This window comes from Carettochelys insculpta, chromosome 23 (assembly GCF_033958435.1).
Source record: "Carettochelys insculpta isolate YL-2023 chromosome 23, ASM3395843v1, whole genome shotgun sequence".
NCBI classification, from domain to species: domain Eukaryota; kingdom Metazoa; phylum Chordata; order Testudines; family Carettochelyidae; genus Carettochelys; species Carettochelys insculpta.
Genome location: NC_134159.1, coordinates 12057419 through 12289850, shown reverse-complemented (window position 1 = coordinate 12289850; position 232432 = coordinate 12057419). Strand labels below are relative to the sequence as shown.

At 49.8% G+C, this 232432-nt stretch overlaps 4 protein-coding genes across 7 annotated transcripts; all 4 read left to right on the top strand.

Annotated features, from left to right (window-relative positions):
• The first annotated feature begins 67955 nt into the window (after positions 1–67955).
• On the top strand, positions 67956–106958 carry SLC25A33 (solute carrier family 25 member 33). Of its 3 annotated transcripts, XM_074975597.1 has the most exons (8): positions 72484–72566; positions 77537–77635; positions 89808–89987; positions 97188–97265; positions 98613–98713; positions 101292–101358; positions 103014–103297; positions 105461–106958. In XM_074975597.1, the coding sequence occupies exons 3-8, from the start codon at positions 89941–89943 to the stop codon at positions 105661–105663; spliced, it is 780 nt and encodes a 259-aa protein (XP_074831698.1). In that variant the 5' UTR covers positions 72484–72566; positions 77537–77635; positions 89808–89940; the 3' UTR covers positions 105664–106958. The 3 variants fall into 3 exon arrangements, with proteins under 3 accessions (XP_074831699.1, XP_074831698.1, XP_074831697.1); XM_074975598.1 differs by lacking the exons at positions 72484–72566; positions 77537–77635 and adding an exon at positions 67956–67977; XM_074975596.1 differs by lacking the exon at positions 77537–77635 and having other exon boundaries at positions 72490–72566.
• Positions 106959–112641: 5683 nt separating this feature from the next.
• TMEM201 (transmembrane protein 201) lies at positions 112642–171753 on the top strand. The gene is made up of 11 exons (XM_075018038.1): positions 112642–112930; positions 129855–129975; positions 132637–132831; positions 139531–139707; positions 140550–140938; positions 142018–142221; positions 154926–155149; positions 159765–159836; positions 165718–166008; positions 166827–166958; positions 167744–171753. The coding sequence occupies exons 1-11, from the start codon at positions 112818–112820 to the stop codon at positions 167839–167841; spliced, it is 2016 nt and encodes a 671-aa protein (XP_074874139.1). The 5' UTR covers positions 112642–112817; the 3' UTR covers positions 167842–171753.
• An 8898-nt stretch (positions 171754–180651) lies between these two features.
• LOC142000983 (forkhead box protein L2-like) lies at positions 180652–181482 on the top strand. Its single transcript, XM_074975744.1, has one exon. It carries the CDS (start codon positions 180652–180654, stop codon positions 181387–181389), a length of 738 nt encoding a protein of 245 aa, XP_074831845.1. The 3' UTR covers positions 181390–181482.
• Positions 181483–196367: 14885 nt separating this feature from the next.
• On the top strand, positions 196368–229359 carry MFAP2 (microfibril associated protein 2). Of its 2 annotated transcripts, none has more exons than XM_074976008.1 (9): positions 196368–196407; positions 211222–211319; positions 220175–220258; positions 222629–222655; positions 224041–224127; positions 224570–224608; positions 228113–228200; positions 228713–228786; positions 229222–229359. In XM_074976008.1, the coding sequence occupies exons 2-9, from the start codon at positions 211283–211285 to the stop codon at positions 229323–229325; spliced, it is 540 nt and encodes a 179-aa protein (XP_074832109.1). In that variant the 5' UTR covers positions 196368–196407; positions 211222–211282; the 3' UTR covers positions 229326–229359. The 2 variants fall into 2 exon arrangements, with proteins under 2 accessions (XP_074832109.1, XP_074832108.1); XM_074976007.1 differs by having other exon boundaries at positions 220172–220258.
• The last annotated feature ends 3073 nt before the right edge of the window (positions 229360–232432 follow it).

Genomic DNA, 232432 nt, shown 5'->3' with positions numbered 1-232432 from the left:
CTTACAAACAATCCTGTTGACTTCAGCTTTGATGTTTGTGTGTGCAACCACTCATCAGTGGGGTCAAGGAAGTCCCAGTCTACCTCTTGCTGAGACCACATCTGATGGCCAGAAGGCCAGTACACACATTGGTATCTTGGGATGAAAGAGCTCATTTGCCCCAGAAGTTGTCTGACAGACTCTTAAGCAGCCCAATCTTATTAATGAATAAGAGATGGCTGCTCCTCCTGCTTGGAGATCCCCTGACCTTGTGCTAATTACATAGAAAACCTGCAGGCAAGGTCCACCTTTTATTTTTCTGGGAGCCTCTGCTTGTCTGGGATAGGGACAACAATGGATTGTCTTTGGCAGTGTTGCATCTTTCCTTTACAGCCTTTAATGAAGGCTGACACTTCCTTGCCTTACCATGGGGCTGAAATGGCAGAGTTCTAAGAAGATACCATCTGATTGGTGGGGAATGGCAGTGTAAGTGTGATACACACAAGTCACTCAAAGCAGCTAGGAGGGCTGCTGTATTTCTGTCCTTTCCTCTCCCGTGCATTTATGTATCGCACTTCAACCATATCTCTTTTATGAATAGAAATAATTAGTAATAAGCCTGTTAACAGCTCCTTCGAGTGGAGGCTCTACAAGCCCTTTGCACACATTTAAGATCACACCTTGGCTTGCAATCCCATCACCCAGTGTTCAAATCTTGGAGAAACTAGGGCATTGAGTGATACTTAGTGACTCATCTCTGCTCAAAAGTGAGTCAGTAGTAGAGGGGAGAATAAAAGCCAGGAGTCCTGACTTTCTGCTCCACTAGACTACACTCCTTATAGCAGCAGAGGTCTTCTCTCCTACGGTTAGGGTCTTCTTCTTAATTTTTCTTTGACACTTAAAATGGGAATGATGCTTGGCTACTTGGACACCTGTGCAGCCCAGAGATTCACCTCTTTCTCTGATCCGGTACTAGCTGCATACATGCCATGTGAACCGAAGGAATGGCTTACCAAACCAGCCACGCACTTCCCCTGTCAATCACATTCTTTCCGTGTGTATGTCCACGGGCTGTTGGCAATGTGTGCCTTTAGTTTATGATCTAGGAGGAGAGACCTTTTGTGTTCTCAGCTGACTTGGTGACACTCGTTCAGCTTCTCAGGGGTTGAAATGTAGTAGCAATGTACATAGGACTGAAATAACAGGAGAGGCTATGTGGGAAGTGTGGCAGAACTCCAGCTTTGTCTCATGCATCCTGTACTTTCAGGCAGTTAGAGCTTGTCTCTGAACTCCCTGTAACTCTCAGCATAGCCTCTCCTTTTCTGGGGGCCAGGGTTGCAGCCTACTGCGCCACCAGCATCACAGGCCAGTCAAAGGGTTTGGTGTGAGAACCCTCCTTAGTCTCCCTCTTCCTTCTCAGTGGAATGTCTCTCTAGAAGTGTGGAGAGGGTTGGGAGAACATGGGCCTGCACCCTATTCCAGGTGCCAGCCCAGAACCCCACTGGCAGCAGCAACAGGTGGTTTTTCCTCCATTTCCAGAGCTATAGCCCTTCCCTGAGCCACTCCCCCAAACAGCCCCTCCCAGCACCTTCCTCCTGGTACCTGACCACCCTCATCCTCCCAGCTCTTCCACAGCATACCATCTTGCTCCTACCACACCTCCCTCCCTGATAACCAGTCTTTTAAATTAGACCCAGCAGGTTCTTAATAGGCTGCAGATTTTCTGATTACCCTGTCTCCCTCAAATGCTTCTAGCCTGTTCTTCATTGGCTACAGGTGTCTTATGTTGTCCACATGACTTAATTCATTCTAGTGCATTTCTGATTGCTCTGGAGCAGCCTATGCCCTGGTTGTTCTGGGAATAGAAAACTATTGAGCCAATGGGCAGTGTATTTACGTCCTGTGGGACAACTGCAGCCAGCTAGTCTGGGTCTGTCAGAGCAGGTGGAGGTGCATTGGTGGGGCTATAAGATGGAAGCCCTAACAGCAGATACTGCTACCCATCAGCATCAGGCTATTATGGTAGGAGTAAATGCCTCTTCTATTTAAGCGTGTTGCACTGTGATATATTTTAAAAGATAGGCAGCCATGGTGCCTGAAATTCCACTTGTGGTCCAAGCTTTGGTCAGTGTTTCCCAGAGGGATCTGGCAAGGCTTTGGGGCAGCAAGGCAGTTGTGCTGCTAAGAAAGGATCACAGCCAATGTCCTGAAAACCATGTTCTCAGGACTCCAGATCAGAGCATTCCGTGCTGACAGACTACGGTAGGGCTGTTTGGAACAAAGACCTGGAGCTGGAAAGAGCTACATTCATAGAAGAATATGGTATGTAAATATTGTCACAGAGCTATCCTCTCAGTAACAGCTCTCACTCAAACCCTGCTTGCATGTTACTGAACTACAGCGCTTCAAAAAACAGAGGTGATGTGTGTTCTGATTGTGTGATATCATGTTTTCTCTAGCATCTCAGAAGAGTTTGCAGACCCTTCTGATGCGCTGTATTCTTTCTCTTTCTCGCTCACAAATGCCACCGCTGTTCCATTCTTTTAAATTACTTTCCAGCTACTTCATATTAGGGCTTTTTATGGTCTGTTAGAATCTCTGCAGCTAAGTCTGTGAGTGAGAGGATGTGTCCCTGTGAGTCTATGCACAGAAATAGTGGTTGTTGGAGGTGGAGGGAGGCAGTTGCTTGCAGTGTTCCTTGTGAGCTGTGTGTTTGAGTGGTGGCCCAGAAAAGATTCAGGTGCTGCCCAGCTGATTAGAAAGCACCCACAACTGGCAACCTGTGTATCATGGTGGTACACATCCACACATGCCTCGGTGCATATAACATAATTTATTCTGCGCATGGATGGAAAATGAGGGAACTTTGTTTGGCATGTACCTTTCACTTCTTGACACCCTTTCCCTGTTTCCAAACCAGAAACCATCCCTTCTATTTGCAAAAATGAGGGAACGAGAGGGGAAAGTACAATAGCATCAAGGCCCTGCAGGCATGGAATGGGGACCTTGTCTGTTAGGAACTGAGATTGTCTCTTCCCTAATGACAGGTGCATGAAACCAATAGGTTGATAGCAGATGTGGTAGCCATAACATGAGGACGTTTTAAGTAGATTGCAACAAGAAGTCCTGTGGCACCTTACAGATGCATCTGATGAAGCGAGTCTTTGCCCACGAAAGCTTATGCCCAAAAATATCTGTTAGTCTATAAGGTGCCACAGGACTTCTTGTTGTTCTCAAAGATACAGACTAACACTGCTATTTCTCTGATACTTAAATAGATTAGCTATCCATACCCTGTGTTTCCCCATGGATGTTGCCATTATCAACAGTACTTCAGAATTCTTTTTGATCCTGAGTATCTTAAAAAAAATGACACTTCACTTTCAAAATAAAATGGGATTGTGTCTGTAGATATTCAAAATCCCAATCTATTTCGTGCTAGACAGAGTTCCTCTAAACTCACCATTATGTGAACAAAGTGGTCAGCTGTTGCTGACCAGGAACCTCTCACATTGTCCCAATGGCTTCCGTAGAAACTTCTTACCTTCATGAAACTGATCATTCCTGTTGGAGGCCGTGACCATTGTGGCCTGCAAGAGTGAACTGGTGGTTGTCATCTGTGGTGCTTGCCAACTAGGAAGCTGAGTCAACAGTGTCAAAGGGAACTCAAAGATATTGAAACAGCGTTTCTAGAATCATGGCAGAAGATTAGCTGGAACCCCAAAGTACTCTTGGAGGATGAGCAAGTTCTTTCCCCATTGTCACAGAACCCAATCAGAATATGAGAATTGCTTCCAAATCTTCATGGGAAGTGTCAGAGGGTGCATTCCTAGAGGAGCCCTTCCTTCACTACACACTATCAGCAGAGAACACAAAGATGGATAACGTTGTATAGAGACATCCAGAGTTCAATGGGCAATATCTTTCTCAGCTTCTGAGAGCACGTAGGAAATATTAGAGGGGACTTCTGGTACCTTCAGGGGCAAACCCACTATTGATGAGGAATATTCAGTGGATACTTCTACAACTCATCTGCAAACATTAGATCTGAGGTTCTCCAGCTTTGTCCTGCTGTGGACCATGTTGTCTTAGTGAGGTTGTCTCATGAGTGCCTCCTTTCCCATTCATGATTAGGTGGATTGCTCACAGCCTCCCCTGACCTTCTGCCTCCCTATGTCACACACACTAATATTTTACAGGGAAAGTATTTAGGTGGCCTTTAAAAGTGAGAAAACAGCACCACGTGATCAGCCAGCACTTTGATCCATCAGTGGTCCAAGAGCCCCTATTTGTAAACCATGGGGCAAAAGCTCATTCCTTCCGTAAGTGTTAGAGGCTCCCATGATGGTTATTTAGAAATACCTTCATTAATCTAGGGGGTCTGACTTCCAGGGGTGCTGAGCAGCTGAAACTCCAGCTGACTTAGTCTGAAGTCATAGGGTAAAGAAAACTAGGCTGTAGATGGCTAATGATGTAGTGAGCTGAGTTCTGTGGCAAACTCTTTGCCATGAAGAAGGCAGGTGCAATGGAGCAGATGTCACTTGAATTATAAGACTGCAGTAGAGCAGGGTACAATCTGGAATATCCTTCAGGAGGAAGCACTGAGCGTTCTCTTAGAATTAAAGTTGAGTCACTACAGTTCACAGTAAAATTTCATAGAAAGGGCTCTGTCCAAGAACCTTAAGCTTTATAGTATCCCATTAAGCTTTAAGCATTAGTCTCTTCTAGCCCCATGTACAAAGGTTGTGCCCATGCTGATGATGTGTTTTGGTTCTCTTTCTCCCTTTTACAGTCTCCTAACCATTTCTTCCCTGGGGTACCAGTTCCTTCTGGGAGGCTCAAGCGCAGACAGATCACCCCAGGAGGTTTTTGAAAGAGAACAACAGTCAGTTGGATGCTGTTTTGAAGGAACATCTATTTTGTCTCCTGCACCTTTGCTAATTTGCATGGAAGTAATGGAATTTGTTGCATGTGCCAGTGGGTGGAGTTTGCTGAAAGACCAGGGTGGGTGACAGAATGGTGCTGCGCTCGCGCTCGCTCGCTCTCTCTCTCTCTCTCTCTCTCTCTCTCTCTCTCTTTCTGTAGCTCTCTGCCTTTGGGGAGGATGTATTTGCATCCAGCCTGAAACAGGATTTGTCCTTTTATGAAAAGCAAATAGACAGACCTACCACCTGTGCCAGGTTGAGAGAACTGGTCATGTATTTCACTCTGCTCGAGAAGATCAAGGCCGTCATCATACAGGTTCAACTTCTCTAATCTGGCATCTTCTCGTCCGGTAACAGCCAGTAACAATTAGTTTGCCAGACGATCACTTATCATGGGTGTGGCCAAAATTCCTGTGGTCCCATGAAGTTTGTTTGCAGCCACTAGTTTTGGCTCTCAATATTCTGTGCTGTTGTTTAACAGTAATTTACCCCTAAGTATCTTCTAAAAGCCCAGTAAGCGGTGGAAGTGTTGATAATGCTGCTAGACAACATTGACCTCCCATGGTCTGGCAAATTCTCTCATTTGGCACCAGTCAGATTCTGAGGGTGCCAGACTAGAGAGGTTCAACCTGTAGTTTAATTATCCTGCAGTTGTCTGCAGCTCCTGTTAGTACTCTCTGTATGGTGTTCTAAGGCGAACGACAGCCAAAGAGCTCATGAATCAACCAAGGTAGGAGGTTTCCTTGTGTTGTTCCCCTGAGGGAGTACTTTGTCATTCCATGTGATCTCCCATTCAGCCCCTTCCATGGCACTAGGGTCTTAATGGTTTGAAATCGTGCATTCTGTGGAAAAGGCTGATATATTCTATTTACACTCAACAGAGACTCTTCAGCATAAATGTCTTCCTTTGACTACTGCTGTGTCAGCAGGGCAGTAACATATGATAGAAGATCAACCATCAGTCTCTTAGCATATGAGCACTTTGCAATCTTTATCCTCGCAGCCCCCTGCTGAGGAAGGGTAATGCTGTTAAACCTCACTGGAAAGATGGTAAACTGAGGCACAAGTTTACTAACGCCCCAGCCACCTAGGTTCCACTGATTTAAATTGATTTCAATGCAATGAAAGTTATTAACCTAAATACCTTTTGAGGCTGTGTGGTGGTAAGCCCCTGTCTTGCATGCCTTACGCTCGCACGGTAACCTTAGCACTGTTCCTGCTCTGCTTCAGCAGCCTCGCTGCCTCTCTCCTGCCATATGCCTCTGTTACAGTCTATGTGGAAGATACAAGCCCTGAGCTAGGGCTCTGGGTTGAAATGGAATGAATTCTGGGAACTGCCCCGGGCCTCAGTAAGACTTAGAAGGGCATTTATTGCTGCAGTCACTTGAGGAGTCCTGTGAAGGCTCTGAGTTTCTTAGGAGAAGCTTTGGACTCAGTCCTGCCTACCTTAGCAATGCACAAGGAGCTGGCCCAGAAGCCAGGGAAGGTCTGCATCTGACAGTGTTTCCTCACCTGTGATTAGGAAGTTGCCTCTTCGGGAGGTGCCACGGACGAGAGGAAAAGAATTGTGTTTCTAATGGATGTTATTTGTTACCATGGGAGTCCAGGATGACTGCCTGACTCTGCTGATGGACCAAAACCCAGCAACGCTCTGCAGACCAAGACTGTCAATGGGGCCCACGGGTTTCACAGTAGGCTGGGAACTTCCAGAGAAATCAGAGACAGATTTGAATTCCCCCAAGCTGGTCGGGCTTTTACATGAGCTCTCCTTCCCCTCCCACCCCTTTCCCCAGCACTAAGCCATCCTGGCCACGGTCCTTCCCCTTGTAATGGGTAGTCATGTCTGACTTTATTCCATGAAGGTGAAGTGAAACGAGCCAGGAAGCTGACATGGTAACAGCTATCTCAAGAATGTCTCCAGTCCTATTAGCAGCCAGAGCTGAGGAAAGGTGAGAGACAAGGCACCTTCCATGGAGCAGCTGCTTCAAGGCCACAGACAGAGTATCCCTCACAACAGGGGGTGAGCAAACTTTTTATGCTGGGCTCCACTTTCCATCCCTGCAATTAGCCCCCTCCCATCTAATGTAATCCAAACCGATGGACATTTCAGTTATGTTAACATGGAAACAAAACCTCTGACCCGTGTTAAGAAATCAAGTCTGTACAATGTAAAAGCTTTATTGATCGGTATAGAAATGTGAAAAACATACCTAAAAACAGTCACCTAGTTCAGTGTTTTTAATGAGAGGGCGATGCTGAAGCTGCACCCCCTTACAACCTTTCACACACCCTACCTGGGGGGCCTGACTCCCACTTTACACACCCCCAGCTCGGAATAATGGGTTGGAGTGGAGCCAGGCTTTGGAGATTGATTTTTCTCCCCTCTTGTCCTCTGCACAAATGGCCAGGAAGGTCCTTGGGTTTGTTTTTATCCTTTCTCCCTCTCCAAGGTCATTCTTTCCTCTGACTCCCTGGGGCCCCGCTGACATTAACACCTGTCTTCCTTGTGTGAAAAGCCTGTCTGGGTGGAATCTACCTGGGTCTGATGGCAGCGACAAGCCTGTGACGACTCTCCCTTTAAACCTGGCTGCTCTGGCATCCCACGGGAGGTCACAGAAGGATCTTGGCAGGTAAAGCTACTGCACAAGGATGGATGTAACTAATCCCCTTCTTGCCTCCCTTGATGCCTTCTAGAGAGCAAGCCCAGAGGCAGCTAGCAAGGGTCAGCCTTCAGTGTGTGCTGCTGGGAGGGAGCGAGGGGCTCACTTGAGCACCGATGAAGGAAAATGCAGGCACAGGTCTGGTGTGGAGGATACAGCTGCATCCTCTAGAGCGTACAGACTGCAGCGGATACGGCCCTCCCTTTCTCGGACCTGCCTCTGTGTTCCACTGGCTGCTTTCTCCGGAAGCCTTGGCTGTGAGACACCCACCAGGAATGAACATTCGTCACAGACTCCTTAGCCAAACTCCAACCTCAAACCACAGTCCCAGCATATGCCCCTGACTCAGATCACCTCCCTGGCCCTTGGATTTGACTCAGGCGCCACTGCCCACACAGAGTGTGCGGTATCTCACCAGGGCACAGGGCTAGGCTGGCAGCCTGCTGACGCTGCACCCCTGCCTTGTAGGTATTTCTCCTGTGCTCATCAGTCTGGCGTCCATATTGCATCAGAACGTGCTGCGTGAGTGCAAGGCAGGCACCATGTCAGCGTACCAGCTTGAAGCTGGAGTGGTGCTATCGTGGGATCATTGCTGCTGCAGCAGAACATCGGGGATGTCCTGCATGGGCTGTACTCTGCTATGCAAACTGCAAGAGCGCCAGGGTCAGAGCCGGCCCATCCACAGGACGATATGGGACAGAGATGGGGAAGACATGGGCCCGAGAACTAGGCACAGTGGAGGCATTAGAGGTCCCCCCTGCACCCCATACTCACCACACAGATGGTGGGAGTGGCAGCTTGCTCTGCCCTACTGTGCCATGCTACACTGCCCTCCCGGCCTCCTGCGCCTTTCTTCTCCATGGTGGTGGGAAGTGGAGTGACCCTCCAGTTCCCCCCTGCCAGCAGAGAGGCGAGGCACAGTGGGCTGGGAGGTCACAGGGTGCTGGTGTCTGTGGTGGGGAAGAGGAGAGATGACCCCGGCTGCCTCTGTCAGGCTTGGCCCTTGATCCCAGTTAAACCCCAGGCCCTATTGCCTGGGGGAAGGGGTAAAGGGGCGGGGCAGGAGCAGGGCCTGTGGTGCAGTGGGGGGTTGCCTTGGGCCAGGCACTGGGGAGTGGGGGGGTTTGCTCCAGGCCCTACCCTCCCCAGGCTGGCCCTGACCACAGGGGCATATTGTACCTGTAGGGTAGCCCCTGCCCCATCTGTATCATACTGCTCGGTTAGACATACCTCAGGGGTACCTAGCCAGCACCCTACCAGCCTCAGACCACTGTAACACAGCCTGGCACCAATGGCTTTGAATACAGGCCAGGGTTGCAGGTGGGGAGACATATCACCCAGCTGGCTGTCCCTGGAGAGGTTGGCAGGTAGTTAGGGCATTGTTCCCTCTAAGCTGAGCACTTGTAGGGGGTCTCTGGAACCCATTGTCTAGAGAGGTGGTGGATTCTCTGTCCCTAGTGGTTTTTAAGTCCTGGCTTGACAAGGCCCTGGCTGGGATGACATGGTTGGGGTTGATCCTGCTTAAAGCAGGGGGCTGGACTAGATGACCTCCTGAGATCCCTTCCAGCCCTAGGATTCTATGAGAGCTTTAAATGCTGCTCAGATGATTAGCGGAGCACTCACAGCTAGGTTTTTTTTATCTCTACACGTGGTGCTCACTCACACATGGCTCAAGGCACATAAAAATTTATTCCACACCCAGATGGAAAAAGAATCTGCTCCTGGATGGAAGAGACTAGAGGGAGCCTTGGTTAGGGCGTCCAGCACTGACTGTTCTGGGGCAGGACACCAGTTCGGTGGATCCCAGAGACAGCTCCAGCTCTGCAGCTGCTGGTGCAGCACCCGTCTCCTCACATCTTCCATGACCTGAGCAAGACAAGTGGGCTGGCAGCTCCTCCTGGAAACCCAGCTGCAGCTCGGCTCCCTTCTCCCCTGTTTGAGGTAGAGGGACGTTTTCCTTTCTCTCTTCCTAGCATGTGGGAGGGGTAAAAAGAGGAGAGGAGGGTGAGTTATTTTGCTAGCTGCCTGTCCTGGCAGCACACTGCCTCCTGCAGCTGCTTTCCACTGCATCAGCCCTTTTGGGCAGGGCAACGTGAGGGCTCTGACCACTCTGGAATGGTTGCCATCTCCATGTGTTGGAAGGCATGCCAGGCAGCTGGCAAGGGCAGCCTGGATAGCAATTAGCCAGCAGGCTACCTCCATCCCAACAGCTCAAACAACAAAGCAGTTGAGAGTGGGTGAATACTCATCCTCCCCCCCGACCAATAAAAATAGGCCTGGCTCAAGGAAGTGCTTGGGGCCAGTTCATATTTTTCTACTCTGACGGGCACATCAAACAGATGTGGGACCTGGGCCAGGAGAAATCACAGGATGTGAGCTGCCAAAAATGTGTCCAAACCTCACAAGAGTGCTGCTCCCCAGCCCACACACTGCCAGCCCCACACAGGCTTCCAGAGGCTGGAAACTTGAAGCCAGGAGGTGTCAGGAAGTTAAAGAAAGGCCCCTCTAATGCTTTCCTCAAACTGACCCACCCTTACGGTGGGCCGGCCGGGGCCCAGCCTGTCCAGCTCTATGCTATCTAGCGATAAGTTGCCCCTGTTCTGGCCTTTGGCAGCAACTCTTAACAGGCTGCAGATTTTCTGCTTGCAGACCTTTCTGATGCGCTGTATTCTGAGCTGTGTGATGGGTGGAAGTGGGCTGGTAAGGTGAGGCACTTGCAGCAGGGAGTAACTGATGGGAAGAATCCTGTGACATGCTTTGCAAACCCAGATGGCTAGACGCTGATCTCAGATAGGCGGCTGGGTGGGTAGCTTGGCCCGATTGGTTAGAACAGAGGCGAGGACAAGCATTTGGGATTCTTGCCTTCTGTTTCCAGCTCTGCCACAGAGTGGCTTTGGAAGCTTAGGAGAGGCTCTCTGCTTCAGTGTGCCTCTCCGTAACAGGGGGAGAAGGATGCTCAGCTCCCTGATGCTGGCCTTGAGCCTTGGTTAGTGTTTGCAGTGGGTTTTGAGATCAGATCTGGAGAGGAAAGGCGGCACCTCTGAGCTGAGTCACAGGCCGTTCCAATCCCTGCCATAGCCAGCTGCTGGGGAAGGAGCAAAGGGCCAGGGTCTGGATTTGCTGAAAAGGAGACACAAGTTGCCTAAATTGTCTTCATCCTTTGGTTCCTCCTCCCCCTCACACTGCTGTGGAGTGGGTGTGGGAGCCAGAACAGCAGGAGGTCTTGCTTGGCGGTGACCTTCCTGCCCACCAGTCTGACTGACGGCTTCAAAGGGAAAAACTGATCCGGTGAGAACCTAATACATGGAACTTCCCAAGACCGGCAGAATCCCAGGAAGCCAGAAAATGGAGAAAGTTGCCGCTGGACACGGGGACTCTGCAGTGAACTCTGGCTGGGGCTGCTTAGCCTCGGTTTTCTCCAGCTGCGGAAACTACCATGACACTCGACACGTCTTGTGGTCTGGCTCAGAACAGGCCCGTGCCTGGGTTAGCAGGGGGCTGTTCCAAGGGAGGTCTCGGGAGGAGCTGGCTGAGCGGTGTGGAATGTCTGGAAAAGGAAGGGCTGCTGCAGGTGACGGGGTTGCAGGTTGTGGTGCTGCTCGGGAGGAGTGAGCTGTGTCAGCAGATCTGTGGGAGGATCCAGGACTGGGCTAGCCAGGAGGTGCCGGCTGGGAATGAGCCACTGTAGATAGGCCATGGGGAGGAGGAGCTGGAGTAGCACTGGGCCAGTGCCCCTTATTCTAGAGGCTTAAAAAATATGAACCAAAATAAAATGAACAACTTTGTCTCTGGTTGTAAAGGAGAGATCAGCTTCTCCTCCTCCTCCTTGCAGAATGACTCTCCCCATGGCTGCTAGCAGCAGCCAAACCCAGAGCAACTGTTTCACAGCCTCCTTGTGTTTCCCAGGCGCTCTCAGTTCACTCTTCTCACTGGGAAGGCCAAGAAAGAGCTACACCTGCCTTTTGGGCACCAAGCAAAGGAAGTGACCTTAGCCTTCAAACGTTCTTAGCAGCTAAGCCCTGCCAACAAAGCTTCTGCAAGGAAATCCCCAGGGAGAGGCCAGGAAGGCAGTTTTCAAGTCATGTTGTGATTGAAATTGTGGAGTGGAGGGGGAAGACATTTGGGGATTTTTGGGGATGGGCTTTTGTGTGTGTGTGTGTGTGGGGGGGAGAGAGAGAGAGAGAGAGAGAGAAATAAACTCGGCTTGGTTCTAATTAGGTGATGCAAATTCTTCAGCTGAACTCCAGGTCTGAGGGGATATAAGGTTTTACAGAGCCCACGTGAGCTTGTGTTTGGTACCTTGTCTCCTAGCAGCACAAACCACATGGACGTGAGAGACTATTTTATGATCCGCCTGGGCTGTTCTTGGACAGGCAACAGGCAGCCGTGATATTCCAAACATGCGGGCTCGCTGCTGCCTCGCTTGCGTTTGTGTGCCACCAGGAGAGAGGATGGATTCCTGCAGCCCTCCCTCTGCCAGCACTCCCTCGCGGGGCTTGGCATATACCCACTTCTCATCTCCTTTTAAAGCCTTCTCCCTTGCCAGGGCTGATTCCAGAGAGGCAGTAGCTTTCCTGGTTACTCTCATTTCCTCAGCTGAGTCAGAATACCTGCCACTCCCGCCATGCAGCAATGTTCCTTGGAGGCTTTCCGGCCACTTGGCTGATGATAACAAGAGCACCCCGCTGTGGGAGACCAGTATCCCCTTTTTCCAAAGGCGAAATCAAGGTGCAAATCAGTGATGTGCCTGAGTTCACCCAGCAAGTCAGCTGCAGGGTCGCACCGTGGGACTCCCAGCCTGGTGCCTCGTCCTTGTTCCCTTTGCTGCTTTTCAGCTGTTGTGTTTGCACTGCTGGTGAGGGAAGGGGTTCACATAAGCCCAGTTTGGTGGCTAGAGGGTACGAGGGAGTCTGATCCTGGTGACTCAGACTAACTGCCTTGCAAGTTAACAGATATTTTGGAGCATAAGCTTTCCCGGGCAAAGACCCGCTTCGTCAGATGCATGGGGGTGTGGTTTGAGGGGTATTTAAAGAGTGGGGTCCCAGTAAAAGGGAGGGCCAGAGCTGACAAGCTCTCAGCTCTGCCCCTCCCTTTTACTGGGACCCCACTCTTTAAATACCCCTCTGGGAACCCCCCTCCCTCCATTTATGCATCTGATGAAGCGGGTCTCTGCCGGCGAAAGCTTATGCTCCAAAATATGTTAGTCTATAAGGTGCCACAGGACTTCTTGTTGTTCTCGAAGATGCACACTAACATGGCTCCCTCTCTGATACCTGCATTGCAAGTTGCGATCACCCAAATAAGTGTCTCTTCCTACAGCTGGAGCTGGGGGACTCAGATTGTCCCCAGACTTCATAGGGTTCTGGCTGTGGGACAGAACTGCACCCTTTAGTGGCTGGAAAGGACCCTGCCTTCAGACACCAAGCAGCTCAAATCGGCATTGGAACAATACTGCTTTGGCCCACTTCAATCTGTTCATGTCATTGCTGTTCATGCTGTAATTTCTCTCAAGCTTTTCTCTCATTTTGGGTTCAGAGGTAGCCTTGGGCCAAAGAGGAGGACTCCAGAGCCAGGGGTGCTAGTGCACCTCATATTTGGAGGTGGGCACCATTATTCAGTAGCAGGCTGGTCTGGAAGGGTTGTGTGTGGCCAGCCCAGGAGCAAAGGGGCCAATTGTACTGGGGACTGATGATTCAAAGGCCTTTGAATTGTTGCTGGAGCACTGGAGTGCCACTCAGAGGGCTAAGGAGACCCCCAGCACTGTGGTCTGGGCAACACTAATGGTTGACTGCCTGCGGCCCCTTCCTTTCCAGGGAGAGGAGCCAGACCCACCAGCAAACCTTGCCCAGGGCCCATGGTGGCTGTTGGCCCTGCTGTGTGTGTGCCTGGAGAAATACTCCCCACGGAGCCCTTTCTGCTCATCCAGGGGCCTCATCCAAACTCTTTTGAAGTAACTGGGACACTCTCTGTTGTCCATGATGGGCTTTGGGGCTGGACCCAAACCACACGTAGAAATGTCCAAGCTATCAGTTTGAGGCTTAACTCCTGATATTCAGTGAAGACCTGCCCTGCTCCCCCTGAGTCACTGCTGTCTCTCCTAGCATTGTATGGCAATTCCCTACTTCATCCCTGGCCTGTAACCTGGGGAGAAGAAAACCCGGCAGTCAACTTCCACTTTGCCTGGAGCCCTCCACAGCTGTCCCTAAGATGCTGTGTAAATGTGAACCAGTGGGTCTGGGCAGGGAAGACTGTAAGAGTGTGGTCAATCCTCGAAGATAGATGAGACATGGCGGCTGCTCTGTCGGATGGGGACTGTACATGAGAGCACAGGAAGAGCCAGTGGAATGGGGTGTTTGGTGAAGGTAACCAGGAAGACTGCATGTGGCCCAGAAGTTCAGTGATGGATCCTACTTCCAGCAATGAGGAGCAGCAGGGCCTTTGCTGCAGCTTTCCTCCTGCAGCATCTTCTGGTACCAAGCAAGATGTTCCGTTACCAGGTATGTGTTTATGATGTTGAGGGGCTGAAGATATTTAGAGTCCTGGATCCAGGTGAAAGCACAGATCAAACCCTCTTCCTCCCTTTCTGTTGCAGTGGGGAAATGGCAGATTGCCCCTGCTGTGCTATAGGTGAAAACAGGAGGCAAGTGGAGCAAATCTCTGTTTTGATGAGAAACAGTAGGGCTCAGCTCAGGCTGGGATTTGCACCCGTTGTTATCAGAAAACTGCCAAGCACCTGTTTCTCTTCTTCCCGGTCTGGTGCTGAGCTCACAGGCATATGGAGTTGTTATTTGCAATGTGTGGGCACAGCCGGACGCAGGACTTGAGTGCAGTGACAGCTGTGTCCCTTCATGGTCTTGCTGCCATGGCTGGCTCTCTCCTAGAGAGACAACGGTCCTAGAGCTCAGCCTTGGTTACACAATATGGGCCTGGGTTTTGACCCTAAGTTTCCATAATGAAAAGGACCGGCCACTGTTGGTATGTAGGGAAGTTCAGATCCCAGAAGGCCACATGCCTCATCCAAAGCCAAGAGCAGAAGTGTCAGCCCTCTTCTTTGTGACACTGCTCTTCCCACATCAACATCTTGTTGAGCTCCATTCTCTGTCCCCAACCTGGCCCCCACCAGGTCAGAAATCAAATGCACCCTAACCACCTGCTAGAGGTAGCCTTAGATAGAACTGATCTCCGCTAAGCAGCCCAGAGTTGCTCTAGATACCAGGTTTTGTGTTAGATACCCCTTCACTGCACAGCAGCCCTGGCCGGGAAGTCCTGGATTCCAAGCTGGGTTTAATTTGATGGCCCCATGAGGTCTACAGGTGAGACTGTCTTATCACAAGGTCCCCAAAAGCCATGCCAAGCCCAGACCCTTGCCAAAAAGAGAGGATAAATCCAATGCCCCAAGCAATGAGCTCACATGCTTGACTCAGCACAATATCTCCGTTGGATCTGAGAGGTCTCCAGAGAGCTCCAGTGTCCAGTTCTGCTCTCGGACACAGTGTAGTAATTTTGCAGGAGCATCGCTCTAGATTTACACTGAGGTTCTTGAGAGCAGAATCTGCTCCTGGAGTTTTTCTGTAGGTTGGGATAAGTCACTAGGAAAATCATACAGGTGGTGAGGAAAGCCACAAAGATCAAAACCTCCTGCAGCTCCCCCTTCATCTCAGTCAGCAAAGGCCACCCATGCTGTTATGCACAGGTGCTACCTGCTCACAGATGGTGGCCAAATGCCACCCACTAAACATCAGAGAGAAGTCAGCCTGGCTTGAAAAGCAGATGGAACAGGCCTTGAAACCCCCCTTAATTATTGCACATTGCAACCCAAACCACTTGAAAGTGGAATCGTTCATTTTGATTAAGTGGGCTTCATAGGTTGAAAATAGCATGTTTAATTAGCCAATCATTTCCTCAGCACCTCATAGACAGATTAGTGTAAGTTTCCCTATTTGTCCTCAATGGTGGGAAAGACAGGATGTTCACAGGAGCTCAGCAGGAGCCTCTGAGGCCCTCAAAGGACACAGCTACTGTGAGGTCCTTTGGAGACCAAGTAAGACCCAGGATTCCTGTGAAAGAGGGTGAAAAACCCTCCCACATGCAGAGCTGGCTCTAGGAACTTCAGGAGCACTCAGCTGGATCTGGGCTGCTTGCAGAAGTTTCATTAATATGATGTGTCTAGCTTCCTTTTGCTTCTTTCTCTCTTCAGAAGACAATGTTCTGACAAAGAGAACTCCTGGCACACGGTACAGGCGATCTACTTTCTGAGATTAGGCTTTCCCTACCAAAAAGTGGTCTATCTCTCTAGGTTCAGAATTCAGTGCTAAAGGGGAGGGAGGATTGGGATCACTGCTTTATACCAGGCAGGGCTGCATTGCTCTTGAGAGCCAAAAGTCTGGGTTTGCTCTCTGAGGTGGTGCCCTTGGAGACCCATATGCTGTTCAGATGATTAGCACAGCTGGCACAGCCAGCAGAATGTGTTTCTATAAGTGATGCACATCCACATGCCTTGGTGCACGTAACAAATTTATTCCACCCATGGATGGAAAAAAATCAGAACACTGACTACTAGAGGGGGCAGGAATCCCAGGCACTGTTAAAATGGACTCAGGCTGTTCGGCTTCCAGGCTAATACCACGCTCAAGTCTTGCCTCCCTAAAAGCCCCACTTTTCGATTCCACACGTGGTGCACATAAGGCACGCTCCCATCCATACACGTAGCTCGCACGCACACAGCAAACCAAAGCACTCCCTTGCAACTTGCTCCTCGACTTGTGCAGGGCAGCACATGGTTTGCACGCAGTTGTGGGCCTGATTCTCTTCCGGTGTCTTTAGCTGTTTGCCCTTGGGCAAAACTGAGTGCAAAAGAGGCACTGACCCCAGAATCCCCTGCTCAGCTCACACTTCCTGAAGTCAGTGGCACGTCTCCATAGACTTTGGTTGGCGTTGGCTCAGGCCCTTAAGGACAACAGTGGCATTTTGTACCCCCTTTGCCCAGATGCAAATGCTAGTCCATTGCTGGGGGGAATCACGCTCCCCATTCAGATGCTCAGTGGGAGATGTGGGTGCATGTGAAAAGCACCCTGACAAGCCTATCTGTCTGTCATACAGCTGTGGCTCAGTCCCCTAGCCTGGGCATGGGGAATGTAACAAAACCTGGCTTTCGGTGGGTAACAACTTGGATCGTTGACGGAACAAACCCAGCTGTGGGGTGACGCCATTGCAGTCAGAGGATGGGTTGAGCCTGCTCATTTTGGCTGGTTTATTTCCACCTTTCTGAAGCAGCTAGCGCCAACAGCTGGGTCTTCTGTTCTTCCTGCTCCCCTTCCCCTCCCCTTTTTCCCCCCAAGCTCTTTCTTTCTCCACACACTCCCGCTCTTTCTTCTCTGTGTAGCACCCCCCTTCCCCCACCCCACATGTCGAGACAATGACATCCTCCTGCAGGCACCTTGAAGCCCGCTGTCTGGGCCGTAAGCAGAACAGCTTCCTGTTGGAGATGGGGCCAGACAGCTCGGTGGTTAATTCCTCCTGCTCTGGCTCACCATCAGAGGACTTAGGCAGACAGCGGCGCGTGAGTGGTGCTGCCCACATGGCTTTGTGGAGAAACAAGAGCAGGCTGTAACTAATCAGGATTACACACCCCGATTAAATAAAAGCCAGAGGAGCGGAGGGGCTGCCCAAGGGAAGGGGGAGTTCACCTGGCCCTCCAAGGATAACATGTGCTAAATAATAACCCCACTCTGTCCTGGTTCAGTGCTTTTTATAGATTGTAACACTTTTTACAAGCACTTTGCAAACATGAGAAGACTAAACCTGACAACATCTCGGGTAAAGCGTGTTTAAATACAAATCTCACAGGTGGAGAAACTGAGGCACAAGGCAGTGAAGCAACACGCCCAAGATCACACGTCATATCAGTGGCTGAACTGAGACAAGGACCCAGGTCCCCGACTCCCAATCTTAGATTTGAGCCATTAGAGCACCAGGATCAGCTCCCTGCAGCCACACAGAGACGCTCGGTCCAGTGAAGAGCAGAGTTCCCTGTAAGCTGAGCACCTGGATGGCCATCCAGGAGAGATTCAGGTACTGCCCAGCTGATTTACCAGAGTGCCCACAGCCACCTGCGGTGGGCAGCATGTGTGTCTATTGGTGGATTGCATCAGCACACACCTGGGTGCACATAACAAAATTTATTTTGCCCAGGGGTGGAAAAATTAGGGGCGAGTATCAGAATGAATCTCTTTCCTTAAGGGCCAAAGGGCATCTTGGAGTGCGAAGGGAATCCAGCTCTCTTGCTCTTTCATATTTATCTTTGTTGCAGACTTTCCTGGACTCCCTGTTCCTGGATTCATCTCTGCTCTCTAAGTCTCACAGGAATTGTGGGTGACGGGGTGCGGCTGGTGGTTTGAAATGTGTGTGTCACTGGCCCAATGCCTGCTTATGCTGTACTGGCAAGAATCACCTATGCAACGGGCCTGTTCTGTTTTCTATGATCCCTGCTGGAAGGAGCTGCCATATTTTTTTTTGGTTCAGTTGAGATGGAAGAGTGATATGTCATCTGTGCTTTATGCAACTTAGCAATCCCTCCTGGGCCTGGGAGACAGGGACGTAACTACTCGACTACGTATACACAACCATGGCAGGCCTAGCTAGGCACAACTTGCTGCCCTGGCTGGGTTCTGGGGCTGGAGCCTCACTGCTGCAGAAGATTGACCTGCTCAGGGTCAACCTTCTGGGGTTTCATTTTGCGCATGCATGAAACGGTGCTTTCCAGGGTCAAAGTCGACCCTGGAACTCCTTGCAAGTGGCAAGGATTAAAGAAGGTCGACAGGAGAAACCCTCCCGTCAACCTTCCTCCGTGTAGACAGACATTTGAAGTGGATCGCTGCTGAGTCAATTTTAGCTACATAGGGGTAGCTATGGTGCAGCAAAAATTGTGCATCAGCGGTCAACTTCTCTGTCTAGTGTAGACATAGCCTGGAGGTATCTACAGATCAGAACACAGCACCACTAGAGGGCTCACCGAATGTTTAAAGGGCCACTACATACCATGGGGTCCAACCAGTTCTGAAGGAGTGGCTACTGCTATAGTGAACTAGCCACGTTATTCTGAAAATCCAGTTCCTGTTCTAGCGAGCTAGCCAGAGCCCCATGTGGCTAGTGTGTGGGACACCACAGCACAAGGAGGCACACAGACTTCTGCATTCTCCTTAGGGGCCTTAGTTCTTTGACGTTCTAGAGTCAGAAAACCCGGCAGTCCCTCATGTTGCAGGAGGCCTAGCTCCCTGGGAAATGCACTCATCCATCCAGTTACCCGTTATGTCCTTCTTCCTGTCATGCTCTGAATTAGGCCCTGCATATTTCCTCAGGGCACTAGCAAGGCAGTGAGGCGCGTGCAGCCTGCTATGGCCATCTTCTCTGCTTAGCGCTGGAGCTGCAAATAGGCCCAGCCCTGGCCAGCTGGCATGGTTGCCAGATTTATTCCATCTGCAGCTCTTACGCAGTCCTGGCCTCAGGGATGGATACTAGTGAATGGGGATGACGTCCATTCCTGGCACTTTCCTGAGGTGTCTTTGGATTGCTTAGGAGAGTTTTCCGGAACTTACTGTCAGCAGAGACTGTGCTTGTTAATTGCCACAGATGCTGATAGTGATCAGCACTACCTCTTGCTGATTTCATTGTATCCTGCTGGTCTGGTGCTTTCCTTTCCTTTTCTCTGTCACTGTGCTTTACGTCAATGTTTTTTCAACTCAGTTCTGCGGAACACAGGTCTTCCATGAACAACTCGCAGGTGTGCTGGGAGCGTTTGGAAAAATACACTGAGGGAGTATATTATCTGCTATTAAAACCAGATACTATGTTACTTCTTCATTGCTATGATACCTGATTTTGGCTTTGCTGTTCATGTTGCTGTTTGTTTGTTTTCTTTGGTCTGACAATAATTTTTTATTGAAGAACATTTTCATAAGTGTTCTGCATAAAAATATTATTAGATGTTCCATGGTCTCTAAAAGTTTTAGTGACACTGCTCTGTATGGTGGGGAGGAAGTGGCAAGAGACTGGAAACTGAACAGTCTGTGCTCCAGTTTTAGGGCTGCCGCTGACTCACGGCAAAGCCTTAGGCAAGTCACTTAACTTCTCGTGCCTTGCTCTAGCCATTGTTAAAATCCTGTTAGTAAGGCGCAGTGGGGCTGATGGGCACTGAGGCAAGGTGGGAGAGAGGTTCAGCTCCACAGCCCAGGAAGGGGCAGAACCTAGGGCAACCCACCCTTAGCACCCCTTGGATTGTGAGGCTGATCCCCCACACCTTACAGCCCGCTGCAGCGTTTCGGAGGTGTCTGGTGTTTTGGCTACTGCTGCTTTGGCAGCGGTGGCAGAAGCTGGAGGCTTTTGAAACACTGGGCCCGAGGTCAACTGCCCCCTTGGCCACCCTCCCCCTATCAGCAGGCCTGCTAAAGGCTTATCTACATGGGGGGAAAGTCCTGACTTGCTGGGGCAGTGTCACTCGAATCCGGGGGTCCCTGTAACCTGAGCACTTGGGTGGCCACCCAGGAGAGATTCACATGCTGATGAACAGAGCACCCACAGCCAGCAGCATGTGTTCCTTTTGTTGCTGCACATCCACACGTGATCTGCGTAACAAAATTTATTCCATCCCTAGATTTCAAAAATTAGAGGGAACGTTGCTTGTGTCCACTAGTACTAACTCTTCTGCACTGACGCCAAGGGTGGCTACCCTTGCTCTCCACTAACAGTGCCTTTGAGCAGGGTAGGTTGATATCCTTTGGAAATGTTGTAAGCTAAAGCACACAAAGGCACTCACCAGCTGGAGCTGTAAATTCCAGCTTGGATAGCCACATCCATGTTAGCTGTGATCAAGTTAGCTCACTAAAAGAGCAGAGTAGCCACAGAAACATAAGCAGCGGGGTGGGCTAGGCTAGCTGCTCCAGCACATACCTAGGGTTTCAGATGTTGGCAAGCGACTCCTGTCCTTGTGCAGCTGCACTGGCACCACTGTTTTTAGCATGCCAGCTGGATTGAAACTCGTGCTGAGATGTCTACCCACATGTACATCACACTCCAGCTCCAGGTCAGATGCAGAGTAAGGGTGTCCACACAAGGAGTAGTGCAGAGGTGCTGGTGAGATGTAAATTCACACCTGTGTTAACTGCGCTCTCATTTCCCACCTATGAACAATCTCTCATGTTCTTCTCTGTTGGGCGGCCTGTGGAAAAGAGTTCTCATCTCCTGCGCGGAGCTGGGTGGCGCATACAGCAGGCAGGCTCGCAATCTGTAGCTATCCCAAGGAGCCTGAATTTTACAGATCAGGTACCAGGAGTGCCAGGTCATACCGAAGCCTTAATTTAAGGCTTAATTTGGCCTAGTTTAGCTCCAGCCAGGTTCCCTTAGCAAAGCTACAGGCACCGGCAAGCAGGGGTGAGCGAACGGAATTTACATTGGTCCCCTTGTCAAATTTCCTTCTCTTGCTGGAAGCAGACTGGATTGGACTTTTTTCCCCTCTTATTACCCTGAAATGGCAGCTCTTAAAAGACCCCATCCCACAGATTGATTTTCAGCCAGCCTCCTTTTGAGTTTTGCCTGGATCCAGCAGGGTTAAGCCCAAACCAGCCCTGAGAGGGTGGAAAGGCGCAACAGCAAAAACACCCGAGTGCTCTTACCAGTCCCGGCGCTGAGATTTATAGCCGTGATCTGACATGCCGAATAAGCACAGCTGGCTGCAAAGTGCTCCATAAAGCAGTAGTATGACACACTATGGCTGATTGGATTGGCTGCCACTGTACCAGGCATTATGTGGAGTATGTTCCAGCTGGAACCACTTCATTACAGTTTCAGAGCCAAACTCTGCTCTCCCTTACACCAGCATAGGTTCACAGTAACTCCATTCCGATCAGGGGGTGGGGTGTCGTTCTGGATCTACTCCAATCTAACTGACCAGCAGAAGAGGAGCCAGTGTGCTCAGCTCTCAGGTGACAGGTTTGATCAGGGGTATAGGTTGAATAATCACCCACATGCTATATTCCAGGTTCTTGAGTCTGCAGTGTCCATCAATAGGAATACATACAAACACAGGGCCCTGCCAGGGCAGTTTTCTTTCCAGGCTCAGGGCCCAAGATTATTGCACACTGTTTCTTTGGCTGCTTCTACTATCTAGAAATCTAGAAATCATCTTACAGCACTTACTCTATGGCCCCCTCTTACTTGGTTTATGATGCTGTGTTTTGGGTTCTTAAATGCTCCTTGGGGGTTGTGCGATGTGCTTGATGGCATTTTAATTTTAGCGATTACTGCCTTATAATCATCCTTGCAACATCCTAAATGCCCTGTGGGGCTTTCCAAATACAACCGTCAGTATTACTATTGCTATTGGGATATTCAAAGTGACAATGACAACTCACGAGGGTAATTTCCTGTGCTTAGTCAAAGCACCCCTGAAGTCAGTGAATGCAATGAGACCGTATGTGGCCTATTGCTTGTATCTGAGGGCTGAGACTCCAATGAGGTGAATCTATCCTGCTCCATGGGCTCCAGTTCAGTTATGCTAATTTACAGCAGTTCACATCCGCAAAATCACCATCAGAAACTGGCCCGCCAAGCAGCAGCTATGGAAAGTGGACTATCTTCCCGTCCCTGGTGATGATCCTTGCTGGGCAGGGGAACTTGTCCTGCCTGGTCTGGTAGAAGTTTGCTGGACCTTTTCTGTGGCAAGCTCCTTACAGGCTGTCAATGCAGTGCCTGCCCCCTGCACTAAAATCATCAAGTTTGAGTGCACGAGGAGCAGAGCTTCCCGTGTTGCCTGCCGAGACAGAGACAAAATAAGAAGACAGAATGACGTTTGCTCACCGCTACTTGCCACCATCCATAGCTTTGCTATGATGCACCTTGGCTTTGGCCAACCTGGCACCTGTCCAGGTATCAGTGCAGCTGATCAGTCCCAGCACTGCAGGACTTTCCAGAAAGTGTTGTTTCAGCCTCTCGCTTGCAGGCCGTAGACAGATGTACCGCAACCACAGGCTACGGAGATGTGGCAGCATTGGACAGGAAACCAAGAACATCTGGCCTTTTGGCTTCCTTTAAAGGGATTTGTTTTTTCTCTCTCTCTTAGCTTGCATTGTTGTTCAGCAGAGAGGCAGACGGGGTTTGAAACCACATGCCTTGTGGTACCAGGGAAGCTAGACACCAGTGCTAACCCGGCTGCTGCTTGGCTTTGTCAAAGTCTTCTTTCCAAGAGAGGTGACTGACTCAGGCTCCTCCCCATAACTATCTCGCCATCCCTTGTACTTCCCCATCACTGAAGGAAGAATTTATTTTTTTAAAGTTGCCTCAGTTTCCCCCCGACTGGAGCCCAGTAGCGATGCCATTCACAAAATGTTTAGGAAGGGGCCCAGCCAGGATGCCAGCTAGCCAGATTGGGGTTTCTTTGTCTGGTTGTTGCTTCCTGCGTGGCAGAGCTGTGGTTTAGTTCTGCGTTTATCATTTGCTTTGCCTTTATTTTAAGGAAAGACAGCTGCAGTTAGAAAGAAACAAAGAAATCTTGAATGTGCTTTATAAGTAAATACTGCACAAGGGGTGGAAATTAACACCCCAGGCACGGGAAGCTAGTACAATGAGTCCTAGTTCTCATATAGTACTTTGTTTACTGGTAGATCTCAGAGCACTTTATAAAGAAAGTGGCATAATCCATTTTACAGGTGGGAAAACTGAGGCACAGGGTGAAGTGACTTGTTCAAGGTCACCCAGCAAGGGAGTGACAGAATCAGGACTAAAACCCAGCACTTCTGAATTTCTGTCTAGGGCATGCTCCCCTAAGCCACTCTGCCTCCTCTGTACAAGCACTATGGGCTTAGGGGAGCCTTAATGGTGCTTAGGTCTATGTGCAAGTGGTGATTTCACCCTTGCTGAACACAAACAAAAAGAGCCAGTGGTGTGGTTTGTGTTTTTAAAGGAAAGGTTCCCAACACCAACATTCCCAGGACTCTGCTGAAGTTATTGTGGAGGAAATGTCCCTTGGACATGGAAAAGCCCTGTTCCTGGGGCCAGGGGTGGGTCAGTTTAGTCTGAGGGTCAGAAGAATTGCCATATGAGTTAGGACCCCAACTGTCCAACAGGTGTCATTCCTCTCACTTTGGCCGTGTCTACTCAGCCCATTCCCTTCCAGAAGGGATATGGTAATAAGCAAAGGGGAATAGTCAAATGAGGTGTAGATTTAAATAACTCAAATCTCATTTGCATAGTCCCATGAGATTTTTGCTTTCAGAAGAGCCCCTTCTGCAAGCTACAGAACCTGGTAGATGGGGCCTTTTGGCAAGGAACACTCCCCTTCCAAAAGCTCCCTTATTCCTCCAATGTTTCAGGAATAAAGGGGCTTTCAGAAGGACGGTGTTTCTTCTGGAAGGGCCCCATCTACACGGCTCTGTAGCTTGCAGAAGGGGCTCTTCCAGAAGTGAAATCTCACAGGCCTATGCAAATGAGGTGCAATATATTTAAATCCATGCCTCATTTGAATATTCCCCTTTGCACATTACCATACCCCTTTCGGAAGGGAGCAGGCTAAGTAGACATGACCAAAGTGAGAGGAACAAAGCCTATTTCAAAACAGGTGATCTTGAGACAGAACAGCGCTATTTCGACATAAGCCATAATGGGCTGCAATGGCACTGTTCTGAAATAGCGCTATGGACCTGAAAATGCTATTTGGAAATAGTTGGGTGCCATTTCAAAATGCATTTTGGGTTTGGCTGTGTTATTTCAAAAAAAGATATTTTGGAATAGCTTCTTTGAAATATCTTATTTCGCAATAGGGCTGCAGTGTAGCTATAGACAGTGTGTCCTAGACCCTATACCTGCAGCTCCGATAGTAAGAGATGGTGCTTTTAGAGGAAGTAGAGCTGAGTTTTCTTCTCACCATGGCTGTGAATTGCCAAGCAGCCACAGAACTTATATCGTGACACAGCAGAAGAACCCAGAGAGCCTGGAATCCATTCAAACCACTAGCCCGCTCTTCACTTTTTCTAAGACTCAAGCTGGTGAAAAACAAGCTGTTTTTTTTGAACGCATGCACCCCAAACAGCATGACTCAATGCATCCAGGATGTGTTCCATCCTTAAGAATGTGCCCATTCCCAGGTGAAGCCGGGGGTGGATTCTTTGAAAGCTGTTCACACTCTGGCTGTTCCAAAGTGCTGACGCAGAGCTAGGAAAGGGATCTTTCCCAGGACATTGCTGCAGAAACCGTTGTGATCATTCCAAAGCTAATAAACCACAGCACTCAGTCGTAACCTGCTGCCTTTTTTTCGGCCAAGCACAATCTTCCCAACCTATAATGGGATCCACAAATGGATCCCAACTGCCGGAGATGCCAGTGGTACAATGCATGTGGGTAGGCCTGTCTCTCCCAGCCAGAAGAGAAGAGACAGGGAAGTTGGGGGAGAGAACAAAGAGAGGCATGTGGTAATACCCTGTTGTACAGACACCTCTAGGAAGGGCGGACGGTGAGACAGACAAAGGGGGGAAGTGTAGTTTCCTGCCTGAAGAACTTTGGCTGACACATTTGTGGTGAGTAAGACACAGACTCAGTGACCCCGGTCTGCTGCCTATTTATATCTCTCCAACAATGACTCTCTTATCACAAGGCCATAATGAGTGTCTCTACACCAGGCAAGGGGAGGAGAACCAAGGACAGGCCCCACTTTGCACCTCAGGACTAAAGCAAAGTACCCAGAATCCTTCTCATCTCTCCCTCTGTACTACTTCCAGAGCAGGAGTCCATGATCCACACTCCAAGTTACAACATGAGAAGAGCTCTCTGGTTCCCACACTGCAAGGCACAAAGGCATGAAATATAGCTATGGACTGACTATAACAGGGGGAAATAGGGCCTATAATCAACTCTTTGGGAGGAACCCCCTAAGAAAGTGGGGGAGCATGTGTAAAAGAGGAAGCAGTGGATGGACATGCCAAAGGGAGTTCATTCTGTTTTGTATAAGGATCTCTGGGAACAGTGATGAATCTAAGAATCCTTGCAAAGGAAGCTGATTGCCCATGATACAAGATCTGGCCAATATGGCCATGGGAGATTGGATGGCTATAAACATGCCAGTAAAAGCAGTCCTGAATGGCACTTGAGGTTCATCCTGTGTCCCGGTCGAAGTGCTAGGAGCAAGAGTTAGTCTGGAAGTCTTTCACTGTACTGGTTGAACCTCTCTAATCTGGCATTCTCTCATCTGACAATATCCATATTCCATCATGATTGTAGTTAGCTGGACAACCACTTATCTTGGGTGTGGCCAGGTTTCCTGTGGTCCCATGAAGTTTGTTTACAGCCACCAGTCCTGGTTCTTAGCGTTCTCGTCTGTTTATGTAGCTGTAATTTACCCCTAAATGTCTTCTAAGAGCCCAGCAAGCAGTGGAAGTGTTGGTAATGCTGCTAGAGAATGTTGACCTCCTGTGGTCCAGTAAATTTTCTCATTCGGCACGGGTCACATCCCAAGGGTGCCACACAAGAGAGGTTTAACCTCTACTAAGCAAAATCCTTGCAGAACACAACAGCAAACTGCCCGTCTGGGCCTTCAGCTTCAGAGGTGGCTGTGATGCCTCACTAAATGCTGCAATGCTAAACCTGGATGTTAGGTGCATGTGAGGGGGGCTTATCTATCTTGCATTGGCCCAGGTGGGGTTAAGTGCACACTATAGGCTGAAGAGGCCAGCCACCTGGGCCCTGTTGGACATGCTCAACCTAGAAACAGGCTAGAAAAGGGAGTGGCTTACCTCTGTTCCAGCTGGTGGAAGAGGAGAGCAGATGTGAGCTGTAGGCTCCTGCCAGGGAGTTGCTTGAGCTACAGATGACAGAGGCCAAGCCAGTGGGATGGATGGTAGAACCCCTGTGGATCCCACAGGATGAGTGTGAGCCAGAAGGCCACCCCCCAAGGAGAACTGACAGAACAGGAAGCACAGGTAAGAAGCCACCCAGAGAATGGTACTGTTGGACTGAGGGAAACTGAGCCAGAGCTGCAGACTTCTGGTTTCACAACCCCCTGTGGCAGGACCCATGGAGAAGTGTGCACCCGAGTCTCCCAGTCCTGCCCCACACCTGCTGCAGAGTGTGGCTGCTAGGCTGGGCTGCCCTGGGAGCAGGCCTGCTGATGGGGGCAGGGGAGTAACTCAGCCAGGCCCTGGAGATTGAAAGGGGGCTGGAACTCCCAGCTGCTGTTGCAGCAGCAGCAGTGGCCAGAGCCCAGGCCCCTTTGAATTGCCACCAGATTGCTGCTCCACCCGGCTGTGAGGGCTGGGGTGAGGGGGCCTTGCCATAGTCTGTAGTGCCAAGGGCAGATTACCTTCAGTCCTGCCCACTTCCTCCTGAGGTCCTGCCCCTTCCTGGGGCACGGAGCCAGGCCTCCACACACTCTGCCCCAGGTGCTGTCAGACCCGCTGCCTGGGAGCAAGGTCAGTCCTAAGGACTCCTGCCACTAGGCTGCATTACTAGCGGGGACAGCCGTATCTACTCGAGTCATAATCCCTTATTTGTCACATACAACCAGACAGAGTGAGTCTAGCCTGTGACAGTGAATCAGAGAAGCAATGTTTGGGTCGGGACTTAGACAGTCCAAAACCGAAGGGGTGGTAGAACTGGCACTTCTGGGTCAGGCCTACCTTCAGCTGCTTACAGCCAGACGGCGGCTCTTATCCCAGAGTGTTTTATGCTAGAGTGCAGCCACCTCTGGGGTCAGCCATGGGAGTTGTTTAATATCAACATAATGCAGCACCTTGGAAGTAGGAAGAGTCACTTAAAATTACAGGAGGGGTTTTGGGAGGTGGGCTGCAATTATGCAAATTAGGGTGAGCCCTGCATTTCTGGACAAACACCCTAAATCATACAAATAAGGGGCTCTTTGGTAATAGGCCTGATACTGAGCGCAGTACAATGAGAGCGTTTCATCCCTTCAGGATCCTAACCATTGTATAGTACTGTGGAATGTGGTGTACTACGTGGTCCTTCCCTAGGGTGTTGGCGGGGTTAAGTAGTTAATGTGCTCTGCTGGAAGTCCTTGGCCAAGAGATGCTGTGGACGTATCGAGTGCAATACCGAATTAGCTAGTATGCACCACTTTACCAACTCATGTAGAACCTTAGCTGTTCATTTTTGTGTGTGTCATAAGTCCCATACCAATTACAGTTAATGGAGAGTCTCCTTTAGCTCAACTGGCAGGAGCCTGTAGCTTTAGGAGCACATGGGTCTAAGTTCAAGCCTTGCCTGGAAGTTCCATGGGGCAAGGCATGTTGCCAGCCCCAAAGCCCTGCATAGCCATCGATGGGTTATGCTATTCCTCTGGACAAGACTTGCAATCTGCATGCTGACTTCCTTGGCTTTTGTTGGAGTCTCATTATTAATTAGTCTCCTTAAGTGAGTAACTGGCTGCTGGTTAGAGTGGTGGGAAAAGATAATCCTGTACTGTGGCTGGTTAACCATGGTAAGAGGTGGAGATTCTTGGTCAGCCAAGATCCTGCTGGCAAATTCAGAATCATGAAATGCTAGGCCCGTTTCCACCCCGCAAGAAATAAATAGAAACTGGTTTTTGCCTGTTCTGTGTTTCATTCTGTGTTTACTTCACGGATGATGTGAATCCACCGGCAGAGCTGGATGTGTGCAAGAGAGGCTGAGCTACTATTTGACTCACAGCTAGAATAGCCATGTGCCATCTAGTATCCCAGAGCAGCTGTATCCCCTTGGAGTTGGACTGTAAGTTTCCTGTCCTGGCTGGCAGGGTCTCCACAGGCTGAAACCCTGCTTGGCTCCTGGATGCTTCTCTTTCATGCAGCTGTGGGTTTAAGCTAGGGATAGTTGAACTTGCTCCTGACTGATTTCCATTGCTGCGTGGGATGGAAAGTTGGACTTGGATTTAATGGACCTGTGTTTTGTTTAGGACAGATGCTGGGAGGAGGGAGGGGGCTGTGGTGTGGGGGACTGGGGTAAAACCATGGGTGGGGGGGAGAGAAATCCCCTGAATGTGCAGTGTGCAAATGAGCAGCGACAGGCTGGAGGTGGAAAACAAGCAGTGAGAAATTGTGGAAAAAGAAGCTGGGCTGGAGTGGGAAAAGGGAGACAGGAGCAATCGGATGGAGTGAGAAAGAAATAGAGCCAAAGGGGATGAAAGGATGAGCAGAGAGGGGAGGACATTTTTCTAGCATCTAAATGATACACATTTGTGCCAAGGTCAATTATCCCAGGGATGGCGTTTTCCTATTGCTAATCTGTGGCACTGGTCCCCACTCAACTAGGAAGGGGGCTGCTTTTAATAGACTCTCCCCAGGGTGACACAGGTTTATAATTCCAAGCAGGGCAAAAGCTAATGAACATGGTGGGCTAGCCTGTGAAACCCAGAGTAATCGAGAGTCAAACCCAGCCTTGTGTGCCAGGAACAGCTCCGAGTCAAACCCTGCCCAGCCCCTGGTTCTTCGCTGCTCTGGGAGAAGAGGGTGTTTTGATTATTAAGTCGGGCGGCTCTGCTTGTGCGGTAGGAGATGACTCAAAAACGCCTTGGAAGCCACCATGAGCATGATGATGTCACCGGGCAATTCCCTCACCACGGTGATCTCAATGGGCTCATAAAAACCCCAATAACAATAATTTTCAAAAGGAGAAAACACAAACGGCAGCAATCCCCAATGGTGAGCGCCAAGAACAGCCATTAGCTTGGGAAGAAGCCTACCAGGAAACTGGTGACTAGCCAAAGCAAGGCTCTGTGTGGTTCAGTTGTCAGCCACCAGCCATGGCCTTGGGTAGACCTATGCCATCCCACATAGCCCTGCATTGCAAGCCCTGGACCTGCCAGATAGAGCTCCTGTATGCTCTCCGCTCTGGCTCTGAGACCAGGGACAGGGCTTCCAGCAGACCAAGGGAAGTTATTATTCCCCTCTATTTGGAACTGGTGAGGGCACAGCTGGAGTACTGCGTCCAGTTCAGGGCCCCCCAGTATAGAAAGGATGTGGATGCATTAGAAAGGGTCCAGCAGAGGGTAACCAAAATGATCAGGGGGCTGGAGCACATGACCTGTGAGGAGAGGCTGAGGGATTTGGGCTTGTTTATTTTTCAGAAGAGAAGAGTGAGAGGTGATTGGATAGCAGCCTTCAACTGCCTGAAGGGGGGTTCTAAAGAGGATGGAAAGAGGCTGTTCTCAGTAGTGACAGATGGCAGAACAAGGAGCAATGGTCTCAAGCTACAGTGCAGGAGGTGTAGGTTGATCATGAGGAAAAATTATTTCATCAGGAAGGTGGTGAAGCACTAGAAGGCATCCCCAAGAGAGGTGCTGGAATCTCCATCCCTAGAGGCTTTTAAGTCCCAGCTTGACAAAGTCTTGGCTGGGATGGTTCAGTTAGGGTTGATCCTAGTGTGGGCAGGGGCTGGACTCAAAGACCTTCTGAGGTCTCTTCCAGCCCTACGATTCCATGATTCCAGCAGGGCTACTCATCAATGCCTCACATATATTTGGGGAAAGGTCAGCCCAGCTTTCAGGGAAAGAAGTTAAGACATGAAGGAGATAGCTGGCTGGAGTGCCATTAGTTTATGTGGGTGGTGACAGAAAAAACCTAAACATTGCTGGAGATGGAACAGAAAGGTGGCAGTGAAACCTAGGGACCACTGACTCTTACAGCTGGGCTAGGTACCATGGAGTTGCTACAGCTGCTGGGACTGGCAGCTGAGATTCCCTTAGAAGCAGGATTTATGAATCGATTGTGCCATATGATCTTGTACAACAATTAGCTGCCCTCAAAAGACTGCGGATAGGAAGAAGAGAAATTTCCTGGGGACTTGTGATTACAGGTTTCAGTTAGCTCCCAAATTTGCTCCCTGTGGGTGGGTGATGGACACTGGACAGGAGTGTCCAAGGACCTGAGGAGTTGGACATACCTGATGGTTTCCCTGGTTCCAGTCATTTCTCCCTGTCTCTTTTTCACATGCATGTGTGTTTGTGTAGTGCAGGTCTCCTAAGCCCAAGTACAAAGGAGGTCTTTTGTTAATCCACAGGCTTGGAGCAAGCTCCCAGCTGCATGGGAGAGAAGGAGCAGGACTGAGCTCCCGCCTTGTGTGCCAATGAAAATCGGCTCGCGTGCCACGCTTTGCACCTGGGTGAGAGTCTGCTGACCCCTGGTCTACTCCTCACTACTGCATTATGGGATACAGCATATGCCCAAAACAAAGCTGCATTGTTCTCCTTGGCTGCTGAGGATAGGACAAGGAGCAATGGGCTTAAACTTTAGCAAAGGAGGTTTAAGTCAGACACTAGAAAAAGCTTCCAAACTGTCAGGGTGGTTAAACACTGGAATAAATTGCCTAGGGAGGTTGTGGAATCTCCATCACTGGAGATATTTCAGAGCAGGTTACCTCGACACCTCTCGGGGATGGTCTAGATGGTGCCTGGTCCTGCCATGAGGGTAGTGGACTGGACTCAATGGACTCTCAAGGTCCCTTCGGTTCTAGTGTTCTATGATTTTACAGTATTCTGCTTCCCCAGTGAAACAGAGGGAGAGATGGACTTATAAGGGAAACTTGATCCCTGCACTTCCTTAGTGTCCACCTTTCTCCTGGACCTCACTGGCCTTTCTCCTGTTCAGCCTCTTCAGCCTCTGGCTCCGTTCATGCCTGTGGAATGCATACTGGATGTCTGAAATGCAGCCTCTTGCTTTGATTTAAGAGCACAGGTGTTCCTGGCTCTCCCTCTTTACAAGCTCGCCCAGCTTGCTGTTCAGAGGAAGTACATCGGACATGCTGTCAGACTTCCCAAGCCTCCTTTTCATCTTGCTGCTTCACTGCTCTTGATGTCAACGAGGCAGCAATGTACAAACAGGTGTCCATTACTCTAGATTTCCAGGGAAAGCTCAGGAAGGCTGATGCCCAAGTCATGGGGAAAGGGATAGAGTGGAGCCAACAGTCTGGCTGGAAACTTTATGTCATGGACACCTGAAGGAAGGCTGCTACAGATTTCCCACCACATGCTCCCTGTCACTGTTTCTTAACTCTCTGCTTGCTTGTCCTCAGCAGCAGGTCAGGAGTTAAGTAATTTTGTTAGCTAGGCTGAGTGGCTTCCTTCAGGCGTAAAGGCACAGAACTCTGGGTGATTTTGAGAGTTCTTTTCACTACTCTGAGGAAGGAAAACAACTACAAACAAAAGGTGAATTCCAAGCCTGATTCAAGGAACTGGATTTTTAAAAAGTCTGTGTACATGCAGCCCCCGTTGATGTCAGTTGGAATTACTGGGTACTCAGCACCACTGATAATCAGATCAGTCTCCAAATTCTGCCTGGCTAATGCAAAACATGGAGTGCAAGTGTATCATTGTGTGTGTTATGGAGTTAGCAGGTTTGTTCCACTAGCAGGTTAGACAGGGGTCAGGTATTCAGCAGCTGAGGCTGGGAAGCGTGAGAACGTACATGGCATAGGCTAGGAATGGCCAAAATTACTGAGCCTCTGAGCTGCATACAAGGATCTCCAGAAGTTCAAGAGCCCTTGGGACTTCTGCCAAGGTGCTGGCTGGGGCTAAGGGCTTCAGCCGTGCTCCTGCAAAAGCCCTGATCCCCTGTAAACCCTGAGACTTGTCTCTCCGCTGGGTAGAAGTCCCTCCCCTGCTGCAAGGTTCTGAGCTCCCCAGACCCCACTCTGGTAGGTAGAGAATAGCGGGTTGTGCCTAGAATGGGCTCTGCAAGACACACTCTAATTGTAAAAGAGCTGTATATAGCCCACAAGCCACAGTTTGGCCAGCCCAGTATACACTGAGGGTAACTATATAGCGTAAAGGACATTATCAAGTCATTTAAACAAACTATCTAGAGGGGCATTTTTGAAAGTGGATTTGCATTATAATGAAACCAACAGTTCAAAAGCTTCAATAGGAAAATGCGTTTCACGTCTGAAGCTCCCCCTCCTTCAGTTGTTTACTCTCTGGGACTCAGAAGTAGAGCCCTGCAAGTCCGCGGATATTCGCTTTATAGCCTCATCTACAGGTATGGCTGCAGATATCTGTGGTTCATTTTTGCAGATAAAGTCATGGACATCAATTTTGTATTCATGCAGAGCTCTACTCAGAAGACCTGGGAATCAATTTCCTGCTCTGCCGCAAAGGCTGTGTCTACACTAGAGCAATTTGTTGACACCATTTATGGTCAGAAGATATCTTCCAATAAAACTCCTGTTGACAGATTGCAGCCAGACTTCAAAGCAGATGGGAAGAGCAATCTGCTCTCTCAACAGTGTGTGGCTGGACTGCCCAGATGCTATGTTGGCAAAATGGCCAACCAGAAGCACAGCAGACAGGGCTGCCTGGTTTCCTGGAATCCCCGTCTGTCGACAGAAGGCCCTCCAGAGCATCCAGGCTGATTTTCTGTGGACAGATCTCTGTCAGCAGAGGTGTTCTGCCTCATGGGAGAGCAGCAGAATGCTGTCGACAAAAGTGCTGCATTCTGTAGATTTTACACACCAAAACATCGGTTTTGTCGACAAAAGTCTCGAGTGTAGACATAGCCAGACTTCCTGTGTCACCCTGGGCAAGTCTCAGGTGATGTCTACCTAGCCTGGCCCAGCTATGGGGGGCAGGAAATAGCGTTACACACCAAACTGCTGCACTGTAACTCCTCTGTGTGAATACTCTAGGTGCAAATGAAAAGCTTCCTGATTCACATGAATGCAGTCCTCTTTGAAGAGGATACACTAAGAACCTTTCAGTTTGCGCCTACCCCATCCACAAGGGGCCGTTACAGCATTGTTTGTGCATTTAAAATGGAGTAGTTAAATTACATCAAACCCTTCTGTGAACACGGTCTGTCAGAATGCAAGTGGCCTTAATTCAGTGTAGTTTAATTCACTTGGGGTGCGTCTACACTAGGAACTAACTTTGAAGTTAACTTGGAAGTTAGGTACCACTTCAAAGCAGCCAGCAGAGAGTCTACACACATTTTTCCCTTACTTCAAAGTTAACTTCAAAGTAGGGAGCCCAACTTCAGAGTCCCCGCTCCATTCCTGGGAATGAAGTAGTGCCCTACTTCGAAGTAGGGTGTGTGTGGGTGCTCAGCTTCGAAGTTGCTTACTTTGAAGTACAACTACAGGTAAGCAAGGTTGAAGGTATTTTTGTAGTGCAGACACAGCCCTGAGAAGTGAATTAAACTAACTTGAATTAAGGCCCCTTTGTCTTCTGAAGAATAGTGTCCACTGGGCTATGTAATGGCCCTGTGGACAAGCTCTAGCGATACAAACAGTGACTAAAATCTTGCGCACAACATGATTGTGTTTGTATAGGACAACAAGGCCGTGAAACTGACCACAAAGAGAGGATGAAGGTGGCCAGTTTGTTTTCATAATTTAAATGTGAAGGAGACACTATAGCTTGAAAACTTTCCCTTTCCCACAGTCTGCAGCAAACGGTTCACTGTACAAATTTGACTGGGGCAGAGGAAGAAGGGGAAAAAGACCATTACTTTCCTTAACTCTCTAGTGCAGGCAATAATTCACCACACTCTGCAGGGCAGGAGCTGCTGGTGGAATGTTGAGCCAGATAGATAAAGCAGCAACTGTCTTTTTGAGGTTTCAGAGATACAGGGGTACTGGAGAGAGTGAACGAAATTCCAGAGATTTTTCACATGCAGTTGGAGAGTTCCTTGGAGAGTCTCTAGACTAAATAACACTCCTTGTTTCGAAATGGACAATATATCCTGCTGCGTTGGCGGTGTGTCGTCCAAGTCCAAAATGAACCGAAAAAGGCCTTGCAGCTGTTTGAGGAGGGCAGAAGGAATGCGGGAAAGTGGAGGACAGAATGCTGTCGGTGGAAACGCTGCGTTTTGTCGACAGACTGTCGCCCAAAGGCATGTTGTGGAAGGACATGCGGTCAGTTTTGTCGACAGAATGCTCTAGTGTAGACATAGCCAAGAGGTGCAAGCTTCTTTCTATGGGCTGGAGCTGTGTGATTCTCAGTTCCTAGCTGGCACATGCTGCCTGTGCGCTAGTGCATGTGGAAATGAATTGGTGAACTTTGTGGTCTAGCTTAAACTATAAAAAGTTTGCTGCCATAACTTCTACTGGCTCCCTAAGCAAAATAAACTGTCCTAGGAAAAGCACTTTTAGGGTGGTGTAACTGCATATATGCTCGGCTTTTGTTCAAATACAAATGTGTCCCACTGACATTACTACAGCAGGAAAAGTGTCTAGTGTCGAGGTGGCCAGAGGTGAGTTGGCTTGTAGTGCAGGTGTTCTGAGAAGTTGCTTTTTGCCGGGGACAACCTAATGCCTGTCTGTCCTTCCTTGCCAGCTTGACCGAATAGCAGTCCCCCCGGAGTCTGCCTTGCTGCACCAAGCCCAGCCTTGGCTCAACAGAGCAGGCTAGTGAAGGTGAGCTGTGACATCTTGGGCCTCTTGCAATCAATGGCGTATTGAAGCCCATCAGGAAAGGATCAGGTAAGGTATTTCCTCTGGGCTGGGTGCCCAGTAACTTTGGTGGGGGGAGGAAGAGGGTTTCCAAGGCACCTTCAAAAGGCACGATGCATGGCAGGAGAAGGGGGAGGAGGGTGTCTCCAGTCACATCCTTTTTCAACATTGGATCGTGCTCCCTGGGGCTGCTGCCCCCTTGTTTTTACTAAGTGATGGAACTGTTCCTTCCACGAAGTGGGCATGCAAGGCCAAGTTTAGACATCGTCTAGACACAGCTGGTGTATTTATAACCCTGACCCATGACGTGACAGCCAGTGGGGTATAAACAGCATTCAAACATGATGAGAGGCGATGCTATTTATACCACCGGGGTGTTGAATTTAGAGACCTACAACTCCAGAGGCAGAGGCTGCAATTTACAGCCCAGAGAATCTGCTACTGCTGTGGAGGAGCTGCCCCTCCTGTTGTGGTAGGTGGCGAGGAAAGCGGTCAGGGAAGTAAGTTACTCTCTCTGCTTCATTCTGGAGCTGAGCAGTGGTGACACAGAGCCAAGCCCATCCCGGCCGTAGCTCCGCTGATTGCAGTGTCATCCCACTGAGGATGAATTTGGCCTACTGACGGCAGAGACGCACAGAGCGTGACTAGCAGCTGTGTCAGGCTGAGCCTGGCTCTCCCTGGCTCAACCAGAAGGCCTGGGTAGGTCTGGCGGGTGAGCCTGTGACTGAGGTGGGTGTTGGTTCAAGTTGCAGCAGCAATAATGTGCATGCACAGGAGGAGCTGCGAGGCTCAGGTGTTCTGCTGCTGGCTTCTTGGCTTCCAGTCCATTGACACAGGTTGAGTGTCTCCCAAGGCGAAGCTCTGACAGACTCATGCCAGTAACACAAGTGGAAGTGGGGAAGGGACAGCTCAGTGGTTTGAGTATTGGCCTGCTAAACCCAGGGCTGTGAGCTCAGCCCTGGAGGGGGCCATTTAGGGATGTGGGGGCAAACATTTAAAAAAAAATCTGTTAGGGACACTGATAGGTCCTGTTGTGAGCACAGGGCTCTGGACTCCATGACCTCTGAAGGTCCTTTCCAGCTCTATGAGATGGGCACATCTGTTTGAAGCTTGACTACAGGAGGGTGAGCCTGGTAGCTGCTTGCCCTGAGACAGGGACTGCAACATGCTGGAACAGGCAGTCTAGAGGGTCCACCTGGCAATAGATTTCTTTCCATTTGTACAGTCGGGCAAAGTTTGGCACCTGTTGTCCTATGTGGCTCTCAAAAAGCCTTAATCCAGGAGACAGAAAGATGGGCCTGAGTACCTGAGAGTCACTTCTCTGCCCCCATGCACTCCCCGGTGCAGCCATTTTAAGGAGGTCAGATTCGAGCCCCTAACAATTGGCAAGGGCCATCGGGTCTGTGGTACAGTCATGACACCCCTTTGACTAGGAGAGGGACACTGAGTTGGCCATGTCATACACACGCTCCAGATCACCTGTCCTGTATCGCAGCCAGGAGACCGTTCTTCCTCTGTACGGGAAAAGGAGCGGAGCAACAGTATGTAAGCTGCGAGGGCAGCCTGCCTAGTGGGCGGAACAGGACCTGGCGTGGTGATTGTAGAGGTTGTTCAGATCCATCGATCCAAGGATGTGGCAGTAGTCCAAGTACGAAGCCACAGTTGTGGTCAAGGGGACAAGTCAAAGGTCAGAACCAGAGTGAGAAACAGAAGCCAAAGGGCGAGTCGGAATTTGAGACAGAGCCAGGAGCTGGACATGGGGTTCCCTCTATTTTTTCCCATCCGTGGGTGGAATAATTTTGTTGTGTGCACCACCAATAGACACACATGCAGCCAGCTGTGAGCATCTGCTAATCAGCTGGGCAGCATTTGACTCTCTCATCCGTGGCCACTTACCTGCTCTGCTTACAGGGGACACTGGTCAGAAACCAGAAAAGAGCAGAAACGAGATTGGGAGCAAGGGCCAAAGAAGGAAGCACAAGTAAAACAGGGTGTGCGCAGCTGCAGGCACAGTGCATTGAACAGCTGCTATGCTGCTGCAAGGCTCCAATAGCCAACGTCTGGCTCCCTGACCTAATCTGGTGGTGTAGCCATTTGGAGGAGGCTCACTGGGCCCACCTGAGCTTGCTGGGTTGCCTAGTGACCAGGCTGGGAGCCAGCTGTGCCCTGGAGACAGTGTTGGAAACTGAACCAAGAGGGTCTGAGACATGTGAATAGAACAGGGGGAGAAAATGTGTTGTAATGGTTAGAGCAGGAGATGGGGGAGCAACTCCCTGAATTACCTTGAGTGTGCCACATCCTCTCTTCCTCAGGTCCCCCATCTCTGACTGGCAGATAACACTGATGCAGTATGGCTTCGTGTCTGTACATTGCTTTGCAATCCTTAGGAGAGATGAGGAGGGTGGGCAGTGCACAATTATTTATACCTGGGGTCGATCTCTCGAGATCTCCTCCAATTTCTCTACCCCGCTGGCAGTGCTGGGAGGGACACATGAGGATCCCTGTTCCAATTGTTCTGTGGCCCATAAGTCTTAGGGTTTTTAACTCTCTCCAAACCAGCAACTCTCCACTGTAGCATGGCACTGTACTGATCAGCTCTGTCTGGGACCCATTACTGCTCTGGCTTTTCCCCAGCCCCAGGAAGGTGCAAGGAAGAGTGGCAGAAAAAAACAGCCGAGTGAACAGGGTCCTTGAGAATTAACAGGATGCAGGAGGCCTCTGCCCATCTTGAGTGTGGGAGGGGAGGGAGTGTTGCAATTAGACACGGCTGCATTGCTGCCTCCTCTCACCAGAGTGCTGCGAAAAGTTTTACGTTATGGTGTCAAACTGAGAGGAACTGGTTCTGCAGGTGAGGGTGAGGCCAAAAAGAACCAGGTTGGACTCGTGGCAATAAATAGCCTCCTGTGTCCTTTGCATGTCATGAGACACCACGCCCTGGAGCCTCCCAAGAACACTGGTACAGGTGTAATTCACTTGTGTCAATGCCACGCTTCTCCCCTAAGAGTCCCACAGCCACCACCCTGCACAGCTCCTGGGGCCCCATTTGAGAGAGGCAACCTGGGCAAAGCCCAGAGCACAGTTATGGGGAGGAGCTGGGACTTGAACCTTGAGCGGCTCAGTTCACCCTTGTGCTTCTCCCCAGCCCAGCTGCTAGAGTGATAGGTTCCCCCTTCAAAGGAGGGGTTCCTCCCCTTCTCCCTGAGAGTGGCCTCTGGTTCCTCTTCTCCCAGTCACGGTGCAGGGACCTGCCTTCGCTGCTGTTGCCCTGTGCTGTACGGATCACTTGGCTAGGGGTTGTGCTCTGAGTGGGCAGCATTGCACAGCCCTGGGGTGTGAGGCACAAAGGAAAGGTGAATCATCCCATTTCACACAACACTGGGGAGAAGTTGGGGCACAGTAAATGGCTGTAATGTTGAAATAAACGAGAGTCACACATGGCTTCTGCTTTCCCTCCTGCAGTGCACTGCCAGAAAGGAAGCATGTGGAGCCTTCCTGGTTTACAAAGTCTCCCGCTGGGGAGAAAAGCAAGCCTTCCCTGATACAGTTCAAAAGGCACAGAATGTACAGCCTGGAGCTGGTGTCCCCAGCAGGCAGAAGAGAAGTCACAGGAGGAAAAGCAACAGAGCAGTCCAGGGTTCCCTCTAATTTTTTTTCCATCAATGGGTGGAATAAATTTTGTTATGTGCACCATAGCGTGGGTGGATGTGCACCACCCATAGAAAACCATACTGCCCACTGTGAGTGGCTGTGGGTGCTCTGATAATCTGAATCTCTCCTGAGTGGCTGCCCAAGCACTCAGCTTACAGGGAACATGGGAGAAGACCCCATGTACATGAAACACTTTTGCACCTGAGAGGGCTTTCCAGTGAGCATGGAGATGGGCAGCTGCAAATTCCTGCTACTACTTTGTGGCATGGTTGTGGGTGAGAATGACTCCTCCCTCATTCGGAGGGTAGAGGAGAGGGGGCTGGGAGCCACTGTACATCTGCCTGTGCTGAGTTCATTACTGGACAGTCATGAGTGTAGCTGATTGCACCTTTCAGGGGCGATGTTAGCCTGGTGTGTTCCCATTCATTGCGGCTGGGAGCGGGAGAGTGGGAACATGCCCCAGGCAGAGAACAAAAGACCTGCTGCTGCGGCTGCCAAAATGTCCTGCCTCATCCCCACAGTAAACTGCGAAGGAATCACACTGGAGACCGACCACAGCTGGCGAAGTCATGTCACAGTCTTCGTGTGCAAAGCCACCCATTGGTGCTTCCAGACCAGCACAGGGTAGAACAGAACTTCTGCAGGGGGATCCAAAGGCCACCTGCCTGGCTGTGCTGGGGCATTATTAGTCTTGAAGGAGCTAGCCCAATGCAAGGCAAGAGTTGATGGGCCCTGCAGGGTTCCACTGAGAGTGGTTGTACCTCCCCATGGCTACAGCCATCCCCTCCATAGGACGAGGTGGGGTGGCCACCCCAGGCCTTGTGCTTTTGGGGGCCCTGCAGTGGCCACCCTATGGATGGCAGGGAGGATTATCTGGGGCAGGGTGTGGGCAACCAGAGAGGCAGCAGCACCTCTCCATGGCCCCCTCACCCCACTGCACCACGCTCACCCCACGGAGCAAATGGCAGCTTGCTGTGCTCTGCCACTGCCTCCTGGCCTGCTGAGCTACACTTCTTGGTGGGCAGCTTGGAGGCCTCTGCTCCCAGCCACCCATGGACTTAGCAGGCCAGAAGGACGCAGCAGAGTGCTGCATAGTGAGTGCAGTTTGGGGGCGAGGTTGGGATAGCAACCCTCCGCGGCTGCTGCTGTCAACTGCTGCCTGCACCAGATAATCCCCAGCCACCCTGGCCAGGGGTCAGAGGGAGGAAGGGCAGGACACGTGGCTTGGGGGCCCAGGCTCCCGGTACTGGGTGGGGTTGCCCCAGGCTCTTGCCCTAAGGACGGCCCTGCCCAGGGCATATAGCTGTGCTGCTGCACAAACAACATTTAAAGGCAGCTGTCCCCAAAGGGGCCATGCTGCTGGGTTCCAATGAACCCTCACAGGCAGGGACGGTGGGGAAAGAGCCAGAGAAACAGAAAGAGGGAGATGTGAATTCACCCAAATAGAAAAGCCTCAGCGACAACTGTGGAGAGATTTCCCAGCTGCACGGGGCTACCGCTGGACTGTGCACAAGGCAGCAGTGTGCCAGACGATGTCTCTGATCGAAGTAGGACTCGATGCCTAGTTCGTCACAGGGCAAAGTGGAGGGACAGCCATGTTAGCTGAGGTGGCGCTCTGGAGACCTAGATCTGCCGCAGACTCCTTGGCGACCGAGGGCAAAACATCACTGCAGAGTTAGCCGTGGCTCTTAGTCAGGGTCACCCCAGTCTTCTCTCTCCCATGCGTGCAGTGGTGATCTCACTCCAGGGTGAATGTTCTCCTGCCATTCCCTGGGAAGGAATCAGAGCATCTGTCTGCACCAGCACAAGCACCCCGGGGAGGTGGCCCTAGGAGCTGTGGTGATACACACAGAGGAGAGCACCGGTGACCGCACAGTAAGTGGGCCTGGCTTTGCAGTGGGGCTGCTCGTACCCTGGCTAGGTTAACACAGGTGCCAACCACCCAAGTATGTTCTTTATGGGTAGAAGAGGCTAGTACAGGTTGCTGAGGGGTCTGGACTAGTCCCTGTCATGCTCTGATGCTCCCCAGAACGGCAGTCCCAAAATACAAGGAAATGAAAGCCAGACATGCCAGTAGATGTGCATCAAAACACATAATAACCATGAACCAGTTAAGTCAGTAACAGCCTGGACAAAACAGCAGCAGTGCGGATAGCAGGTAGGAAGCAGCAGGCCCTGAATAACAGCTCACACCCAACACCATCCCCTTCACACGCACACGCTCACACACGCACACAGGAACGGGACTTGGAACACCCAGTTCAGGGAGCAGGAACTAAGGAATGCACAGGAAGAACAGGGAGCAGGCAGCAGTGAGCAGGCAGTGAGAGAGAACACGCGTGCGCACACACACACACACGCACACACACGCACACTCTCTCTCTCTCTCTCTGAGCAGGAGAATGGCACAGCAGTGAACCAAAATGATGCTCTTCTCCATGAACACTGGGGGCTTCTGTGCATGGCCCTCAGGCCCAGACTGCTGTGCAGGAGCTCCACAGCCGAGGTAGTTCGGGAGTCTTCTTCGTGAGCCGGCTTACCTGCCCCCCCGCCCCCACGCATGCAGACGCTGCGAATTGTTGACTCACTCTGCCATCCTGCGGTGGGGAACTGTGGCTCAACGTGCAGGTGCACAAGAGCCTTCACTGACAGGCACTACCTACGTCTCTGTGCATCCTTCAGGACTTGGCACATAGGCAAAGCTAAAGGAGGCGTCTGGTGCCCTCTAGTGTGTGAAGCAAAGTGTCGTAGTGCCTGAGCCTCCCGTCCAGAGACTATTGTCCCTCTCTGATTTCTGTCTCCTGCAGCTAAACCACCTTTTTAACTCCCTCTAGTGCCTCAGCCGCTGCATGGGTTATGGGCCAGAGGCCACCCCTGGCCTGTGAGTGGCAGAATCGTGAACGTTCTCGCTGGTTTGAGATGGCCCTGATGACGTTCGTGGTTCCGCTCAGCTGCCGCCCTGCCTGAGCTCTCTGCCTATGTTCATGAGGCAGCTGCGTGTTAGCGTCAGGGGGTGAGGAGGAATCGGCTGCCCTGTGGTGGCAAGTTTGACAAAGTACCTATAAGGAATGGCCAGCGGCAACCAACGGCTGGGACGTATTCACGAGTAGAGACGTACCACATTATCTGTCCCCACATCCTCGCAAAGGCAGCAATCCTTGTAAAGGGCTGTGCATGTAGCTGGACGGTGGTTCAAAGATGCCACCCCTGGGCATGGGGATCCTCAAGGCAACATCCTTTGACTCCTGGGATTGGGCCTGCATGGGGTTATGGTCTGGAATTTGAGTACAGTTCAAAGGTACAACAAGGCGTGTGAGCTGCTTGCCAGAGATCTCAGCTTCAAGTGGTGGAAGTCCGGGAGCAGCTGTTCCCAGGAAACTTCAGAAGGCTCTGGAACTAGGAAACAGACCCCCTCCCTCCGACACACGCTTCTAACTTGGGATCTGACAGAGGGAGGATAGGTTTGAGCCCAGGGACCGTGCGGCTTGGAGCAGATGGTCTGGATTCGGCACATCTTAGCAACGTTGACAGGGTTTAAGAAGGCCGCATATTTCTCTCCTCCTGAACAAACCAGGCCTTTCAACTGAGGTGCAGCACATGCTTACCAAGCATGCACTGACCTTCAAGCCCTTAGAAAGTAACAGGGCAATGGGTGTGCAGAACAGCTAGGTCATGAACACAAGGGCTACGTCTACATGTGAAGTCAACATCGAAATAGCTTATTTCGATGTAGCAACATCGAAATAGGCTATTTCGATGAATAACGTCTACACGTCCTCCAGGGCTGGCAACGTCGACGTTCAACTTCGACGTTGGGCAGCACCACATCGAAATAGGCGCTGCGAGGGAACGTCTACACGCCAAAGTAGCACACATCGAAATAAGGGTGCCAGGCACAGCTGCAGACAGGGTCACAGGGCGGACTCAACAGCAAGCCGCTCCCTTAAAGGGCCCCTCCCAGACACAGTTGCACTAAACAACACAAGATACACAGAGCCGACAACTGGTTGCAGACCCTGTGCATGCAGCATGGATCCCCAGCTGCCGCAGCAGCAGCCAGAAACCGTGGGCTAAGGGCTGCTGCCCACGGTGACCATAGAGCCCCGCAGGGGCTGGAGAGAGAGCATCTCTCAACCCCTCAGCTGATGGCCGCCATGGCGGACCCCGCTATTTCGAAGTTGCGGGATGCGCAACGACTACACGGTCCCTACTTCGACGTTGAACGTCAAAGTAGGGCGCTATTCCTATCCCCTCATGGGGTTAGCGACTTCGACATCTCGCCGCCTAACGTCGAAGTTAACTTCGAAATAGCGCCCGGCACGTGTAGCCGTGACAGGCGCTATTTCGAAGTTAGTGCCGCTACTTCGAAGTAGCGTGCACGTGTAGACACGGCTAAGAAGTCTTGTGGCACCTTGTAGACTAACAGATATTTTGGAGCACAAGCTTTCATGGGCAAAATGCTTATGCTCCAAAATATCTGTTAGTTTATAAGGTGCCACAGGACTTCTCATCATTTTTGCAGATACAGACTAACATGGCGACCCCTCTGAGCCAGTCCTAGGCCATCCCTGTTTGCTGGTTGGCATCCTAGGGCTGGTGAGTCCTGTTGCTGTGCCCTCTGTGGAGGGTCTAAGCAAATTCCTACCTGATGATGTGGATGGAGGACGTACCTGTGGCTACGGGATGGGAGTGGGAGAGAGAAGTTTTGGGTTCCGTTCCTTTTGCTACCCCAGCCCTCCTTCGGTGCATCAGTGAACCTCTCTGTGGCTCAGGCTCCCTAGTGGGAAAGAGAAGGGGTGTGAGCACTGACGGATGTTTGACAAGTGCATGGAAGTCCTTGGATGATGAATGCTGTGGAAGCGCAAGCCATCATGTATGCCCAGAGAAAGACAGCAGAAGTCCCCACTCCACACTGCCACCTAACGGGAAGTGCACCCACCTCACCATCTCCTGCCTCCCCACTCCCTTCTGGGGAATGAGACGGGAACACCCCTCTGCCCCACAGCAGAGGCCTCCTCCTCCCAGCAGATGCAGAACTGCTCCATGCCCTCCTTGGGCTCTCTGTTCCCTGGTTGTGTATCATTGCTGACTCTGGGCCACTTCCTCCTTGACCCTGCTCTCAGCTGCTAGGCCCCGAGAAGGGAAATGGGGGTGAGTCCGGCTGGGACTGTCTCTTTCCTGTCTCCCCCCCTCTAGATGGAGACCCTCCTTGTCAGAACCTTGATTTTCAGTGGGGAATATGAGAAACCAGCCAGGCCTTCAGGTGTAAACCTCCACCCCGCCACAAAATTCCCACAGCAGCTGCCAGGAGACCAGGCCATAGTCTTTCTCACGCTGAGTGACATGGAACTGTTGAAAGCAGAGACCAGCCCTGGCAGGGCGCACAAGGGAAGGTTCTGTAGGTTTCAGTTACTTTCTGGCCCTAACGGTTGAGCCTTTAGGCAGGGCTCAGTCTGGCTTCTTGTTTGTTGCTGAAATGCAAGAATTCCAGAGGCCTTGATTGGCTGTTCCACTTACATTCAGGGAAATCTCTCTTTGCATGGAAAATTGCAGCAGATATCTGTGCATTTCTGTGTCCAAATACTGCTAGTGCCTGAGCATCTGCTGCATGCTCCGGCCATCAGGGCTGGATTGATCGCCTTTGGTGCTGCTCCAAGCTGCTCCCAGACAAAGTGTTCAACATTGCTTCAGAGCAGGGTTTCCAGCAGAGGAGCAGGGAAAAGAATTGGAGAGTAGTTCAAAGAAGAAATCCTTTGGAGCCGCTCCGGACTCACACCATGTGTGAAAGCAATTTCAGAATTCCCCAGACTCGCATTGCCAATGACCAAGTTTCATTTTCAGCATAGAGGCAGGGACAGAGTTTCAGGCAGTGATGATTTTGGTAGGTCAAGGAAAGACTTCAATGTATATGGTACAACAGGCGCTGTTCTACATTCCCTGCCCACCTAAAACTATTGAAACCAGGGGCACGACTTGTCTACAGGAGAAATGCCGGCTCCGACCCTAACTAGGTCTGGTGATTTCACATGTATTGTCTAACCTTAAAGACGCAGGTCTCAGCCTGGAAGGGTGCAGCATATAGCTGGACAGCCTGCAGCCAGCAATGTGATTGTGGAGAAGGTGGCTGTTGTTTGGCCTTTGAAATGTCACAGGGAGGCCTGGGGTTACCATGTAAAAAAGAGGACGCTCCCGAGAGCGAGTGTGTCTGTATTAGTATCTACCAACTCACATTAACAACTTGAGGTTCTTGGATGATGTAGTTATCATTGAAGAAGATGAGGAGAAGCTAGCGAAAACAGTGCAGGTGGTAAACGAAGAAGGGAAGTGGAACGGACTGATTATGAACATCGATAAAACAAAACAGATGGAAAATAGGAAGGAAGATCAGTGTAGACGATATTGAACTAGAAAGTGTAGAGAAGTTCACATATCTGGGGAGCAACATAACGTATGATCTAGACTGTAAGAAAGAAATAGCAACTAGACTAGCGAAAGCAAGAGCGATTTTGAGGGTGATGGATAAGATCTAGAAAAGCAAAGCAATTAGCTTAGGAATGAAGCTGAGCATCTTGAAAATGTGTGTATTCAGCAGCATGTCGTACGGCTGTGAGACATGGATGATAATGAAAGATTCGAAAAGAAGAATATTGGCATTCAAAAGGAGTTGTTATAGAAAGATTCTGAGAATAGGATGGATGCAGAAGGTCACCAATGAAGAATTATATAGAAAGATACAGCCAAAAGAGAACTTGCTGCAGAAGGTTATAAAATTGAAGCTACAACTATATGGGCGTATTTCTGGAATGAATGATGAATGAAAAATCAAGACCCTGGTATTCGACATAATGGACGGTTTGAATAGGAGAGGCAGACCCCACAGAGAATGGGTAGATGATATAGTAGATTGGTGCGGAGCTAGTCTACAGAAACTAAGCCACTTTGCACTGGACAGGGAAAGATGGACGGAGATAGTGAGAGAGGCATCAGACACCAGCGGGCACTGAGCCCACGGTTATTGATGATGATGATGATGATGATGATGAACTCACATTGTATGAATGTCCTGTACATACCATAGCACATTAGTACGACGTGCATTGGTAATGCGTATTAGTATGTATAGGACATTCATACAATGTGAGTTGATAGATACCGATACACTGATACACTCCCTCTCCGGGGTGTCTTCTTTTTTAAAAGGTAAAGTATGGTAACCCTATGGGATGTGTTTCCTGGGTGAGTGCTGCAGAGGGATGTGCCAGAATGCGGCTTGTTCGTTTGCCTGGTTCCTTACTTCACACCACTTGTGTTGTTATGTTTACCCATTTGGAACGGGGAGCAGGTGGAGAGGGAGGAGCCGCATGGGGCGGAGGTAGGTTATGACCAGCAGTTGACCCAAATGTAATTGTACTCATAGAACTGGAAGGGAACTTGAGAGGTCATCAAGTCCAGTCCTCACTCTCATGGCAGGACCAGGGGGTCCAGATCCAGACTGCAGGCTGGGGGGTTCCCCACCCTGACCTAAAGCAGGGAGATTTAGGTTAGATATTAAGAAATACAATCTAACTCTCCCGGTGGCTAAGCTCTGGAACAGGTTTCCAAGGGAAGTTGGGGAATCCTCATCTCTGGAGATTTTTAAGAGTAAACCAGTTAAGGACAGTCTAGAACAGTGGTGGGCAACTGGTGTGTCCCACAAGACATTTTGTTTACCATTGCCCACTAGCAGGGTTGCCGTCCATGTATGTTTTCCCTACCGGTGTTACTAAAGTGACACGCATGTAAGGCAAGGGCACGAGAGGTGTGTGCTGATTGACCAAGCACCATCCTGATCATCTGTTTCCAGACATCTGCCAGAAGCCAGCCCCTGGCCCAGGGATAATCAGAAGCTATCGCTCCGTAGGTGCTTGGATACCAGGATGGCATGTGAAGAAGAACCTAGTCCAGAAGATGACTGTGTCTTTTCCTGTGCACTCCTTGCTTGGTTTATTCTCTGACATTAAATGCCAGATAGTACTAAGACCAGTAAACCCAGAGCCTCTCTCCCTCCATTCTGCCTGGCCTGATTCGTCTCCCCACTTTGGCTAATATAATACCCATGTGTTGCTGGTGCTCGTGTCGTAGGCAAGACCTTGGGGGAACAGAAGAGAAAGTCCTGTTCTGATCCTCTGATGACATCACCTCCTGCCACCTCTTTGTCTGCAGCAATGTGCTGAGCTCTGTTCCTGATAGCAGGCAGATCAGGCCGTGCTGGGAGATCTTTGTTATGACTTGCACCGGAACATATTTGATATAGAAACCTCAGGCCTGACCCCAGTCTCCTTAGGCAGGCAAGGCTCCTGTTGACTTCAGTGGAAGTCTTGCCTGTGTTAGGAGTGTGGGATTGGTCGTAGTCTCTGCCCAAGGCAGGAAACCCCTCACTTGGCCCTTGGGGTTGTGTGTTGGGTTCATGCCAGTTAGCTGTGTATGTCAAAGAGAGCCGGATGCCTCAGGGAGTGGATGTGGTGAGGGTGTGCATGCATGCCAGAGTTGTGCAGGTTTGTGGGAGCGGGTGTGTATGTGTTGAGCTGGTTTGTACCTCTTGGAGGTGTGTGTTGGAGTGTGCTTGTGAGCCTTGCAGGTTCATACCTGCTACAGGAGTGTGCTTTGGGGGTTGTGTGTGCCTCTTGAGGGGAGGTTACAAGTGCTTCAGGGGCTGTGCAATGGAGTGTGTTAATGGGCCCGTTCCTGCTTGAGTGTGTGGGAGAAGTGGGGGTGGTCACACCTTCTGCAGGAGGCTGTGTTGGGAGTTCATGTTGCAGGGAGGGGTGTGCATTGGGAATTGTGTGTGTTGGGGTTGGTCCACATTTGCTAGAAGAGCATGTGTGAGTTTGTGTGTGCGCGTTGGGAGATCACTCGGGCTGGAAGGTTGTGTGCACTGGGGGCTCATACTGGCTAGAGAGGGGTGTTGCATGTACTGGGGGCTGTGTGCTAGGGCCTGCAAGAGGTGCCTGCCCAGGAGTGTGGCTGGGGATGTTTCCCATCTCAGGGCACTGTCCAAGGAAAGCAGCCGAGTTAATTTCCTCCATGCCTGGCACTGCCTCTGCTTCCCAGCTCCCCGGCAGCCATGTGAAGCGGCAGGGAGGCCATGAGGTGAGGCGTGTTTGAGCTGTTGCCTGGGTGACAGCTAAACATTTGCTTCAAATAATAATTGTAAAATCCCTTAGCCCTGGGGCCATGGGGAGGGGGCTGCCAATGCTCATTGTTCCAGGGAGCCCCATAAAACCCTCCGTGAAAAGCTACTGGTGTGAGCCAAGTTGTCTGAGCCTCAAAGCTGACTTGGAGCCCTCGGCCTCTAGCCCGCCTCCTGGATGGGAAAAGACAGAGAGAAGCATAAGCACGTCTCTGAGAGCTCTGGGCAGCGGCCGAGCAGAGGCACCAGGCTGCCCTACCTTTCTGGGGGGCGGTGAGGGAACATCCTGTCACCTTGCCCCTGGGGATGCTTTCCACCCTGGCTCATTTTCACCCCCACCTGGGTCCAGTACAGCCCCCCGGAACACTTCCACCTGCCTCTGGCAGTGGTCCCTGGAAGCTGAGTGCTTGGGTGGCTGCCCAGGAGAGACTCAGGTGCCTCCAGCTGAATAGCAGAGCACCCGCAGCGGGCAGTGTGTGTTTCTACTGGTGGGGCACATCCTCACACATCTCAGTGCATGTGACAACATTTATTCTGCCCATAGATGGAAAAAAGTAGAGGGAACACTGCTGGGCACCCATCACCCTCTGGCCTGGCTTTGACCCACAACAGCAGCCTGGGTACTGCAGAGCCCAAGAGCTTTGTGAACTGTTCTCTCAAAATAAGCACAGATGGTACCTCTGGGGCTGCACAGGTGTGGCTCTGTTAGGTCCCAGGAGGCTGCATGTGCATATGCATGAGGAGAGGCTGAGGGATCTGGGCTTATTTAGCCTACAGAATGGGTGGGGGGGAGGATTTGGTAGCAGCCTTCAGCTCCCTGAAAGGGGATTCTAAAGAGGACGAAGAAAGGCTGTTCTCAGCAGTGACAGTTGGCAGATTGAGGAGCAATGGTCTCGAGTTGAGGTGGAGGAGGTGTAGGTTGGGTATGAGAAAACACTATTTCACTAGGAGAGGGGTGAAGCTCTGGAAAGGGGGTTACCTCTGGAGGTGGTCGACTCTCCAGCCTTAGAGTTCTTTGCGTCCTGGTTTGATAAAGCCGTGGCTGGGATGATTTAGTTAGTACTGGTCCTGCTTTCTTTGGGGGAGAGTGGGAGGTTGGACCCAATGACCTCCTAAGGTCTCTTCCATCTGATTCTATGTGTGAGCATGGCGTGGAGGCTTGCTGAACCCAGCCTGGATGTTGCACTTCCGGCTCAGCAGACGCTGGTCTCACTGTGATGTGGCAAGACAGAGCTGGCTGAGCCGGGGGAGCAGCCGGCTGTTCCTGCGCTTGGGGGCCTCTCTTCAGAAGTCAGGGAGGGGAAGGTTGCCTGGGGCCGTCTCTTCTCTTGGCCTTTTGTGGGTGTTTTCCTGGACAGATGACATCGAGCCTTCTTGCACTCTGGCTGCCCTTGGTTATGCTCTCCTGCTGGCCATGTGGAGATCTGTGTTCCCAGCAGAGGCTGCATTGCTCAAGTGGCTGGATGCACCATGGGCATGGATTACACCTTCCTCTCTAGAACCAGGTTCTGCTGGAGAGGAGGAGGAGCAGGGCAGGTGGGCAAATGTATAGGGGCCCCGCATTTTACAAGGGTCTGGAGCTCCTGTCCGTCACCCTGCTGCAGTAGCAGCTGCTCTTGGCCCCTTTGTAGCGCTGCAGGAGTGTTGCTCCATGCAGCTTCTGAGGGCTGAGGAAACCAGCGCCGTGCTCTGGGTGGTACTTTGGGTTTGACCGCCCTTGGTCCTGCCCCTTCTGCCTGAGCCTCCACCCCTTCCAGAAGCGTGGAACCAGCTTCCTCACATACCTTGCCCCCTAAGTCTGCAGTGGCTGTAACCCCTCTGCTTTAGGTGAATGCACTGGAGATCTGGTGATTAATCTCTGCTGATGCCCCAACCAAGGGTTAATACATAAATGTTACTGTTCACTTGGCCCATCTCAGGTAAGTGCAAGTGCCATGAACTCTGTCTCCAGCAAAAGTCTCTTGATGTTCTCCTGCTCTCTGCTTCGCTCTCATGAGGGGAGAGGATCGGACAACAGGATATAAGTGCTTCCCACGAAGGAGTGGGAGTTGCACAGATATACAGGGTACATTGGGTTGCTCCTTGGCTTGATTGCTCACTAGAAGAAAATGTCTTGCCTTGAGCGGCAGGGACAAGCAGGAGGTGTGTGCATGGGTGGAGGAGCCTCTCCCACCTGGAATATGTCTGTGGACCCTGCAGAGTTCTCTACTCTTCAGCCAGCTGGTGAGATGAGAGAGACGTGAGGGGCTGCTCAGCAAAGCAGGGCTTTAAGGATTGTTTTACAGGAGATGCAATCAAACACTCTCATCTGGAGTTCTCCCATGTCTTCACTCCCTCCCTCTGCCTCCTTCCCCCTCCTCTTTCAACCACATGTGCTCAGAGGAGAATGGAGCAGGGCCAGCTCCTTTGCAGCCACAACATGATGCCACCAACAGACCCCATGTGTCCTATGCCTCGCACCACCCGCCTTCATTCAGCATGTGACATTGACATTGACCATCTGATAAAGGAGACAGAACGGTTTTGTCTGTGACACTCACACTTCAGCCCATGCTGTCTCACCAGTGTTCCCAAGGGCCTGGTACAGATGTTGAACCATATTAGGCTTGAACCTTGAGGGACTCCGCTGGTGAGGGACCGTCACCTGCAAACACTCCTCTGGGGTTGGTCTCAGAGAAGGACCTGAGTAAAAGCCATTTCAGGTCATTACTGCTCACCTGCAGCATACTGGGGGCACAGTGGGAGTATCCATTGGTCAGATGCATAGGATCAGAGGTACAGGATGAATCCAGATTGTTTTCCCCTGCCATTCTGTGCGAAGAAGGATAGCATCCACCAGAACAGCAAGCTCTGTCTCCGTACCATGTCTGTGCCCTGGCCTGAAGATTCACTGAAACAGATCCAGGATACTGGCAAGGGGTGCTGGAGGCCTTGTTTTTGGCTAGCATCACAATTTGCTTACTTAGTAAAGGGGGCTAGATGTTTAGTGGTGGTCCAGTGATGTGGCTGGATTTTAAGGGACACGGGCAGGACTGTTGAAAATTAGTCCTATTTGTGTTTAGAGTTGGTTAGGCCTTTTATTTCTGTTTTGAAATTCTTTTTACATGAAATTTTAAGATCAAAAATATGGGGAAAAAATCAATTTCACTTTGAGTTCTGGCTTTATCCTCCCCTTTTTCCAGTAGCAAAAAGGAAGAAGGGGAGAAGAGGACGAACAAAAGAGCAATACAAAAGTTTTGCTTTAATTTGTTTTAAGTGGCTTTTTGGTGTGAAACTAGCTTGGTGTGTTTCCCTTTTTTATTCCTATATACAGACTCAGTGGGGTTCAAGCTGTGGGATGTCTAAATCTCAGTCTTTCTGAAACAATTTCGATGCATTTGCACATGAATCAATAAAGCACGTGTAAATAAACAACCCCAGGCAGAATCCCTCCAATTTCCCTATTCACCTCTAGAAGGAGCCAGAGAGCTTCATTTCCCTGCAAGCACTTGTAGGACTCGCATGTATGGGTGGTAAGTAGCCCACAACCAGGGGTAAGTCTGCACAGCAAAGATTTTTTGAAATAACAGCCCTCTGCACAACATCTACACAATGCAACCGCTATTTTGAAATAATTTTGAAGTAGCGGTTGGCTTATTTCTAAATCGGTAAACCTCATTCTACGAGGAATAACGCCTATTTTGAAACAGCTATTTTGACATTGGAACTGTTTAGACAGGAAATAGCCTATTTCAAAATACAGGTTCCATAGTGCATCCAGTAGCTTTATTTCGAAATAGGATCTATATGGGTAGATGCTGTATTTTGAAATAGCTAAGTGCTATTTTGAAATGAATTTTGTGCCTAACTGTGTCATTTTGAAATAAGCTGTTTCGAAATAGCTATTCCGGCATAGCTAATTTCGAAATCAGGCTGCTGTGCAGACATACTGCAGATCGAAACCACAGGTTAGCTTAAATAGCTTCAATATAGTATCTGGATTTGAAAAAGTGGGGCTCTCTCACGAAACCTCATCACCTAATAAATTATTTTGTTACTCTTTAAATGCTACAGGAACAGGACTGTTTTTCTGTAATTTTTAACTAGTGACATTACAGAGGTGATACACCTAGCCCTTCGGCATTTCAGATAGAAAGTCTGAAACCAGTTGTGCGCAATCATTGTTGCAGTATTGAAGTTGAAGTGCTTCAAGGGGATTTTTTTTAAATTCTGCCTTCGCTGGAGAAAAATAAAGCCCAGGAAAACAAGTCTGTTAATAGTAACAGAGAGTAAGCCGTGCCAATCTATACACTATCAAAACAAAAAGCAGTCAAGTAGCACTTTAAAGACTAGCAAAATACTAAACTGTTTTGCTAGTCTTTAAAGTGCTACTTGACTGCTTTTTGTTTTGAAGTCTGTTAATAGTCACTGTTGTAGCTCTTACTTCCGCAAAGCTTGATTCTAGACAGAGACTATGAGGGAAGAGCTTTTTAAGCCATTTTGGACTGGTAGGTTTAATAGCTAAATCATCAAGGCAAACACAGGTTTCGATACTTTAATTGGATCCTCATTTATTTTAAGTCGGTGCCCGATTAGATTGCACAACTGGCAACACAGTGGGTAAATAAAACAGGCCCTAAACAAACCAACCTAACAGCTATCAAAAGGGTTGGTGTGTCAGTCTGTATCTCCAAAACAACAAGAAGTCCTGTGGCACCTTATAGACTAGCAGATAGTTTGGAGCATAAGCTTTTGTGCGCAAAGACCTGCTCCGTCAGCTGAGTATTAAGGAAGCTGAATGTGTCCTAATCCATCTTTGCCTGCCAAGCAGAAAGAATCAATAGGATGGGAAAGGTGGAGGGTTCTGTCAAGCTACGCTAACGATTATTAAAAAGCAATAATACATCAGCTGGGATGGGCAGCTATTTTCTGCCAATATTAGCTAATGAGAACAGCAGAGTGCTTGGTATCTGAGGTCATCCTGCTAGCACATTGCACCCTTCTCTATATTAATTTTTTCCTCCCTTTGTAAAGAACACCACTTTTTTCAAAGGGAACATTTCCATCAAGTGGTGGTGTGTAAATGCATCGTGAAAAGCTCTGATAGCCTGGTGCACATTTTAGCCTGGGAGGATTGAATGCATTTTTTAAAAATCAAGTTGCAGAGTGACACGATTGGGAAAAAATTCTGCAGATCATTATTGTATCAAAAAAAGGATCTCCTGCACAGCTGGTTGCTGTTATAATTACAGCGTGATGACGACAAGAATTTGTAAGATGTCAATCATCAGGACATCTAATTGAACTTTATATGGCTCATTTTGGGAGCAAGCCACATTATTCAAGGATTGCGCCTTGGGGGATCAGACATCCTGATAATACTGGGGGCTTTGTCTAGTACATGGAACTGTACCCCCTGCCCCAAGAAGAAGTGCACTAATTTTTTACTCTTTCTTTCTAGTTCCCCTAATGAGGTTTGATTAATTTATATTTCACGAGCATCCCAAAGCCCCCAGCAAGTTTAGGGCCCCTTTCTGCTAGCTGCTGGACAAAACCATAGTAAGAGACAGTCTCTGCTTTAAAGAATTTACAACCTCAATGGAAAGAAGTGTAGAGGGGAATAACTGAGGCAAAAATCTCTTAGTCGCGACTCCAAAAAGATCAGAGTCATTGAGGAACACACCACAGAGTGCCGGGCCACCTCTTTAATCAGCAGACCACACTGTCTTCTGTGAGTAGCATTGTTGAAGTGCTCAGGTATGCAAGCATTTGAAAGCAGCATCAGGCCCATTCTCTTCATATGGATTGCAACATCCCTCCCGTCCGTTGTCACAGTTCTCAGGGATGCAAATGGGAAATGGGAAAGGTAAGAGTTGGCAAATGCCATGGATTCCAGAGTCTGCAGCAGGAAGCACACTTGGATAATGCGATATCTCTTGTGCTGGTTGACTAGGACCCGGGCCTAGTGGGTGCTCAGTAAAACCCCTTTTTCTCAACTGGGTCAAGCATTAGGACAGGGGTCAACAACTTTTCCAAGGCGGAGTGCTGAAATGTGACCCTTTGACCTCTGTGTATGGTCTGAGTGCCAGTGATACTTTTTAAAGTCACTAATAGTCCTACTTACAACAGCTTCATTAATAAATAAATGAAGATGCAGAGTTTTACTGTTTCCGTGGTGGTTGGTAGCATTAGCTGGACTGTTGTTAATCCACAGGTGGCCTGGCTTTGAGCAAGCTCTTGGCTGCATGGGGGAGGAGGGGTGGTGCTGAGCATCCACTTCACATGCTGATGAAAATTGGCTCGCGTGCCACTCTTGGCACGTGTGCTGGGGGTTGCTGACCCCTGCATTAGGATTTCAGTTCAAAGGTGTTTTGCTCCAGGATTCTGGTTTGGACCCATGGTAGAAAGAAGTGTGAGCTAGGAAGCTTAGATGTGGATCTAAACAAATTCATATCATATGGGCCTTTCTCTGGCTCCCATCCCATTCAGATTAGACATCCAGGGCCAGATTCTCAGCAGGTGTAAATCAGTGCAGCTTCACTAACTTCACTGTTTTTTCACACCAGTAGAGGATCAGCACCTCTGACTTGAAGCCACTTCTCTTACCACCCAAAATATCCAGGCTGTCCCAACGGTCCTGTTTTATTGAGCCGCAGCTGTCCCCGGCATGCCACATCACAGGCCCAGCTGGATTTACTTGTATAGCACTGGGCAAGGTTGTGGACTGGGCTTCCGTACCATGGCGAAGGGGAGAAAGTGGAAGGGAAAGGAAAGAGGAGGAAGCAAGCAATGAGGACATGGAAAGATCAGACCGAGGCATGTGCATGCACTTTGGCTTGCTTCAGCCTGAGAATTTAAGTCAATATAGCTGCATTGCTCAGAGTAAAAGCCACACCCTTGAGGGCTGCCCTGCCCAGTGCAGACATGGCTAAAGCAACAGAAGACCTGGGCCTTGCTGCTGGCCTATTGCTTGCAAATACAGCTGCAGTGAAGCACCCTGAGGATGGCAGGTCTTGAGGGAACTGTGGACCAGGAGATTGGAGCTTCAGTGTGTCTGACTCTGGCTCGGTGGGTACATCTACAGTACGCAGAAGATGGACCCAATCAGGGTCAAACTTCCAGTGTTTGATTTCATGCACATGGTAGAGACGTGCAAAATCAAACTATCTGGGGTCGGCATTACACCCCTGTACTCCTCGCTATCATGAGAAGTAGTGGAGGTGGATGGTAGAATTTCTCCCATCAACCTCCCTCTGTGAGGACGGCCAGGTAAGTCGATTGCAGATAAGTCAATTCCAGCTACGCAGCTGCCATAGCTAGAATTGTGCATCTGCAGTCAACTTACCTGCCTAGTGTAGACCAAGCCTGCATGTGTTTGCTCTGAGTCCACAGTGAGAGCTGGGGGAGGGTGTTGCTAGTGACTCTCCTTCTCTCACTGGCTTGGAATCCCTTCTGCAGACTGGATTATGACTAATTATTTCACCAGGAGGGTGGGGAGCTTTGGAACTGGAGCCCTGCACCTTTTAACCCCCTTCCCCAGCCCACTCCCCATTCATGAGCTATTTGATCAGTGAACACATTCCTGAATGGGTGCCAGGCTGTTCCTCACAGCCTCTGCTACAGCTCCTGAAGCCCTGGATTGCAGACTGTCCTCACATCTGCTTTCTATTAGTCCAAGCTTTGCCTGCTGAGAAGCTGGCTGGAGGGCTGGGGGGAGTCATGAGAGATACTGTTTCCCTTCTACTTTGCCACCCGCCTTCCTTCTCCTCCAGGATTCGCTGTGCCCTTTGGGGTCTATACTTGCAAGGTGTTTTCTTGTTTGTGAAATCCGCCCCAGTACGTATGTGAATGACATCCCCTCATTCTGGTTCAAAGTGGGTATCATTTCTACCCCACAGCGGGGGATGAATGATCTAGTGGGGCTGGGTTCACACACCCATAGGAGTGTTCCCTGTACCAGTCGATGAACATTGCTCAAGGGTAACTTTTCTTCATGGAAGCTAGTGGCAGAGAATACCTACTATGTAATGTAGATGGTTTCCTCTTGTGCCTCCTCTGCCTCCAGTTACTGTAGGATTGCTCCCTGGAGCACAATCTCTGGGGCTTTGCCCAGTCTAGTTTCACAAGCACCAAACAATGGTGTTTCCAGCACTCCCTTGGTAGTGCTTGGTCCTTCCCTGAGGGCAGGGACTGGACCTGATGACCTCTTGAGGTCCTACCCAGTTCTAGTCTTCTGTGATTATATGATTATTGCATGGGTGAATGAATCCCTGTCTCTGTTAGGCAGTTATGCCTCAAGCCACCCTATGTTTGCCTTTTTCTAAGCTCTATTTCAGACCGTTCCTCAAAGTTACACCCCTTTGCACGACACTGACCAACTGCCCCCTGCCACCATGGCCCTGACCAATTGGTCCTAGTTGAGCTAAGTGATATGTATTTAGCCCTTTGAAACTTTCCTCACAAACAAAGGTACTAGGGCTCCCTTTTAAACACATCTAGTTATCTATATAATCATTCATCTGTTTTTGAGTCTTACCAGTTCTGAAGAAGTAGGTCTAACCCACAAAAGCTCGTTGCCTAATAAATAGATTTGCTAGTCTGTAAGGTGCTGCAGGATGGCTTGTTTTTAGTGAAGCTACAGACTAACGCATCGACTCCATTGAGACTTCCTGCAGCAATGAGTTCCACCGCTTAATTGCACATTTCATGGAAACAGCATTTGCTTTGATTGGTTTTGAATTTGTTACCTTTTAGTTTCATTGAAGGCCCCCTAGCTGACAGCCTCCTGCTCTCAGTGTCAGGTCTATCTCCTGTGAGCAGGATTAGATAATGCAGCACTCAAAATACTGCAGGTGCCTAAGCTACTGTCTATACTAGAACTTCCTTCACTGGTGGAACTGAACCTATCTTAGCAATGGTATAAAACTGAGTGCACATCACCCAAGTAGAGACAGCCGGTGGCACTTAAACAATCGTCAGCAACAGGGCAGCTGATAATGGGTGTAGAACATGTTAGCATAGGCAAGGCTTGTGTGACGTTTGGACTAGTCATTCCAGCCCTGGCCTCATCTGTGCTAGTTCATTTTGTCCTGTTGTCTCTCTGCCTCAGGTTTCCCATGTGTAGAATGGGTATAGCCTATAGTCACTCTGCTTGGCAGGCTTATGCAGTTTGAGTTATGTCAGCTTGCAAACTGCTTTAAGATCCCACAAAGAAATGCAGCAATAGGCATTGAAATGATTTGCATTAAATAAAATCCTTTAAATTAAATAAATCCTTTAGAGATTTTTATCCAGCTGTATAATGTGCCTTAAAAATAATGCTTTGACTCTCTGAATGACATGCCAGTCTCTCCCTTCCCATAACGATTCCCTCTATTCACCCTACTTCCAAACCCCACCTCCACACCAGATTCCAGAGATGCACCTCTCCCCAAAAGTGGAAGCTTCCCCAAAACTAGCAAGGAATGATCTTGGCCAACCATTCCTGGAAAACTAATAAAATAATTTATTAGGTGATGAGCTTTGGTGGGACAGACCCACTTCTTCAGATCATAGACATACCGGAACAGACTCAATATTTAAGGCACAGAGAACCAAAAATAGTAATCAAGGTTGACAAATCAGAGAAATATTATCAAGGTGAGCAAATCAGAGAGTAGAGGGGCAGAAGGTGTGGGGGGAGTCACGAATTAGATGAAGCCAAGTATGCAAAAGAGCCCCTATAATGACCTAAAAAATTCCCATCCCAGTTCAAACCATATATTAATGTGTCGAATTTAAATATAAAAGAGAGTTCAGCAGCCTCTCTTTCCAATCTGTCGTGAAAATTCCTCTTCAGAATTTGCATCTGTTGCATCTGATGAAGCAGGTCTTAGCCCACAAAAGCTTATGCTCCAAAATATCTGTTAGTCTATAAGGTTCCACAAGACGTCTTGTTGTTCTTGAAGCTACAGACTAACACAGCTACCTCTCTGGTAATAGCTTTTACAGAGTTCTCAGTGCCAAAGCAACCCTGACAGAGGAGGTTGGACAAAGAATGCAGAACCAGTAGGCAAAGCCACGTTTACACCTAAGGGGTCTGATCTGGACATTGGCAAGGCCAGATGCTAAAAAGAGGCAAATGTAGTAACATGTTCTCCCCATGGTTAGCAAGAGGAGGTGGCGGGGAAAAGGATGTGAAAGGGGTTCAGAGGAAGGCTGTAAATTGCATCCTCACCTCTGCTGAGACAGAGAGAGAACCTCGAGGAGCAATAGGGGCTCTGCCCACCCAAGTTCCAGATCACCTGGATTTTGTGCTGGTCTCTAACATATATCTTGACAGATGCAGGGCCCGTATTAGAGAACATGCACCAGGAGGGCTCTGAATCCCTGGAGGCGGCGGACAGCTGAAAACTGCAGACAAAACTGACCCATAGAAGAGCAACAAGAAATCCTGTGGCACCTTAGACACTAACGTGCTGATTAGGTCATGAGCTTTCGTGGGCAAAACCCACTTCTTCAGGTGAAAAGAGGACCTGGAATAGAGGATCAGACCGAGATAAGTTACAAGATTTGGTAAAGATCCTGCTGCATCTGGTTCCAGTACCAATGTTCTGATTCGCCTGTGCTCCTGACCCTGGTCTTAGAGTGCTCTCTGGTGGGGACTGTGAGCTGGACAGCAACCACATGGTCCTCATTCTTTACGTGAATGCTCACTGGGCTGGGAAATGAGCAAAGGAATGGTGTTGAAATTTGGCTTAGAAATTTGGCTGTAGGAAATTTCTTCTAGCCAACCAGTTACAATTAAGCCGTTTAAAGAAATGCGTTGCAAAGGTAGGGAAAAAAATTGTGTGTTTGAAAACTATAGATGCTGGGGGTACTTTTTAAAAAACTGTTAAGGGGTACTTTTAAAAAAAAGTTTAAACACTGTTGGGGGGCACAATTGGACTGCTTTTGGCTATTCTCTCATTATTTGTTTCTGCTTCCCAGGGCCAATAGGAGACAATGTGTACAGAACAGCAGCCCTGAGGTTTGTCTAACTTATGCCTGGAACTCGGTATGTCTTGGAGAACTCCAAAATAACAAACAGTGCAAAGGTGACTTGCTGCTCTCTGCTCTATTTCATCCCTGCCTAGTGCAGGAATGGGGAATCTGAGAATCAGGCCTACAGCTTTTATTGAGTGTTGTAACCAGACCTCCCTGACTCATTTCTAGCCCATCCATGCTGGGCAAGGAAACCATGTGTGACATAGCTGTGTGCGGTTCTGCTCTCTGAGTAGACAGGGCCGACTGCCCCAGGCCACAGGATAACTGGCAGCCTGCTAGGACTCCTGCCCAGGAGGCTTTTCCTAGAGCTGCTTGCTGAGTGGCTGTCCTGTGCCTACGCCTCCTTCACGCCCTGCTGTGTGGGCTGGTGTTCTCCTCATTCCTGCCAGTTGCTCTTGCTCCTGTTTGGCCAGCTGCCATAATGGCAGAGCTGGCTGCCCTGTGAACTCAGTGATGGCCACAGCAGATACCCCCCCGGCCCCTTGAGTGTACGGCGTGGGGACACAAATACAGTCATGGATTGGCCCCTGAGAGAAAGACTGAGCCCTAGCGCATCTCACCCTCTGGCACCTCTACACAAGAGATGCCTCCCCAGTCCCGTGTGCAGCCTCTGCCTCCCACCCCACCCTGCATTTCCAAGCTTGAGCGACTTTATAATCCCTCTCTCCCATCTGGCTTTAACAGCTGCTTCTTTTTCCTACCCTGCAGAAATGTCTCCACCTTCTCCCCCCTGCTCCCTACCAAGGGAGCAGCCGTTGCTCCCGCTTCCCTGTCCTGCCAAGGCTGGCTTCTCTCCCCATCCTCCAGCACCAGTGTTCCCTGGAAGCTGAGCGCTTGGGCGGCAGCCCAGAGAGATTCAGATCCCACCCAGCTGATTAGCAGCACACCCAGAGCCACCAACTGTGGGCAGCATGGGTTTCTGTTGATGGTGCACAGCTTCACATGCTTAGGCGTCATAACAAAATTAGAAAAAATTCAAGGGAGCACTGTCCATCACCTGGGCATCCTGGCATTCCCCTCCCCTCTCCGTCACTGGCAGATGCAGATTATCGCCTCCCTCACAGGTCAAGATAGAAGAATCCAATTTCCTGTTTCCAGCTGATAGAAAGGTTACTGGGCACCTCCCAAGGCTAAGCAAACCAGTTCCATCCAGGAGCTGCGCATGAGCTACTTCCTGGGTTATAACTAACTTCTCGGCAGGGCTCCTGGCACACACTGGGTCAATGGGCACTAATACATAGTAACACACACTCATGCAAACAACTGTGGGATGAGCTCTCTTCTGCAGAACCTGCCCTGCCCACCTGTCCCATCCACACAAATGCTGGAATAACAAAGAGTTGCTCTTCTATATGCACATAACCCTAGATACACACATGCAAAAGGACTAGCCATTCTCCTATAACTCAGAGAGCAGGGGTAATCCCTCTCTTACATCTACAGCCATGTAAAAAAATCAGCACCTTTTAAACCCTAAGTTCAGCCCCAAATGCCATCCCCTTCCAACCTTAAGCAACCCTCACCCAGAGATGGGACAGTGTCCCTCCGAACACACCCAGAAATGTACAAGAGCACAGCCAAGAAATTAGTTATAACCCAGGAGCTAGCTCAGGAGAGCAGCTCCTGAATGGAACTGGTTTGCTCAGCCTGGGGAGAACACTTCAATCTCCCTGGACGCTCAGTAACAGATTTAAAAGTAGCCATCCTACAACAAAGAAATTTCAAAAATAAAGTGGAAAGAGAAATTTCTGAGCTGCAATTCATTTGCAAATTTGAGTCCATCAACCAAGGACTGAACAGAGACAGGAGTGGCTGGCCCCTTACAAAAGCAGTTTCTCTGCTCTCGATGTTCACACCTCCACATTAGCATCTGACAATAGGCCACATCCCCCAGATGAATGGACTTGTTTTCACTTCTCTTGATGTTCAGAGCTCCACATTCACTGCCAATGATGGGCCATTTCTACCCTGACTGAACAGACCTTGTCAGGTCTGGCCCCGCCCTTTACTGAGACCCCCTCTTCAAATCCTCCTCTGGAACCTCCCCATGCATGCATCTGACGAAGCGGGTCTTTGCCCACGAAAGCTTATGCTCCAAAATATCTGTTAGTCTGTAAGGTGCCACAGGACTTCTTGTTGTTTTTGAAGATACAGACGAACACGGCTCCTTCTCTGATACTTGTCAGCCTGGGGAGATTCCCAGTAACCTTTATCTAAGTTGGAAACACAAAATGTAGCTTCTTCTAGCTTGACCTGTGGGAGAGGTGAGAATCTGCTTCTGCCAGGTGACTAGGGATATATCTTCACTCGGTGGAAGATGGACCCAGTCAGGGTCCATCGTCCAGAGGTTCAATTTTGCATGCCTAATAGGAATGTGCTAAATCAAACTATCAGGGGATGACAGTCGATGCCTGTACTCCTCAATATCACAAGAAGTAAGGGAGGTTGACAGGAGAGTTTCTCCTGTTGACCTCCGTCTGTGAGGGTGGCCAGGTAAGTTGATTGTAGATGGGTTGATTCTAGCTAAGCAATTGCCATAGCTAGAATTGCATACCTACAATTGCCTTTAATGTCTACTGTAGACCTGGCCTGAGATGGGAGGGAAAAGCCAAAATGCCCAGCTTATGGTCAATGTTCCCTCCAAGTGCCTGTTGCAAAGGAGGCAGTTATCCTGGGAACTGGTGTTTCAAAGGGGCCTGGAGATCCAAGCCCCTTTGAAATGCCATGGTAACATTGTATTGCCACTGCACACGGCTGTGAAGGAGTGGGGGTGGGGGTAGCAACCTGGTCCAGGTAGAACTGAGGGCAGAATGCCCTAGTTCCTGCCCCTTCTGCCCTTGGCCCCACCTCTTTCAGGGCATGGAGCTGGGCTCCCTTTCCACCTTGCCCCTGGGACCCCCCAGTGCTGTCACCCCCCCCCCACATGTGTTGTGCACATCAGTGACTTTGGTGCTTTTAGCTCTTTCACCCTACATCCTTTATCCCGTGTCAGTAGCCAGAGCAGAGCTGTAATTAAATGCCAGGAAAGCGGTGGAAAGTGAACATTTCCTCCTAATTCTCTTGGATGGGGCTGGTTTAGGCATTGGGGATGATGTTTTCCTAAGCTTGGTCCAGAGCCCAGAAAGTCACCCCACCAGTAAGGGTGGGTTGGAATGCCATTAAACTGGTCCCTGCTGATGCTTTCATGGCCCATGGGATTAGAGCTGCATGATTTTTTCTTTCCAAAACACAGTTTGTGGGGGGGGGTCAAAAATGGAGACTCAGCAGTACAGAAACGTTTTGCAGATTCGCATGGATTGCCCCCAGTTGTTCACTTTGGAAGAAACTCCAGATTTCTTTCTGACATTTTTTAAATGAAATAGTTTGGTGATTTTAATTCAAAATGTCTTTGTCTCAAAATTTCCTGTCATTTTATTTTAACTCAAAACAAAACAAAACAAAAACCTCAAAATCAAAACAATTTTTTTTCATTTCAACTCCTTTTTTTCACTTTTCAGTTGAGAGAGAAATTTCATTTTCAGGTCCATCCAAAACTGTTTCCCTCCATAATTTTTTCAGCATTACCAGCACAACAAAAAAACCCTGCCATTCACATAGTTCTATAGGGCATTACACAGGTTCTTTTATTATTTAGTCCTGAGGGCACTGCAGCTCCTAAGTTGTGTACAGTTCACATAAGTTGTGTACAGTGTACCCTGAGATGGACCCCCCCAACCATGATTTATGAAAATTGGCTCTTGAATACAAATATGTATAACTCTGAGATGCTTTGGACAAAATACCTGTTGTAACCTATAATTTTAATGTTATAATCTGCTGAATCTGTATATCCCATTTTTGTGCATGTATCATTCTTGTATGTGAGGTTAGAAATATAGAGTGTATGTCTGTTTATAATTTTAAATGTGCTAATGAAGGCCATTACTGATGCTCCCCAGCCCAAACGAGTGGGTGATCAGCTTAATGACTTGTAAACAGCTTGTTCTTTAAGCCTAAAAGGCGATTGGTTCTGGAAGGACATGTGATTATATGACCTGGTGCAGAAAGCCATTTTTTCCCTGTGTTTTTCCATGAAGGGGGACTGCTAAACAAAAGGGTTCCTGCCTGGCGGAAAGTCTGTTTAAGCAATGGGAAACTTTCATCTCCATTATCTTCAGCTTACTTTGGAAATTGCTTGACACACCCTAAGGGGTGAAAGAACTGGAGACCCAATTTGGAATAAAATAATTTCTGACTCAAAGCTTTCACCTGATATGAGAATAGCTGTTTAGGGTAAGAACTTACATGTAACAGGAGTCTTAGTGGAACAGCGCTAGTTATGTGTTTTCCTTTTATTTTAATAACTCACTTTGATCTGTCTGCTTTTACTTATAACTACTTAAATCCAGCTGTGTTGCTTCATAACTCTTGCTTATAATCAAGCCCAGTGTAACTAGCTATTATATGGAGAGGACTACCACTGTTTCACTGATAAGGGGGCTTACCTGATGAGCTGTCCCTGTGCACATCTGGTGCACAGAAAAAGGTGGATTTATTTGGAGTTTTGATTGCTTTTGGGGGGGTAGGTTTCCTGGGTGCTGTGCCCTAGATCTTCTCAGAGCTGAAGTGAATCAGTGTCTGCATTGCTCTGCAGCGGGATGGTAACCTCAACTCTGTGTGTGGGCTGGGGGAGACCAAAAGAACTGGCCCAGCAGGACAGGACGGTGGGGAGCCCCAGAGATCAAGGTGGGTGTCAGTGGCATGAGCCACACATTGGGAACATCTCAAGGAGTCTTTTGTGAACGCACTCCATCACACACCCTGCATCTTTATTTCAGTGTTTCCCTTTCAATAAACTGGCTTGTTGACTTGATTGGCAGCCAGATGAGCAACCTAGACCTCCCCACTCCAGAGCTGCTCCTTTCTCGACTAGAAAATGGGCACTCTTCCTCATATCCTCCAGCCTGGAAGTTAGATCCTTCTTACTGGGCAGCAGGCACCCATGCCCTTGGAAAGTCATTCCTTTCTGGCTGCATACTTTCAGTCCCCACCCCTTTACGAGCCAGTCTCTTGTCTCTGGGGTCACATGTTCCCAGGAGCCAAGGGATGGAATTAGCTGCAAAGAGTGCACTGAAGTCTGTAGCAGGGAAGAGTACAGTCCACGTAATGAGGTGGCTGTTATTAGGTGGCATAGGCATGGGCTTGCAGTGTGTTGGTAACTAGCTGCCAGGTCAGGAAAAGTCTGGTCAAAGTTGAAGTGTTTATTAGTTTTTCAGAGGCTGTTGACCCTAGGAAGAGCTTCAAAGATCATATGATGGTTGGGTCAATATTGTCAGCAAACATAAAGGAGACACACCAAGCAGGCTTGCTTAGTTGCCTACGTTCTGATAAGCCTGCAAAGGTCACAGAGTCAGTTCTGAAGCTGGATAAGTTACCTCTTTTCCAGACTTTCCTGTCCCCAAACTCTCACATGGCCCAGTAGGATCGCTCAGAGGAAGAAGCATGCCATTGTTCTTTCTTACATACTTCACATAGTTCAGCATTCCCAGCACTGATCCCTACGTATATCTGGGGGACAGGCATGTCTATGGAGCTGCATAAACATACAGGACTTACCAAGGAGAACTACACAGAAAACACAAGAATTGCATGGAGTCTGGACAGAACAGACAGAAGACTCAAGATCCTGAGCTGCATGGAGACCATGCAGTCAGTATGTGTCTTCAGAAGTTGCTTCTCTTTGTGCTTGTTCAACTGCTACTTCCAACAGACATTTATGTATGCAGGAAGTGCGTTCGTAGGCTTCAGAGTGCCTACAGACAGCCATTTACAGTCCTGGGCCCACCAAGAATGCTCAAAGCCATACAAACCTTCCCTCAGTGTCCTGTTTTAGCCTTTGAGATACATCTAGCCTACAGTCTGCAGGTATGATTGCAGCTCCAGCTGACATACCTGAGCTAGTTTTAAGCCAGCTAGCTCAGGTCTGGAAGAGCAAAGCCATGGTGGCATGGGCAAGCCACAGGCATACTGTGTCGCTTTGTACAGCCTGCGCTGGCGCTTACACTGCTGTAGCTTCACTGCTGTGGTACTGGGCTAGTTAGAGTCAAGCTAGTTTGGGTGTTTCACCATGAGCTGCAATCACAGCCATGGACGATAGTCAAAGCAAACTCCTAGGGCTGGTGTACGCTGAAAAGAGGTAGCTGTGTCTCGCGGGTATGTAAAAAAGCCATACCCCTGAGAGAAGCAGTGAAGGTGACCTAACCCTAGTGTAGACAGTGCTAGGTTGGTAAAGCTACCGCCTCTTGGAGAGGTGCATTGACTACAGCAACGGAAGAACCCTCTCTGTATTGAGTTTCTGATCTGACATGCAAGAGCAGCATAGTTGTCGTGCTGGAGAGATGGTCTATACTACCTTCTTCTGTTGGCAAAACGTACTTTGCTGATGACTGTGAGGAAAACACTCCCAAGCGGTAAATATTTCACTGGCATAAGCGGCAGTGTGGACAGTGCTATGTTGGCAGCAGCATTTCTCCTGCTGATATAGCTACTATCGCTCAGCAACATTCCCTCTAATTTTTGCCATCCATATGTGGAAGAAATTGTGTTATGTGCACTGAGGTCGGTGCTGATGTATACCACCAGCAGAATCACACGCTGCTGGACATGATGCTAATCAGCTGGGCTGCATTTGTATCTCTCTGAGGTGGCTTCCCCGGGTCTCAGCTTACAGGGGACACGACTGCTTGGTGAGCTGGTTTTATGGTGCTGATGGGAGAGCTCTCTCCCATTGGTGTAGAGCAGCTACAAGAGTGAGTTACTGTGCCACAGCTGCATGATACAGCTGTGCTGCTTTAAACTCACTAGTTTACTCAACAAGGCCTTAGTCTCAGCAGAGGCCTTGAACAAAGTAGGCACTTGTACTTGTTAATGGGGAACTAAGCTGATATCCAGCAAACATCTTGATTAATAAACTAGAATGATGCAAACTCAACATGAGGCACAGTAAATGGATTAAAAACTGGTAATGTGATTGTAAGTGTAATTGTAAACAGGAGACCATTATCAAGCCATCATGTTGCTCGTGGGATCTGGTAGGGTATCCTGTAGGGATCTCTTTTTGGTCCTACACTACTTGGCGTTTTGATCAATGACCTGGGGGGAAAAAAATCATGACGAGTAAAGTTTGACACAAATATTGGGCAAATGGTCAGTGATTAAGAGAACACAAAACACCCAGGCTGTGTCTACACTAGCCCAAAACTTCAAAATGGCCATTTTGAAGTTTACTGATGAAGCACTGAAATACATATTCAGCGCCTCATTAGCATGCTGGCAGCTGTGGCACTTTGAAATTGACGTGGCTCGCCACCACGCGGCTCATCCAGACAGGGCTCCTTTTCGAAAGGACCCCGACAACTTCGAAATCCCCTTATTCCTATATGCTGTTAAGAATAAGGGGATTTCTAAGTTCCCAGTGTCCTTTCAAAAAGGAGACCCATCTGGATGAGCAGTGTGGTGGCGAGCTGTGGCAATTTCGAAGTGCCGCGGCTGCCAGCATGCTAATGAGGTGCTGAATATGTATTTCAGTGCTTCATTAGTAAATTTCGAAATGGCCATTTGCATGGCCATTTTGAAGTTTTGGGCTAGTGTAGATGTAGCCCCAAATTTGGGAGAGTTCAGACCCTTATTTCATTTGTCCCATGAGGGAGACATGAAGTTCAACTCTGGATTCAACCTGCAGAGGTATTACTACAGAGGCATCGTCAGGGACAAGAGAAAACTCACGTGTCTGCAAAAAGTGATAGGGTCTTTCTGCATATTGTAATGCTTTCCCTGAGATTAAAACATCAGTATTAAAAGCCAGACATTCCTCGTGGCTACCTGTCTGCCGGTAGGTGGGTATAAATCATTGCACTAATGTAAGGACAAAGTTCCTCCATTGACTTCAGTTGGATGTAAACTTTGGAGCTTGATATCATGTCTCCGTGAAATACAAACACAGATAATCACTATTGATATTCTCTCAGAAACATCCAACTAGATCACGTGGCTGAGTGCAGCTGTCTGAGCCTTCTCCAGGCCTGTCAATGGATGGGAAGGAAACTGCCTGGTTTAAATAGGTAAACAGAACTCTTGACTTTTACTTGGCTTATTCAAACAGCACAGATGCTTCCCCTGGTAGCAATGATGGGAGTGTCTAATGCAGGCAGCCTCAAACCCTGGTGTGGTTAGACAACCTGGTGGTAAAAATGCCAGGGCCCTGTCTACACTAGCATCCCTGTCATTGCTCCTGTGAGTGGAGAGACATGGTAACACAGGGTGGGTGGATCTTTTCAAAAAGTCTAGTGTTGACACAAGCCAGTGCAGGAGGGCCCTGACACAACCAGGAAAATCCTGAGTGAGTGACAGCCCTGTCTGGGGAGTGATCCCTACTCCACTTGGTCCTTATAGTTTAATATCATGTCATCATAAAACAAAGAAACACTAGCCACATGTGCTAGCACATTATTGTGAATTGTCAGTAACATGACACTTCAGTGAGATAAACAATTCCACAGCACACCTACTTTTTACTCATGCAAGAGGGGCATGGGGGGAGGAGGCATGAACATTTAAACCATGTACCAGCTCCAACAAGTTCCCGCCCTCCCTGCTTGCCACAGGAAGAGCGGGGCAGGCTCACCGCCAGCCCATTTGGGGCAGGAAGCAGAATTTCAGCTGCCTCCTGATACAAATAGGCCCCTGTTGGGTCTGCATTTTCCTTTGCAGCGGTTCTTTTTAGAGCCACTGTGAGGGGAAATTGATGAACCCCACGCTAGCTGGGACTCAGGCAGCCTTGCTGCTTGAGGCCCAGCTGCCGCAGGATCAATAATTCACCCCACCCCCACCCTCCAGTGGTGGCTCTGCAAAGAGCACTGGCAAAGGGAAATTGACACAATTTCATAGCACACTTGGACAGTTCTTGCAGTACATCAGTTGAAAACAGCTGATTGACACTAGACTACTTCCAGCATTAGCCCTGTGCAGGGCTTGTTCCAGAACTGACCGCTGCCTCTTGAGAGCTGTGCGAGAGAAAGATTTTCTGGGACTGCAGTTGGTGCCTTGAAACACATGACACTGAGATTGCTGGTGCTGAAAGGTATTAGAGTACCAGCAAAGTGCGTCACAGGTTGGAATCAGAACGGGACCTTTTATAACACAAGTAAGGAAGTTTAAATTTTCCCACCCACAATATTCCATTTTGCAAAGCTATTTATAGTCAGATGCTCCTGAATAACTTATATATAGTACTCTTCACAGCATTTGAGAACAGTTCTATTAATACACCGGGTTTACTCTGCTGTACAAATTAGTTTTATAATGACTTGCAACCTGTGGATTCTTATTTCTTGTGATGACAGGGACTGAACCAATTGTTTAATACTGTTAAAATCTGATGGCGCTTTTTGTAATGGTTGGGTTTTGCCCCTATGTCCATAGCTAAAGTTTATTTCTTGTGTTCAACTTAGCTGCCTGCCTCTGCCCCAGAGGTGGCTGCATTCCAATGAGTTGTATGTAGTTTGTGTGATCCTTTGTAGTGAAAGAGCCTGATTATTACCCTAGTAAGAAAATCAATATATCATGGGCATTCCAGAGAAAACATGCAGTTATTGATGTAAGAAATACCTTTGTCTCTAAACCACAACTTTCCTGTAGTTCAGTGGTTTGAAATATTTTTGGCAATGAAAGGGTAAAATGAGCGAGAGGTGGAACTGTGTGGTGGGTAGTTCAGATAATTGGCCTATAAGAGCACTAGATTTTATTCCTGACTTTTCCACTGACAGCTTGCAAACCTGGGCAAATTGCTATTTCTCTGTGCCTCGGTTTCCCCACCTGCAAATAAGGAATAATACCCTAGATTTTGTCAGACTTTGCAGTTAGGGTACGGTTTCCTTTGGTTATGGTACACATTCACGAGCGGTCAGTTTGGTGTACCCTTGGATTCCTTGCAGATGTTAAAATCTCACGTAACGGCATCTGCGAGTATTGCCTTCTATCATCTCTGCCTGGCTAAAAGACTCTGTCCCATCCTGGCAAACAGTCACTTGGCCTCAGTTATTATTGCCTTCATTGCTTCTCAGCTGGACCACAGCAACATGATAAACCTTCGGAGCATGAAAAGCCTTTAGCATGTGGGAAACTCCAGCTGGTACTGAAGGCTGCAGTGTTTCTCCTCAGGAATGCAAGCTGCTGTGAGCACCTCAGACCTATCCTCTGCTCTCTACACTGGTGTGAAGCAGTTGCAAAGTAAGTCCTTTTCAAGATGCTTCATGGCCTGGACCTAAGGATATTTAAAAAATCACCTAACACACTGAAATGAAGATCAGAGTTCACAACTCACAATGGAACTCTCTGGTAAGGTTAGAGCTGTATAGGAGGGGACAGAACTTGCCTACAGGCCAGTCTGAGACTGTGGAGTGAACTCATTGTCCTCCTGCCCAAAACCATCACAAATCTCATCTCCTCCACTCCAAGGGCAAGGCCCATTTCTGGGATCTGCCTTGGCTAACATAAACACACAGTGTAACTCACACACCTCTTGGGGCGATTCATTGTCCCATTTAGTAACACCTAGAACATTCACACAGTGGAAGAAGGAGTCTTTTCTCACACCTTAGCTGAGAGCCAGCTGGCTTTTAGCTCAGAATGTAGGAGCTTCTGCACTAAGGTCCTAGGTTCCAGTTGGGCTGTGGCAGGCGCATTTAAAAATACTAACACTGAAATAACCTAGCAAAACAAGATGCTCCTCTGCATGTGCTTCTCTCCTGGTAGGGCCAGGAGGAAAGAACAAACAAAGGTAGTTTGCTTAACTAGTGGACTGAAGTCAGACAATAGGGTGATAAGCATGGGAAGAACCTCTCTGGAACAGAGTACTTTGGGAAGGTGCTTTGAAATTTGTGGCTGAAAAGTGCGACATAAGTGAGCATTAAAGTGATTCAGACACAGATTCCTGGCACTAGCTTTTAGGGTCAGGTTACAAAGAGACACTGTAAGTGCTTAAAGAAAGATAGTGGTGCAGGAGGTAAACAGCACAGCAGTATTTAATCTGCAGGTTTGTACCCGAGTGTCTTCCGTCCAGATGCTACACTCATAAATATTGTAAAAACACTTGTTATAATAACCCTGTCTCCGGGTATATTTCTGAATTAGTGCTTCATTCAATATTAGAAAGTGTGCTAACTCTCTACAGTAATAAAGATGTGACACAGAGAGAGCCGTGTTAGTCTGCTTTCTTGTTTTGAAAGATGTGACACAGCACTGTCCGTATGAGCTGATATCTGAGCGAGGTGTTCTCTATCTGACACCTGCCTAGAAATGTCTGTGCTTTTGGCAAGTCTCTGCTTTCCCAACTGTATCTGGCAGGGAACAGAGGATGACTTGCTTATTAATTACTGTTTACATGGGCCCAAGATATTTAAACACAAGCCTAGTTTAGCCATGTGAAAAGTCCCATTACTTTCCTGAATCAGGCCCATAGCTCTACATGGCACACTGTAGGTATCACATCAGCCAAGGGCCCAACCATGCGTGGCTTTACATTTTGATTTATACCATCAACACGTTCAGTAAAACAAAGCAGCAGAAATATAGCACTTTAAAGACCAGCAAAATTATTTATTTGGTGATGAGCTTTCGTGGGACAGGCCCACTTCATCAGATCAATCTCATTTCCCAATACAGACTGTCCCAAGAAAGCTCATCACCGAATAAAACATTTTGTTAATCTTTAAAGTGTTACATTTCTGCTGCTTTGTTTTGCTGGAGTACAGACTAACACAGCTACCTCTTTGTTACTATTCAACATTCAGTAAAGACATTACAGATCCAGATCAAAGTGTCTGTGTGTTTTTTATGGGAAAGTTCATAGGCTAAAGCCCAAAGGAGAGGGAAGCATAGCTTAGTGCTTTGAGCATCAGCTGGCTAAACTCAAGAGTTGTGAGCTCAATCCTTGAGAGGGCCATTGGGAATCTATAGCAAATAGATTTTAAAAAAATAAAAAAATCTGTGAGGGGGTGTGATAGAGCAGGCAAGTGGCAGCTCTATGAGATGGTATATCTTCCTGTATAAATTTCACAAGGTAACTTTTTTGTTTTGCATGCTCCCATTGTGAGTAATAATAACTTGAGTAGCCATTTTGTGTGTGTGTGTGTGTTTGAGAGAAAGAGAGACTGTTGACAAGTCTTGTAATTTTGTCTGGTATTTTTTTCTTAAAGCCGATTGTGAGGAAGTCAGAGTGTTTTTTTAAAGTCAAAAGCCTCTAAACCCTCATGCCTATGGAGAAAAGTTGTGAAATGTGACTGCTGGGTCCCTGAAAGATTAAAAAAAAAAAACAAACAAACAAAAAATGAAAATAGAAAACACATTTAATGTTCTATCTTTAAGACAAACTCATGATTTTTGAATGACAAAATTTAGGCTGTCAATACCAAGCAGAGGGTTTCAATCAAATGCCTGGTAGAGGAGCATAATGAGGATGGAATGGCAGTTGACAGTTTTGGTGAGTGGTCTGAGGGAGAGGGAGATATCAGATGTGCAATGGAGGCTGACATTACTCAGGGGAAAGATGCAGCCTTTCCTTTATTTCATCTGAAATAAGTCAGCAGTAAAATACCTTTGGGACAAACTGCTTTCATCCTACCCAATCTGGCTCACTTCATGCAGGTATGGTAGTAGTATAATGCACTCAACTCTACTACCCAGGAACACCACCCAGCCAGGCAGTCACAAGGGAATGAGGATCAGATTAGATTCTCTTACCTCAGGGTGGCTTTGAGGTTGGAACTGTTCTACCCCACGCTATCAACCCTCTGCTCTCAAATCTGCACCCATCTGGAGGCCTAAATATCTGCAAACTGATCACCATATTGTAGCACCAAGAGGTGGGAAAAACTGCACATTTGCACCATTGCACCCTAGCTTTCATCTCTCCCAAAGTCCTGGCCCAGTGAACCCAAAATCCTGTTGTACAAGCTGATTTCACTGTGTCCTTAACGTAATCCAGTTCCACTGCAAAAACTGCCTCCTTGGTGGACTCACAGTCTCAGTGCACTGTCTACCTGCTTGCTGAAACCCCACGTCCACTTCTTGTTGCATATCAGATCCAAGTACACCCCTACCTGATTGCTCCTGTGCCCCCCCACACCCCTGCTGTGCATCCCAGCACCAATGAGCCAGCACTAAAACCATATTCTTGTACAACCTTTCCAATCTCATTGCACCAGCCCCAAATCTGCACCTCTGTTCCATGCACCCCAGCGCACCAGCCCCTGATCTACACCGTACAACCTCACTGCACTCCATCATCTCCCCACCATTGGCCTCCAATCTCCCTGTACCCAACCCACTGCACCCCCAATCTCTTTGCACCCCACTCCATTGCACCTCACAATCCCCCTACACCCCATCACACTGCACCTCACAATCTCCCTACGCTCCCCCACAAGCCCCCAGCCTCGCCCACCGCCCCCAGCCTAACGTAGCACCACAGCTTTCTTTTTTCCCTGTGACGTCAGTGCCAGCGCCCCCGCCCCGCCCCGCGAAGGTCCCAACCGCCTCAGGCCGTGGTTGGTGGGTTCACGCTCCCCGGCTTCACGTGACTCCCGAGGCTCCTCCCCCGTGAGGTCCTGGCCCTGTGCCCAGCCGGCGCAGCCGCATTGGGGAGATAGCGGCGGTGCCGGTTGCAGGAGCCGGCAGTGGAGCCATGGCTGGGGCGCCGCAGGAGAACACGCTGCTCCACCTCTTCGCCGGCGGGTGAGTGCCCGGCTCGTCCGCCTCCCCTCGCTCCCCCTCCCCTCGCTCCCCCTCCCCTCAGGTGCCCCGGTTCGGCGCCCCCTCCCCTCCCCTCAGGTGCCCCGGCTCGGCGCCCCCTCCCCTCCCCTCAGGTGCCCCGGCTCGGCGCCCCCTCCCCCCCGTCCCCTCAGGTGCCCCGTCCCCGCGCCCCCCGTCCCCTCGGCTCCCACTTCCCCGAGTCCTGGCTCGGGTCTCCCCCCGCCCCCCCCTTTCACGTCCCCCCTTCATTTTTCCTGCCTCGTCTGCGCTTCCCCCTCGGGCTGATCTCCCTCCACAGCCTGTTGAAAGGGAGCGGCTACAAAGAGGGTTTTGTCTGCAGAGGGTGAGACTTTGGCTAGGCTCACACACGTGGGACATGGCGGGGAGGGGAACTCTGCCAGCCCAAATGTGTCCATTCAGAGAGGACCCCTGTAGGACTGAAGAGTGGTTGGGGTGTGGGTAGGGATGGGGTTTAAACATAAATAAAATATATGGAGAGGCACATCGCACAGAACCGGACAGGACCTTGGAAGGTCATCGAGTCCAGTCCCCTGCCCTCTTGGCAGGACCAAGCACCATCCCCATTTTATTTTAAAATCTATTTGCCCCAGATCCCTAAATGGCCTTGGGTTGAACTCACAACCCTGGGTTTAAGAGGCCTGTGCTCGAACCGCTGAGGCGGATGTCCGTTTAGCTGCACACCCAAACCCCTACACATGGTAGAACATGCATTTTCATCCAGAGTCCACTCTGGGGGCTAGGGCTGACTGGCTTTCTCCTGGTAAGTGGCTGTATTTTAAAGCCCTGGCAGTATACTCCGTGATGTACAGACATGGAAGGCACAATCTGTGACCCAAAAGTTCAAGCTCTAGTGCTGCAGTGTCCAGTATGCTCTCCACTCGCCACGTGTGGTGAATAACATACTGCGTTGTGGCGAATACAGTGGTGGCCCTCCCATGGCTGTCGAGCCACAAGTGGCTCTTGGAGCCTTTAAATGAGGCTCCTCCTGAGTGTTGCCTGCCCACTGTGTGCACGCACCCCAACATTTGGTGGGAGAAGTTTGCAGCAGCAGCCCCTGCAGTGGTGGTGGCGGCCCTGGCGGCTTTGGTGAGTTGCCGGCATTGAATTGGAATGGGGGGAGGTGTGCTGGGGATGCCTGGTTCTGGGAGAGTGGGGCGGCATTTATTTAGAGGGGAGGGAGGCTGGGAGTGCAAATAATGTGGCAAATATGGAAAGATGACAGCCACAAGTGTGGTGATCTTTGAATTACTATTGGATACTGCTACTCTAGTACAGGCCAAAACAGTGGTGATGTCTGGAGGTGGTCTGAATCATAGCATGTACCTGATATTACCAATGCAGTTCTGGTTTGCTCTGAGAGTTGTGTTTTAATCCTCATAATCTCACTGGAAACTTTCCCTTTGGGTTGCAGTTTCCCATCCTTTTATTGCCAATAAATGTTGCCAATGTTGATTGTGCAAACACTTGTAGCTGTGGTAGTGTTGCTTTCTCTGTCTCCATGTTGCCTGTTATTGATCTGCTGGGTTTTTTGTTCAATCTTTTTAAATCTTTCCTTGTCTCATTCATCTCCTTCCTCTTCATTCTTGTTGTTTGTGCTGGTCCAATAGGGCTTTGTAGGCTGTTGCTGCTGCCATCTTCCTGCAGTGGTACTGTATTGCATCCTAGCAAAATAAAACCTTTCTGCATACTGCATCATTGGGGGTAAGCAAATCTAAAGCCTTATGATTGAGAAGGGAATGGTGGAGGTATTTTTCATGTGGTATTGATGGCACCAGCAACTCATGGTCATAGGGAGGTGCTTAGAACCCTGGTCAGCCATTGGTATGGTCTTTGAGGGCATTTTATATAGCAGCCACTTCTGAGGGTGTTTCGTATAGGAGCCACTTTATGAGAATGTGTTTGCACTGGAGTGCCAGACCCCCAGTGATGTCCTGAGCAGCTATTGCCATTAATATAGAGAAGATGGAAAGATCCATGAAGTAGTAACATAGTAATCTGCGTTCATTCCTTTGGTGGCTGAATGGTTAGTTCTTCTCCCTGGCCACAGCCCCGCTCCCAATCTCTAGAAAAAATATGTATCTTCCTTCAGAACGTGCCAATATGAGTGAAACTTAGACTCTGTGTAAACACCTGTTCTAGACCAATATCCCTTCTAATCTTTCCCATCCATCCGTGGAATATTTCTTTTTATGTGCACCAAGACATGTGCAAAACAAAAAAAACAAACCATCACTGTTGGTGCTCTGCTAATCATCTGGGCTGCATTTGAATCTCTCCTGAGCATCCGCACAGGCACACTGGTTGGTTATAGGGAACACAAACACTTTTCTTGACCTTTCAGTTTGTGGTGCATGTTAACTATTCCAGATAGTGGAAAGGAACATTCTTCAGACGTGTGTTACATATTTATGCTGTGAAGCTAGTTCAGTTTGTGACAGGGTTACTAGGTTCAAATCTATAGTACAGAAGAGACCAGGTCCTGAAAAAGTATGGAGGCTTGGCCCATGAGCATATTCTTTATTATAATGACTGGATACCTGGAATTCTGAGGTTTCTTTCAGATGCTGGTGCTGGGGGATGTAAGGGTTCCTTAATTTTTTCCATCCTTGGGCAGAATAAATTTTATGTGCAGTAAGGCATGTGCAGAAGTGCAACAGTAGAAGCATATGCTGCCTGCTGTGGGTGCTCTGCTAATCAGCTAGGCACCACCTAAATCTCTCTGGGGCAGCAGTACAAGTGCTCATCTTGCAGGGAATACTGGTAAGGGGTGTATTTTATTTTTCTTGATTTTTAGGAGAGGGAGGATTATCTGTGAGTATACTATAAGGATGGCTTGGGAAAGATAATAGTTTGTTGTGGCTGACTGCATGCTACATTTCAGTAGCTTTAAAGCTTTGTGTTTTATTTCTTGATTACATAACACAATTCAGAGGCTTTTGCTTGACGAAGACATGAAACATAAAAGGCAGTATCTACCCAGTTGTGTGTTTCTGTGCTGATCTGCTAGGTACTAAGACTAAAGACTTTTTGTGTGTGTATCATCAAAATTATTAAAATGTTCTCTCATTGTCTTCATAATAAAAGCTAGATACTGTGCCAGGGCTGGCAAATTGTTATGACTGGTTTGCAAGGCTGCTGGTTGGCAGTAAAAGGTTGGAGTGTCTAACTTGATGTGTCTTGGGACTGAACTAAGAAAAGCCAGTTGCATTTGCTATAATATCCAACCGCACGAAATTACAAAATCACATACAGCTGTCACATTTTGCTGTATTTTTAAACGACTGATTAGATACTAAGTTGGGGGTGGGCAGTATTTTTTTGGTGGGGGCACTCCTAGAATTTGTAAGTGATCAGAGGCCACACTCTTCCATGATATTAATGGAGGAGGTGCAGAGTTTGGGATGGAGGTTGTGTGCATGAAGGAGGGGATTGTGACCTGGGCAGGGTCCGGGGATGGGGTATGAGTGCAGCAGAGGATTCTGACTTGGAGAAGAGGTGTGGCAAGGGGTGTCGGATCTGGGAGAGGGTCATGAATTGGTGTAGGGGTGCAAGAGAGAGTGCAGGGGTTTGTGTTGTAGCCTTGGGTAGGGAATTGGGGTGCAACATCTGGAAGGGGTATGAGTGCAAGAATAGGGCTGTAGAGAGTTTGGGTTACATGGGGTAGGGTAGTGTGTTGTGGGATTTTAGGGGCTGGGGTGCCAGAGGCAGGTCCTGGCCAGGAAGAGCTTTCCTGGGCAGGTTCCAGCCAGCAGCCTAGCAGGTTCCTTAGCCAGGCTCCTTGCCTGCTCTGCCTCCACACGCCACTCAGAGCAGCCGGCTACAAAGGCCATATGCTTCTCTGAACACTGAGCCCAGGTAGAGGGAAAGGAGGGGTACTTTGCACGCTGCCTCTCCTGCAAGCAGGTAGCTCCCATTGGCCAGGGAGGGGGCAGCACTCACGGCCTTCCCTCAGACTTGCAGCATTTAGAAAAGCACAGGCCCCCGCAGCCAGCTTCTCTGAGTGGTATTTTGAGATGGGGCAGGCAAGAAGCCTGGCTGTGGGCCGGATCCAGCAGCTTGGTGAGCCATGTTTTGTCTGTCCCTGTACAGGGAGGTCCTTAGGATTTATGGAGCTTTATGCAGTGCTATTAAACTGGTGCTTCTATGCCCGACAGCAGCCTGGGGTGTGTGTGTGAGAGATTTTTATACTCTTCGGCAGCACACTAAATATTTTTTAAAACAAATTTTAAACTGAGGTCCTGTAGACTAATATAGTAAATTCTAGTAACAGAGAGAGAGCTGTTAATCTATATACTATCAAAATAAAAAAGCAGTCCAGTAGCACTTTAAAGACTAACAATAACAAAATAAATTACTTTGTTAGTCTTTAAAGTGCTCCTGGATTGTTTTTTTTTGTTTTGATAGTAAATTCTGAAACTGACAGGAATTGGCAAATGCCTGTTAAGTGCCTTCATTACCACTTGAATGGCTCTTTCACAGGTTTTGCCAATAGCTCTGGCAGGCTTCTTCACTTAGGGGTTCCCAACGTTTCCACTAGTGCAGACCCCAAACCACCTCCCCCAAACCATTCACGGACCCTCATCTAGGGTTTCTGTATAAAAAAGAGGACACCCCTGAGAGGGAGTGCATCTGTATCGGTATCCACCACCTCTTGTTTTATTGTGTTATAATATATATTTGAGAACAACAAGAAGTCCATATTTAGTAGTCTGTAAGGTGTCACAGGACTTCTTGTTCTCGACGATGCAGACTAACAGGGCTACCTCTCTGATAATAGTATATATTGTACAATTAATACAATGTGAGCTGGTAGATACTGATAGAGATACTTTCTCTCAGGGTATCCTCTTTTCTGAGAAGTCAGATATGGTAACCTTACCAAAACCAATTCTGTTTTATATTATTTTTATTTATCTTTTATTTTTTCACAGATCCCCTGCAATATCCTTGTGGTCACCCAGGGGTCTGCGGACCCCAGGTTGGGAACCACTGAACTAGATCTTCTCCCCAGGAAGCAGAACCACAGAAAGGTATAGGAGTGGGTACCCCAACAGTGCCCCAAAATTTTCAGGGACCTTATGCAACTGTGGATTCTGTACTGCCCCTGCACTAAATCTTGCCCTTATTTGTGTCTCCAATTGAGGTCAATGGGAGCTGCAGGAAACCAACCAAAGACAGAGTTTAGCCTGTGTTCTCTAGGCAGGTTGACAGACCAGCACTAACTGAACTTGGGGGAGTGTTTGCAGAGAATAATTAGAACTTGTTGCACAGGCTGTAGTTAAAGAGCAAGGTTGTGAAACTGTGTAACCTAATGTTCCAAAAGATGCCAGAAGACCCTGGAGACAGAAGTCCTTTATTTAGCAACAGACCAGTATTCTGAGATGGAAGCAAGGTTCCACTATTAACTTGATTAAGATGAACAATCCCTAACATAAAGGCCACTCAGGTACTGTCACTTAGCAAGTACTTAAGTAGAAGGTTTGCAGTGCAGACAGATGAACAATACAAAAGGGGTTTACAATGGAAATTGACAGAGATTCTTGTGTTTATTTAGTGGCAGCATCCACATGATTTTTCTTTTAAGAATTTGAACCATAAAATGAGAGAAACACGCAGTTTTTTTTAATATTACCATAGAAAGTTACCCAGGAGGAGAAAAGAGAGCTTTTGTAACCTTTTCATCATATAATCACTTTCAGAACATCCAGGATCCTTTATATCATATGCTGAACTTTCACATAAAAATAAGTTAAAAATGGGGAAGACGTTTACAGCTTTCTAAAAGGTGGAGGCCGGAACTCTCTGGGAAAGTTGGTTACTCAGAAATGCGAGGAACAATTGCAACTTCTTATCCTCTTAATTTTTCAAGTTAGCAATACTGATTCATCAAGAAAACCACAGAGCTGTTTTCTATCTTTCCCCTTCTGGCTTGCAGTTATATATGTTGCCGTAAGTACAGTAGTGTCTGCATCCTGCTATTGAGATTAGGGGCCCTATTTATTCATGAATGCAGATAATAAATATTCCTATGCAGGGTCCAGGTGCCCTGATGTAGTCATATATACAATAAATGTAATGAAAGTGATCTTTAGCAGCATTAAAATAATTTCCACAACATCTGAACCATCTACTTCACCGTCTGACCTTATCTTCTCCAGAGATCCCATTGAACAGGTGCCTTTTGCAGTGTACGTAGAAAGTCACTTGCGCTGCTTTGGACCAGGAGGGGTCTGAAGTCTGAGCCCTCACAAATAACACTCTGCCAGCTGCCCCCTTATTTTATAATGAGGGCATCTAGCACAAGTACCCTTGTGACCACAGGTTTGGCTGTAAGGCATAGGGAGTTGGATTTCAGGTCAGGTACTGCAGAGGTACATAAATTGAAGGGGATCCCTGTCTACCCTTGCTGTTAGTCACCTGTGTTTAATTACTAACTGTTCACACTCCACAGCAGTACAAACCCAACTGGTGTGAAAGAATGTACATCACTGTCCTCTATTGGATTGGACTGCAATTGCTCAGCTGTGTGCATTGTCTCTGTACTGAGAAGGCACAATTGTGATGAACATCACAGAAATATATATAAAAATGAAAATAACCAATAGTGGCAGCGCCTTTCTCTTAAGCTCACAGCCTGTGGTCTTGAGGGCAGAGGAGCTCTGTGAAATTATAATGTTGTAGTGATGACGATTAAGTTCCTTGGTGGTCACAGAGTGGTTATGCTATTTAAAATCTACAGTTCTTACCATGTGACCAGCCCCTTCTCTTCTGCTCTGCTGTAGGCTCTCTGCCCCTGTGCATCTGTCTTCCTGCTTTCTCCATTTGAACTCTTTATACACTGACTTTAAATTCTTCCTGAAGACCATCTTCTACCAAGATACTTGAGGGATTATCCAGCCGCAATGACTAGCACAATAGGGTCCTGGTCTAGGACTGTATGGATAGATAATTCCCATCAGAGTCTCTCTTTGATGGTGCAAATAGGACACCGGTCTTGCCAGCACCTCCACCTAATCAGATCCTTGCCTATGATTCACTGAAGTCATTGGGGCTCTCACAGAATTCCTTGCAAAACCGGGGCCCCTAGAATAAGGAGGACTCACTTTGCTAGTGGGAAGCATTAAAAAGTGGGCACACTTAAAAGTTTCTGTAAGATAAATTCTGAAGTTAAACCCCCTTTAATGACAGTTTTACAGTCAAGAGCCTCTCACCAATGTTGGTGATTGAGCATTTGTATTGTGGCGATAGCTGCAGTGTCCTATTGTGCTAGGTGCTATACTTATACACAAGTAAAATGGTCTTCACTCCATCCAGCATGCAAGCTTAGCTAACTGTACAGCTTTGATGCTATCCAGTACTTCATGTGGATGAGAATTTGAAGGCCCTTTGTAGTATCAGAGTCCAAGTCCTGTTAGCTTTAGTGTAATTATAGGCAGTCACAGTGCTGCTTGATGATTTCTTCTTGCTTTTTATTGTTCCTTTTAAGGATCACCTAATGCCAGCAAAGCAAATCCTCTGGTGCTGTGAATTGGAAAGATGAGTCTGAGGCAAGAAAGATTTAGTCAACAGCAAACAAAAACGAGTTATAAATTGAAAACCAGAACTGAACCTAATTGAGAGTCTGGGTTCCTTCTGGCCCTGATTCTACACTAGTAAGTCACTGGAAGGTTTGCTACTGACTTCAGTGGGCACAGCATCTGGCCCTACAGCATAGTGAGTATGTATTAGTGGAGTTTCCTTGGAATCATTCCTTTGGAGGCTGTGATGACCCTTCTTTCCCCCTCCAGAACTGGCAGGGGACGTGTACATCATGCAGCAGAAAGGCATTATCAGCTAACATCTTGATGGCACAAACACACATCCTGCATTTGGAGCTTTACCTATGTGAGGAAATTTAACCAATTAGACCAATCATGTGAGTAAAATTGTGTGTGCACCTAGGTATTTCCAGGATTAGGGTCTAATTTAAAACCTCTCCTGCTTTGCAGAGTCCAAAAGGAATCTGCCAATTGAAGCCCTCTTGAAAAGACTGGGTTTGCAGTGTGTCTTGGAGGTCAACCAGCTCACGCTATTTCAGACCAAGATGTGGGGGGCAAATTCCAAAGATGCAGAAGCTATAAGGACTCCTCATGGATAGTATTCCTGGCTGCTACTCAGTTGCATACAAAGGTTTTCTAGTTTGGTCACTGCCAAAACTTTTAACGGCAGCCTAAATACAAATTTCAAGTTGGGAAACCCTACGCTAGTGGTTCCCTATCTTTTCAGTAACACGCACACTTCAGTGAGACAACTCTAGAGCACACCTACCTTTTTCAGCTGAATCGATAGCTCATAAACATCACATTTACTATGGTTACTGTCTTACTAGAGAGGTTTGAAACATAGTCTGTGTCTACACTAGTCCAAAACTTCAGAATGGCCGTTTACTAATGAAGCGCTGAAATACATATTCAGCACCTCATTAGCATGCAGGCGGCCGCAGCACTTGGAAATTGCCGCAGCTCGCTGCCGCACGGCTCGTCCAAACGGTTCATTTTTGAAAGGACCCCTGTCAACTTCGAAATCCCCTTATTCCTGTGAGCAGATAGGAATAAGGGGATTTCGAAGTTGACAGGGGTCCTTTTGAAAAGGAGCTATGTCTGGATGAGCCACGTGGCAGTGAGCCGCAGCAATTTCGAAGTGCCGCGGCCGCCCGCATGCTAATGAGGTGCTGAATATGTAGTTCAGTGCTTCATTAGTAAACTTCGAAATGGCCATTTTGAAGTTTTGGGCTAGTGTAGACATAGCCAGTAGTACAAAGCTAAACAAGGATCAAATGCATTAATGTTTCACATCCACAATACAATACGTCATCTTAGACAGCAAGCACCGAGATATTTTCAAAATATGCTCAATGCCATTTTAGGGATGTTGAGTAAACGAGTAACCACTGAAAGCAGCTCCCCTCCCCGCCAGCCTACTGGACCCAGTACATGGCATTTAAACCAGGTCTCAGCTCCAGCAGGCTTCTGCCTCCCTCTCTCTCCCTGCTCCTTGCCACAGCAGGGAGTGGGTGCAGGCTCCCCACCAGCTTGTTTGGGTTGGGAAGCAGCACTTGATAACTTTTGTGGTGCAAACACTAATTCTTAGAACTGCCTCTGGGAGGTAGATGAATTAGTTTTTTCCTTCTTACAGATGGGTAAACAGAGAGACTGGTTAAAATGACTTGCAGGGCCACATAGCAGGTTATGGGCAAAATCTGGATTAGAGTTCGATGCTCAGTATACCAGTCTGTGTACACTGATAAGAAAAGAGGATTTTCTATTTCTTGCATACTGTCTAAGCACAGCACTCATCTGAGGAGCAGGACAAATGCTTTGCGAGAATTCATGTGCCTGGTAACAAAGTTATTAGTTGGAACTTAATTGAATTTTTAATAGAATTAAGGGTCTTGTCTGCTTGTCTTTATTTCATTACTTGTTTTAATACAAGATCTGCGTCAGGCCCTGACTGTGCATAAGCTTATTTTGCTTAAATTACCAGATAATCTAGGAAACAATGAGTTCAGGTGTCCTTTCTGATAGAGTTTTGTGTTTGGTTCTGGAGTTGTGCACCCAGACAAGGTGGTTGGGCTGCTGTGACAGTTTCTTTATGACAGAGTCATTGTGTACTAGGGCAAACATTTAAGTATGAAAGTTCTGCAGAAACAGTGGGCAGTAAGGGAAGAGATGCACAGTCAGATTTTCAGTCCAGCAACTGGATGTATCTTTTAAATAAAGCATTTGTACCTACAATAAATAAATGAATGAATAAGCTGGCGTAGTTGTATACAGGTTCCCACTAGTTGTTGTTGTTATGACTGCTTACTGGTTGCTTTGTGTTCCTACTGCTGTGTCCGATGGGAATTATTGCATGTCATAGGAAAGATCCACTTCTCTTGTATTCATGTCTTTCTGCTGCCTGTAAGTCAGAGGTGAGAGTAGAGGATACTTTTACCTACCTTTTGACCTTTCTGATTCTGGACTGCTTATCTTTCCTAACTAAGAGCAAATCAATTGATAAATGCTTTTAACTTTACAAGAGGCTGATGCAATAAAAGTGCATATGTTGCTGAGGAAATAAGATTTTTGCAACTGGTACATCAAAGTAATTTCAAATAGGGATGTAAAATCCCATTTAATTAGTTAACCAGTTAACAATAAGCTTAACTGATTAACAGATTATATAGGAAGTGCAGATCAGGGCTTCTCTGTCTAAGCTGGAGTGCCTGTGAGTCACAGTAGGCCCCACAGGACTAGAGCAACACCCTGCCTGTAGTGCACAGGGGGCTGCTTCAGCTCCCACTGGTTAACTGTGACTGGTAAGCCTCATCCACTAAGGGCCATGGTATCCAACACATTAGCCACATGTGGCTGTTGTGCTGGTTGTGTGTGGCTAGTTGGCTTGAACAATAAATATATTTCCAGAATAATGTTGCTAGTTGGATATAGCGTGGCTACTGCTTCAGAATTGGTTTAACACCAAAAGTTTAGGCTGACGTTTACCATTGGACTGTTAATATCCTAATTTTAACTGGCACAAAGTCTCAGTGGACATGATCACAGCTGTAGCCTTCTCTTGGGAAACTTAAATCCAACAGTGTATGTGTAATCTGGTACTGCAGGGGCTTGTTTGCATAGCTGTTTAAGGTTGTTGCCATTTTTCCTTTTCCCAGTTGCAGGCATCTGAGATGCTCTGGGAATGCTAGAAAGTACTTCCTTTATGCAAAGCAAGCTATTTTCAGCTGTCTTCCCAGGAAATGGAACAGAACAGGGAGACATGGTGCAGGGAAATTGCATGTGGAGGAACATCAGCTGATCAGAACATGATGTTAATTCACTGAAGGACCTACTGGAGCTGACCTGCAGAGTATTTATGTTAGCGACAGAATTTGCTCAACCTATTGAAGTCCAGAGACAGACTCTCCTAGATCGTGTTATGCTTAAAGTCACTCTGGTAACCTTAGCCAAGAATGCTAATGCCGACATTAACTCATTGTGCTGTGCACCCACTTATTCCAGAAAGTACTTGTAGAAGCCACATACATGGTTGAGTTTACTGAATTAGGAGCAGGATGGGAATGGGTTAGAATGACAAGGAGGAGACAGTAGCTAGAAGAGAGAGACTGGGAGTCTGAGAAGGTTAGAGAAATTACATAAGATGTTAATGTAGGAATCCACCATGTTACATGCATGGGGGGCTTTCATCATACAGCTATTCAGCAGGGGTGGGATAGTTCAGTGGTTTGAGCATTGGCCTGCTAAACCCAGGGTTGAGAGTTCAATTCTTAAGGAGGCCTTTTAGGAATTGGACCAAATAGATGTCAGGGGTGGTGCTTGGTCCTGCAGGGGCAGGGCAGGGCAGGGGACTGGACTAGATGACTTCCTGAGGTTCCTTCCAGTTCTGGGAGATGTGTGTGTGATGTCAACCCTAAGCTATATTTTTAGAAGCAAGCTGAACAAAATAATAAAACTGGATATAGTTTTCCTATTGTGTAATCTATTGTCTATAAGTAGTTAATGTGATTTTTGTCCTGTATATAAAATAAAGAATATATAGCTAGATTTTTTGGCATGGTGCAGTGTTGTAGGGTTACCATATTTGAACTTTCAAAAAAGAGGACACTCCTGAGAAGTACATTAATACAACGTGAGCTGGTAGATACTGATACAGATACACTCCATCTCAGAGGTGTCTTCTTTTTGTGAAAATTCAAAGACAGTACCACTAAGTGAGGGCTATTCCTGGTTCTACCGTAGATTTCCTGTGTGACCATGGGCAAATAACTTCACTGGTCTGTGCCTCAGTTTTTCCATCTATAAAGTTAGAGAACTCTTCCTTTCTCTCCCCCATTACACATCTTGTATATTGTAATTTGTAAGCTTCTTGGGGCAAAGAAAATCTTACATTGCCTGTAAAATGGGGCCCTGATCTCAGTCTAAGGCATGGGTCAGCACCCCCTGGCAAGGTGTAGGAGCCTATTTTCATTGGCTTACAAGGCAGGAGCTCAGCCCCCATGTAGCTTCGAGCTTGCTCAAAGCCACGCTGCCTATGGAATAACAAAAGGTCAGCTAATGCTACCAAGCACCACCTAAAAGGTAAATTTCTGCATCTTTATTTATTAATGGAGTTATTTTAGGTTGGGTTGTTAGTGACTTTAAAAAGTATCACTGGCACTCTGACCATACATAGATGTCAAAGGGTCAACCTCTGTCTCTGAGGGGTTGCTGACCCCTGGTCTATGGGCTACTGAATAAAGCGTAGCACTGTGGCTTTACAGTCAACTTGAATGGTATGAGAGCACAGATTTGGCAGCAGGTGCTCATGTTCTTTGCACTGCCACCTATTCAAGATGCAATTCAGAATGTTGGTGACAGTCCTGTGGCACTTAATAGAAAAGGAGCCCAGTCGCACTCTGTTGTGGCAGTGGAGGTCTGAAATTCTCTGATGGATAGTTCCTTGCCAGGAGCAATGGGAGACAATCTCAGGATATTGTCAAGCATGTGAACCCAGGTTTTGGGGAGTGGCTTTGAAATGTTTTATATAACCTGATGACACTGGTGAGACTGATCTGGATGGAGCTGACATGCTGCAAAGTGAGTGGTTATGAAATTCTGCCTTTTTGAGTGGCTTTACATATAACTTAGAGACTCTCCATTTTTTCTCCCCGTATTAAGCACCTAACAGTTAAGACACTCTATGAAAAGAAAGCTAGCAAAGGTTTAATGTGGGTAAGTGTCAAAATGGCAAATTAAATTTAATGTGGGTAAGTGTAAGGTAATGCATGTTGGAAAAAATAACCCAAATTACACGTACTACATGATGGGGTCAAATTTAGCTACGACAGATCAGGAAAGGGATCTTGGAGTTATAGTGGATAGTTCTCTGAAGACATCCACGCAGTGTGCAGCGGCAGTTAGTAAGGCAAATAGAATGTTAGGAATTATTAAAAAAGGGATCGATAATAAGACAAAAGATATCATACTTCCCCTATATAAAACTATGGTACGCCCACATCTCGAGTACTGCGTGCAGATGTGGTCTCCTCACCTCAAAAAAGATATATTGGCATTAGAAAAGGTTCAGAAAAGGGCGACTAAGATGATTAGGGGCTTGGAAAGGGTCCCATATGGGGAGAGGCTAGAGAGACTGGGACTTTTCAGTTTGGAAAAAAGGCGATTGAGGGGCGATATGATAGAGGTATATAAAATCATGAATGGTGTGGAGAAAGTGAATATAGAAAAATTATTTACCTTTTCCCATAATACAAGAACTAGGGGACACCAAATGAAATTGATGGGTAGTAGGTTCAAAACTAATAAAAGGAAATTTTTCTTCACACAGCGCACAGTCAACCTGTGGAACTCCTTGCCCGAGGAGGCTGTGAAGGCCAGGACTCTATTAGGGTTTAAAAAAGAGCTTGATAAATTTTTGCAGGTTAGGTCCATAAATGGCTATTAGCCAGGGATAAAGTATGGTGCCCCAGCCTACATAACAAGGGCAGGAGATGGATGGCAGGAGATAAATCACTTGATCATTGTCTTCTGTTCTCCTTCTCTGGGGCACCTGGCATTGGCCACCGTCGGCAGATGGGATGCTGGGCTTGATGGACCTTTGGTCTGACCCAGTATGGCCATTCTTATGTTCTTATGTTCTTATGTTTATGACTAAAGCATCTGTCCTGTTGGTTATGCAAATAGGGGATGATGACTTTATTTGATGAAAGCAGAAACCTGCTGCTTTGCTTATATAACCTTTCATTTCCAAGGAAATGTATTCATCACTTTGGTGCCTGCTTTCTGATGGTAAATCCTGTGAGGTGGGGGAGTAGACATGCTGAGTCAAGTTCTCCTATCGCTTTTACTGTTGATTTCAGTGGAGTCGCTCATGATTCACACTACCATGAGTGCAGCTAGAATCAGTTTGTTGTTCCAGGTTTGGATCCAGGCCCGGGGGAAGGATTGCATTTTGAGCGTGGATCTGACACTGGTTACCTCAAGACCTTCCCTCTGTTACTGACCCCAAATTGCATTTAAAGTCTGTATTTTGGGAACAGACAAGGGTTTTGTTGCCCCTTCACCCATTTCTGTGTTCAGGTGAGCACATGGACAGCATGAGCTGTTCATGCTGCATTGAGAAAGACGCACCAAAGCGTTGTGCTCCAAGGTTGTATTTGCAGAGCAGATAGTTGATGTTGGGCCCAGGTTCTGTACACAACAGGAGCAAAGTGCTGATAAAAGCCAGGCTACTTGTTCAAAGCCAATCTTTTGTGTCAGCAAACGTAGCTCAGCCTCCATTCATCTGAGCAACAGAATTTCAGCTGCTGTGTGTGTGTCTAGCTTCCTAAGCGGCTTCAGGGCTTTGTTCTGCAGCCAAGGTCAAAAGCAAGTGGATTAAAACAGCTGGAGGCAAAGTTTCTCAGAATACCTGTTGCCCTAAAATGCATAATTTGCCACTGGTGTAGGATAAACTCTGGTAGGAAGGAGCAAGAATCATGAAGCTGAAGGAAAACAAACTTAGCTGTTTGTTATTAATAATTAAAGGCTGTAAGGTTCTTAAATTTTGGCAGGTGTTGGAGGGGGAAGGGAGGTTGTTTATATGAGATGGAGAATTTTTAACAGTAAAGGGAAGAAGAATTTTGCAGTATAACCACCAAATGCGAACAACGATGTTGAAACTGGAATTAAAGCATCATACCCGCTTGTCCTATTTCTCAGCAAAGATTTAATTGCTTAGTGATGTTCTGAGGTTACTGGAAAGGTTACACAATACATACTGTGGGGAAAAACATTCGTGAGCATGCAGTGAACTGTTAGGATACGTGTTTTAAACAACATTTATCAAAATTAATGAACCAGCTACATCTTGCAATCTACTATCCTTGTTTTTAATCATGCGTGTTTGTTTTAAACTGCATTAATTTTCAATGAATTTCCCAGTCAGTGTGAGTCAGCATTGTTTATTGCTTATATGTACTCAGTTGCTAGTCACTGAAGTGTGCCTGCATTGCACAGTAAGACCAGCCTCTGATTTATGTTGAGCCCAAGCCTTTCTTTTGTCCACACACAAATCAGTCTAACTCATGTTAGCAAGCACTCGGAATCTGGGTCCAAGACTTGGCTAGGCCTTTGGGCTCTGAGCCACATGCTATTGTTTTGCATTGTTGCTGCAAGCTCTAAACCAAAGTCAGAAGATTTGTGTAGGAGAAGTATGGACACATTAGTGTAGCTGTGGTACTCTGGACAAGCAGTTCTAAGCCCAGGTATACAGTGCAGTGAGGATGCTCAAGTACGGGCTTGGAAAAACTAGGTCCAGAAACCCAGATCCCACTGCCCTGGATTTACAATGACGTGTGGACATATCCTTAAGGACTTGTTTACTTGGGGATATTCGAGAAAGTATTCCCAAATTAATGAAAGGTATGAATTTAAAGCGCATCAGTTTTACCATATTGAACCTTGTGTGGATGCTGTCATTCACCATTTAAGCGGCCTTAATTTGATTTTGTTCACTAGTGAATTAAACTAAGCCAAAATTAGGTCACTGTAATCCTGAGTGAAAGTGTGTGCACACTTTCATTTATTTCACTAGTGAGTCAAACAGAGTTCAGGCCACCTTAATTTTGAATGTTTGTCCACATAAGAATTAATGTGGGTTAATTAATCCACTTTAATTTCACATCATTAATTTATTCAGATTACCTTTCCTTTGTCTCGAAGTAAACAAGCCCTCAGGAGCTACAGTTTTTTGTATTATTTGCTGACAGGAAGAAACCATTCCTTAAAGAAAATGGAAGAAGAACACTGAAGCAGGAACTGGCTTTGGGGGGGAAAACAAACAAGCAAATGAAATTAGATGCTCTTATTACAGTTTTGCGTTATGATTCTATCATGTGGCAAAAGTTTTCATCAAGGACATGCTTTTCCTGACCCTTGTGAATAGGGGCTAATGTACAGCTAATGGAAGCTGTAGGGTGTTTTTTAAATTATTAGTAAAAGTGTTATAGCTTAATATATTAATTGCATATGAGTTTTCCAGCTCAGGATAAAGGAATCCATCAAATTTGATCACATAGCCTGTTCTTCTACCCCCTGTCTTGTTCTCAAATACTTGTTAGTTCTTTAAGGCAACTGATTAACTTGTTGGTTTGAGATTCCACAACTTATTACTTCTCAGAAGAGAGTCTATGAGCTGCTTTCTGAAATGAGTGACCAAAGGAGAGAGAACTTTGTCAGGTTGCTGTCTGTATGAGTCCCCTGCAGTTGCTATCTTTTATAGACTATGTCTACACTAGCCCCAAACTTCGAAATGGCCATGCAAATGGCCATTTCAAAGTTTACTAATGAAGCACTGAAATACATATTCAGCACCTCATTAGCATGCGGGCGGCCGCGGTGCTTCGAAATTGACGCGGCTCGCTGCTGCGCAGCTCGTTCAGACGGGGCTCCTTTTCGAAAGGACCCTGCCTACTTCGAAGTCCCCTTATTCCCATCTGCTCATAGGAATAAGGGCACTTCGAAGTAGGCGGGGTCCTTTCGAAAAGGAGCCCCGTCTGGACGAGCCGCACCAATTTCGAAGCGCTGCAGCTGCCCGCATGCTAATGAGGCGTTGAATATGTATTTCAGTGCTTCATTAGTAAACTTCGAAATGTCCATTTCGAAGTTTGGGGCTAGTGTAGACACGGCCACAGTCTCTAGCTTGGATTTTTGGATAGGAAATCTCCCAAAGATACAAATCTAGAGACTTGTTTGTAATAGGGCCAGCGACCCACTACAAACTGGAATTACCACACTCCATTCAAGAAAACCAAATTCTCTTGCACAGAAAGTTCAGGTAACCTGAGTAAACAGGAACATGGAACCCTGGACTAAGAGCTGATCAGTTCTATTGAGATTAGTGTTTCTCTGACCTTCAGAACCCTCATGCCATTGGTCATGTAGGTGAACATTGAGTAGAAAATAATTCACTGAATCTTTGTGAGACAAAAGTTAGTGTTCTTGTTTCTGAATCCTCTTTCTCCACATGCCAAAAATTCCCCTCTCTGAATGTTGACACAACCACAGTTGTAACTCTTTCTTGCAGTGGGAGAAGGGAAGGAAGAAAATTTTGCTTCTTACCTATGGTGGTGTTTTGATGTGACATTATTTTGCTGACACAGTATGCGCTTTGCATTATTCCCTGTAGGTGTGGGGGTACGGTTGGTGCCATTGTTACATGTCCCTTAGAAGTAATAAAGACCAGGCTCCAGTCTTCAAGGCTAGCTTTCCGGACTGTCTACTATCCTCAAGTCCAACTGGGGACAATCAGTGGAGAAGGAATGGTCAGGCCAACATCTATGTCACCTGGACTTTTTCAACTTCTAAAGTAAGTATCTCTCTTGCCATTCATTGCATCATCCACAGCTGTTGGACTTGACTGATTTTGTTGCTTGGTTTTACATTTGAATGATGTCATTATAGATTAACGCTGGTTAGAGCTGGGAATTGGGACTTAAGTATTCAGCATCAACTGAAAAGTTGAATTAACCTTTGAAAATACATCTTGTAGACTTGCGGGCTCACCTTTTGATTTTTAACATGAATTTATTTGCAATGGCACTGAGAGGGTTTCCAAAGAGTATTGGTTTGGATAAGTGTTTGGAGGTATTATTTTAAATAAACTTATTGGATCTAAGCTTCCAGTAAGTATTAAGCCCTGCGAGTCGGTAGTATTCTCTTGCCAGGTGGTAAGTATGTCAGCTTGCAAGAGCAGTCTTAAAAATATGCCTTTCTTCCAGAGCACTTCCGACAGCCCAGAACATGGGGGCTGTTCATCCTGGGGGCTTCTCTTGATTTCTCCATCTTTCACACCAGAGCAGCAGGGTGGCAAGTCCTGCTGATAGAACCTTTCCTTGGCAGTGTGACTGAAAGACTGACTGAGCCACGTAGACTGAGCTCCTCTCTCTCACCTTTGGAGCTGGTGTCCATCCGTCTAGTTCAAAGCCAAAGCAGCATGGGAGAAAAGCCTTTCATTGCTGCTGTCCGTGCTGTGTTCCTGCTCTGGAACAGTCACTGGTATCTGCCCTTCCCCTGTTTTCGGGAGCCTGCTGCCTTTCATTTTGGTTCTAGGGTTTTGTGGGCCTCTAGGTGGGTATTGGACCACTTTGATGGGCAGAATCCATTAACCCCCATCATTAAATAGGCTGGAGCCTTGGCCTAGAGCATACAGCTCTTTAAGGATTTCTTTGTGGCTCCCTATGCTGTAATTGCAAAGTAAAAAACCAAAAACAAATTAAAAATAAAAAAACTCTCCTGATTTATTTTCTATAAATGATGAATGTCTAAAAGCCCAAAATGAACATCACATATCGTTTGCTCTTTAGATATGAGATCTCGAAATGTTCGATAACTCCCCTTAGCATCCTCCAGAGAGAGAGAACTTTTGGGAGTGAAAGGCAGGACGACAGTGGTACAAACACATGTAAAGTGTGAGGAAATAGAATACAGTAAACCCTCGAGGTACATGGGGGTTGTGTTTCTGCAACCCCAGCCTAATTCAAATTTTTGTTAGAGTTGAATGGAGATGGGAAAGAGACTGCCTGGTTCGTGGCTCCCCTGGGCTTGCAGGAGCCAGAAAACTGAACAATCCTGACCAGGTCTGCAGGGCTGGTCAGGACTGGTCAGTTTTCTGGCTCCCAGAGTGGCAGGGAGCTGGGAACCAGGGGACAACCTGGTTCCTGTCTCCTTGCTGCAGAACCCAGGAAACTGACCAGCTGCAGGAACACACACCAGCTGGTCAGTTTCCTGGTTCCTGCAAGTGGTGGGGAACTGGGAATCAGGCAGCAACCTGGCACCCTGCTCTGCCTTGCTTGCAGAGTCCATGCAGGACAGCAGCCTTGGTCAGTTTCCTGGGTCCAGCCAGTGGAGAGGAGCTGGAACTGCTCCCCTTGCTCAGTTTCCCAGCTCTGCAAGCAGAGGGGAGCCGGGAGCCAGGCTGCTGCCTGGTTCCCAGCTCTTGGCCACTCCCGGGACCGGAAAAAGTCTCCTGTTGGGGCAGCTGTCGCATAAACCTGAGGGTTTACTGTATGTAAAAAGTTTGTGAATGTCCTGCAGTAAACATTTATCACATTACAAAGCATTGTGTGCATTGTTCTTAAAATAAGGGTTACAAAAAATATGGTTTGTTTATTAGGGACCATCTCATATTCACATGCACTGCGACTCTTGAATTATTGAGTTTTTTACCAACTTGAGGGGGGAAAAACATGGCTCTTACTATTTTGGTTGCCAACCCCTGGCCTAGAGCTCACTTAAAATAAATAAATAAATAAAAAGCCAAGAACCCATTATGTAGTGTGTAAGGGCTGTAGCATGTGATGCCTTGCATTGCTTGACAGCTGCTGTGTTTTTGTACTGCAGTTGTTTTAATATTGAAATGGTCTAAGCTAACCCTTGACACTCCTCCTCATTGGAGGGTGAATGGGTGTGTAACATACTGCTGCTCTGGGTTTGAAGGGCAGGAGTGCTGTGGTTTACACTTTGTTTGGAAAAGTGATCCCATCTAGCTCTGACTTTCTTTTAAGGCTTAGTTTCTGCAATAGAACATTCATAAAACTAACAAAACATTTTACACATTCAGAACAAGCTTCCTGTTTTGCATGTATGCCACCTCATTCATGACCATTCCCTGCCCCCCACCAATCTGGAGCCATGTCACTGCAAGCACCAGGAAGCTCTGTCCCCCCAGCTCCCATTGGCCACAATTTCTAGCCAATGGGAATTTGTGTGGAGCGGTGCCCATAGGTGAGTGCAGGGCACATCCAGCTGTGCAGACCCACCCTGTTCCCTCCACGAAACAAGATCTGCCCCAAGAAAGTGCCCTGCACTCTAATCCTTTACTCCAGCTCTCAGTCCCATCACACATTCCCAGCCCACCTCCTGCTCTGAGCCTGGTCTTTCATTCAAGCCCTTTGACCCCAGCTTGGAGCCTCCTTCTGCGCCCCGGACACCTCCTTCCCAGACCCACTCTGGAACCTGCACCCCCAGCCAGGGCCCTCATTCCGCCCCCCCACACACTCTGACCCCTGGGCCCCACCCCCTGCCAGTGACCATCCATGTGCAAAGTGAATTTTATTATGTGCACCAAAATGTTGGATGCATGTCACATGTCATCTCCTTATTGGTGCACATAACAAAATTCATTCTGCACATGAACATAAAAATTAGAAACAATGTTGGTTGAACGGTCTGGCTGATTTTTGTATTTAGACCTTTCTGGTACAGGTAGGATGCTGATGAACGCACATGAATGAGGGCTTCTTTGCAGAGTTATGAAAAGTGCGGATTGTGACTTTCCACCCTGCAACTCGCATGAATGGAGAAAGCGGAGGAGACAGTGTCTTTTGAGAAACAGTCCAGCTAGAAAACATTATGTGCACACTACAACCCCTCAGACAGCCTTATTATTTCTTCCTCTTGTGCTTTTTCTGACTGAGCAATCTTCTGTCTGCTGCTGCATGGTTTCAGCCAGTGCATGTTACTGGTCACCCCCATGTAAACCTTTAGCTACGAGTTTGAATTTCCTTTCCATGTCTGTTGGAAAGTTTGCAAATGCTTGTAGGAGGCCTATGCAGGTGAAGCTGAACAGGCAGCTGCTCTGATCAGTCTTTTCACGACCCACATGGAACAAAAACAGACTTGATAAGCGGCCCCAAACTGAAGGTTTTGTATATCCTACTAATGACCCTGAGGCCCAGGCCTACATCTCTGCTGCTTGTTGCTGAAGAAAGCAAAGTACAAAATTAATCTGCACAAGTTTTTTTTGATCTTTGCAAATAAACATTTGTATGTAATTTTAGTGCCCTAATATCCTGTTTTCATCAGATATTTTGATGCACCCAAAAAACCAAGACCAGCAAAGCATGTTGTTTGATTTCTGTAATACTGGTGAAAATTGGCACATTGCCTGGTGAAGCTGCATAATTATATAACAGTAGTGTGGCAATCAGGTCCTCTGCAGAACTGTATAGTTTGTGTGTTGTTATAACTTGAGTCTCATAAATAAGCAATTCTTCTCCCTCACCCCATCTTCCAAATGCTCTTCTTTTTAATATTTTTGGTCAGATAGCTGAGTCTAGAGCAGTACACAATGTAAAACCATGGTAGTATAGAATATCAGTGTATTGTGAATGCATCTAATTCCCTATCCTCCTGCAATGCAAAGCAGTCCCAATTTAAAGTAAGTCCAGTGAAACCTTTTCAAGGTATCTAGCTCTTGAGATATTACCCTCTCTCTCTCTCTCTCTCTCTCAAGGTTGTCGTTTATGGGAAGTTGAGTAAAACTGATTTAGCCTTTTATAATCTTTACTGACTCATTAAAGTTAGTGTTTGTGGTCTTATTTTCATTTCAGCAGTTGCTCAAACTCAGTCATTTGTCTGATTCCTTTTCCTGAGGTCTGTGAAGCAATATTGCAACCTGATTATACTGTTTGTCTTTCACAGACAATACTTTTCTCTGTGTGTCTAAAGATTGATTTCACATACGACTTCAGTGCACTTCCTTAAAATGTCCCCTGCATGCTTGCCACTGGCTCCCATTTCCCAGGTTAATGAAATCTGACCCCGTTAAACACTTGGTGTAAATTGGCACATTCTCTAAAGAACGTGTTAACACCGCATATGCTGCTACCTCCATCAAAGAAATTCTTCATAAACTCCATTTATAGAGCTTTTCTTTATAATTAGGGGTGCATTTCCTCCCAACACTAATTGCCTTCTCTCTAGAAATACTGGATGAAGGATTACAGGGGGACATGGATTTGTTCAACATTTTTCTTACATGGGTAGAGTTGCACTGTTCAGAACCTGATTCTTCAGAGAAGATTCTGTATTAATAGCTTTTGACTCAAACAAGCCTTCTAGAGGATGTAATGTTGGGCTTCTCTTACTGATACCTTATTGTGCTTCAGGCTGTGGGATACTAAGGATTTGGGGCACAGGCATTGTTTGTTGTTCTGTTTGCATAGCACCTACCACAATGGGCTCTTTATTCCATGATTAGCACATGTAAGTGCCACTACAATAAATAAAAATGTTGCTGGTGATGATCTTCCTGCTGCTGTGAGCTTTGAAAATGAAAGCAGGATGAAGAGCAAATTCCGTCTTTGGCATTAAGTCCTTTGGCCTTTCTTTCCTGAAACAACTGAGCACTGGTGAGCTGGGAGAGAAGGGCTGAACTTGGAGCTTTGATCCACTGAAAAAGCCTCCAGAGGCCTCTCTGTAAAATTGCTTCCAGGGATTTGTATGTTTCTATGAAAATACTGACTGTTCAGGCTAGAGAAATAAATAAAATAAATGCCCTAGAAAAGCCAGGCCTGTGGAACTTTGCTCTCAGCAGGGCAAGCTGCTTGTGTGTAATCTGGTTGGGAGTCTGGTGAGTCACCGCAGCTGGAAGCCACAGTCGTGACTATTAAAGTGAAAAAGAACAAGCCACCGCTGGATCCGTCTCCTAGGAGACGCTTAGCCTCTGAGTTTACTCGGGCATACGCAGCTCTGCTTTGGGGAAGCCTTTCAGAAGCTTTCTAATGAACTTGTTCTGGGGCTGTGCGGTGAACATTGCCAACAGCATTAATGACCTGGAAAGTAAACTACAAAAGGAGAGATGGAAACCAAAAGCACAGGCACATGTGAAGGACCTGTGGAGGCAGCTGTTTGAATTTCCTTGCATGTTTTTCACATCAGCATTTTTTAATAGGAGTTGCTTCTGCAGGCCACTGTAGTGAAATTCAATGCAGCTGCATGTTAGCATAGGCACTGGCTTTTGCTGATGGGTGAAAATTGGTCCAGTGATTCCTACTAGGGCTCCACCATTATTTTCTTACTCGTAAGTGTCCCTCTGTGCCAAGGCTTCTTGCTTGGAATTGGACTTCCTGCTAGGGATGCTTTTGAATAAAACTGTTGTACAAAACTTGTAGGGTCCCCAGTGGGTCCTCCAAACCATTTCACCTTTTTTATATTGGTGAGAGTTCATCTCACCCGTTTGGATTTAAAACATGGGTTGGGGAAGGATGATGCTGAAGGTCAGGAATTTGGAGTGATCTCAATGTAGTGATTTGTGGTGCTGCCAACTTTTACTGTATTTGGTTTCTGTCGTAGAGCAGGGGTCAGCAACCCCTGGCACGGCTGCCAAGAGTGGCAGGCAAGCCGATTTTCATCGGTACGCAAGGTGGGAGTTCAATACCACCCTTCCTCCCCCATGCAGCTGGGAGCTTGCTGAAAGCCACGCTGCCTATGGATTAACAAAAGACCAACTAATGTTCCTAACCTAAACATTAAAGCTCTGTATCTTTATTTACTAATTAAGGTGTTGTAGGTAGGCCTATTAGTGACTTTAAAAAGTATAACCAGCACTCAGCATGTACGTAGAGGTCAAAAGGTCAAATTTCAGCACTCCGCCTTGGAAAGGTTGCTGACCCCATCTTAGAGTCTAGTGATTATGTGACAAGCTCTACTTACCTTTTTATGCATCATAATTGAAAAGAAAAGCTTGAAAATGTGATCCAGGTGTAACCAAAAGGCTCAGACCCAGATGGCAGAGAAAATGAATTCCAACGTTAATTGCTTCTAAGTCTCATGAGTTTAAAGACAAATTTAGGCTCTACAATATCAACCTCAATGCTTGGAATTGACAATACTGCAAGTGCAGTGGTCTGTACTTTTGCTTAGGAGGCCTAAATCAGAATGTACAATGATGGTCAGACTACATTCCCAGCTGCATAACAAGGGTTATGCGTTTAGCCTGGGAAGGAAGAATATTAAGTTTCTCCTTCTGGAAACTACTCCTTCCCTTCAGACCATGTGGTGTTCTCCTGCCCATCTTTGTCCCCCCAGCACTATCACTGTCATCCAAAAAGAGTGTGCAGTAGTCTCACTATAGCTTGTATCTCCACATTCTTCCCATTTGGGAAAAACTGCAGCGTTCTCTGATTCTCATGGGGACTGGGCAGTGCCTGCATCAGTGACTCAGGACTAGGAATGAGCGGAAAGCTCAGTCTTGCTGTTGCCACAGAGAGGGTAGGAACCACTTAGCCTCCTATGCTTGTTAGCCTCCCTCTGGTAAGCCATCAGAAAGGGTGCACCATTTAGCAAGGCCCTTCAAACTACCCCCGTCAGCCCCACACTTTTGCTTTTCAGCAAAATCTCCACTTTCCCTCTGGAACAAAATGCCGAAGGAACAGGTGGGGTAGAATGAACTCTTTGTCTATCAGAACGGACTTACCTTGTGATCTTCGTTAACTTTTTTAATAACCCCATTCCCTATAGCTTTCAAACAATTGAACTATTAAGCTGTTCTTGCAGGACACAAATGCAGTTTTGTGTTCAATACCCCTATACTCAGTTGCATAAGCTTGCTTTTTCAAGTCAATAGCTGAATCAGCCAGCTTTCTGCTAAAGACTACAGCCCGATAGTTAGTAGGTTTTCTTTTTAATACTGTGTTTATCTTTTAGCACAGGTCTTCTGATCAGTAATTGATGGTTGTTATTTACTGGGATTGATGGCCAGTGGTCTTGCCCTATTTATTTTTAGGTCAATTCTGGAAAAGGAAGGACCAAGGTCACTCTTCCGAGGATTGGGTCCAAACTTGGTTGGAGTTGCACCATCAAGGTAAAGATCTTAAAGGACTCAGATACATATGAATAAAAAGGTACATTAGGCTGTGGCACAAAGATTGTACTAGGCATATTATAAATGCCCTTTCTTAACTAACAAAACAAAGAAGCAGTCTGGTAGCACCTTAAAGATTAACAAAATAATATATTAGGTGGTGAGCTTTTGTGGAGCAGACCCACTTCTTCAGACTAATATGGCTACCTCCTGTTACTGTCTTAACTAGTTTTTTAAAACTCCAAATGATTCATTTGTGAACTAACTGCTGCCCACCGATAGCACGTAGTTCTAATTGCAGCTGTGTCACACATTTTGAGTATATTGTGTATATCTCAACAATTTGGAGCAAATCCTTTAATTTCTGTGTACCTTAGTTACCCCTGCTGTGAAATGGGGGTACTGAAGTCCTTTTCTTTTTGTAAAGCAGTTGCAGATCTATGGGTGAAAAAAGTACCATGCAAATGTGATACAGCTATAGATGTATTACATTCAAGCCATTATTTCTGAGATGTGCAAATCAAAGCTGAGTGAATAATCTTATTTACTAATTGCCAACCACTTTCCAATTCCCTGTCTGTTTTCTTCTCCCTGGGAAAAGGTGTACGAGCAGTCTGAAAGCTACTGCCTCTGTTTATAGCACCTGAGACTCTCTCTGGCATTTTTATTGGCTTCTGTACTTTTATTTCTCTGTGTATCCAGGCTGCTCCTTTGATCTTTGCTTTTCATTATCAGTTTCATAGCCATAATGGATGTGCAGAAAGGGAGCATGGGACTGGAGTAGTGCATAAAAACAGGGGTTTCTGTTAGTACAAGACATTGTCTATTTTTTAAGTACGTAGACTGAATCAGGCATTTAAATGAGGATCCGAATAGGTGTCTCACTAGGCATGGATTAGGACAATAGAAAGATGGAGGTGCAAAATGTGAAGACTTCAACGTGAAGACTCACGTTGACACATTCTTTAGCATTCTCCTGGGAGTATCTGAAAGTACTTTTAAAATATGGCGTAAATGTCACAACACCCCTGAATTAGAGCGGTAGCTAACTCCACATGGGTCTGTGCCGACTGCTTGCTTTTTATTGCGGCTGCACTGGGTTGCCCACATAAAATGGCAGGGGCTGAGAGTGAGAAGCAAAGGCCAGCTTTTTCTTTGGGTGCAGGGGGAGGGGCTGGGTTGCCTCGTGCCCCCCCTGGAATTTCTTCACACTCCCCTCCTGAGGGGGGCATGCCCCCCAGTTTGGGAAACCGTGCTCTAGACCATGGGAGGAAAGTAGTGACTGGTTTGAACTGAATGTCTCCAGATTATGCTCTGCAGCAACTTCTTCTCTTCTTCCTGGCACAGGGCAGTCTACTTTGCATGCTACTCCAAAGCTAAGGAGCAATTTAATGGCATTTTTGTGCCCAACAGCAACACTGTGCACATTTGCTCAGCAGGCTCCGCAGGTATGTTACTGCATGGAGAATGCCCCTTTGTCTCCCAGGCTGTCTTGCAATAGTACAAAGGTGCTCACCCACTGTGTTTCCAATAACAGGTTATTTGTGCTGATCCTACTCCAGAGACAGCCCTGCATCATTGCCACCCCACTCTCAGGAACCTCTCTAGAGAGGGCAATGAAGAAGTTTTATCTGTCATATCTATCCTTTCAGCATACCCCTGTCTATGGTGCAGGTGCCACTCAAGGGCCGCCTTTAGGACGTTTCTAAAGCAGAGGAAAATGTTAATAATGAAGCATAAAACAGGGAACTATGTTTGTATTAGTACCCTGCACAATGGAACCTAGTCTGACACCTCTGTATACTATCATAACACCAAATGAAGGCACAACCTGCTTTTTATATAATGCAAAAATACCCAGATCTTCCTCAAAATGTTCATTTGGTCTCCCTGGGTTTGTGCACGCAGTGTGCTGCTAGGTCACACCATGGAGAAGAGCGTTCTTTTCAAGAAAGAGCTATCTCGTAAATGATCTCCATAAAAGATTGAGATCAGGAGAGGTGACTGAGTTCATGAAACACCAATGTTGTGAAGGGCACCTATAAGGAATCAAAGTACAGGGAATGTTGAAAATCAACTCTTCAGAACCAGAAACTTCCAGTTGTTTCCAAAAGAGGAAAGTAATTTGGCAAGGTCCTCTCTGGATCTCTGCAGAATTATAAATTCATGTTTGTGCAGAGGGTTATTGAAGTCAACTTATACAGCTGAGAATCAGGGAGGAATTAATTCCAAACAAGGGCATTTTACCAGCTATGTAACTGAGTTATGGGAAGCTTGGACTACAATGCTTTCAAAGTCGCCAAAAAGCATCTGGGAGGGGAGAAACACAATTCTAAAGGCGCCTGCCAGGAGAATACCCACATAAGACTTGTACATGCTGTAGTCACCCACATAAAAAATGCCTAACAACTGACCTACTGCAGTGGGCTCCCTATGTCATCCTGCATTGTACCGGGATGGGTTACCCACTGGAACAAGGAAATTAAGATGGGATTTTTCAAACGAACCTGTGGGAATTTCCAAAGGAGTTGGTCACACAAGTTCCTTAGGCCTGTTCTATCGTCATAGTTACACCAGTAAAACAATATGGGGCAGGGAGGAAAGGAGAATGTAACTTGTTACTGAAATACACTGAAAACCCATAAATACAATGAAATACCTCCAATAATACCAGTATAAAGTTATTTTTCTGGATTAGATTATTCTCCTTCCCATACAGGAATAGATTTGCCCGTATAAGCACTTTGGTGGTGGTATAATTGCATACCACCTGGGAAGCTGCAGTGCAAGACTCTCCTGGAATATATAAAAGCAGTACAATGTATGCATAGACCAGGCCTTAGTCTCTTTGACAGTCCTAATTTTAAAATAAATCATACCTTGTGTTACAGACAAAGCGCTGCCACTCATGAACAATGAGCAGCAATGTGTCATTGCCCCCTCTACTGGAGAAGGACACTGCTTGCATGTTTGAAATTGAAACGTAAAAGATTTAAGGGGTGGGAAGAGCTGAAGTTTCTAATGTCTCAATATTGAAGGCAGGCCTGCACTATAGGAGAAGATCAAATTAAAGTATACAGATACATTAATTACATAGCTGGAGTGGACATAACCGGGGGGGCAGGAGTCCCAACGCAGGTGCCCTGTAAATTCGATTTAGCACATCCCTACTAGGCACACTAAATCAAACTCTGGAAGATTGATGGCAGCAGGGTCGATCTTCTCTAGTGAAGATGTACCCTGAGTGAGTGTGCTAGTGCTGAGGAATATTTCAGCTTGTATAGAGGCCCTTTGAGTGTGGAAAACTGTGGAAAATAGTGTGCGTTTCTTCTGAAAATAGACTTTGCCATTTGCAGAGCAGGAGGAGGATGGTACGATGATGCTCCTGTGAACAGTAAAGAAATGTGAAATTGACAGAAATCGGCCAATCCCCAGTCAAAGTGGTTTTTAGATCAAATATTTTTTTAGTCTCTTTTTGTCAGTGTTGGGAAGGTACTTTGCTATTCTGGGCAAACTTCCTGCAAGATGACTGCACCAGCTTACTCAGACTTAAGTCACCGAACTGCCCATTATAAACTATTCTCAAATTAACTCCTTAAGAATGGATGGGTCAGTTAAGGATATGGCTCAACCATGCCACCTAGTCATGGAATATCCAGTACGGATGTATTTGTTCATGGATTTCCCTTGATCTCTAAGGACAAGTAATACATTATTTTAAAACCTATCAGTAAATGTAAATCTAATACAAGGCTGTTCACAGTAAGATGGGTTACATAATCATACCCATGCAGAGTGCTACACAAAATCTTGTGGTACAGAGAATGAATACTTCAAAGGGGAAACTTTCTGTGGTTCTGTAGTTATGCATTGGTTCCAAACTGACCACTGCCCCCCACCCCTGCACATCCTGCTGTGAAATCTCTAAAGACGTTGCCTCTGAGGACTATACAGCATTAAAGCTTAACATTTGTCATGGTTATTTCAGTAATCACTCCCTCTTAATTACACGTTTTTTCCTTTCAGCTTTTGTCACAAATTCCCTGATGAACCCCATATGGATGGTGAAAACCAGAATGCAACTGGAGCGGAAGTAAGCAAGAGAAACTGGTGCTATCTTAATTAAGAGGGTTCCCAGAACACTTACTCTTGCCCCTTCCATCGATAGGTCTGACAACCCTGATAGCACTTCTCTTATTTCCTGTTCAGCTCAACCCTCACCCTTTTAAGTCCCCATCCTGTTAGATGAACAGGATACAGCACAAGCCTGTCAGCACTGTACCTTAATTTGACAAGAGGGGTCACTACTGAAGAGGGGAAGGGTGGTTCAGTTAGTTCTCGCTCAAGACCCACATTTAGTTCCCAGCTGTGCCTTTGTGACCTTGGACAAGCTACTTAGTCCTTCTCTTTCTCTTAATTTTCCCCACCTCATATAGTGGTGGTGTTGAACCTAGATGCATTAAAGGTTGAGTCCCTCAGGTACTTTAGTAATGGGGGTCATCTTGTTATCAAAGAGAGACTCGCACTGGGCTCAAGGAAAAGCTCAGTACTGAGGAACTGCTCTGTGCCTCTCATGCAGCGTTTCCTCTTTTTTCCGTTCCTGGGCAGAATAACTTTTGTTACCTGCATCAAGGCATGTGCAGATGTGCACCACCAATAGAAACACATGTTGCCACCCTTGGTGGCTGTGGGTGCTCTGCTAATCAGCTGGGCAGCACCTGAATCTTTACTGGGCATCTGTCCAAGCAGCCAGTTTACAGGGAACACTGCCCCCATATAATAATACCAGCCACTAACAGTGGCTCTAAGTCATACAGAAGTGAGTTTTATGCAAGACCCTCTGTAACTGCTCAGCAGCTACATTCTGAATAATGTGAAGTTTTTTAAAACTTCTACAATTTAGGGTTGTTTAATTTCATTAATTTCATAGAACACTGTACTGGCAATAAAATGATTCTCTTCAGTGGTTTGAAGTCCTTTGGCTTTCCCCAGATACCCTACTATTCTTGACAATGCATCCTAGAGACAGTCTTATGTACAATTGGATAGTAATAGCTTTGAGCTGAATGATTCACAGTCATTAGTGGATGTGAAAGCTGAGGGATTTATAGCACAGCAAGAGCATTGCTACGGTTAAAGTTATGTTAATAATGCAACACTTTAAAATGGCAATTTTTTTTCCCTGGGGATATATATGTTGGGTGATGGATCAGAAAGCTACTATGATGTACTTGACTGTGTGTTGCCTTATGCAGGTTATAAATGATTTAAAAAGCTTGACTTCAGTAGGTCACTAGGTGGCACCTCTGCTTGTTACTGAAGAATCATTCCTCATGCAGACCTTTTGTCTCTGGCCTTGCCACCAGCAGACAGGAAGGAAACTGCTGGCTCAGTAGAAAGCAAGGGTCCTTCCCTGGTGCAATTATTAAAGCACTAACTTATGACAAACTAGCCAGGCCTAGATCTGGAGAGACTAGCACAAGTGTCTATTAGCTGACTGGAAAAGCCAAATGTGTGCACACATAGCATTACCATTCTGCTATGGGCATTTGAAATGTGACTACAATGCCAAAAGCAATGAAAAAGAACATTTGAAAGTCTCTGCGAAGCATTCCTAGAAAATTCCTGCTGTTGCACTTAACAGAGAGCCACTCGTGTGCCTTGAATCACTTTTCATTTGTAACAGCTCTGTAGTTTGAGTTCTGACTTTTGCCTTACTCTAACCCTTTTTTAATTCTCTCCCTTTAGAGTCAGAGGTTCAAAGCCAATGAATGCTTTGCAGTGTGCTAGATATGTTTATCGGACAGAAGGTGTTCGTGGGTTTTACAGAGGCTTGACAGCCTCTTATGCTGGGATTTCAGAGACCATAATCTGCTTTGCTATTTATGAGAATTTAAAGAAGCACCTGAAGTCTGTCCAGCTGTCTCCTTCCTCTACTAATGGAACCAAGAGGAACTCCACAAACTTTTTTGGACTGATGTTTGCTGCTGCTGTTTCTAAGGGCTGCGCCTCCTGTATTGCTTATCCGCATGGTATGTTGAACTCTCCATTTACAAGAGCAGTAGAACAGCTGTTGTCTGTACCAGTCAATGGCCCACTGTGTTGTAACATTCTTATTAATCTGGGTATTTACAGATGTCATGTAACTGTGCTGATGCTGTGTACCAAGACCTTTGGCTTTGTTCCTATTACTCCTTGCTAGCTGAATTGCTGGGACTTCCTGAGGGAGGTTTTGCTGCAGAAAGCTAACTCTTCTCCTTCTGCTCCCTAGTCTCACTAACAGCCTCATCCAGCTCCTCAGCTGTAGGAGTAGGGAGAGTGTGTGTTTTATTTTTATTACCTCCAGTCATTCATGCAGCACTCAATGTGAGCTAAGTGCTTTGCAGAACACACAAACTGTTCTGTCCTGAAGATATGCAAGGAGGAAGAAAAGGCTGGAGCACGACAAGGTTGCAGCATTTTGAATTATGCAGGTCGTGATTAAACAGATGCCCCATCCGTCTTAAAAACAGCAGAGAGGGGCTTGGCAGGGATTAACATGCAGTGAGAGTGATGCCTGGGCCGATGAAGATTTATGGGTGTTCCACACCAAACAGTTAGCATGGAGAAAGCTGCTGAAGTGAGAGATGGAAATGGGGTAATGAAGCTGGTTCTAAAATGCCCCTGATTCTTTTTGCTTATCTGGCAGCATGGTAGGTCTTTACTCCATTGTATGCTGTGCTCTGTGGAAAAATCAGCCTCCCTTCACATCTCTCTACCAACTTCTTTCCTTCCTTGTAAAATCAAAGCCATAGATACTGGCTGTTAACATTGTTTGAATTCTTCGCCTGATACCCTTTAGAGGCTACCATTAAAATGCTCCTCTGGGCTTTTACCTCATGTTCTCCACACTAACTTTCAAGTAAATAGATGGAAGAGAGCAGGTGTAGGGGGGGAGAAAAGACCATGAAATCTGATTATCAGAGCCATGGACTTAATTTACTTTTAGTCAGAAACTAATTTATTTCATTCCTGAACATTTTTTCCCCCTTTTTAAAACATCCTTGGTACCAATGTTCCCCCTAACCTTTTCCATCAATGTGCAGAATAAAATTTTTGTGCACCATGGCATGTGCGAATATATACCACCAGTAGAAACAAAACTGAGCTATGGGCACTCTGCTAAGCAGCTGGGGCAGTACAAGCACACAGTTAACCGGGAACACTGCTCAGTGCCTTGTTTGTTAGCATGCAGCTAATATAGATTTCATATGCCCATCCATGCTCTGAACCTATATGATGCCTTCTGTACCAGAGCTCTCCACACAGATTAGATGAGGCCAGATTTGTATTGCAGCTATACAAACTGCTTTTTACTTCTACCATACCTGAATAGTATATAAATGTATGCGCAAATGAGTTGGGTGAGAAAAAAATCTACCATAACTTGTTTCTTGAAGGTGTGTTTGGATCACAAATTACAAGTGGCTCCTATCTAAGGCAGTAGTCGCCCTTGCCATGAAACACACAAAGTTAATGCCCCACACACCATGCAGGTACTCCCACAAATCTGATTCCTTTCCAAAGCTGCCCAGAAAAAATAGATGTACTTTGCAACATGGTCTGAAGTTCCCAGCGCTCTTGGAACAGAGGCAGCTTGTTTCAGAGCTGCCAGTCCCTCACAAAAAGCACTGTACGGCAAGCCACCTCTCATGAAATCAACTAGAATCCTGCACAAGTGGATCTATTGATCACAACTGTGGCCTTGAACAACAGTGTAGCTATGCCAAATCAAAAGTGGTCTCTGTCTTTCATAGTAAATGCCACCAAGCCACCCCATATGTCAGTTTCAGGAGAGCACAGGCCTATTTAACTCTGTTCCCCATTTGTGAAACACAATATGGGAAATGTGAGCAGCAACTGAGGAAGTGGTCAGCTGAGTAGCAGCCCTCATGTGCAAATCATCCATTCATTGTGCAGTTTGGTGTTTACATGGAAGTGGAAAAGCAATTTTAATGTCCTGCATTGCCTGGCAAGCAGTGCCTCAGAACTGCAGGATTTGTAACTGTTGGTGAGCAGAGTATTCGAGAGGAACCTTATTTGTCCGGGATGAGGTTCTGATTACTCTGAGCTATGCAGGCTCTTTCCTAACCTGTAAAGGTTGCTGGACTGGAGGATTTTGCTGAAAATGCTAACCTAGTGCTCTGTTTCCCCAGAGGTCATACGGACAAGACTGCGAGAGGAGGGCACAAAATACAAGACTTTCTTTCAGACAGCTCGTCTGGTAGCACGTGAGGAAGGCTACCTGGCCTTCTATAGAGGACTGTTTGCCCAGCTCATCAGGCAGATACCAAACACAGCCATTGTGTTGTCCACCTATGAGTTAATTGTGTATCTGTTGGAAGACCGCACTAAGTAGCAGAGCCAGGGAGCATCCTCTGGAAAATAAAATTAAAAAAAAAATGGACATTGAGCAAGTAGCCATTTCAGAGACTGACACAGGTGATGCTGATGGAGAAAAGATAAGTCTTGGATCACCTGCGGGACACTTTTTCCTTTTGGAGTCATGCTTTTCTGGAAGGTTTCAACTCATTAACGTTAATAGTTAATTATAACTTTTTAAGTTAAGGAGCAAGAATTCAGAATTAAACCACTACTAAATTAAATCATGCTATTTAATTTATATATGTTTGGTTTGTCATTTTCATTAAGCATAGGTCTACGTGTTGTGTGTATATATATAACTGTGCTATTGAGGTGTATCTTGGATTGATACTCATTTAAAACTGTATTGAAATGGGAAAGGAACTGGTTTTGAGTCCAAAACTGAAACCTCCTACCACTGGTGTCACAAGTTACCATTTTCCGGAAGTATTGAAGCTTGATGCCCCAAGACTTTTCAGTGGGCTTCATGGCTGATCTATGGGGCACAGTATTAATCCACCCACGTGAGCTTTTGGAATGGGGTACTGAGCATGGTGAGGCAGCTTTGTAACATGTATCTCAACCAGTGTGAAATGTTCATGCCAGAATCTCCAGGAAAATAGTCCTGTAAGGGTTAAGCAAAATAGCTTCCATGAGATAATCCATGCTTGGGAGGGCACCTAATTTTAAGGTTTGCATCATTTACGTCATTAATCTTTTACTTTCCCCACCTCCAACCGTGAGTTTTTTCAAATGGCCTGGGGAAATCAGCACAAAAATTCGAGTTATGAAGGCAACTCTTGAACTCTACTTTCTCATGCAATATCTAGGAGCCAAACAGTTTTAGTGAATCATCAATAATTATTATTAGTCTGACTTCCTCCTTAGGAATAGCAGCTTGGTGACTGGAATGCAGTCATGCACATCTTACCTCCTGTTGACCCTTGCTACCTCACTGTAATAAATAAAAAACACGTAAAGCTATGTAATGAGACTTAAGGAAACAATTTATAAAAATGGAGAGACAGCTCTTAGGCCAGTCCAACCTACTGGTCTGTTCTCTCCCCACTTCACATAGGTTCAGTAATTTCTTGTGTGCTCAAGAGACCAGATAGAATGCTTCTGCCCTACCACTTTGGTCATCTTTCCTCACCAGTCAATGATATCACCTGCCTCTCAATTCTAAATGGCACACCCTGCAAAACTGTAATCTTTCTTAGGGCTATTAAAATGTTCTTACACTTAAGCAGTCATTTATGTTGTTGTAGTATCCAGTGGCCTAGATATCACTGTCCCAGAGACCATTGCTGGGTGTCTCTGGGTAATTTTTTTGTGGGGGGGGGGGGCGGGACTTAAAGGGTTACATGTGGTTTTGCCTTTTAGACTGGCCACACTGTGTTCTTGTACCCATTTGTGTAATTTGTTTTGACAGCTGAGACAAATGCTACAGTGCGAGAGCAATCATCTTCTGTCTTTTCTACAGCTGAACTGAACAACTGAACTGCTCATGACTTCAGCGGGTATTGAATTCTTGGGGATATACAAGTGTTTGTATCTCCCACTTCACGAAGGGGCAAACCCAGTCTGCGGAAGGTTTTAACAAATTGTTAGGAAAAAGCCCAGGAGTGAGGCTAGGGTTCTAGAATCCTGTCTGCTTGTAAAAACTCTAATGAAAATAACCATCATGATTAGAAACCATCCAATTACTGACTGACTCTGTCCCTGTAACAAAATGCCAGTCTGGGTGCTCTCAGTTAAGCCCCCATCAAGGACAATTGCAGAGAATGGGAAAAAAGACAAGCATATCTTACAGATGAGACACGATGTAGCTAGAAGAAATTATTAATCTTTGCAGTAGTTCATTAGAAAGGTGAGAATGTAACTTTAATTTGAATTGAAAATAAAAATTAAACAGTTGAATAAACTAGAAATTGTGGAAGGACTTTTTTAAAATAGTTTTGCTTCTTGTCTCTCTTTAAAACCTTTTGTGGGAATCAAAACAGTCATGCCAATCTTCCTCTAATTATGAAAAACATTTTTTTCTGCTTATTTCACAAATTGAATCTGAGAACCACTTTCTTAAACCATATAACTCTGGTTTTTCGTGTACATTGTTTCATTTTTACTGCCTTGGTCAGTTACTGCCTTTTTAAGAAAAAGGGAAATTAATGGCTTGCTTGAAAGAATTCTCAGAATTTGAGATTACAAAGTTTTTGTTTGCTTTAAATATCTAAACTTGTTCAGTCAGTTGTTTTGGGTTGTTTTTTAAATTAAGGACCTCAGCAAATAATTGGTAGGGACTGAACGTATGATATTGACAGCTGTTGGCAGATGCACTGAAGTTTAAATTATTCTTTCATCTTACCCTTTAGTTTAACTTCTTGGATTTTAGTGTAAGGCTGATCCTGTAAAGATTTATACACCTTTTAACATCATGCTTTGTGAGTAATGTCTCACTGAAGTCTGCTTCACCAAGTCTAAGCTTAACTCCATTATGGGAGGGAAGGACTGGACATAGTTCAAGGGACATCCATTTTAAAAAAAAAAAACAACCCTAAAAGCCAGGGATTCCTTTTTCTGCTGAGATGTTTACAATGTGTTTTCCACAATGGATGTGGTCTTCCTTTTAAAAAAAAATAATTCTGTTTGGGTAGTGAAAATATACTAGTTTCACTTCCAGGTTCTTGCATCCCAGTACTATGTTGCAAATATTAGGTAATATCCTGGCCCCATCAAAATCAGTGGCAAAACGCCCATTGACGATCGTGATTTCACCCATTGTAAGAGAGTGGCTCAGGATGTCAGTTTCTATAAGTCTGTCTTTTGCAGTAGGTCTGAGAGAACTGACAAGGATGCTAACCAGTGAGATCTGGGGAGTCTAGCTACATGAGAGGATTATAAGGTGTGGCGTTCTGGTTCCTCACAATGCCGCTGGCATGAGTGGTTATGGTGATGTTTATATTATGGCAAGGTCTAGAGGAAGCAGTGCAGTCATTTGTCATTTTTATTTCCTCCAGCCCTGAAGAGTTTGTTTTATTCATTCCACTTTCTATTCCCCTGTCTTTTGCAGCCCTGCTTCATTTGTGGTACTCATGTGGAAGCAGCAGGAAAAGGAAAAAGAAATTGTAAGCAACTTGACCAATGCCAGATGGAAGGAAGGAGTCAGTCAGGCTTAGAATACAGGTGTCGCAGTCAAATTTTCCTACTGTCCATTGATTCTGGGTGCCCAGTTTTTGAAACAGTTTGGGCTTTTGTTTTCAAAACTGCTCACACCTGGAATTTCATTTGATGTCAGTGGAAACAGTGCGTAGTTGGCCCTCTGGACAATTAGGCCAAATGCGAGTGTCCAGAAGCTGACACACACAAACTAGTGCCTGTTTCTTAAAAGCAGCCTTTTTTTGGTCTGTCTGAGGCTGCACCGCTGTTGAACTGACTGTATGTATAGCCAAAGAACACTGTTTGGTCAGCCAAAGAGCTGCCCTACCTAACAGCCAGCCATAAGCAGCAGCCCAAGTGCCACTTCCCTTTTACAGCTGTCAACTGGGGTGAGGAACTGCGACAGAGTGCCAGGCAAGAGCATTTACTGACATTCTGGGGGTTGGGAGGTGGGGAGCAAGTCTGCCTCTATCAGAAGGCCCCTGCCCCAGCCTGAGGGTAGGAGCACCAAACCCAAGTAAAGACCAGGCACAACAAATGATTACACAGGTACAGAAATGTGTCAGAATTTCAAAAGCAGGGAGACAGGGATGCACTCTGGTCACTCACTGAGAGGAGTTGCACCTAACTGATAGGCTGAGGAGAACTGAGAGGGTAATCAGGCTATTAGGCAGAGGGTACAACAAACACAGGAAAGAAGCAGGATGGGAGAGACTGGTCTTATATGTTACTCTGGGGAGCTGAGGGCTCCATAGTACTGGTGAAGAGAGGCTATATAGGGGTGTTGGAGGCTAATATTGTAAATAAGATACCAGATTTTTTTACCTGAAAAAGGCCTCTGAGCAGAGGCAGGAGAGAGAGAGCCCTGCCACACATGGGGCCTGTCTGGGATCTTACCCACCACAACGATTTGGTGGCCTAGCTAATGGAAGAGACTGCAATGGCTGGTTAAACAAGACCCTGCGCAGTTTCCAACAATCCCATCACATGGAGAGGTGGGGCGTTCCTGTGGCAGGATTTCACAAGAGAACAAATCAATGAGCAGCAGCAACAGCTCCTACAGAAAGTGGTGAGTCCTATGATAGGGGATAGTAATCAGATTGAGGGTCGAAGTCCTATGTATGATGGACCTTGTTGATAACTGTGATGCATTCTGGGCACTTTGGAGAGGATAGTTATGGATGCAGGTTGAGATAGCGGAACCTAGGCCCTGAGGCTGGCTCCCTCTCTGGGGGAGAAGCCCGAGTAGCCTGAATGAGGCGTAAGCCAGGAATTACCTTGGAGCAGTTAGAGCTGTCTACAGAGCAGTACAGCCAAAAGGTCTGATCAGCAAGTTGGGCTGGGGGTTTATGGTCTCAAGCACAGCCCCAAAGGCTGATGGACTGGGTCATCTGCTGACTAAGAGCAGATACCCAAACAATGGGGCAAATAACTGTTCTAGCACCAGAACTTCCATTATTTCAGGGCCTTCCTCAGAACATATGAGGGTTTGACTACACTAGATCAATGCTGCAGTGATCGATCCACTGGTCACTGATTTGCTGTGTCTGCCTAGATGCAATAGATCAACCTCTGAGTGCTCTCATGTTGACTCGTGCTCCACCAGGACAAGAAGAGTAGCCGGAGCCAACAGGCAAGAGCAGCTCCTGCTGAGCTTACTACAGTATCTAATGCGCGGTAAGTATGTTAACTAGCTATACTGTTTGCATAGCTGAAGTTGCATAGGTTAGATGGATGGTTTGTGTATGGGAAGGGGAGTGTTGCATAAACTAGGCCTGAGTGTGGGTCAGGACACAACTACCTAGTATGGGGGATATGGCTGTGATATTTATTGACTGTGGAATGCACAGATGGATTTTCTCAGGAAAGTGGGACAATCGTAAGGGTCTGGAGCTTGGGAAGCAAACCAGAGCCCCTCAGCAGGAAGAAAATAGAGACAAACAGGAATTCCAACTGGGGCTCAACCTATTGCATGCTCCCACTGCAGGTAAAAGGGGTTGCCTGTATACTGACTGTGGTTTTGCTGAATTTTGAGTGGCTGTCCTGTCCAGATGTGTTGGGCACTAACTGGAACCCCTTCCCAAAAGGGAAACAAGGTGGTATAAGGAATCCCACTAGGGAAAAGGAAACCAGGGGGAGCAGAGTGAGTCTGAAGGAGAAGCTTTAAAAGCCTCCAGATGACAGAGTCAGGAGAAAAGAGAGTCCTTCAGAAAATTGAGGGAATAGGAAACAGGTACAGACTGAGGGACCTATGGAGTCCCCTGCCACACATCCTCTTGGAGAAGAAACCCAGGTGTGTTTCGGAGCACTGCGAGAACTAATGGCTCTGAGTGATGGCAGGAATAAAGGCAGTAGCTTTGATCTATTGCCAGATATCAAGGGAGAGAAGCAATTGCCCAATGTGTGACAACTTGTGGGCTGAGACTGAGCTGTGGGGGTCTCCTCCTCCCACGAAGCAGGAGGGTAGAGATTGAGTGGACTCTACAAGACTGACTCAATTGATCACCTGAGAGAGAGACTCAGAGGGTGGCACTTCTGATAGGGGAGAGGGGAAAGAATCTTACTGGCAAGTAAGGGCAGAGGTGTGTGACAGACTGCTGGGCATGCTGGTCACTACACACTGAATTCATTACCCCACAGCAGACCTTAAGGAGAGCTGTGCCTAACTGATGGGGGGAGGAGGAGAATGGAGAGACCCATTAAGCAGATGGTACTAAAGGCAGAGGCAGGAAGTGCAGGGCAACAGCCACGAGCCTGCTCCTGCGTGCTTGTCCCAGGAGCTGAGAGTTCTCCAGGACTGTTAGAGAAGCACTGTATAGACCCAGCGTACAGGTGATGGAAAGAAAACTAGTATTGTAAATAAAGTGCACCAGGTGTTCAACTAGAAAGATCTCTGCTGTCTGGATTTGAGCAGCTGCAGGACAGAGAGGGCCCTGTTACTCTTCCATCACAGACCAATTAGTCTTCTTCCAGACTAGTAACTCTAGCCATAGGCTCTGAAAGCCAGCAAGGGGCAGCTGTAGAGGGGACCTATAACTAACCTGCATTTGTCAAGTAAAACTAACAGGCTGTCTTAAACTTTCTTTCGAAGGCCAGTAACTTGCTGAAAAACTGAGACCTGGCCACTCGTAAAACGGGAGGCAGATGCAGGCCTGGGCCTTGCCGGTGCGTACCGCCCCCAGCTAGCAGATTTCCCAAAACGACAGGGGGATAACTGCTCAATTCAAGTGGAGGGCAAAGTACAGAACTGGCCCGTGCAAGCCCCAAACTGGATCTGCAACATTTTCCTAGAATCAGCAGCCCAGCGAGGGAAAGTAGTTTGACTGCTGAGAGGACCTGTCACAGCGGCGCTCCCTAGACCCCCGACCGCTCTGCACGCCCCGCTTACTCCGCACGATTTTACCATTTCACAACCAGCCTCTTCCAGCCTGCCCTTCCCCTGCGTCTCATGACCAATCCCGGCTGCTCTTTGACCACTGCCCTCCTCTTCCTCGCCTCTGCCATGGCAGCCGCCGCGCGCGCCTGAATCACACCCCGCCTTCTTCCCCCGCCCCCGATTCACAGCCCCGCTCAGCACGATATTGGCCTTTCACGCCGCATCCTCCACTCCCACGCCCACCTCCGCGCTCCAGCCCGGGCAGCCGCAGGAGCCGAGGGGCCTCCTAAGCGTGAGTCACTTTCACGCTTCCCCCTGCGCCGAGCCTCCCAGATCCTTCCTCCCTCCCTCCCTCTCTGCCCGTCGCTGATTGGCTGAACGGTGGGTGCGCTGCGGTGAAGAGGGGCGGCCGGCGGCGCTTACAAAGCGCGGCGGCGAAGGTCAGCGGCCGGCGATTGGCTCGCGAGGAAGCGCGTGGAGGGCCGGGCGCGTTCCGCCGCGCGGCTACTCCGCGTTCGGAGCGGCCCCCGAACGTTCCACGGGCGGCTACAGAACGTTCCACGAACCGCTACTGGCCGTTCCAACGCGGGCCGCTGCCGAGCCCCGCGTCTCCGGCCATGGAGGCAGTCAGCGCGCTGCTGGCCGGCTGGCCGGCTGCCGGCCTGGCCGGAGGGCTGGGGGTCACCGTCTGCGCTGCCGCCGGGCTGCTCCTTTACAAGATCGCGAGGAGGTAAGGGGCGGCCTCTTCTGCCGCGTGGGGCGCGGGAACCCGATCCGAGCCGGCCTGCTGTCTCCGGGCTCCGCCAGGCGCGCTGCAGGCAGGAGGCGAGCTCAGCCGGGGAGCTGGGCTTTCCCCGCCTCCCCCGCGCAGGGCTCCCTTTGTACGGAGTCGGCCATGGGTGCCCGGGTTCTGCTGCTGCCGCGGAGGCGGGGGCGCGGGCTGGCCCTGCGGTCGGAGGGGAATTCCCCCTCCCCCCCACCGTGTGGGATCCGGATCCCCGGGCGCTGGGGAGGGCGTTTGTTATGGGCAGGAGGGGGCCGGACGACACGTGGAGGGGACTGCGCCTGCCATGTGGTGACTCCATAGGGGGGTGGAGCACGGGGAGCTGGAGGAGAACGAGAACAAGGAAGGGGACTTCCCCGAGCTGGTCCCTGGCAGCAAAACGAGGAGTCGGCCCCCATGAAGCCAAGTGCCGGGGCCCGAGCAGCTTTGGCGCAGGGTGGAGTAGGAAGGTCAGATAACGGATGCTCAAGCTTGGGAGGAATAGGTCACCTCGAGCCAGGCAGCCCATGAGCCGTCGGAGTTCGCTCTGTTTGGGAGCCAGCATCCTGCCTGATCCCCTAGGTCTTTAGGGGCTGAGGAGGCTTGGAAGGATTTGATGTTACCAGCAAATGGCTGTAGAGGGCAGTTTCACCATAAACCGCGGAAGAACATTTCCCTGGTTTATCAACATTAACCACTAAGGAGAAAGTGGTGCTTTACCATGCCTTGGGTTGATTTCGGGCTGGTTTCTGTGTGTGTTTTTGACAGGGTGTTAGCAACTTCTCTAAGAGTTGAAAAGTTTTGGAATTCAAACAGTTTTATAATATTTACAGCCATTAAATAATTAGGGTCTGACCTGACCCACCATTCATTTTCCCCAAGGTCAGAAAGGATAAAAGTTAAAATGGCCTTTAAAATTGGTAGCTGTTGAAATTATTTAAAAAAAATCCAAGTGACACCCCATCATCTCTAAGGCAAATACTGGGGAGGGGGGGGCTCATGTGATAGTTCAGTGTTAAGTATCATGGCACCTCAGTCACTTTTGGGACTTTCGGATGTAATGGTGAAATTGATTAAGATAAAATAGGTAGAATTAACCTAAGCTTGTAACTGACAAGAGCATTTGTCTCTAAATTTTTTCTATAACTTCAGTATGTGTCTAGGAAACCAAATTTTAAAATAAGCAAAAATGTGAGCTGTGTGGGAGCAGTTATTTGTAGGGAGCTAGCCAAATAATTTTTTCCCCCACCTGTAAAAGTGTTTCACATCTTTGTGTTCCAAAACTGAATACTGATACTTGGCTGTTACAGGAGAGTGTTTTTTTTCAATTTTATGAATTAAAATTTCTTCCAATAGATATTTTAGTGGCTGGCATTTTTTTGTTCGCTGTATTGCAATAACTTCTTTACAGAAGTCTCCTGGTAGCTCTACACTTAAACTGCACCTCCATCACTGTCTGTGAGAGTAGTGGCTGTGTCCACTGGAGACCAGTGCTTAGTTATAAATGACATCACTCAGGAGGGTGGCTTATTTGCATTCCTGAGCGATGAAAGCTTATTCCTCGTGGAAATATTTGCTGAAATATTAAAAAAGTCTTCATATGCTATTTGTCAAAATAATCACTCCAGGTTCAGTTATTTTGGTAACTTATTTCAAAAGACCTGTCAGCAAGTATGTGTATAACAAGTCAGACAACACAAAATATTCTCCCCTGAGTAGAGAATTAACAAAATCCCTGTGCTTTTGTTGAGTGCCTCATTTGGGGTATGTCACACATGCCAGCTGGGCACATAGTGGGAAACAAATCTGCCCCTCTAGTCTCTTAGTTTATTTATTTATTTATTTTAAAACTCTGTCCCCAGAGGATTAGCTATTTCAAGTTCCTAAGTAAAAGACACTGCTGGGTGCGGGAGACTTGGAAAGGTGGGTATAGAGGGGATTTTTGGGGGTGCTGGAAGGGTGTGTATGCTGGGAGGGCATTTGAGGAGTGCTGAAGCAAACTGTGGGAGCAGGGTGTTCCCACAGCCCAGACACCAGCACCCTGTTCCCCTGGAACCCACCCATGGGGTGCTGTCTGATCAGACCCATTCCAGAGGTCAGCCATAGGCTCTGCTCCACACAACCTGTGTCTCCTGCGCAGGCTCATTGTGAGCTGGTGAGCCAGACTTTTACTGGGTCCAATAGCTTTCTATCAGGTCTGCAGCACCTATTCTGCAGGATGTGTGTGGTGGTGGGGGGGTTCGGAAACAAAATTCTGCACAGAGTATTATTTCTGCACAAATTGTACATTGTGCAGTGATGCAGAATTTCCCCAGGTGTATAATTATACTGAAGTAAGTGATAGTCTAGACCAATGTTTCCTCTAATCTTTCCCATGTGTGTGGAAAATTTTTTCTGTGCTCACAGAGCTGTGAATGTGCACCATCAATAGAAACACACAACCTGGCTGTGGGTGCTCTGCTAATCAGAAGGGCACAGCTTAGAGGGAATGCTGGTCTCGGAGGGGTAGCTGTGTTAGTTTGTAGCTTCGCAAAAAACAAGCAGTCCTGTAGCACCTTAAAGACTAACAAGTTTGTTTATTGGGTAATGCACCTTTTGTGGGTAAGACCCACTTCATCGGATTTGGAGCGGATCTGAGTGGGTCTTAGCCACAAAGGCTCATTACCCAATAAGTAAAAGTTAGTCTTTTTAAGGTGCTACAGGACTGCATGTTTTTAGGGTATGCTGGTGTAGACCTGGCCTTAACGAAGACAATACTAGGCTGGCAGGAGTGCTCCCATGGTCCTAGTTAATGCACCTCTGCAAGAAACTCTTCCATCCTCATAGCGTTGTCTGCACTTTGTCTCTTGGGGGTGGATTTTTCACATCTCCTGAGTGACCTAGTTATACCGAACAAAGTTTGTAGCACAGACTTGGCCTCTGGCTTTAAGCTTAGCTTTTCTACTCCTATACTAATTTTCCTGAACTGAACAATGCACTGTGTGGGAGGGGAGAGAGCCTGGCTTGTTTTGCACTTTTGTTGGGTTGACTTTGAGAGCGGGGAGGAGTTATGTAAGGGCAATGAAACAGGATGCCCCTAGCAAAAAGTAGTGCCAAGTAGGTACACTGATGCCATGGAGATGCCCAGACAGTGGTGCAGCAGAACAGCTTAGAAAGATGAGATTCCTGCTAACTGGAACAGAGCTGTACTGGCCTTCGGAAGCTTTACAATCTTTTACAAGTGTCCATTTATTATCTTCCCCCACGTGCGCTCTTTTTCTGGCTTATTCCTTTCACAGATGATCTTTTATGGCCTTGTGTATCCGGGCGTGAATCAGGATTTGTATTGGGCAAAGGGAGATGAGTTGAAAAGCTTAGGACTAGCGTAACTTGAAACCGGTGTTGGATATGTGCTTTTTGGCAAGACAAACTTTGTGTAATAGAGCAAACTTGGCCAGTGCTGTCACCCGTAAAGTGCTTCATTGGAGTGGTAGGCAGTCCCTGGGCCAGGGTAAGGTTCATTTGATAGTTCAAGTGGAAATAAGGGATCTCCAACAGAACAGGTCAGGATTATTAAGACCAAAGATGGAAGTAGGCTGGTGTCCCTGATGCAATACATGGGTAAGAAAGAGGCTGGCTCTGGGGCAGGCCTCTGGTCCAGCCTCCTTACCCCAGTCCTTCCCTCCACCTTGAGCTGAGGCTGTCAGCTGGGACCCTGGTCGCATGGTGTCGGCAGCATCATTGAATCCTAGGGCTGGAAGGGACCTCAGGAGGTCATCAAGTCTAGCCCCCTGCCGGAGGCGGGACCAACCGTAAGTGAATCATCCTAGACAGGACTTTGTCAAGCCAGGACTCAAAAACCTGTATGGATGGAGATTCCACCACCTGTCTAGGTAATGCATTCCCGTGCTTCACCACCTCCTGGTGAAACAGCTTTTCCTAATCCAACGTATACCTCTCCCAGTGCAGCTTGAGACCACTGCTCCTTGTTCAGCCATCTGTCACTAATGAAAACTGCCTCTCTCCATCCTCTTCAGACCCCCTTCAGGAAGTTGAATGCTGCCATCAAATCCCCCTTCACTCTTCTCTTCTGCAAATTAAATAAGCCCAAATTCCTCAGCCTTTCCTCCTAGGTCATGTGCATCATTTTCATTGCCCTTTGGCAGACCTGCTCCAATGTGTCCTCATCCTTTCTATTCCAGGGGTAAGGGAGGACACCAGTCGGGAACAAGGGCAGGATAACCAAACAACACTGCCAAAGCCTCTCCCCCCACCCCTGACCTCCAGCTCCCACTCTACTCTGTTCAGACCTACCCCAATCTCCTGTCCTGACTCCTGCACCCTTCTCTCCTGAGGCCCCCCCCCCCGTACTTTATGCCACACTTAAATTTCTTACAGGTACTGTTATGGGGCACCTCCCTTCCCTGAGGCCCCTGAAAGGGCCCTTGCGATACTCTAGCATCTGTAAGAAATTTGTCACCCCACAAACCACTTAGACTTTATATAAATGAACAAACAGGATAACAGTGAATGTTCCCTACCCCTCAGTACTAGACTTGACGTTTCCATTGCCGCTGAGGTTAGCAAGGAAACGGATGGCCTGCAACAATCTTCCATGAAATAAACCGTGGTTCTATGAATATTCTTGATGCTGATTGAGCCAAATTGCCCTTTGAGACCATGAAATGACTTTGCTTTGCTTAAAATAGAAAAATAAGGGGATGGGGCTTTGCCCACAAAATCGTATGTCCAAATAAATGTGTTCTCCTGAGGTTTTATAGATACAGATTAACACATCTGGGACTCGCTTTTTGTGTAACTGTCGCAGGTAGGGATGTGAAATCCTGTTTAATTAACCAACTAGTTAAAAGTTAGATTGAAGCAGCTGACTGATTAGACTGGATGGGGGAGGAGGGTGGCTGGGGTGCTCCCCTTTTCATTGCAGATGATCTTGTTTGTCCCTACTGGATTGTACCCCCGGGCCACAGCATAGCAGGGACTGGGGCTGTTCCAGCCTGGCTGGAGCAATCCCTCTCTGCGACTTCCCCAGCTTCTCCCTATCCCTGAGCTGCCATAGATGGGAACTGCTTTTTTCTCCTCCAGTTGTGCTGAAGTGCCCCCTCACCCCTGGCAGCCCCGCAAGTCTGGAGCAACCTCCTGCCCACAGCGGGTGGATGGGGAGGGCTGTGCCAGGCTGTTACCAGTAATCCTTACCCAAAAGATTAACATCCCCAGTCTCAGGTGGAATGTGTTTACAGAATCTAGAGACTCTTAAGTTTTTTTTTTTTGTTTGGTTCTGAGCCCTTTCTGCCTGGTGTTCTGAACGCATTCTCGGGGTCTGGTCGTGATTACCATGGGGGGATAATAGCTGTGCTGAGCACCTCCAGCCAAACTCGTAAAAACGATTCCATTGCTTCCCAGTTGCATGTACTTCGCTAAGTGCAGCCCTGTAGAGAGGATGAAGGAAGCTGGGGGTGGAACCTTGAAGAAGGGTGAATTGTCCCATAGAGGCGAATGGGTTGTTAATTCTGAAATCCCTTCTGCTAGCAGGCCCCCCGACCCCATCAGCCTAGCTTTGTGCCGTCCCATCCCACGGAAATGAATGGCACAGAGAGCACTTGTTGCGTGTGGTCTGCAGCCCCGTATTGTTGCATAGGTGAACTCGAGTAGGACCCACAAAAGCTCTGGCCCTAATCAATTTGTAAGCCTCTAAGGGGCTACGTGACTGCTTGTTGTTTGTGAAGCTACAGATTAACATGGCTGCCGCCTGAATCAGGTCAGGGTGTTTGTCTACACTTGAAACATTTGTGGTACTGCTGCAACTGTCTGCCCAGAGCTGGAAACAGGTTCCCAGCTGCAGTGCAGGGATCCCCTAAAGCAGTCTTCCGTCAAGTTGCTGTACTCGGCCTCACATTTCCATTGGTGCGGGACTGTTTTTTTCAGACAGTTTGACTCACTGGGTGAGGGAGGACCAGGGGCAGGAGAGGTGTTCAGAGAGAGTCTGCTGGTGTAATCTGGGGGCTTGTGGGCACTGATTTAAAATGTAGCATTGACCCTCTGATCAGAAGCACCTGGCTGCCTCTAGGGAAGAGTCAACAAAGAAGTCAATTTGTTTATTAATATGTTTTTAAAACTTGATCTCAGCTTGTGTCATTCTAGAACCTTGGAACAGTTCCCCTGGCATCTAGCCTGGGGACATCTCTCTGTGCCCCGTGCTTTCATCCTTCACTTCTGCCCTTTATGGAGATGGGTAAAATCCCTACCTCCTGCTCTCACCAAAAGCCATCTTCCCCTCTTCCAACCAAGAGGTCAGGGTCTTCTGATTTTTTTTGAACCCATGTCCATGGCAACAGATTACAGGGTCACCCAAGGTGGATTATTGCTTCTTGTCCTAAGTAAGTAGGAGGAGCCAAAGAAATTCTGCCCCTTTTGTGTGAAGGAACCAGCAAGTATTAAACCCTTTGTCGCCGTTCCACCACCCTGATAAAAGCGCAAAATCTGGAGGTGAGAAACAGAAGCACGTTTGTGGGAATCAGGTCTTTCAGGTTCTTCCTGTGAGAAAGTGCTTGTGTGTGGATTAATCTGGTTCTCCTGTGTAGTCTCTTGTACCAGAAAGCTTTTGGATGGGATGAGAGCGCTTCTTTTTCCTAGTTCTTCAGGCTACGTCTACGCTCACTTGTAAGGTTGACAGCTGCGTACCTAAAATCATCTCTTCAGCTGTCGACTTTCGTCCCTGTCTTCCTGGCAGAAGGTCGACTGGAGTGCTCCTCCCATCGACCTTCGTGGACTCTGGCATGCGCCATGTTGCGCATGCGTGAATCGGCACCCTGGAGGGTTGAACCTGAGCGGTCGATCTTCCGTGATCAGTGTAGCTGTAGCTTCAGAGGCAGGCCGAACATGCTCCCCATGCCTCCTTTTGTGTCTATAGTTCCAGTACTAAGACCTACAACCTATCCTTAATCAGGATGCCACGCTCCGGACGGCCCTAGGTGACAGGCCTTTTCTCTCCTACTGACAATCTCCCAACCTTATGAGGATTCTCACCAACAGCCACAGTCTATACTGCAGGAACACCAGTCCTGGAACTTTTCCTTGCAACAAAGCCCACTGCCGGCTTTGTTCACATATCTTTTCTGGAGATACAATCATTGGACCTAACCAGGTTATTCACAGAATCACGGGCACATTCTCATGTCCCTCAACTAACATCATATCTGCCATCATCTGCCAACAATGCCTAGATGCTTTGTATATTGGACAGACTTCAAACTCGCTCACACAAAGAGTTAATGGGCACAAAATAGACATAAAAACACTCCCGATCCACAAACTGGTCAGCCAGCATTTTAATGAAGTGGGCCATTCTGTTAATCACTTGAGTCTGTGTTTTACTGAAGAGGAATTTTCACAACACTCTTGGAAGAGAGGCTGCTGAACTCTCTCTTATATTCAAATTCAACACATTAACACATGGTTTGAACCGGGATGGAGATTTTCTGGGTCACTGTAGGGGCTCATTTGCATACTTGGCTTAATCTAATTCTTGACTCTCTTCCCTCCTGCCTTCTGCCCCTCTACTCTCTGATTTCCTCACCTTGATTTTTTTTTTTTTTTTTTTTTTCCTGATTTGTCCACCTTGATTACTGTTTTTGATTCTCTGTGCCTTAAATATTGAGTCTGGTCTGGTCTTGCTATGGTCTGAAGAAGTGGGTCTATCCCACCAAAGCTCACCAAATAAATTATTTTGTTAATCTTTAAAGTGCTACTTGACTGCTTTCGTGTATTGCTAAATGGCTGAGGTGCATGTCCTCTGGCCCATCTTTCTGGAGGATCCAGAGGAAAACTGAAATCCATGTGAGGCACCTGCCAATCACCTATATAGTGGTCTGCCCAGCTGCTGAAAGGTGAATAGCCGGGAGACTGTGGCTTACTTGGACTGGGACTGAATCGAAAGGAAGGGCATCTCCCTTCCCTCTCCCCTGTTTTAATGTGTGTTGTTTTTTTTTGTTTTTTTTTTCCAGTGTCTTGCTTGAATTGAGCACATTGGACATTTAAAATACAACTGAGAAATCTAGTTGCCTTAGGATTCTCTCAGGGAATGGAGGGAACAGCTTCTCTTACCTTCTGCAATTTTTTCTCGATGTAGCCTTGCCCCCGCAGCAGGGGAGAGGATTGGTTCTGAATTAGGGGGGGCATGAGGCAACCCAGCCCCTCCCCCTGCCTGGAACAGGAGTGTCTTGCATTAAGGGGGAGTGCCCGTGTTCCTCCCACACTCCCATTAACTTCCTTCTAGCGAGCATCCTATATCCTGATATATACTCACATCACTGGTTCTCTGAAATTCACTCACATCTTTTGGTCAGTAGCTTCCTCTGCTGCAGGGTCCCTTGTGGATTGTGGTGGGAACCGGTCCCTATCAAAAGAAGATGTATAGATTCTCCTTAATGGAACTAGTTCTGTAACAACAACAGCAGTGCTACCTCTGACACAGCTGTGAATTATCCCTGGTTACATCTCTTAGTCAGGGCTTGTCTATGCTAGACTGTGGATAGATGCTGCAGTGATCGATTTTATTAAACACGATAAATCGACCTCTGAGCATTCTCCCGTCGACTCTGGTACTCCACCAGGACAAGAAGAGTAGCTGGAGTCGATGGGCGAAAAGTCAGTGGGGGCTGCTCTGTGTAAGATGCTGTGCTAAGTACTCCAGTTTCAGCTGCACTATTTGTGTAGCTGAAGTTGCATAGGTTAGCTCAATGGGGAGAGGGTGTAGCGGAGACCTGGCCTCAGGCAGAGTAGGGAAAGCAGTCTTGGAGGCTCTGAGGCAGAAGTGGGGAGAGAAGAGAGACAGGAGTTGCAGGACTGGATGCTGAAGAGTATGGAGCTGGGAAAGGGGATAATCAAAAGGAAAGACCCCCTATCATCTGGACATACCCTGTCTTTTCAGAGGGTCTTTCTTGTCTCTGATGTCCTGGCATAGTCCCCGCACTAGAGCACTGGGAGAGTTTATACACATGTTCTTCACTGGCTGCCTAGGATGCAGTTGTCATGATCCCTCATCAAAGGCTGCTGGGTAATTCAGGACTCAAAGGGAGCTGCTGTGTGGCTGCCGGCAGAGCTGGCCACAGTCCACTGATGAACAAGTGCCATTGCTCTTCATAGGCTGGCTTCTGTCTTCGTCTTGTGGGTTTGTGTGACTGCGACCCCAGCACGTGGGCCTTTTGCTCTTGTTCTACCAATAGCTGTAGTTCCAATGGGCCTCTGTGGCCAGCTGACTGATGCTGGATGGTGCCTGTGAGAAGAACTGGGACAGATTTTTCAGATTAATCTTTAAAGCAGCTTTTCCTGCAGTCCTAAGGTGTCTGTGTGTTGCAGAGTGGGATTGTATTGCAGAGTGGGGTTGAGCAGGTGCAGAGCAGTGAGAAGCAAGGAGAGGGGAAAGACTTCCAGTGGCATTTCTACTGTTCGGACCAGAAGAACTGAAGTTGTTACTGCATCAGCTTAGTGGTCTGGCCGGCCGGTGCCAGTGGGAGTGAGTGCAGGGCATATAAACAGAGTTGGGTTGGAGAATCCTGGATAATCGCCCTCCAACTCTTGAAATTGAGTACTGCACTGTCCTGCACAAAAGCTCTTGTTGTTCCAGAATGCCATGCCTGTTGAGTGCATTTCACTCTAACGGAGAGGAGTGGGGTGCAGAACATGCTACCCCTTTATGTGCTCACTGGTGGGGGGGGGGGGGTTTCCTCTGAGTCTGAGGATCTGTCACACCTGGGTTGGGGGCAGGGCATTTGGGGCTCAAGAATATTCTTCTTAAGCAAGTCCATTGGCCACCCTGACTGTGCTATAAGGCTTTTTCCATACAGATCAGTTAATCTTGGACCCATCTGCATCCTCTTTCCAGTTGTGCTTTCTTGGAGCCGTGTTTCCAGATCTTCCTTCCCCTGAACTTTTGCGGTCACTCAGCCGTTGAATGGCTGTGTTTTGATTGCAGCTTTTCTCCTATTTTCACAGCTCAGGTGGCTGTCCTCTAAACAGTCAAAAGGGGGAAGGAAGTAGGTGGGACGGGCTCAGCTGCTGCTGTCAGGTTGGCATTAATCAGCAGCCCCAACCCCTTGCCCATTTCTTTGAGTGTTTGGCCCAACCATCTTGCCCACCTCCTAGAAAAAGGGCAGAATTAGACAGATACTTCAGTTGCCCTCGAGTCCCAGTGAACACGTCTTGGGTTTAATCGTTCAAGCTGCTGCAGCAACACAGCTATGGTAGCATTGAGAAGAGGGTAGATGTTCACTACCTGGTCAGGGCTGATCTTCTGGGGGTTTGGTTCACACACCTAGTGTGGACATGCAAAATCGACTGATGGGGGTCAACAGTCGACCCCTGTACTTCGCAAAGAATAAGAGAGATTGATGGCGAGAGTTTCTCCCATCAACGTCCCTCAGTGAGGACAGCCAGGTAAGTCAATTGTAGCTGTCGATTCCAACTACGCAATTGCCATAGCTGGAATGGTGCATTTACAATAGCCTTTAAGGTCTAGGGTGGACCTGACCTGAGAGATAAGCACCCAGGTTGTTTTTAGGCAAGGCCAAGGCAACTGTGTAACTCAAAGCAGATTTGAGTACTACTGGCACCAAGACTCCCATGCAGGCTTGAGACGCACAGAAGTCCTATTGATAAAATACCGAAAAGGACAGAGTTTGGAGGCAGAGAGCAAATTCTTCACACAGGAGGATGGGAAGTTTCTCATAGCAGCTGGAGCGCCTGTGTTTTTTTTTTTTTTTTTCGAGCTCCAAACCCTTGAAGTGCCTGCATGCCCTACTGCTGCAGAAATAGGAGACCTCCACCCCTCGGCCTGCCTCGACACAGATCAGCTCTGTTTGGAGTCTTATGTTATCCCCCGGGGTCAACTATCACACAAGTGTTCGCCGCCATGCACCATGGGGATCCCTTCCCACAGTGCTGGCTATTGGTGAGTCTGCTGCTGCCTGGCATAAGTAGAGACTGCTATTCTTGATTGGGTAGCAGCTGGCCCTGTCGCTCTAAACAGCTGTTGTACACAGTCACTGATTGGCTGTTGGCTCAAACAGCTGGTCCTTCGCTCTGTGACCTGGTTGGCTGGCTTTAATAAACCCAAACAGGTTCGCTGTGTTCTCTGAACTACAGGGAAACTTATTTCTTGGCTCAGTTCCTGGTTCAAAAACCACATCAGCGAGTCCTGCTGGAGAGATCCTAGAAATCCCAAATGCTGAGACTTGAAGCAGAGCCTTTGTTATAGACCCCTCCAATCGGGCCGCATCATGAAGGCGGCTAAATGCATTGAGATTCCTGTTTTATCAGGATTTGTTTTCAAACAGGGGGACTGGAAAGTGCAAGGGATTGGGTTGCAGCACTTGTCTGCTTAAAGCTGAGGGTTGAAACCCAGGCACAGAAGGATGGGGAATGGAAGCCGTTTCCCTCAGACAGTCAGTGGCTTATAGGATTGAGTTTGGGTTTGAGTTTGCAGTGGTTCCATGTCTCAGAAATCTCCCTGTTGCACTTTTATTGGCACAGAGACAACGCGTTGAATAGGGTGCAGAGAATGAATTCCCCTGCTTGCCTCTAAAAGAGATGTGACAAAGGAAGCTTGAGGCGGGGAAGGCCTCCCATCTAGTGCCTTCCATCTGTCTTGTGGGTGGATGATTTCAGTTCCCAGGGCTGTCAATCTAGCATCTTGCCTGACAGTCTAATTAACCTGTTTATGATGATGAATCCTTTGTGCAAGCAGAGGGCTGCAGCAATGACTAGCTAGTTTCATTCTGTTTAGTCTCCCTGTTTTCCATGTGCTAGCCCTGCACAGAGGGCTTGGATTGTAAGTACAGAGGCCTAGGAAACAGTTGCATTTTGAACAAAAATTGCTTTCTCCGCCTTTTGTTACAAGATTGTGGAAACATTGTGAAGGAATTAGGAAAGACCTACTTAGCCTTCAGTTCTTCCTGCCAATCCATTTGTCTAGTGGTATGTAAAAACCTTCTGTTTACATGTGGCTGAACTTGAGAGGCCAAATCTGACCTACCTTTGTCCCTTTAATGCTATGAGCAGTTTGGGCACACGGCAATTAGCCAGTCTCTCATTCTATTTCTGATACGCCCACATGTGGCCTGATAGAATGTGATGGTCTCTGCAGATTCCGGTACCGCCACAGCTTCCCGTTCCCATAGAAACTGGAGCACAAATGTGAATGCAGGCCAGGGCCTTGTTGCCTCGGACGGTACTCTTGTGCCCCGTTCGGTTGTGCTGATGCTAACCAGGCTGGGGAGGGCACCTGAAGCAATTCTGTGGGGGTAGAAATAGCAGAGTGGGGTTCCAGACAAAGCCATTGTTGTTGGTACTCTCCTGGTGTGAGCACTTCTGCCTCCTCCTAAGAAAGATCATTTGAATCTTGGTGTTGTTTCGAGCAGTGTTTCTTAATTGCTTTGAGACCACCAAACAATAATACATTTTTATGCAGAACGCCTATGGAAAATCTACTTAGTTGATGGTCCTCATTCTGCAGCCGTATGTTCACTCGCTTCTGGCTTTTTTAAAAAGAAATGTACTTCCTGGCTACGTCTACACTAGCACGCTACATCGAAGTAGCCTATTTCAGAGTAAGAACGTTGAAATAGGCTACTTCGACACGTATCGTCTACGTGTCCTCCAGGGCTGGTGCCGTCGACGTTCAACATTGAAGTAGCGACAGGGAACGTCAAAAGGAGCCGCCCCGGAAGGAAATGTGGAGTGTCCACACACACACACACACACGCACAAGCACCCTCTTTTGAAATAAGGGGCCAGGAAAGCCCGCGGACTGGGTCACAGGCTGGACTAGCCCTTCCGGGGCAACAGCAAGCTGCTCCTTTAAAGGGCCCCTCCCAGACACACCCGGCCTGCACAGCACGAGGTCTGCAGAGCAGTAGCCACTCACTCGCAGACCAAGTCACAGCAGATATGGACACCCAGCAGCAGCAGCAGGAAGAGGAGGCCCTCCAGGTAGTCATCCAGGGAGCAAAGTGCCCTGCTAGGTGCTGCCCAGGAGGCCGCCCAGTGGCTCCTGCCAGAGGAGCCCTCCCCGGAGGCAGACGGGGACACCCCGACCACTGTGCTCCCCTCTTTCTCCCCCACCAGCTGCTCCCCCACTTCTGGAGCTACCCCACCAGCTCTGAGTGGTGGGAGCAGCTCGTCATGTGGGAATGGGACGACAATATGTGGCTCCGGAACTTCCGCATGCGCTGGCAGATCTTTCTCGAGCTCTGCCAGTGGCTCACCCCAGCACTGAGGCACCATGACACCTGGATGCGCGCGCCCTCCCTGTTGAGAGGAGGGTCGCAATAGCCATCTGGAAGCTGGCCATTCCAGACAGCTATCGCTCTGTGGGACACCAGTTTGGAGTGGGAAAGGCCACGGTCGGGGCCATCATCGTGGAGGTAAGGAGGCGCGGGCAGGGGGGCCGGGTGTGGGGCTGGGGAGGGAGGGAGGGGGCAGGTGGGGTACCCGGAGAGGTGCCCAGGAGGGGGGCCTGGGGGAAGGGCCCTGGGGCACTCTGCATAGCCTCATGGGCGCCTGTGTTTTCCCTCCGCACAGGTGGGCCGTGCGCTTAACGCCATGTTGCTCCAGAGGGTCGTCCAATTCGGGGACCTGGATGCAGCTGTCGCTGGATTCGCCTCCATGGGGTTCCCGAACTGCTTCGGGGCCCTGGATGGGACCCACATCCCCATCTGTGCCCCGGACCACAGCGAGGAAGATACATAAACTGCAGGGGCTACCACCCCGTGGTCCTGCAGGCCAGGGTAGACAGTCAGGGCTGCTTCCAGGACGTGTACGTGCCCTGGCCCGGCTGCACACACAATGCCCGTGTTTTTAGGAACTCAGGCCTGTGCCGTTGGCTGCAGGCGGGGACCTACATCCCCCAGAGGGAGAGCGGAGGTGGACGTGGCCTACCCCCTCCAGCTCTGGCTCATGCGCCTGTACACTGGCCACCTCGACGCCAGCCAGGAGCGGTTCAATGCCCGCCTGAACCATACCTGCCAGGTGGTGGAGAGGACATTCGGCTGTCTGAAGGGCCGCTGGCGGCGCCTCCATGCCCGACTGGACGTCAGCCTCCAAAACATCCCCCATGTTGTGGGCACGTGCTGCACGCTCCACAACATCGTTGAGAGCAAGGGGGAGGCTTTCATCCAGGGGTGGGCGGTCGACGACGGCACGGGCTTCCCCCAGCTGGCTGCCGCACCCAGCTGCCAGGCCCACCATGAGCGGGGTACAGGTCCGCGAGGCCCTGCGGGCCCACTTCAATCAGGGAGACCCCTGAGCACCTCCCTGGCCTTCCCCAGAAGACCCCCGACACACACTGCCCGCAAACTGCCCCCAACACCCGCACGCCACCCCCCCAACAAGCACACGCCTCCAGCTTTTTGGAAAATAAAACCTTTTTTCTGAAACCTGAAAACTTGTTTTGTTCACAACAGAAAGTGCAACCAATATACGAAAAGGGGGACAACTATATACGTGGGGGCCCGGCGGCCGGCTCGGCCGTTGGCCCATCAGTCCGGGGTGGGGGTAGAGGGGTGTGAGCCCCGGTGGGTACGGCTCGTGACACACACACACACACACACACACACACCCCCGCATCCACGGTCCCTGGCGTGGCCGGCTGGGAGGACTGGCAAGTACAGCCAGGATGTCTCCGCTGGCTGGTCTTCAGCCCCAGCGGGCTCTGTGGAGCTTGCAGGCGGTGAGGCGGGTGGGGCGGCGGGGAGGGCAGCCTGGGGGCAGCGGGGCACGGGAACCAGGCAACGGCCTCCTGGATCGACCCGGCCATGTCCCGAAAGACCCCCATAAAGTCCTCCCATGCCACCCACCGCCGGGTGGACTCCTCCCAGTCAAAGCGGAGTCTCTCCTCCACCACCTCCGTCTGCCTCCGGAGAGCTGCCAGGAGCTGGGGGCCTACAAGGGCCATCCCCAGAGTCCGGCGGTGGTGGGACCATCCCGCTGCTCTTGGGGGTGTCTCCGGGCGCTGGCGGTGGCTGACCTCTGGCGGGCTGTCGGGGATGACGGAGGCTGCCTGGCTGCCTGGGACATCAGATGCTGCAGCTGGAAAGAGGGAGGAGAAGGCTGTTAGTACAGTGTCCTGGCCCGTTCCCCCAGTCACCTCTTGGGTGCTGCATCTCCGTCCCCATCAGTGGGTTTGATGTCCCTTTTGGCTGTCGCCATGACATTGTCCCCCCCGCTCCCGGGGTTAAGGCTGAGTTCTGTCCATGGGTGCGGGTGCTGACGGGCGCTGATGGTCGTGCTGCCGTTCTGGGACTGTACTGTGGCTGGGCATTTGCAGGTTGGGGTCCGCTGGGGGGGTGTGAGGCTCCTGGTCGTGTCTGGTGCCCCCACCCTGTGGCCCATGGGTGTGTGCTCTGTGGGGTATGTACCTGACCATCCGTTGCCGTGGCTGGGGGAAGCCCGGTGGGCGGGCGCCCAGCTGGTGCTCTGGGAGGAGAGGTTGATGAGGAGCCCCCCCATCCTCCTTGCTGCTGGACTCCTCCTCCGCTGTCCTGGGGGGGGTGCTCCTCGGGTGGGCCCCAGGGTGCGGGGGTGGCCTCCGGTCCGGCTCCGAGGCCTGCTGGGGCTCGTTGGCCGTGGTGTCAAGGGTGGCCATGGGCAGGAGGTGTCCCAGGCGCCTAGAATGGCCCTGAGCTCCCTGTAATAGGGGCAAGTGGAAGAGGCAGCCCCAGACCAGCTGGCCAAGTCCCAGGCCTGGGCGTATCCCTGCTGCAACTCCTTCACCTTACTCCGGACGTTATCTGGAGCGCGGGCAGGGTGACCCCGGGCAGCCAGGCCCTCGGCCAGTCAGGCGAACTCTTCTGCGTTCCTCCGCTCGCTCCCCATCACGTGGAGCACCGCCTCTTCACCCCAGAGCCCCAGCAGGTCTCGGAGCTCGGCCTCTGACCAGGAGGGGCCCTGGCTCTTTTTGGCCCCCCGCTTGGCTGCTGGGGGTAACTGGGTCCCTTCCGGAGGGGAGCCCTGGGGGCACTCAGGGGGCTGGCTCAATGCCATGGCACTGGTTAGAGGGGTCGGGGTCTGTGGAGGGTGTGCAGGGCTAGCACGTGCGTGTGCTGCTGCCTGCACGCTCTCAGCTTCCTGCCACAGGAAATCCGTGTCTGTGGTGCTTTAAAGGCTGCTGCACGCAGGGACCATAGAGCCCCTTGGGGGCTGGACAGAGCGTCTCAACCCCTCAGCTGATGGCCGCCATGGAGGACCCCACTATTTCGAAGTAGCGGGACGCGGATTGTCTACACACACCCTACTTTGATGTTCAACATCGAAGTAGCACATGGCGTGTGTAGACACGACGGGTGCTATTTCAACGTTGTGCCGGCTACTTCAGACGCACCCCCTCTGTTTAATCATGTTGGTGGAAATAATGCATTCAATAAATCGTCACGGGCCACATGCATGCCTTAGCTGATGTCCAGCAACTGACATAGCGCATGCGTGGGACACTGTTGTTAGTTGCTACACCACCGTATGGCTAGGAGAAAAAGATTAGAGGAAAGGGGAGGCCAGCACAAAGTTAATCAACCTTGCAACATTGCCAGGTGACTGCCGCTCTTGCGAGACACACAATTAAGATGTTTTGGTGTTTTCCGTTAGTAGTCATTGTAAAATGGTACAGTACTGTAAAACTTTGAATAATTTTTTTCCAAATTCTCATGGCCCAGCTGCGAGCTGTTTGTGAAATGCCCGTGTTCTGCAGGACGTAGTTTAAGAAACAGATTTAGAGGATGAGCAGGCTGGGAATATTGTTTCCTGTTCTCGGGCTGGTATGGAAAACACGGCTGAACGAACAGCTACTGCTCTTTCCTTCTAGGTCCCTGGCCCAGCTCAGTTTGATGCCCTTTGTTTCTAACAGGAAGAAGCCCACACACACAACTGTGAACTGCTGGTTCTGCAACCAGGATGCTGTGGTGCCATACGGGAATCGCAACTGCTGGGACTGTCCTAACTGTGAACAGTACAATGGTTTCCAAGAGGTACGGTAGAGGCTGCCTGCCCAGAAGGCTGCTGGGAGGGTGGGGGGCTGGCTCTTAGGACCCAGTATGCTCAATGCAGATGAATTCTTCAGGGACTTTATCTGTCTTACACTAACAAGTATCCACTGAGCATGTGCAAAATGAGATTTTTTTCAACCATTTATAATTGGGGATTTCATGGGCAATGTTGACTGCTGGGGTGGGACCCAAGAGAGACACCAACCACATAACGCATCCCTCTCCCCAGGATGTCTCCCCATGCCACCCTTAGCCCAGGAGAGGGCCTCACTCCACCCTCGATCTGCCCCGCCCCTGCTCTGCTCCTTCCACCAAGCCCCTTCCCATGGGAGCAAGGTGCTCTGGGGGCCTAGCAGGGGAGTCTGGTGCCCTCAGCAGGGATTGTGACCCCCCCCCCATCTCAATCTCTCTCTCAGACACACACCAGTAGCAGGAAGCAGAGCAACCTGGCCCCAAACTGCTCCACACCCCACCAGCTGTGAGTGTGGAGAGAGGTGGCCAATACCTGCTGAGGGCAGCAGGCTGCCCACAAATCCCCTGAGCTGTGATGCTCAAGGGAAGGGGTGAGACCTGCACTCGCTGGTGGCTGGGAGTCAGGGGAGCAGAGCGGGCTGGAGCTGGGCTGCTCCACTTCCTGCTGCTGGGGGGAAGGTGCAGGGCTGACCCCTGCCACCAGTTTCAGGCCCCCCACTAGTCCTTTGGGCTCTGCAAGGTCCCCCAAAGTCCAGGGTTCAGGACACCTCTGCCTGCCAGCTACTGGCTCCTTGCCCCTGCCCTCATGGTGTTGAGAGGATGTGGGACCCATCGTGATCTCACACACACACACACACACACACACACACACACACACACACACACACACACACACACACACACACACACACACACACACACACACACACACACACACACACCCCCATCGCCCTGTTCATTGGCACAGTGGAAGGGAGACACCGTCCACTTTCAAGCTCCTGGTCCAGAGCATTGAGATGATAGAGGCTTCTCAACAAAACGTCTTTAGGAATTTTTTAAGCTGTCGTTTTCCCCAGCCCCATTCTCTGAAAAGGCTGAGCTATTCCAGCTGGGATGTCAAATGTACGTAAATTTGGCCTGAGGTGAGCGATCAACACAGGAAGGTTGAACTCGGACCATGAAAATTGGCAGGAGGGCGTCTGCCCAGTGCCTGGGAGGCGCACGGCCCAGTCCTGGCAGACAGACATGCGCTAGCTGGGCGTGAGCTCCCAGGTGACCCAACAGCCACGTGGCGGCTGCTGCTCAGCTCTGCACCTCAGCGAGGGGGGGTGTGAGGCTGAACTCGGCCGACTAGCCCAAGTCGCTGCCTGTGCTGCCTTGGCCATGTTGCTGTTCGTAGGCGCTTGCTTGGCCTGTGCTGTGCTGGGAATTCTGCCTCCCTGCTGCTGCATAGACCAGGGCACCCTCTAAGTTCTTCCATCCCTGGGTGTAATGAATTTTGTTATGGGCATCCTGGTAAGTGCGGATGCGCACCAGCAGCGCAAACACACGCTGCCGGCTGTGGGCACCCCGCTAATCAGCGGGATGGAATTTGAACCTCTCCTGGGTGTCCGCCCAAGTGCTCTGCTTCCAGGGAACACCGGTGTGGAGGTCCATGCTCTGATACGCAACAGAAAATGGAATGATCGTAGCCTTAACTGTAGGCAGCGCTACCCGTTCTAGCCAAGACGCTCCAAGGGCTTTACAGAGCACGATTAAACCCCGCCTTCAATTGTGCTGTGCCTGGTTTTCATTGAGAAACTGAGGCACAAAGGATTTGCTTGGAATTGCACAGTGCGTCCCTGACAAAGCCAGGAATAGAACCCCAGTCTCCTGGTTTCTAGTCCTTGGCGTCTAGCCGCACAACCATCCTTCCCATGGCCTTATGTCCCCAGCAAGGATTTCAGTCCAGCCTGTCTGTGACACGCTCTCATGCCTGTCTGCCCTTCTCTGTATTCCCTCCCTCTAAAACCATTCCCCTACAATTAGCTCCTTAGACGTACAGCAGGAGAAGCTGTTTCTGCTGCATCCTGCCAAATCTCTCCCGCTTCTGAGCTGTGCATGTTTTATTATGTTGTTTGGCTCTAAAATCTCCGCAGAAACCCTGCCCCAGCATTAGCCTGTGGCCAGCACATCTGCCTGCTCAGCTGCAGCCTGTGCCTTGAGAGGCTTGTCTTCTGGATTGAACCCGGTTTGCCAGCTGGGGGTTGGTGGATGGCGGGCTGCTGTAGACACGTGCTGTGGTAATCGGTTTGTCGCTGGCTATACGGTGGCATTTGCAGAGAAATTTTTTGGGTGGGTGGATGCTTTTACCTGTAGCTGCTTAAGGACATGCAGGGTCCTTCGGTCCCCGGCAGCAGCTCCTTGGGTGTTTAATGCAGCGAGAGGAGGGGTGCAGAGGAAGTGGACAATTCACAGCACAGATTCATGCACATGTCTCTGCAGTGTGGCCTGGAACACAGCTGGTAGCGGTGTACAGGACCCCGGGGCGGGGAGGGGAGGGGAAGAGCTGGAACCCTGGCTTAATTTCTTCTTCGTTGTATGGGGCCAGGGCCCTGATGGTGAAACTTCTACAGAGAATGGGCCCTGTGCTGGGCTCGCAAGCTCACGCCTTTCTTTGCTGCTTGACAGAACGGAGACTACAACAAACCCATTCCTGCCCAGTACATGGAGCACCTCAACCACGTCGTGTCAGGCGCCACCACCTTCTGCGACCCCACCAAGCCGCAGCAGTGGGTGAGCAGCCAGATCTTACTGTGCAAGAAATGCAACAACCACCAGACCATGAAGATCAAGCAGCTGGCGTCCTTTGCTCCCAGGGAGGAGGTAGGTGCTGGACAGTGTTCCCTCTAATTTATTTCTATCCGTGTGTGGAATAAATTTTGTTCTGTGCGCCGAGGTGTGTGGAGATGTGCACCACTGATAGACGTGCTGCTGGGTGTAGGCAGGTCTGGGAGCTCTGCTGATCAGCTGAGCGGCACCTGACTCTGCTGTCTGGCTGCCCAAAAATGCGGCTTAGGGGGCGCACTGGTGCTGGCTTTGGCAGACTCTCCCTTCCTGCTGAGGAAAAGTCAACCTCCAGCTGTCCCCAGCTCAGTTCGTGATGCATCTTATGTTCCCACTCTGCTTCAGCAGAGAAGACAACAGCCTTTGATACTCATCTACTGTTTTGATAAGCTCTGGGCAATCGTAAGCTGATTGAATCACCAGGAGCCTACTTCTGCCAGCCCAGCCCCCTCTTTGGTCTCCAGAGAATGACGTGTGCCCTGTGGGCTTAGTCTCGGCTTATTTGGTCCCTGAGCACAGCGCTGTGCAATTCAACTGCAGCAGCATCCACGTTGCCCGCCTGTTGTCCCTGCCCTGGATTCCTCCATGGATTGCGTCCTCCAGGCAGCAGGGCTGTTCCTTATCTCATCTGTGCCTGGCAGGTAGCTCATCCCTGTCTCCTAACTGCGAGCACAGCCCACGTGTCTGTCTGTGATGTGCCTGCCCCAGTTATCTGGGAGGCCCTGGTAACTGCATGATTGTGTATGTGGGACAGAGCGCTTTTCATCCAGGGCCTTGAGAAAATGGAGCGCTCGGAGCTGAGGGCAGAATCTTGGAAGAACTCTGAGCAGGGCACTTCTGGGGTAAACCAGCCCCTATCTCGGGGAAGGAATTTCACCGATACTGCGGCTTACAGTTCAACTCAGCCACACTTCGTAGCTTCATCTCCCTTGGAATCCAGGCTGTTGGGTTTCCCCTCGACGCACAGTGCAAATACAACTTATTTAGCTTTCTTATTGTTCTGTTTGATTTGAAATGTTGCAAACCTGGGTATGTCTGTCACTTCCCTATGGAAATTGTGCCACAGCTCAGGGCAGTGGTTCTCAACCTTTCCTGGCCTGGAAGCCCACTGACCCAATTAGCATATAGGAAGGACAGGGCAGCTTGTTTGCAACTCGTGGGACAGGGTGGCCAACCCACAGCTCACGAGCCACATGTGGCTCATTGAGCAATGAAATGCGGCTCCTGCTTGGACCCACGTGCCTGGAGTACCGTCTGCCGCTCTTCAGTGCACCCCAGAGCTTTGGAGGGAAAGACACGTGACAGCAGTGGCTCCAGTGAGTCCAAAGCATTGGGTTGGAGTCGGGGGGCTGGGATTGCCGAGGTGTGGGGGATTATATATCTAGATATGTATAATATATGGCTCTGCACTCTATCCACAGCTATCTGGCTCTTAGTCTCTAACTGCAAAAACAACAAGCAGCCCTGTGGCACCTTATAGACTAACAGATGTATTGGAGCACGAGCTTTCGTGGGCAAAGACCTGCTTCGTCAGATGCAAGGTCTTTGCCCACGAAAGCTCGTGCTCCAAAAAATCAGTTAGTCTGTAAAATGCCATGGGACTTCTCATTGATTTTGTGCATACAGACTGACCCGATGACCCCTCTGACACTAGTATTAAACTGGCTGGCCACCCAGAGCTAGGACCAATAGATGTTACTGTTTACACAGGGGTGGGGAGGGGGTCTTCATTTTTTCTCCCAATCTTCAGCTGGGTTCTCTGAATTTTAACTCATTTCTTGTTGTTTATACCCCTGTTCATTAGGCCAGTTCCTCTCCCTTCTCAGCATGTTACTATGCTCTTTGTCCCTCTCCCCTCTCTTAGCCGAGTGACGTTTGTATTTGTCTTTTACTCTTGAGTGCATCCCTCCAGCTTCCCAATAGCTTCTGCAGCTCTTTAAACTCCCGTGCTTTGCACGAGTTGCCTTTCATGCAAGGCTTTGCAGATGACCTTGTGCCCCAAAAAGTTGGTCAAGGTATTATTAGCTCAGCTGGAGGGTGGAATACTGCACAGTGACCTTGTGCAAAAAGGGCCTTGAAGACCTCTCTCCTCTCTGATTGGAACTGGCCAGGGGGATTGCAGATGGGAAGAACTGAATTAACAGAGCTAGATTATGACACGTAGAGGGTGGCCACATTGCCCTATGGCAAAAATGGGGCACCGGCGTCCAGGGATGGTGGCGGGGGCAGGGGGATGCTGTCTGTATCGGGGCTCCTTGGTGATGGGGGCTCCTGTTCCAGGGTGAGGCACCAGGGATGGGGGCTCTGCAGCCTCCAATGGGGAGGCACCAGGGGTGAAGGGGAGTGGAGGATGGGGGCTCCAGAACTCCCTGATGGTGGGAATGTTCCAAAGCCTCCTGGCAGGGGGGAGACAGGGAATGAAGCAGACATTCCCTCCCTGAGGTGGGGGAGGCCGGGGCATGAGGCAGCCCCCATGGAGGAGCTCCCTGGCAGCAGGAGCTGCCTCCCCCTAAGTGTAGGGCACCAGGGAGCAAGGCAGCCACCCCATTGTGGAGTTTGCTGGCAGTGGGGGCTGCTACCGTGGGGGGCCGGGGAATGGGGCAGCTGCCGCCCAGAGGAGCTCTCCTGCAGCAGGAGCTGCTGCCACAAGGTGCAGAGCTCCAGGGAACAGGGCAGCCCCCAGGGGAGGAGCTCCCTGGGAGGAGAGGCTGCCACCCCAAGACACAGGGTGCCAGGGAGCAGGAGCCCTGTAAAATATGGGACAATTTGCCCGTTTTCTTTAAGTTGGGATGCCTGCGAGCCAGCTTAAATAAAGGCCCTGTCCCGGGCAAAACAGGATGGATTGTCACCTTAGGCTGGGAAACTGGAGTTGCCTCCCCCAGCCGTGCAAAGATGGCTCTGGGGTGGTTTGGACTCCCAACCTTGAGTCCAACCTGCCAAACCCACAGAGGGAAGAGCGCCACCTACCGAACAGCCAACACCTTGCAAATGGGCTGAGTTTTCCCATCCAGATACTGGCTGGACCTCATCCCTGCTTGGGGTGTGACGGGCAGAAGACAACAGTTAGTTCTCAGACCACTGTATTTTTTTTTTTCCCCCCTACAGGGCTCAGCTGAGCTGCTCTGATCCTGCTACTGAGGTCTCCAAGGACAAGGCAGCCCAGCTGATGTTCCTCCTGGGAGGAGTAGGTTCATCTTTGTGCCTGCAGAGGACAATGAGGCTGCAGCTCTAGGAAACTCAGCTGCTGGGTGGGATGAGTGCTGTGTGCAGAGGAGAGGGTAGCAATCAGCTCCAGTGTGGGCTTCTCTCCCACAGCTTCTTATTTTAACTCTGTTCCTGCAAAGCATCTAAGGCAGCGTGTTCTCTTCCTCTGCCTTACTGCAGCAGGGGTGTGCTGGGCCTTGGGTTGAAATCCCAGGAGCTAGTTGGCTAGTTTTACTCGGGATAAGGCAAAACCTTCACTTTAGTCCATGTAATTGGAATGTGCTTATCCGGTGTCTCTGGGGGAGCAGATTTAAACCCGTGGATCGTGATTAAGCAGGGGGCCCTCTGGCAGTCTCGTGGTGTTTGGGTTTCTGTTGTGTCTCCATCTCACGCTGATTCTGTCCACTTGCTCCTGAAATAGCTGTTTTCACTTCCTCTGTAGCTGATTCACTTCTGCCTGTTGGTTCGCTGCTTCCATGGGGTCAACGTATAAGCTGCCGGCCCCGTCTTTATTCCTGTGTGAGCTGTGCCTCTTCCCTGCATGGAGATGCTGCGCCATAAAGTGATAAGCCTGCTGCAGCAGTGCAAACCCTCAGTGTATCTCCTGACGGGAGCCCAAGGCAACTCAGTCCAGGAGGGTGTGACCCCTTGGCTGTGCCTACACTTGCATTCCTCTTTTGAAAGAGGCTTGCAAATGAGGGACATCAAAAGTGCAAATGAGATGCAGATTTACATAGCTGGTGCCGCATTTGTGTGGTGTTCTTTTGAAAGAAGAAAAGGAGCGTAGATGCAGCTCTTCGAAAGTAAACCCCCATCGTTGAGAAAACCCTTCTTCTAGTGTGTTTTTAAATGGGAAGAAGGGTTCTTTTGGAGATAGTGTAGACACGGCTCTTTCTAAAGTAAAATCTATCTATGTAAATCTGCATCTCATTTGCATTTTTGATGTCCCTCGTTTGCATGCCTCTTTTGATTCAAATGTAGGCACAGCCCTTGTGCTATGACGTGGCAGTCCCGTGGTGTTTTTCACCTGTACAAAGGCCATGGAAGCATCATTACCCCCCACCCCCATCTTTTAGGCAGAGAGGTGAAGCAATGGGCTGATTGTAGCCAGCATGGGCAGGATTGGTGTCCCTAGCCTCTGTGTGTCAGAGGTTGCAAATTGGATGACGGGAGGAATCATTCTGGTGAGGACCTGTTCTCTTTGCTCCCCCTCGGCATCTGGCGGTGCCCACTGTTAGCAGATGGGTTGCTGGGGTAGATGGGCCTTTGGTCTGACCCAGTGTGGCTGCTCTTGTGTTCGAAGCCATGTAGTGTGTTACTGGCAGGGGCAGGGAGAGAAGGTGGGTTTCCTGGCTCTTTGTCTGCGTCTTTCCTTCCAGGCAATGCTGCTTCCAGAGATGCTGGGTCACTCTGCTCTCCCAAGGGCTCTGTCAGAGCGCTCTCATGCCCTGCTGTGCATGTCCTCAAGACCTGCTGCAGTGCAAGTCGGGCAGCCATTCGAGTTCCCTGCATATCTGTGTGATGACTGTCTTCCCCAGCGCTGCTCCTCCAGCTTAGCGAAGGGAGGCAGGGTCCGGAGGGGGCTGTCTGCCAGATTCTTACCCCTTCAAAGTACTCTCATCAGATGTAATTCTGTCTGTCACCAGTGCGCAGGCCAGAGACCTGCAGGGAGCTGCCCCTTTCCTCCTGTGGTAAATCAATATGCATCCTCCTCTGTATTAAACGCCTGCTCTGACCTGACCAACCAGTAAACAGCAGCAGCTGCCAGCCTCACTGCAGTGCAAACAAGGAGCATTGAAACTTCACCACAGCCTCATCCCAGTGCTGCGGGGCCCTGGGTGCAGCTGGGTTTCTAGTGCTCGGGCAACTGTCTGGGGAGGAAGCCATCAAATCAGGGGTGGGGAGGATTCTGGAGTGTTTCAAGTCTTTGCTACAAACGTTAACGAGGTGCCTTTTGGAACAGGGAGCTACCCTGTCTCTGGATGGTCGCTTGTTTGTGGAAGTGGCAAATAGCAAACAGGATGTAAAGTCAGAGGTGGTACCTCTGTCCTGGCAACATCTGTCCTTCAGCGTGATTTAGTTAGCTTCTCATGCGTGTGGCTGAGTTTCCCACGGTCCCGTAAAGTTTGTTTCCAGCCACCAGTCCTGGCTCTGTGTTCTGTGCTGTTATTTAGCTCTAAATTGCTCCTAAATGTTTTCTAAGAGCCCAGGAAGCAGTGGAAGCGTTGGTAATGCTGCCAGACAATATTGACCTTCCATGATCCGGCAAATTCTCTTCCCGCATCGGTCAGGTCCCAAGAGTGCCAGACGAGAGGTTCAAAAGGCAATAGCTTTGTCCCTTCCCACTCGGCCCTCTTCTTTGCCATGGGCCCCAAAACCAACTCGTTTTCTGCTTGTGACCTGCTTCCCATGTTTTGCATCCCTGGGGGCAGAGGTGCCCGTTTCCTTTGGACAGATCCCAGGGCCGTTGAGAAGTTTGGTCTGACTTGTTATTTGACAGTTGGCCTTTGATCCTGTTTCTTTCTCCCCTTTCCTCCCCACAGTCCTTCCAAAAATACGATGTGCAGACGCATGAGGATTTTTCTCTTACTAGAGGGAGAGCTCATCTGCCTCTATTCCAATGCCCAGCCTCAAGATTTCCCTGCAAGTCAGTGCTGGGAGTGGGGACAGATCAAGGAGCTGAGGACAGGAAGGTTCATGCTGGGGTGAGGGATTATCCAGGGCTCCTTCATGTCATTCTAACTGTAAAACAGGAGTTCTGCACTGCAGGGGACGGAAGGAAGGGGCTGGTAGGCAGCTCTGGGGAATGGAAGCCCCTGTTGGCTCTGAGAGCCAGGCAGGGTTAGATTTCTCCCATGCTGCTCCACCAGCTGCAAGGCTGAGATGAGAGCCCAGCCTGCAGGACCCATGAAAGCTCCCCTCTGGTGTAACAGGAGCCAGGTTTAGGAGAAAACTGACCTTCCAGTGCCATGGTGGGGATGGGGAGCCCCAACCAGCCCAGGAATGGAGGTGGTGTTGAAAGAGCCCTGGGACCTGCCATGATGAGCGACATCTCTGCTCCCGTGACCATGACGAATGGGCCCTTTGCGCAGGCTGGTTTGACAGCGGTTGATGATTTCTTGCACTGATCTGAGCAGGGAGGAAGGTGCTCCCATGGTGGCTGCTGAGCTTTGGCCAGGAGGGGAGAAGCAGCTTGGCTGGCTGGGTGGAAATCTCTGCAGGTGGGTACCAGCTGGGGCCCCTGATTGCAGATACGGGACACCTCTCCCCTAGGTGTGGCCCTGAGCTGATAAAATCAGCCAAGTCATGGCTGATGGTGTACCGCCAAAGACCACTGCGCCTTGGCTGTTCATGGCCAGCACGGCCTATCTCTCTCCAAGGCTGTATGTGGCTGAGAGGCGTCACCTGCCTGGCTTTAATCCCAGCTGACCTTCAGGAACTCAGGCCTGGTACCCGGGTGCTTGTTAGCATGGCAGTCTGGATCTGTGCGCTGGGGCGCTGTGCCTCTGATCTGCTCCCCTCTTCGCTCCCCAGGGTAAATACGATGAGGAGATCGAGGTATATAAGCACCACTTGGAGCAGACCTACAAGCTGTGCCGCCCGTGCCAGGCTGCCGTGGAATACTACATCAAGCACCAGAACCGGCAGCTCCGGGCGCTGCTGCTGAGCCACCACTTCAAACGCTGGGAGACCGACAAACCCTACATGCAGGTGGGTGATGGGGAGCATGGGGCAGTGAGCCAGGCACGTTGGCATCCGCCCCAGGAGTGGGGCGGGAAACGAGTGTCTGGCTCTGATGGTCTCAGTTTTCGAGCCTTCGTACCGGGGCGGGGGTTGAGGGGATCTCACGTTGGCTGTGAATCTAATGTCTGGTCTCAGGCCGAATTTGATGTGGCTGCTGTAACTAAACCAAGGGGTGAACAACTGAGTCAGCCGAGTCCTCTGTGGTTGCAGTCCCCTAACAGCCCATCTGCCGTGCTGCTGGTGCCCTTGACTTCTGCCCGGTCTCTCCCCTAATAATTCTCCCTCTTGAGCGCCGATTAGTTGGTCTCTAATCTTTGGCATTGGTTTTGTGCCAGGCTGGGAGATGGCTGCACTGTGAGCCACTTAGGTCGTGTTGGGATGATGCGAGGGATGCCCTCCAACTGGGAGGAGACGGGCAGGGACTTGGAAAAGAGCCAGAGGGATAGAGATGAGGAAGGCTGATATGAGGGAGGAGAGGGCAGAGGAAGTCGGAGGAGGTCGGGAAGAACAAGCTCCTCTGGCTGCATGGGAGCTGTGACGTGCTGGCGTGGAAGCGGTGGGAGTGATAACTTGAGGGGCCTGTCCTACAATCCCCTGCTCTTGCAGTCCTGGGCTCCCTCCCGCCACTCCACTAATACCCCTCACTCTTGGCCTACAGCCCCGTGCGATTCCAGCCCTGAAGTTACGCCCAGTGGCTCAGTAGGCCAGTTGGATGTAGAAGTGTTTGACTGGCACCCACCTGAGGATCCTCCCTCCCTCCCTCACTCACGCGTCTCGTGACCAGAGACCTTTCTCCTTCCTTTTTGCAGAGCTTTTGCTCGTCGTCGTCCTCCTCCATGACCACCCCGACTCAGGTGATAATTCTGCGGTTCATGACCTTCCTCAGCTGCGTGTTCCTTGTCCTGATGGCTTGGTGCGGGGCAGGTGACCCCTTCTCCCTCAAAGTCCCGGCCCCTGCTCCTGTGGAATCTGTCCCGACGGCCGTTGGGAATGGGACTGGTGCAAGCCCAGCCGCAGCCTCGGAGAATCGCACTCTCCTGGGAGTTACCGGCTGGTGGGAGCTGCTCCATCTGCTGCCAGAGCAAATGGTGATGAACTTGAGCATTGCTTGGACCTACGGGAGGAGCCATCAGATTGCAGTCGTCGTCCTCGGGCTGTTCACCTGCCTGTTAGCCATGCTCCTGGCTGGACGGATCAGGTGGGTCTGTGTTATGTGCCTATTGAAGGGCTTCTTGAGATCCAAACTGGGACTGATTCTCTGCGGCCTCTCAGCTGCATATGGGGGTGGGGGGGCTGGTTTTGTTCTGCCCTCTTGCTCCTGAGCTCAGCATGGGGCTGGGAATGTGGCAGTGTCTCATTACACTGGCCTCCTGTCCCCTTGCAGTGCCCACCACCTGTCCCCCAAGCCAGCAGAATCGGGAGGCCTGGATTCTAGTCCTGTCTCTAAGATGTTCAGGGTATGTCTACACAGCAAAGCTATTTTAAAATGACTCTGCGAGTGGTTGGCTTGTGTAAACGCTGTTTCAAAATAACTGAAATAGTGGTTGTCTTGTTTCGAAATCGGTAAACCTCATTCCATGAGGAATAACACCTGTTTGGAAATAAAGCTGCTGTGTCGACCTAGTATTTCGAATGAGGACCCCTGGAAGCACTCTACTCCGAAATAGGCTCTCTTGTGTGTGTGGATACCCTATTTCAGAATAAGTTTTGCTTATTTTGCGGCTTTCCTGTAGTGTGGACGTGTTATTCCAGAACATCTTATTTTGGACTTATAGCTCTGGAATAAGCTATTCTGGAATAACTCTGTAGTGTAGATGTAGCCTAAGTGAACTTTTATGTCTATAGTGAGGCCTTCCTGACTGTCAGATTTAAAAAGTCCCAGTGTATGTTGTTGGACAGTCTCTCATTTGGAGCTCAGGGTGGGAGCGAGGATTCTTGGGATGCTATGGAGGCTGCAGAGGATCCTCTAAAAGGATGTAGGTTGTAGGCGAGGCTGGGGGAGTTCTTGGGTGACCTTTTCATAATGATCACCCGAATTTCCAAGGGTTGCTCTGTAGTCTAGTGAACGGAGCAGTAATTTAGCAGGGCAGGGGGAAGCCCTGCTGATGATGACAGAACTTATTAGGAGGTGACCTATAGCCTGCTTCAGCCTGTTTGCCCCTGACTGCCATCTCCTCTGTTTCTCGTGCCACCAGAGCCGTGCCTGGCTGAGCTCTGGGTGGCTGGTTGGCAGGCCTGTTTGCTCTGATGCACAGCCTCGTTTTTTTGGCGTTCTAGGCTGCGGAGAATCGATGCCTTCGCCTCGGTCCTGTGGCTCTTGGTGACGGGTCTCTACTTGGCTGAGGAGTATCTCAAGGCGGACACACCCAGCTGGCTGGACACAGCCAAATTCAGCACCACCTCCCTGTGCTGTCTGGTGGGCTTCACTGCTGCAGTGGCCACGCGGAAGTCAACGGGCCAACGGAGGTACCGGCCCCGAAGGTCAGAGCCAGAGCAGTGACCCTGGGGGAAGGAGGAAAACAGGCGTGCGAACTCTGTGCAACTGGTGCTTCTCACTCCTCTTTATTTTTCCCTCTTTTTCTTTCTTTTTATTCCCCCCCTAGAAGTTCAGTGAAGACTTTTTCCTCTCTTTTTCCCCACTCTCGCTTCCCACCACGCCAGCAGCTCGTAGCATTTCTGCTGTCTCCGTTAGCCAAGGAAGCCGCTTCTGCCGCCTCCAGGCTCTCTCTTCCTGAAACCTCCGCCAGAGGTGCAAACGCCAACCCCTGCGCGACCCCAGAGCCAAATCTTCCACCAGCTGCTTCACAGACTGCTCCATAAATGCAGCCTCAGCCCCATTCTGCTCCACCAGCCAAAGAGATTCTGGCTTCTCCCGTCCTTCCGGCTCTGCTCACTGTGTGTCCATCCCTAGCTAGTCATGGAGGGATACTTTGCCCTGAGTCTCCCGAGGGCTATACCACCTTGTCTCCTAATGGTGCTGATCTTTTTAGTTTACACTAATGCGGGTGCATTCCTGGATTCATTTTAACATCTCTGTAGTTAGACTGCATGGCCATTCCTTCACCGGGAGGGGATGAGACGCGCTTGTTAAAGAACCATCTTCTCACCATCCATTGTGCAGTCTCACTTAACCGCATGTCCTTTTGCTGTGCTGTGGCGTCTGATCTGAATAGGGAGAATTCCTAAGGTGCTTTTTACTGGAACTTCCAATAACTTAAAAACCAGAGGTGCTTTTAGCTCAGGGTATCTTGACTGGTGCAATTCCTTCAGTCGTCTTAGAATTCTTGCTGAATTTCTGGGGTGATGGTGGGGTTTTCTGTTTTGATTTGTGGGTTTTGGTGTTTTTTAAGACAATCTAAACAGAAGCACAATTTTTATTTCTTTTTAAACCCTTCTCTTCTGCTCCTGTAGCCTTAGCAGTGGAGGAGGACGTGCTCAGTCACAAACAACAACTAGGAGGTGCTGTGCTGTGCTGTACAGTCTTCCAGCATACAGAAAACCATAAGCCTTACTCCATTCAGTGTTGTCTTTTGTATTCAAGACTTTGGAGTGCAGAACAGCTGGTGAGAGAGAGTGCCAGAGAGATGGAATCCGGGGTTGCTAATTGGGAGCAGGGGGCTGGACTCGATGACCTCTCAAGGTCCCTTCCAGTCCTAGCATTCTATGAAAACAGAACTGGATTAGGTGGTGGTAGCTAAAGGAAACATCCTTTTCGAGTTGAGGTAGTTGGCAGGTGGAAGAGGAGGTACCCGTGCCAAAAAAACAGCCCACAAAATGTGGTCTGCTGCATTCTCTCCTGCAGGGTGGCAATATAATCTTGAGAACCAAATGCTGAAGGCCGCTGGGGAGGGAGGAGCTTTCTCTTGGTCGAGTGTTTCCAGGAGGATGCTCAAATTGTTCCATCAAGTTAGATGGTGTGGGTTCCCCTGCATGTGGTTATGTAGGGTACTCTAGCGTGGGCGCCGGCCTCGCAGCAAAAAATGGGGTCTAAAAGGGAAACCGCAGGAGATTAAATGGTCTTCTGCTTTGGCCGTGTATTTGTTTGCTGAGCTGTCTCCTGTTGTACTGTGAATCAGAGGGGAGCTCCTGCTAGAAAGAACGTCTCTCTCTTGCCGGGGAAGTCCAAGGTGCTCCTTGGAATGAAAGAGACAATGAAACAGAAGGGAATATCTGAAAACTGGAGGGTTTTTGAAACAATTTGTATTTCTATGTAACTATTCACTGCGGTTCCACTTGTAACTGCTGTTCACCAAGACGACTGAGTTATAATGCCTTTCTGATCTGATGAAGTCTAAAGGGGGATGCAGGAAAAGCAAACAAAGCCAGCTGGCTGCTGCCTTGCAACCATACTCTGTCCTGTAAGAACAGTAATGTGGGTATAACATAAAAGAGTTGCTGTGTCAGCTGCTTATCTGTGTCTGGTGACTGTTGGGCACACAGGGCCTGTCTGTTAGTCTGAGATCTTTTGCTGATGTCTTCAGGTAACTTAACTGTCCAGATCCCTTCTTTATCCTCAAACACCCACTCTCTCCCCCACCACACGTTTGGGGAGTGTGAAAGATGCTGTCCTGGAGACTGAAGATCTGCTTATGCGCCATGATCCGGCCTTACTGTCTGCCTCACTCTGCTCTAAGCTGTAGAGTTGCCAGTCAAACCACAGAGGCTTGCTGTGAATGGCAGATGTCTGGCTGCCCAAAGGGGGCTGGGCTTGGGTCAGGGGGAAACACCGGTGCTGGGGAAAGGCTGTGATGTGGGGCAGCTCGTGCTAAGGGAACAGCCATTCCATTCCGGGAAACAGGGTCAGCAGCTCTTCCCAGGGCATCCGTTTCCAGACCCTGTAACGCCATCATGGGGGCTCACATGAGCCCTCAGGCTCTGTGGCTAGTTGTGCACCAAGTACCTGCTGGGAAGGCGCTTGCCTGTTGCTACAAGATGATTCTTGCCTGTTGGGAGCCTGTCGAAGGTTTGCGACGGGAACCCAGCCCGTTCCTGAGCCGCCATCTGCAGCAGCTGAACCCAGCCACGGCAGGGTGAAGGCCTCTTTGCTGCTGTCGCAAATTCACATTCCGCTGCTGCTGCAGTTTTCTGCAGGGTGGAAGTTCTTTTGCCCACCCATCCGTCCCTGTCCCCTGAGGGGCGTTCTCTTGTGTGCTGCTTCGATCTCCTCTTCTGCCCTGGAGCCTGCCGTGCCACCAGCAGGAGCAGAGCCAGCAGCTGAGGCTGTTGTGTCCAGTGCCACATCCCTGCAGGTCTCACTTCAGGAATCAGCCTGACTGACTCCCCAGCTGCCAAGGAGACACTTGGTGGCTGTTCCAGCAGCAGGCTCTTTGCGTGATCCGTTTTCTCCCTGGTACCCAGAGGTGCGGCAAGGTCGGTGTCGCTTGGCCCTCAGTCCCATTGCAGGCTCCTTGCCCTCTTGCTTCCTTTTGACAGTGGCCTTGTTTCTGTTTAGCTGCATCCTGCCTCTCGCCAGTGGGTCTCTGGAACCTTTTCTAAAGAAACTTACGCTGATGGCATCATGTCGTACTGTATCCAGCATGCTTGATTTCTATAGCTCTGTTTGGACGGCAGCTGCTAAGGTAGGGGTGGGTAGAATGCGTGGTAGACAGACGCCAGGAATAAGCAGCTGAGATAATCTGGTCATTCACAGTTTAAAGGTAGAATTGCTTGGTTGGGAGAGGCTTTCTTACCACTAGCTGGAAAGCATGTCATCAAACTGGAGTTAAATGACCAAAGGTAAGAGGAGTGTGAAACATATATGCCCTGATGATTTAACATCTTGGTGTATCAAGTACTCAGCTGTATTGGTGAATGCAGGGTGCATAGTCACAGAGAGGTAGCCAGGTTGGTCTGTATTGTCACTAAACAAAAAAGCAGTCCTGGATCACTTTAAAGACTAACAAAATAATTTATTAGGTGATGAGCTTTCGTGGGTCAGACCCAGAATTTTCCAGATGTGAAGAAGTGGGTCTGGCCCACGAAAGCTCATCACCTAATAAATTATTTTGTTAGTCTTTATAATGCTCCAGGGCTGCTTGCTTGTCTAGCCCAGGATGCGTTTAGCCAATTTTTCTGGATCCCTAAAAGGTTTCAAATCAAAACTTCCAAAGGCAAGACGAGCATCTGGAAAATACTGGGAACAGTTGTATTTTTGCTTTGGAGGTTGTCTTCAACACCTTGTCATGTTCCTTTTGCACTTCGGGGTGCCTGGCGGGTCTGTGCTGCTGCAGGTGGCTAGAGATAATCCATAGACGTTTCTCGTGTATGCGTGATTCCTTTTTTTAGAAACTGTGAAATTAAACTGGCAGTAATTGTCAGTCTTCTCGCGAGCCACTCTCTCTCCTGGCTTCCTTGTGCCAGGCTTGCCTAACTCACTGTAGGTCTCAGCTGAAGGATGCGTCTTTCGAGATGGAGGTTGATGTCCTAACTGTATCAGTCATACAGGAGCATTGGGTGAGTGGGCTTTTTATGTAGTTCAATCTGGTCGCAGGGTTCTCTCCTGCCGCAGCCTGACTGCTTGCGGATGCTTTGATTGTGTTTGGAACAGCAGTCGCCAAAGCTAATAAACAAACTATTCTGCTGCCTTTTCTTCGGGTCGTTCCTGAAGTACCCAAGTCAGAATGCCATCTGGGCTGTTCCCAGCCGTGTGCCAGACCAGGAATGGAGGTACTTAGCTCCCCTAATCTCCCTGCTGTGTCTCCTCTCAGCTGGACTGTGGATCAGGCAGCAAGGAAGCTTATGGTCTGTTTGGGGTTTTGTTTTGTTTTTTTTATGTAAGTTGCCAAAGCAGGGCTGTTGCATGAAGATTCCCAAAGCCTTGCAGGTCTGCCCACGCAAACGAAACCACGTGCCTGTACCTGGCAGCAGAGAAGTTCCCATATTCAAAACCTCCTGTCTCAAGTGCTCCAGGCTTCCGTCAGCCTCTTTGCTGTGGCTGAGCCAGAGGTGTGGCACACCAGCCGATCCACAGGCAGGAGGCAGATGCTGGCAAGGAAGGACTCTGCCTTCGTAGCATGAGGCTACAAACATGCCATGCTGCGGGGTGGTGAGAAATGGGGGCTGGCTTTGTGCATCAATCTACACCAAGGGTCAGCAACCCCTGGCACGGGTGCCAAGAGTGACACATGAGCCAGTTTTCATTGGCACATGAGGCAAGAGTCCAGCCCTGCCCCTCCTTCCCCCATGCAACCAGGAGCTTGCTCAAAGCCAGGCGGCCAGCGGATTAACAAAAGACCAGCTGATGCGACCGACTGCAGCAACCGTAAAGCTCTGCATCTGGGTTTATTTTTTAATGAAGCTGTTGTCAGTAGGACTATCGGTGACTTTAAAAAGTATCACCAGCGCTGGTACCCTGCATAGGTCAAAAGGTCAAATTTCGGCCTTCCACCTTGGAGGGGTTGCTGACCCCTGGTCGAAACGTAGCCTCCCTCTGCCATGCTCTGTGGGCTCTGTTCCTTCCGCAGTGAGCCATGCCAGTTCCCTTTGCTGGACTCCTACAGGGAAGAGGCCACATGTCTTTCCCTGCGTACACTATTTTCTACAACACTATGTGGCTCTACCTCCATTGGGGCTGAGCTGGCTGGTGTTAGAGTTCACAGGGCTCGTGGTTCTGTCCTCTTACCTACCAACGAGGTAGGTTGGCAGGGGATGAGAGGATACTTAAATGGTGCTTTATATTTCCAAGGTGCTTTGCTGACCCTGGCAGGGGTCACGGGAGAGCAGAGAATTTGCAGCAGAGAAACCCATTCAGCTGCTGGGCCTCTCCTTCTGCACCCTCCTTTGAGTCTTTGCATGTAAATTGATCTCCTTGGAGTTCTTACTTCAGTGTGTTTATATCCCGGCTTTCCCTTCCTATTAACCCTTTTTTTTCCCATCCTGGTAGAGATCTGTGCAGTGCGTTAGCTGGGGGTGCCCGATTGTTGGACCAAGGAGGGAAGTGTCACTTTTTTTGTTGCAGTGTTTTGTTTTCACTTGTACTCTTTTTGCTTTAAAACAAGCTAAAACTGTGTGATGCTAATAATAATCCTGTTAGACACAGCAGCAGATATGTGTGTGGCTGTAATAGAGAGGAATTATTTATGCTCTTATTATAATATATATTAATGTAATAGCTGGTGCCATTGCTCTGGCTTGTTTGACTCTATCGAGCGGGGAGGGGGGAGCTGGCTTAATTTGTAAGAGCTGCTTGGGACTGTCCAGCATCCAGCGCCCGCTGCTGGGGTGAAATGTGCAATGTATTGCCTATGGCTTTTGTGGTAGTAGCAGTTGTTCTCTAACGGGACAGTATTCAGTTCTGAAGGATACTTTACATCCCCCCTCACTCCAAGCAGCAATGAGAAGGTGTCGTAGGGAGAGATCACCTGCACCATCCCTCCCCCAAGAGGCCGTTCCAGCTTGACTCGGTTTTGTGAGTGTGGGGAGGAAGGACATGTAGGCACTGGGCAATGTTCTCTATAAGCTGAGTACTTGGGGCAGCCACCCAGGGGGATTCAGGTGCTGTCCAGCTGGTTAGCAGAGCGCCCGCAGCCAGCGGCGTGTGTTTCTACTGGTGGTACACATCTGCACATGCCTGAGTGCGCGTCAGACTTTGAGGGAGCCCTGATGCTGGCTCGCTGCCACAAGTGCACATGACATCCGGTGCTGCGGGTCAGGTGAGCAGCCAAAACTCTGCCGAAGATCGGTGCTCAGGAGCATAGCGAATGAACCTGAGGGCAAGCGGCTTTCTGGCCATGCTCCATCTCCCCTGTTTACGTTGTGCCCTGGTCCCCTACAACAGGGTGACTTCCAGAAAGGAATCCTCAGAGGTGGATCTTAGTGTGAAATACACAGGGATCACTTCAGCCACAGTGGAGGGAGCCTGAAAGTTGATTATATGTCTCTTTCCAGAAGGCAGAGCAGGCATAGGTGGGGGGGCGGCGGGGGAAGCAGATGATCTGGCCTTGACTGCATATTGTCTTGGTTTTTTTAATTTCCCCTTCTGTGCCAGTCCAGTTACCAGAATAAGTCCGGGCGGGCCCTGCAAGCTCATTCTAGCATTGATTGGTTCTATCTCCCTCAGGCCCAGGGCTAGAAAGTCAGCCAAGCTCTTGTTCTCCGTGCACGTGCAGAATAAATTTTATGTGCGTGAGGCATGTGTGGAGGTACACCATGGCAATAAACGCATGCTGCCTGGCTGTGGGTGTTCTGCTGATCCGCTGGATGGCACCGGAATCTCTCCTGGGTGGCCGCTCTAGCATTTGGCTTTCAGGGCACCCTGCAGGTTGTCCCTATAAATTTCACTTAGCATCAGAAAGGCACTCTTTGTGGGCCCCGCTTTGGATAGGGGCACGGCTTGGGCACAGCGTGGGAGGTGGCTCTTTCAGTCCTGCATACTGTCCCATATCGGGCAATGTTTTATTTAACCCGTATTTAAAAGTATCTGTACTGTAGAATTGTGGCTGATTGTCTGGTAACTTTAGAATCGCTGTAAACACTACGCAAAATACTAGATGATTGTTCGTGACATCGAGTTTTAAAATAAACGGCTTCAGGGCCCGGACTATTTCCAACACCAGTCTGACTCCAAAGCCTTTTTTTATCGCTTCGCCACTGCTGCTGGAGTGCTCCTAGCTGTGCTCACTGCACACAGGCAACGTGGAGCTCCACCGTCCTTAACCCCAGGGGCTCTCAGCTCTATCCTGCGTTGCTGGGTTTTTAGGGGCTGATGCAGCTGCTTCCTGCACAGTAATGACTGTTCTTCCTTCCTCTCTGTCCCTGTAAAGCTGCTTAGAGGAGCAGTCTGCTGTTCAGGCCTGGAAACCAGTTTCCATGGTAGGCTGTCAGCTTTAGCTGCTAAGCAGTGTGTGCCGAACCCACTCACTGTGGCTGAGGGGGAAGACGGTGCTGCTGGGCAGGCCCTGAGATGGGAGTTGTAGATGGGCAGGATTTTGTATACACTCAGTTGATTTAAAACAACCACAGGATTTAATTTTATTTTGAGTTAGTCAAACCAAGAGTTTTTTTCTTTTCCTGAACTCTCGTCCCCCGGGGTCATGGCAGGGGCCTGATGGTTTCATGGGCTCTCCTCAAATTATCTGGCTGCTCTTGTGCTTACGACAGTAAGCGCCCCCATTTCAAGATGGCGCGAAGGGAATAATTTCCCTCACAGCTTCCACTCTCTGGGAGACGAGCTCTCTGCCTTGGTGAGGTTCAGGGCCCAGGGAGGCTGTGGAACTGCCAGGCCTACAGGCAGAAAGCATGGGAGAAATCTATCCCAAACAGCTTGAATCCCCGTCGCAGACTCTGAAAGTGGCTGTAAAATCTTCCAGCTTCTCAAGTGAGAAGGCTTCAACAGCCCGTAAGCTGCACACACTGCCCCAGCACAGAGCAGACCTGTCCAGAATCGAACCCTTTTGCCTCAAACGTAATGAGCTGTGGCAGCAGGAGAAAGCAACCTAGCCAACCATGCATGAGGAGGATGGATTTCCTCTTCACTGCTCTGCCCGCTTTGTGCGTGGTGGGTATTCTCTGGGATGACTGACTTCCACTAATGCATTTTCTGGTTTCATTTCCATCTCAGTCTGGTTGTGCATGCCTCTTTCAGCTCTACAGATGGAGCTGGGATCTGGGGACGTGGGTTGCTTGGGTGTGTTCAACATAAAAGGGTAAATAAAACTAGAGTAGAGAAGTTGATATCTCGTTCTAAGACCCTCAGGAATCTAAGCAGAGGGAAGGCTTTGGTTAACTGATAAACTACTTGCCTCTATTAAAAGATGCATCTAGCCTGAGAACATTATTGTAAGGTTGGCTGATGCAGATCTTGTTGAGCCTGAGCAGTGAAACTAGTTGGATAGTCGAGCGTTTGTCCAGGAATTGTGGGTTGCTTTTATTCAGCGCTTGGCTCTGTCCTTTTGAAGCGCAGTGATATTTTAAAAATAACCTGCTTGTTGTAGACAAGTTTGTCTTATTACTGTGTTGTGTCCCTGTATCTTCCCTGTTACTCATGAGAAAGAACAGCATTTATGTCATTTGATTTAACGACATAGTCTTTTTAAATCACCATATAGCCAAGCACAAGATCAGGAAATTCTTGTATCTTCCCCCTTTTCTGTTTCCTATATTCTTGCAAGCTATTTCACTTTTCTGTGTCTCTGTTCCCACCTGTAGCGAGAGGAGTATTTTTCCTTTGGTAGGGATGTTGAAACTAGATTAATTAAATGTTCTGAGGTCCTCTGCTGGCAGCCATGACAAAACTCAAGTGTTTTGACTATCGACTTGTTAGTGTAACCACAGTCCTGCATCATTCTGCCCTGAAGTCAATTTATTAAAATCCTAGACTTGTGACATTCCAAGTAATGGGTCTGACGTATGCATATAGATTATTTTGTTGTCACCTCATTGCACTGTCTATCCCATTAATACTAATTGTATTGGCAGTTAGTCTCGCATCACCTTTTACTTTCTTGCTGTTTTTAACCATAATTTTTAAACCACTCTTGCAGTAGAAGATATGGGGCTATCTTGCATAAAATGAGGATAAAAACAGTTGCCTTATGACGTCTTTCAAAAATACAACTGAAAAATGCCACCATCAACTAAGTTTGTGCATGCTCCATGATTTCGGGTTTGGAGCCTTTTGTAAGCGTCGTTTTTCTATAGTTTCATTAAAGCAGAACTCTGTGTGCTCTGTAGACTGCTGCTGCGGTGCTCATCTGAGACACACACATCTATCCAGGGATTCTGGTGACCGTGGCTGTTTCAAAATTACCAGAGATAATGGAAGGGGGCAGAAATGGGAATACAGGCTGAACCTCTCTAGTCCAGCACTCTTGGGACCTGACCATGCTGAACGAGAGTTGGCTGGACCATGGGATGCCAACATTATATAGCACATTACTTACATTTCCACTGTTTACTGGGCACTTAGAATACATTTGGAGGGTAAATTACAGCTCAAGTACAGCAGAGAACGCTGAGAGTCAGGACTGGTGGCTGGAAACAAACTTCATGGGACCACAGGAAACTTGGCCACACCCTTGAGAAGTGGTCGTCTGGCTAACTGAAATCATACTGGGTTACAGCTGTTCCCGGAAGAAAGAGTTCTGGATTAGAGAGGTTCAACCTGTATGCCTGGCTTGTTTAAATTTGTCCGATTAGCCAGGCTATGAACCAATGCAAAAACAGCGTTGCCAATTGCTCAGTTTATTTGTATGGAGTAATCCAGTGGGTAAAACACTGGGGAAGTTGGCTTATCTTGCTTGATTTTAAAACAAAACAAGACGCAGGCCTGTGGGTGGCTTTCCCAGCTGTGGCACAGAATTCTAATGTGCAACTGAGAGCTTTATCTTGCAGTATTTTACCCTATTTGGTATGTCGGTCTTTAAATCTACATCTCCTCTTATGCTCTTAGGACTAGAGCACTGTACTCTAGCTCCCTCCTGAGACTTGACTGGAAGCTTTCTAAAATATGGGCGATCAGTGCTTTGGATCAGTCCTTCACAAACCTCAAGCTCCTGGCTGCCCAATCAGCACACAGCTGCAGCCCATGTGACATTCTCAGGGCCGTACTGGTAGCATATATGTTGTGAACACAGTCCGCATAACACAGAGAGAGCTGCATATTAGTCCAGAATGGTAAACAGGCTGAGACTCACTGCTCTGGATTATAGACAAACATTTAAATTTGCTACTTGTTCCACATTGGAGAACTGTGTATTTTCTTGTTTGCACCTGTCTCTGTGTGTCTCCATGAAGGTCAGAGAGGCTAATAAAGTGACGTGAGCCAATCAAGCAACGTGCAAACTCGGTGAGCACAATTCCCTCTGCTTAGCTCTGCTAGTGCACGTCAGTGGTGAACTGCAGCATCTAAGCCAGGTCTACACGACAGGGGAAAATCGGTTTAGGATACGCCACTCCAGCTACATGAATTGCATAGTTGGAGTCATTTGTATCTTAAATCGATTGTTTTTCCCGCCATCCCGCCCCAGTGGGAGGGTTGACTGATCAACGGTAGAGTCCTGATTGTTCAATTTAGCTTGGCCCCACCAGGCATGCTAAATCGAACCCCGGAGGATCAACCGCCACTGCGTTAATCTTCCGGTAAGTGTAGCTGTATTCCTAGAAGAAGAGTGGAGGAAGGATATGTCGGCATTAGCCTAGGACTTGGGAGAGATGAGTTCCTGCTCTTCCAGGCTGTGTATGCACCGTCAGGCAAGTTCCTTGGTATCTGTGCCTCACTGACCCATCTGCGCAATGAGTGGAGGAGAGTTATGGGGATAACGTGTTGTAGGTTATGCGGTGCTCAGATATTACGGTGCTTGGGGCCATAAAAGTAACTTGGTTAGAGAGCTGGCGAACGAACTAGGTGCTGGCGAACAAAAGTCCGTCACATTAATGTTCAGTATATTAATATGACCAGAGGTAAGATTTTTTTAACTCTGACCTCTAGAGATGGAGGTTAGTATGTTCACTATCCACCTCCCTTGAACATCATGGTAATCCCAAGCATATGCCATTGGTACTGTCTCTTTATGCACTTCATAAAACATCCTTGTTATCAACATCTGATCAAATTCTTAGCTGATCATTCAACCAGTGGAGTTACACCAATATACACCGGCGAAGAATCTGTCCCACCAACTGCTTTGAACCCCTTGCAGGACTGTTCTGCTGGAATCTGAACATCAGCTTTTCTCTTTTACATCCTCCATTTCGACCCTGAGAAACGTAAGTACAGGTTGAACCTCTCTAATCTGGCACACTCTTGTCTGGCAACATCTATAACCCGGGATGATTTTAGTTAGCCAGATGACCACTTTTCACGTTTTCCGTGGTCCCATAAAGTTTGTTTGCAGCCACCAGTCCCGGCTCTCAGTGTTCTGTGCTGTTATTTAGCGCTAATTTACCCCTGAATGTCTTGTAAGAGTCCAGTAAGCAGTGGAAGAGTTTTTAATGCTGCTAGACAATATAGACCTCCCATGGGCCAGCCAATTCTCTCCTTCAGCATTGGTCAGGTCTCAAGGGTGCTGGACTAGACAGGTTCAAACTGTATTGGAAGATACATGATAAAGGATTGGTAGACTCACTAAAAATATATACCTTCTATGTTAGTGTCTTGGAACCAAGAAAAATACGAGTTCCCACGCTCTTCAATGATTAGCCCTATCGTCCTGGACCTGTGAGCATTTTGAAATAGCCTTAATAAACCCATTAGTCACATTAGCCACTAATGCACTTAACTGCAGCAAAAATCATCAATACTTCTAAATACAAGGGGAACAAACCTATGATGATTGCTATAATCTATGGTGGAAGTGCACGGAGAAAGCTGAAAGGCAAAGGTGATGGGCACTCCTGAAGCAGGCAATGATGTTGCTTTACCATGAGATCCTTTCCTGTGGAGTAGGACCTTGTCTGCGAGAGTGTGTTGCATCTGTTTAACAGAAGGTGTGATTTTAAACTGGTTTACTTAAAACCAGAGGAACTTGTAAGGAGGACACCTTGTTCCAGTTTACAAGAGGCTCGTTTTGGTGTTCCTGATTGATTTAGACTAACTCGAAATAAGCGTCCACACAGGCTGCACTGGTTCTAAGCAAACCAGTTTAAAATCACACCTTTACTTGATGTGGTGCAACTGACACCTGTAGGCCAGGCCTGGCACCTTAGCTTGTGCAAGCTCATTTCCATGGTTTGTAGCCAGCCCCTGCACTGACTGGAGGCAGGTGCATGTGGTGGTTTTCTCTGTGTTGCTGGAATAAAATATGTGTGGGATACCATAGTTTGCATCTGCCCCTGTGTTCTAATTTTTAACCTCCATCTGAAGAATAAATTTTCTGTGCACCTAGGCATGTACAAATGTGCACCATCAGTGGAAACACATGCTGCTACCTGTGGACCTATGTAGGCGTTCTGCTTATCATCTGGGTGGCGTCTGAATGTCTCCTGGGAGGCCACCCAAGTGGTCAGCTTACAGAAAACACTGATCGGCACCACTTGATGCTGGCTTTGGTCAGTTTGGTGCTGTGTCTGCTGTAGACGGACTAGGCATTGGCACGACGATGCTGCCCCCACTGACCCGTACTTGGCTGTGCAGCTGAGAACGTGGAGACTTGTCACCTTGCATTCGTGGTGCACCTGTCAGAGCTCAGTGAGGAGTTGATACTGGAATTTATCCCTTGCTGAATATCTGTCGTGCATGTCATTTACAGGTATCTTTCCGGGGAGTCAGTTGCTCTGTTCCCCAATGGCTCTGGGATTGGTTTCCCTTGTTCCACTGCCTCGCCGTCTGTTTTTATCCCAACGCCCCCCAGCATCCTCCAGCTGATGAACCAGCAGTTCTTCAGATCCCCACGCAGGGCTTCTTCCTCCTCGCTCCCTGGACGGCTGAACAGAGCCCTATCTCTGGGCACCATCCCTTCCCTAGCCAGGGCAGGTAAGGCATGCATCACGCTTCTACATGTGATGGAAATGCTCCAACTCTGGTGGGAGTGGGTCATGGAATCCAGTCCATTGTAGTGCAGCTGGCCTCATAGACTAGTAAGTCTAGTTCTAAGCCAATGTCATGCACCTGATGATGTTGCATGTAAAAGAGCAAACTGAGTGATAAATGGTCTCTCTTCAGTATAATTAACTACATGCTGGTGTGCAGTGATCAACTGGGCATGTACCCTTTCCTGGAAGGTCCTGAGTGCAGTATCTGCTAGATTCTGCAGGCACAGCATTCATAGCAGAGCGCTTTTTTCTAAGGCAGTCAGCCTGTTGGCTTGGTATAATCCCGGGGTGAACAAGCTTTTTACCTCGGATCCATGAAATTAGCACCCCTCTGCCCAACCTGTCTAAAGTAATCCAAACTGATGGAAATTTTGTTTATGTTCATATGGGCGGGGGGGCAGTATAAAAAGAACCCTCTCAGCAAGTGTAAAGAACGTAAGTATGTCGTTATGAATCAGGGTATAAATGGCAATACACAGACGTAAAAATAGTAACATACTTCAGCATGTGTAATGAGATGGATGAGCCTGAGACCCAGCAGCTGATCGTGCTGCGCCGCCCACGTGAGGTAGGGGAGACACGACAGGTGCAAATCTGCCTTGCAACTGTGATTTCCTGCCATCAGCCTGGCGCAGTCCATCCTTTTGCGTGGCTTTGCAGCTCCAGGCTGAGCAGTGTGTGGAGCAGTGGTAGGGGATCTGCACCCGGAAGGCCCCAAGTGATGGAGTGGAGATCTTTGTGTGGCCAAGGAGATGTTTTGTTCACTGCTGCCCATGCACCAGGTGCCAGATTCTGCTGGTTTCTGTCCATGTAGGTCCCCCCCCTCCCCCCGGCTTTGTGTTACTAAAATGTCACACACAGAAGCAGGGTTGTGTGAAGTGAGGGGCGTACAGCTTGCACATGACATTGGCTGCCTGAGCTGTGCACTCCCCCTGCAGCCAATCAAACGCAGCTACGGGTCAGTCCGAGTACCCTGCGCGTGCTAGTACACCAGCACCGTTAGCAAAACGATCCCATTCCAGGAGACCATCTTGGTTACAACAGTTTTGCAGCCCACTGAGATGGAGGGCTACTCACCCAGCCGACTCTCAGTCTTAGGTTGCCCATCAGCGGTGTGGACGCTTCCCTTGACCATGCCGCATCTCTTCTGCACGTAACAGGAGCCATTTGGCACCTCTAACGATATCTATTTAAATAGCTTTGTCACAAAGCGCAGCCTAAGGATCAAGGTTTTAGTTATAACACTTGCCTCTCCTGGCTCTGTCAGGTTTATCCGGTATTTGCCGTCCCGTTGCCATAGGTTCCTGGCTGCATATCCAGCAAGGCAGGTGGAAATTCTCATGGTACCATCCCTAGAATGCGACTCTAGCCCGCGGGTGAGCAAACTGTTTACGTCAGGGCCCGCTTTTTGGCTCTGCAATTAGCAGCTGTCCCCCCTGCCCCATCCCCTCCCCATCAAATGGAAACCAAACCAACAGAAATTTTCAGTTATGTTCATGTGGGCGGGTGGGGGGGGACTTTCTTCATGTGTAAGAAAATAAGTGTGTAGAATGCAAAAACTTTATTGATCGAGATAGGAGTATGACTACACAGACATACAAATGGTGATGTATTTCAACACGTTTAATGAGGTGGATGAGCCTGAGATAGTGACAGGCCGCCCTGTGGTGCGGTTGTGTGGCAGGAAATCAGAGCTTAATGGCCGTTGGCTCCCTGGTGAGAAGACGAGGAAGCCAGGCTGGAGAGTTTCGGGGACCTGGTACTGACACTTTTTCTAAAATAGTGCTGAGCCAGCAGGAAATTTATGGTGCTATGAGGCCCCGACCCATTGAAATGCTGAAGTCCCTTCAGGGCTGTTTCCAAGTATGGGACTCAGAACCTAAAGGTCCTGGCTTGGTCTGTGCTTTTGCAGTCATAGAGAACTGGAAGGGCCTCTTGAGCAGAGGGGGGATCCTTAAAGCAATGGGCACCAAAACAGAGCCATGTAAGATTTGCAGCACAGAGTGGTACAGTTGTCTGGTATCACTTAAGCCACAGGTCCAACTGACAGCTGCTTTTTTTTCCTTCTTGCTGCCTTTTCAGACCCTCGCCTCAGCTGCTTGTCAGGCCAGCTGCAAAGGTACAGAGCAACTCAAACAATGATAAGGACGCTGTGTGTGACACCTGATGCTTCCCGATTAGTCCATAGCTGTAGAGCAAAAGAACCCGCTGAGCTCAGAACCTGCAGGCACTGTCTGCAGCACATAGCAGGGTGGGGAAGGGATGCTGCTCTCTCACAGCTGAGGGACTCTCAACCTGCCTCCTACCCAGAATTGTTCTGAAGTTAGTTGGTTGCTTCAGTTTCCGTACAGCAAAGGGATCCCTTGTTACATGCCAGGGCCCGGGGAGGACTTGGGCACTCTGTGTCCTTGGGTTTGCCCTTGCACGTCTTAAGCATTCAGCTGCGGGAGGTTGCCTCTGCAGCTCAGAACATTTCCTGCTCAAGCAGGAGAACTGAGCCATAAAAGGCAGAGGATGCAACTCTGAGAGATATTTAGCAGTGTAGATCACTAGAAATGCTCTGGTGCAACTCGGGCTCTGTGGGAAGCTGAGTGCTCTGGGCTTATGTGCTCCCGTGGGGGTGCATAATTCACACGGCCTGCTGCATTGTTCTTTCTCTTCCGTCCCCAGGCAGAAAAATGAAATTAAAATCTGCCAGAGCTGGGGGCGTAGGCCTCTTTCCAGGGCAATCCAGGCAGCATCTGCCAGCTGGAGCAGCCTTAAAGATGGGATGAAGGAAGACTTGGCATGCCTGCCTGCTTAATCAACGGAGGGTGGAGAGGAGGGCTTGGGCGTATGTATGTGCCCACCAACAAGTACGAGAAAATCTGTCCCTCTCCCCGCAGCTCCTTGGCAGGAAAGGCAGGAGGCAGGCTAGAGGCACAAATGAAGCAGCCTGCCTAAATTAAGTGATCTCATTTGTGGAGGCACAAATGTTGCCCCCTCACTGTGTATAGAAGAGTTGTTAAAAGTTGCTGTGGTTGGTTAATTGATTTCATTCTCAGAGACAGAAATATAGCAGCAAGGCTAATGCCAGCAGTTCCCAATCTCTGTCCTCCCGGAGCATAAAACCTGTGAAACTCCCAAGTCCCCTACACCGTCTGAGTGATATAAAGGAGTCCCCTGACTTAGACGTGAGCAGCAAGGGAATCCTCATTTTCGGAAGACCCATGTGCTGTCTCACTTTTTTTCCTCTGCCAAAATGGCACAACAGGGTTAGATTACAGCTCAGGATGTATATTACTTACCCTTTAAACAAAAACAGAGTGTGAGGGCAAATAAAACATTTACCAAGCAGTCAATAAAATGTCAGGACCATCAGAACCAAGTACTTTGCCAAGTGAACAGCCAGATCCGGAACAGTGATCTGCAAAACAGTACGATCTGCATGTGTGAAAGTCTGAGTAATTTTAACTGATGTACTTTTTCCCCCGGATACTGTGTAATACAGTATAAATGAAAATCCAGGATTATAACTGTGAAATGCAGGATATTAGTCACCAAGTGTTTGTAACTCAATTTTCATGTGTTTAGGAACTCTGAATACTTACCCATGACCTCTTTCTGTGTTGTAGTTTAAATAACTTACCGAAACAACAGTTGAAACTGGTGGGATGTATATTGCCTTATTTTGCTATATAAAATATGCAGAATTTTGAACGTTTTGACACAGAATTCCCCTCTCAACCTGGAGTACTAATATGGTGTATAATTAATGCCCTATGTTAATCTCTCCTTCTCTACATCCTAAATAAATTAACCATACTTTTGCCAGGCAATGAGATTCAGCCACTTCTGGGGGAAAGGTGATAGTTGTTCAACTGTACACTGCACAACAGGGTGGGAAATGAGCAGGGGGCACATTGAATTGGCACTGGAGGGCACTTGAGCTGGCAGAGGGCTGGGCCCTGGGTAGACTTTCTATAGCGTCAGAATGGATTTTTGGTCTGAGCTGGATTTGGTGAAGGAGGTATCCTGGGAGCGAGTCATGAGGGGCTTCGACAAGGATTTAAGGGAGGGGAAGAAAGACATGGAGAGGAAACAACAAATAATGGGCCTGGGATCACACTGACTGGAACGAGAGCTAGAAATGGTTTAACCTTAATTCATGCAATTTTCCTTTGGTGGGTCCCTCGGCAAGGGCAGCGCACCAGCTTTGCCTCTTACACAGGGTCCCTGACTGCTATCTGGCTGCCCAAGTCCAGGTTGTCCACAGTAGCTTGTCCTCTGGTTACCCTCAGTAGGGATGGAAGCCAGCTCTGCCTACACAGGGCTGGTCTGGATGTCTGTACACCTCAGGCCTGTCTCTCTTTAGCTGTAGCTTGGGGTTATGAAGATCCCCTTCTAGCAAAGCACACAACAGTCCTGGCAGGAAAGCTGGAGGTGGTACATTAACCTCCTACTGCAGCCTTCCTTTGTCACGTGTGTTAGTGAGGCTGGCCAATGCGGCTACTTGCTGTGGTGCTTGTTACAGTATATTTAGCATGTATGCTGAGCTTCTGTGGTTTGCTTTTTAGATTCCGGTTACTTGTTCAGTGGCAGCCGACCAGCATCCCAGGCATCTCACTCCAAGGAGTCGCCCGCATCAGGTAAGGGCTAGAACTTACAGTGCCGAGACTCACAGGGTTTGAAATGACTTGATCAATCCTATTTCTTCCCCATCTCTTCCCTCCTGCCCACTTCCCAGTGAAAGGGGGTGTAACGGTCAGTAGGTTGTCAGTAGCACTTAGCAGACTCACTCTTCCTTCATGGTAGGCCCTGTACATCCAAGCGCTACAACAGTCTCTGCTTGAACAAACTTACAATTAGACACACAGGACAGACTTCGGAGGGTTGACTGTCCCCATTGTGTAGATCAGGCCTGGAGTGCTTGTGTAGTTTACCCCAGCAGCGGTGGGCAGCGATTTGTGATGGGTGGATCTCTTCAAGAATCAAGGGCCACACTCTTCAGTGAAGATAATGGAGGAGGTGCAGGGACTGGGGTGGAGGCTGGATACAGAAGGGAGTTTGGGGTGGTGGGTTGTAGAGCGGGAGGGGGTGATGAGTCTGTGAAGGTGTTTGGGTGAAGTGCGGGGTCATGACCATGGGCACGGGATTGGAGTGCAGGGTCTGGGTTGGGGTCTGGGGGCAGGAGCAGGGGTGCAGAGGGTTGGGTTACATGGGGGAAGGGTGCAGGAGGGGAGGGAGTAGGCAGTCAGGCGCATTTACCTATGTGGCTCCTGCCCTGCAGTCCAGCAGGTTTCTGACTCCCTCCTCTCTCTGCCCCCTCACACCATTCAGTGCTGCCAGCTGTGGGTCCCGTGTGCTTCTCTGAGGGCAGGGAGCCAGGCCTGGGGGAGGGGCAGAGGTGGCTTTGCACACTGCCCTGTCCCCAGCACAGTCTCACAGCTCCCATTGGCCGGTTGCTGGCCAATGGGAGCTGCAAGGTTGTGTTGACAGTGGGGGGAGCTCACAAGGCCGCACCTCCCCCGCAAGCTTGTAGTGGTACTTAGCGAAGCGCATGGCCCCTGAGGCATACGGGGGTGGAGCAGGCAGGGGGTCTGGGAGGCTCCCACTGGGTCGAGGGCCAGAGCCGGAGAATTGGAGGGCCACATTTTGCCTACCCTTGTGCTACTGAATCTGCAGTAAGAATCAAGAACTGAACTCAAATCTCCAGTGTGGTGCTTTCAGTGCCAGACCAGCCTTCCTCGCATTTGGACCTGACATGAACCAAGACCTGACGTGATGCTTGTTGAGTGGCTGTGGGTAAATACTTTGGGTCCAAGTGACTTCTGAACCACTGTTATTCTTCTCCATTATACATCTCCAAAGGTCTCCACTGCTAAGGTCCTTCCCTATTGCCTCACCCACCGAAGTCCAGATCAGGGGTTGCTAGCGTGGCAATGCACAAGCAATACTCCTGCTACCGATCTTCTGCATCTCTCTTTAGGAAACCATATTGCAAATGGAGTTGTTTTCCCCACCTCCTTTAAAATCTGCTTTAATTGCTGAAGAAGGGTGCCAGATAGCCCTGTGGGCTCTCAGCATCTGCGGGGGCAGTGAGTGGCAGCGTAAGCATGTTGCTTTTCAACCCTGCTCGGGAAGGCAGCATCTCAAAGCTGACAGGGAAACCTGTTCTCTATCTGCTTAGCCCTTGGCCTCTCCATGGGGGGCTGGCCAGTTGCAATGGCTTAGTTGCCCATGTGTTGCCTGCACAAATTTCTTTATCCCTTCCACACTCCAGGGACAAACACACACCCTTGCCCAGTTCCTAGGGCTCGGGGCATAATTTCCTGCGGGTCTGCAGGATCTGTGCCACAGAAAAAGCCTTCTGCGGTAATATTCTCTATTGATTGGCCATTACCAAGTAAGCAGTGTCAAGCTAAGCACTCGGTGTCATGCTCACCAAGCCTCATAAAGGCAGGTGGACTTCCTCTGTTGGTCAAAGTCAGTCTCCATGGATGCTGGTTGCTGCACCTCTGGGTCTGGCAGCTCTGGTCTGGTGGGGGAATCCTCCCAGTCTGTCTTTTCTTCCCTCTCCTCCCCCCTACTGTGTTTCTTCTTGGACCCCAGTAGTGAAACTTGAGTCCTGCTTAGCTCTACCTTGACCAATTATTTTAGTATAATTTTACTAACCAATCGTAACCTACTGTAACAGAATTACCTAACCAATCAGACCCCACTACCTGAATATGATTGCACCTAATGACATTAATGTACAGCAGACAGGAACAACTGCAAACCGGACAGAGATCGTACAGAAAACAGAAGGAAAGTGAGGACAATCATCAGAGAGAGGAGATTCCACAACCTCAGCTACCGATCACTAGTTTCTTGCTGCCCAAAACGCTGTTAACTAAGTCCTCTTTATCCAGCTGGAGGTCGGCTTTCTTTTATCGGGTGAGGGTGGGTAGCATTAGGAAGCGGTCTCCTTCCAGCAGCCGGGCGTGGCGCTATTGTAATGGAGTTTAGATGGAATGTGAGTATCCGACTCCTCGCCACCCAGTTAATGGTGGCTGCTGCTCGTCGTTCGGGCATCCGCGGAAGGCTTAAGGTTTTAGGGTTAAAGGAAAATCCGTATTTGTGATACAGTAAACCCTCGATTTCACGGACGAATGGGGGAGGGGCGTCCATTAAACTGGAAGGTCTGTTAAATCCAAGGTTCGCTGCCCCCTCCCCCCCGATCCCAAAAAAAGTACTCGCGACTCACCCGAGCTCCTGGAGGAGCTGCTGCTGGAGCCACCGTGTGCTCCTCCCACCAGCGGCGGGACACGTGCGCGAGTGTTGTCTGCCCGCGTACGCACCCCCACCCCCGGTGGGAGGAACACATGGCTGTTCTGGCAGCAGCGGCAGTCCAGGCCATGACGGAGGCTCCAGCCGGGGCGGCTATCCCAGCCGTGCGTGGCGGCGCCGGGAAGTCGCCTGACGTGCCTTTCGGGGGCTGGTGGATTTAGGATTTTGCAGGCCCCAATTAAGCGGCCTTTGGGAACAATGGGAGGGCTGGCGGATGCTGTTGCTCCTGAAGTTCGCCGTATGGGGGTCCGTAAAATGGAGGGCGTACTGTATGGTTACACACTAGGGTGTGCTCTGACACTTCTGCTGTCTCTGGGGCTATTACGTGCAACTCAACCTTGAATTGGCTTAGTCGTGTGGTAGTGGTGTAGCAAGCTGTCATGTTATTGTTTGGGTTCTCTGTTCCTTGGACCAGCAAGGGACTGGGAACGCAGCAGGAGCAGCCTCATCCGCCCTGGAGGCCAGGTGAACCCCACAGTGCCCTGCTCTTGACCTGCAGCCAGGGAAAGCCGGGGACACTCTACCCTGACCCAGGGGAGGGCACCTGGCCAGAGCCACAGGGTCCTTCTCTGGGAGACGGGAGCCCTCCAAGAGCCGTGCTTGCCAGACCTGTGGCCCTGGAGCCAGACAGAGAGAGGGAACAGGTTTCCATCCCTTCCCTGGCTGTTGAGTTCCAGGCCAAGTTGCAGAAAGATTTCTCCTCGCAGAAGCTGAGAGACTTGGCTGGCCTCAGCACCACCCAACACCTGGGGAGTGCTGTGGGAGGTAGGATTCCTACATGGGGAATGAGTTCCCCCAGGGAGGGTGGAGTGGTGGGGGGTTTAGAGGCAGCTAGTGGTTCCCCAAAAGTACCTGGAGGCAGGGAAGAAAAGGAAGAGGGTGCATGTGAGGTGCTGGAGTATTTTATCCCTGCAATGTGTATGGATTTGTTACCTGGCTTTGGAGAGAGGGTCTCTGAGGATGAGTCAGGCCAGGTAAGAGGAGGAAGAATGGAAGGCTACAGTGAGAGATCCCCTGCTTCTTTTCCTTTTTTTAGCTGCAAAAATACTGGAAAACATTTAAAATTTGAGCTCACTCTGTGTGACTGCAAACTTTCCACCTGCAAGCTTCTTCCCTCTGTATTGAGTTTCTCTCCTGTCCAAGGAACTGATCATCCAACTTATTTTTGTGCTGTTTGTTGCCACGTCATACCGGTGACCTGTCTGTTGCACTTCTGACCCCAGAAAGAACTTTTGTCCCTGTCTGGGTCCTCTGCACCTGGATGCAGTTTAGGCTGCCTGTGTTTCAACAGTCAAAGCGCAGCTGCAGTCTGGGTTTGTTCCTTGCCCAGCCCCCGCTTTCTTGGTACACTCTGCCAAGAAATGGCCAAAATCACCCATTTAAAAATACCAGAGAGGTAGCCGTGTTAGTCTGTAGCTTCGAGAGCAACAAGAAGTCCTGTGGCACCTTAAAGACTAACAGATGTGTTGGAGCATAAGCTTTTGTGGGCAAACACCCGCTTCATCAGATGTATGAGTGGGAGGTGGTTTCAGCAGGGTATTTAAGAGTGGGGTCCCAGTAAAAGGGAGGGCCAGAGCTGACAAGGTCTATTCAGCAAGGTGGAAATGGCCCATTACCAACAGTACTTATCAAAAGAGAAAAAAACAAATCGGATCAGACGGGGATGTGAGCCTTTGTCAGAGTCTAATAGCTTTGTGCACAATGTAAATTCCAGTGAATGAGCCTAGAGTGACCAGGCCTAAGGTGTATCTCGGCCCATTAAAACCTTAGCTTTTCTCCCCTCTTATAAAGGTTCATTTCCTGTTCTGCCAAAGTTATCCCATTATGGTCTACAAGCCTGAACCGTGATGTGACATCATGGTTACAGTACCAGAAATTTCAGCAGAGTCAGCTCCTTTGCGTTTCATTCTGGGATGATGGTGCAGCAGCAGTAGCTAATTTATGACTAGGGGGACCCTAAAGGAGGGAAAGGGTAAGAGTCTAGCACAGTTTGCGCTGAATTGTCCCTACTAGCCTGGTTGGTGGCAGAGCAAGCAGTACACTTGAAGAATCTCACAGTTTCTGCCTGTTTCATCTCCAAAACAGTTGGGAATGAGGAGGAGAATCTGGAAGGTTGCCTGGGGTGGAGCCAGTAACTCACTCTGCCGTGGGCATGGTTTGAACAAGTGGGTTGAAGTCTTCTAAGAATGGGGTATTTGAGTGAGTTGAACCTGGGTTGCACAAGGTGAAAAGTTAGAGTGGAAGGAGAGTTTACTTCCCAATCTCCTAATCTGGTGGGCAAAGGTAAATTTAAACCATCTCCTTTTTAAATAGAGCAAAGTCTCAGCTCTTATCTAAACACAAAAGTTGCACAGATCTAACTAATCTATATTGTAGAGAGTTTGCCCGCCTGTTCAAGAACTCCTCCTAACGGGTAAGAGCTAGAATCACCAGATTCAGTATACAGCTTCCTCAAATAGTAACTTAAAGCAATGTAAGGGTTGGTTTGTGCCAGGAAAGGGGGATGTGCCTGGAATGGGATTGCTTCACATAAAACCATACTGAAAAGAAGCAAAATCTCCAGGCAGGTGAAAGAGGCTGGCTGGGGGTGTGTTCCCCCCTCAGCCCAGGATTGCTCCTGCCCTGAGCCCCTCACCCCCCCCAGGCATCCTTTGGGGGTAGGGGGGATCAGAAGCTTCCCCCTCCTTTCCCACCAATTTGTAGGACAAATTGCTGGCTGTCCCCCTCCATCACTGTCAGGGAGTGTAGGAAAAGTGTACATACTTAAAGATAAGGGCCTGACCAATGCCAAGTGGAGGGCTAGTTATTTTATAATCAGCTTAGTTAAAAAAGTGCAACTCTTGTGTGTAGAGAGAGTCTTAATGGAGTTAGCTGAGGACTTCTATGCTGTACTTTGTTTACCCAATTTCTTTTGCAAAGATAGAAGTTTTCGGTTCTGAACCTAGGGAACTGTGAGAATTACTCTTGAATTCTGCCCTCCCCATTCCAATCTTACAAAGTTTATACTCAGAATAAACAAGAAAAGAATTATGGCATAGTGGGTGTGCCTGTCACTCATGGCACAGCAAGGGCTTTTTGAAAGGAATAAGGATGAACGTACACACACTCCTTTTCCAGACTGGATGGAGAAAAAACCCACCACGTTTCCCACCCTAAGTCCTTGCTCTCTCTCTCTGCCTCATTACGTCTCCATTTCAGAGTATTACTCCCTGCTGTCTGGAAGCTGTGCCTCATCCCCCATCCCATCTCCAGCACCTTCGGTGGCTGGGTCTGTCACCTCCAGCTCAGGCTCCTTGCGTTATCGACGGCCCCTCATCAGCCCTGCACGCTTGAACCTGAAAGGGCAGAGGCTGCTGCTTTTTCCATCCCAGAGTGACGCCCTGCACACACCAACCAGCTTGGATGAGCCCACCCACTCTGACAGCAACATCTTCGTGCCTGAGCTGTCCCTGTTCCCGAAAAAGAACCTCAACGAGCGGGCAATGCACGGTACATTATATATCTCGTAGAGCTGGAAGGGACCTTGAGAGGTCATTGAGCCCAGTTCCCTGCCCTCTCGGCAGGACCAAGCACCATTCCTGGCAATTGTTTTTTTAAATGTATTTGCCCTAGACTCCTAATGACCTCCTCAGGGTTGAACTTACAACCTTGAGTTTAGCAGGCCCATGCTCAAATCACGGAGCTGTCCTACATTCCTGATCCCTTCACCAGAGTCCAGTCTGGTCACAGTAGGTCAGCTTGCAAGCTAAGCAGTTGGCAAAGGGAGGGGAGACCATCAAGGAAAACCCAAGTGGTGCTGACGGTTCAGTATCTGAGTCCATATTGGATCCAGTGGTGTGAGAGGTCCACTGCATGGCTAGAGGTCCTGTCCTTCAGATTAGAGGTGAAACCAAGATCCTTTCCGCTTGTCATTTAAGAGCCCAATATTTTTATTTTCTTATTTGGTTTATCAAAGGTGCTCTCTCATGATTATGGATGTTAGCCTGTTTCTCTTGGCCACATTCTAGGGTGGATAACTACTTTCTGACTTCTGAAATTCATCCATGCGTTGCGGTTATGCCAGTTTCACACTGAAGATATGTCCCAAAGAATTCCTAGATTTGATATTTGTCTTCACTTTCAGTGTTAACTTCTTGTGCAGAAATAACAAGCAGTCCTGTGGCACCTCAGAGGCTAACCAGTATATTAGGTCATGAGCTTTCATGGGTAAAACCACTTTACAATATTTCACCAAGTACTTCTGGCAACAGGCTCATAACTTCCATTGCATCTGTTTTTTGATGGTTCCTCCTTGTCTCCTGTCATAGATATGAGGTCAGTTGTGGAAAGAGGAAGTATTTGCAGTAACAATTCCATGAAAAAAGAGGATAATTCATCACATTCATCCACTTGTGTGGTGGATACGACCACCAAAGGCGAAGACCCAGCAGGCTGGAGAGGTGGGTGGCAGTGTGCGTGTGCGAGAGAGAGAGAGCGCGAGAGCTGTCCATTGTTTGAGTGACTTGGTCATAGTCCCATTCAAATCATTGGTAGAGACAGGAGAAGGTAGCAAATCTGTTATATCCCACTCCTGTGCCTTTGCTGCAAGGTTCTACTTATTCCTCAGACCGGGGCTCAGCAACCTTTCCAAGGCATAGTACTGAAATTTGGCCTTTTTGACCTCTATGTACTGTCGGAGGGCTGGTGATGCTTTTTAAAACCACTAATAGTCCTTAATAAATCACTAACAGTCCTCAATAAATAAGTGAAGGTGCAGCGCTTTACCGTGTAGGTGGTGGTTGGTAGCATTAGCTGGGTTTTTGTTAATCCACAGGTGGCCTGGCTGTGAGCGAGCTCCCAGCTGCATGGGGGAGGATGGGTGGGGCTGAGCTCCTGCCTCATGTGCTGATGAAAATCAGATCGCATGTTGCCCTTGGCACACGTGCCGGGGGTTGCTGACCCCCTGCCTTAGACCATCTGAGACACCCTGAGCACAACAGTGTAATACTGTGTCAGGAAACAGAGGGTGAGATTAGAAAGGAATGGAGAAGTACCTCAGAATCCTTCCTGCTTGCATCGTGGCTGGAAATATGATTCAGCAACTTCTGATCCCGATAAAAACGCTGGGCCATGGGAAAGGAGGCTTTTGCATTTGGTGCTGTTTCTCCTCAAGTTCTCTAACAGCTCTTTATGGTTTCTTTTTTCTTCTCCCCCCCCCCCCCCGCCCCACCGCTGCCCTGCCAAGGTCGTTTTGGTAACTCCATTGTCAGAGGGCTCCTAGCCATGAGCCTGACGGCCAATGCTATCTTCACGTCGGCCTACCTCTACCAGAGCCTGCGCTGACCCGTGCCGCCCTTCCTCTTCCTGGTGCAGCCCACTTCCCAAGAGACTCTGACAAGAATAATTCAACCACAGCTTCGGCGTCTTATGGCCATGCCAGAGGTGCATGCTGCTTACCAACCACTGACTGCCCAGCCCCCATATCCCAGAACCAAACAGCTCTGCTGCCGTCACCACCTCTGAGCAGAACGCACTGGAGGGCTGTTGTGAGGCTGCACGTGGTCCTTGGAATGCTTCTTAGTACCCAGCTCAAGGTGACTCAGCTAACGTCCCTTGCGCCTTCTTTCTAAGGAATTGGTCTGTGGCATGAACTGGAGAAGATGCAGATGACCTCGTCAGCTCTCTCCCATCCCATCTTTCCTACCAATTAACCAGCCTCGGATGGACGGCAGTGAGGGAAGAATTAGAACAAAAACATCGGAGACAAGGAGGAGGACCTGGGCGTCAAAATGGCTTCCCTAGCCTGGTTTCTTTGTGGGCACCTATCCTCTCTCCTTCCCGCTCACCCTGTTTGTTCTATGTGAATGGTTTTATGTCCTTAACGTTGCCAGACCCCATGGTGAGGACCATAGTTGCTCTGTGGTTCTCTTGCCCACGTGTGTATGTGCGTGCACGCTTTGTCTGGTCTGCTGTCTGGGGTCTGTCTAGCTTGTTGCTTTCCTGTGATGCAGGCTCCCGCTAACTGTTCCTGTCCGTTTCCCAAACCAGTAGGGTTGGGCACATCTGCATTAAAAAAGCAAACCTACACTTTTCACGTTGTTGGGAGGCACCCATACTACTGTCCTGAGACGTGCCCTGATCTGCTTGCGTCGCACCTCGGGGGCTCCAGCTTGGACTGCTGGCATGGTTGCTGAAGTCCGGAGCCTCACGGCATCTTCTTACTGTAAACCACGTAAATGCACTGTTTTGGAAACTGTGTGAAGTGCACTTCCCTAACAGGGAGGCATCTGATCGCATGCTCCACTCTAGAGGCCCAGCTCCTGGTCAGGGGCAGGCTGTACCATTTGCTATTTGAGATCTTGCCTGCTTGGCTAAACTGCAAGTCTTTCTGCACTAGGGATGCACCAGCCCAGCCACGCATCGAGGGTGTCCCTTAAAAATCCATCAGGCTAGCCCAAAACTTTCAAAGATACTTTCTAATGTTGAGAGTCTTGGGTTTTTTGGGTGCCCTACTTGGGACGCCTTAAAGGAATCAGTTTCCTGCCGCCCCCCCGCCCCCCCCCCCCCCCCCCTCGCGGAAGGAGTGTTCAGCACTCCTTGGAAATCAGGTCCCTTTTATGGTGTTGAGGTGGACACCCAAAGTCACTCAGCATGCCTGACAGATTTGGCCCACGTATCTAAATTCCTACATTCCCAACCACATGGTGCAAAGGGAGGCTGGGCCAACTCTTAGGTTGAGGCCTCTGAAGTATGACAAGACTGCCCAGAAACTCCCTGTTATCCTGCTGCTGTTTTCCTTTTGGTCTTCAGTTTTCTTACCTCTTCCTCATCTTCTCTGGAACTGCTGAATCATGCTTGCTGGGTCTCTTCCCTTCTGCACCCCCATTCTTCTCTCTGCTGCGGGCTCTCCTTTGGCTCACACACATCTACTGTGGTCATCTGCTGACGATAAGGGACTTTTCCATTCCTGTGAAAAAAGCTCTCCTCACCGTATGCATCGGATGCTGTCAGGAACTGCTCTTCCTTCATGTTGCTTATTGAGCTACCATGCCCTCTCCTAGGACAAACAGGGATGACCTAACACTCTTTAAGTGTGGTGCAGCTCCAGGGGAGTGGCCTTTATTGCTGCTGGCTCCAGCTGTGGAAAATCTAGTCTTGCTTTTCCTGGTCTCTTGCGCCTATTCCTGCATTATCTTAACAACCCTTTAACAGCCGCTAAACTGACTGGCATTTCACTGAGCTGAGAAGCCTCCTCTCTCCTTGCATGGAGGAGACTGCCTGCCACAGGCTCCTATCAAGAGCTTTTGGGAGCAGGGTCTCTGCAGCTTTGACTTGACCCTCGTTTGGTGTTCTGACCTGGCTGTATACCAGGCACATCCTTCACCATGGCCTAGCTTCAGCCTAGCAACTGCAGCAGAGATAGTGGGCATGCCGTATGCTGGTTGGTAACTCTTTGTAACTTGCATTAATTGTTTCCCATGTTCGGCTAGTCCATGACCTTGCCTGCAATGAGACCTGTGACCTTTTCAATTTCTTTGGGTTCTGTTCAGTGTCCATACAGGCAGAATGCTGACAGTGCCTGCACTGGTGAGTGTTCCACCAACTTCCCCAGACTGCTTTGCTACTGCAACTCACTCCCGACCTGCCAGAACACATGGGCCTGGTCATGGCCCCTTGTCCTGACTTTCTGCATGGCCATGTGCTCCTAAGCATGGTGAAGAGTACAGTGGCCTTGCGTGTCTTATCCACATCCCATGGCTTTTATTTGTCCCCACCAAAGTCCACTGCTGGATTTGCTCCTTACCTGCATTTCTCCCTTGCTCTCAGAGCACCCACAGCTCTGGAGCCTCTGAGCCCTTCCTTTCTCCCTCTCAGTACTTGTTTCAGGAACCCACTTCATTCCATTTCCGAATCCGCTGCTGCCGAGCGTTTAGGTGAGCCTATCTGAAGCCATTGTAATACTTTGTAGATGTTATCCCGTTGGAGGAAAATCACAAACCCTTTCAATCTGGTGCTAGAACAATGCGGGAGCGGTGCTGTTGCTGGTGCAAAGCCTTCACTGTTGTTCGTGTGCGTGCATGTGTGTGTATATAAATGTTGGAAGAGTTTCTCCATTTCGAAAGATTTGAGCCCATGTTTGTCACTCTGTTGTCAGCCTTAAATCAGCAACTGGGCACTGTCCATCTTCCTGCTGCTGTTTCTATAGAATGCTAGTTTGGAGGAGTCCAAACAAGCAAAAAAAAAAATCCCCCAGAAAAGGTTCCTTGATGAAAATCTTTGTGCATGAATTGTTAGTGGCATGGGTCTTCATTCACTACTCTTCAGGGATGGAATTTTATTTTTCTAATGGTTTTTTCTGTAAAAGGCATTGGAGATGGATGTAAACTTTCTGTACATGAAACAAGATTTGAGCTGTATTTAAATAAGGCCAAAGTGGACTTAGAGCAGGCCATAAATGAACACTTACCAGAAGGCACCTCAGCCCTCCTGCTGAATGATCACCGTCTCTTCCCCACCCTCTCTTAAAGACACCCATGTCCTTCCTCTCTGTGCCTGGACTTATTATGCACATCCCTAGATCCTGGAGAGTCTTCCTATGATTATCAGTTTTGAATTAAGATGCTACTTTTCCAGAGTGTGATCATCCTATCTGATAGTAGCCTAAACCTAGAAGTAAGCGTTCCTGGCTTATAGCTGGATGGAACTGCAGTGAAGTTCAACTCACTTACGCACTGGCCCATTTTAGCCTGTGAATGTCCAAATCCCACTCCTGATTCCTGGGTGACAGTAACATTGTGAAACACTGCTGAACTCGTTGGGAGGGTCTCTAATGAGTCTGGAAGCCGGACATGCCTCTGGATCTCTCTGGATACTGCTGTATTTCCCAGCCACTGTTCCTGGAAATACCATAATCTTAACTTCTCTCCTGGATGTCTGTAACAATGTCAGAAAGCATCTGTTTGGTCAGTGTGAGGAAGCTGTTTCCACAAATGCCACCTCCAGACATGCTGGTCGGATCCTCTGTGCTTGGATGGGTGGGGAATGGTGGTACAGAGGAATCTTAAACATCCTACTTAAGAAATGTATGTTATCTGTATGCTTGCTGTACAGTTTAGTTACATTGTGCTCCAGCTGTTTGGGGAAATCTGTCCCCAGGAGGTTTTTAGTTCATGCTCTGTGTTTAAAGAGGATTATTTTTCTTTAAAAAAAACAAACAAACAAACAAAAAAAACCAAAAAAAGTTGAAATTCTAAATTCTCTTGAAACGTGTCTTTTATTACAGCTGCTGGGGGGTGGGGTGAAAGGAGCGGCACAAGCGCCCACACATACATACTTTGCAGTAAAGCTGTGATCTTCAAAAAGTTACACCAAGTTAGCAAACAACTCTAGGCAATGCAGGTTGCTCCCAGGCAGTGCCCCACCAATTGGATGCAATCCTGACCCAGAATTCATTTTTTGGGTCAGTGGGAAATCTGATCATCTTGGCCATTGAATTCTTTCTCCTCTAGTCAGTTGTGGCTGGGGATTTGGTGATGTGGACAAGTATCCACCAGAAACTAGGCTGAGACCCGCTAACAGGTACCATGTTGACCACTGACCTGCTGCCGTGAACTTTTATTTCTGGGTTGCTAGAACATCCGCCGTGAGAACCGTGTTTCCCATTATCAGTCTTTAATCACCTAGATTCATGTATCTGTCACATTCATGGGCACAGGAGCCCTGATGGGTACGGTGTGCTAGAAAAATGACACCTGCCCCTTTTCGTGCTTCCTTCCTGATGACGTGTGTGCATCAAAGAAGCATTTTTCAAATTTGCCTTTATTTGGGACTTCTGGTGCCTACCCTGCAAAATGGACGGGCCGGCAACCCCCCGCATACGAACCACTCCTGGCATGTGAGCTGGGAGCTCGGATGGCAGCCAGCAGGGGAGGGGGTGGGAGGCCATTCCTTAGTACAGCGCTGTTGCTGGAGCTCCTGCCAGGGGGCCCCACCTGCAGCATGGGCCTGGGGTCGGAGTCCCTGCTTGGAGCTCCCGCCGGAGCACAGGGCTGGGGCAGCAGTGGGAGCCGGCCTGGTCCATGTGCAGTCTGCAGGCAGGAGAGCCTGGGGCGCCCAGCCAGGTGCCAGCTGGGCTGGGTTAAATGTGCTGCTGACTTGGGGATGATTCTGGCAGGGCCGCAGCTGTTGCGGGGCCTGGCCGGCATCTGGTGACACTGGACATCCAGCACAGGGTGTCCCTGTTGCTGACAAGGTGAGCACAAGGTGGAATGGGGCCGGCCTAGCTGAGCCCCTGCCAAGAGGGGGAGATGCACCCACTGGGCTCAGCATGGTGGGGCTGGGGATTGTGGGTGTGGGACTAGACTCAGCAGCTGAGGGTCTGTGGCTGGTTATTGGCCCAGGGGGGTGCTGGTGGGGGGATTTGACCAACCCTTTCTGCCTGCAATCTGCTGCCCTTGGGGGGCCTGTCTGGAGTGGGTGGACCCATCTCCACAGTGGGGCTGGGAGAGGGGAGCAGACAGCACATGGCTTTAGCCCCCAAAGAATCGGGGAATAGGATGTTCACCAGGGCAAAGCAAGACCAAGGATCACACTAAGCTGGAAAGCTCTGCATCTTCATTTATTAATGAAGTTGCCAGTAGGCCTATTAGTGACTTTCAAAAGTATCACAGGCACTTGGCCCATACATAGAGGTCAAATTTTGGCACTCCACCTCAGAGAGGTTGCTGACCCCTGGACTAGAATGTCTCACAAGTGGGGAGAGTTTGTTCCTGCTACCCTGGTCTCCTATTTTATTTGCCATTGGCAGTCTGGCTACCCAGCATTAAGTAACTTACCTATGAACTCAGTGCTAACCTCAGCCCAGCTAACTAGCTGGGGTGCACTAGACACTTTTTGGGTTTCCCTGCACCAAACACAATGCACCTTGAGCACTGGTGAATGAGACTGGGGATAGATACACAACTGCATAGCATGGGGGCAGGGGGTGTCTCAGTATTGACTGTGGCATTTGCAAAGTACATGATGGTTTAATGGGAAACTGCTTTAGAAGCCTACCCTCTGATGTGTTGACTTCATAGGTGTCTTTGTCTTTGTCTTTGGCACCTGATTTTGATTTAGAGGAAGTAAAAATGTGGTTATTGCTGGTGCCTGTCTAGGTGGCAGCATCACATGGTGATCCCCCAGAGCTGCTTTGGTGTGTAAAATCGGGCCACTGCTGCCTGTGCAGCCTGGTGCCCTGGGAAGTAACTTTTCTAAGCAGTACTGGAAGGACAGAACCACACCATGACAGCTCAGAAGGGAAGCACTACAACCCCAGCATGGACTGAGCCGATGTATGCGCGGTACTGCTTGGGCGTCCTGAGCCTTGATGTCATGAGGCCCAAGAGGAGTAGAGGCCCATGGTCCCAGGTAAGGGAGCCATGGTTAGAGATCAGAGTTGGGGAAGATCGAGAGAGGCCATTATTGAAATCCTGAGCCCCTCCAGCCAAAAGAAAAGCCATTGCCTAGAGCTCGTTGATGATCTTAACCATTAGCCTCGTTCAGTTGCCTCTTTTGTTAAACTTTCTCATTTAATCTCCTTTGAGCGAGGGAATTGCACTGTTGGTAAGTAAAGCACTTGACACCATCAGGATGATCTCAGCTGAGACCAGCGTTCCCTCTAATTTTTTTCCAGCCGCAGGTGGATTACCTTTTATTATCTTCACCAAGGCACTTGCAGATGTGCATCACCAAGAGAAACACGCTGCCGGCTGTGGGTGTTCTGCTAACCAGCTGAGCAGTACTGGCATGTCTCCTGAGCAGTTGCTACGTTCCCTGTAAGCTGAGCACGTGGGCAGTTTTCCAGGAGAGATTCAGGTGCCACCCAGCTGATTAACAGCACCCACTGTGCCCACAGCCAGCAGCATGTGGTCTTATGGGTCATGCACAGCTGCACGTCTCTGTGCACTTAACAAAATTTATTCTGCTCCTGGATGGAGGCAACACTTGCAGCCATCCAAGCGCTTGGCTTACAGGAAATGGTGACTGGGACCTCTAGGCAACACTGTCACTCAAACTGTAATTTGCCATTATGTCTTCCAATGTTTCATAGTGTGAGTGTGAGAGAGAGAGAAAAGATCCTTCACAGTCCTGACACACACAAGTAATGTTATTTACTTCCATAGTACTACTGTGCATGAGGCAGTGATCAGTCACGTGAGTGCCCAATGGTAGCCAGCCTGAGCCCCCAAACATCTTGTTTGCAAGATCTTGAATATCAAAGCTTTCAACTTACAACAAGTGCCTTGTGATTTGTGGTCTCTCTTGGCTCTAATGCAGTTGTTTTGTTCCATAAGGTGTGGCAATAGCTTTGCTTATACTTTTCAGGTAAGCTTATGTTATTTTCATTCCTCTTAATTCTTATTTTAATTTTGTAGTGACAGTTAATCCTTTAGAAGATCTGAATGGGTTAAGCAGAGCTTCTTGTTTTGAATGAAGAATTTAGAGATTATAACTCTCCTTTTATTGCTACTGTTTTGCTTTACACTACTGTTGTGTCCTGGAGGTTGCCAGTGTGTTTTGTCTTTCTGAAGTTTCTCTGGAAACAGTTTTGTTTGCTATTATGGAATGGGAGGAACAGGGGATGCTAATTTCTGAAGATAGTTTCTTCCAGTCAGGGAGCCTTCTTTGTTCAATCTCTTTATTTTATATGCTTTTTCCCTTCCAATTTAATGCTAGAATCTGCTGGACAGCTTTCGTTGCTTCTCATCTCAAGGTTCATTGTTCTAGGATTCTTTATAGTTCAAAACAAAGTTAAAAAGAAAAGACCTATTGTAGAATCATAGGGTTGAAAGAGATCTCAGGAGGTCATCAACTCCAACCCCCTGCTTAAAGCAGGACTTATACCAACTAAATCATCTCATTCTGGGTTTTGTGAAGACAGGACGTAAAAATCTCTAGGGATGGAGATTCCGCCACCTCTCTACCTATTCTAGTGCTTTACTGCCCTCCTGGTGAAATAGTTTTTCCTAATATCCAGCCTTGACCTCTTCCACTGCAACTTGGGACCTTGGCTCCTCATTCTGTCATCTGTCACCACTGAAAACAGCCTCTCTCCATCCTTTTTGTAATCTCCCCTCAGGAAGTTGAAGGCTGCTATCAAACTGTCCCTCACTCTTCTGTAGATTAAATAAATCTAAATCCCTCAGCTTCTCCTCATAAATCCTCATGTGCTCCAGCCCCCTTCTCATTTTTGTTGCCTTTCACTGGACTCTTCCAATGCGTCCACATCCTTAGTTATCTTTCCTGTATCTGGAATATTGTTCCTCTAATACTTCCATATCACTTACATCTAAAGATCTAAAAATGCCTCTTAAACTTCAGTTAGCTAATCCATACAGTCGTTGTTAGATAGGTAATGATAAAGTATTTTTCCAGATATTGGAGTTAGGCTTAATGGTCTATAAGCACATGCATCCTTTTCGTTCCCCTGTTAAAAGATGGAATGCTTGAACCTGACAGTACTCCATCCTCAGCTCAGACGACTTCTGTTCCTGGCTTAAAGACACATCTGAAATGTGATGGTTTTTGTTGAGTGTTCCCCTTTTGAAATGCACTGAACTGCACCATTCGGAAAATATCAAATGAAACCTAGAAAAGAATATTGCTTGACTCCTTAAAAAGGCTGCCTTGTCCTCATACCATGCAGCCATCTCATTTCAAACAATGTCCAATATTATTGGAATCTTGTAGGTCTGTAGTTTAAGTATGTTCTCATTTCAGTGTGCAAGGACTTGAACACCATGTAACTCAATTGCTTCTGCAAAGGAGACTTAACCTTCATTCTCACCTATGAGCCAAACTCGGCAGAAACTTTCAAAGGAGAGCTCTCGTTTGGTGGTTGGAATATTTCATCCTGAATATCTCTGTGCTATTTCTGCCCTCATTATTCAATGAACATTTTTAAATTGATGCAGATAAGAGCTTCAGTAATCTGAATTCCGCACAACCTGATAATTTTGTGTAATCCATGAACAACAAGCAATTGCCATTTTGGACTGAAATGCAACCAATTGACACTCCAACACATTCCTTTCTTTGTCTTTTAAAAATTGTTTCTGCGAAACAGAGCCTCTGTGGCCCAGGCAAACCAGCATCAATAACTTTTAGTAGTTTTATGAAGGGGAATAGGGCTGAAAGCAGTAGTCTTTGAGTGAGGAGGTTATATTTTATTAAATTAAGGGCAAAGGGGGGGTAGGATTTTGATATGTAATTGACAACTGTGGAGGTATGTTAGAACCTAGTGCAGAGGCTTTTTAAAGCTCTAACACGAACTGCTGTGTAACCAGAATCAAGACCAGGGTTCTCTTTAAGTTGAAAGGCTGTGCAGCTGCTGAATAAGCCCCAGGCAGGGGCTCAGGCCTGCTCTCCCCAAGCCCAGGCCCTGTTGCAGCTGGGAGAGGCACCTCTCTCCACCACCCCCAGTGAGTAGCTGCCACAGTTGGTGGGGGTGGGGGGGCCTCTGCCTTCCACACCAGCATGAAGCTGCCCTGAATTTACTGTGGCCAGCAACAGTGCTCCTACGTTTTTTCCATCTGTGGATGGAATAAATTTTGTTACATGCACCATGGCTTGGGGGTGTAGACCACCAACAGAAACACATGTTACCCACTGTAGGTGCTCTGCTAATCAGCTGAGGGGCACCTGACTCTCTCCTGGGCAGCCCCCCAAGCACTCAGCTTACAGGGAATGCTGGTCAGCAGACAGGCACACCAGCCAGGCTCAGATCTGCAGCTGGGGGGAGAGGTTCCCTTTCCCTGGCCACCACCCAGCTTAGCCCAGACACGCCAGTGCCGTGGAGTGATGCCCCTCCTCGGCCAGGCTCCAGTGGAGCTGCTGCAGCTGTTGAGCAGCACATCTCAACTGGCCCAAGCTTCTAGGGTGAGGTGAGGTCTGGGGTAGCCACCCCGGATCACTAATTCCCCATCATTGCACCTCAGCTCTGAATCCCCTCCTGCACCCCAAACGCCGTCATTCCTACCCCACTCCAGCCCTGATCCCCCTCCCCCATTCTGAATCCCTTGGGACACACCTTCCACACGTGGTCCATGAGCAGCCCATCACCTCCACAGTGGTGCACCTACCCAAGCCATTCTGCCTGTGGCCAAAAAACACCAGAGGTGAACGCTGATTAGAACTAGCCCTCTCTCAGCTACTCTTAGATTCGACTCTTGAGTGAATTGTGAATGTGACAGTGTGGTCAGAAGCTGCTGTAGCCCTGTATCCTACAATGTGCTATGCCTTCTTTGTCTCCACTCTACGCAACCATCTGGCAGGTACAGGCTGAGGTCTAGGCTGCTGAGGATCTGGGAGTGTGGTGGTGTGGAGTAAGTCTAGATTGAGCCTGACTGATCACTTTGACTTCTGGCCCAAGTCAGATCGCTTGCTGTGGGGTTGCAAGACTCATGCATGGATTCCTTGGCGATGGATATCTGTGTCAAGGCACAGCCAGTAAGTACATTCTTAAAAAGAGCAAACAGACTCCCCAGTTTTCTTACTAGCCGCTACCTCACATATACTGCAGCACATATACCGTATATTTTTTCTAATTTAATGTTCACCTTTAAATTAACCATTGTATCCATCTGCTAGTGCAAAAATGTATTCTGGTGGTCTCTTGGATTCAGAAATTGCTCAAAGGGCTGCTCAGGTGGGAGTGAGTAGGACTTCAGCGGGCAAAGATTCACATGTTAATAAAATGCGTAACTTAAAATTATTTGAAGTGATTGATCCTCTCCTCAGAGGAGGGCGTGTCGTACTCATCTTAAACTGGAGCGGGGCAGGTATTAAGCCAGCAGTGTCCAATAGGAATTCAAAGATTTGCCACGTTTGTGCTTGTCTTTCCACATTCCCCCCCATCCCAAATAAATGTCCTTCCCTTCCCCCACAGCCAGATGCTCCCCTTCTAATTCAATGCGTGCAACTTGCCAGAGCCGCTGCCCCCAGGGCTGCTGCTGACATGCATTTCTCCCACCAAGCAGTGGAGCCATGTGCCCAGAGTGGGCAGACGGCACTCCCCACAGGTGGCTCTCAGGAGGGGCTGTGTTTAAAGGCTCCAAGAACCGCATGCAGCTTGAGAGCTGCGTGTGCCACAATGCAGTGTCCAATTTGCCCCAGGGGGCGCATGGCAAGTGTATTGGACAACCCCGCCTCATGCCATCTTGCACGCTCCTTTTGATCGTGGCTGTCTCTTAAGGCCTCTTTCATCTCTTGAAATGGTCTCCGATTGCACTTTGTTGCTGAATTTATAGGTGCATCTAAGAGGCAAGCAGAGGCTGCTCTGTCTAGTCTTTTAAATTTACCAGGGGCCCCATTCACAGAAACTTTAGGAGTTAGTCCCCCAGCTTTCAATACTAGAACACAATACATCTGGAACAAGATTGAAATACCCCCAGTGTTGGCTGAGTTCAAGGGGCTACCAGTGCTCTTTGGAAGGGGTTGTGGAACACAGCTACATACCGGCTTGGCCTCCCTATTTTTTACTGGCACCATGGCTCCGCCACAGCCTTCCCTTGGGGCATTGCAGGTCTTGTGAAATTTCCCAGAATGCTCCGCCATGGGTAACTGGGGTACTGCTGAGTGGTGGTTATGCCCTTCCCCTTTGTGCCTGACAGGCCTTGAGGTGATTACAACCAGACACTGATCCAGCTCTGCGGGTGGGGGCCTGAACTAATTTCCTTGCAGTTTGTCCTCGTGTGCGGACTAGGCCTTAGCTTGTGCTGCTGGGAGCCTGGGGAGTAGAATCTCCCCGAGCCTGGACTCCTGCACTAGGAGAAGTGGCCAATATGAGGCGGGGTGCTACCCTGGGGACACCCTTCTGTAGGTTCTTCTTGGGCTCTGCCTGCTGCTGAGTGAAACTGCCCTGCCAGGACTGCTGTGCCTGCTCCAGGCAGGGAGCTGAGCCCCCTTGTGCAGCTACTGGCCAGTGAGCTGGGGCGGGGGGCAGTGGAACTGGCTTTTCTTAGTGCCCTTACCCCTTTCTGCAGGCTCAGGCCAGCTTCCGAGGAGACTAAGGGAGTGGGGGAGTCATAGAATCATAGAAGAGTAGGACTGGAAGGGACCTCGAGAGCCCATCGAGTCCAGCCCCCTGCCCTCATGGCAGGACCAAGCACTTTCCAGACCATCCCTGAAAGCCATCTATCTAACCTCTTCTTAAATAGCTCCGGTGATGGAGATTCTACCACCTCCCTTGGCAATTCGTTCCAGTGTTTGATCACCCTGACAGTTAGGAACTATTTCCTAATGTCCAACCTGAACCTCCCCTGCTGCAATTTAAGTCCATTGCCTCTTGTTCTATCCTCAGAGTGAAGGAAGAACAAGTTCCCTCCCTCTGCCTTATGACACCCTTTTAGATACCTGAAAACTGCTATCACGTCCCCCCCTCAATCTTCTCTTTTCCAGACTAAACAAGCCCAGTTCTTTCAGCCTTTCTTCATAGGTCATGTTCTCTAGACCTTTGATCGTTCTCATTGTTCTCCTCTGGACCCTCTCCAATTTCTCCACATCCTTCCTGACCTGCGGTGCCCAGAACTAGACACAATACTCCAGCTGAGGCCTAACCAGCGCAGAGCAGAGCGGGAGAATGACTTCTCGTGTCTTGCTCACAACACACCTGTTAATGCATCCAAGAATCATGTTTGCTTTTTTTGCAACAGCATCACACTGTTGACTCATATTTAGCTTGTGGTCCACCCTAACCCCCAGATCCCTTTCTGCTGTACTCCTTTCTAGGCAGTCCTTTCCCATTCTGTATGTGTGACACTGATTGTCTCTCGCCTCTTGACCTGCTGCTGCATGGGGGTGGGGGGGGGGGGGTGAAAGCAAAGGCGTGACCTGGCTGTGACCCTAAACAACTGCCGGGTGCCCTGATAGAGGCGGGGCGAGCCGCCGGCAGGGCACACGTGCGGGCGGCGAGGAGGCAGCCGGGCGCACGGGGCCGCGTCCGAGCCGGGCGCACGGGGGGCGCAGGCGGAGCCGGAGCGCGGGGGACCGCGGGCCTGCCCGGGAACCGGAGCCGCACCCGGACCGGGCTGGGAACCAGATCCAAGCAGGGGCGCGCCCCCCCCCCCACTTCTCGCCTGTAGCCCCGTGCGCCCCTGGCGAGGGGCGAGCGCCATGGACGGCGCAGGCTCCGGAGAGCTGGAACCCCCCGCGGAGCCGCCGGTGGGAGACGGGCAGGACGCGGGGGGAGCTGCCCCAGCCGCCGCCGCCCCCCAGAAGCCCCCCTACTCCTACGTGGCCCTGATCGCCATGGCCATTCGGGAGAGCCCGGAGCAGCGCCTGCCCCTGAGCGGCATCTACCAGTACATCGTGGGCCGCTTCCCCTACTACCGCCTGGGGCAGAAGGGCTGGCAGAACAGCATCCGCCACAACCTCAGCCTCAACCGCTGCTTCCTCAAGGTGCCCCGGGAGCCGGGCGCGCAGCGCAAGGGCTGCTACTGGGCCCTGGACCCGGCCTTCCACGACATGTTCCAGCCGGACACCTACCGGCGCCGGCGGCGGGTCAAGCGAACCCAGCGGGGCGCCCCGGCCGCGCCCGGGCTGGCCCCCGCCTGCCCCACCTGCCAGGAGCCGCCCCGCTACCTGCCCCCGCAGAGCCCCTCGGCCGCCTACCTGGTGGGCGGCGCCTGGGCATCCGTGGGGCCAGCCCCGCTCACCGGCAGCCCCCCGGGCCCGGTGCCGCTGGGCGGCTACGGCTCCTACACGCGGCTGCTCTTCGCCGGCGGGGTGGCGCATCAGCAGCCGGGGGGGCCCGGCTGGCCTTACCAGCAGCCCCCGGAGCTGCCCCCCCTGCATTACTGGGGGGAGCCGGAGAGACCCTACAGCGCCTTGTCCGCCGGGATAGACCTATAAGGCCTTGGCCAGCGGGCTGGGGAGGCCGGTGCGCCCTGCGCCCCTACCCGGCTCGGTGCCTCGGCCTCTCCCTCTCCCCTGGCGACCGGTGTCGGAGCCACAACCGACCCCTGTTCTTCCCGTATCCCCGCTTCGACTCCGGGCGTTGGCCGCTGCGTTGGGATGCTAAGGCGGGCGCCTCCCTTGTTAGGGGAATGGGTGTCCCGGGCAGGAGGCGTTTCAAAGGAGGCCCAGGCTCCTGCAAAGAGGAGCGACCTCGGAATGGGCTTTGGACGTGAGTCTGGATTCCTCCCTGGCGTTGAAAAGGGAAGGAACCGGGTCAGTGGTGCGTTATAAAGGCAACCTCCCAAGTATGACCTACGCTTCCGCCGAATGCAGTGAGGTGTGAGTTCGGCTGTCAGGCCTCTGAAAGGTTAGAGCTGCAGGATGAACCTCGGGATCCTCTGCCCGGAGAAGGGTCAATCTGAGGACAATATTTGTTCTGCAAAACTAAACCTCAATATTTCAGAAATTATCTCCTCTGCCAAGTATTTGAAATAACTTTCAGTTGGGGCCGACCCTTCCAACACCAAAGTTAAGGACAAAGAGTTTCAGATATGTTCCCTGACACAGAGTTAAGGCAGAAGCCTTATTTGAGTCAGAATAAAGTGTTAAAGTTTTCAGAGACATTAATTTGTGAAAGGCTCTTTAAAATATGCAGTTACTGAAGAAACACAAGGGACAATAGACTTGAAATGGTTGATCAGTTAGGAATTAAAATCTGCCTATATTCTTTTGGTCAAAAAGAACTATTAAAATGATTTAAAGTACAGTGCCTCGTTTCAGTCATCCTCCTGAGCAAGGGTGATGTCTCCACTGCATAATCTTTGTTTTTTTAACCATGTTAAATTCAGTGGTAATAGAGAAATTGGAAATGCCTCGGTATTGTAAGCAAGAGAAAAGTTGATCAAATGACATTTTATTTCTGTTCAATCCCTCAGTTTCCCTCACTTAAAGTAATGTCCATCATTTTTAAAAAGTGGAATTTAGTTACTTTCTGGAAAATAATTTTTTTAAGTGTGGTTCAAAACTTGATTTCTGAACTTTTTTAAAAAAAGCACAAAGTAAAGGAATAACTTCATTTTCTTTTAAAATATTAAATACCAAAGATTTGGGGGATAGCTGTTGTGATCCTTATTTTTTTTTACATGTCAAAAGAAACTATTTTGGGTGCCATGAAGTGAGAAAGCATTTATATACTGTTTGTTAGTGTAGTTATTGTAAATAGAGTTATAAAGGTAATGCAGCGGCCCTTTTGTGATCTGAATTTCCAGGGTGGCTTTTGCTCTTTTCTTGCCAAAAAAGATTCTGAAGGAAAATTGTATTTCTACTAGTAAAAATTGCAGGTTGGTTTGTTAGAGAAATGAAGAGTTGCACTATAAATGTGCCTAGCAGAACTTTCTGGTGTATTACATTCTGAGACTTGTTTCAATAAATAGTTGTTACTTTATAAAACTTATGGCTTTTGGAAAATATTTAAACTAGTTTTTTTACTGTGTTGACTCCCACCTCCTACCCCAATAGCATGTGTAACCCAAACTAGACCAGAGTTCTAATGTTTAATCTTTACAGTGGTTTTGAATTTGCTCTTTAAAATAGCTTCCATAATACAACACAAACAACATTTTAACTAACATCTACTAAGGTTGCCTTAGGACTGTCCTTTGGTGAAGTGAGTGTTAAGATTTTCAGAGAAATAAGACTTTTTCCACTCTTGCTTTAATAATAATTGTAATATTATTATTCAACTAACACCCCACTGAGTATAGTTGAACTTTGGGTATTAAATGCACAAAAAAGGCTGTTTCTTCTCATAGTGCATAGTCAACCAGTGGAACTCCTTGCCAGAGGGCGTTGTGAAGACCAGGACTTTAACAAGGTTAAAAGAAGAGCTACATAAATTCATAGAGGTTAGGTCCATCAATATTAATTAGGCAGGATGGGTGGGAATGGAGTCCCTAGCCTCTGTCAGAGGCTTGGAAAGGGTGACATGGGAAGGGATCACTTGATGGTTACCTGTTCTTTTCACGCCCTCTGGGGTATCTGGTATTTGCCACTGTCAGAAAACAGGATACTGGGCTAGATGGATCTTTGATCTGACCCAGTATCATAATCAACAATGGGCTCGGTGTCCGTTGGTGTCTGACGCCTCTCTCTCTATTTCCTTCCATCTTTCCCTGTCTGGTGCAGAGTGGCTTAGTTTCTATAGACTAGCTCTGTACCAATCTACTTGATCATCTACCCATTCTCTGTGGGATCTGTCTGTCGTATTCAAACCGTCCTTTATGCCAAATACCAGGAGCTTGACTTTTCATTTGTCATTCATTCTGCAAACATGCCCCAGTAGCTGTAACTTGAGTTGTATAACCTTCTGCAGTATGACCCACTATGGCCATTCTTATGTTCTTATACTACACATTGTAAAATTACAGCATGATTTCTGTAGATAAATTCCATAGAAGCATTTTCCTTACTGTCATTTAATTCATTTTTCTGAGATGCACTAGCCAGGTTGAGAGAAGTATTGTTCTATCCACCTAGTCGCATTTACATGGGGGGTGCCAAATCAACCTAGCTACGGTGCTCAGGCAGCAGCATTTTTCACAGCCCTGATGAGCTTAGGTAAGTCAGTCTAATTTGTAAGTATAAACCAGGCTTTAGATTTGCCTTGAAGTTGGTGGAAAACAAAGGAGCTAAGTGCCTTGCCTGTGACTGGACCTTCAGTGGACAGATCACAGAAGAGGCAACTGACAGAGTGAAATAAACTGTAGGGACATGGGATAAATAAAATGTGTTACTGGAGTCCCTACTAAGAATTCTTTTTCCTTGCCCCCTTTCTGAGTTATCTGTGAGATTTATGTATGTGTGTGTTTTTAAACCTGAAAAAGGAATTTATTGTTCACTCAGCTCAAAAAAATCTTTGACTGGGCTTTCCTCTCTCTCTCTCTCTCTCTCTCTCTCTGTGTGTGTGTGTGTGTGTGTGTGTGTGTGTGTGTGATTACACAATTTCAGCCATGTGAAGGCATTAGCCTTTCAAAACTGGGGTAGGAGAACTTTGAAAATTGTGAGTTCTATGTAACTATGGTGGTGATCTCTTTTTTATTTTCAGAGCTCTGTCCCTTTTCTAGAAGTGTGAATGGACTGAGCTTGTACAGCTGTTGACAAGGGTATGATTTGGAGGGGCGGCGGGAGAAGGTAACGGTAGTACTCTTCTCTGCTCTTCCTGTGAATGCAATCCCAGAGAAGGGGAATGCATCTACTAAGAGAAACCATAGTGAAATCTTTTGCATACTTGGCTTAATCTAATTCTTGACTCCCCCTCCGCACTTCTGCCCCTCTGCTCTCTGATTTGCTCATCTTGATAATGTTTTTCTGATTTGTCAACCTTGATTACTATTTCTGGTTCTCTGTGCCTTAAATATTGAGTCTGTTCTGGTATGGCTATGGTCTGAAGAAGTGGGTCTGTCCCACCAAAGCTCATTGCCTAATAAATTATTTTGTTAGTCTTTAAAGTGCTACTGGACTGCTTTTTTGTTTTCATAGTGAAATGGTGACTTAAAATATTGTCACATGGCTTCAGAGCCAAAACCACCAGTGTGATGGAAGGAGTAAGTTCATACCTTTCACCTTAGCTATTGGTTTGGGCTCTCTGCAAACTCAGGAAGACAAATTCACCAGTTCATATTTATTTCACATTTAGAAGATTTTCTTTGCAGCTACCCGGGCTAGGAAAGTCTTACATTGCAAACTCTCTGGGACAGGGACTATCTTTGTTCTGTCTTTGTACAGTGCCTAGTATAATGTGCTCCTGGGCTATAACTGGGCATTTGACATGCTACTGGGATCTGGAAGCCCTAGGTTCAGGTCTCTGCTCTGAATCAAGCAGAGCAACGTTCTTAAACCCTCTTGATGCAACTTTCCTTAGGAAGGTTTCTCAGGTCTACTATGCAATTTTTGATTAAAACCAGAAAGAAAACTCCCTGTTTATAATAGTCAGTAATCTGGGATGTGTGTGTCTCTTTTTCTATGTGTGTGCCCCTCTCCCCTACCATGACATTTTTTGGAAATTCTTAGTTTCATGCCACATCAGAATGGAAATGTCAGACCCCTGAAATGTTTTGCAAAACAGCATTCATCTCTTGCCAAACGTAGTCAGGTACAGTGCACTAGAGGGGGTGCTCAGCTGTCCTAATTTTGTAGAGACAGTCCCGATATTTGAGGATTTGTCTTACATAGGCCCCAGTTACTCCCCAGTCCCTTCCTGATTTTTCATACTTGCTAACTGGTCACCCTAAAGCTGGAACACATCAGTGCTTGTCCTGCAGTGGGCCGCACGGAGTCACTAAGAGAGCAGAATACACCCTCTCCTTCCAGTCGATAACATTTTTCCCTGTTGACCATGCGGATTTCCTGGCAGAGGGGAGGATCTAGTGCTAAGCTTTGTTCCATTAGGTGTCCAATGGCTCAAGTGGAAACTCAGCCACCCCAGGGGAGATCCAGGCAAGCACTAGTGAAATGGGGTGGACAATGTTGTAATCTGCTGACACCTCCACAGTGCTCATTGGTTTTACTCTTTGTAAGTGCATCTCCTTCCCGTGCTCACGGCTTTGATAGCAGCGTAGGAACATTAGCTACGACAGATCAGGAAAGGGATCTTGGAGTTATAGTGGATAGTTCTCTGAAGACATCCACGCAGTGTGCAGCGGCAGTTAGTAAAGCAAATAGGATGTTAGGAATTATTAAAAAAGGGATAGATAATAAGACAAAAGATATCATACTTCCCCTATATAAAACTATGGTACGCCCACATCTTGAGTACTGCGTGCAGATGTGGTCTCCTCACCTCAAAAAAGATATATTGGCATTAGAAAAGGTTCAGAAAAGGGCGACTAAGATGATTAGGGGCTTGGAACGGATCCCATATGGGGAGAGGCTAGAGAGACTGGGACTTTTCAGTTTGGAAAAGAGGCGATTGAGGGGCGATATGATAGAGGTATATAAAATCATGAATGGTGTGGAGAAAGTGAATATAGAAAAATTATTTACCTTTTCCCATAATACAAGAACTAGGGGACACCAAATGAAATTGATGGGTAGTAGGTTCAAAACTAATAAAAGGAAATTTTTCTTCACACAGCGCACAGTCAACCTGTGGAACTCCTTGCCCAAGGAGGCTGTGAAGGCCAGGACTCTATTAGGGTTTAAAAAAGAGCTTGATAAATTTTATCAGGTTAGGTCCATAAATGGCTATTAGCCAGGGATAAAGTATGGTGCCCTGGCCTTCAGAACAAGGGCAGGAGATGGATGGCAGGAGATAAATCACTTGATCATTGTCTTCTGTTCTCCTTCTCTGGGGCACCTGGCATTGGCCACCGTCGGCAGATGGGATGCTGGGCTGGATGGACCTTTGGTCTGACCCAGTATGGCCATTCTTATGTTCTTATGTACATTCTCCTTCTCAGTGTAACTGCTGATCTGCAGAGACTACCACCACCATGAACGCTCCCAAGCTATTTGTCAGACACCAAGCAAGAGCTGGTCAGAAACTGGGTTTGTCTTTCTACTGAAAAGTTCAGATTTTCTTGGTGGAAAAAAAGAAAACTCTAAACCAAAAATATTTTCATTCCCAAATGCCAGAACAGGGCCTCATGGGAGTTGTAGTTCAAGTGCTTCTGTGGGCTCTCTGCAGCATCCCTGGCTGCTGAGGACCAGTAGAGCATCATGGGAGTCTCTGGCCATGTGCATCACTGGAGGTAGAAGCTGGCAGCAAGACAGGCCCATCAGAAAGAATGGGGATCTGAACTACAGCTCCCAGAAGGCACTGCGACCTGGTATGGAAACACTTCGGGGTTGGGGCATGAGGGGGTTTTTTGGATGAAAAAAATCAACACTTTTTTTGGCAGGAAATCAATGGAGATACACACACATATATCTCATAGAGCTGGAAGGGACCACAGGAGGTCATCAAGTCCAGTCCCCTGCCCTTCTGGAACTGGCTAACTAAAATCAAGCTAGACTACGACTGTTGCTGAGCCATAGTGGTTCAGCCTGCAGTACAAATGACAAGCTACCGTAACTCTAGCGCTCATTTTCTAACCAACTTGCACATGCTCAGCTGCATGTAGCATCATCCTGTTTTAGTCTATTTACCCCAGCTCCCTAAATGCTACCCCCACAAAGGCTGAGCTCACAACACTGGGTTTAGCAGGTCAATGCTCAACCCCTTGAGCTATCCCTCCCCTTTTCACTGTGTAGTTCCTTGAGTTTAAAATCCCCAATCTTCCATCAAAAAGCAGTTCCAAGAGAAAAATTTTGACCAGACCTGTATCCAGCTGCATACTGGGTTGAATACGCAAGTGAGATCTCATCTCAGTCTTGAATAGCACCATCTCCTGCTGTGACGCTTTTGGTTTGACATGGAGAGAGAGGCTTGGAACTGGGGCAGGGCAGATGCAGGTTGGATAGTAACTGTTATCTCTTTACAAATACTACCCCATCGCATCCCTGCCACCTTCCCTCCCTCTCACTGTGGCTATAATTCATTGCTCTGGACCCTCCCGGGTTTGAATCACATTGGTTCCGCTCAGTGACACGAAAGTGAATATATTGAGAACTGTGGAGGTGTGAGGGGGTTTTTTTTGGACAGCTTTGAAAATCCCGTCTGGCTCAAGGCTAGGGGACAGCAGAGTGTGATGGGCGGGCAACAGTCATTGTGGGCCCTGGAGCAAGGTGGGAGGAGTCCTGGCTCTGTGTCTGCAGAAGGGGTGGAAGGTGTGAGGCCTAGAGCCGTTAGTCCTGATTACCCCTCAGATTGTGGTGCTCGGCCTCTCCCCTCAGAACCACAGGTCAGCAGCCAGAGCTCTAGAACCCTTGGAAATGCCAGGCCCCAGGACAACCGTCCCCTTTGTGCACCCCACATCAGCAGGCCTGGTGACAGGAAATTATGGGGCCCTGCACCTTGCTCAGTGGCTGGCTGAATTTCAAATTGGGAGCTACATCCCTGCTCACAATCCCTGTAAAGAACGGATGAATATATCCCAGCACCCATCAAGACCCAGTAATAGTGGTGAAAAATTATAGGTAGATCCCCCCCGCAACCAAAACACCCACATTAAGGACAGGTTCAGCTCTAGACCCTGAGACAGGGAGCAAACAAGTGCGGAAGAGGATGGGGGAAGCTCATCTTCCTTCATTGCGTGCTTGTCCATTCCACTGAGGATGCTAAATGCAGCTGAGCGTGTGCAAGTTGGTAAGAAAAATGGGCACTAGAGTTACCATAGTTGTCATTTGTACTACAGGCTGAACCTCTCTAATCCAGCATGCTCTGGTCCAGCAACAGCTGCAGTCTAGCTTGTTGTTAGTTAGCCAGTTATTGTGGCCAAGTTTCCCACGGGCCCATAAAGTTTGTTTACAGCCACCAGTCCTGGCGCTCAGTGTTCTGTGCTGTTATTTAGCTCTAATTTACCCCAAACGTCTTTGAAGAGCCCAGTAAGCAGTGGAAGTGTTGGTAATGCTGCTAGACTGGGGGTGGAGTGCTGAAGTTTGACCTTTTGACTGCTATGTACAATCCCAGTGATGGTGGTACTTTTTAAAATCACTAATAGTCCGACTTACAACAGCTTCATTAATACATAAATGAAGGTGCAGAGCTTTACTGTGTAGGTGGTGGTTGGCAGCATTAGCTGGGCTTTTGTGAAGCCATAGGCAGCCTGGCTTTGAGCGAGCTCCCGGCTGCATGGGAGAGAAGGGGCTGGGCTGAGCTCCTGCCTCCTGTGCAGATGAAAATCAGCTCATGTGCTGCTCTTGACACGCGTGCTGGGGCTGCTGCCCCCCAGGCTAGACAATATTGTGCTCCTGTGGTTTGGCAAAGTCTCTGGTTCGGTTCCAGAGGGTGCCAGACTAGAGAGGTTCAACCTGTACTGCTTCCCAAGTGCCTGAGTGCTTTACCGCCTATGGCCACTAGATGATGTCATTGTAGTGTGCTATAAGGCCAGCGGCTGCTTGTCAATGAATTATTTTCTTAGACTACATCTACACTTACCCAGAGGGTTGACGGCTGCTGGGTTATTTTTTGCTACACCAATTGTATACCAAAAAAATCAACTTTGCAGCTGTCAATTTACACGGTTTTCTTCACAGCAGAAGGACGACGGGAGCACTCCTCCTGTCAACCTTCCTTAATCCTCGCTGCTTGCAAGGAGCTCCAGGGGCAACGTTGACCCCAGAACATGCCGTTTCGTACGTGTGAAACAGCACCCCAAAAGGGCGAAACTAAGCAGTCAATCTTCCATAGTCAGTGTAGAGGTAGCCTTAGTCACAGGCCGGTGGAGCACCCACACCTCCTTTGAAAATCAGGCCAGACATGCAAACAATTGAAAGCAAATCTTCTCTAGAGGGAGATTCTGAAAATCCTGGGAGGAGCGCTCAGAAAGAAATAGCTGCTGCTTTTTGTCACTGAGCCACAGGTAAATGAGACTCATCTGCTGCTGACCCTGGCTTGGGACCTCACCCCAAGATCTTTGTGACTGATTAGGCTATGCTGGCCTGGATTAATTTCAATTAAAGTGGGCATGGACCAGCCAAGAGAAATGGCACCCACTATCTGGTTAATCAGGGCACCTGACTCGGGCAGTGTGATCATGACACACGGATTCTGAACTCTGTTGTGAAGAATTCAAAGCCAAGAACTGGATTTTAAACTACTTTGCACAGTCTCCTAGGGTGTTTCTCATGCTGTAGTCATTCTGTCCCACTTCCCGGGTCCTGAGGAAAGAGGCACACGCTGTCCCTGAGCAATTAGATGCTTTATGCACCGATCTTATGGGGTTTCCAAGTATTGTCATGCTCCGTGTCTGCCATGGGAATATTGCCATCCCTAGAAGTTTTTAATTCCCGGCTTGACAAGGTCCTGGTTGGGATGACTTAGTGGGGGTTGATCCTGCTTGAAGCAGGGGGCTGGACTAGATGACCTCCTAAGGTCCCTTTCAGCCCTAGGAGTCTATGATTTAAATGTCTGGGTGACTGGCCTGAAGCTGGCTTTGGCTGTTCAGTAGTGTTTGGGGCTGGCTGTGTGTTTTAGTGCTCTGTAGCAGTTGAGAGTCTTTTTTCAGTACATCTCCTCCTCCTGGGTGTCCACGCATGTTTCTGCTTAAATGCTGCTCTCCTCCGGTCTGTCCAATTTTAAGAACATAAAACGGTTGCCATTATTATTGTTAGTCCTGCAGATAAACCAGGCAGTGTCTGTCCTCAATCATAGCCCTCTGTGGGCAATAGGTCAGTGTTGAACTTCGTCAGATTAATTTTGGCCCAATCCTCCAGTTTTTCCTGGTCACTCTGGACCTTATCCCTACCCTCCGATTTATCTACCTGTCCCCCTGGCTTAGTGTCGTCCGCAAATTTGCTAAGGGTACAATCCAGATCCTCTCCAAGGTCATTGATAACAATGTTGAATACCAGCCCCAGAACGGATCCTTGAGGCATTCCACTTGAAACCAACCGCAAACCAGACATTGAGCCATTCACCACTACCTATTGGGCCTGACCACCTCGCCAGCTTTCTATCTACCTTACAGTCCATGTAGCCAAGCCATATGTCCTTAACTTTTGGGCAAGAATATTGTGGGAGACTGTATCAAAAGCTTTGCTAAAGTCAAGATATATCACCACCATTGACTTCCCCATGTCCACAGAACAAGTTACCTCATCACAGAAGCTAATCAGACTGGTCAGGCACGACTTGCCCTTGGTGAATCCATTATGACTACTCTTGATCACTTTCTCCTCTTCCACGTGCTTCAAAATGGATTTCTTGAGGATCCCCTCCATGATTTTTCTGGGGACTGAGGTAAGGTGGACTAGTCTATAGTTCCCTGAATTGTCTTTCTTTCCTTTTTTTAAAGATGGGCACTACATTGGCCTTTTTCCAATTATCCTGGACCTCTCCCGATCTCCACAAGTTTCCAAAGTTAATAGCCAAATGCTCTGCAATGACATCTGCCTATGCCCTTGGATACATTAAAGCTGGACCCATGGGTTTGTGCATGTCTAGCTTTTTTAATACCCCTTAACCTCTTCTTTCCCCACTGAGGGCTGCCCCCTCCTTCCCATACTGCATTGCCTAGTGCCGTAGTCAGGGAGTTGACCTTGTCCGTGAAGACAGAAGCAAAAAAGCATTGAGTACTTCAGCTTTGCCCACAGGTTGATGTGTGGCAAAGTTTTAATTTCTGCTCCTCAGTTCTATGCCTCACTGAGCTTCTTCCTTCTGGCTGTGCCACAAACTCACCAGCTCCTGGTGCAGCTCAAGGCCTCGCTTTTCAGCAACTTCTCTGCTGAGTGCCTGGAGGAGGGAGCCCAGGATTTCTCCCTCCACCAGCCCTGGAACAAAGAGAGGTATGCTTGGACTTCCCTCCAACTCAGAAGATTCCATGGGACCACTGCTCCTGCTGGTGAGGCTGGGGAGGGTTTTGTGATGCAGCACCAGAAAGCCTGTTTGGGGAGGATTTCCCTCAGCAGAGCCTGAAAATCAGGGGCTCTGTCACCAGAATGAAGTTCTCAGAAGTACCAGCTGAGTCATATGCATGGGGTTATTTTATTAGCATGGTCCCTGCTATAGAATTATCGCCACTGGCTACATGGGACCAGGCATGTGGGCTCCAAAGTGGTTAAGGGGGGAACAAATTCCCTTAGGGGGTGAGGTAAAGGGAGGGCACCAGCTAGACCAGGGTGGGAGATGGACCACAGCAGGAACACCTGCCCACAAGGCTGAGACTCACCAACTCATCACAGCAGCAGTGTGCAAAATGCCCCCATATCCTGAGTGTCTTGGCTCCCTCCTTCCTGCTGCATCCCTGTGTCTGAGTCACCACACCCCCCCCACTCACTACACCGCAAGGGGGTTCCCTCTGGGTCGCTGCAGACCCCCATCCAAATCCACAGCTGGGAGAAAGCTTCCTCCTCAGGCTCTAATTGGTCAGGGACTCAGGGATCTGTCTTCTTCCCATTGGCTGTCGCCAGAGGGGCGGAGCCTCAAGGTGCCTCGGGGCCAGAGGTGCAGGTGCCGCTGCCACGCGGTTGTCGGGCTCTGCAGAGCAAGTGGGTAAAGGAAGAGGAGCTCGTCTGAGCTCCCCTCCTACCCCCTCAAACACCTCCTTTCCCTCCAATACCTCTCATCCTCCCGCCAGCCTCCTCCCCCCAGTGTCTCCCAGCCCCCAGCCAATACTGCTCTATTGGTCTCCCGACAGACGTCGGGGTGAGGTAAAGTCCCCGATGAGAACCAAGGCCTGGGATGTGGGAGCTTCTCTTGGTTAGCTGGTTATTTACGTCATCCCCCGACCTGGTGGTCTATAGCAGACACCGACCACAACATCCCCTCTGTTGCTTCCACCTCTATGCTTAAACCAAAGACTCTCAACAGGCTTTTCTCCCTCTATATACTGGAGCTCTGAGCCATCATGGTGCTCTTTTACCTACAGCAGTGCTCCTCTTCCTTTTCTCCCTGCCCGTCCTTCCTGAACAGTTTACACCCTTCCCTGCCAGGGCTCCAATCATGTGTCTCATCCCACCAAGTCTCCATTATTCCAATCAACCCGTAGTTCTCTGCCTGTGTCAGGACTTCGAATTTTTCCTGCTTGTTTTCCAGGCTTCTTGCATTCATGCACAGACACCTTAGATAACTAGCCGATTGCGCTACGTTCTCTGTACAACTTGGGGGCCTGCTTTGTGGCACCTTCCTCCTTGTGTTTCTTCCTGGCATCTCACTTCCCCACTTACCTCAGATTTTAGTTCAGGGGTCTGCCACCTGTGGCTCCAGAGCTGCATGTGACTCTTTAACAACATCTTTGTGGCTCACAATGTTATAATTGCAAATCAAAAAAAAAAAAAAGGCCTCCTGATTATTTTTGACACACAGTGAACCTCTTAAAGCCCAGCAATCATAGAATCATAGAAGGCCAGGACTGGAAGGGACCTCGAGAGGTCATCAAGTCCAGCCCCCAGCCCTCATGGTAGCACCAAGTACTGTCTAGACCATGCCTGATAAACATTGATCTCACCTGTTCTTAAATATCTCCAGAGATGGAGATTCCACAACCGCCCTAGGCAATTTATTCCCATGTTTGACCATCCAGACAGTTCAGAACTTTTTCCTAATGTCCAAGCTAAACCTCCCTTGCTGCAGTTTAAGCCCATTGCTTCTTGTTCTATCCTCAGAAGCCAAGACACCAGTGACTGATTCATATCTAAATAGCAAATGATATGTGATCTCAGAACACTGGATAACACCCCGTAGTGTTCCCCAGAGAGACAAAAGCTTGGGGAGTGAAAGTCAACAAGACGGTGTTACAAATATACATGTAAAATGTGAGGCAATAGAATATGTAAAAAATTAGTGAACGTCCTGCAGTAAACATGTATTGCATCACAAATCATTGTGTGCGCTGTTCTTAAAATAGGGATTACAAAATGTCGCGTTTGACATTATTTATTAAGGCCCATCATGTAGCCACATGCATTGTGGCTCTTGAATTACTGAGTTTTTTTTAACCGAATTGGGAAAAAAATGTCTCTTCTTGTTCTGTTGGTTGCCGACCCCATTTAGGTCATTGGTCCCGGATGAACCTAGTTGAAAGCCCTCCTTACTAGATTTGCAAGCCTTCCTGTGATCTTCCCTCTCTTCATTAGGTGGAGTCCATCTCTTCCTAAGTTCCTAGAAATCCTTGTGTCTGGAACAGCACCGCCTGGTTGAAGAAACCAAAGCCCTCTCGCTGATACCATCTGTGCAACCACGGTACTTCCAAGTAAATGCTCTATGAGGGCGGATGCCAAAATTAAAGAAAAAAAAGACTTTCCAAAATCAAAATCTTTGTGTTTCCTGCCCACGCAAAGCCTGGAAGATGAAGCAATAGAAACAGATCCTCTACTATGCACATCCTGTGTGTGCAACCAGTGTAGTTTCAGTCTAACACTAATACAGCCTCTGTCAAGGGGCTGTATGGGCTAAATAGATATATTCTGCTTGGAGCTGGGCAGAAAATGGTTTTCCTGTACAGTGAAAACTTTGGCGTTCAATTTTTCCCCCGTGTCAAATCAGGATCCAAAGTCAAAAATCTCAGGCATTTGCAAACTGGAAATACATTTTTTTTCCTATTTCAGATCACTTAAGATATTTGAATTTTGACTTTTTTTCTTTAGCCATTTTTTTCATTGATGTGGCTTAAATTTCTAAGTGGAGGGTTATTTCAAACGAGAAGACTGGATTTTTTTCCACATGGAGAACATCTTGACAATTTTTAAAAACTTTTTTCCTTGCCATTTTTCAGGGCAGGAAATGTATTAAACCCAGTTTTGTTTTGCAAACAAATTGGGGTTGAAAAAAATTGGCATGTTTTTTAACCAAAAAAGAATTTGTCAAAAAACAAACCAACCAACCAACCAACCAAAAACCCAACTACCTCCCAGGCCAATAATATTTCTGCTTTTGCAGGGGGATTACTTTAAGTTTGTGTATCCTTTTTTCAGGGGAGCAGTGCAGGTTCCATTCCCAGTTTTGCGCTGACTTACAGTGGGTCCACAAGTAGCTGATCCTCTTTTCTGTACCTCAGTTCTCCCATCTTTAAAATGGGGATAGGTCCCAGTTTTGCATTGCTATAATGCAGAGAATCTCGCAGATCTGGGGATGATTGTTTTCCTGCTGATTTCAGTGCTGCTCCTCTGAGGCCTGCCATCCTCTGTTTAACCACAAAATGGTGCAGCAGAAGTGGTAGCAGCGCAGGCTCCCGTCTGCTGCTTTGCCAGTGGGACCTAAGACACAGGACCGGAAGATATGCCTCTGGGTGCTGAAGATCATGTGGAAAGCGGAATTCCATTCCATCCAGGGCCTCTTTGCTCTCACTGCTAGACGCTCGGTTTTGATACCTGACTTTGCTCCCCTGCTCTTGGTCCAGAGTTGGGTGTTTGTCCAGGGTACAGTTTGGTTTGTCCTGAATCAAGCACTATGGGGCCTGGTCCATGGTGAGGGCTTCTAGGTGCTACCCCAATACTAATCGTCAGTAAGGGTGTATTCGGGTGACCGTCTCTGGGGCTAGCTGATGCTGTAGTGCCAGCCCAGCTCTGTGGGCTCACTGCGTCTAGGCCTGAGCATGGGCTTACAGCAGCTGGAGCCAGGTCTCTCGGCCTTCTTAAGCCCACCCTAGTTTGCTAACCAGACCATCCGACTCGGCTCTGCGGCTTAGGCTGCATCCTCGCTGTAAAAGGTCAGGGCGTGCCCCTGAACCTCAGCGGGACTGGGCTCTGACCCACCCACCCGCAGCAAGGGCTGGGGACCTGAGTCCAAGCTGGACTGAGGTCAGTGTGGATGGAAGGGGAGTTTGGCGCAAAGGCAGTGTTTGCAGTACAGTGTAGATGTGTCTCAATGGATCCGAGGGGCACTTTGGATCAGGTCCTTGGTGTCCCTTATAATGGGGCTTTTGCTAGGGGCTGCTGGGCCCTGGGTTCAAACCCCCAGGGTGTTACCCCGCAACAAGCTACTGCAGGGGAATGACTCCTGGCTGCCATGGTCCTGGGCTCTACTGACCCCACTGACCCAGTAAGATAGTGCTCTGCCTTCCCTTACTGGTCCCTTGAGCCTCTGCTGTTAGTACGGCTATGATCTGACCAGCCCGGAGCTGCTCAGGGACCCCATTGTGCTCGGCGCTGTACAAACAGAACACGCAGCCCCTCTCTGCTTTCCTGGGCCTCTTAGCTACACTCAGATTTAAGTAGTTTAAAAACCGATCCTGCAATTCAGCCAGGGGCCGTAACTCCCACTTCTATTTCCCCTTTAAAAGCAGCAGGCCGGAGACTGCACAGCGTAGAGCATTAGGACCCAGTGGTGCAATCATCTTGGAGGTAGGAGCTACTTGTCCCATCTTGGAGCTTTTAGACCAGCCAGAAGAGATCAAGGCATTTGGAAGGGAACAAACCGGTCCCTACATTCCCACCTGGGTAAGCAAATGAGAAGGGGCCGGAGGGCAGGTTGGGATATGGAGAAGTTCTTGCAGGTCTCCTTTGGTCTGGGGCACTAACCCCTGCCCGGCTGGAGATGTGACATCTTTGGGTTATGCTTGGAGGGATGATTTTAGCGTGTTGAATGGGGGAAGACGGGAGATCCCCTCCACTGCCCTTATTCCTGCTTGCAAATGTGTTGATTGTTGTGTGTGTGTTTCTCCAGGCTAAGGTGAAGCTCAGCTCTGCAAAGCAGGTTTCTGGGCTTTAAACAAAAAGCAGTTTTCCTGGGCAGCTCAGGGGGCTATTGGAAAGCAGGGGGTGGGTTTTGTTTTTTTTTTTTTTTGGGTTGGGGGGGAGCATTTTTAAAGTCTAGGACTAGCCCATTGTACATTACAGATGTGTAGCCACTAAAGAAATCTAAAAATACCCGAACATTTGAAGGTCGCTCAAACTTTTTTTTTTCTTGGAATCTAACTTTTTTTCCTTGGAATCTAACTGTTCAAAGGCCTATTTGTGTCACACACATCCCACCACAAAAAGTGGGCACAGGGTGGGGAGAATTAAGTATAGTTCAGTTGAGTTTTACCTTTGGTCAGTGGCCAAAAAAACCTGAAGCCTCTTTCATTCCTTTTGTTCTCTGGCCACTGGAGGGCTGTGTAAAAGCTGGGGGAGGGGGAAAGCCTTGTGGAAGGTGGGGTTTAACCGAATGAAAGAGGGCGACTGTGTTGTTCTTTCTCCCAGAGTGATTGTTCCCAGATGTGCATTACAGAAACATCTGGTTCCTTGGAGCGCCTGCCCCCTGCACAGCACAGGAAGGAGGGTTCCTCCCCAAACTCCAGCTCTTCCCCACTTACAGGCCAGCTCCGGCTCCTCTATCCCAGTGAAACAGCTGTGCTTGGGCACAGGGGGGCAGTTAGTTATGGCAGTTGCAACCTGGAAAGCGTGTGTGTTTCCTGGGCCCGGATGGTATTCCGTGGAGTTACTCTCAATGAGCCAAGGGATGCACATGGCTGGAGCCCGGCTCTTAGGTCTCTTCTGCCGCTAACTCTCTGTGGGGAACAGTGAGTGCACCCCAAGTCGCTGCCTGCTGCTGGGCACCCTTGTCAAAGCAGCTGGATGCCCCAGGTGGGCCCTGTCCGTTGAAAGGATAACCAGGGGCTGTGGCCGGGGACGTGGGGGCAGGAATGCAGCTGGATGGGAGGCAGAGCTCGTCCTAACTTGGACACTTACAACACTAATTATTTTGAGTGAGTCCAGTAAATTGCCAAGTGTAGACTGGCCCCAGTAGCTTGGAAGCTTTTAAGAGGACGGTGACGTTTACTAGCCAGCAGTGGCCACAATGCCCAGTCTAACGGCCCCTTGTACTAGTAAACAGATTGTGCACCTCAGGGATCAATGCCATGGGGCAATATATTGATTATTTTTGGTATTACAGCAGTGTCCAGAGACACTGATCAGAACAGGACCCTGGTAGCCGTGTCTACACGTGCCGGCTACTTCGAAGTAGCAGCGCCAACGTCGAAATAGCGCCCGTCACGGCTACACGTGTTGGGCGCTATTTCGAAGTTGAAAATGACGTTAGGCGGTGAGACGTCGAAGTCGCTAACCCCATGAGGGGATGGGAATAGCGCCCTACTTTGAAGTTGAACGTCGAAGTAGGGGATGTGTAGACGATCCGCATCCCGCAACATCGAAATAGCGGGGTCCTCCATGGCGGCCATCAGCTGAGGGGTTGAGAGACGCTCTCCCTCCAGCCCTTGCGGGGCTCTATGGTCACCGTGTGCAGCAGCCCGTAGGCCAGGGCTTCTGGCTGCTGCTGCTGCAGCTGGGGACCCATGCTGCATGCACAGGGTCTGCAACTAGTTGTCGGCTCTGTGTATCTTGCGCTGTTTAGTGCAAGTGTGTCTGGGAGGGTCCCTTTAAGGGAGCGACTTGCTGTTGAGTCCACCCTGGGACCCTGTCTGCAGCTGTGCCTGGCACCCTTATTTCAATGTGTGCTACTTTGGCGTGTAGACGTTCCCTCACAGGGCCTATTTCGATGTGGTGCTGCGCAACGTCGATGTTGAACATCGACGTTGCCAGCCCTGGAGGACGTGTAGACGTTATTTATCGAAATAGCCTATTTCGATGCTGCCACATCGAAATAGGCTACTTCGATGTAGGGTTCACGTGTAGACATAGCCGTTGTGTCAGCTGCTGGACAGACCGCTGCTAAGAGACAAGCTCTGTTGCAAAGAGCTTGAAATAGAAATAGACAAGTGTGGGAGAGGAAACAGGTAAAGTGAGCTGTGCAAGGCCACATGGCAGATCTGTGGCAGAGCTAGGAATGGATTCCCCTGGACCAGGCTGGCTCTCTTGGGCAAATTAGCGCTGAATTTTGACTCCATTCCAGTTTATCGCCGATCTGGGATGGTCGTGATGAAAATGTAACTCAGGCAGAGAGAAACGCCCCCTTTTGGCTTTCAGAGAACAGACTAGAAAGCTGACTGGCCCATTGTCCCCTGCTCCGCAGAGATACGCATGTTCAGACGAAAAACACCATCTCCGTCCACAAACACAGTTGACGTTGCGCAAACAGCTGAACCGGAGTGACCCCTTTGTCAGCCAGCAGTCTCGGCTGAGGGACGAAGGCCTGAATGGTCCTGTACTACCCTTTTGCTCCTGCCTGTGGTTTACCCGCTGTAGGGCTAGAGAAGTTAATGTGTGGGGTGGCCATTCGCCCCATATGTTGTGTTCCCCACATGCACTCATGCTAACAACCCGATGAACTGATGCATTTCAACCCCACCACTTTAAGACAGAGTAGACTGACTTGGCATGAAAGTCTGGCAGATAGCAATCTCTGGGGCCTGGATTCGCTCAGCTCTGGGGACACTTCCGGGCCTGTGTTCCTACGGGAATGGGGCCAGTTCTCCACCTGAGCATCTCCTTGGGGTCTTGGGAGAGCAGGGCAGAACGGAAGCTCTCAGGACGAAGCACAGAGGTGGGAGTCAGATGCGTTCTCCTGCATGCGCCTGTGGGAGCCGTTGGGTTCTGCAATGGCAGGGTATCAGAGCAGTGCTGCTCAAGGGCGAAGCTTGAGTCCACATGCTTCTCTCACCACCACAGGCCAGGCACATGGGCGGAGACTCAGTGCCGGTGGGGGTGCTAAAGGAAGGGGCCCTGGTTCCATCTGGCAAGGAGGTGGGGGGGACCCCCAGTTTCCTTCGCCACATCTCCAGTTCCAGCAGCTGAATTGCAATGTACCTCGCACGTGGGCTGACGACATTTGAACAAGGTCGTCCTCCCCTCCAGTTTCTCCCTACAAAAGACGGGAGTGGCCTTCTCTACCCATGTGGGACTCTGAATCCATTCAGCGCCCCTCTCTAGCCCCTTGGGGTGGGCACTGGCTTGGCACTTGACTCCCCGAGCTGCAGACGTAGCAGCAGGGGGGGAAGAGGCCTAGCTGAAGGGAGCTGGTCCCCTGCTTCCAGCCCTTTAGCACTGAGGGCTGCTATTTCCTGGGATGCCACCTGTGTGCCCGTTCTCTGGGCCGCCAGCTGCTGCCCCGGGCAGAGTCCTGGCTGGAAGTGTTGCATGTTAGAGAGGACGTGTCTCACCCTGGATGCGGAAGCCTCGGCACTGGTGAATTGACTGTAGGTTCTTCAAGTCACAGCACCCCCACTGATCGTAGCCCTCAGTGTGAGCCACAAGCAAACACCCGAGCTGCCCCCGGGCTCATGCTCTAGTGACAGTGCAGTGGCACTAGTGCGAAACCAGGGCACAGGTATTTTATCCACTGATGTGCCCTTTTGTGACATGATGGTAAAGCACCAGGACCCTACCGATGGCTTCCCATTGCCAGCACTAGCGCAGCTGGGCCATTGCTGGAACATGGGCAGTAATTTTTCCTAGGGTAGCTAAGGCCTGAATGAGCAAGGACTGGCCAACTGAGGGTTCAAAGATGGGCGTCAGACCCTTGGAGCCAGTCCACCACTGGCTGGAGTGGTGTGTTCACATCAGTGTGTTGCCTATTGGCGGGGCAGCTGCCAGCTGGGCTAGCTGAATCTTCTCTGACCCACCTGAGCCCTTCATTGAGGCAAATGAGCCTCACTTACTCTGGGCTCTCTGTGATCTTGGGCACCTCTTTTCCAGAAAGAGCCTCAGTTTCCCTTCTGTATAATGGGGACAATTATCCCTGCCTGTTTCACAGGGTTATTTGTTGAGTTTGTGTATAGAAGGTCCTGGGTCCCTCAGACAAAACAGGAGTTAAGTGTTTTATTAGGGATGGGCAAGCTCCTTTGGCCTGATTTCAAAGACACTTGAACATGGAAGGCTTGGAAATTTTGACTTGAATTTATTGGGTTCATAGGCTGCTCAGCGCCAAGACTGAGAATAGGAAGGGAGGAAGAGTGGGACTGGAAGGGGTGAGAACAGAGATGCTGGACCCCAGGCAAGTCAACCGTCCTTGCCAGCTGAGCTTTGGGATGAAGGGCTTGTCCCTAGCCACCAGCACAGTCTGCTTGGCCTGGAGCACATGCTTGTCACGTATTTAAAACGTGAACGTGCTTGGAACATATGCCAGGCTTCCCAAGCCATACAACAGAGGGTTTGCAAAACCAAGTGGCTTTACCAATTCAAAACCTAAAACCAGGGCTCCCAAAATCTGAGCCCAATCCCCACTGACTTTGTCGGAGGGTTTTGTAGTCCTGGCTGTTCATTCATTGGTCAGGTGCAAGGCGCAGGTGATCTAGGGAAGCAGCTGAACTTCCAGAGGGGGAGAAATTGCACAATAAGCCTTCAGTAATGTTGCATAGTTCACTGCCAGCCTGGGGGGTACTGTAGGTTGGGAATGAGGGGTGTAGGCGGACAAAGCAGTGGAAAGGCCTAGGGCCAGAATAGCAGGAGCTCCTGGCCATGTGGAGTGAGGTGTGCTCACAAGGGTGTGAGTGGTGGAGTTCCAGGGAAGTTGCAGGGTTCAGGTGTGTAAGCAGCCTGGAGGGGAGGAGGCCAGCGTGGGCCAGCAGGAGGTGCTGCATGTGAGGACGGAGGGGAACTGGCAGAGCTGTACGTGCCTGTGTCTGCAGCACCTTTTCAGACAGTTGCCTACAAGGAGCCTACAGATGTTTGCCTCTGAAGTGCAAGCAGGAGCCTTGTTCACACTGCGGTGGTGCATTGTTTATATGTTAGCAGGACTCTCCAAAGCAAACTGCTCGAGGCAAGGACTCACAGAACCTGCCAGGCAGTCCTTCCCCTGGTGAGCGCAGACCTCTGAAACCCAAGCACATGTAAATACCCAGGAACCCAGCCTGGTCCAATCTAGCCCAGCGCCCACCCTCAAATTCTAATTTATCCCATCCTGCAAAGGCCGTGCTCCCAGCTAAGCCATGCTCAGGCTGGGGCTACCTCCAGAGCAACCTCTCTTGCTTGTTAAGAAGGGCTTTTCTGGGCCATGGCCCCTGGTTCCTTTCCCAGCTGACTGCGTCCAGGGGGCATTCGGCCCTGGATTAATTGCTCAGAAGTCAGGCGGGGTGGTGAGGAGAGCAGAAGTGTGGGCAAGCCAGGCCTCCACCCGCGCTCTGCGCCCACCAGCGGCGTTCTGCTGCATGTCTTCAGAGGGGCGAAATACCAGGAAACGTTCCTAAAGAACGCAGCATGTTGCATCCAGGCCTCTTTCCAAAGGCCGCTTTGCCCTGGCAGAGCATCCAGCAAGCATTTCCTTCTCCGCGAAGGACCCGGGGCCTGGCGGAAGGGGGAGGGGAGCATTCCAAGGAAAAAGCAGAGAATGGTCAGCGGAAGGGAGAAAACTGCCAGTCGCTCAGGAGAGGAAGTCTCCGCTCACGCAGGCAGACCTCAAAGAGTGCATTCGAAGTGGGACTTTTCCCTTGGACCCTTTGATAGGATGCTTTTGACCACAGCCTATGCATACCCCTCTCCTGTGCACCCCAGCTCCCTGTACCGCTATTTCTTAAAGGGACATGCACCAAATCTGCGATCGATGACGGCATAGTTTTCACATCAGCCTGGCAAAGAACCCTTGGAAAACGTGTCCCTCCCGCCTGGGTAATTTGCTGTCCCTGCAGCTGCCAGACTGTTTTTGGCTCCCAAGCCACAAACCCCACAACACACTCAACCGAGAGTGCTCTCCTGGCTTCAATTAAGTATGTGGGTAAGAGCGGAGAGGACTGGGCCTGGGGTTTGAAGTAGATTGGGAAAATCCCATTTTATAAAAAAAAAAAAGCATTTGAAGTAATGGCTGTGCAGGCTGAGCACAGGTTAGCAGCGCTGGGCCCAGCGGCGGGTTTGGAAATAAGCTTCATATGCTGATAACGGGGCTGATGTTAGCTAGAGGAGGAAAGAATCATTACCCAATTATAACAAATGGGGAAACTGAGGCACAGGAGTGCAAAAGGGACTTGCCCATACAGCCAGGAATACAATCCAGGCTTTTTCCTTAACCTCCCTTCACCCTGGTGTCATCAAATTTATTTGGACTCCAATGTGAAGGCCACTTAAGGTACAGTATTTTTAATGAACTGGAAGGAATTACGCTAGTCCTTTCCTTACAGAATCTCGTGTCCAAGACTGATTGTTCCAGCCTGGGACAAAAAAGGGTGCAGCTACGCAGCAGACAAAGGCCCCAGCAGCAGCAAGTTTCAGTGGCCAGGCCTGCAGCCTTGGGATGGGAGTAGCCCCAGGCTGGATATGGGTTTCAGAGCCCAAGCTGCAGCCCAAGCCAGAACACCTACATGGCTATTTTCAGCTCCAGAGTGCAAACCCAACTGGGTAGCCAGAGTCTCTGAAATGTTTCTGCTGTGCAGGTATATTCGAATGCACTGTTCTCTGTGGAAAAAAATCAGGCAATGTCTTTGGATTCATCCCCAAATCCTAAATTGTTTTGGTGCGTGTTTTAATTCTGCAAGGCAGACAGCGCTTCCGCAGCTGGTCCTGGCTTCACAGATTTTTATTGGAGACCTGTCGGAAACTGTCGCTTGCTCGCTGGAGTGTCCTGTGCAGATGCATCTGATGAAGCGGGTCTTTGCCCACAGAAGCTTATGCTCCAAAATATCTGTTAGTCTATAAGGTACCACAGGACATCTTGTTCTTCTCAAAGATACAGACTAATGGAGTTACCGCCCTCATGCTGTGCAGCTATGGTAATCCTGGTAGATAGTTTAAAATGCTGCTGTCTGGGAGGGGCCTTTAGGAAATTTTTCCAAAAAAGTTTCTTGCAAAAGTGACATGTCCAGTTAAGTTGTTTCTCTGATATCAGGGTTTGTGTACGTCCTTCACGCCTTGGGCACTGGAGGATAATTCCCTAGCAAGCTCCGCGCAGCTGCTCCAATTTCTTTTGGGGCAATTACTGTACTTTCTGCACCTTTGGTTTCGGTGCAGTGATGGTGGGGTGTTGTTTTCTTCTCTTCTTGTGCTGTGCTACACTAAACTCCCTCTTATTGGGCATTTGTTCGACCGGAACCTCAGTTAACCGGCATCATCTCCTGCTGGTTCTGCCCTGGGTTCTCCTGGTTGGGGCTGCCCCCGGAGCCAGGGCTGAAGCTGCCAGTTCTCAGCCCCTGGTCTGCCAGGGTTCCCCTGGCCCCAGCAGAGCTCTGCTCCCCAGCAGTGGAGCTCCCTCCCCGGCAGAGTTTCCCTGTGCCCCGGGGGTACTGGCTTTCCCCCACCCTAGTCAGCTCCCAGCCTCGGAGTTTCCCCAAACCAGCCGGCTCCCAGTCCTGACAGCTGGTGTTCCCTGGACTCCTGCTGCCAGCAGAACCCTGCGCCCCAGTGTTCCCCCGCATTGGCCAGCTCCCAGCCCTGACTATCAGCATTCTTGTGCCGACTCCCTATGTTCTCACGTGGTCCAGGCCTGCTGGCTCCCAGTCCTGTGATGGCTGGCTGCTGGCGTTACCCCATGCCAGCTGGCTCCTAGCCCCGCGGCCCGTGCCTACTGGCAGAGCCCCTGGACACAGCCAGCTCCCAGCCACAGGGAGCCCTGCACCCTCGCCTGCTCCCTGGGGATGGAATTGCTGGTGGGGGTCCATGCTCCAGCCAGCTCCCACATGCAGGGCTGTCAGGATTTCCTCCCTTTTTGCCGGGGATCCCCAGCCACCTCTCTTTTAAGAAGCAAATTTGAATATCTGGCAACCTCCCAATCCCGTGGTTGCCAGATATGAGTTTACTGTATGATGATTGTCCTTGGACCTGAATTCATTGTCGTAGAAAACCTTGAATTTTTTCTGGGGAGAAACAAACAAATAAAAAAACTTCCACCCCCAACCTGTAGATGATGATAACGGGATGCTGCCACACTGCCTCATGGGAATTGTAGTTGTTTGGGCTCTTGCTGCCATTATATTCCCACACCCTTATCCTCTCCCGTGATGCACCACTGTCAGCTTTCTTGCTGAGCCATCATGGTGTAGCCTAGGAGGTGTAGGAACCTGCCTGTAGCTGAAAATAGGGACAGATGAGCCATCTGAGCCCCAGCTCCCCGGAGGCCAGCAGCGGCAGTCAGGAACTGAAATGTTTTTGGCTATTCAGTTTTTATGCTTCAAAGTTGAAATTTGCCGTGGGAAGCGCCACTGTCCAAAGAAAAGCATCTTTAATCTAGACCCCCCATTGCCCATCAAATGGTTCCCCAGGCCTCTTTGCTGCACCCCCTCGCACAGTCGGGACGTTCCCGCCAAAAGGGGGCTGCATTTCGGTGGGAGGGACAAGAGTTCTCAAGCACGTCAATAGTAAAGTACTAATGAATGTGTGAGGACAGTGATGAACCAGTTCCTGTTTTTCAGCAAGTTGCTCTGTGGCAAGAGCAAGGAGAGCCAGGCATTAGGATGAACATTGGGAAGCCAGGGCAGGGCTTGTCTGTCAGTACTGACTGTGGCTTGAGGTTTTGGATCAAGTGGGAGGCCATCTCTAGAGGTACCTCAAGATGCACTCAGGGGTATCGCCTGGTTCTGCCCTCTGTTGAGGATGCTGCTGCCTAGAATCACTTCTGTAACTGCCCTCCATGGTGGGCACCATCCGTGGTGCCTTCTGTAATAGTGGCAGGTTCTCCAGGCACTGCTGAGAGGGCAAATCCGGACAAATGGCTTAAAATTGGGCTACTAACAACCCAAGACTCTGCTGCAAGGCACACCAAACCAGCCACACAGAGCACTTCTACTGCCACACTGGGCAGCAAGAAGCCACACAAGCAATTCCCTCAGACGCTCCAGCATCCCTTGTGCCGCAACCTGTATCCCGCCTCACGCAGATAAAAGGTTATGTAGACCAATCTCACCAAATCCAAACAGGCTCTTCTAGTCCCAAAGGACCAGCCACATTCCCAGGTCAATGTATACCTCAGATCTTACCCAAAGGAGCACGCTGGGCTAAGCCTTTAGAATCTCAAATCTAAAGGTTTATTAATAAAAAGAAAGAGGCCGTTTCTACACAGGCCACTTCCTTCGAAAGATGCTAATGAGGCATGGATGCAAATTCCTCTTGCCTCATTAGCATTATGTCATGTGATTTGGAGTCTGGAAGACCATTCTTTCGGACTCCAAAATGCCGTGCAGAAGTGTGGCCCCGGGGGACCTCTTGGAAGGAAGTCCTCCTTCTGGAGGCCCCTTCGTCCCAAAAATTTTCGGGCGGAAGGGGCTGCGCTTCTACACGGTGTTTTGGAGTCCAGAAGAACGGTCTTCCGGACTCCAAATCATGTGACGTTATGCTAATGAGGCATGGGAAATTTGCATCCGCACCTCATTAGCATCTTTCACTCTGTGTATTAGCATGCCACTTCAGAAGTGGCCTGTCTAGAACCAGCTAGAAAGAATAGCGTGAGTAAAGTCATTAAAGCAATCGAATTACATACCTCACTCACAAAGGTCTTGACGCAGGCTTGCAGCAGTGGTGGGATAAGCTGCTATCTTACAAGTCTAAGGGTTACATCCTTTCTTAGGGCGGATCAGGAGTCCGTCTGGGCTTGGTTCAGAGCAGAGTTGCTCCTGAAGTGATGAGCTGGGCTGAAGCCAGAGCTGGCAGCACCTCAGAGCCCCCTTCATACCTTTGCCCATGAGGAGGGAATTCCATTGTTCCTCCCTGTGTGGAAGCAGGGCTGAGATGGAGCCCGTCACGTGAACAGGTGAGCTGTCTGTGTCCTTTTTAGGTAAACAGCCGTTGCCTGTCTCCTGGGTTACAGTCCACAGCCAGACTCTTCCGATGTGGACTGGAATCTGATAAGGCCCTTTCTCTGTTGAGTGCGGCTTCACCTGACTAGGAACCCTTTCGCCACACCTCCCAGTGTGGTCTCCCAGAAACTAAAAGTTCAGAGACAAGCACAGAGCCAATACTGACACCTCCCCCAAGAAAAATGATACACACCTAGCAGCTGCATAGACGGGTTCAGTGCATCTCCGGCTCTCGTTAGACACCTCTCCTGGCTCACTTGACGTAAGACTTGGTGCACACCTAGGCTGGTGGTTGCAATGGTCCTCTTGAAATCCAGTGATGTCACGCTTCCACGGCGTCCCCATCGGACATTTCCTGGCTCCCGCCCATCCTGGTGTGCCAGATGGAGAGAAAAGGAACCGCGGAGTAAAGTCAGGCGAAGCATTCGTTGGTAGGCGTTACCAGCCCTGGTCATGGTCACCCCTCTGGTGGGAAGAGGCCTGTTGCTGTCAAGCAAAATCACATTCTCGCCCTGAGGTCCCTGCAGATGAGTCTCTTGTGCTTCTAGATCCGGTCCTCACCTACTCCTGCCTCCCCCAGGGGTGCGGAGGAGGAAGATGGAGTAAGTTTGCCCTTGCTTGGCGTTAAGGTCATTTCTTTGCTGAGCCATTGAAAGACTTTATGTGAAGCTGGCGGGGGGCAGCGGGAAGGGCTCAAAGGAAAGCACTGGGCTGGGATTTGGGAGATCTGGGTGTCCTTCCCCCCCAAGTGACCTTGGGTAAGTCCCCCCCCCCATCTCTCTGTGCTTCAGTGCCCCCTGCAGTACTATGGGGATCATCATTCTCACAGCCTTTCTGTCTTGGACGGTAGGGTCACTGGGTATATGTACCACACCAAGCACGCTGGGACACTGAGCCCAGCGAGGGCCTGGTAGTAGCAGCAGCAAGTGAGCAGTGCTGGACTGACAGGACTGAAAGCCTCTGTTTAGCCGCAGGAGAGAGATCACAGGATAGCAGTAGAACAAGCTTCCTGCTGCCCTCCTCCTGCTCTGCCCTGTGCTTCTGTTCAGCCCCTCAGAGACCCTCTCTAGGGCCTGGAGGAGAATTTAGTCTCCCATGGCCCTTCATTGGCTGCTGAGGCTGCTGGTGGGAGGGTGATAAGTGCTGGTCTCAGTGGTGGTGCCTTTATGATACAGACACCAGCCCCACGAGGAGCTGGACTGAGATCCTCTATCCCTGCCCTGGGGTGCAGGGAGAGCTGGTGGCTCTGAAGCTGCTCACAGACCCTCCTGGTGCAAACTGCATCAGAGATCACAGATGCTCCTCTGTGATGGGCTTCTGCCAGGAGATGATTAGCTCCCCGCCACCCACTCGCCTCCCCCAGCAAGATGCACTGGGGGAGATTTCAGAGCTGCCAGCCACTCGGCTGACTCAGCTTCAGCCAGCTGTTTAGCCTGGGTGGCTACAGTGAGAACAAGGGGAAGTACGTGCCTGTGTCAAGCGACCTTTGGAAAATGAGCTCCGCATGTGTTCTCACTTAGCCGGGCTGGGCTTGCCCTCCAGAAACTTCCATCACCCGCTGGGAAGAGGCTGACTCTGGATTTTAATTGGGAACAGTCTGCCCTCTGCATGGGGTTATCGCTGCGCATGAGCTGCTGAGCACTTGACGGAAAGCAGCTGCTGGTACTGCCTGGATCATGCTGGAGAACCTGGTTTCAACTCCAGCCCCGGTTGCTTGTGGAAGGAGTTTAGCTGTATCACTTCTTGCATCATTTGGAGGCAGCGCTGCACGGCAGCCTCTGAGTAGGGTGTTGCAGGCCAGGGCTGAGCACATCGTTGGGTGCGACGCTTGAAGCCGGTTTATTATGGCATGGTATGAGACAAGAGTGTGGAATGGTGGCAGAAATATGCATAGGTCCCCAAACTGGGAGGGCAGGTGGGTGGGTTTTGGGCAAGCCAAGAACAGACCCTCCTGGCAGTCCTGCATTTTATACGCCTGCCCTGCTTTGACTCCCAAGCCCATATCCCAGTTAAAGGAATTTGCAAAGGGCTCCCAAACCAAGGGATCATGGAATCCTTGGGCTGGAAGGGACCTCGGGAGGTCATTGAGTCCAGCCCCCTGCCCAAAGCAGGATCAACCCTATCTATTGGAGATGTAGGATGTAGAGTAATGTAGGATATCAAGACCTAGTGCACAGGACCACAGTGCCACTCTGGTTTGGCCCATCCCCATCCCCACGAGTGGTGTCTCATCCCTGCTTCAGCCGTTTGCAGTGTCAGGCTGTTTCGAGGTGCCCGGGAAGAAAGGCGCGTTTGTGTAGGGTTTGGTGTCACAGACTGCTAGCAGAGGGTGTGGTTTGGATCACCATGAAGGTGTGTTGGTCAGTTGGTGACAGCTGCTGTCTGCTGCGTAATCATAAAATCATAGAACCGTGGAATCCTAGGGCTGGAAGGGACCTCAGGAGATCATTGCGTCCAGCCCCCTGCTTCAAGCAGGATCAACTGCAACGAAGTCATCCCAGCCAGGACCTTGTCAAGCCAGAACTTACAAACCTGTAGGGATGAAGATTCCACCACCTCTCCAGGCAACGCATTCCAGTGCTTCACCACCCTCCTGGGGAAGCAGTTTTTCCTAATATCCAACCTACACCCGACCAGCAGTTGTCACTGCTGTGTTGTCCTAGAACAATAAAATCCATCATGTTCAGCTGCTTGACTTTGACTTAAGCCCTCGTACTCCAGGTGGAGCACAGGTCGTCTTCATGTCTCCTGCACTTCACTGTGTCTCGGGACAGAACTTGTAGCTGACTCCAGGAGTGCCCCAGCTGTTGTCCTTCAATCTCAGTAGATCTTCTCCACGTTGACTCAGGTCTTCCTCTTCTGCCTTTTCCTCGCGGGTTCCAGGGGAGAGCTGGACAGACTGTGCTGGATGATGGTTTTCTGAGTGTGGCCCAGCCATCCCCATCCATAAAACCCCCAAGTTACAGCAACATCTCATGTTCACCTGCAGTTGCTCTGAAAGAGCAACGGCTAAATGTCGTCGGGTAGCTCTTATGGGCTACGTCTACACGTGCACCCAACTTTGAAATAGCTTATTTCGATGTTGCGACATCGAAATAGGCTATTTCGATGAATAACGTCTACACGTCCTCCAGGGCTGGCAACGTCGATGTTCAACTTCGACGTTGCTCAGCCCAACATCGAAATAGGCACAGCGAGGGAACGTCTACACGGCAAAGTAGCACACATCGAAATAAGGGAGCCAGGCACAGCTGCAGACAGGGTCACGGGGCGGACTCAACAGCAAGTCGCTCCCTTAAAGGGCCCCTCCCAGACACACTTTCATTAAACAGTGCAAGATACACAGAGCCAACAACTAGTTGCAGACCCTGTATATGCAGCACGGACCCCCAGCTGCAGCAGCAGCAGCCAGAAGCCCTGGGCTAAGGGCTGCTGCCCACGGTGACCACAGAGCCCCGCAAGGGCTGGAGAGAGAGTATCTCTCAACCCCCCAGCTGATGGCCGCCATGGAGGACCCCGCTATTTCAATGTTGCGGGACGCGGATCGTCTACACGTCCCTACTTCGATGTTGAACGTCGAAGTAGGGCGCTATTCCCATCCCCTCATGGGGTTAGCGACTTCGACGTCTCGCCGCCTAACGTCGATTTCAACTTCGAAATAGCGCCCAACACGTGTAGACGTGACGGGCGCTATTTCGAAGTTACTGCCGCTACTTCGAAGTAGCGTGCACGTGTAGACGCAGCCATGGGGAACTTCCGTCTGCTGAGCTCAAAATGCTTAACAGAGCAAGGTTAGGAACATTAGCCTCACTTCACTGTTGGGGAAACTGAGGCCTGGAGGTTCTCCGAGGTCACGCAGCACATCAGCATCACAGCTGGCAACACGCCCGCTCTAGCCACAGGCACTGAGGACGCAGCAGGTAGGAGAGTGGGCAGTGCCATTCTCTCTGTACTTGATGTCTCTTGTTCAACCTCAGAGAAGAGCATTTGGACACGGCTTCCTGCCATCTGCACAGAGAATGCGCGCGCCTTCTGTCAGGAAGGGTCGGCCTCAGCGTGCCTGGGTGGGGTCATGGGCCCATTAAGGTAGATAGGCCAGAAGACTGTGTTAAAAAAAGCTGGTTTTTGGCCGGGGACAAGCACGTGGAGGGGCGGCTGGTGAGGAGGAAGGGATGGTCTTGCAGCTAACGCAGCAGATTGGGGGAGGGGGTAGGACACAGGGTTTCCTGGTTCTACTCTGCCACTGGCTCACTTTGAGCCCTCCCAGTTAAGTCACTTATATGCTCAACACCCCAGTGGCCCTTTGTGGGAGGGGCGGATGATGACTGACACCCTCCAAGGGGGGCAGTTGAGGCTTTGTGAGTGTTTTATCATGTGGCTTTGAGACCCACATCTGGGAGGTGGCGCAGGGCAGGCCAGTGTTCTCAGGGGTTAACTCCCAGCCTTTCCACGTGGGAGAGCCTGGAGCTTGGCCTGCAGAAGCCATTCAGCGGTCTGACATGGCCGTCCAGAGCCCGTCAGCCAAGGAGGGTGCAGAATGGCCCTTTGACATCTCAGCAGGAACCCCAGAAGGCACCTAGCACTTGTCCCTGGGGTGACGCGGCTGGGAGGCCGTCCAGCGCTGCCTGCTCATCCCTTCTCCCGGTTTCTTCTTTTCCAGACTTCCCAAAGCTCACCAGCTACCTCCTGCACTGCTCCGTCCTCCCCGCTGCCCCGCGACCATGAGAGCCGCCTGTCTCATCCTGCTGTGTCTGCCAGGTGAGCGCCAGGCGTCCCAGCTCCCCAGTGACCTGCTCTGACTCAGGATGGGAGCGCCACCTACCTGGGCACTGCTGCCCCCACCCAGAGCGGGAGGTGCAGAGAGCTTCTGAGCCCGCTGTGGCGTACGAAGCGCTGCCTGAGCGGGTCGCCGGGGGCGGGTGGGTTTTCAGCTCCCGCAGCTCTGGTGCCCCTCCCGCGACTGGAAGAGTCACTGCTCGGCCTCCCAGAAGTGGGCCTGGAGGGGCAGGTTGTTCAGCAGGGGAGAGGACTTGAACCCGGTGGGGTCAGGGGCGGGGCGGGGGCGAGGCAGCAAGTAGAAAGCCAAGAGCAGGAGGCAGGTCCAGGGGAGGGACTGGGCTGCCTCCACCAATGGGGCTTCAGGAGGGAACAGACAAAAAAAAAGGAACCAAGGACAGTCTAGTCTAGCGGCCACAGACATCACTTCGACTCTGGGGGCCTCAGTCTCCCTGTCTGTGGGATGTGATGGTGGCTCTTCCCCACTCCCTAGCCGTGCTGGGAGCGAGCTGGTGCCCTTGGCCCTGCTGGGAGGGTGGGGGCGCCAGGGAGATGGTGGCATTGTGGAGTGGGGACTTGTGTGGGAAATTAACGAGGCTGTAGGGCCTCCATCCCCAGAGCAGGGCAGGGGGACGGCAGCGGCTCAGTGAGTTTAGGTGCATGTCTCTGGTCCGGGCAGCAAAGAGGCTGCCGGTCCCGGCCCCTCTCTGAGGTGCTGCTTGAATGAAGGCCCAGATATAAAAGGGGACCCCTGTGTTCCGCGCATGCAGCCGCGAGGGGGCGAGGGGAGCGGAGAAAGTGTGCAGGATCCAGAGGAATTCGTTAGAAACTCTGAGTGCTGGCAAAGGCCTCAGTGCAAACCAGCAGAGTCAATGAACCAGGGAGCCTGGAGGCAGGAGACCTTCAGGCCAAGCTGCTCTGCACAGAGGGTAACAAACATGTGACGACTGTTACCGGCGTGGGGGCGGGGGCAAGCGAGACCGGAGCATCCGTACATGGGCGGTGGACAGGGAGGGACGGGGGAGCAGAGGAGGAGGCATGTGGGGGGTGGGAACGGAGCAGACAGGGCGCAGAAAGGGTCCGTGTCCTTCCGGCTCCTGGAGGCTTCCTAATGTCACATGGCGGTGGCTACAGCAAGACTTCTCCTTGGGAGGCCGTTGAACCCCAGTTGTCCCAGGCCCAGCCAGTTGCAGTGCGGCAGTTGTGTGGCGAGGACCCAGCACCCCCTGATTTCTGCAGTCGGGGAGGGGAGGTGCTCAGCACCTGGCAGGCTGAGCTCGATTTGCAGCGTTGTCGAGCAGACCCCTGGCATGACGGCCATTTGCTGAGGCCTTCCTCATCTCCCAGCTCTTCTGTCGTTTTGCCAGGGGAGGGAAGGAGAAGATGCTGCTCAGAGGTGGCCCATCCTGCCCCATGTCTCAGCTGGTGGCAGGAGCCCTGGCCAGGCAATTGGAGCTGGGAGGGATGTGACCACATGGGCAGACAATCCGGGAGGAGATGGAGCAGGGAGAGAACTCTGCTGAGGATGACAAGCGTGAGACATAACCGCCGGTGCCCAGGGCGAAGCAGCGGCTGGTTCTCTGTGTCTTTGTTCAGCAAAATCGGATAGGTCCCCTGTTGCCCCTCAGCCCTGGAGCTTCTGCACTCAGCCCCCACAGGCAGGCAGGGAACAGTGCATTTCTCTGGGTCTGAAACAGGTTGTGTTCTCCAGAGGGTTACCTTGTTGCCAAGGCCATGTGTCCCCTCGAAGGGAAATGGGGGGTGTTTCAATGCCAGGAGCATCCTGAAATCAGGTCCCCATTGCGTTAGCAGCTGCGCAGCCCCTGGCTCCAGAGTTTGCAAACAAACTAGGTCAGGAAAAAGGAAATCTTGCTGCACCCATTCTGCAGCTGGTGGGACTGAGGCCTGGGGAGGTAGGGGTTTGCTCAGCGTCAGGTAGGAGACTGAGGGCAGAGTTTGTAATAAGCCCCAGCCACCTCCATCCCTGTCAGGGGCCCTCCTTTCTCTCAGGGTAGGTTTCCACTGCCAGGAAAAGCCCATGGCATCAGTCTCAGAGCCCAGCACAACACTAGCCACGTAGACGGTCTCATTCGGGCTGGAACCCTGGCTCTGAAACCCTTCCACCTCAGCAGGCCTCAGAGCGCAGGCTCCTCCCACGCCTGAATGTCTACATGGCTGTTTTTAGCCCCACAGCCTCTGAGCCGCATGTGTCCCAGGCTCTAGGATTTGCAACCAGGGCTTTTTTTCTTTGCAATGCAGCTGCACCTGCAGCCTGGGCCTTTCAGTAGCTTGTTTGCCAACTTCTGCTGTGTCCTGGCTGCCTGGTGGAACGTCTCCAACCCTGTGTGGACGTGCAAGGTTGGGCCTTGAAAACACACTTCAGGTCACGTGGGTTTACTGGCCAGTTCTGACGTGAGGAAAGTCTGGAGTCCGAAGTCTGCGCTAGATCCAGTGCAAATCCATTGACCTGAGTGCAGCGATCGAGTGCTGCTTCCACCAGGGCTGCCATCACCTCCCCGTGTTCGTGATGTTTCACAGCCCGTTGCCTGTCATTGAATTCTTGTTGTTTGTAAAACTGTGTTTTCCTGGGCTGATTCTGGAATCCCATCTTGGGGTACAGGAATTGCATGAGAGGAATCAAGAAGTCAGACTTTGGCTACATGAGCTGTGGGGAACAAGTGGTTTCATGCATGTGTCTTCTGCCCATCTCCCCAGAAAGCAGTTCGCTTCACTAATGATCAACCTCCTCTTGACCCCAGTTAAGGAGGTGCACATTCATGGGCAACCCTGACTCATAAGGCCTCCAGTTAACCTCCATTACACCCTCGGCCCTTGTCTCTGGAGGACTCCAGCAAAGCAGAGCTCAGGTTGTGATCATCTCCAGCCAATTGCAGCTGCAAGATTCAAAACTTGACCCCTTGGCTGGGTGCGGCTGACACAGCCGTGCAGCTGGGAGCAAAGGCGTTTCCAAGGACAGCTGAATTCTGGCCCCTTCTCTGTGTGTGATTTTCACCAGTAGAGAGCAGGGGACTTTCTGAGCTTTTGTGGAATCTTAGGCTGTGACCAGCGTGTGCCCTAGGCATGCGTGGTCAGACCCCTTTGCAAAGGCCCATCCTTCAGAACAGGCGGATGGTTCATCTCTTAGAATGTTTATCAAAGACAGCAGCAATTCATGTGCCTGTCAGTTAAGGAAACACTGGTACCAACCAACGCCAGCCCTATGCTAGACACAGCAGCTATAAGGTAGGTTGTAGCTTCAGAATCCACTATCCTGAGTGTTCAAAAACCATGAATCCAGCTCCAAAAGTCATGAGATTTGCTTAAAAATGGTGAGAATTAAGAAAATACATGTTGGGAAGGTGCTTTTCACCCTTCCCTTCTGGTTTTGTGCCTTTTGGATGTACTTGGTTAGTATTTGCGTGCTTTTTTCCATACCATATGCTGGAAATGGTTTGTTTAAATGAATGTTGAGATTCTTACATATTCAGGTGATGTCAGAAGCTGGGGATTTTTTTTTAAATCCAGCATCACAAGAATTGGCAATGTTGTCATTTTGTCCTCATGCTTCTCCAGCCCTGAACTGGCCGTTGCCAATAACAGCCGAAGATCATTAAATGGGCGAAACCTGCTGAAACATCTCAGCTGGTGAATCAGACGCATCACACGTCAAAGGCACAGTCTCTGCTCTCAGGAAGACTCTGTCATGTACAGACAGTGTGTGTCTAGGATAAAGGTGTGTTGGGGAGGGGAAGGAGGGTTTAAATGTATTAGTTAAAACCTTTAGCTAAGTGGCTTTTAACCCTAGTGCAGCCAAGGCTCCCCACCTACAGAAAAGTTTTCTAGTTTATGAGGACAAAGATGCCCTGGAGCAGGTTCTCTAGAGAGGCTGTGGAATCCCTGTACCTGGAGATTTTTTTAGAGCAGGTTGAACACACATCTGTCCTGGATGGGTGGGGTGTACTTGGTCCTGCCTCAGGAGTGGGAGCAGAACTTGGTGACCTGTTCCAGCTGTATGTTACTGTGATTCTGTGAACTAATACTTCTTGTCCTGCCCACACCGTGCTTTTAAAATGTGTTGTTAGCAAACCCTGGCACTTTCTAGCAGCAGATCTTAGTAGCTGAAAGAGGAAGTCAGGATCATTCTCCCTACTTTACAGATGGGGAAGCTGAGGCACAGAGCGTGGGCATGACCTGGCCAGGTTCACCCAGCAGAGGCCGAGGCAGGGATAGAATCCAGCTCCCCTGAGTCTCCAAAGTTGCTTGTGGGGTGCTCTCAGTGCACTGTGTTGCCGTTAAAGGGACCTGGCAGATTGGTTTAGGTCCCAAATGAAAGTTTTGTAAGAAAAACTTTCTGCAAAAATCAGAGCTCGCTAGAGACATTTCTCCCCATCATCTCATTGCTTCCTTGTATTCTGGGCTTGTTTTCCTGCGGAGGGACCTTCCCCCACTCCCTAACAGCATTTGCAGCCTGAACATTACAACCCCATGCCTTCACCTGAGAGCCAGTGACACTGAGCAATGCAAAGAAGCCTAAAGCAGAGTTTGGGAAAGCATGTGGGTTTTCAGGTGGTATCCCTTTAAGGCTCTGTGTGTGTGTGTGTGTGTGTGTGTGCGTGTGTGCGCGCTGGAGCTGGGGTGGAAATGGTTTTACCATCCCACAAAAATTGGTGAGATTTTAAAAATGGTCCCGTTGCATGTTGGGATACCTGAGCGTTGTTGGAATTTTCCCTCTCCCACATACTGGGAGAAGGGCGTTGTGCCAGCTGGGACCTTTCTCTGGCCAGCAATTCCATCCCGGACCTGTGAAAACTCTGTCAAGATGTTGTCAAAACTGCTACCTTCCTCTGGCATCCAGGGTGATGAATTGGGATTTCTGGCCTTGGAAGTCTTGTGACAAAACAGTTTTGACCGGTTCTAGCATGTGCTTTTGCTGGGAAATCCGACTGGTGCATCTCCCCCATGCTTGCATGAGCATGGTGTCATCTGAATCTGGCTGCTCTACGCAACAGGGTGGGGGAAATACAGTTGGCCCCTGAAACCTGTCTTCACTGGGGCTGTAGCTGCTGCTGGCAGAGTTGTGCCTGCAGTGAGGGGGCAGAATTTCCCCCAAAATGGCTCATTTAACAAAGGCTAAATTGACTGAGATGATCCGTGACAGCCGCGCTGAGCAGCATCCTCTTTGTGTTCAGAGGGATGAAGTGTGTGTACTTGGGAAGGCCAGGGGTGCGTCTTCTGTGGTGCAGATAAATAGGACGACTATGCTGAATATGGGCCAGCTGGTTAAAATTCCTTGACTTCAAGCAGGCTCGGTGGCAATGAACCAGACCTGAGCTTGAAGGACAGCAACTGGGGTACTCCTGAGGTCAGCTAGACGGTCTGGCCTGAGACAGCGAAGGGGAGGAGGCTTGCAGACGACCTGTGCTCCACGCGGCGTACAAGGGTTGAAGTCGAGTACAAATGATCAAATTAACATCCTGTTTTGGTTCCAGAGCAAGACCGCGCAGCTGGGGGCTTTGGGGTGGCCAGCTGACCTTTACCTTCACAGCCCCACGTTCCCGTACACCTGCCTCACACGGGACGGGGGGGGGGGGGGGTAAGGTGACCATCTGTCCCGTATTGGGCAGGACAGTCCTGTACTGGGGGCACCTTAAAGGCTTATTTTTTAAAAGGGATGAATTGTCCCAGATCTGGGCCCTCCCCTGCTGACCTTTTCTGCCAGCAGCTCTGCAGGCAGGAGTCACTTCCCTGAGCCTCTGGGAAATGGGGGCAGCCTCGGCAGCTGCTGCAGTCTGCTGCTTTCTGAGGTTCAGGGGGAGGGCCGGTGGCTGCTGCCTCCTTCCCAGCTCCCCAGGGCTTGGTGGAGCCAGAAGGAGCTGCCCCTCTAGCTCCCTGTCCCGTATTTGGGAATGGGAGATGTGGCTGCCTTAGATGGGGGTGACTGACCAAACCAACCCAACCCGCCCTGCCCATGCCTGGCTGGGTGCCAGGACAGACCCCCTCTCCTGGTACCTAGCGCACTTGCAGGAGGGGAACTGTTCCCAGCCCTGGGGGGCGGGAGTGGGCGGTAGGATGACCTGGCCTGTGTTTCAGCAGAGGTCGTCTTCCCCTGCCCACGTCGGCTAGAAGCAGCTTGTCCCTGCCTGCCTGCACAGTGTGGAAGGGCAGGTAACACCTCCAAGCTGCCACTGGTCTCTGGCATAACCCAGCTGCCTCCCGGCCCCCAGCCACCGTGGGCAGGAGGGTGCTAAGGCCTGAGACTGCCTTGTGCACCAGAGCCCAGGGACCCATGCTGCAGAGACTTCAGCAAAGCCGGCTGGGGAGGGGGGGCTGAGCCGAGGAGGGTGCCTAGAGGATAGAGCAGCTGGAGCCTTAGGATGGGGCAGCATGTGAAGAAGGTGCTAAGCCCCTGCCTGGGGGCTGCTGCAGAGCCTGCGGAGTTGAGGTGCAAACAGGCTGGAAATCACTCCCCCCACCCCTCCGGGCTCCAGGGCTGAGCCAAGGGATGGAGAGACCTGCCTGCATGGGCTGGGCTCCTCCCGCCAGCACCCCGGCTGCCCTGAGCGCCAGCCCAGCCAGGGCAGTGGGGAAGGAAGGAGCCCTCCAGCCAGGCTGTGGGCGAGCTGGCCGTCCTCTCGGCACTGGCAGCAGGACGAACCCTGCTGGGGCACAGCCGGGAGAGGGGAAGCGTGTGAAGGGCGACTGAGGCAGCATGTAAGCAGCCACTGCCTGCCCACCCTCACCGGCCCCCCGGCAGGCAGCCAGTGCGGGTGGAAAGGGCAGGTCCCAGGGTGGTGCACTGCAGGGGCTGCACTGCACTGACGGACCTGCAGGGGGAGCTGCTGGCCCTGCACACCGCAGCTTTGCCCAGCCACCAGCCTTGCACGCTCACCTCCGTCCTCAGCCACACCCCCGCCAGGGTGCTCACCACTGGTGTGTGGGCAGCTGGCCAGCGAGGATCCAGCCATCACTAGGGGTTTACACCCAGGTCTGTCCCTTACAGACAAGGAAAGAGCAGCACCTAGTGAGTGCACTGGCCGTTCGGCCCAGGCTCGTTCAAGGCGTGTGAGTGCGACAGGGACGAGCCGGCCCTGCAGGAATCGCCAGGCTGCCCTGCGAGTACTAAGGGGCTCTGGGGTTTCCCAACCCCACAACCAGGCCTGTGGCTGGCCAGGAGGCAGCTGGGGTGGTGAGCAGTGATTTGCCTCGTGCAGCTCATTGCCCTCTTCCCTGACCTCTGGGAGGAGCCCTTTGTTAGCCAGGTCCTTCCAGAGGAGGGAAACTTGTCTCAGTTTCCTGCTCCCTTTGCAAAGGCCTTGACGTCTCCCCATTCCATCTGCAGTGGCTGAGCAGGCTGGCGGGCGTGAGTCCCGGAAGCACTGTGATTTCGGGGGTGCCCCATCGGTGTTCCAGGGGTTCAGGGGGCATCACAAACTTGCACATCCAGAGTAGAGGACTTCACATGGCCACATCTTGCATGGTCGGATGCTCAGCCCAGGTGGGCGCATTGAGCTTTGGTCCCAGCCACATATAAATCCACTGGGCTGCCAGTCTGGACAAAGAATGAGGAGACGCTCCGTGGGGCCCTGTTTCTAATACACGTCCTGCATTGTGCTTTACAAGAGTGTTACCGAGCTGCCAGCCAGCTCAACGCGCCGGACTTACCTATGTAGAAATGGAGAGTGTAAAGCCAGCGGGTTCCCTTGCTTTGCAGGCCTGCCCTGTGCTGGAGATCGTTCCCGTGCTGGTTTCCGGACCTAGCGCTCTTCATGCTCTCTGCAGGCGTTTGCGTTGCCTCTGGGTAGCATGCAGCCCAGTGCTGCCATCCAGAGCTGGATGCATCAGCCAAGAGGTGCTGGGTCACAGTTAGTTCTAAATGTTCCTGCTCTCGGCTAAGCTGAGCCCTTGTCAGGTTCCCACGTGCAGTGAGGAGGAGGGCCGAGGCAGGACAGTGCATCGATTCAGAGCTGAGCCCGGGACCCCGTGAGTCCCTCTCCGGGGGGCAGTAATTCCTGCCCGTGCACTAGTGTAGCTGGTGCTTCTGCTTGGCTCGGAATTGCAGGGCTGGTGTGTGTGGAGATGGAGCCTACGGTCCCGGGTAGCTCTGGTTCTGGACAGCCCATGGGTCACTGCTGCACTGTTTGGCTTGCGCTAGCGGAGGCTGCTGCTGTACAGCCATCGTGGGACAAGTAACTGAATCAGACACACTGCCTGGCTCCAGCTGTGACCAGCACTGTGCAAACCTGTCCTGTGAATTCCTGCCCCCCCAGGAGGCCCTGCCGAACCCTGACCGGGGCAGTCTGCCCAGCTGGGGCTGTACTCTCACTGGGGGCCAGAGCCATTCTGCGAGGCCCTGAGGAGCAGTGGCTAGCCATGCTGCGCCAGGAGCTGTGCTGGCTGGCCTGTGAGCCAACCCTGCCCTGCCTTGCTGCGGTATCTGGTTCAGCCCAGGGCTGCCCCTGGTGGGAGTGTAACCCAGAGAGAAAGCCTTAGCAGAGAGCCAGCTGGCTTTGAGCTCAAACCAGCAGCTCCTGCACTGCACCCCAGAGGTCCCAGGTTTGAGCCTGTGGGGATGGTTCTGCGACCAGGCGGGTGGACACCAGTGAGCAATTGCCAAGAGCGTTCCTCTGCCAGCGGTTTGGGGCCCTCCCATGGCGGCTGGGGGGCTTGGACACACAAATCTCTGGCCGTCAGCTCCCCTTTGACACGTCCGTCCCGGGGACAGCGTCCCTGTGCTCACTCTGCACCACGCACAAGTGGAGACGGGGCAGTCCTGAAAGGGTTAAGGGCTTTGCTCATTCCTTAAACCACTGCAGCTTTCTCTGTGTGTTTCCCAGCAGCGCTTCTGGCCCAGGGGCAGTACGACCTTGAAGGACCCCCCTATCCCGACCAGCTGCAGTATTCCCAGTACGACCCTCAGTTAGGTGAGTGGCGGGAGGGCCCGGTGGCTTCGGTGCATGTACCTCTCCCCTCCTCCCACCCCAGCCCTGCACACACGTGCGCTCTGTCCATGACCCATGAGACGGCTTCTCCACCTTACTGCTCTCATCACCCGCAAGGGTTCTTTCCTGGGAGCCGGTTGAAACCTCCCCTTTCTGACTTTCCTTCCCTTTTGCCCCCTTCGGTATGTACAGCTCATAGACGTCCCTCCATTAAACTTCCCCCAACCTGTCCCGTCTCGTCTCGGTAACTGCTGAGGCACTTCAGTGAACTCTTCTGACCTAGAGGAATGCAGAACTGGAAGAGGCCTCCTGGCCCATGTCAGCGCGGGAGATGAGACTGGGCCAGGTTTGCCGCTGTCTCCCTGGTAATAAGGGGCTCAGGGAAAAAAAGAACCAAGCAAGAAGCACAGACATAGAAGATTAAGGTTGGAAGGGACCTCAGGAGACAGTTGAGTCCGGCCCCCTGCCCAAAGCAGGATCAGCCCCAACTAAATCATCCCAGCCTGGGCTTTGTCAACCTGGGATGTAAACACCTTTTGGGATGGAGATTCCACCACCTCTCTCGGCAACACATTCCAGTGCTTCACCGCCCTCCTGGGGAAGTAATTTTTTCCTAATACCCAGCCTAGACCTCGCCCCATGAGAGGCAGCTACTGTGAGGACTGTGGGGGACACTGGACACATGTTCCTGCTCCACCCCTGCCCACCTCTTCTGAAGAAGTGCCAAGCTACTTCCAGAGATGGTGGGGGCAGGTCCTCTTCTCTGCCCCCTCCACTCCTTGGAGCAGCACAGCCCAAGGGCAGGAAGCTCATATGGCTCTCAGGCCGCGCTGCTCCGGGAGAGAGGTGGGGTGTGGTCGGGTGAGTGCAGGGGGGGAGCTGACACCTGGAGGTGCATTTGACCCCCTGCACACCCCCTCCCACATGTTGTCTCTGTTCTCCACTGCAACTGGAGACCATTTGCTCCTTGTTCTGTCTCCAACCGATGTGCCCTCTTGCTGATAGAGAAGGTCGGGTGATTCAGGGTTCTCCCGAGTGCAGTAACCGGCCCGTTCCCAGCTGGCGGGCTGAGTTATGCTGTTAAGAGACGTTCGGCTGATGCACGTTGCTGTGTCCCCTGTTCAGAATCGCTCGTGAGATTTCAGGGAAATGAGTTTTGCGGGATAGCACCCAACCTCGAATCATAGAATCCTGGGGCTGGAAGGGACCTCAGGAGGTCACTGAGTCCAGCCCCCCTGCCCAAAGCAGGGTCAACCCCAACTACATCAGCCCAGCCAGGGCTTTGTCAAGCCGGGACGTAAACACCTCTAGGGACGACAATTCCACCGCCGCTCTAGGGCGATGGGGTCTGTTGTGCTAAACTGCTCCCAAGAACTGAGCTCACTCCCTGCCAGCCTTGGCCAGGGGAAGATTTGCCAGCGCTCCCCAGGAACTGTCGCTGAATTAAACAGAGCTTGCTCCTTAGCCCGCTGCTCCTTGCCACACAGTGGTGGTATGTTTACTGCGCTGGCGTATCTGTCCAGGCCGCTGGGCTTATTGTTTGAGCTGATCTGGGAAAAACACAACTGGGCTCGTATGTTCCCCCGGAGAGGGGCAGAAGAGCCAAAGGGTTCCAGAATGATTAGTGGCCCAACTTGCAGTGGCTTCCAGGATGCCTGACCTGGGCAGCCTGGGCTTCTGCACGGCGGCTGGCTCAGGCACTAGTCCCCTTGGGAAATGTTGTCCTACTGTTGCCTCTCTCACACTGGCTCTTCCCATACTGCTGCGGGGCGGGGGGAGCTTATGCTTTGGGGGTCCCCCCCCCCCCCCCCCCGACACCAAATGCTGATCCGTTACATGGCTCATTGACTTGAGTGATCGGCAACTCTGAGACCTGTAAGCTTCAGAGTGGACTTCTTGTCCAGTGCCGACACCTGGCATTGCATGGCCCTCAGGCCAGGCCCACTGGGGGGGGGGGGCGGTGTGCAAAGGGGGCAATTGTCCTGATTCACTTTGAAGTGCTGTGACATTGCCGCTGTGCTCAACCGCAGAGCTCTGGAGAGAGGGGCCAGCACCACGATTCGCACGGTGCTGAAGGCTGATAGCCCTAGGCCCTGCCCCTTTGGTACCTTGCCCCTGCCCCTGTATGTGGGCACGGAGCCAGGGCCCCCTCCCACCTAGCCCCGGGGCCTGCCATGACAGTCAGCCCCACTGCTTGGGGGATCAGCATCCCGGGCGAGATACAGCCGCACCCGCGCTGAGTGCGTGAGCCCGGCTTCACACGAGGAGAACAAGAACCGTTCGTGCCCATCTCCCGCCCACTGTTGCTGTTCCCCCGATGAGACATTTCTCTGTGCTTGGTTTTTTTTTCAGACACTCAAGATTACTACGACTATCAAGGTAAGTGCGTTTGCTCAGCACGTGCCTGCTCTTCTCAGCGGCCGTGTTGGGCACAGCACTGCAGGCTGCATCCTCGTGTGTGGCTGGGACTATGAATTCTACCCTTCCCACCCTGGCCCCCGTTTGCCTGGCTCTTGCAGGGAAGGTTTAGTTCCGTGGGGTTTATGATGCAATGCATTGCCCCAGTTACTCTGTTGCATTGATGCTTCCTGGCTGGATTGCGGAAGAAACGGAGGGGGATGCAAAGGCCCACCCTGAGCTGTCTCTATCACATGAATAAAGAGAGGCCCTTAGCCAACAGCATTGTCAGCCTTTGAAAGGGAGATACACATCTCATGGGCTGTGGTCGCACTTGGCAATGGCCATGTAAATGGCCAGTTCCAAGATTACTAATGAGGCACTGAATTGAATATGCACCACCTTGTTAGCATTAGGATGCTTCCAGCCACAGTGCTTCAAAAGTGCTGCTATTGAATGCTTGTGGCTCAGCGCAGCTACACGGGGGTCCTTTTTGAAAGGACCCTGCACTTTTCAGAATCCCCTTATTCCCCTCTGCTGAGAGGCAAAACCACTCCATTCAGCACCTCATTAGTAATCAGCCAAATGGCTGTTTGGATGGCCATTTTGAAGTTTTGGCCAAAGCCAGAGAGCTGGAAGGGACCTCAGAAGGTCACAAAGTCCAGTCCCCACAACCCCTTGGCGAGGCCCAGCACCATCCCTCTCTTTTTTTGCTCTCCATGGCCCCCTCAAGGGTTGAGCGCCTAACCCTGGGTTTAGCAGGCCAATGCTCAACCCATTGAGCTCTCTCTCTTCACTGCCTAGGCCTGCTGTCTTTGTTCTGATCTGCTGACCTGCAGCCTCATCCTTACTCCCATCTCGGTGTCCCCGTTGTCATCAGAGTGCTGGTTTCCATAGGCTGCTCCCACATTTGAGGGGCAGACCTGCTGGTCGCCCGCCATGATCCTAAGCAGGTTGGCACCTTTGGCAGTGCGTCTCCGATGGCTTGTAATGAAAATGGGGAAGAGGGGAGAGGCAAGCAAGCCTGCAAAGGTTATGAACATGAGGCTTTGGAGCAGCTGCTCTGCCCACGTGGCTGAACCACACATCCCTGCCCCGGGGCCGACCCGCGCCGGCACTCAGGGATCCTGTCCCAGTTTAAGGCACTTTAAAAAGAGGATTTTGTTCCTGGTTGTCAGGGCTGGGGAGGGAGGGTGTTTTCAAACCCGTTTAAACAGCAGCCATGACTGTCTAAACCTGGGGAGGAGGCCTGACCAGCTAAACGCTCTGGGGAGGGAGAGCGCCGGGTCTCTGGTGCTGCTGGGCTGGGGTGGGGGGGTGGTGGTGCCCAGTGAGCGTGACTGGACCAGGCTTGTTCTCTGTCGCAGATTTCACCCAGCGCACTCCGGAAGAGCAGTTCCAGTATCAGTCCCAGCAGCAGACCCAGCAGGAGACCATCCCAGCGCCAACCCCAGGTGCGATGCGGAGCCGTCAGCACGCCTGACGGAGGGGGTGGTGGGCCCACGTCCTCCACTGGTGGAAATGGGGAAGGGCCTACAGTAGCCGTACGCTGGCTGAGGAGCTGAGCTGCCCACTGTCAGAGCAAACACAGTACTAACAATGACCAGGACACGTGGTGTTCTGCTGGACTGTAACATTGCTCCAAGATAGGGAGGCTTCCCCAGTGGTTAGTGCCCCGGCCTGGGACTTGGCAGACCTGTGTGCTCTGCCACAGCCTCCCTGCATGACCCTGAGCAAGTCACTTGGCTTCTTAGGGCCTCAGTTTCCCATCTGTGCAGTGGGCATAATGGCCTGGCAGGGTGTTGTGAGGATCAGTTCGTCCGAGGCAGGAGCACTGCTTGTATCAGCTTGCAGCCTGCTGGCTTCTCAATTCCACCTATTGTCTTTCCCCTTCAGAGTTTCTTGAGACTGAACCCACAGAACCTGGACCTCTGGGTAAGCCCCACCGGCCCTTGCTCTTCTCCGGACCACAGGGCGACTCGGGGGCGGGGGGAGAGGCCACATGTCTGAAGTTGGCTCTAAAAGGGGCTGGGTGGAGGCCCTGCTGGAGGCCAGTTTGCAATGTGAAAGGAGGTGGAAAAAGCTGCTCACTTGAGCTGGGAGAGAGGAGCCAGGCACTGATTTCCCACCCCCCCATCCCTGCTGCCAGCCTGAGGTAGGAGGTGATAGACACGTGGCGGCTGGGAGGTGGGATGAGACGCTCCCCACCTGGCAGGGCTGCCTGGAGGGATTTGTAGCCTTGACGGTGTTGGGCAGCAAATGCTTTAAACTGAGCATCTCTACCAGAGACTCAGCTGGGGACTAATGAGGCTCCTCTGCCTGTGACTCCTTAAAGCTGCCAGTGACTGATTGCAAACGTCTCTCCTGAGATCTGCCCACAGTGTGGGGAGCCCCAGTTGTGGTGCGGGAATCCCTGATCGTGGTGCGGGACTCCCCGATCGTGGTGCAGGACGTCGTGATCTCTGCCAGGCTGCCCTGAGTCAGAGGGAACCTGCGATTAACAAGCAGAATACATGATGGGACAAGGCGTTCGTTCTCCCCTTGCACCAGCCCTGCAGCCTGCATGGCCGGGACCAGCCTGGCTGACGTAGCAGTGCTTCTCCCAGGAGCGCAGGTTGCCCTGAGATGTTGGGCAGCAGCTTCAGGACCCTGCACTGCGCGGCCCCTGCTCCCCGAGAAAGCCCAGCGTCCCCCTTGGTTTGCCATGAGCAGAGCCCTGCAGGCTACAACCGACTCCGGTTACATTTTGCAGCATTTCTCTTGCTCTTTCCCTCCCTTGGACTTGCACTTTTTCTTCCTTAATCCGCCTTTCTCCCTCCCCATCACGAGCAGCTTCAGGCATGGGGCAGAGGAGGGTTGGCCCTCAGGTAACTCTCCCTGCAGCGCCATCTGCCATTAAAGCCCCATTGAGTGTCCGTCTCTCTCCCCCGCCCCCCACCAGGCTCCAGCCCGCTCTGCTTTTGGTTTAGGGCTTGGATCGGTATGGGTAGGGGGGCAGCACCCAGTGCTGGAGCTCTGGGCAGAGGAGAATGTGGGGCTAGCGAGTGAGCCAGCCCCTCTGTTACGCAGCAGTGGCGATTCCGGCCCTGCAAGGCTGCGCCCTGTCCTCAGGCTGGACATTGCAATGTGGTGCCTGGGACAGGACCCTGTGCTCCACCTTGAAATGCCACTGACTCCAGTTTGGCCCTGCCACCTTCCTTCATGCTAGCCCAGTGGAGCTGCAACCCCCATGCGCCAGCTCACAGCACCAGGAGAGGGGAGCCAGGCCTGGATGCGGGGGGGGGGGCAGGTTCTCACTCTGGCCAACCCTCTAGTGACCCATCGTTTGGCTTGTCCCTGCTGGTTCCACCGCTGGGAGCACTGAGCCGCTGGGGGTGGGCCTGTCCTTGTGGGACCCTGGGCAGAGCTTTGGAAGTCAGACCTCTCTTGTCGCCGTGTTTCGGAGCTCAGCACATGCAGCTGGTTGCAGGAAGGGGGGGAGGTGGCGGCGCAGTGCCTGTGCCCCAGGCCAGCTGCAGGGAGCCCGCCAGGCGTGCACAGGGGGCTCCTGCTCTGCGTCACTGCCCGCAGGGTGACGTCCCCACGCAGGCGAGAAACTGCATTTTTCCTGCTTGCTCCCCCTCCCCCCAGCGGGGAGCTGGAGAAGGGAAAAAACGCGCTCACGTGGTGCTGGTCTGCAGGGGTGGAACGCCGGAGTCCTGCCTGGGGGCCCCGCTTTCCAGGAACTGCAGGCTGGCCGCATCGCATCACGGGCTGCTGGCAGCACCAGAGGTGTTATCTGCCGCTCTCCTGCCAAGGGCCGAGTCCCCTCCAGGCCCATGCACTACAGAGCTTTCAGTTTGTTTGCTCTTTGCAGCAGGGGTTTGATCTGCACAGCCCTCAGGAGCAGGTCTTGTGGAGCCCCTGCCCTCTCATACTGGCTGCAGGCCTGGTTCCCCCGAGCTGAGCGTGCAAGTTGAGCAAGGGCCTGAATTCAGGCCGCCGAGGGGCTAGCCCCTTCCTCAGCCGGATCAATGCCCCTGCAAGGGGCGGGCACTGTTGTGCTTTGGAGGTGCCCTCCAAAGCTAAGGTCCTGGCCACTTGTGCTCAGCAATGATTCCACAGCGCTCATCACAAAAGGAAAGGGCTTGTCCAGCTCCAGTAACTAAATTCTCCTTCCCTGACACACTCTCTAACCCCCGCATCCAGTTTTAATAGGTGATAAAGTTCTTCACTTTCTGCCCTAAGCTTTCGCTGGCAGGGGCGGCGGGGGTTAAACTATTGTGCTGTTCCACCCCAGAAGTGGCTGCATGTCACTCCTCGTTCAAGCACTGCCTGGGCACATGGATACAGTTCTTCGGGATCCTACGGGACAGGAAATTACGACTCCATCGTTAACTTTGAGGCTGAGGAAGGGCTGAGTCAGCACTGGCATGTGCCTGGCATCCCCCCTTCCCACCCCCCCCACCCCAAGATCCTTATCCCCCTGGCAATTTACCCCAGCCTGCCATGGCCCCAGACTGGAGCGCCAGTCAGGCTCATCCAGCAGCTAGTGCAAGCCTGCTGGTCAGGGGACCTTAAATGAAGTTGAGGGGCCTGTTAACCCCAGGCCTTCTCTTTCCTGACTGGCCACTTGCCCCATGAGCTGTGCACTGCACAGTTGTGGCCAGGGGGATTAAGACCTGTAGGGTGGAGCAGCAGCTGCTGAGTTTTGCTGTCTGCAGCGGGGCCAGATTAACTCTCTGGCAGGCCCCTGAGCTATTAGGTTTTGTGGGCTCCCTGAGAGCGGGGTTGGGGTGCAGGAGCGGGCTCGAAGCTGAGGCCTGGGTTTGGGTGCAGGTGGGATGCTGCTGCAGATGGGGAGGTGGGGGTCTGGGGTGGGCCCAGGGATGGGGCAGGGGGTGGAGGTGGGCGTGTGGGGTCTGAGGGAGTTTGGATACAGGCAGGGGCTCGGAGCTGGCGGGGGCAGAGAGTTGGGGGTGCAGGCAGTGGTGCAGGCTACAGGGGCTGGCTAGGCAACAGCTCGGCTGATTCCTGCTCAGTGGTGCAGCAGAGCTAAAGAAGGCTCCCTGCCCAGGCTCCAGGCTGCGCTGCATGGCCCACCCTGAGGCAGCTGTGCCAGGCCACACAGCGGCCAATGGGAACTGTGGAGCCAGTGCTGGGGGGCAGGCTCAGTGCACACAGATTCCCTGAATGCCCCTCACCTGGGCGCCACAGGGGCATGTGGGCAAATCAGCCCTTGGTGCCAGGAGCCGGGAGCGTCAAGGCTCTGGGACAGGAGTGCAACCTGCAGGGTGGAGACTGGCCACAGGTGGATGAAAAGCTGCCCCCCCCCCGCCCCCAGGCCAAATGCCCCTTAGCCCTAGACCCTCACAGGAGCCCCTAACAGCCCTGGGGCAGCCGGCCACATACCGTTGTGCTAGAGCCGAGCCCCACGCTCTCTGGTCTCTCCCCGCGCAGACTGCCGAGAGGAGCAGTATCCCTGCACCAGGCTCTACTCGGTCCACAAGCCCTGCAAGCAGTGCCTGAACGAGATCTGCTTCTACAGGTGAGTGGCCAGCGGGACGTGGGCAGGCTGGAGGGCCTGGCCCTGGTTTGGCCCAGGAGCCGCTCCCAAGCTGGCCCCGGTTTGTAGCCGGTGAAGGCAAGCAGAGGCCTGCCTGGCATGCGCCCAGGGGTAGGGGGACAAACCGGCCTGGGAGCTGCCCCCAGCTGTGGCGCGACATTGGACGGCACTTGTGCGGCGTGTTGTGCCAATTGTCCGCACGCGCCTTGTGCACACGCCTGCAACCCCCGGAGGAGGGGAGCATTAGCCAGCAGCGCTTGCGTGCCCCTCCCTGGAGAGCCACGCGCTTGTGCGGCTCCCCCCAGGCTAAACCACGCCAGCCCAGCGAGCTGCAGGTCCTCCAGCACCTTCCCACAAGCCCTTGCCCTGTGCCTTGTGTACACACAGGTCACGGTGACACAAGTGCGGGCCGGGCCCACAGAGCCCCTCCCCCGGGCTCTGGGCGCCAGCCCCCCACCTTGTGCCTCAGGCCTGCCTCTCTCTCGCCCCCTCAGCCTTCGGCGGGTCTACGTCATTAACAAGGAGATCTGCATCCGCACCGTCTGCGCCCACGAGGAGCTGCTCCGAGGTGAGCCGCCCGCCGCGCAGCCGCAGCCACACCAGGGCTCGGCCCATGCATGGGGGATGGCGCCGCTGGCTGTAGGGCCCACAGGGAGGTCGGGGGTGGGGGGGCTTGGCCTGTCACCCTCTGGGGCCCGTGTGCAGGGGGGACCAGGCTCTCCACCCGCCAGCCAGCGGGGCCGGGCCGGCAGAGCATAGCAGGTGCCGGGTGAGCAGCCACTCACTAAGCCCTCCAGACGGGCTGGCCCCGCTCCTGCCCAGCGAGGTGCAGCTGGGCCAATGGGCCTGTCCCTCCGCGTGGGCAGAGCGTGGGAGACAGCTGGGGAGTTGTTTGGCTCCACTGCAGCCGTTCCTGTCCCGGGCCAACACCGGTCACCCCAGCCCAAGCTTTGCCCTGTTCCCTCATGGCCGGTTCTTTGCCTCCCCCCCCGCCCCCCGACAGCTGACCTGTGCCGCGACAAGTTCTCCAAATGCGGCGTGCTGGCCACCAGCGGCCTCTGCCAGACGGTGGCGACCTCCTGCGCCAGAAGCTGCGGAGGCTGCTAAGGCCAGACAGCGCACGCCATGGCAGATGCACAGGGCCCATCTGCACTGTCTCCAGGCCAGGCCACGGCGTCCCACCCCGCGGAACGCTGCGGTAGACTCGCATTGTCATTGGGCTCGGGAAAGCAATGGTGCTAAGGAAACGTGGTGCATGAAACAGCATAAAAGTCCCGTTTGTGCACATAATCTAGGGGGTTTATTATTTTTTTATTACTTTTTATTGTATCAGAAGGGTCACCAGTAGGGCTGGGATGAGCCAGAACCGTCTCATTGGCCTCTGCCCGCGCAGTCCAGCTCAGCCAGGCTGCTGGCTCATTTTCTAGCTAGAGTTTCCATGTGAATAAGCCTAAGGGGTTGTCTGAATTGCTGATCTCTCCTCCCCCTGCAGCTCCCCTTCTGCCGCTTGCTTAGACCGTTGCCCTGTCTCCCCTTCCTCCTCCTCAGGCTGCCCGGTGCACATGCCGGCTGTTGCTTTATTCCTTAGTTTGGACTCACAGGCCCATCCTGGGGGCTGGCTCTAGCACAGGCCTTGTTCAGACCTGGAGCTGCTGCAAGGCTGAGGTCGCCAGGCCCTGCCTACTGTTCCCACTTTGCTTCACACCCTGCTCATCTTGTGAGCGTGCCGGCTGCCTGAATGGCAGCTTGGCATATGCCCCGTTTGCCTCTGCTCTGGGTCAGGCTAGCACTGCTTGCTACCTGGCCCACAGTGGTGGCCATGAGGGCAACAGCTGCTCCACGGAGGTGGGCCAGAGCTGGCACCGTGTCACGGACTACAGGCAGCCCAGGGTGTATGCTGCCAGCCAAGTCTTTTGGCTCTGCAGGGGAGATGGGACAAGCCCCTTCTCTCAGGTTAGGGACTCTGGGGTTCCCAGGAGAAAGCTGAGGGCCAGCTGCCAGCACAAGTACCCTGCACCCTTGGCAGCCAACTGCTGCTGGAGGAGCTCAGGCCCTGAAGCAGCGGCTGAGCTGGGCAGCTGCTGGTTCCCATTTCCTCCTGGTCCTGTTCATTCCCTACACAGCACAGGAGAGTGGGCGGATGCCAGTTGCCCCATCTGTGTCCTCTCCAGCTTTACCAGGCAGCCCTTTTCAGCAGCAGAATTTAACCTCTCCCCCCATGCTCACGTTCCTTCATTGCTGCGTGTCCTCAAGCCGGTGCCACCTCCCCATCCCACCCTCTGCCGCACGCTATGTCCGACCAGCTGCAGGGGAGCACGGTGCTTCATTGGTCCCTTAAAAATCATCAGCCGTCTCTGCATCAACAAGCCAGGAATTTGTCACTCTTACAGCTCCGTCCCTGATCCAACAGGGAGCACCCTCCCCTCCGTCCCTTCGAGCCAGGCATTTAGGGTTACCAGGCTCGGCATTTTAATGCGTAAATGATTTAGGACCCTAAATCCCATTGACAGTCACTGAGATTTAGGCACCTAAAAGGCAACACTGAGTGCAGCAATTGCTGATGTGTTTTTTAAAGCTAGTCTATTCCGTGATGGGTGCAGATGTGAACCTGGAGGCATGTGGCATCCTGGGCCCAGCTCTTTTCCAGTACTTACTGCCAGGGCTGAGCGGGGGCCCCACGATCTGCATTCCCCTGTACTGTTCTGGTTTTCTTGCTTTCACTGTAGCTCTGTACGGATAATTCCTTTATTTTGTACAAAAGTTAAAAAATAAAACACCCCAAAGGGTCCCAGCTGGCTGCACTGAGCTTCATCGTCTGAGCCACAGGAGGGTTGTCCAGGGCCACTCGGACACTTGGGAAGCACAGCAGTCATCTCTCCCCCCCTGTTCTACTAGGAAAACCCTGCAGAGTAGACCAGGGTGTCAGCAAAATCCTGCCTGAGTGCAGCCTGTGAACACTGGAAGAGCCAATGCCAGAGCTGGGCTTAGGCTGAAGGTACTAGGCTCCTGCTTTCTGCTGAGGCCGCCCTGTTCCTCCTCACTTCCTTTGAACGGTCTCTCACGCCCTTGGTGGCAAAGCAGGCACAGTAATTAAGCAGTAAGAGATGCATTCTCCTCGCCAGATATCTGACCTAGCGACTCTCACCCTGTACTGAGACAGCACGGAGGGGAAGTAGCAACAGCACCAGGATGTGCATCTCCATGAGAACATGCTAAAAGCAGAAGTGGAGCTGGACTAGCTGCCCATGTCCACATCTACATGCTTGAGGCAGCTGTCCCAGCCCACCAGCATAGGTACACTGCTATTTTTAGCACGCTTGCTTGATCAGAGCTAGGGGGGGTATGGCTGCGTGAGACAGATATTATGTGACACTGCTAGCTCCAGTGCTGATGTAACCTGAAGGTGACCATCCTTGTCAGTTTCACCACTTGCCTGAGGGGGCCTGCCTGACCACAACTGTATTGTCACTGTATGTGTGTTAACACAAACACAGATTAAGGGTGTCTACACTGCAGCCTTATTTCAAAATAAGCTATTCTGGAAAAGCTTATTTCAAAATAACACTGCTACACGCAAAGGCTACGTCTACACTTGCATTCCTCTATTGAAAGAGGAATGCAAATGAGAGACTGAAAATGCAAATGAGGCACTGATTTACATATCTCGTGCTTCAGTCACATGATCTCTTTTCTGAAGAGATTCTTTTGAAAGAATAAAAGCAGTGTAGACAAGGCTCTTTTGAAAATAAACCCCATCTTCGAAAGAACCCTTCTTCCTATTTTAAATGTAGGCATAGCCAAAATGCATTTTGAAATAACCCTCAGCTATTTCGAAATACAGCATCTACACCCACAGAGCCCATTTCAAAACAGACCCACTGGACACACTAGCCCCTGGCTTAACAGCCCCTATTTCGAAAACACTATTTCGAAATAAGCGCTGTTCCCTGTAGAATGAGGTTTTCCCATTTTTGAGAGACGCATATTTTGAAATAGTGGCTGCGCTGTGTAGATGCTAGGATAGTTATTTCGAAATAACGGTGCTGTGTAGACCTACCCTAAATCAGGAGGGCCTTCCTGGCTTTGCAATCTATGTACACAAATCCATCTGCTGCTGGGTAAGGCTCAGGCTTAGCGCATGTTAATTTCCAGCCCTAGTCTAATTCCATTCCAACAGCCGCATCCTTCTGCAAGAGAAAAATAAATCACACACT

Bases quoted from the DNA above. Each gene is read 5' to 3' on its own strand.
- TMEM201 (XM_075018038.1), top strand. From the start codon at position 112,818: ATGGAGGCAGTCAGCGCGCTGCTGGCCGGCTGGCCGGCTGCCGGCCTG. The intron at 132,832-139,530 runs GTAGGTGCTGGA...TTCGCTCCCCAG, and splicing joins CCTTTGCTCCCAGGGAGGAG to GGTAAATACGATGAGGAGAT. The intron at 166,009-166,826 runs GTACATTATATA...CTCCTGTCATAG, and splicing joins CAACGAGCGGGCAATGCACG to ATATGAGGTCAGTTGTGGAA.
- LOC142000983 (XM_074975744.1), top strand. From the start codon at position 180,652: ATGGACGGCGCAGGCTCCGGAGAGCTGGAACCCCCCGCGGAGCCGCCG.
- SLC25A33 (XM_074975596.1), top strand. From the start codon at position 72,517: ATGGCTGGGGCGCCGCAGGAGAACACGCTGCTCCACCTCTTCGCCGGC. The intron at 89,988-97,187 runs GTAAGTATCTCT...ATTTATTTTTAG, and splicing joins GGACTTTTTCAACTTCTAAA to GTCAATTCTGGAAAAGGAAG. The intron at 98,714-101,291 runs GTATGTTACTGC...TTTTCCTTTCAG, and splicing joins TTGCTCAGCAGGCTCCGCAG to CTTTTGTCACAAATTCCCTG.
- MFAP2 (XM_074976007.1), top strand. From the start codon at position 211,283: ATGAGAGCCGCCTGTCTCATCCTGCTGTGTCTGCCAG. The intron at 220,259-222,628 runs GTGAGTGGCGGG...TTTTTTTTTCAG, and splicing joins CCAGTACGACCCTCAGTTAG to ACACTCAAGATTACTACGAC. The intron at 228,201-228,712 runs GTGAGTGGCCAG...TCGCCCCCTCAG, and splicing joins AACGAGATCTGCTTCTACAG to CCTTCGGCGGGTCTACGTCA.